Raw genomic sequence first — 250,644 nt, forward strand, 5'->3', positions numbered from 1 at the left:
TTAAGTTTATTACACATAATAATAGTATGATATTGATTATTGGGTTTAACAAATTTGCCGTTAGTTAATTGTTCCATCCATCCATCCATCCATCCATCTTCCTCCGCTTATCCGGGGTCGGGTCGCGGGGGCAGCAGCTTAAGAAGGGAGGCCCAGACTTCCCTCTCCCCAGCCACTTCTTCCAGCTCTTCAGGAGGAACCCCAAGGCGTTCCCAGGCCAGCCGAGAAACATAGTCTCTCCAGCGTGTCCTGGGTCTTCCCCGGGGCCTCCCCCCAGAGTTCATGACCATAGATGAGGGTAGGAACGTAGATCGACCGGTAAATCGAGAGCTTCGCTTTTTGACTCAGCTCTCTCTTCACCACGACGGACCGGTACAGCGCCCGCTTCACGGCAGACGCTGCACCAATCCGCCTGTCGATCTCCCGCTCCCTTCGTCCCTCATTCGTGAACAAGATCCCAAGATACTTAAACTCCTCCACTTGGGGCAGGACACCCCCCCTGACCCGGAGAAGGCACTCTACCCTTTTCCGGCTCAAGACCATGGCCTCGGATTTGGAGGCACTGATCCCCATCCCGGCCGCTCACACTCGGCTGCGAACCGATCCAGCGAGAGCTGCAGATCACGACCTGATGAAGCCAATAGGACCACATCCTCTGCAAAAAGCAGAGACACAATCCTAAGGCCACCAAAACTGATCCCCTCAACACCTTGGCTGCGCCTAGAAATTCTGTCCATGAAGGTAATGAACTGAATCGGTGACAAAGGGCAGCCCTGGCGGAGTCCAACTCTCACCGGAAACGAGCCCGACTTACTGCAGGCAATGCGGACCAGACTCTGACACCGGTCATACAGGGACCTGACAGCCCGTATCAAAGGGCCCGGCACCCCGTATTCCCGGAGAACCCCCCACAGGGCCCCCCGAGGGACACGGTCGAACGCCTTCTCCAAGTCCACAAAGCACATGTAGACTGGTTGGGCGAACTCCCATTCACCCTCTAGGATCCTGCTGAGGGTGTAGAGCTGGTCCAGCGTTCCACGACCAGGACGGAAACCACACTGCTCTTCCTGAATCCGAGGTTCGACTATCCGACGGACCCTCCTCTCCAGCACCCCCGAATAGACCTTGCCGGGGAGGCTTAAGAGTGTGACTCCCCTGTAATTGGAGCACACCCTCCGGTCCCCCTTTTTGAATAGGGGGACCACCACCCCAGTCTGCCAATCCAGGGGGACTGCCCCCGATGTCCATGCAATGTTGAAGAGTCGTGTCAGCCAACACAACCCTACAACATCCAGGACCTTGAGGAACTCCGGGCGGATCTCATCCACCCCCGGGGCCCTGCCACCGAGGAGCTTTTTAAGCACCTCGGCGACCTCGCCCACAGAGATTGGAGAGCCCAGTCCAGAGTCCCCAGGCCCAGCTTCCTCAATGGAAGACATGTTGGTGGGATTGAGGAGGTCTTCGAAGTATTCCGCCCACCGACCCACAACGTCCCGAGTCGAGATCAGCAGAACACCATCCCCACTATAAACAGTGTTGGTGCTGCACCGCTTCCTCCTCCTGAGACGCCGGATGGCGGACCAGAATCGCTTCAGAGCCGTGCGGAAGTCTTTCTCCATGGCCTCTCCAAACTCCTCCCACACCCGAGTTTTTGCCTCAGCAACCATCCGAGCCGCATGCCGCTTCGCCCGCCGGTACCCATCAGCTGATTCCGTAGTCCCACAGGCCAAAAAGGCCTGATAGGCCTCCTTCTTCAACCTGACAGCATCCCTCACCGGAGGTGTCCACCAACGGGTTCGAGGGTTGCCGCCACGACAGGCACCGACAACCTTGCGGCCGCAGCTCAGATAAGCCGCCTCGACAATGGAAGAACGGAACATGGTCCACTCGGACTCAATGTCCCCCACCTCCCCCGGGATGTGTTCGAAGTTCTGCCGGAGATGGGAGTTAAAGCTCCGCCTAACAGGGGACTCTGCCAGACGTTCCCAGCAGACCCTCACAACACGTTTGGGCCTGCCAGGTCTGACCGGCATCCTCCCCCACCACCGGAGCCAACTCACCACCAGGTAGTGGTCAGTGGAAAGCTCAGCACCTCTCTTCACCCGAGTGTCCAAGACATACGGCCGCAAGTCCGATGAAACGATGACAAAGTCGATCATCGAACTGCGGCCTAGGGTTTCCTGGTGCCATGTGCACATATGGACACCCTTATGCCTGAACAATAGTTAATTGTTGTTGTCTGTAATTATTTGACAACCCTGAAAAATTGTCTCTAAGAACTGAATCAATTTCCTGTTTATGAAAGAACTTGAATAGCGAGAGACAATATTTTTATTGTGGTTGATGAACAATATATTTTTAAATCCTTTTATTGTCCCACAACTATAATAACAGTTATTGTCACTTAATGGTGGTGTAAACACACTGTTTTATAAAAGCCAATCCATGAGGCTGCACAGGTAAACATCAGTTGTAATTATTTGACCAACAATCACACTATTGCTTACTCTTGATTTAAATTGCAATCTTGTTTAGTGAAGTTAAAAACTTGACTAAACAAGTGAAACACAATGAAGCTAATAAGCTACCATGTGCACATTGGAAAAAAATACAACTGAAAAGAGTTTAAAACTATAATCAATCAAATGATGCAACTTATTTGGAGCAACTAGAATGAATGGAAACCAAATCACAATGCCAACCCAAGAGGTATGTTAAGCATATTTTTGTTATTTGGGCAAAGACATGTTTATCAGTATCCAATCACTGTGGGACATCTCTGCATTTGGGTCCCCTAATAAACCCCACACAACCTAACATAAAAGCTATTCTCTGAGTTATATTGAGCCACTTTAATGACTTTAAAACTTTAGTGATATGTTCCACTTTCTAAGTTTTAGTGAGCATCAGTATTTTGTGGATTAACCGCAGCTTTCAGGTTAACGTTTTAAACAGACTTGTGAACACACAGTCGTGTAGAACCTAGTGCACTGGGTCAAATTATACTTTCCTTGCATGCTTCTTTATGTGATAATTTATGATTGGCTCAAAGCCAAATCCTCACCATTGGTGACCTGAAATGTGAAAAAAAGTATATTTGACCTTCATTTCTAACAGGAAAGAAATAAGACTAGAAACTCGATTCTACAATTTAATGTAACATCTAATCCTCTCTTATGCTCAACAAGAGGTGTCCAGTGAGAACATGTGGAAAAGACTGATCTCTCTGACCCACTTGGTGTGCACTATCTGTGTGTATGACTTAAGAAATCAGTGTGACCTTTGCTGCAGTGCTACACATGGAGATAATGATTCTCCGCAGAGAGACTGAAGTGTAAATGAGGGCTGCTTTTCAGTTTGTTATAGAGCATAATCAAGGCTCTGCTCTGGCACCTCAGGATGGAAATTAGCTGGAATGAGGCAGCGAACTGTGAAGGGCTGGGACAACATGAGGACAGAGCTCACTCATACACATCTACAAACTCACAGATACATTCCCCCTGTGCCTAGGCATGCTTTAAAGCTACAGTGTGTAATTTTCAGCGACATCTAACGTCCAGACTGCAGACCGCAGCAACATGAACATCTCCCCCCCACCGCTTCTCCCCCCCAACAGTACGGCGAGCGTTACGGGACAAAATGTCTTCCACGACGTCCGCATCACCTACCTTCTCAAGTGATGAGGTTTGTTTACATAGATAATTTTACAGATAGTATTTCATTAGTCTGTGTAGGGTATAGATTTCATGTAGACTTAAGATAATAAATATACCCGTTATTTTTTCTACATCGTTGTGACGTTTTGGTGAGCTGCTTTGCATGGTGATATAAACAGACGAAGTAATTGTAGTCATTAGTTTAACAGCGAGATTGTGTTCGCTGGAAGAATATATATTCCTCGTTTACAGAGTCCAAGTCTTGTTTGTGGCACGGGGGTTACAAGGCGAGGAAGAGGGCGAGGAAGAGGGCAGAGAGGCCGGGGTGGGCGTGCAGCCAGGGCCAGGCGAGGGAGAGGTGCCAGCGGGGTGAATAGAGCAGAGGAGGAAAGGCTTGAAGATCTCCAAAGGAGCCGGAGAGAAGTAACCGAGGTATATATCCAGAAAATTATTTTACAGAAAATTACTGAATCATTACCTGTGAAACATCAGGGACGTTGCTGAATAAGTATACTGGAGAGTAACAGCATCATCACGCAGCATGTTATTGTAATGGGCGATCTCGCAATCGCTAGTTTGTTGGCTCTGCGCTGCCGTAGCGCAAAGATGTCTGCCTCCATGGCTGCGAGACCCGCTCCTATGTAATTATAAATAACGAATTCTAAGGCAACGCAAATATTAAGGTTAAGAGGCTGAGCTCGTAGATGATGATAAATAACATAGTTATGTATAATATATTACATTTCTGACTGTATATCCCTGAAATTATTACACACTGTAGCTTTAAGTACTCACTCTACAATCCACCTATGTTCAGCCCATATATACTTCCCACCAGAGCAAAATTTGGTAAGAAGATAAAACCCAGAGAAGGCATCACTACCTTCAATTACAAAAATTTATATCAAAGCAGGGTTGATACGTAAAAAGACATTTCCATAAAGGCATGTGCAGGCGCCAAGTTGTTAATAAAATAAAACAACCAGGCAATTGAGGATTTACAGTGTTGTACAAATGGCTGTTTTCCTATTACCTTTGATCACAGCATTTTAAATCATCGAAATAATAACATTAATATTTCAGATTAGTGTCAGGGCTCAGAACAAAACGAGCCAGTTTTCAAAGCAGACAATTTGATATCTCAAAAAAGCATTTATTAAAAGTTACGGATCTGCAGTGAACAGCGAGGGCGTCTAGGGTAGGAACCTCTGCAGGAAGAGAACACAGGTTAGTGACCATGTAAATCTGGCAGAGGAAGATAATGAACATGTGAGTCACTAACCTGGTCTTAAACCTCAGTCCATGCCAATAAAAAGAGGTTGATTCCAGCCGATTGGCTGCCGACAAGGCACGGTGGATGCTGCAGACGTTGAAACACCCAAGGATGGAGAAAAGGCAGGAGATCAGTTTCGAGCAAACAAAGGAAAGCAGGATAATTCAGAGCTTGCAGCTAAAGTCGGTGTCCAGGGCGGTATCAGGAATCAGTTCCAGGTTAGGTAAGGAGGCAGAATCCAGCAGGAGTACAAAGACAGGTCGGGCTGTGTTTGGAAAAATCTTTCAGAATTAAACAGAAGATAATGTTGAGTAAGGATAAAGCGGGGAATGTTCTTAAAGGAATAGTACACCCAAAACATGATTAGCCTTCATTTTCTACTCACCCCCATGCTGAACAACACTCTGGAGTACTTTTTTGATATCTCAAATGCATCTGGAGATCTGGGAGGCTTCTTGCTGTCTGCTGACATTCAAATAATGGAGGTCTATGGTGCCCGAGGCAGAAAGGTCCATATAAGTCCACAAAAAACGTGTCAATATTCCTCCATACTGCTCGTCCAATGTATTCCAAGTGTCCTGAGTGGGTAGCGTCCATAATTTACTCGAAACGAAGTCATTTAGAATGTTTTTAGAGCATAAACAGTAGTGTAAAGGATTTCCTGAAAGCGCGCACATGCGCGATCACGACGCTACAGAAGCCGGCAGACCAAACCAGCGCATTCAGCTCGGCAAAGAACTCATGCTCTTCCTCAACAATGAGGTCCTCAGACATTTTTCTTTCGTTGTTTCTTTCTTTGCACAGGTAAACAGCACATTTCTTCTTCTACGCTTGCATTATCGGCAGAGCAGACGCTGAATGCGCACTTTCATCTGGTTTGGTCTGCCGGCTTCCGTAGCGTCCTGAACGCGCTGGCGCGCGCTTTCAGGAAATCCTTTACACTACTGTTTATGTTCTAAAAACATTCTAAATGACTTCGTTTCGAGTAAATTCTGGATGCTACCCACTCAGGACACTTGGAATACATTGGACGAGCAGTATGGAGGAATATTGACACGTTTTTTGTGGACTTTTATGGAACTTTCTGTCTCGGTCACCATAGTCCTCCATTATTTGAGTGTCAGCAGACAGCAAGAAGCCTCCCAGATCTCCAGATGCATTTGAGATATCAAAAAAGTACTCCAGGGTGTTGTTCAGCATGGGGGTATACTATTCCTTTAAGAAGTTTGAGAGTGGCTTTTAAAATAGCTGTTTTAATCTACCCCTAGAGGACTGTTTCGTATGCTACCTCCACGAAAGACACAGACCAGCTGATGCCTTGTCAAGACCCCAAGATACTTAAACTCCTCCACTAAGGGCAGTACTTCCTCCCCAACCCAGAGAAGGCACTCTACCCTCTACCAGCTCAAGACCAAGGTCTCCGATCTGGAGGCACTGATCCTCATCCTAGCCTCTTCACACTCGGCTGCAAGCCGTTCCCATTAGAGCTGAAATTCACCCCCTGATGAAGCCAATAGGACCAAGTCATCCGGGAATAGCAGAGATGCAATCCTAAGACCATGAAAATGGATCCTCTCAAAACCTTGGCTGCACCAAAAATTATGTCCATAAAAGTTACAAACAGAATCTGTCACAAAGGGCAAACTTGGCGGAGTCCAACTCCCACCAGAAAGGGGTCTGCCTTACTGCCCACAATGCGGACCAGGCTCCGACCCTGGTCATGCTGAGACCTAACAGCCCTCATTATCGGGCCCAGTACTCCATACCCCACTGGACCCCCCGAGGGATACGGTGGAAAGCCTGTAGATAGTATATTACAGTTATGTCAGTAAGTCCCTATGATTATTATACACTGTAACTTTAAGGAGTGCTATACTGCATTATACACTCTGTTTCCTCCAGCTGCATGGACACGGTTTTGCTGCATTGAAATTAAGCATCGTAACTTTTATTCTTATCCTATTGTGAGTGTATGGTCAAAGTATTCAGTCTGAATTAATATATCATTTGAAAATAATATTAATATCAGTTTTTTGGGGGTTGGTTTGATTTATTTGGCTTTTATAAGAGAATTGTAAAATGTATTTGAATTGGTAGTAAAACAAAAAATCTTAAAGTTAAAATGTAAGAAATATGTCAAAAAGATGACCAACAAGAGAGCTTTACCAGGTTTAAAATGAAAAGCTAAAAGGTCCTGACATTTCTGTAGTATCTCATGCTGCCATTGGGTTGTCAGCTTAAATACTTAGTTGGTACAAAAAGCTCTTTCTATGCATAAAGATAGTCTTGCAGGGTGGGTAGGTCACCTTCAAAATGCCAGATGAGGAATTTCCAGGAAGAATACTTTGCTGACACAGACTTCGTTGAATAGAGAAGAGGTTTAATTTCAAACCAACCTTGTGTCACAAAGTACAGATCAAATTGCTGAAGACCTATGCACACAGTCCCTTTTCAGACATTTCATATAATGCCTTCCTACCTCTGTTTCTGCTATCACTCAGGAAACGGTTCTGACATAAGAATGTGCACCATTTATTGTAGACCTGCAGTACTATTATCACCAAAAAGAAACATATCCTCCAGGTTTAGTCAGACGTTAACTCCTTACTGGGACATTAGCAAACAGAACAATGCCATGGTTTGACCTCAAGATTTAACTAGTTCGTGACAGCAGGTTATGTCTCCTAATAGTAATTTGAAATATCTCTGATTTTATTAAGTCACATCAGGTCTGAGATGTCCTGTCTACTATAGTTTGTGCTGAACACTTAATGAATGATAGAAAGGATGCATTTATGTCAATCCATTATTGACATAAACTGGAGACATCTTGAAGGGACAAAATATTCAATTATTTGAAATATTCTAGTATTGCTTGAATAAATACATACTCTAATAACATAACATTAAAAATTGAAGCGTTCTCATTGCTTAGGATTAGTAGTGTGTAAATACATTCGGCACTGTGCACCTAATGGGAGACACCAGTTTTGGTTGCTATTTCGATCAGAGTAGCTAAAAGGGGACAAACTTGTCTGCTTGGAACATCTGGCCTGTATCTTAAAACCTGTTGGTGGTGAGAGAGAAGTTTAAGACAAGCAAAAACAAATGTTGATCATCCCATTTTCCACTTTCTGTTACAACGAAGGTCTATCTGTACTCTTTGTCCAGTGACAGGCAAGAGAAACACAGCAAAAAAACAAAAAGGAAGAGATAACTGGAAGAACACGAGTCTACATAGTTGCAGCTCTCACCAGATGGAAAACATGTATGGGGGCCAGGGCTTCAAAAGGACATGGAGGTTTCCGGCTTTGACAAGAAATGCAATTCAAAATATCAATGGGTTTATTTCCGGGTTATATTGGAAACAGAACTGTGTTGTTTACCAACTAGTATGTCCGTCTGGCAGAGACAGCTAGTTTGTTTGTAAGCCTTCACTGGATTAACTCCGTTCCAGCAGTTATCAGCTGCTGTTATTCTTTACAAAGGTTATACAAGCAGGGGACCATCAGCTTCTTTTACTCTAAAGATGCTTTGCTAACGCTACTAAGCACAACCAGGAAGAAAACAGTACTGTCTGAAGGATTGTGTTTTCCTGAAAAGCAGCCAATCACAGGCCAGTTCATTCCACCCTTAAAGTAACAAAAAGTGTCATGAACGCACAAAAGCAGGTCCCCACGAGAGTAGGATAGAATCTACAGGCGCATATAAAGCAAGCCACAGGCACAGAGAGGGAGCATGCACTCATGCTTATCATATACTTCGGGGCTCATGCTGTTGAATCTGGATGCATACAACATTAAAATAAACATTGAGAGCAGTTTATGCACATGCTTTAAATAAAACAGCTCACATGAGTATTTATTTCGCATTACAGACTTTTGGCAAAATTTTGACTTCATATCAAAGGTAGCAAGTGTTTCATTGGCAAACTAGACTTGGAGAAGACATGAAGAAAACTTAGATAGGCAAAGACAACAGGCATGTACATTGTAGCTAATTCATTGTAGCTACTTTCCTGCCTTAGGTTGACTTTGATACATGTGAATGTGTTTATGTGTGCATCGGATGGATAGGGGAACTCTAGACGTTACAAACTCTGGCAGCTTTGGAGCTGAGCTTAGTCCTGAGCCAGATTAGCCGATGCGTCAGGTGTTGGTGACTCTTTCCTGCCATCTTTCCTCAGTTAAAAGCAGTTATGTCCTGACCTGACCTTTTCTGCCTCACCGCTTCCATCACTCTAGATGAACAAAGGCAGATTAGCCAGAGCTGAAGATTTACAAAAAGATATTAGACACAATAAAAATTGAGTTTAGTCAAGAGGATGGGTTTGAAACTAAGCTAGAAGTGAGACTTGAAAGGTTTGGACCTGCACAGAGAAAGGATGATGTATATACATTTCCTACAATAGTGTTTTCTTTCTGACTGTTTTCTTTCATTTGATTGACTGTTCACTGCAGGTGAAAGAGCAGGAGCCAGGAATAGGAGTTAGGGGCTACACTTTGCTGTATTTTGATTAAGCAAGGGTCTTTTCCTGTTCTACACCACTGCATGAAAAGTGAGATTTTCCTCCCCGTAAACCCCCGCAGATCTGCCTGATTTTCGTCAGTTTCCGACAATTTGCAACCCGTGCTTGTCCGCGTTTGTCGTGCCACAAGTTGTCGGAAACGTACCGTGACGTATGTGGAGAAACGACCAGCTGTACTAATGGCCCTAATTAGCATATGAATGCAGCAAACCCGCGCGGCTGGCCAGGTCTGGCTTGAATAACCTTCTCAGTATTGGCTGAAACCACTATTCTCAAACAAATGAAGTCGCTCGTGATTGGCAGCAAAACCACACGTGGCCACGCCAGGCTTTAATTTTCTTACTGAGTATTGGACGGAACCACTTCTTTTTAAACAAGTAAAGTCGCTCGTGATTGGTTGGCATATATATATATTTACATATATATATTTATTCATATATATATATATATATTTATTTATTCATTCATATATTTATTCATTCATATATTTATTCATTCATATGGTGTGTATTTATGTTATCCTACACTACTACACAATTATTATGCTACCATCAAGGACATGAATGAATTTATACAGGAAATGAACATTTGCCAGGAAGCTGTTTATGCAAAGAAAGAGCTTTATTAAAACACACACAACTATATACAACGCGTATCCAAACACATGCGTATCTAAAAATTACAACTCCGTGAACGGTCCGTTTGCTTCCTCGGGGTTGGAGGTAACAGGCAGCATTCCCTCCGAGGCAGGTCCGATGTGCAGACGCCTACTGTGCGTGGCCCTGTACTTCGGCATCGCTTCTAACCGGGACTGCAGCTTAACACAGAGTTCAGTGGGATCCGGCCTACGAAATGGCGGCGACCGTACAATCCATCCAGAGACACCGCCGACGACGGCGGACTTCCAGAGTTCCACTTCCTCATCTGCCAGCACACTCTGCCTCGCTTTCAGCAGCTGAAAAAAAAAAAACAATGAATCAGCGCACTGCGTATGGACACAACACATCTATCAATGCACCTGAAAAATAGTCCCCAAATAAAGTCTTACCCTCTTTCTTCTGGCCCGACTCCGAGCAGATAGCCTCCGCACGCAGCGTGTTGGCTGGCAGCGTATATCTGAAGCTCCTGCGTACCGTCTGAAAATACGTCTTACAGGCAGCTGGAAAACAATTAAATGAGAGTGGTATAAATAAAAAATCAAACGCAAGTCACAGTAACAAGGAAGGAGAAAACATGAAAACAAGTCACTTACACACAATGTCGTCTTTATCATCATCGTGCAAATCTGGACTTGCTGATTATGGCTCCGAGCAAAAAGGAGGTCTGTGAAAACAAAATGTAAAGCTATGATCGGTATCCATTACCTTTTACCGCAGAATGAAAGCATATTCTTTAAATCTTACCCTTGCTCCGGTTCATAGCGCCTGCAATTAGTCTCCGAGTTGTTAAGACGGCGTACTGCTTCCTGTAAATCACAAAAAATGCACTTTAATAAAGCTTGTTCTTGCAAGGCTAGGCTAGATAGGCTAATAGCTAGGCTGCTATTAGCCATAGCTCAGGCTAGGCCGCTTTTAGCTTAGCAGGCAGTAATCGAACATATATTTACCGCTAGCATCTCTTCTTTGAGTTCGTCTTGTTCGATGCAGAGTCGCCATCGCGTCCAAGAGGAGTTTTACCCCGAAATCCCACATACTCTGTCTGCGCTCCGCTCCGCTCCGCCCCGCTGCGCTCCAGACCGCCTGCACAAAGCAAAGCCTACAGCCGCCGCTGTGGTCCCCTCCCCTCCTCTCTGAGTTCCTTGGAGATCGTAGAGGGCATGCGCCAGATGAACCAGGGTTTCCGCGGATCATTAAAAATAATTACAATTCATAATTCTTTTTTTAATCAAGGCCTTAATTGGCACTAAAATTAATTAAATATGTTTATCGTTGCATTTATGATTCTTTAATAAAAATGCTTCTAAAAACAATTTCGTCAGATATTATATCGCTATTAATTTGCGTGGAACTGTTTATAAAGCCGTATGTTCGGAAAGGAAGCTCGAGGCGGAGAAAAAGCTAGAGAATATATATACGTATATATGTGTGTGTGTGTGTGTGTGTGTGTGTGTGTGTGTGTGTTTACATACATACAGGAGTCAAGGAACTCTGCTTACAGATCCTTCATATTTCATGTACACTAATAACTTGTGTACATGGTTCTTGTAATAACTCAAGTTATTAGTTTACATGAAATAAGGAGCTGTAAGCACAGTTCCATGACTCAAGTTTATATATATATATATATATATATATATATATATATATATATATATATATATATATAGATATGGATAGATAGAGAACAGGGTGAAATCATCTTTACTCTCGACAGGCTGCGGCCATGTCATGAATTCCTCTTTTCCAGCCACTTTTTGCAGTTTGCATCGTCCTATTCTCTAGCTCTTTCTCGAGCTTCTTTTCCAAACAACTGCTTTATGATCAATTGCAGGAGTTCTGCGCAAATTAATCGTGTTAAAAAATTGTCACTTTTTAAACACCACAATGTATTAAATAAATACAAATGCTGGGAACCAATTCTTTTTTACATTTCTTTAATATTTTGTTCTATTCAGCTACACAAGCATCCTCTTTTAGTAATTTATTGATATGCCGCACAATGTCCTCCTTTTTGGTGCTATAGAAATGGCCACCCTACCCCGAAATCCCCCATTCTCCGCTCCTGACCGCCTGCACAAAGCAAAGCATACATCCTCCACGTGGGCTGCACACCGCGCCGCTCTGGGTTTCTTGGAGATCGTACAGAGCATGCGCGAGATGAACCAGGGTGTCCGCGGATCAATAAAAATAATTAAAAAATAGCATTAAAATAGCATTAAATTAGAGTCACTCATTCCTGTATGAACCCTGTGAGCGCTTAATTTAATATGACATATTAAAAAAATCCCACCATCATCCAGCACATGTTCAGTTTCTGCCCAAATATATATTTATATTTTTGTAGATTTTTGTAACGGGGATAAGGATAATTCAAAACTGCTTTTTTTTAATGAACTTGTTCACTACTTCCAAACTCAGCATCTCTTTTCATTCCTGTAATAAGAAGTTTCTTTTGAATGGATTTGATTAAAGTTTAAGTCCCTCGGTATAAAATAAATATTTTGATGGAGATGAGAAATCTGCTTTCTGTTGGTGAATAACCAATAGTTTGGATCCAATCATTTAAATAAACGGTGTTATTTTTTTTATTTTTTTATATATATATAAGAATTGTGCTATAATTTCTAGTCACCGATCTGTTGCTGCTATATTTTAATTTGACGAACCGGAATTTGTCGATGTTCTTTTTCCTGTTTGGTGCGATTGCAATTGCGGATCTTGACCTGGCCAGACCGTATGACCACAGTGTACCAATCTTCTGATGGCTACTTCCAACAGGATAATGCGCCATGTTATAAAGTGAATCATCTCAGACTCATTTCTTGAAACTTTTCCACTTAAGTAATTGTGAATTGAGCATATTGACAGACAATATTTTATTTTTTATCTTAAATGCAAATTTTTAAAAAAATAATTACTGCTCTAAATGTATTGCTCTGTCAGCTAAAGATCTGTTTTGGTCTCTATACTTTAATTAAATAAATCAATTCAAGCTAAAATGTGAGAGGCTATACTAAGCCTGATCTCTTTGTATCAGAGACTTTCTTCCTCAGAAAGATGTCACTTGGGGTAAAACCCCCCCTGCAACCCTGGTTTGCATTTGTATAGCTCACAGCATGTTCATTTACATGTTAAAGCCTCCCCTAGAATTCCATGGGGGGGAGGCATGGGGGGAGCACTGCCTAAGAAATTCCACGTCAATTTCTGACAATTTACGGGAGTTTTCGGCAAAGCCTGCAAATTGCCGTAAACTGGCGCTAACCTGAAGTTCCACGACAATCTACAGTGCCGCATATTGACGAAAATCCCACTTTTCATGCAGTGCACTTGGCTGTGGAAAACCCTGCCTGCAAATATGACGGCAGGCTAAAACATTTCTTTTTATGCAGCATTTTTTTATGATATCCCTAATGTCTTTATTCTATTAGTATTTAATCCACTCACTACATTTATTGGTTGTTTTGTCTGCATTTTCATGTCATTAAAGTATTACAGAAACCAAAATCCAACCATCCATTTTCCAACACGCTTATCCCAGCTGAGGTTACACCCTGGACAGGTCAGGGGCCAAAATGTTCTATGTAAATCACTACCTAAGAGAGAGGAAACTAAAATACTTATTTCTTATCTTTAAATGAAAGCAGGTTTTGGATTCTAGTTGTTCTTGAGAAATAAAATGCCCATACTGGAAAAAGAGTAGATCTCCATAAACTATATATTTTTTAAAACAAGCCTCATAAGCTTTTTTGTTTTCTTCTCCTGCTCATGATCTTAACCATCATTTAACGTATCTGGTGTGTGTTTTCCCTAGCCTTCTGACTGGGTGTTACTGTTCCTGTCTCCATCAAAACTTTCTAAGCTGCTTGTGAAGGCCTCCACTGTGGCTTAAATGGCTAGCACAGATAGAAAAACAGTGCCTTCACATATAATTTAAACATGCCCAAGTCCAGCCCTAGAGAGATACTATTTGACAATTTTTAGGAGTGACAGTGACAGACTAAAGTGGTATCTGGCATGCCAGTTTTGAAAAAAAAAAAGTATCTGCCATTTGAGAAGTGGCATATGCCAGAAAAGTGGTATATGCCAGTTGGAAAACGGCATATGCCAATATATAGCATTATATTTTTCTAGTTACGAAAAAGTAATGTTTATTTATGTTGTTGTAACTGTGTCAATGTGTTGACAAAAACATTCAGCCACACAGTCATACCACCAAATCTTGTCTGTGTGGTTGCTTTTATTATGTGACTAAATGTTCAAAGTATGGCAACATATTGTCAGTTTTACAGTATGAAACAGATTGTGAGTAGTGATGTTATGAGATGAGCCGAGGCTTCGAGGCGTGTGTCGTGTAGTGGAGGGGGCGTTTTCGCCAAGCACGGATCGAGGCTTGCTTCATTTAGGGGAGGGGTTCTGCTCGCCCGCAAACTTTGACTGGCATCTAAACAGCCTCAGTATTCAGTCAAGATGTGGGAGTTTGTAGGAGAGCTGCGATCAGTTGGATACAGTTTGGATATATTCTAAGAATAGATAGGTTGGAATAACAACAATCTAATTGGTTAAAACTATTTTGGTTAGATTAGGCAATATAATGACAGAGACTAAGTGAGTAACATTGTAACATTAGAATTTATTAGTTTTGCTTTCTTTGACTTCCAATTCAAAGGTTGTTGGTTCAATACCTGCCTTAGACTTTGAAAGTTGCTATAAAACTTAACCAGTATTTCAGCCAGTGTGACCAATTTTTATTGGTGTTCCCTTTTACCAATATTATTGAGTAAAAACCCTAGAACAATTAGATTGGTTGGTTTAATTAAAAGATTGGTTGGATGCATAACTTCCAACTATATTAAAACCAAAAACTGTGGGAAAACTATCATTTTTGAATCACAAAAAAAAAAAATCATGAAAAAAAATCACAGATTATATTGCTAACTATAGGTATGCACTCTATCAGTAGGAGGTGACATGGAACGTGGGAATCATTGGAGCAATTTGGCCAAACGGCTCAATACCTCATGAGGCCTCATCTCACCATCACTAATCGTGAGTGATCTGCTAAGCACCTGCCTAGCCACCATCTGTACACTTCCTCTTCTTTGTCTGTTTTTCTTTTTTTTTCCCAGCTTTCATTGTCATTACACTAGTAGTAGACTAATGAAATCAACTATCTGCATTTATCCCATCGTCTTGGGGAGAGGTGGGTTGCCATTTTGCGGCGCCCAGGGAGCAGTGTGGGGTAAAGGGTTTTTGCTCAGGGACCCAGAGTGGCAGTCTGTGGGAATGGGGCTTGAACTCAGAACCTCTGGAATAAAAGCTCTACAGTATGCCCTAACCATGAGGCCACCACTCCCCCCAAACAATTAGGGATTATCGCCCCCTACTGTTCATGCTTGTACACTGGCGCATGTGCGTCAGATCTATAAAAATAGAATTTTCATACATTTGGATTTGAAATAATAATTGAAAAATTCAAATTAAAAAGCCATTGTTGCTAGAAAAACAACCACTTTATTAAGACATACTGTAGGTCAGTTTAGTGTAGGCTAAGTGATGTAATCCCTCAACAAGGTATTGCTTGTTTATGTTGTACAAACCAGACTACATGCAAGCACTTGATTCCTCCTCTTTATAAAAAAAAAAACTGACAAAAAAAACCTATACATTCAGAAAATAATGCATATTCCTTTTTTTTTTACTTTTTATATAATTTTTATTGACAGTACAACCAAAGTTGAACTCCTTGCTCCTGTGACAACTTTGCAGATTAAAGCCAGTTCTGATTCAATTCCTGTGTTCTTGCTTGAGGTTCAGTCTCCAGCCAGCCTGATGTTAAGTACACAGTTTCAGTTGAACATGTTCTATAGAGATGAATAATGAGTCTGGGGTGTGGGCACTTGGAGCAGCTCGCTTACTTTCAAAGAGCTTGTCAGGGTAGTCTGCATTTATCTTGTCACAGATACAACACCCACCCTGCTTTTAACACAAGTGAACAAAAACACCCCTGCATCAGTGAGCTGTAGCTGTAAATGTGGGCATCTGCTTTTAGACCTGTAACACTAATATTTATTGTTCAATGAGTTACTAAAATCAGTTCAAGATCGGGAAATTGGTCCTGTCAGTGCATAGCATACTAAAACTGACTCTATGTCAGCACCAAGGTAGAGATTGCTAAAAATTAACATAAAACAATGTGGTGTTTAAAATAAGAGTAAGAGATTACAACATGTCTCAATGTGGAAACTGCATCAGCAATTTTAAGGAGTTAGATAAAATGTTAATGTGGACAGCAAAATGAGTAGAAGTGAGATCATAATTAGTTTGAGTAAAATATGGTTTTAGTAATGTTATGCAATTAATTAACATTCAATGTCCATCCGGGGGATGGCAATTATAATATCCAATTAAATGCTGATATAGCTTTTTATTTAATCAACTAAGTTTCACAATAGGATACACATGTTGTTTCATTGAACACTCGCCCAACTGTCTGTGTCTTAAGACAACAAATGAAAATGTGTTTTAATCACATATCATGGAATAAATTCACAACTTCCATTCAAAATATGTTACGTTTATTATGGAAAATCATTCAGCTCAAAATCAAACATGTTTCAGGTAAAAACTCTTGACTGAAAATACAAATTAAAGTCTAATTGCCATGTAAACATTCGACAAATCACATTACTTTCAATTTAAGTGTTTACTCACAGACTGTTTTTGTTCATAGATGTGGCTGTTATTTTTTATCCACTTCTTAATGGGACATTTGGACATTTTGTTAGATTACTTTTGTTATTTTTGAACTGGCAATATATATAAATACTTAAATTGAATTTGTGTGGACATAATTTTTTATTATGTCCACAAAGACTGTAGAATATAAATGTACACAACCCCTTTGAGTTTGTATTTATACAAAATCATACAATTTTCTTGATGGTCTTTCAAATGAAATCCTAATAAAAAATATTGAAGATTGTGAAAGTGTGCAAGGAAATGTAATGACTATGAGTATTTTTTCAGTATTGTGTAGTTGTCATGATAGGTTTTTGTGGAGCTAAACCCAAACGCAGAACACACCACGGAGTCAGGGGTAAAAGTTCAACAGTTTAATAAAGATTTGCACACAACAGGTTAACATTAGAACTGGTACTGGTACTGGTCCGGGACTCGGTTTCACAGAGTAATCTGAAGAAGGGGATAGTTTGGTTAGCCAAGTTGCAAAGATGTCTTGACAGAGTGAGTTTTCAGAGTTTGTACCTAGATGAGGTTCTGACAGGTCCTTTGAGAGAGGGGGGGAACCGGTTGGGTCCAGAGACTGTAGATTTAGCAGGGAGCTCAGCGGCAGCAGCGTCTAGCTTCTGACTCGTGAGTTTCAGACCTTGACTTGGTTTCCTAGCTCTTCCTTGAGAACTGTTGGGGGAATCCAGACTGATGTCTTCGGATTTGGCTTCCTTGGGCAGGCAGGTTTCCAGACAAAAGCTCATCCAGAGCTTCAGACTTCGATCAGGTTTCCTATGAGGCAGAGAAGACAGCGGCAGGTTAGAATCTAGTTTCTCTCTAGAGTCTACTAGGATTCTATAAATTAACAGAGGCTCAGGTTTCGCTAACCAAACTTGGTCCACACTGCGGCGTTGAAGGAAGGTCTGGCTGCTGCTTATATAGGAAGGTCTCCTGATGGGCTGATGAGCTTCAGGTGTGCTGGAGGGCTCCAGCCTAGGAGACCCACAGCGCACTCTGCTGGAGAAAGGTGGTACATCTCCAGATTCCAACAGTAACCCCAGTCCCTAACAGAAAACAGAAGAGGATCCTCGGCGCCCTCTGGTGGGCAAGCCTCAGGATCCCAACAGTAGTCATCTCAAATATTCAGTACAGATATGTGCAATGGTTAGTCACCATAAGATTCATACATTGAAAGGCAATTTTTCACAATTGTTTTTCATATAATTACATACATCAAGATTAGGATGCTATGTCAGATGTCATCTATCTACAGATATATGTTACAGAATTATCTTTAGAAATTATAATAAGTGTTACTTGTATAGCTTCAAATATCTTTTATTTTTTAAGCGCATTAGTCAAGACTAGACAGTCACAGAGGGACTTTGTGGTGAAATATTCCCTAACCATGACCTCTGCTGTAACCTTAACATCCTCTATCCTCATTCTGTCCAAACTGATCTCACTTCACTTTAAAGGTTGAAAACTCAAGGTGCTTCTCAGAGGGCATTAAGCGGCTATGCACAGACACAAAAACATACACAGCCAGGGAGCCCTGTTTTGAAGACTTCGTATTTGTATTTCAAGGTTGCGTCTTGCTCGCTTTGCTGGAGGGCAATGTCTTTGGGATGACGACACAGTGGATTTTGTGATGGAAACAGCTGAGCCTCCTCCACAAAGTGGAGATTGGAATGAAAAGCAACTGTTAGGGATGTGTGCACTTACCTCAGGAATCTTTATCACATTTGCACATGAGTGCAGATCACCTGCTGTGTCAAGAGGGAAAGCAAGGTGCTCAGCTGAATGAAGAATTCTTAAAGTTAAAAAGGGGACTAAAAATTATTCCATGTATTACACATATAAAGTAAGTTACAAAAGTATTATTGGCCAAGGTTAAAACATACAGTTGAACAGATCGTACTTAATCAGCTGTTTTTTAAAATATATTAGTTGCTTTCTCTCTGCTGATGTTATATACACTTTCATATTTTCACCTAATAAAAAAAAGAAGAGGGTACTGTTGCGATTTAAAGTAATACCTCTGGGATACTGAAGGATTTGACAAGTTTTTCATGGATGCAAACCACATTCTCTCCTCTGCTGTTCAACGCATGATTCGGTTTCTTTACAAATGTTACCCTTCTGACGGAAAATAGGCAGATTTTCCATCAAATGTATTGGCTTGCGCATTGTAACAACATATGAATAATTGACCAAACACAGATTTTTGTTTACTCTCTGTAAGAATAATATTCAATCAGCATCAGATTATTGTTTCCACAGAATATTATAAAGTGGTTCACTAATTTCCTACATTCAGCCTCTTGTCCATCTTTGATGCACCCAATGATTGCAGAGTCACCCCTGTATATCTGCAGGTAACAGGACTCCAACTACCGGCTGCTTGTTTGCTTGCTGTGAGAAGTCTCTCTAGGACCATCATGATGTGTGATGTCAGGGCAACAGGTCTATAGTTATTGGGGACTGTTGAGTCTTCTTTTGAAATGGCATAACAGGCTCCAGCATCTATGGGACCTCACTTCTTGAGTCAGGCTAAGGGTGAAGAGGTACTTTAGAATCCTACAAAGCTACTCTTTACAATTCAGGCTCTCCAGTTGCCTCTTCACTTGACTTTTAGAGACAGAGAAATTAAAGATGAAAGGAGCAGCACCATCTTCTGACTTGGTTGACAATAAACCCATAGAAGCAGGAGACTCAATGGCAGAGGAGGGTAAGATCTCCATATCACTGTGGGCAAGAGAGACGGATGCTGAGCTTGTTCCTGAACCAAAACTATTGAAGAATGTAATTAATTTATTGGCTCTGTCCAGACTTCCAACACAATTTCACTTGCAACACCCCTCCCAACAAATATTTATTATTTCAGTCATACTGTGGATATGTCATGGCTCTCTTACACAGGTAGTTAATCTGGAACCCCTCTTTAAATCTGGAAAGTCAAAACTCTTCCATTTTAAAAGAAAATGTGTGCATAAGGTTTCAGTTTGGGAGACAGTCATAGTCACGTTCATAAGAAACTAAAGTTTTCTGATAATAAAGCTGTTGCTTAAAATATTTTAGAAGGTTTTGTTAAACCATTTTGTACATTTCTGCCTGTCTTTATTAATCATTTTTCAATTAATCTTGTTGTAAAGGAAGGTTTGATCCTTTCAGTGTTAAACCGAAGTGAGAATAATGCAGTTAGGACCATTTGTAATAGCCTTTTGTAACATTAATTTCATAATTATAGAAGCAATTAAATTACCATTGCACAAATTTGAGACACTGTCCCATCTGTATAAGATATTTGTTCATGATTGGTTTAGGAATGCGATCTTATGGTGATAGAGCTTTTAAAAGCATACTGAAAGAAAAATAAAAAAACACTCTCTATATTTATCACATGTCTTAGTGAGACAAGCAATCTGCCAACTGCAGATAGTGGGTTTTTTAATTACTTCCTCTGTGTTTAATTAGCACAGCTTATTGAAATTTTGTGCTTGGAAGAAGAAAACAAACCTTACCAATCAGTTACTGGTGGGTGTTGCTCTGAAGGCTTGAGAAATATGGGGAAAGCAAATCTTGTATAACAAATTTCCCAGAATCCTGTTCCTTTTACACCTACATGTATTTTTGTCAAACCAAATGGTATCTGACCTCCTGGAGGCCTTCAAAGTTGTTGAGGGTGTCCCCTGTTTTGATACGGTTCAAGCAGAGGTCACAGGAGCAGCGTTGTTGCCATGGGAACTCATTATGTATAACATCAAACAAAAATGGCCACTCTTGTCATCCATCAACTCTCCGTTGAGGCCCATCCATCATAGCAGAGCCATGCTGACACCCACTTTGCTCTGCCTCCTCTTGGCTGAGCTGTGATTGGATGGTGCAAACAAGCCGAGGTGCCAAAGTGGAGAGGCTCTTTCACGCTCAGAGAGCAGTGAAATGTCCAAACTGTTCAAGCCGACAGAAACACATTGATTTAGAGATCTGTAGAGAAGGGATTCATCAAACCGGTGGCTCAGCTTTGTGTTCACGGGAAAGGTTTTGTGTGCAACATGAGGTGAGGAGCATCAAGGAGGACAAAATGGGCCAGTGGCATGTGTTCTACTATGCTGGGTAACAAGATTTTGTGTTGATGAACTAAGAAATAAGAGTGAAAGAAAGGAATATTGGCAAAAATCTTTATTGCAGTTTTTAGAAAACCAATGTGATTCAAAGAAGCCAGATAACACTGATCAAAGTAAGAAATCAAAAACTACTTTGTTAGAGGTGAAAGAAGAAAATGAAACCACAATTACACTGAAGTGGTGGCAGAAACAGGATGCAAGGTGCAGTCAATAATATCCATTTAAACTTATTATATAGTGAAAATTGACAATGTATATCAGGTGTGATCAAGTCCAGTCCTCAAGAGTTACATTTCCTGTAACTTTCAGATGCATCTCTTCTCTTAACACACCTAAGTTCTAAAGCGGGGCCAAAACAATTAATTGGATTAATCATGATTAATCAATCCCTGAAATAATCTTTAACTAACTCAATAATCCATCAATCATTTACTGGAATGTAGACACTCTAAAACAGCCCTTTAGCTGACAGAGCAACCCACTTAGAGAAGTAATTATACCAAAATTGTAAAAAAAAAAAAAAATGTAAACATTTTGTACTTGAGATTAAAAAAATCGTATTTGTCTGTTAATATGCTCAATCCAGAACTCCTCAAGTGGAAAAGTTTTTAGTATTTGGTTTAACTGAAAAAAAGTCCTCTTTAATTTTGCTTTCTGATTATTAATTGATTAATATGGCTCACTTCCCTCATTTAGCACAGCAGAGGCATGGTAACAAGGCATTCATTTGATTAAGGTGAGTTTAAAATGGGTTGCATCAAAAAGTTACAGGATAGTATCTCTGGAGGACTGGACTTGAGCATCCCTTATGTATATCACGTGCACTCTGCAAGACTATCCGATTTGATCCATATCCCGAAATATAGAATAAATCTGTCACATATATTGAAATTGTTTAGAGAGAGTCATATATAACATCAATAGCATAAAGTTGAAACCAGAAATTCTATATTTAAATGGCTGCCTTTGTGGCACCATTATTTTTGCACTATTACCATGGTTGAACACTCTTCTGCACACTTTTTTTAAAGCTGTTTTTCTCCTTTCACTGTTACAATTGTATCAGTGCTGTATTTGATATTGTATTGTTAGTTCATTTCAAATGCAATCTCATCACATTTTCCTAAGCTGTATGCAATGAAATGTCATTTAGCTTTTTGTGAATACAAAATTACAATACAGTTTGTTTAAAATAAAACCTTAATAAAAAAAAAAAAAAAAAAAAAATATATATATATATATATATATATATATATATATATATATATATATATATATATATATATATATATATATATATATATATATATATATTTAGATTTTATTAAAATAATAATAATAATTTAAATTTAAAACCTTAATTCAGAGTAAACCCATTAACCCATACAGGAATTAAGTCAAAGTTTTGTATTAAATAAAATTTTAAACCACAACTTATTCAAACATTTTCCTTAGAAATGGGTTACAATAGTCCCAAACGTATAATCTTGAGTTAAATAATGCTTTTGAAGGAACATTAATGAATTTGATGGTGGTTGTACAATCTTCTCATGTTTTATGGTATACAATTTTTTTATATTTAACTTTAGCTATTTTCATCTTGTTTTACTTTTGTTTTTAGCATATATGAGTGGGCAGGCTTGTTGTAGTTGTTGTCACTAACAAGCTTAACCCTTCACTAACTTCACTACAGCTACAGCTCGTACAAACCTGGGTTGTTAGATCTCTGAACGTAAAGAGTCCCTGTGAGATCTATTTGGATGGATGAACAGTGCTCACTGACTCTATCTGACCACCTACATCCTAGGGCAACACCAATTTTCAACAAAAAGGCCAAACAACCTAGCAGCCTTCGGTCATTTGTTAAAGAGGCATTATGGAGATGTCTAATGATATGCGTCACCTATGGTCGAAACACAGAATTCTTCTACTTTCATACCTCCCGCATGTACTTGATAAGGTTTTTTCACCTTATGTGGAGTTGCCAATGGTGTCTGAGTTGAGCTGGATGCTGTTCTCTTCTGAGTTTCCACAAAATCTTGAATATAACCTTTCGATTATATACTACGTCTGACCCATGTAACATGGAAGCTTTTGACATCTCATCTGCAAACAGGACGGAAACTACCGACCTAAAGTAAGTTTAGGAAAATAGGCTACAGGCTTATAGATGCAACAGCTCTGAACTAATCAGCTGTCACCATGCTAATCAAATTAAGTTTAGTAATAAAGGGTCAAATAAAATGCTATTATAAAGATATTTTGCAATAAAAAGGTACATAATGTCCTTTTCACCCATCAACAGCGTGTAGTTAACAGTGGCTTTGTCATGATCGGTTAAAGGAATCTGACCCACATGCAGAGAAACCACTCAGAGAACACGGGGGGAAAGTTTAACAGGTTTATGTGAAGTGATGAAATCAGTGGTTGGATCTGGAACTCAGTGAACTGGTGAACCTGAACTGGAAAGTCTGAAGGGGAGATCACAGAGATAAGTTCAGGGACCGTGGGAAATGAGACCGCGGCTTGAATTATGCTGGAGAGGTACTCACGTTTGAGGGGGCTCTTGTCAAACCTTGAATCCAGTCAGAGAAGAGGGAACTCGTTGGAGAGCGGACACGTAGACTTACAATGGACCCTGAGGAGTAATGGAGTGGACTGTCACTTGGATTTTCGATCGGGACTTGAACGGATCATGTGGAGGTTTTCCCCTGCTCAGTGTAAACTCTGTAATTCCTTCCAGGGGGAGAAGGTCCGGGTATCCAGTTTTCACAGGAAGGCTTCCCAAAACTGGAAAACACTCTGGTGTCGAGGTAGTGACAGCCCACAGCTCAAATACTCCTCCAGTAATGAACCTACGAGCCGCAGGTGTGCAGGGCGGACCAAAGAGGACAGGGCACCACCTGGTGGTGGAGAGAGAAGAAACACACAAACAACCCACACAAACTGGATTCCTAACAGGCTTTTGTGCTATTATAAGAACACTTGCTATTTGGGTCATTTTAGTGGCCAAAAATCTCTAAAACGGCATTACTTTAAGTTTGACTCTAAACAAACTTTAAAGACCTTCTAATAATTGTATAAGCCATGCACAAAGTTTATGTCACAAACATCAAAGACCTTAATAAATACAGAATCCAATAATCCAATATTCACACTTTTACTATATTTTATGTTTTTCTTTCTTTACTATGTTTTGGCAGGGGATTAGTAACAGCAAGAATTAAGCAAATAAAAAACTCAAAGCATCTTAACATAACATCCTAAATCTAAATAAGTCGGACTACTAAAGAGAGGTTTTGGATCCTTTTAGGGAACAGACAAACCGGTTCTGCAAATCAGATGAAAAATTTGATGACTGCAGCTCTTAGTGAGCAGAAATTCCATCTGAAAACCTTTAAAGTATTTCTTCTCCATTTCCATTGCCATTATGTGGGAATTCGAACTCTTATATGGAAATATTGGGGTGGCAATTATGTAGATTTACATAACTGGGGAATGTGCCCTAATGTAGGATTATTTACTATAGTTAAGAATGTTTGATGAAACTTATGTATAGCATTCCTAACATTCAATGAAGTTGAAAGAGAATAATATAATGTTGTTGTACGAGGCCAAAACACTTACTGTTTTAATGCTGCTGTTGCTGCTACTTTCAGGTCTGTCTCCATCGATTTGACTGAAAACATAATTTGAAGGATTTTTATACTGAGTTCTATATTTACCATTCATGCTTATAAAACATTACAGCAAGTTGTTATGAATTGTCAACCTTGCCACACTTGTTGTGCTGCCTTGGATGGAGAGTGTCATAATCCTGGCACTTTCCTGCCATCAGCGCCAGATCATTCAAGCCTTCTCAGTGTGAGTAACTCTAGCGTTCAAAGTAAGTTGTCTGTGTTGTTAAATTCTGATCGGTTTTTGCCCATGTATCTTCGGTTTGTGCCTTTTTTGCTGTCTGTTCTGCTCAGTGTGATTTTTGGTCTGACTGCCTGGATTTTGCTGGTTACCAGACTTGAACTGTTTTGGACTGACCTCGGCTTGGATTCTCCCTGGATACTCTTTGGCTCTTTGAAAACCTGGTTTCTGAGATTGCTCTGGACTGGATTTCATCTTTGGATTATCCCTTACAGACACTGTTGCTAGCTCCCCACTCTGTGCCCTGAAGCGGTAACGACTGCAAGCGTCGGATAATCTCCCCCAGGTTTTCTCCAAGGTCAGTATCAGACTGAACTCTCAACCAGAAAATCCGAGAACCCACTCCGAGGAGTTTCCGTTGCCCTCTTTTTGTTTTTTCTATAAACTTGTTTGAAACATTCAGTTTTTCTGCTGAATACTGGGTCCAGGGTTCAGCATCTGTTACAAAGAAGCCTTGGCTGCTACCTCAGGTACAGCCTGAAAACTGTTCAGGCTCTCCTGACATCTGATTCAGGTTCAGGCAGTGCCATCATATAGAGGGGGGAAGTGACAACCATAGTTCTAAGGGTCCACAGCCTGCAAGGGCCCACAGATAGCCCCAAGTAGACTCAATGACAAAATAATGCAGTAAACAATAATATGTTCTTAAGAATGAATCCAAATAAAAAAGAATACATATAAACACAAAGCAAAAAGCAATAGAATATTTTATTTTAAATATTTTCAATAACTCCCTTACCCCTCCTTAAAAAGCTTACACTGGCCTTTGATGGGTTTAAAAAAGTTAAGCTGCCTAGAGCTATGGTACTCAGAGACCCATTTAGATTTTGTCCAGGTATAGGTTAGTTCTTTATCAATTCTCATAAAACATAATACTTACATTTTACATTACAGAAAATAAAACAAAAAATAAATTAAATTCAGTTTATTTTTATACTGCCAGTTCACAAAATATTTAATCTTAAGGCCCTTTAAAGACACCATTCAACCAGATCATACAGTCAGATTGGTTCAAAGTTTTCTATCTAAGGAAAACCTGCTGATTGCATTGACTCATCTCTTTAGCGATTCCTCACACCAAGCATGCTTGTTGCAACAGAGGAGGGGAAAACTCCCTTTTAATAGGAAGAAATCTCCAAAAGAACCAGGCTCAGTTTGAGCAGTCATCTGGCAAGACCGACTTGGGTTTAAGAAGATAGAAGCAGAGACACAAAAGGTTACCGTTAAGTAGCTCCACTGGTGGCCATTCCCAGGAAAGACAAAGGTAGGCAGACAAGCTCCGAGCCAGCTCCCAAGTCAGAGGATGAAAGAGAGCACATACAGTTAGTGAAATTGAGAGAAAGAGTAGTACACTTAAAAAAAAAAAATAGGCCAAGCTCCGAAAAAGGTGTTGATGGCAGCAGAACACCTGATATATCTCACCGACATGGTGTCACACAGCACAGAGAGAAAAATTTTAGAAGCAGAACTAAAAAATACTGCCGAGTGAGAGAATAGAGATAAAATGAAGCAAAATTATGAAAAGGGGTCCCCATGTCCTCTAGCAGGCTACGCCTGTAGCAGCTTAACAATGGAGATAGCTCAGGATAACCTGAAGTCTAAGCATAAGTTTTATCAAAAAGTAAAATTTTAAGCCTAGCCTCAAAAGTAGATAGAGTGTCTGCCTCATAGATTAAAACTCATAGTTGGTTCCACAAGAGAGAAGCCTAAAAAATCGAATATGCGTCCCATTTTACTTTTAGAAATTCCAAGTACTACTAGTTAATCTGGCAATTGAGAGCGAAGCACTTGGCTAAGGACAAAAGTTTCAATGAGATCTCTGATATAAGATGGAGTTTGGCTATTTAGGGCTTTATATATGAGAAGTAGGACTTTAAATTATATTCTGGATTCGATAGGAAGCCAATGGAGAGAAGCTAGGACAGGAGAAAAAGCATCTCTCTTTTCAATTTTGAGAAGCTGAAGGCTTTTAACTACAGTTTGTGAACTTCCAGATAGTAAAGAATTAACTTTTTGTGGGAGTAGCTTCACTGTATGGTATGCAAAAAGTGCCCATCCAACCAATCCAACATGTGGGAGCTGCTTCTGGAAGCGTGGGGTCCAATATCTCCAGATTACCTCAACAAATTAACAGCTAGAATGCCAAAGGTCTGCAATGCTGGAATTGTTGCAAATGGAGGATTCTTTGATGAAAGCAAAGTTTGATGTAAAAAAAAAAAAAATCTTATTTCAAATACAAATCATTATTTCTAACCTTGTCAATGTCTAGACTCTATTTTCTATTCATATCACAACATATAGTGGTGAATAAGTGTGACTTTTCAGAAAAACACAAAATTGTTTGGGTGACCCCAAACTTTTGAACGGTAGTGTATATGTAGTAAAGAAAGAACTGGCCCTAGCACTGATCCCTGTGGTACTTAACAGGTATCTCTGGAGCATGAGGACAATTTTGCAATAATGAAAACAAACTGGAAACTGTTAGATAAGATTGAATCCAGCCTAGTGCAGTTTTTTTAATTCCTACAAAATATTCAAGCCTTTCTAAAAGAATATTATGATCAACTGGATCAAATGCAGCACTGAGATCCAACAAGACGAGCACAGATACAAGTCCATTATCTGAGGCCATGAGAATATCATTAGTGACTTTCACCAGAGCTGTTTCAGTGCTATGATGAGCTCTAAAGCCAGACTGAAACTCTTTAAAAAGTTCATTATGGTGGAAGTGGTTGCACACTTGTTGAAACTATTTTCTCAAGACTTTTGGACAACTTCAATAATATAATCTTATCTTACCAAAAAACATTGAACAATATTGATTACTAATAGTTTTTTTATCAGTTTATTTAGGCTTACGGCTCTCATTGACTTGTAATTTGTTTCTTTCCTTTTTCTGAATACATAAGGTTTTGAACACTCTCAGAATGGAAGGACCATTTCACTCAATATAACAAAGAATGTTGTGAACAGTATTACCAATTATAGCTTTAATGTGTGATCACACCAATAAAAGAGCTTCACATAGATTACCAAGTGATAAAAAGAGGCCTTATCATCAACACATTTTTTCCATGTAATGGTGCGTCGCCACATGGAATACAGTCACATCAGTACAGGTAGAATTATCCAGGTGTCTTATTGTTCTCTCCATAAATCTGTCATTTTATAGTTAAAAAGATATGATTAGACAAGCCCATCTCTAGAAAGAAAATATTTTTTGCAAAAATAGCTCAGCCAGTATCCTCACCAGAAAGCATTACAGCTGTATTGTTCCTTTTGTTAATAGAAAAAAAGTTAATTCAATTACTACAGACAGTAAATAATTGCATGGTTGTGGGGGAGCGAGGCAAATTAAGATTAAGCAGGAGGTGGTTAGGTATGTCCTCCAGCAGCTTAAGCCTAGAGCAGCATAGATAAAAAGATAACTCAGTAAAACTTTAGCCATTCTATAAGTTTTGGAAAAATGAAAAGTTTTCAGGCTAGTCATATAAGTATAGAGTGTGTCTATTATTAATATGTGTTACTGGTATGTACATAACATGACTGGTAGTAGTTGCATACAATATAGGCGTCATTGCTATACTTTGAGTAATGATAAGAAAAAGCAAACAAGAAAAAGAAAACACAAACCTCTATGTAATTGAGATATAATTGAAAGTATATTAAAAAAATCCCTTGGAAAGAATTTCTTATAGGCTTGTCATCATGAGTCAGGGCTCGATGTTAACCATCGCCCGATCTCCCGGGGCAAGTAGTTTTTATTGTTGGTAGAAAACAAATTTCATTGCATTTTGCCCGCCGGGCAAGTGCAATGATCGCAAAAAAAAAATATATATATTTATCACTCAAAATTACTTTAAAATCACCAAAATTCGATGAAAACGACCCAAAAGCGTTGCCAGAGACATTTTTGTTGTTTTGTACACATTCTCATGTGATTTGAAAAAGCCGGGTGATTTTCCGCCAGATAGCGTGATTTATGTCCACCTAGCGGTAATTTTGATGTAGTTACCAAAACGACAAACTGTTGCATTTATTTTGTCAGGGAAAACTAATCCTGAGTCAGTTAAAAGTCATGGAATTCTGAAATGATGTCAGACTGTGGAAACCTTGTATAAAATAACTATGTATAATGATTCTCTAGAAAAGTCACATTATATTAATAATATTGTCTTGTATAAACATACCGTGACTCTAAAATAAAAGTTATTCATTTGTAACATTGACCTCTGTCTTGTGATTTATCTTAAGTTTTTAACCTGTCAATTTTTTTTTAGATTTTTAACATTACAATTTATATTTTTCCAAGCACACAACAATTTAAAAAAGTTTAGTTTGAAAAGAATGTGCAGGAAGGATTGAAAAGCATGTTAACACGGTAATGTAGGCTGGAGTTCATTATCTGATGCATGCAGATACACACCAGGAACCTGGAAACTTAAAAAATACTGAATTACAAAAAACATTTAAAAACACAAACATGTTTTATTGATATATATACAAAAATGAACATTAGGAATTATATTTATCAAACATTATACTGGGCAAGTAAAAATTGTTTCTGGGCAAATGAAATGTGAAAGCCACTTGCCCGAGGGGTAAAAATCCTTAACGTCAACCCCTGTGAGTACAAACCGTTTTAAAAACACTAAAAGTAATATAATTTTCCCTTGTTAAATAAAAGTAGAATAAGTCAATAAACACAAGGATTTCAGCATTCATAGATAGGTATTTGTTAGGAAAGTTTTTAAAGTTACACAGAATATGCATTGATGACCAGTTAAGTATTGTGAAAGTATTTTTTAAGCCAGCTGTCCTGGGTAGGCTACAGTTTGTAAGTTTTTTGAGTATTGGCACAGTGTTTAAAAATGGCAAAATAAATGACTTAAATAAAAATGACTTTAGTAACGATGAAAGTCGCTAAAAGCACTTAAAGAAATATCAGAAAATTGTTATTTAGGAAAGAAAGATTTGTACATACTTCCTTTAGTGTTGTTGTTTTTTTGGTGTTCCATTTACTTCATTTGACCAAAAGCAATGGAGGTGGAAATAATTGAAAACCCAATTTAGCCCTAAGAAAACCTGATACTCATCAGTACTGTCGATAAGAATTCAAAATAACACAAAAGCCATGTGACAGAATAACATGTATCGACACCTGTGCTCTCTTCCAGACAAAACTAAAAGTGCCTTCTGTAAGAAATGTGTCCATTCTGCCTTTTCCACTGGCCGTTAAACCTGTTTAGACCTGGAAACAATCGGCTTTAAGTAGCAGTGGGAACAGCTCAGTGACGATTGTTGACTCATTTCAAACAATGCAACAAACGTCCCAAATTAAAATTACCTTCAAACGGCTTGGCTCCAATTAGCATACAGTGACAACATCAGACCCGGGTCAACCTATTAATTTCCCACCACTAGTCCAATGTACAGATATCAACCCACCGTGCTAGTCGAGTTTGATCTAACAAGCCAAAACAAACTCTGCTTGCATTCAATAAACATGGTGCAGCACTGGTGAGAGCGATTCGGAGGGACAAACAATTGAATCAATAAAGAACACTTACTATGTGCTGGCTCCGTTCCATGTTGCTCTCCAGTGTTTACTTTCCTAATTTCTGTTAATTTGGTTAATCCTCATCCTCATCAGGATTAACCAAATGTGAAGGGTTCACCAAACATGCAGAAGTTGTGGCACAGAGGCCACGCAGCTTGCCAGTGGGAGGTCAGACCCAGCTTTATTTTTTTTTCCAATGGGAAGCGAGTCAAATGCCGATTGTTAGAGGGTCATGTTTGAAATACCTTTGTTAACTTGCTCATTTTTCTAGAAAAAAGGTTTTCGAGATAAGAAAAAATAAAATATTTAAGTGTAGCATGTCAAAATAACTTACAAGCTAAACAAAATTGATTAACCACATTTCACCACAATAACCATAAATGGTTGAGCGGCCACTGGGATTTATCAGCTGATTGTAAATATCTGAGATTGGCCTTTAGGCTTGAGGCGAGGAGTAGATAAAGGAAAATGACCTCACTAAGAATTGTCTGTAACTTGAATTAATAGGATGTACCCTGGGTGTATTGGTTACAATGACAGGACATCCTATACCTTCATTCAATAATTTCATTAAATATTTCCTATTGCATTATTCAACTGCATATAGAGTGAAATATTTCTAGTGTTTGCTTTTACTAATGACGATTACAGCTTACAGCAAAAACTTAAATAAATATTTTGTGGCCTAAATCATGATGAAAACTGTTTTTGTGACAATCTTCCAGTGAAAAGTAATTGACACCCTCAACAAAAAGGGTAACACATATAAGGTTATTTCTATGGAAAATAGCTTTTTAGAATGGTATATCCACAAATACTAGTGGAAAAATAAGTAGATAAGTGAAACAAAAGAGAAAAATGAATGCATAAGCATAATTGAAGCCATAAGAAGATTGTAAGAAAAGTTAATTTAAAGATTTTTGGGAAAAGCTGGAGGGATAGATCTTTTTCTCTTATTACAGAAATTTTATTTTCAAGACGTTTGCAAATAGTTGGATTGACATTTTTGATTTGCCGCTTTATTTTATGGTCAAAAAGGATAAACAGTATAGGAGATCTGAACTCTGTCATATCCACAGAGCTCTCTGCGTGTTGGTGTGTGTTTGTGTGTCTCTCTTGCCTCCTGACTGCTGTTGCTCATAAGCACTAATCAGGAGGAGCTTAAAAAGAGCAGGAAGCCATGGGAGAGATACCGGATTGTTAGCTCTTTTACCTTGGCAATCAGGTCTGCATTCTTAAGTATTCATTGCGCTTGTGTTCCTGAGTCTTTTTCCACCTGAACCATGATCCTTTCAAGTGCCCAGAGAGACCTCGGTGAGAATCCATTCATCCTATATACCTTGCATTTTAAATAAATCCACAAATGCCTTTCTGCCTTCTTTTTTTCCATGCTTCAGGTTCAATTATTTAGCAAACATGACAGAACAATCTGGACAAGCTGGATGTATGAAAACTAAGGACAGCCCTTTCCCAAAAATGTTAACGTTGTCTGGATACTTTTTTTCAGAAAAGAAAGAATATGGAAGCTGGTTAAATTTAATGATAGGGTGAATGGAGCTAAATACCGAGCAGTGGTGGCTGCTTGTCTCTCAAACAGGGGAGGCTCAATGGTGTTAATTAAAGCCATTCTTAATGTATTGCATTAACAAATCTTGAAACACTCGCATAGCTTGGAATTAGTAGTTTATAAATCTATAGGAGGTTGTGCACCCAATGGGATATGCTATTGCATTGGATGACTGACTGTATGATCTGGTTGAACTGTAAAGTGCCTTGAGATGACATGTGTTGGGAATTTGGCGCTATATAAATAAACTGAATTGAATTGAATTGAATTGGATCACCAACTTTAATTAGAGTAGCTGAAAGGGTAAAACTTGTCAGCCTTACACGCTTTACCTGTATCTGAAAACATGTTATCAGTGGAGGAGTTTAAAATAATCAAAACAAACCAAAGATCTTTTTATAATCTGTTGTATGATCATAGTACCTTTCATGATCTGTTGCAACGGAGGACCATCAGTACTCAGTGAGAGGTAAAAGAAACAAACCATAAGAAACACAAGTAATAAGAGGATGAAAACTGTATAGGTCAGCTTTCAATACATAAGGGCTGGGGCATCAAAACAGGCAAGTTTCAGGCTTTCTTTTGGACAGGTAAGGTATTCAGTTTATTTTGGCTTTATTTCAGAAACAGGGAAGTATAGTCCGGCAACTAGTTTGTCCTTAACTAGGCTACAGAGATGGTTAGTTTGTTTGTTATCCAACATCGGGTGCGCTGTGATGCAGCAATTATTAGCTGCTGCTGTTTTTCACAGAGATCACACTCGCTAATCAGTATAGACTTCTTTCCGCGGCAGACCAAACCAGATGAAAGTGCGCATTCAGCTCGGCAAAGAACTCATGCTCTTCCTCAACACTGAAGTCCTCAGACATTTTTCTTTCGTTGTTTCTTTCTTTGCACAGGTAAACAGCACATTTCTTCTTCTACGCTTGCATTATCGGCAGAGCAGACGCTGAATGCGCACTTTCATCTGGTTTGGTCTGCCGCGGTTTCCGTAGACTCGTGAACGCGCTTTCAGGAAATCCTATACACTACTGTTTATGCTCTAAAAACATTCTAAATGACTTTGTTTCGAGTAAATTCTAGATGCTACCTACTCAGGACACTTGGAATACATTGGACGAGCAGTATGGAGGAATATTGACACGTTTTTTGTGGACTTTTATGGACCTTTCTGCCTCGGGCGCCATAGACCTTTATTATTTGAATGTCAGCAGACAGCAAGAAGCCTCCCAGATCTCCAGATGCATTTGAGATATCAAAAAAGTACTCCAGAGTGTTGTTCAGCATGGGGGGGAGTAGAAAATGAAGGCTAATCATGTTTTGGGTGTACTATTCCTTTAAGAGGGACAATGATTTTTTACTTGTAGCCAGACCAGACTCGCACTGGGAACGATTTTCGGCCCTGGCATCATTGACGGTTTGTCTGTTTTCGCCCCCACCCTCTCTACAATGCGGTTTCATTGGCTTTGGTTATTAACACGGACGCCACAGTGACTGCTGCTGCATAATGTCCACACTTGCACGAAGCCAGCCAGACACCCACTCAACATACTTATGTTGTAAAAACACCAACATAAAACAATACAATATAGAGGCATGTACGAAATCTCGCCCAATTTGAACCAAAGTCTATTGATCTCTTAGGTCATAAATCTAAAGAAAAACATTTTTTACCCATAGACAGCCATCTTAAACTGCCAAATTGGGAAGCATCCCAACCTGGCAACAATGCACGTAAGATGGGAAACATTAGCCTTGAGATGCAAAACCCCATCATGCACCGCAACATATTTTTGCAAAATATTCTAACATAAATTTGTCAAACATAAGAACAATATTGTAGTTTGGTTTAAAGAAAGCATTTTAGTTTTATTATAATTTAGTTTGTTGCAAAGATTTTACAGTTTGAAGAAATAGGATTTTACAGTTTGACAAAATAGAAAACTACATCATATGCCAACTGTCACAAGGATGTGCATAACAAGGAAGGGCTGTATATACTGCATGCATCATTTAGGTAGTTAACATTGTATTACTTCCTGAGCTCCTTGAGTTATATACTGTCACAGGTAGGCGCTTCGGCCGGGGAGTAAGTGTTGGGGCCGGTATGATTTAAGGAGGGCCGCCCCTCACACGCTGAAATTAGGACCGGCCCACCGGGCAAATGCCCGGTATCACAGATTACCAGTTTGAACCTGAGCCAGACCCACAATTAATATTTAACTTATTTATATGTGACCCAAATGTCTTTTAAAGATCACCATTATTAAAAGTCAAAAGACAGTATTTACAACTGAGTCTGATCGCTTCATTATCCCCAAATCCCTGTTGTCTGCAAATAAAAACCCATTGTAAATTAAATGAAGCAATTAACATAATTGACATAAATCTATGTTGCCATTAAGCTGCCACTCTATAAGAGCAGACACATATATCTTTTCCTTTTAATTGATTACTTCTCTGCATCACAAACACAGAGAACCCATGGTTCAGAGATACTAGTCTCTATCATCACTTTAAACAGCACATCATTAGAGTTTCTGCCTCATGAAGACAGATGTGTTTTCACTGTTTATGTTGATGTGGTTTTTACCAGCTAAACATAAAAAAGGCAGCTTGAAAAGCTACCACTGGAAAAGACAGATGGCTCTGGCATTCAGATGTCACAAACTTTCAAAAACATTCATTTAAATTTGAGATCTCTCTGTTTCTTAAAGCTCTTTGCGATTGGCTCCCTCTGACATCTCTAGCTGGATTTTATCTGTCTCTCAATTGGTTTTGATCCAGTCATGCTGCTTTCATGTCTGAAGAAAATGATGATCAAAAAGTTGAAAAGAAAATCTGTTTTTGTTGTTGTTGTCAACTGAGGAAATCGTGCGTGATTCTCTGCTGTCATTGGATGTATTTTATTTGGACCATAAAGGAAGCTAAGAGTTTGGTTGACAATTACTATTAAGATGCGTTATATGTCACTGTACTTAATGCTCACGGATTCATGTCATAAGTGTTCCTGCAAGTTTTCTATTAATTTCATGAATACAATAAAACTTGAGAGCAGTTCCTTTTTTTTAACATTTTATTTTCCTACTAAATGAAATATGGAAAAAAAAACAGCGTATAAAATGTTTTGATGTTATGAAGTAAACTATAGGTAGCTTTATGAGTTTGGGCTTAGTATGAAGTGGTTAGTTGTTTGTAGTCGTTTTTATTCATGCAGTATAATCTGCTCTTAATTTGAGCTGATCTTCCAAAGGAAGAAGTATTCCTGCTCTTAAAAAAAGAGGTAATTAGATAATATGCTCTTTAGATAAGCTAAGAGAGACATGATAAATCATTTTATCCATCTGGAAATTTTCTAACCTACTTAAATTAAGGTGAAAATGGACTTCCATTTAGAAACAAATTAGAACTTATATTAAAAAAAAAGTTTTGTGTGTTTTTAGTAAAGGCGCCATGACCTGTTCTACAGGAGCACTGGCCCTATTTATAAAAATAATAAATAATTGAACTTTTGATCTATTGAACTATTGATCTCACACTGGAGAAACTTACCTCTGCATTTAAGAGGGCCTCCATTGTGTGGCGCCCAGGAGCAGTGTGGGGTTAAGGGGCTTGCTCAGGGACCCAGACTGCAGGCTCTGGGGATCAAACCATATTTGCAACCGTCTCAGGACACAAGTGCACTGCTCTAACCACTAGATCAACACTTTTGTTCCTGAAACTTGGCAGCTCTGTAGCTTTATGTCAATATTGTAAATCTAAATTCATGCCAATAAAGGTGATCAATAAAATGAAAATATAATGCTGGTGCATCCCTAAGGAGATAGATGTCTCTCGATGTTCTTGTACTCTTGTTTGAACAGTAAGTTGAGGAAGCTTAATTTTTATCCAATATTTTTTATTTTCCACAACAGCTCTGCACTCTGGTAAAACTTTTGTACCAGAGTGCAGAACAAGAGAAGATGACTAATCTAGTTCTAACTGGACCATTAAGGTACAGAAGTTTGGGGCAAGGTTAACTTTTAGCAAAAAGTGTGAGCAACCAGAAGTTACTACCTGCTTTTTTGCTAAATAGGAGAACCGACTGAGTAGGTGCAAGGTAAAAAAAAAACCTTGGTGTTATTTTTTTTTTATCTAAATTATATTAAACAACATTACAGAATTTCCTTCTTTCACCTACAAAATATTGCAAAAAGTAGAAATATTTTGTGAAGTGGTGATGCTGGGAAACTAGTCCATGCATTGTGTTACTTCCAGGCTGGACTATTGTAATTCTTTATTATCAGGAAGTCAAAGCACTATAGTTACATTCTTTCAGCTGATCCAAAATGCTGCAGGAGAAGTGTGTCCTGCAAGTCAATGAGTGGATGCAGTTTTCCCAACACCTTTATTGAATTGTCCCTGTAAAGTGCCTTGAGATGACATGTGTTGTAAATTGGTTCAATATAAATAAACTGAATTGAATTAATTGATGGAATTGAGTTCCACATCTGGCATTTTGTTTTCATTTCCAGTCTACTGATGGTTGTTCTTTGAATGAAGTCTTTGATTAAGCTGACAAAATTAAGCTGTGTTGAGTTTTACTGCTCCTGCTTTCTTTAAAACCAACTCTATCTGCTCTGGTGTTTGCTGTACCACAAAAAATAGGCAATATAATGCATACACTGGAAAAAGTGTAGCACAGAGTTGTTCATTCAAGCTAATAACTACCATTGAATTGACTTGGTTGTGAAAGTCTATTTTTTTGCATTCTGAGGTGTCAATTTTGATTCAGACTGAATGAATAACAATTCTGAAGGGAAGAAAGCAAATATTTTGGTTCCTCTCAAAACGTGATTGAGTCACGTGACTCAATCTGAGTCACGTGAGAAGAAGTTGGGGAGAAGCGCTTGGAGAGCTTCGTCCATTTTGGCCTGGGGAAGACGGAATGATTAACGTCCTAGCACGTCATCAAAGAATAAACCTGCGGTAAGTACTAAACTAAGCTGATGTAAACGTGTCTTAACAAGCCTACATTTGTATTAATGCGGTTAGCTCGGCTACACAGTGAACTTTACTAGCTTAACCCATGTAAAGCCATGTTAGCAATTAGTTAGTCTAGTGCAGGGGTCGGCAACCCGCGGCTCTGGAGCCGCATGCGGCTCTTTCATTCTTATACTGCGGCTCTGAGTGGCTTGGGAAAATAAATTACTAAAAAAAAACAAAGTATTTAATTTAAGTCAGTGTTTCCCGCAGCACTATCTTGGCGAGGCGGTAGCGTGAGTTTGGCGAGGCCAAACCCCCGAAGTTTCAATTCATTGCCAGGCCCGGACATTAAAACAGAACCGGTCTCCGTCAGTCACGTGACATTTGTTGCTAAGACGCCATTTTAGGTGGAAAAGGCGTAGTGCACCACGCCTGAGGTAAACAGATGAGTAATTTTCTTTGATCATCCGAGGAGACGTGTGGTGGGGGGGGGATGACGTCTTCGTCGTCATCATCATCGGTGAACTATATCTGAAAAGGTAAGTAGTTAATTAAAACTGATAATAGAAAATTAATATCTGCCTCGTGTGCTCTGACAAATTAAGATAGGATTTAGTTTTATGTATTTAATTCGACCACCCCGCCCCGCTCGACAGTTATCCGCGCAAAACTGGTTCCGGAAATGTTGCCATATTTTTATATGTTGATATATTGACGTGGTATCGATATATTTTACAACAAAATCTCACAAGAATTTGCAAAATATCACGAGAGTTTGTAACAGAACAATGAAATTTCATGAGATTTAGAAAGTAAAATAGATCGATACCGCGTTTTTAAAAATCAATTTGATATCAGCATATGAAAATATATTTGAGTATATTATTTTTCAAAGTTTCAGAAATGGATAACAAAACTGCTATTTTCAATGACTACTTATTTTTGTCCAGCTTTAACATCGGTATCGATATCGGTTATCGGCTACATGAGTTTTAAAATATCGGCATATCGGATATCGGCCAAAATCCCAATATCGTGCATAGGGCTGGGCGATAATTCAATAACGATATATATCGATCGATAGACGTGTGGCGCAATAGAAAAAAAGAGGGTCGATAAAAGTTCGATAAAAAATAAACGCAGTTTTCCTTCCTTCTCATTGTAGCCTAGCATGTAGATTTATGCTAGTCACTGCTTCCTCCCAATCAATCACAATCGCGGACCCAGGCATGCCGTCACCAATCGCCGCCCTCTCAAACCACAACACAGAGCACATGAATCTGTGCAGCAAGGGGAGGCGGAGGAAATTGTTTCAAAGAAAGGTTTTTGTAGTTCGGCAGTCTGGCAGTATTTCGTTCATGGCAAGTCGGACCAAAAACAAACCACAGTCATCTGGAAAATGTGTCGGGAACCAGTGAAAACCAGTCTGATAACGAAACCAAGTTTTTTTTATCATCTCAGCCGCTCACAGCCGCAGGAGTACGAGCTGTGTAGGCCCCGGTGCGGCTCTCCTCCGAGGAATCTTCAGAAAATATATATATATTTTCAGTTCTGGGCAGTTTCCCACGTAGTTCTAACAATTGAGATAAAAATGCTGAGGGGCCAGAAACTTCAAAGTAATAACTCAGGTTAAAGCAGGAAACGGGGGCGGCGGTGGGGGGGCATTTATTTATTTGTTATATTTTTTTTGGTCACTTTTCTGGTCACTTTAGTTTATTCTTTGTCAGTATTTAATAACATAACTCAGGTCTCTTAAGTTATTTTTCTTTAAAACAATTCTCTTATGGTTAAAAAAGTTGGTTAAATAAAGATTTAATTGGAAGTCTGTGTTTGTGTTTTTTATTCAAATTAAATCATTTAGCAATATTATAAAAAGTCCAGGCAGAGCTGCACATAAAATATGGTTTCAAATCTTTTCAATAATTATCGATATCGATCAATATGCATTTTTTTTTATCGATAAGCTTTTTTTCTATATCGCCCAGCCCTAATCGTGCATCCCTACCATTAAACATTATATAGTGATTAATGAGGTGTGCCAGACTGCAGTTGTTCAGTTGCATATTTCGTATATTTTGCCTCAGGTCTCCCAGAAAGATCAAGCCGAGCAGGAGCTGGAGAGGACCATCATGGCAGTCTTCGTCTTCAGAGAGAATTCAAGCCTTCTACAGCAGCCCAAAGACGTTGGGATTGTCATTGATGGTGTGGAAGTCCTCAATGAGCTGCCTTCTGTTGCAGCCGGAGTGGCAATGCTCTTTGGACTTAACATGAAGTATCCACAGGGTTTCAGGTTCACCTTTGAGGCCCTTCAGAAGATCCTGATGGAACTTGGTTCCAACAAGATGACTTCCAAGATTCGCAAACTCAGTGGTGAACTCAAAACTGCACAGTAGTGTATATTTGTGTGTGCTTAATGTGTGCATGTAGTTGCCACTGGCATCTATTTAAGAGGTAGACCACTTCACAGCACTTTGTTATACAGGCTCACGGGGTCACTTTCATGGAGTGCTTTTGTTGGAATTTTAGTTCTTTCATGATGTTTAGAGATGCAACATTCCTTCAAGTTCAGATGTGTTTGAACAGTTCAACAGTGGATGCTTTCTGTCCATTTAATTTAGCTTGATCAGCCATATTGTCTTTATTTCATTGCTCTGATGTAGAGCAACAATGACATGTTTATATTTGTTTGTCTGAACATGCAACTTTTTTTGGTCATTTTTTACTTGAGGAATAAATGGCTTAGAAAAAAACTGTTGCTGGAGTGTGTTAAGTGTGATGTGAGTGATGCAAATTGTTTATGAAACCAATATGAAAAAAAAAAGACTTTCATGGTGCCAATGAATTAACTGGTGTTAATGCCTGAATATTAGTTTGGTGCAAGGTATATATATTTGATGGGTTCAATTTCAATATATTAGTTTGGTTCCAAAACTAAAATGTAAATAATTTAACTTGGATAAAGGTGAAGAATTAATATTGGGTCAAGTAAAGTAATTTGGTTGGAGTCAATATTAAATAGTCATGTTGTACCAAACCACTTTATTTAGATTCTGTGAAGTCAAATATATTAGATGCAACAAATGGACATCAATTTTTTTAATTTAAGCTGGGCCACACTTTTTCCAGTGTACCCACTTTTTGCGACATCACTGTCACATCAACACTGCTTACAGGATGTGTAACAACCTTAAGAAGCTTTTCTACCCCACAACAGCTGTCAATATTTAGCTTGCTATAATCCCTCTGTTCTCTAATAATTGACTGAGGGATTAATATTCGTCCAATACTGACATTTGATTTGCTGCAGCATCCACAGATCTTGGTGACAGTAGATGTTGTGGAAGTGATTCATACAGCACAGCTTCATATGACAACAGTCCTTTGGCAGTGGGACAGCGGAGTGATTTTGATGTGCTTTTAATCTACAGCGTGTTCATTATGCTAGAGTTGTAAAACAACATGACTGCTGGCAGCTGTCCACATTTAAGCTATGTTTTATCCTGCAGTTCTCTCCTTCTATCAGGCCGCTCTGCTTCTACACACTGTTCTATAATAGACAGGCTATATCATCAAAATGCACCTTGTATAAGAATAATTATACTGCATTCTCTAAAAAAGAATGTGGTTAATCATCATAACATTTTTTTAACCTCTTTTTTTCTTGCTTTGGCATGTTGCTTTGTTTAAGGGTCTTACCAAGACAAAAACTCAAGCCAATTTTGTTCTGGTCAGTTCTTAAAATGCCTTTAAATTCACAACAGAAGATATAAATCTTACTAGGCCATTTTTTCTTGATAAGTGTTTTTAAAACACCGTCTCTTAGTTCAATTCCAAAAAAGTTAATAAACAATCCACTGGACTTTTTTTTCCAACTTTCAAGATGTTTTCCTTCCCATCCAGGAAGCCTTTTCAATTCAAAATGCCAGAAGACACCCTCAGAATAATGGGCGAGTATGAGAAATCTCTTAGTTCAAGTGCATAATACCTAATTATCTTATTATAAGGGTAAAAATGCTCATTCCATTGGCAGATAATATTATTTTCCTGTTAAAATTAAAGGGAAATACACTTATTTTAAGAAAGTTTTACTCCTTTTCATAAGGTTTTTGAAAGTGTGTAATTTCCAATAATTATCAGGAAACATTTAACACAAATGCTTTCAGGTGGTTCTGATAAAGCATCCCTTTCAACAACGACTTCATGCAAGCTTCTGCAGGTGGGGGGTGGGGGAGAAGGAGGAGCTGGAGTGGTTCTCTGCGATGATGGGAAAATCCAAAACTACGCGTAAGAAGGGATGAAGGGATGAACTACAGTATACCTGGAGTAGTTATATGTTGGCTCTTTCCCAATTTAGTTTTTATGATCTTATATAGGTGGTAGTGTTCTTACTGCTTCAGAAACTTAATTTTTATTATTCCTTTGGTTAAATTCTTTATTAGGCTTTTATTCATCATAAACCTTCTACACTCTTAAGTTGCATATATGAATCAAATTCGGATTCACCAGAAGATGCTAATTAACATAAAGTTACATGAAGTTGATAGAACCTAATTGGGTGTATTTTTAGAGATAATTATCCTCTTTTAGACAAATTTATGTTGTGAACATCGTTATCACCATTCAGTTTAAAATGCTTTCTGGCTAAATGTAAGGGCCCTAAAGGTAAGTCAAGGTACTGTAAGGCAAGGTAATATTTTATTTTTCAACTTGTCTTGCAAGAGAGGACAGCGCTGCAGCGCAGTTTAAATACTCTCCATCATCATCATCATCATTGCCATTTGATGATGTAGGCTCGGCAAAGGTCCATTGATCATGTTATTGGAGAGGGCATGTACTTGTGATATAGTTGAGCATACAGGGCCATCCTAATTTTACTTGAAAACAGTGAAAATATAAATACATTACATTTGTTACATTATATCTTTCATCTGGATTATTTTTGTTTTTACTGAAAGATAATTTGGCCATTTTAGTACTGATTATTATTATGTAGCTTTTTGTCACCATGGTGTCTAGAACATCTCAAGGATACAGAAGAGCAGGGGAGAGAAAGTCAGGGCATAGATTACTTTACTAGCTCTGATCATCGGTTTTCTGTGACGTAATGAGCACAGTTTTGAAAAATATAATTCAGTCACAGTTTCATTCATATCTCCCTTCTTTTCCTCTCCATCCACATATCAGGAAGCTGTTATGTATTGTTCAGGAGATTAAGTTTAACAACCAGACTATTTGACTTACCGGTACAAGCATGGGAGACTGCTGTAGATTTAGGGTATTAGACAAAGATTTATACACCAAAAGGACAGTTTACAAGGTCTGTCATATGAAAAAGGGTTTTCATTCATAGGCTTTATCATCTTTCCATCCAATATGTTATGATTCTCCCATTTTGGGACTTTTAGTTTTCACTGTCGAAGTAATTTTGTTTTGTTGATCTTTGGTTCATTTTCCATTTTGTGTTATACAGTGTTGTGCCTGAACGCGTTCATTGAACGTAAGTTCATGAACTCGTTCATATTTTGGGCGAACGTGAACTGAACGTACTGCATTACTGCCTGATGAACGTTATTGTGAGCTCGTTCATTCTGGTGTCTGTGAACGGCACGCTCTCTCAGTTCAGCTCCGTTCAATAGGTTGCCAAATATCTATAGAGCCCTCCAGGTGAAACCCCGGCTAAATCACACCGTAAACAGGCCTTAATATGTAGCGGGAAAAACACCCAATCTGGCAACACCAGCTACCAGCGTCGTAGCCTACAGCCGCGTGCGTCATCAAAACAAAATGCAGCGTGGAAGCCACAGCAGCATGGAGGCGACCGTGGAGGCGACAAAGCAGCAGTATGATCACTTAAAACAGGTTTATGACCAGGTGGTCGGTGAGGATGATGGCAACAATCTAACATTTCTCTGCAAACTTTGCCCGCCGGCTTTCAGTAAAAAAAATCCGCACTTCAGTAACCTTAAATTCCTACCTCAGCCTGGTCCCTCAGTTTGTGTTAGTAAAATGTTCTTAAGGGTTTTACTATTCGTATAACTTGTTTGTTAAACCTGCCTGGTATAATTTTCCAGGATTCCTTTTTAGTATGTACTGAAATGGAATTTCAAATTGAAAAAAAATATTAAAATTAAAAAACATTTGCACCTTAAAGACTACTTTCCTATTTTTCTTTTAATAATTCCTCATTAAAAAGACCATTCAAGCAGCACATTTTTCCTGATGTTTTTGAGAATATACTGTAGGGGTGAAAGCTGCAGCTGCTACTAGTGTGAAGTGAATGGACAGCAACAAAGCGTTAAAGCAACAATGGGGAAATGCTGTCCCCTCAATGCTAATGTAAACCCTGGTTGGATAAGGATTCAAAACTGGATATGAAGATGAAATCTGACGCACAGTTTCAGAGTTACAACTGATAAAATAATTGCAGTCTGTGGTTCTACAGTAGGCTATGGTGTAATTGAGCAATATATGAAAAAAAAAAGAACTATGAACTAGTTCATTTTTTGGAACTGTGAACTTAGTTCAAAATTTTGAATTATGAACTATGAACTGAACTAGTTCATTTTAAAATGTGTGAACTGAACTTTGAACTAGTTCACGTAGAAAGAGAACTTTCCCAACACTGGTGTTATATTTCAGCCAGGCTTCAGTTACTCTCTGTTGCCCCCTTGTGCCTGTCTCATTTTCCCTAGATCCCTTCTAGTCAGTTCCATCCTCACCTGCTTCATATCATCTGATCATCCCAGTCTTTGTTCTGTCTCCCATATATACTCTCTGTGCAGTTCTTCAGTGCTGGTTACTTGTCGTTAGTTGCTTCCTCTTCTCTGGCTCCCCAGCTGAGTTTCCCTGATGTTTCCTGTTTTTATTTGGTTCTCAGTATTTTTGTATTTTTTTATGTTTGCCTCAGTGTCCTCATTAAATCCACAAGAACTCATCTCTGCCTCACTCATCTCTGCATTTGGGTCCTCAAGCAACCTCACCCCCACATTGACAATACCTGGTGGGCCTGTCTGCGGTTAAAATGCCAGAGACATTTTTGGCCCAGTCCAGCGCTGTCTGCAACCCAAATATCTAAGATTTAGAATTAAAATGTTCAACAACAACAAAAAACAGATTAAACGCCCAATGATTAAATGCTCCTCTGTGAAAGTGTGGACTTCTTACATTTACTAATATAATTCTGTTTAACAAAATTATGCTCAATTAAAGTGGAGGATTTATATTTAGTATTATATCTGATAACTCATGTTTTGACTTAGATAAGTAAACTACACCAGATTCCTTTAACATCAGACAAATCAATCTATCAGTATTTTATGAGAGAACTATAAAGCAACAACTTAATAGGAAACCTATAGATGCAGTCGTGATGAAAACACATTTTTGGATACCTCTCCATCTCTGACAGGTCATCCAATACTCTCAGTTTTAAAATTGCTTATTTGAGTTTTATTGTGATTGACAGAATAAAGATTGATGTCCTCCACTCTTAAGCAGTGAACTCTAACTCTGCCACAGACAGTCCTCCACAAAGCGATGCAAATGAACGCCTACACTCCGTCCCATGAGAGGAAAAGTGTCATCGCCTCAGTATGTATTGATCTTCTGGAGAGACTAGATTTAATATGCTTTCGAACTGTCAACAGCCACAAGGCAAGAGGGCAAAAATCTCTGTGATGATTTGATGAAGCTGAGGCCTTTAAGGGAGAAAAGAACATCTAGAAGAAGACTTTTAAGGACTTCAGAATCAGAAAACTTACATAACTATTGCAGTAAGTAGAGATCATATGGTCTTTTTTGTTGGACCTCAGGGTTTGGCTGACACTAAGTATTGTTATGAAAATTTGAATTTAACACTGTCTTAAATCAAAATAGATCACATTTTATAAGTAAATTATTGCAGTTTACAGGAAATGAGCAAGACAGTTATTGTGCGTTCACACCAAATGTCTTTTGGGCTTCAAAAATGTCTAAAGGTTGAAATTTGAACACTGAGTCAAATGGTGATCAAGATGCTTTGATACATCAATGCTCTGCACTCTGCTTGTTTATTGTACCATTAAGAGCTAGAAAGCAGTTTGGCTTTATTAACTTTTGATGAGTTGGAAAATTTAACACATTTTTAAGAAAGAAAGTCCACATCAAAACACCATCATTGTATTCAGGTGATCAGGTTTATGATCCTACTAAATGTTCAGTTCTTGTTCAGAGTGGCAGACCCCTCTGCATACCGACGGTGGATGACCAGGGTCTGACATGAACAATCGCAAAATTCGACTACATTTTTCATTTGGCGAGTTAATGCCTGAGCGCCATTTGCCACAAGGTGAGCAAATGTTTGGACCACAGTTGCGCTTCAGACACGTCTTATTTATTCTCCCCTCTGTCCTTTTGTTCCTCTGCTGTCTGTTGCTCACACGATAGATAGAGGTGCATACAGAGAGCACATTCCCAACACCCAGTCATATAACAACGACTCCGCCACCAAGCAAACAGTAGCGGTGTATAATTAGAGCAACCAAGGCCTAAAAACCCGTTTAAACACGGGAACAGTGGGCTTTTAGAGTCAGTGGGAACAGAACACTGATGTGTGTCTACCCAGGTCAATCGACTCAGCAAGCAACCCGCTTTAAAATCGTTTCGGCTCTGATCGGCATGCAGTGGGAACAAGAGAGCCAGGTTGAAACGTTACATTACATGATTTTGACTGCAAAATATGTACATCACAACATCCCGCCAGTTGTATGTCAAATAACAAGCCCAAACAAATCCGCTTGTCTTCATTTGTGAGCTCCTTATGATCTGCGAAGAAGAGGAGATTAGTTTACATTTAGTATTCTGAGGAAAGACAACAGTGCCTAATAAAAAAGAATAAGGACCCACTCTGGCTCCCGTCCATGTTGCTCTCCATTTGCTGCACAGATTTCTGTCGAATGTCGACATCCCCAAAGCTCAGCCAGTGTGATGCCGTCATCAGACACGAAGTGGTCGGGGCCAGTGGCCACAGAGACTGCCAACAGGGGATTAGACCCGGCTTTTTGGTCCAATGGGAAAAGACCTAAAAGCTGATTGTTACTGGGTTAACACGATTTTGAAAAACCCGGTTTTTCAGTTTTAAAGCGGCTTAAAAGGCAACATGCTGATGAGAAGTAGGGGGAGGAGGGGTCTTTTCTGGCCAGTCAAAATATGTTAGGCTAGTAAACAATTTTGGCTTCTGGTCCACTTGATGATTTGTTCTTTGGTTGTTATTTTTCAAAATAAAATGGGGAAAAATATATGTACTGATAGTTACTGTATGGGGTATTGTTGTTTCAAAATTAAAATATATATTTAGAAATTCATGGAACAAAAATGACTGCCTTTTTCTTATTTTAATGGCTAAAGACTTCCCTAAAGACACTGTACCTGTTTTTTTGCACAGATTTGAACCTTCACCGAGGAGAACAGTTTAGTTTCAACTATGCCGCGCCCCTAACCTTCTTCCATTTGGAAAATTTCCTCCCACTTTGTGGGCAGGTGATAATGCACACATCTTATAAAAAACGATACCAGTCCAGCAGGAACACCGCCAGATTCAGTCCAAAGCAGTCCCATAAAGCTCTCCATGTTATGGTTCTCCCCTTATGGACTTCTGTTTGAGTTTCTTTTTAAGTTTTCAGTTCCTCTTTGATTTATGTTATTTTGGGTTTTTCTTGTTTTCTCATTTTGTGTTAAATTTAAGCAGTCTGGTATGTTTTGAGTTGCTTTCTGTGGCCCCATGGTACATTATGAGTCTCCTTTCCCGAAGCTCCTTCTAGTTACTTCTGTCTACACCTGCTCCCTACCAGATAATTAGCCCTCCCATTGTTTCTGTCTCCCATGGGCGTGCACACATAGACACTAGGTGGTGCTAAAGCACTAGGACGTTTGCCCTTTATTAATGAAAATGCCCTTTTGAAACTCGTTTTTTTAATTATTAGTATTATTAATATTATTAAGATTTTACTGATGTCGGTTTTGAAATGATCTTTTGAAAACCTGAGCCATTAAAAACAACTGAAACAATGCCCCGAAATGAGCCACCTCCTTGGGCACACCCAACCAGCCTATCTCTCTTCCTTTGTCACGTGAACTCGCGCGGTCACCCGCAGGGCATGCCAGATGCGCAGCATCATAGCGGTTCAGTAATTGTCTTCAGATAGCAGGAACGGTCGCTGACAGGCTGCTTCTCCCGTGCCCCATTAGCCAGGTAATATACAGATCAAGCAAAATCATTTTGTTGTGCATTAAAATGTCTCATTCAGCAGCACCAAACACGCATTTTGCCGACTGGTCCCTGATAAACTAGTTAGGCTAGATAAAGTTTTACACTGAAGCTCAAGTCAATGACAGATAACGTGAGGACGACCACATACTGTAGGCTACAAATAATTTCGGTAGAGTTTGCAATTGCAAATCTATGTGTTAAGACAAACGTTTTCTGTTGTATAGGTTTTGTTAGGCAACATAAATTAATACATTTTGGTCTCTTTATTGTCTTAATTGTATATTGATTTAGTAATTGCAGCACAATGCCAAGAAAGGAGGGTTAATTGTATTGAAAAATCTTAAAAGCTGTTCACATTTTATTTTTAAGTGGTTTGTGCAGCAGGTATTAAAATAGCTATTATTTTGTAGGCTACCATAAGTCATATCCACGTGACAAGACTTCCAGTCATGTTGCCCTAATAGCCCATTATTTAAACTAATGTGGCATATTTGTTAAAGCTATTATTATCATTATTATTGTCATGATGGTTATTATTATTATATTGTAGCCAGTCACAGCAGGGAAGCTCTATACCATCAACATCTACCAGGACAGGAGATGAGGAAGAGTTCATGGAAGACACAGAGACAGAAAAAGAGCAGGATGAGGGAGAACAGATGGGTGAGGGAAAACAGGGAGATGAGCCAGATGAAAGAAAAAGAAAGATGAGCAAGTAGTACACTTTAGTCTGTTCTGTTGGTGGTGTGACTTTTTTCCATTGCAAACTCACGTTTAGAGAATGCTACAAATAAAAGTCAAATTTCATTCAACATGCATGTGTATTTATTTTTTTATAATTAAGTGTTCCACATGCGCTAAAAAATGCCACCACCCCCACCCCCCCCCCCCCCCCTCCTGAGCACCTGCCCCCCAAAATGTCTGTCCACGCCTCTGCTGTCTCCCATATATACGCCTCCTGTTCAGTAACTTTTTGCTGGTTTCTTATTGTTGTTTGTCTCCCCGTGCGTGTTTTCCCCTGACATCTCCTGTTTTTTTTTTGTATTTTGTTCTTGGATTTTGTTTATTGCCTTTTTTTATGAAATCAGCAAAACTCATCTCCGCCTCCTCCTCTCTGCATTTGGGTCCTCAACCATCCTCCACCCTTCGTTAACATACATAATTTAGGTTGAGGTTCTAATTTCAGATGTGTATAACCTCCTGTTTGGCAAGGAAGATACAGGAACACAACATCAGGTGTCAAAGTTACTCCCTCAACAGTTCATCAATCAGCTTCTATTTGGTGCTCTTTCCATAAAATAACAAGCAAAACCTAAAGCTGTACAGTCCTGTGCGCTAAGTTAGAATATGTTTATAGTGATGAGAAATTAAAATAGGTTTAAGGCGATTGTCAAGACATGGGATATATACTGTAGGTCCCACAAACTGAAGCACTATCCTGCATTTGACTGGGTCAATTTTAAAATAAACATGTTTACAGGAACCTTTTCTAAATGCAAAGGAAGAGTTGTGGCCATTGTTCGCCATCATGACCAAGCTGCACACGAAGCGCTTCAAAGTAAACAGAGGAATTTAATACAAAAAAAATGTAATCTATGGTTAAAGAACAGACAATGCAGCATCAACAATGACTTTGGAAAGGTGGAACAAGCTTTTTGTGAAATTTGCCAAGGTTACGTGCAATGTAAACCAACAATATAAAAGGGAGTAACAAAAGAAACGCACAGCGGAAAAAGCAGTTTCTGTCCTTTGCTGTACCCGATAAACATCCAACTTGACCCACATTTGTTTTTGTTTTGTTTTTTTATTCTAGATCTGGTCTTACACATATCTACGTATTAAATTAAATTACTTACCCAACAGTTCTGCTGCTCAGAAATCCTTTGTAGTTTAAATGTAAATTTTCATAAATGCAGGTTTAACCATACCTCTGTAAATTTCTTGTGTATTTCCCCCCTTTTTAGGCATACATGGAGTGTTGTAGAAATAGTAGCGGGTTGCTTCTCCCTAAGTTGTGCTCAGTGCTCAACCCAGAGAGAATAATATTGACCTTTATAATGAAGATGCAAAGCAGGACTTATGTTATAAAAAAAATATCCAGATATGTGAACCTGTGATGGAGGAATACTTTGCAGCTTGTATGATTCCAGAAGCAAGTAGAACTGTGGAAGATTAAGTGGGTAGTTTCTTTCATTCAAACATTTTTGGGGTTCTTGATTGAACAAACTTGCTAATAATAAAAACTGTAATATATTCAAACCTAGTTTGTGTTTCAGTCTAGTTTTACCAGACATCTTATGGATCCTGTCCACACACCCCTCATTTACTTTATACACACAACATAAAAAAGGATTGTTTATGTGAAAAGGTCTGAAGACCTCACAATTTTCTTAGGCGCCAAATGGAGAAGGAAACAAAAGCATTTATAGCTTATTCATCGTTTGGACAGAAACATGACTCCAAATCAATGTTAATGTTCCTCATTGTCTGGCTGATTTAGTTAGGCTTTTGTGAGCATATTCATTAGCATAACATCTAGCCTCTATGTTGCTAAAGATGAATACAAAGAAAACTTCATCACTGTCATATTACAATGAACAATAAGACAAACTCCTCATCAATAGCAAGCAAGGGGTTTACAGAAGGGGTTTATTGTCTTTTAATGTCTTTGATTGTGTTGTGTAAAGCAATCACAGCTCCATCCATGCGTCATTCTATCTTCCATGAGTCAATGCTGCTTTACCGTTGGAGAAACATCGTCTAAAGAAATTGGGTTATTTCAGCAAATTAAGTTAAAATGCAGTGTAAAAGCATTAATTATCCTTAAGGATGTTAAATTTTTTTGTGCTTGAGTCAAAAGTGTTTTTGTTGTAGTTTGACCAACACAAAGTAGTGGCAAGCTGTGTGTTGGGAGAAAAGCTTGAGTACCACTACAGTGAAAAATCTCAGGTAGGCATTCCCTCAACTTAGGGATTGCGTAATTGCCCTTCTCTGTATGGTGTCACATTTATTTCAAAATGTCTGCAAGCAAAATAAGCATACTGGCATGTATGTTAACTACGTCTGCGCATGGTTTATCTATCACTGCAAAAAAAAAAGTCACACATGTGAGAGGAACTGCCGCTCTGAGAGGAGAAAATCACTCTCCACGCAAGGCAGCTCCTCCCACACGCTTGGGATCCTGCTTAGGATCTCACCTTGGCCATGATTTTCTATCCAGTGGCCAAGCTTGAGGAAGACTGCGCTCTCGCAAGCGCCTCTGCCCTCGGACGTTTTCTGTAAGCCTCCTACTGTTTGGGCCTTGCAGACACAAGGGAAATGGTGTTAGGAAGTCTTTGCGCAGATGTAGTTAAACATACATACAAGTATGTTTATTTTGCTCGCTGATAAATGTGATGCAATACCTCTACTTGCCAGCTGTGGTATATAAACAGAATGATAACCCCTACACCTGTTACCTGGTCTTTTAGATGACCTAATCTGGTTCTACTTTCGTAGTTTGTGTTAGTGAGGGACTAAAACAGCAACAGGAATTTTTCAGGTGCTTGTTGAAAGGATGTGTTTTAATGAAAAAGAATAAACTTACAGGACACAAAGGGAACCAGGGGGGATTTGGGTACGTGCAGTTAGCAGAAATACCAACAGGTGATATTGAACCTTTGAGGTCTATGATAGGTCTAACATGTCAGAAGGACCAATTAGGCCGGGTCTACACTGTAGGCAATTCTCGAGTCTTGCCCAAAAATTTAGCCACTCACGACCACCCTCCGATTAGGAGTCGTAAGGTTGGGAGAAAATCTAACATTTTTGAAATTTGAAAGGTGTTCGTGAGCAAATCCTGCTGTTGAAGCAGAGTTACAAGCGTCTATGAGCCGATTTAGCAGAACCTCATGCACTGCACATGTGCAAACAAGGGAGTTCTTCTTCCAGACTGATGAGTCCAACCTGCACCATCTTTCGGCAAGTAGGCCGACGTGGTTTTTATACGTGCAGTGCAGGCATGTAGGTCGGATTAGAGCGTCGGGTCATGCAGTGTAAGAAAATGCATCGTGTGCTGTGAACTTTTAAACGCTGCAATTTCATAGAATGGTTTGAGCTGTAGCTGACTGAAAATATCGTACAGAGTATGCCCAGCCTTAGAATTCCAGATACCTTACCTTAAATGGAAATGAATAGTTATACAATAATTTTCAGATGGTTTCTATTCATTTCCAAAATAGCTTCTCAAAATGTAATATATTTTTAACAAAAATGGAATATTGAAAAAAAAAAAAAAAAGACTTAAGTGGCACCCATAATGCAGTGGCGGCTGGTGAAAAATATTTTTGGTGGGGCTGATATAGCCTAGTGTATGTCTCCAACTAACCCGGAATAAGAATTCAAATAAACAATTGGACAATACATACAATTTAACAGTAATGATTTAATTGACTATATAATAACAGTAACAGTGATGATTTGGGTCACTGTGACGGGGTTCTTTGGCCTCCAAGAATCCAGTCTCAGTCGGGTTACCGGTGTTGGTGATTTATTGAGCTCAAAAACTCAAAACAGGGTGCAAAAGAAACTAAACATATACAAGATCCTCTGGGCCTCAGCCTCCCTCCAGTTACCAGCAATGTAACAAAGAAACAGAAAACAAAAATGGCCGCTCTTCTTCCCACAGCCCTCATTAAATAGTTTAAGCCCCTCCCCTCATCTTATTTCTGATTTCTTCTCATAAATCAGTTTTGTCCATATATTACCTCCACAAACAATTGATGTACAAAAACAAATAATTTTTACAACTCAATTGTCATGATGCGTGGTTGGTTTGCTAGCCCAAGGATGCAGAACTCCACAGACACAGAGGCAGGATTAAAGTCCAAAGTTTATTTGGATGAGCACAGGGTTCTGCCCTGGAAGGCAGGGGAGACAGAGTACAGGTTAAACTCAGGGATAGATTAACAAACTGAAACTCACTGGTTTGCTGGTTCAGGCAGGCAGAGTAGCACAGGTAACGGACATGGCAAGGCGTGGCAAAACGTGGTAAACATGGCAAGGCACAAAGACTAGGGAACCCATGGCTAGGCTTGGAAGCTTGGAAACGATGGCTAACACATGGCTGTGGGTAACACAGGCTACGATCCGGCTACGAGTGAAGCTGTCCCACAGCTTATATGGGGAGAGGTTAATGAGCAGAGCTGATGGGAAACAGCTGTGCGCTGAGAACCAGCTCCCAGGAGAGGATCCATGGCGCCCTCTGGTGGGCAAACCTCTGGCTCCCAACAGAAACAGAAGCCCAGAAGAAGGGATACAAACAGAAACAGAAGCTACAGAATGGGATCCACACCGCCCTCTGGAGGGCAACCCTTGGATCCCAACATTAATTCCTTTACACAGATTCATTGACTTATTCAATTACACCAAACTGGGTTTGAACCCAGCAAAGACGCAGCCAGACTGAAGATGACAAGTCCCCATAGCATAAACACTTACACACCCACACCCCCACACCCCCCCCACACACACACACACACACACACACACACACACACGGCTAACCCCACTGAAATATTAAGTGTGCACCCTCAATATGCCAGCAGGTAACCAGGACAGATTGTGTGTTTTAAGTTAATGGAGCTACTGGGCTCAGCGCGAGCGGATTGGTCCTCACAAACACAGTATAACAGGAATGTGTGTGTGGCACGCAAAGTTTTAAGCGACGAGGTGGATTCGTCACAGTCACAATAACCATGACAGGAAATGTTCATATCCTACAACAGGGATGTTCTTCTGGCAAACGGGTGGATAAATAAGGATCTCACCGAATTTGGTGGAAGCTGCATCTCGTTCGTTACGTTCGCCATCGTCCCTCTAATTGTCTGCACCTGCGCTTTGGGTGCAGAAGCCTGTTAAAGCGCAGTATTTTCAGCGCCCCAATAACATAAAGTTCTGAGACGCTCTTTGGCCGTTAAATTAACCTAGCAATAGTACATGATTGACAGATTCTCTGCAAATGTGGGTCAGTCTGATCACAGCCCCCAGAACAGAGACGGTAGGAGTCTGTCTGTGGAAATCCACAAATTAATGACAGTAGATAGGGAAATGTAGTTTATTTAATTTGTTTTGCTTATAGGTACACAGTCTAGAGAGTAAAACTGACATTTATGAGTTAATTTCTAAAAATATATTTTACGTTTCTCTCTTCTTATCAGGGAGGGCGGTGCCCCAGCGCCCCCTATGGGCCGGCCGCCACTGCCATAATGGTTCATATACTTCCACACGTGATAACTGTGATTTATGTATCATGATTTTCAGAGGGATTCAAATAAAGAATCCAGTTTCGCATAGATAAACACCAATTAAAAGGTGTTCACCTGATTGTCACATCAAAATTTGTACCTGTATTCTGAGAAGACACACACTATGATCACCAACCCCAAAATTGCAGTCTTTCAGCATAATGTACCTCATTTTATGTGACTGATTGTTGAAAAACATTTGACAATTTAACCAGCATGATCATTTTAGGATGATGGATTTTAAAGTCGCAAAAATTGCAAATCTTTGAGACACCAAAAAAAAATTTTTTTAAATTTAAAAGAACAACCAAGCATAAATACATAAATAAACAGTAGAAATTCACCAGTTTTGTAAATGTCAAGTTTTGAGGTTTTCCCTTGCTTTAGGTGAATGTGTGGCATTTTTAAAGTTGGTGTTGTGTTTTATTTATTTTTTTTCAATCTGGAAGTTGTTTGTTGGTGAGATGCACAGAGATAACAAATCTTTTAAGGCACTGCAGTATCTCTAGATTAAAAAAAAAAAAAGTTCAGATGTTGACATAAGGCCTCTGTCCAGAAGCGCTGCTGGTGGAGGTATTGGAACAAGGTATGAACTGTATTAGAATGAAAGCTTTTGTTAGCACCCACTTGGCTTTTATTGTGATTCTAAAGAACCTTTAAAGCCATTATTTTTCCTTTAAGTACTCTGCAAATGGCCAACATTTAAATGGTCATATGTTGTTCAGTTATTTTTCCATTGACATTAATGGCCTCCACTTTTAGAAGTTGACATGACCCCTGCAGACTTTCTTTTTTGGTTTTGCCATGGTCTTTCACAGTTGTCAACAGCAACTTATTGGAGAATTTTTATTTTCAATTTTTGAATGGTAATGACTGATGTATCCTACTATTCGAGGAACAATTCTTGTTTTCTGGCAGCGGTATTGCTACAGAGAGTGGAACAGGTGTCATGATAGGCTTAAGAGGCTGAACCCACATGCAGAACACCACAGGAAGCTGAGTAAAAGTTTAACAGAGTTTATTAAAAACACACAGAGTGATTATGAACTGGTTCTGGTACAGGTCCGGGACTGGAATCACTGACATCTGCAGAGATGGATAGTTTGATTAGCCAGGCAGCGAGATGGCTTGTCGAGTGTGTTAATTCAGAATGTACCTAGATGAGGTTCTGGCAGATCCTTTGAGAGAGGGGGGAACCGGTTGGGTCCAGAGACTGTAGGTTCAGCAGGGAGCTCAGCGGCAGCAGCGTCTAGCTTCTGACTCGTGAGTTTCAGACCTTGACTTGGTTTCCTAGCTCTTCCTTGAGAGCTGTTGGGGGAATCCAGACTGATGTCTTCGGGTTCCAGACAAAGCTCATCCAGAGCTTCAGACTTCGATCAGGTTTCCTATGAGGCAGAGAAGACAGAGGCAGGTTAGAATCTAGTTTCTCTCCAGAGTCTGCTAGGAATCTATAAATTAACAGGGGCTCAGGTTTCGCTAACCAAACTTGGTCAACACTGCGGCGTTGAAGGAAGGTCTGGCTGCTGATTATATAGGAAGGTCTCCTGATGGGCTGATGAGCTTTAGGTGTGCTGGAGGGCTCCAGCCCAGGAGACCCACAGTGCACTCTGCTGGAGAAAGGTGGTACATCTCCAGATCCCAACAGTAACCCCAGTCCCTAACAGAAAACATAAAACAGAAGAGGATCCTCGGCGCCCTCTGGTGAGCAAAGCCTCAGGATCCCAACAACAGGTATGATTTCAATAATACTATGGTGGCTGGCTAAGTCCAAAGAGATATATTCTTTCTGCATCTTGGTCAGGCCAAGGCCAGTTTGAAAAGGAGTGTGGAACAAGACTGACAAGCTAAAAAAAAAAAAAAAACACCTTTCCTAAATTCTTCTTCCCAAACCTGTGATCCACAAATATCGAAACAAAAGCTTATAACTCATGTCAAAAGATAAACTTTTTAAGATGTTTATAATGTTTAAATGTGCCTTTTCCTGTTTAAGACACCTAATCAATTCCAGTCTTTGTCTGTAATATTTCCTACAGTTATATATTACATGTTCTATTGTCTCATTTTTCCCCACATTAAATTCCTTTAGTTTTGAACAGGAAGAAACATCTTCCTGTTTCATGTTTTCCCATTATAAGTATTGTTGAGTTAAGTCCGGTAATCAATCTTAATCTAGTTATTATCCTTTCCTGAACTCTGTTACTTCCAATTTTTCTTCTGATTTAGGTTTTGTTTGTCCCTTTTTATTTCTGCTTAAGTAATTGTCTCCATCAGTCAGGTAATTAGTAGATGCAGCTGTGGTTCTTCATTTGGTCTATTGTCCACACCTGTTCTGTTCATCATTTAAGCTTTTCGTTTACCGTCTGTGTTCATTGGATCCTCTGTTTTTCTCGTCTCCCAATGTGTAATTATTAAAATCAACAAAACTCGCCATGCTGCTTTCTGACAGCTGTCTGCATTCTAATTCAGAATTTCAAAGTGTGAAAAGACACTGGTACAGCTAAATATCAAAAGATTGTTGTAGAGAAGTAGATTAATTTTCTTTGTATTTTTTTTTAAACCCAACCCTTATTCCTCCACTACACAATTTTGAAATTCTTTCATTTGGACGGCTTATTCACATTAGCATGTGTGGTTCTAATGTGACAAAATGTGGAAATGGTTAAATGTCCTTAATGCTTTTGCAATATGCAAGCTATACTTTTTCAGACTGAGAGGTTAATAAAAAAATCTGTCAAAGAAACCAATGGACATTCTTTCCTTTACAGAAAAACTGCCCATTAGAAAAGATTAACATTACCTGGATTGTCAGTGTATTATTTCACCATTATTAGCTGCAGACCCTGCAATAATCAGTGCATTAACTGCTTTTTTTCACAGGCGGTAGAATATTTAACCCAGGTATGTTTGATGATTTCAGTCTACACTGCTAATGACATTCGAAAATTCTCCATAGATTAAAGTCAGCGGCGTCTAAGTCCTTGCTGTGTCAATGTGCCGTCAGCTCAGCGTGATGAAAAATGTTTACAACAGTACATTAAGAGGAAATTACCTCTTTTTGCCAGAAGCCAGATCATTCATTCAAAGACGTAGTGTGCCTATCATCAGCCCTGCTGTAAATTAGCCCACACCTTTCAGCAGGAAGAAAGGTGGGAAAGATTGGGAGGATCAATCTTTCAGATGGGCAGTTCAAATCATTATTTGGCATCCAGCAGGACACAGGTTGTCCTAAAGAGTGACAAATCTTCCTACGCAGTTATAAACATCTCTATTCATAGAAACCCCAGAGTATGGTGGCTGTCTATCCAAACGACCAAAGTGTCAGAAGGGAAGAAGGAAATGCTGAGTTAGTGAGGTTATAAAGGCTGCAGGATCTCCAGTGTTATTCATAAGGCAAGACCATAACGAGCCCACAATGGCTTTCCAAGACAAAGATTTACAGTGTGCCACAAAAAAATCCTGCCATGTTCCTGAAGAACTCCCTAGCCTCTGTCAGCGGAGAGTTAAGATTAAAAAAAAAAAGAACAAGAAATCCTCACACATGGCAATCTGGGGAATTATCTATGATATGCATCAAATGCATCAAAAAAGGACTCACAAATTGACTTATTCTTCTTCAGAAATGTCCTTATGTATGTGACATACTCCAAGAAATATTGTTTATATTCCAACCGTAATTCACTGTAAGGCGGATAAGCTTCTACAAGGAAGATGCAAATGTTAGTTAAAATGCCGACTATTTCAAACCCCCATTGTACCCTGTTCAGCTGCATTATCCTGCTCCTAATCTAGTTAATCTTTCCATTGGCAGGGGTTTTGATGATCCTTTGATGTTTTGATGATTTTAGAGCAACAATAAGGTATTCTAGAACCTACAATGCCTCAGCTCATGTTTTGCCTGCAGAGGGCTTGGATATAGAAAAAAAAAGGCATCAGTAAGGAAACTGCAATTCCACTGAACGAGATGTAAACAAATATTCTTGGATGAATTATTTAGGTATCATTCTCTACAAGAGCGACACCTCAGGCAACTTTAATTCATTTCAGAAATGAGATTCACAGAACTTGTAGAGCCATTTTGATCAAAGTCACTTTTTAATCAGACTTTAATGTTTCAGTTGAAACAGGTTTTAATAAAAAAATAATAATCTGACTTAATAAGAAATGGGTTTAAACCGTTTTAGTCTTTAAAAAGTGTTATTACTCATTTTAGTTGAATCATGAATTCATTTTGATTAGCGTTTTTATTTATTTATTTTTTTTGCTCTGTTAATTGGCCTTATCTAGATACAGCTGGAATGCAACAGGAGGTGACAAAAGACCTAGGAACAACATTTAACATACTGCCTGCCTTGCTGCCTCAAAAGTCAGTGTTCACACCAAAAATACCATCTGGATAATCCCCAAACTTTTGAGAAAAATTTCCACTGATCACAGTTTAACTTTTGGAGTAAAATAAATACAGCATTTTGGAAAAACATTATACCAACAATTACACATGTTAGTGCGAGTATGATTTTGAGTGTCTGAGGAATCTGGAGATCTTTCTAGTGAAACTTGTGCCCTTTACCACGAAACTCTGAACAATATTGAGCAATCAGTTTGAGCTTTTTCATTTTTTAACAATGTGCAAAGTTTCTTTGATTTATTGCTCCTCAATCAGGTCACCCATAAAAAACATAGTGAAGTGCAGATTACAAGGTTTTCAGCTGTTCATCTATATAAGCCAGGTGGAAAGAGTTAATTCCTCCTTCAGAATAATTCTACCCATTTGTCGGTGGTGGTTTCTGATCAAAACGACTCCAAAACAAGAGACAACAAGATCTTACTGTTTTTGAGATTTTCTTATAGTCCTAGTTAGCACATTATTAAGGTTTAATGGTTTAGATTTTTTATTTGTATTTATTGTTGCAATTTCTTTTCCATACAATATTTTCCTAAGGTATTGTTTTCTTATGATTTCTCTGTGCTCTTCTTTGTTAGGTGTTTTTTCTTCAGAGTTTTTGTGTGTGTTTTAAATCTATCCAGAAATAAATATTTCATCTGATTTTCCTATCATGTCGCTCATTATTTCCTTAGTATTTAAGTTCTTGATTTCTCATTGTTCTTTATCCTCTGCAAGGATCATCGTCTATCTATTCCATTCCTGATGCCTTACCAGTGCCTTCTGTATCATCTCCTTGGACATAATCATTCTTTGAATTTTGCTTTACTTTTATAATGACTCAGGCTCTACTTTTATGGAGTTATTTTTGTGTTTTCTTTGAATGCAAGAAAAAAAAGCAATCGCTTTATTTTACTTTCAAATCTTTTTTCCACTTTCAGATTGCATTTTTCCTTGAATTTATTAAAAACACAAAAATAACACCATATAGTCTACAGAAAAAAATGTACTAATTACAAGAGGTAAAACAACATGTGAAACTCATGTACAACAGGTCAATTTCACATGTGGTACAAATGTGTCATAGTTATGCTTCTGTTGAGTTTGGTTTTGGACTTGTGGACTTTTTCTGTTCAGCGTGTCACCATTCAGCCACCAGCAGTTGTCACAAAAGCTCTGCTTCCATCCACCATCCCACTCTAGATTATCTCTGCTTGTTCCCCCTAATTGGTACTTAGCTCACCTGTTCACTAGCCTTATACCTGCCTAATTATACCTGCCTCTGTCTACTCATCTCTGTCAGAACATCTAACTCTCCCATGCTAAGGTAGTCTGTATCTATATGCTGCACATATGCCTGTTTCCTTCACCACTGGATTCTATGTGCCCTGCCAGCTGAACTCCTCTTGTTGAGGTTGCCTTTATCTCCATGCTCCAGTGCTACCTGTTCGTCGGTGAGTCGCAGCTGCTTATTTGCCTGTTCTGGTGGTTCTCCGGTCCACACGGCCTATTGGTTCTGTCAGAATCAACATCTCCTGGTTCTCTGCTTACCCCTGCAAAACCAGCACTTTCAACCATATTTCCTCTGCCAAGACAGTAACTATCTGCCTGCTTCATCTGCCATTATTCACCCCTTCAATAAACTCTTCAAACGCAACTCTGTGTCTGGCTGAATATCGGGTTCATCTACAGGAAATCGTGACAAAATGTGAATCACATGTAGGGGGAGTGGCGGCCTAGTGATTGGAGCATAGAACTTGGAATCCTGAGGTTCTGAGTTCGAGCCCCACTCCCAAAGACTGCTACTCTGGGTCTCTGAGTAAGACCCTCAACCCCTGATTGCTCCCTGGGCGCCCCACGATGGCAGCCCATTTACAGATGCAGAGTACAGATGTTAGAGCGTGGCCTGTTTCCAGTCTAGTCCTGTTTGTAATTTTTTTTTTATGTGACTAGCAGAGTTTGCTTGGATCCTGTCTGCCTGGCTGTGTTTTTCCTGGACAGGGCGACCTGTCGAGCTAGTTAATAAATTGGCCTCAGCAGATGGTCGCACACAATGAGTCTGGTTCTGCTAGAGGTGTCTTCCTCTTAAAAGGGACATCTCCTCTCCATTGTCACTACATACATGCTTGGTGTGAGAGACTGGAAGAGTCAACAACAAAATTCAAGTGAAAATCGTTGCAGTACGTCTTTCATGTCATTGACTGGAAGCAATCAGCTGGTTTATTTATCCAATGTTCCTACCAGAGCACTTCGCTCTCAGTCTGCAGGTTTTGTAGTAGTTCTTAGAATTTCTAAAAGCAGAGTGAGAGACAGATGTTTTAGTTATCAGGCTCCTCCCAGGTGGAACTAACTACCAGTTTTAGTCCTATAAGCTAACATCCTTCTTTCCTTCAGTATATCTTGAGTTATCTATATAGTTGTGCTGCTATAGGCTTAGACTGCTGGAGGATATAGGGATCCCTTTGCATCTTTCTGCTTCATTCTATCTCTATTCCCCCATTCTGCACTACTTGCTACTTTAGTTAAACCTCTAACTTTGTACTCTTTCTACTTTTTCTCATATTGGTAGCTTAATGTATCTATTCTTTTTTGGCTGTGACACCATCCCAGAGAGAAATATAGCTAATCTGCCTGCCTGAATCTCTCCTGGACGGGTCTCTCTGTGGAGCTGGTTGATGGTTACCTTTAATATCTTTTTTCTGTGTCTCTTATGTCCCCTTAAACCCCAGTCAGCCTCGGCAGATGGCTGCTCAGCCCATGCATCAGCTCTTTTTTCTTAGATAGAAAACTTTGAATCAATCTGATCATATGAATGAATTGGTGCTACAGGGTTTTGGGTTTGATTCCTGATTCGGGGTCTTTATGCATGCCGATTGCATGTTCTCACTGTGCATGCATGGGTGCTCTCCGGGTACTCCGGCTTCCTCCCAAAGTCCAAATACATGACTATTAGGTTAATAGGCTTTTTTAAATTCTCCTTAGGTGTGAGTGTGCCTAAATGGTTGTTTTCCCTGTTTGTCTCTGTGTTTCCCTGCGATAGACTTGCGCTCTGTCCAGGGTGTACGCCATCTCTCGCCCATTGACAGAGATAGACATCAGCACCCCTCGCCACCCCAGCAGGGATAAGTGTGATGGAAAATGTATGGATGGAAATTTAGTATGATTTAAAACCCATCAATTCTAGGACTAAAATAGCAGCTAAAATGAAGTTAAAGCACATTTGACCTTCCTATTATAGTTTATTATGCTTTTCGATGGGACTGGGACATAAAACGTTATTAGGATTTTTCACCTGGGAACCCCAAAGACCCCCACTGGCATTAGGTGCAGGGGTGATTGAAAGTTTAGCTTTGAAGGACCCCGACATATTATGCCATAAGGTGTTCTGATTCTCAGGTCAGACATGACTAACTCTGACTTACGTGGAAACAAAGTCCAGTGGATTGTTTTTTAAACATTTTCAGAATAATTTGCATGGTTTGAGAATAATTGGGCATTTCATGAAATTATTAAATAACTGAGTCACTCTTTAATGCTGAACTTTTATTTGTTAAACTCATAACTGTAAAGTTCCTTATTCCTTAGGTTTTAGATTGAGCTTTTTAAAGAAGGATAAATCCAAACATACATCGAGCAAAAAAAACTTGTATGAGAAATTGATTTTATCTGACAATGCCATTGAATTGGCTTTTAAATTATTGACAATTCATTGAGAAGTAAATGTATCCTAAAGCCAATCTGGAGTAAAAATGCAATTTATTTGAGTAAAATGTGAAAGATGTTAAAGCAGAGTATCAACTTGTATTCAAATCCATCACAATTAAGTTAAACGGACCAAGCCTTTCGCATCAGAAGCTTTGTCAAGATAGATTGGGGAAAAAAATATTTAAAGTGTTCACTGTGTGCTTTTTCCTTATCTACATCAAGTCTTGGACAGAATAAAAAGAGTAGGAAAAAGTTACAATGCGTTTCTCCTGATCGATCAAGTCAAAGAAATAAGTGCAAAAGACAAAAACAAAATAAAACCTTAGGAGAGGGTTTAATAAATGTAGCTTTGATTTTCTGCCAGGCATTCTTATTCATATGGCCATGTAATGGCAGAAGCAAAAGGGCATTCTGTGTTTCAACATGGTAGGGTTGTTATGATTACAGCCCCTGCAGCTGATCTGATTACTCACTTCATTCACCTGCTGTACCCTCCCCGCTCTCTAATTATCATTCATCTTATTCCGCTGCACCCTCTGCTAGCTCAGCTATCTGGGTCAGATCATTACTTATTTGTATTTGTGTTACGTTTTCATCTGGTTATTCATGTTTGAGTTTTAGTTTAGTTAAGTCCCTCATCCATGTCCTGACTCTTGGATTGAGAGGGTTTACTGTTTGTCTCCTGATCGTGTCCCTGCTCTTCTCCACTGAGCCCTCAGGGTTTTGGCTCGGCGTGTGGAGGGAGCTCGGGTTCCGGCCCCTTTCTGCTGAGACCTCTGGTTTTGGCTCGGAGTGCGGGGGAGATCAGTTTTAATTCCCATAATCCTGGCTCCGAGATGGACTACAATTTCAAGTTTGGCAGTTATCCTGGTACCACGTCTTGTCTATGTTGCTCTATACCACTGGGCCTGCCTGTCTCCATATGAGCGTGTCTGTCTGACTGGACTGATTGGAACACTGGTCAGGCTACGGACTCCTGGATCCCAGAACTGTCCTGATCTGTTTTCCCTGACCTGGATCGGTCTCCTGCCTGCTCTCTAATGTTGCTGCATCTGGGACACGTTTGACAGTCCATCGGCTGGATTCTGCCTTTCTCGGAAAGGATGGACTGAACTGTTAAACAGGTATGTGACTCACGTATAATCATTTCTCGTCAGATGATCATGGTCCCTTACCTGTGTTTCTTCCTCCAGAATTTCTGTTTTGTCATTAAACATTCTTACTCTCTGACTCTCCTCAAGCATTGGGTCCATTTGCATTTTATGACAACGGTGGATTATAGTGTTAACTTTGTTTTATTACTGTGTTTCGAACGAAGGACAGGTTTTGAAAATCAGAACTTGGAAAAAAATTTAAATAGAGTAAATTTGCTGTTTTCTAAGATGTTATTTTCAGAAATTTCATAATATTTTTTTTTTCTAAATTCTTTTTCAGATTGAGGTTTTTAGCTGCATATTTTAAAACTGGCATTTTATGGATCACATTGTTTTGCTTCAAGTGCTAAAACAAACGCTCACTCTTAATGCACACATAGACTAACACAATGTTGTTGCTAACATCCCTGTAGATCAATACAAATGCATCTTTGTTCCTCACACTTGATGAAAACCCGCACCAGAATTGAAGAGAATGTGATCTGTAAAATAAAGTTTCAAATGAAAAAAAGTAAAAATACATTTGGAAAAATTAAGTACTAAATACAAGAAAAAATTAATAATTACACAGGAAAGTTACTGCTTTGTTTGAGAAGATAAACAAAGGTTCTTTTTGTGATAACACATTTTATTTCTCATATTTACATTTACAAAATGTACAATAATGGAACAAAATTCCCTCACAGTAGGTTCACTCAGCAGAAGACAGTCTCCTCATAACTACTCAATACTCCCCAGCTTCCAAGATCTGCAGCAGTAAGACACTAATACTAAATTCCTTAAAAGTTCCAGAGGGTAATAAAGTGAAAATATAAAAAAAAAGCGAGTCCCAAAAGATTTCAGTTGCTCTTTACTGTATCACCTCAGCTTCAGTCAGCAAAGACCCAGATATTTTTGACCCAAATTAACACCTTGAGTGATATTGGCTACAGCCCATTAATCATGCCATCTGAGGGAGAAGTGTTTAAAGGAACAAAAAGTACCTTTAAAGTCTAAGTTTCCCTAATCCACAGTCTAGCCATTTTGACTTTGCAATGGAGCAAAAAACATTCGACATTAAAAAGGTCAAGAAACATTTTTCACAACTTCCAATGTATTGAGCATGACGAGGCAATCCCACTGGAGAAGCTGTTCTGTAAGGGACAGCTAAATAAGATTCATTATGAACTGGGGAGCTCTTCCCTTTAATTGAAACAGAGCAAACCTCTTTCAGACGAAGACCTCATGAGAATAATGATGCTTTCTGAACCAAAGTTTCTTTCTTCTTTCTTTCATTTAAATAAAAAAAGTTTGAAAATAAACGGTGAGGAAGGTTTACTAAAATGAATAGAATTTTTATAGGAATGAATTTCTTATTTACTGAATGGAGTAAAATAAAAGAGGTTAAGATCCACTCGAGTGGCAGTGTTGTTGTACCAAGAATATTCATTGCCTCTGAGACATGCTTCCACGAATTTCCTTCTTTTACAGCCTGAATACCCTTTAAAGGTACAGGAGTATGTGTTTTCCAGGCATGTAATTTTATTCTCCACCAAAATAAACTATATCACCTTTAATTGTTGAGATAACACCCTCTACATTTACCCTTGAAACTAACTAGCCTCCAGTGCCTTTAACAACCATTTGCCATTTCCTTCATTTCCATTTCAGCAGGTCATCACACCAATGCTACATGTCATTTACAACCTGAATTAGTATTTTCTGTATGTTGCTGTAGAACATATTTTTTCTATTACAATATTTGTTTTAAAAATGATAACTCAGGTAAGGTATCTTCCACTCATCCTGTTGGGAGCTGGAGAAGTTCCACCTTTCTCCAGCAGAGTCCGCCGTGGATCCTTCTGAGTGAGTCTCCTGCACAGCTGCAGCCCATCAGATCATCAGAGGATCCACCATATAAGCTGTCTTCAGACCTTGCCTCAACGCCGCAGTGTTGATCCAGTTGGTCAGCGCCTAAGCCTAGACTCTCAGTGAATCTTTGTGACTTTGAATCCAGCCTGGATTCTAACCGTTGTCTCTATCTTCCAGGAAACCAGTGTCTCCTCTGTGAAGCTCTGGAAGAGCTAACCTGCCGAGCCGACCCTCAGAGCCAAACCCGAAGAACCACAGTGAACTTCCATGCAGCTCAGAACTAAGAGCTGGAAAACCCAAAGCCAAGGTCTGTTCATTAATAGACGTGAGACGCTGAAGCAGCAAGTGGACTCTGCTGATCAACTCCTCTCCAGATCCAACAGTGAACCTCCCAAAGCTAACCACAAGAACCCTCAAGGTACAATCAGTAATAATCAAGAAAGCAAGCTCCAACGTGCAACGCTAACTGAACTGTCTCTCACGCAGACTCCGGTGAACCAGTATCCAGGCCCGAACCAGAACCAGTATTATCAGTGTGCTTGTGTTCAAATAAACTTGTTGAACTTTTATTCCTGTGTCCGTCAGTGGTGTTCTGCATAATTGGGTCACTCTTAGAGTACCCATCATGACACATCCTCTTATACACAAACGTCAAAATTATGCAAACACATCTAGTAAAAAAAAAAAAAAATTAAGAAACTTATCTGGGCCGACAAGAAGGGTGCCTGCATACTTCAGAGTATTGTATTTTATTCATAGTCTTGCTATTCTCTTTCAAGCTCCCTTTTGTATACAATGCTGTCATCCATAAGGTTGATCAAGCAAATTTAACACATAGGCTATATTTGTTGTAGGGTTACCTCAAAAATTGAAGTCCAACCCTTTTTTTAAGAACCAGGTCATCCTTGGGAAGCTTAGAAGTATGCTAGTCTCATTGGATTCTGAAAAAGCATATACTCAAAGGGATTTTTTTTTAATCAGAAACGGCCTGGACTAAGAAGTATTAGGTGTTACAAACCCAGCAGATGTGTGTCTCTGCAAAGTTTTTGCTAAATGTTAGAATTGATAGCCTGCAGAGCCATGGAGGAAGTGTGATCTGTGATGGGGAGGGTGGGCTTGGAGACCACTTCCCCAAAGGAGAATCTACATCTTAAGGTTGAGCTAGGTCCAATCGGCCACTACTCATTTGCTGCCGCAGGATATTTCACAATAATACATTAATGACTCAAAGTAAAACTCTGATACATTTTTGATGAGGGGATAACACTATATAAAGTATTTTTCTTTAAAAAGTGCATTTGATATGTTACTGGCCCTTTAACCTTTTGCGGTTCATTAATCTGATTCAAAAGCTTTCATGTGAAGAGAGCAGAATGTAGCCTTTGGAGCTTCCATACACATATTTAAATAAAGAGGACAGACAAACCAAGCTGGAATCCTAAAATAATCCACACGTGCCCTGTTGTTTGCTCCCACTAAGCCAAACAAAGTGGCGCGCTCGCAGTGTGACAGTTGCCCAGGGGAGCTGCCTTGTATTTTATGCATTCACACAAACCTGTTGCTGGTCCTCTACAGCAGCCTTTTACATAATACATGCAGAGCGTAGCAGGGGGAATAACACCAAGCCTCTCAACGGTACCACCATCAGTCATCAACAATAACAGTGTGAGCATCACTGTATGTATTAAATGCTTCACTTAGAGAGATCGAAATTCATGGATTTTTAAATATTTAAATATTAATTTGTGATTTCTGGGGGAACGGTCCATCTAATAAACAACTTCGGATTGCCATTATGTTGTTTGCTTAAATTTAGCTTTGCAATGTTTAATTATACATATGCTGTATGTTATCCACTAGCTGTAACATATAAAGTACATGTTTTTATGTTGTATCAATCTATGATGAGTTATAAAAACTTTGGTATTTCCAATAACTTTGTGGTAAAATCCAGTCCACCATTCTATGACCTTTAAGTCAAATTATCTTTCACAAACTCATAGTGTTAATTTGGTTCCATTATTTTTGCAAGCAAAAAGCACATTGTGCAGATAAAAAAAAATAAAAAAAGAATTAAACCTTAAAAACTTCTTAATAAAAAACATATTTTAACTTTGATGTTTTCCGAAATTATATTTATTTATTCTTTTTCTTTTCATTTGTGGACATTTTCTTTTTTTTTCACAATTGTTTTCATATTTTCCAAAAAAAACATTTTTGTTTGTTTTATAAATTGAATACTCTTTTAAGATGCTTTTTAAATAAGATGCTTTTAAAATACTCTTAATTTGTGCCGGTGAGCTTTCCTCTGTAGTGAGAAGCAAAGATGTATGTCTATTAGTCTGCTGGATGTTAGCAACATTTTTATTGGTCAAGAACAGGTCTTTGTATTGGTTTTAAAGGGAATAAAAGATGATCAATAAAACAGAATTTGAAAAGAATGCAATTCATTATACTCAATTTTAAAATAATGAAATATATGAAAAATTTGAAAAATAAAATCTGGTTATCGAAATTACTCTAAAAATAGTAACTCTTAATACTTTTTGACAAACAACATTTTAAATTTAATTTATGGATTGCATACTGTACATTTTTTAAAGTTTCCACAAAGAAAACATATTTGTTGCTTTCAACGATGGTGAAAGAAAATTTACTCCATACCAATATACCTTGTTCCTTATCTTTGTTCACTGCAATCCCCTGCAGCTCTCGCTCCCAAAGTCAAACTTTTGCCTGCCTGCCCTGACTACACTCAAAAGTCACTCCATGTCATCATTTAATGCAACATCCAATGTAGTGTAATGCCTACTCCTCATTTCTATCTCTTTTCTTCTTCCCAAGATTCATCCTTAAACCACATAAGGTAGTTATCTAAAAGAATGCATATACTTTGTCTATTTAGTTTACTTTATTTAGTGACTTTTCACACCCCTTTAGCAAGTTGAGTTTTTCTTTCAAAAAGTTACTAGCAACAAATCGATTGACTTTTTTCTGTGCTATTTGAAACTTTGGTTAAAGCACCAATTGCTCTGAGTTTAAATTTCTTCTTGAGTCAGCTTTAATCATATTAAACATAATATTCTAATAACAAAATGGTGGCTAGTGAAAATTCTGAGAGGCTAGTAACTTTGAAAAACCACTATCCACAATGGCCCTTGAGCAAAAAAAGTAATTTCAAGCTCTGATAGCAATATCAATACCTATTAAATTCCAAAGGAGCATGGCTGAAGCAATGGGAATTTAAAAACTTCACTTTATTACTGCATTAAGTAAGTATTGAGAGCATTTTTTAATTTTCAAAAGTGGCAAAAAAAATTACCCTTTCTGGTATCACCGGAGGCTCTTAGGACCTCACAGGCAAGAAGGTATCATTGATTCAAGATGCTGCTCCACCATAGGTCAGAAGCACTCACTAGCTATATTTACATTTGCAGAATTTCTTTGATCTGGTCTAAATCTTGATTGATCGAAAGTTCAAAATCTCTCTTTTAGAACATTTAGAGCCACCTCCTCCACCAAGGAGGATCAAGATCCTGTGAATGAAGGTTAGTAAAAAGAAAATGTTACACTGATGATACACACATGCACAGAGATTATTTTACTCCAAAGATCCTAATGGGTCTGTACATCGACAACAATCAGAATAGCGATCAGAAAAAAACACCTCTCTATTGAAATAACTTTCCTTTCTGAATGGACTGAATCAGATGAGAATCTTCAGTCTGACATGCTTACATTAGACATTTTTGATCTGATCAGGCCTTCCCTCTGATTAGTTGTGTCCATGTAAAAATAAGTAATAGTCCAGTCTTAACACAAAAGTCTCCTTTAGCCACAGTCTGAATATAATACCTTTAGTCTTCAGCATCCAGAGACTGCAAATTACATATTCATGCTGGAAGCCACTGCCACCTGGGCTTCTATCATCACCATCTACTAAGCATGTTATTGTCATGTTGAGTTTGAAGGTGACTAAAATGTCAAGAAAAGTAGAGGCAAAAAAGCCCAGAATCTTTTAACTTGTTCTTTTAAATGCAGAAAACTTCTACGGAAGGACAACCAATAAGTGCTTCCCTTGCAAAGGTATTGGTCACACAGACTCCTTATTAATATTTGCTTTAAATTGGAGCTTGATAGAAACAGTCCAACTATGCTAGATATGAAATGACTCCTAAAAAGTAGCTCTACTTTAATTTTGTGGTTTGAAGTGCAGAAAGCTGTGCTGATTGCTGTGTCTCTGTTCCATTTTAGTAATCTATCAATATCTAATGGACATCATTTTTAAATATCTCAACTTGTGGTCTAATTTAAAAACCATTTTTCTTTTCTTTTTAAAATGTTTGTCTACAGGCACTACAAAAAGCAATAAAAATGTAAGTAATAAAATAGTTTTGGTCCTATCCAATACCGTTTTTGTAAAACTCAACCCTTCTATTGGACTACATGTTGGATCCGTTTGTAGCACTGTTGCCTTGCAACAACAATGCTCTGGGTTTCAGATCCGCATCTTCTTACATATAATTTGGATGTTTTCGAGGTGTATGCATTGCATTACTCCAGTTAGTTGAAATTATCAATTGATGACATATAATCATTTTATAGGTTACTAATGTTCTGCCATTAGGCATGATATTCATTTATCATTTAGAGATTGGGGAACAATGTCTATGCTGGTTTTCTTTGCAAACCTTAAGCTTCAAACTCCTACTCAAGTACTCCTATAGCCATGCCCAGAACCAGATTTCTGTTAAACCAACTACGCCTGTCAAGATCGTGGCCCTTATAGCCGACCTAATTGTTCATTTCACTTACCTGCCTAACCCTCCTTTGTTACCAATCATCATTCATCTTATCCACCTGCTCCTGCTGCTATATATTCAGCTCAGCCCAGCTATTGTTGGGAGCTGGAGAAAATCCCATCTTTCTCCAGCAGAGTCCGCCGTGGATCCTCTGAGGGAGACTCCTGCACAGCTGCAGCTCATCTAGATCATCAGAGGATCCAGTATATAAGCTGTCTTCAGACCTTGCCTCAACGCCGCAGTGTTGTTCCAGTTGGTCAGCGCTAAAGCCTAGATCTTTGTGTTATCTCTATGACTTTGAATCCAGTCTGGATTCTAACCACTCTCTCTGTGTTTCCAGGAAACCCGTGTCTCCTCCATGAAAGCTCAGGAAGAGCTAACCTGCCGAGCCGACCCTCTGAGCCAAACCCTGAAGATTCTCTGAGAACCCCCAAGCAGCTCAGGACTAGAGCTGGGAAAACAAAGCCAAGGTCTGTTCAAACTAGACGTGAGACGCTGAAGCAGCAAACGGACTCTGCTGATGAACTCTTCTCCAGAACCAACAGTGACTCTCCCAAAGAGAACCTCAAGAACCCTCAAGGTACAATCAGAGCTCACTCGGAAATCAAATCCTGTCAGCAGTCCATAACCGCTCTGTCTGTCACGCAGACTCCGGTGAAACCAGAACCCAGGCCCGAACCAGTCATCAGTACTATCTCTGTGTTGTGCTTAATAAACTTGTCAACTTTTCATCCTTGTGTCCGTCAGTGGTGTTCTGCATAATTGGGTCTCCATTAGAGAACCCACCATGACAGAACACTGCGGCCAAACACAAGGCCCAGCAGATCACCTCACCCGTCGTTTGGAGGAGCAGGATGCTCAACTACATGGACAAACCCAAACGCTCCGTGAGTTATACCATCTAGTTGGAACTCATAACCAAAAGCTTCAGAGTTGTGCTAATTTCCTGAATAGCGCTAATGCTGCATCTGTACAGCAACCATTTCCGGGTCCAGTCCCTCCCCCGAGGTCACAACCTGTGACGTCATCAGAATTTCGTCCTAGTCTCCCTGAACGATTCTCCAGAAACATGAAAGATTGCAAAGGATTTTTATTTCAGTGCCGGTTGATCTTTCAGAATTCTCCAGGTTGTTTTTCCACAGATCACAAGAAAATAACGTTCATTCTTTCTCAGTTAACAGGAAGAGCCTTGGAATGGGCTCAGGCAAGATTTGCCACTGACGACAGTTTAAATTGCCGTTTTTCAGACTTCATTGCTGAATTTACCCAGGTTTTCAACCAGGAAACTGACCAAACTATTGATTCCAGAGCTCTTTTTAGTCTTAAACAAGGAAATTCTTCGGTGGCAGATTTTTCAATAAACTTCCGGGTCAAGGCGGCAGCTTCCGGATGGAACCAAAGCGCCTTGAAGGGAGCCTTCTTCATGGCATTAAATGAAGAGATTAAAGATGAACTTGCAACCCTCGACGAACCTGCCTCCCTCGAGGACTTAATTCGCCTCTCCATCAGATTAGATAATAGAATCCGAGCCAGAAACAGTTCTAAGAAGCAGAGTAATTTTTCATCTGCCTCACATAACGTGACTGTTTGTTCTCCCCCTACAGAGCAGATGCCCACTCAGAGGTCTAAGCCCCAGTCTCTACCATTGCCTGTTAAGGCCTCTCATTCGGACGAAAAGGAATTTTGAACCAATGCAGGTGGGACACACTAGGCTCACTCCTGAGGAGAGACAGAGGCGCTTCCTAAGTAAACTATGTATCTACTGTGGCGAGAGTGGACACTTCATCGCCTCCTGCCCGGCGAAATCAAAAGCCGGGGCCCGCCAGAGGATCTGAGGAGTCTGGCGGGCCAAATAAATACTATAAAATCTCCTCGTTTGTTGCTGCCTGCCACCCTCTTCTGTGATAACCAAAGTCTCTCTTTCTTCGCTTTCGTCGACTCAGGCTGTGAGCGTAACCTAATCGACTCTAACCTCGTCCAGCAACTCCAGATTAAAACCGTTCCTCTCTCTCAGCCTCTCAGTGTGTCCGCCATAGACGGAAAAAGACTCCACCGTGTTACCCACCAAACCCAGCCCCTCGAGCTACTTCTGTCAGGTAACCACAGAGAGACAATAACTTTCTTTGTTTTTCCCTCTGCATGTTCCCCGCTGGTCCTCGGGTTCGAGTGGTTGGAGAAGCATAACCCTCACATTAACTGGACTAAACGTCTCCTGGAATCATGGTCCACTACGTGCCACGAAACCTGCCTTCGTTCTGCTGCCCCTATGGTGGGGCCTCCTAGAGGTGGGGGGGAGATGGACTCTCCTGACCTTTCTTCAGTTCCCTCTGAGTACCATGACTTAGCCCCTGTCTTCAGTAAGGTCAGTGCGACGTCCCTACCTCCACACAGACCATACGATTGCGCCATTGAACTTTTACCTGGTGCTCCTCTTCCTAGCAGCAGATTGTATAACATTTCCAAGCCCGAAAGAGAAACTATGGAAAAATACATCAACGAATCATTAGCTGCTGGAATAATTCGCCCTTCATCCTCTCCATTGGGCGCTGGTTTCTTCTTCGTGGGCAAGAAGGATGGTTCCCTGAGACCTTGTATTGATTATCGAGGTTTGAACCAGATCACAATTAAAAATAAGTACCCACTGCCTCTTCTCGCCTCTGCCTTTGAACCTGTACAGGGTGCAACAGTGTTTTCCAAGCTGGACTTAAGAAACGCCTATCATCTCCTTAGGATACGAGAGGGCAATGAATGGAAAACTGCCTTTAAGACACCCTTGGGTCAATTCGAATACCTGGTGATGCCCTTCGGTTTAACAAACGCTCCTGCCTGCTTTCAGGCCTTGGTTAATGATGTTCTCAGAGATTTCCTCAACGTGTTTGTTTTTGTGTACATTGATGACATTCTCATTTATTCCAAGAACCTCCATGAACACAAGAGACATGTCCGTCTTGTCTTACAGAGACTACTGGAGAATAAGCTGTTCGTGAAAGCAGAGAAGTGCGAATTCCATCAACCTTCAGTCACCTTTTTGGGGTTTGTGCTCGAGGGCGGCCAGGTAAAACCTTCAGAGGACAAAATCAAAGCAGTTTTAGACTGGCCAGTCCCTGAGAACCGAAAACAGCTACAGAGGTTTCTAGGTTTCGCTAACTTCTATCGTCGATTCATAAGAAACTACAGTCAAACCGCCCTTCCATTAACCTCTCTGACTTCCATTAAACGAACTTTTCAGTGGACTCCCGAGGCTCAAGCTGCATTTGAGAAACTCAAATCTTTGTTTTCCAGGGCTCCGGTACTAATTCAACCTGATCCAACTAAACAGTTCATCCTAGAGGTGGATGCTTCAGATTCAGGGGTTGGAGCGGTTCTCTCCCAGAGGCTCGACTCTGATCAGAAAATACACCCATGTGCTTTCTTCTCCCGTAGGCTCTCTTCTGCTGAACAGAACTATGACGTGGGTGACCGAGAGCTCCTGGCTATTAAGTTGGCGTTGGAAGAATGGAGACATTGGCTGGAGGGAGCTGAGCATCCGGTTCTTGTGTGGACAGACCACAAGAACCTGGCTTACATCCAGTCAACAAAGCAGGCAAATCCTCGCCAATCAAGGTGGTCAATCTTCTTCTCACGATTCAACCTTATCATTTCCTACAGACCCGGATCCAAGAACGTGAAGCCAGATTCTCTCTCTCGTCTCTACTCCGTCGATCATCCAGAGACACCTGAACCTGTCCTTCCAGCTTCATGTACCATTGGAGTGGTCAACTGGGAGATAACGGACCTAATCAACTCTGCCCTAGCCACTGAACCAGATCCAGGTACCGGTCCGCCTAATCGTACATATGTCCCATCTTCTGTCAGGTCCCGTCTGATCCAGTGGATGCATGCCGCCAAATTCACCGCTCATCCAGGAGTGAGTAGGACAGTTGCTCTCATCTCCAGGCGCTTCTGGTGGCCCACACTCCACAAAGACGTTAAGGAGTATGTGTTGGCTTGCCCCACATGTGCCCGCAACAAAGCCTCACACCAACCTCCTTCAGGCCTGCTTCAACCACTACCTGTTCCCTCGCGTCCATGGTCCCATATAGCCATAGATTTCGTCACCGGTCTCCCTGTCTCCCGAGGTATGTCCACCATACTAACCATTGTTGACCGTTTCTCAAAATCCTGCCATCTAGTTGCCCTCAGAAAACTTCCCACGGCCTTCCAGACAGCCCAGCTGCTAATTAAACATGTTTTCCGGCTTCATGGCATTCCCCAGGAAATACTCTCGGACAGAGGTCCACAATTCATCTCACAGGTATGGAAAGCCTTCTGTTCTGCTCTCGGCTGCAAACCATCTCTCACTTCAGGTTACCACCCTCAATCTAACGGCCAGACTGAACGTATGAACCAGCAACTGGAATCCACCCTCCGCTGTCTCACATCCAACAACCCCGTGGATTGGAGTCAATACCTCCCGTGGATAGAGTATGCCCACAACTCTCTCCGTTCTGCATCCACTGGACAGTCCCCATTCCAGGTCAGTCTCGGATACCAACCACCTCTTTTCCCCGCAGATGAGAGAGAGATATCGGTGCTGTCCGTCAACCAACACATCCGTTGCTGCCAGAGGATTTGGAGGGAGACCATCGCCACACTCAACCAGTCATCCGTGTCAGTTAAACATTTCGCCGACGCCAAGAGACGTCCCGCCCCCGAGTATTCTCAAGGCCAGGAAGTGTGGCTCTCCACTCGAGACATCCCCTTGAGGGGGATGTCTCGAGATTCATTGGACCCTTCAAGATCTCACGAGTCATCAACCCCTCAGCTGTTCGTCTCAAATTACCTCAGTCCCTCCGAATCCACCCTACATTCCACGTCTCCCAGATCAAGCCTGTTTCTTCGAGCCCTCTGTGCCCACCGTCCGACTCCCCACCACCCGCCCTGGAGGTCGATGGCCATCCGGCCTTCACAGTGCGCCGCATTGTAGACTCCCGTCGACGAGGTCGCGGATGGCAGTACCTCGTCGACTGGGAGGGCTACGGACCGGAGGATCGTCAGTGGGTCCCAGGCTCATACATCCTCGACCCTGCACTCATCGAGGAGTACGAGCGTTCCTGCCCATCTACCTCTTCCGGACCGCCAAGGGGCGGTCGTTGAGGGGGGGGTACTGTTGGGAGCTGGAGAAAATCCCATCTTTCTCCAGCAGAGTCCGCCGTGGTCATCTGAGGGAGCCTCCTGCACAGCTGCAGCTCATCTAGATCATCAGAGGATCCACTATATAAGCTGTCTTCAGACCTTGCCTCAACGCCGCAGTGTTGTTCCAGTTGGTCAGCGCTAAAGCCTAGATCTTTGTGTTATCTCTATGACTTTGAATCCAGGTTGGATTCTAACCACTCTCTCTGTGTTTCCAGGAAACCCGTGTCTCCTCCGTGAAAGCTCAGGAAGAGCTAACCTGCCGAGCCGACCCTCTGAGCCAAACCCTGAAGATTCTCTGAGAACCCCCAAGCAGCTCAGGACTAGAGCTGTGAAAACAAAGCCAAGGTCTGTTCAAACTAGACGTGAGATGCTGAAGCAGCAAACGGACTCTGCTGATGAACTCTTCTCCAGAACCAACAGTGACTCTCCCAAAGAGAACCTCAAGAACCCTCAAGGTACAATCAGAGCTAACTCGGAAATCAAATCCTTTCAGCAGTCCATAACCGCTCTGTCTCTCACGCAGACTCCGGTGAAACCAGAACCCAGGCCCGAACCAGTCATCAGTACTATCTCTGTGTTGTGCTTAATAAACTTGTCAACTTTTCATCCTTGTGTCCGTCAGTGGTGTTCTGCATAATTGGGTCTCCATTAGAGAACCCACCATGACAGCTATCAGGGCCAGATCATTGAGGATGTTTGTTTGTTAAGTTTGTTTGTTTGTCTGAGTTCTAGTTTTAGTTGGAGATCATGGCTGATTTCCACAGTTCCTGTTGGCGTTCTCAGAGGTCAGTTGTTTGAGAGGATGTTTTGTCACTAAATGCATGCTTGGTGTGAGGGATTGCTGAAGAGTCAACAACAAAATGCAAGTGAAAATCGTTGCAGTAGGTCTTTCAAGGCATTAACTGGAAGCAATCAGCTGGTTTATTTAACCAATGTTCCTAGCAGAGCACTTCGCTCACTCTGCAGGTTTATTAGTATTTCTTAGAAAGATGTCTGGATCTCAGAGCCGTACTTGTTCTGGACTGTTTCCCTGATCTGGCTCAGAGGTTTCACGGAGGTCACTGCATCCGGGACACTCAGGGCGGCTCCAAGCCGCATCTCATTGGCAGTCCATGTGTAATGCGCACTGAAGCTTGGACCCAATATTCAGCAGACAAACAGAAAGCTTCAAAACAGGTTTATTTCAAAAATAACAGAAAGAGGTCGATGGAAACTCCTCAGAGCGGCTTCTCCGATTCTCTGCTGAGACAGGAAACTTAGGTCAGTGACAAGAATGAAGAGTGGAGAAGACAACAAAAAGTCACTCACCTGGTTGAGAGTTCAGTCCGAAACTCAGAGAGGAGAAACCCGGGGGGAGACAGTCCACCACTTGTGGTCGTTACCGCTTCAGAGAACAGTGCGTGGGAGCCGGCGCCAGCCGACGCAGAGCGAGCTACAGTGTACGTGAGGGATTATGCAAAGCTGAAATCCAGTCCAGTGCCGTGTCAGAAACCAGGTGATCCGAGAGCCGAAGAGGTATCCAGGGAGAATCCAAGCCGAGGTCAGAAAAACAGTCCAAGTTCGATAACAGGCAAAATCCAGGCAGTCAGGCCAAAAACCAAACTGAGCAGAACAGACAGGGGAAAAGGCAAAAACCAAAAACACATGGGCAAAAAACTGAGAAGAAATTCACAGAACAGAACACTTACTTTGACAGCTTGGGTAACTCACACTGACACAGGTTGAATAATCCGACGCTGATGGCAGGAAAGCAAACAGCATAAATAGCTGCAGGGACCAGGTAAATCAGATTGGCAATAATCAGCCACAGGTTGATTAGGCAGGTGAGCAGGAGCAGAGGAAAAAAAAAAAAAGCAACCGTCAGTGCCAGGATTATGACACCATGGGCTGGATCCTGCCTCACCCGCTAGGATGGACTGAACTGTTAGACCAGAAAAGTGACTCATTGATGATCATCTTCCGTCTGATTATTATGGTCATATTCTTGTGTTTCTCCGAAACCAGAGTGCCAGTGTGCCCCACCTCCCTTTACACTTGCGGCAGATTCATAGATCCACATCTCCACTGTTTCTGTTTGTTTTGAGTAAGCACTTTGAACTTCCCACCGTCTGTCCTGAATACTGGGTCCTACATTCTGAGATCTTGAAAGCCTCCAACTTCCTCTTGAAATTTCAGGAATAACTTGGAGCCAGAAGTCCCAGTCATGGTGAACCAGAGACCAATATTGGAAACCCCTATTCTGCCGCACGTGTCTACTGAGAAGATCATTATATTTGATTGCTAAGATCTAATCAATGAGTCCTTCAAAGCAAGTGTCCTAATGTCTGTTACCCATTTATCTCCATCTTCTTAAAAAACAAAGCTATGCTAAAGGGTCCTTAGCCTTAAATATTCCCTTAGGAAGAATCACAGAAGGCTGGGAAACAATCATCTAAAGGGCATGAATTTTGTTTTAGGCAAATGTTTTTATAAAATATTATTTGACCAAATTATGTTTTATTTACCTCTTGGATTTGCATTAGTTTAAACACATTCCAATTTTTTTAATGGTTTAAAAGCTTATTTGACCTAATTCTAAACTCATCAGTATCAACTTTGGTTTTCAAGCATAAAACCAATGCCAAAATGTGATGCACTTGCTTAATTTATTGATAATGGTTTTCCACCATTTTCATTGTGTACATAGAAGCTAATTCATTCAGTTGAATTTCACTAGTTTAGGTTTTAACTGATATATGGTTGTTTACGTATGTACGATGTGTTTTTGTAAATAAATGTGTTTATTTTAAATGGAAGTTGTAAATCTATTCTCTATGTCTTCAGAGTTAACTGACTGACCATTATTTAATATCTAATATCCATAGAACCCAGATTGACATAAGATAATCTTCCAGGTTAGTATGCAAAACTGAGCTGACATGCGATTTTTGGCTGTAATGTCACTAAGGCAGCTATTTTTGGCCAGGCTATTATGATTCATTAGTGGCTGTTTGAAGGGTCTGACGTGTCAGGATGTGTCATTTCAGCAATTGTCAGTCCGACTTATCTTAAAACCTTCTTAGTCTGTAAGCTCTCCCCCCCCAAACAGGCATTATTACTGCAAAATGTAATTTGTTGGTGATGTTTCAGAGAAGCAGAAATGGGCTTTGATCCCTCAGGGTTTTTATAAAACTGGACAAATGCAGTACATTTTTCAACAGTCATCTTGCATTTGAAGATCATTATCAATCAAATGATATTTTTGTATATTTGTCAGCAGAGAGGTCCTGTTCTTGTACGAGGATAGCTCATCTAAAAGAAACTAATTTAGCGGTCACATATTGTGATTTTCTGTGATTATATTTCACCTTCTATAATTGAAAAAAAATCATTAGAAACAAGGGTCATAGAGGGATAGAAAAATATAAAAATCTGCATGTGACAAAAAAAAAACAATTATAAAAAAAAAAACACTTATAATATAATAGACATAGACTTAACTTTATTCATCCCTTGGGATTACTCCTTCAGGGAAATTCTGGTTCCAGTAGTTTATATAAAGTACAAAGGGCAGAGTTAAAGTAAGATTCCATTAAAGATTTAGATATCTTTAGATATAAAAATATTTTCATAGTAGAGAGCTAAGGAAAGACTACAAATTAGTTGACTTGGATCATCGCACTTCTACTGGAGAGATGTAGTGACCTTATAAATAAGTAAAAAAGTACAGAGCCTACACAGTAGTTGACATGTGTTATTGCACAGTCAGAGAGAAGAATATTACACATGAGTTACAATAGGTAATGTTTTGCACAAGATCTCCAAGGAGGGGAGCTGCTGACCCTCACCTAAGCGAGGAGTTGCATGGCTTTTGATGCTTATGAAATAATTATAGCATCCTGAGGTACTTTCCGTGGAGATCGAAGTTCAGGTTTTTTTTAAAGATGGTTTTGGCAAGATGTTGTAGACACTTAATATAAGTTAGGTGGTCTCATTTTGTCAATTCAATTCAGTTCATTTATATAGTGCCAATTCACAATGAATGTCACCTCAAGGGACTCTACTGAGACAATACTGTCAGATCGGTTAGGAAACCAGTTGATTGCAGTCAGTCATTGACTTGCAAGACACTCTCCTTCTGCATGAGCTTGAAGAACTTTGATTGCATTTTGACTTTGACTAAAGCAATCCCTCATGCCGAGCATGCATTTGGGGACAGTGGAGAGAAAACCTCCCTTTTAAAAGTAAGGAACCTGCTGAACCAGGCTCAGTGAGGGCTGCCATCAGTTCAGACAGACTTGCATTCATGGATTGAGAAGCAGATATACAAAAAGTAACTGTTACCTAGCTTCACAGGTGTTCCCATTTAGAACAAAACAGCCAGGTAGGTGAGCTCCAAGCCAATTCTGCTTATTATAGCATAAGAAACAGGACTACAATGAAAAGCAAAGCTCCTATATCAGTAAACAGAGATATCGATGGCAGCAGCACACCTGATATTTCAATCCAGGATGGAGTCACAGCTGAACAGGAACAGACCAGATGAAGCTGATATTGTTTGAAACAGCAGAGAGAACACAGAATTTTGAGTGGAACTTGATGAAGACTGCAGAATGTAATAAAAGAGATGGAATGTGGAAAGGTGGTCCCTATGTAATCGAGCAGCCCAAACATATTGTCATGATCTTGGCACCTATGGCTGGAATTGGCTCTTTTCTAACATCTGCTTAGCCCCACTCAGTGCTCATTGTCTCTAATCAGATCCACCTGTTCCTGCTTCTAATTAAGCTACCTGTTCCCAGCCATTGGTGGCAGATTATTACAGCCTGTTGGGATCCAGAGGCTTGCCCTCCAGAGGGCGCCGAGGATCCCCTCCTGTTGTATGTTTTTCTGTTGGGACTTGGGTTACTGTTGGGATCTGGAGATCTGCCACCTTTATCCAGCAGAGAGCGCTGTGGGTCTCCCGGGCTGGGAGCCTCCAGCACACCTGAGGATCATCAGCCCATCAGGAGACCTCCTACATAAGCAGCAGCCAGACCTGTCTTCCTCGCCGGAGTGTTGACCAGTTTTGGTTAGCGGAACCTGATCCTCAGCCTGCATATAGAATTTCTGTCGGCTCTGGAGAGTAACCAGATTCTAACCAGCCTCTGTCTTCTCTGCTCACAGGAAAGCCAGACTGAAGTCTGTAGCTCTGGAGGAGCTTTTGCTTTGAAACCTGCCTGCCTGTCCAAGGAAGCCAAACCTGAAGACTATCAGTCTGAAATCCCCAGCTAGTTCTCAAGGGAGAACTAGGACATCAACTCAAGGTCTGAACCTCATTGCCTGAAGCTAGACGCTGCTGCTGCTGAGCTCTCTGCTGAATCCACAGACTCTGGACCCAACCGGTTCCCTCTCTCCATCGATCAGTCTGAACCTCATCAAGGTACTAACCAGAAACAAACCCCTGACAAGTCTTCACCGTTGCCTGGCTAACCAAACTATTCATTTCTGCAGATTACTCAGTGATTCCAGTCCCGGACCAGTACCATAACCTGCTTATTAATATTCTTATGTGCTTTTCAATAATAAACTGTTAAACTTTTACTCCGTTTCCTGTGGTGTTCTGCGTGTGGGTTTTAACACAGAGACCCATCATGACACAGCCGAGTGTGAGAGTATTCTAATGTAACTGTTTTGTTTTGACTGCTTGATCCAGAACTATTTCTGCCCCCTGATTTCTAAGTTTTGGTTGCCCCTGTTCTGCTCTGTGTGCCTGATCTATTTCTGGACTGCTACCTGGATTCTGCATGTTAATGACCTTGGACCTGCCTTCTGATCCCGGCTTGGATTATCTCTCTGACTTCGTCTGCTCCTCTGCATGCTACACTTCTCTCCTGGAAATCTGGAAGCAGCCCCATCACAAGCCACAGAAAAACCACTCCTCCGAACTTCACTCCTTCTCCTGGGCACAGTCTGAACTTTACTAGGTTGGTGACTTTCATAACCATTATCATTTCCAATCTGAGTTCTGAAGTCACTGACCTGAGTTTCCGTCTTTACAGAGTATCCAGTGAACCCGACCCCCAGCTGATGAGCAGCTGCACATTGAGCTTTAATAAAGGCTTGTTTTAAATCATCCTGATCTGTTTGCTTGAATTCTGCGTCCTACAGTGGCGCTGGTTGGAAATGGACACTTCACTCACGCTCCGCGTGTTTCACGTATTGTGTGAAAAACATGTGACTACTATAGCCACTAGGTGGCAGTCTGACTCCATTTCGGCATCCCATGAGTCAGAATTACATAGGTCGAGTAGCAGACTGGAAGGGCTGTCACGTGTTGCGAACTTATAGCGCAGTGGTTAAGCTGAGTGGTCTCCAGATCAATAGCTCGTGGGTTCAATCCCAACTGTGGGCGAATTGCCTTAAATGTTTTTTTTTTTTTTTTATAAAGCATCTTAATGCACCTTTTTCCTCCCTGTTTGCACCTCCAGTAACTTCTATGCCAATATGTGACGAGTGAATTTCTCCGCTGTGAGATCAATAAAGCTCATCTAATCACATCTACTCCAATCTAAATAAATAAATAAATATACACATGTTCAATAAATAAATAAGCATTCAATTAATTACCCCCAATAAATGGTGAAATGATATGTTCTCATAATAAATCATTTATTTAAAAAATGCTGTTATGTTCCTTTTTTTTAAATTCCTTTTAAAATGCTTAACTATTTTTATTCTTTTATTTTCTTTCAAAAAATCACTAGATAACCACAAAAAAAAAAATAAAAAATCTGTAAATGAATTGTCTTGACAAATAAAAACATTTTGAAGATATAAAAACTGTAAAATAATAGGAAATAAAATATGACTAGAAAGGATTCACAAAAAACTGAATTTTAAGTATTAAAAAATTAAATAAATAAATGTTAAAGTATTGCAATTGTTTCCAAATTAATTTTTCTTTGCACCAACCAAAGGGGAAAAAATAGAAAAAAAGCATCTGAATTTTCTTTTTTTTTTTTTTTTTTTTTTTGTGGTTATCTGCTGCGGACATACTGTAAGTGGACTGGTCATGTTATTGTCCGACTGATGTGTGGGTTATACAGGCCAAACATCTTCCCTTGCCAACCCAAATAATGAAATCCGTTTTTTTTTTTTTTTTTTTTATCTTGACGAAAACCAGAAATATGGTCTGCCTGCATTCATCAACAACTTATGTTTGTGAGACCCCCTACCCCTCAGGACCCCCGCCTAATCAATGCAAAAAATAACGACAAATGGCTTTAGCAGGTTATTCAGAGTTGACGCGGTACTTTGCAGACAACTTACTCTCTTGTTCTCTGACAATAGAATTCAACCACCACCATTTACAGAGACCCCCTCCCCCTCACAGCTCAACTTTGTGGTTTCAACACTGCAGCGAAAGTTTCCTGATATGGGGAAGAGTGACTTGAAGGACTGCATTGATAAGATCAACGAATTTCTCCGTACAACACGCAAATCATCCCAACGACTCTCAATGTAAACCTGTTCAGTATTCATCACAATAAACACATTTTCCCACATGCTCTTTTCCCACTTTGTGTTGTTTTAAAATCTAATCTGAAATATAGAAATAGAAATTATAGAAACAAAATGTTTCACAGCAGTTTTTTCAGGAACAGAATCAGGTTTATTGACATTGTCAGAGAAGGAGTTCACAAACTAGGGATTTTTTTTATGGTACAATCGTGCAAGATGACACATATAAGGGTAAATAGAATTATAAAAATATCTAAACACTGTGGCAATATATAAGCAATATCTATACCGTATATCCAGGTCTGGGATCTGGGTCTGTTAGTCTACACACCACTCAGCTTAACCACTGCGCTATAAGTTCGCAACACGTGACATCCCTCCCGCAGACTGGGAGGGGTGTCACGTATTGCACGGCAAGAAAGTAACACACAAAAACAAAGCTTTCAACGGCACTTATATTTTACAAAACTAAAGAAAATATATTTTCTTACATACCCTTTTGAATAACTTTGGCTTATCTTAATGAGGAATCAACTTTGGATATGATTTTAATTTCAACATCACCAGCCGCAGCACTGTCTCTCTCGCCTTTCTCTGGTTGCGCTACAGTCCGTATCCCCGGCTCCAACTTAATTAATTTTATTTTTCATTAAATAATAGCGACGCAGATAAATAGAAATAACAGTTCTCAGATAACTTAGACTTAGACTTAGACTTCTTTATTTGTCATTTTGTATGCACAGGGTGCATACAGAACGAAATTGCGTTACATACAGCTTATGAACGTTGCATTGATATTTCAAATGGCACGAGTTATAGAAAAATACAAAAAGTGCAGCAGTGGTCAAAGTGTGAACAGTGCAGAGGATAAGAGACAGTGTGCAAGTTGCAGTGGTTCAGTGCAAAATGGCATTTGTGCAAAAAATGCGTTATTGAAAAATACAATGAGATGAACAATTTAAAGGGCTAAAAGTTAAAAGTTCAGCAGCATTTGATGCCCGATAATGTGCAATAGGTGCAGAGTTCGGATTGTGGATCAAAGGTTCAACAGTCTGATGGCAGTGGGGAAGAAGCTGTTGCACAACCTGGTGGATCTGCAGCGGATGCTGCGGAACCTCTTTCCAGAGGGCAGCAGGGAGAACAGTCCATGGTGGGGGTGTGAGGGGTCTTTGATGATATTACGGGCTCGGGACACACAGCGCTGTGATGAAATGTCCTTAATGGAGGGAAGAGGAGCCCCAATGATTCCTTCCGCTGTCCTCACCACCCTCCTCACATTCTTCCAGTCAGAAGCTCTGCAGCCTCCACACCACAGAGAGAGACAGCTGGTCAGAATGCTCTCTATGGTGCTTCTGTAGAAGGTTGTGAGGATGGGCGGGGGCAGGCGGGCTCTCCTCATCCTCCGCAGAAAGTACAAGCGCTTCTGTGCCCTCTTCACTAGAGATGAAGTGTTTACAGTCCAGGTGAGGTTGTCCGTGATGTGCACCCCCAGGAACTTTGTGCTGCTGACCACCTCCACAGCTGAGCTGTTGATGAGCAGTGGAGCATGGTGGGGGCGGTTTTTCCTGAAGTCGACGATGATCTCCTTCGTCTTCTCCACGTTCAGGATCAGACTGTTTTCACTGCACCAGTCCACCAGCTGCTCCACCTCCTCTCTGTAGTCCCGGTCGTTGTCGTCCCTGATGAGGCCCACCACCGTGGTGTCGTCCGCAAACTTCACGATGTGATTGGTGGTGAACCTGGGGACGCAGTCATATGTCATCAGGGTGAACAGCAGGGGGCTCAGGACGCAGCCCTGAGGGGAGCCCGTGCTGAGGGTGATGACATCAGAGGTGTTCTGACCGACCCGGACTGACTGAGGTCTGTTGGTGAGGAAGTCCAGCAGCCAGTTTCGAAGGGGTGTGTTGAAGCCCAGATGTTCCAGCTTTCCCACCAGGTGCTGTGGGATGATGGTGTTAAACGCTGAACTGAAGTCCAGGAACAGCATCCGCACGTGGGTGTTCTTCTCCTCCAGGTGGGCCAGGCTCAGGTGAAGAGCAGAGGAGATGGCGTCCTCAGTGGAGCGGTTTCGCCGGTAGGCAAACTGGAACGGGTGGAGTGTTGGGGGGAGACTGGAGACGATGTGTTCCTTTACCAGCCTTTCAAAGCACTTCATCATGATGGGAGTCAGTGCGACGGGCCGGTAGTCGTTGTAGCAGGTGACTTGAGGTTTCTTTGGCACTGGGATGATGGAGGCAGACTTGAAGCATGCTGGCACTGTGGCTTGCTCCAGCGAGGTGTTAAAAATGTCCGTGAGGACACCAGCTAGCTGACCTGCACACTCCTTGAGCACCCGCCCAGGTATGTTGTCGGGACCTGGGGCCTTCCGCGGGTTGACCCTCCTCAGAGTCTTCCACACGTCGGCTGTGTCAAGGCAGAGAACCTCCTCTTCCTGATGTGGGACAGCCTTCACTGCTGGAGTGCGATTTAGTGCCTCAAACCTCCCAAAGAAGTTATTTAGTCCGTTTAGGAAGTCAGCATCAACTTCATCCACCGGGGCAGGGGGCGTGTTGTAGTCTGTGATCGCCCGTATGCCTTGCCACATGCTCCTGGTGTTGTTGGCGTCGTGGAACAGATGCTGGATTTTTTGGTTATGGTTCCGCTTTGCTAACCTGATGGCACGGTTCAGGGTGGCTCTAGCTGTCCTCAGTGCCTCCTTGTCACCAGACTTGAAGGCTGAGTTCCGTGCTTTTAGCGCGTGGCGGACCTCCTCAGTCATCCAGGGCCGTTGGTTGGCTCGGGTGGTGATGGTCTTTGTTGTGCTGACGTCCTCGATGCAGTGGTTGATGTAGGCTGAAACAGTCATGGCGTACTCATCAACATTGATCTTGTTGTCATATGTTGCTGCTGATTTGAACATGTCCCATTCAGAGCATTCAAAGCAGTCCTGGAGTGCATCCATGGCCCCCTCCGTCCAGACCCTCACCTGCTTCACTGTAGGTTTTGCTCTGATCAGCAGGGGTCTGTATGCAGGAATTAGCATCACAGAAAGGTGGTCTGAGGAGCCGATGTGGGGGCGGGGGGCTGCTCTGAATGCGTCTTTTATGTTTGTATAAACTAAGTCCAGAGTGTTCTCTCCACGAGTAGCAAAATCCACGTGTTGATAAAAATGAGGGAGAACAGTTTTCATATTCGCCTGATTAAAATCTCCAGCAATGATGAAAACGCCCTCTGTGTGTGTAGATTGCAGCTCAGAGACAGTCCGATAGAGAACACTCATGGCCTCCTTTGTATCAGCGCTGGGGGGGACATACACCGCTGTGATGGTAACAACAGTGAACTCTCTGGGCAGGTAAAAGGGTCTGCAGCTAACAGTCAGAAGCTCTATGTCCGGAGAGCAAAAACTTGTGACTATTCTAGCATTTTTACACCAGTTGTTATTGATGTAAACACAGAGTCCGCCTCCTCGGCTCTTACCGCTGAGTTCTTTGTTTCTGTCGGCGCGGAAAGTAGCTAGCCCCTCCAGGCTAATGGCGTTGTCCGGGGTTGATGATGTGAGCCACGTCTCTGTCAGAATGAGAGCGCAACAGTCCCTAAACTCCCTCTTTGCTGAGAGCTCGAGTTGAAGATGGTCAGTTTTGTTATCCAGTGAACGTACGTTGGAGAGCAGGATGGATGGAAGCGATGGTCTGTGGGGGTTAGCCTTTAGCTTGGCTGCTAAACCTCCGCGACAGCCGCGTTTCCTCGGCCGGCTGCACCGCTTTCGCTTGGCTCTCCTCCAGCGTGAGCCGCTCGACGGGTCCGCTGCATCGCAGGCCTCCGGGGCTTGATCCCGGAGCACTCCGGAGTCACGTAAACAGTCGAGCGTAGTGGTGGTTACAAGTCCAAATACACTGCATGATCGTAACTCCAGCAGGCGCTGGCGGTCCAGTGATGATCTGCTAGGTAGATAAGCAGTTTGCAGCGGGTTTGGCGGTATATTTTTATGAAAATCTCCGCAAGTTGGTCGGAGCTGTATGCCAGCCGCTGCCGCCAGGGGCGCCGCCATTTCGATAAGATCGGAGGTGTATCTATAACTACGCAACCATTTTCATAAAATAAGATTATGCAGTCACTTGACTGCATAATCTTATGTTAAATTAATTCATTAACTTTATTTTAATCAAAAACAAAATAAAATAGCACAGTATCACACCAAGATCCCCAATAAACCTGCTTTTCAGTTGACTGCAGGCCCACAAACGTCACCCTCAGCACGGCAGAGGTCCCAAGCGCCACCTGGTGGTTGTCCAGGTACATTGCAGTTCTTTTTGAAATAAAAAAACTGGCCTCAGGAAATACAACGTGATTCATGTGGGAATCACACAGGAATCACGCAGGAATCACGCAGGAATCACACAGGAATCACGCAGGAAACCGTCCATTTCCAACCAGTCCCCACTGTACGTTTGGAGCTTCTGACTCATATTGCAGCACAAGCACACAAAACAGCTCAGGATAACTAACTATTTTTGATGAGGAATAAGAAAGGTAGAGCCAAGGAAAAACTTTTGTCTGGGATAAATTTCAAATTCAATATTGGATTTAACAGGAAGCCAGTGAAGGGAAGCCAAGATAAAAGAATGTGTCTTTTTATTATTCATCAGAAGACTGGCTGCAGCATTTTGGATCAGCTGAAGGCTTTTAAGTACTGTTTTTAGAATTCCTGATAGCAAAGAATTACAATAACCCAAAGTAACAAATAAATGGACTAGTTTCTTAGTATAATCCCTGGATCAAGAAGGTTCTAATTTTTGCAATAATTCAAAGATGGAAAGATATTCTAGAAACTTCTTTGATATGGGATTTAGATTACAGGTCCTGACTAAAAATAACACCAGTAATTTTACTATATTATCTGAGATAAATTTAATCCCATTCAAATAAAGTAACTATTATTTTTTTTTTTATTACCTCTGAGTTTGTCATTGTTGTTTATTCTGAAGTCAGGATTCAACACAGGAATTCACATACAAGCAGTTTTATTGAAGACACATCAAGAAACTGCTCCCCAAGAAGATTTTAAACATCGTCTGCATGCAGATTCAATACAATCAACGTTGTGTTGATACGGATAGATGTCCAGGCCAGAAAATCAGAGATCCGAAGAGGTACCGTACCGAGGGGGAAATCCAAGCCTAGGTTAGGAAACAGATCCTAGGTCATTGGCAGGCTGAATCCAATATAAGTCCGAAAACAAGTCGGGCAAAACAGATCAGAATGGGACAGGCAAACTCAGAAGTCCAGGAGCAGAAACTAGTCAGGATCAGGTAATCAGAAAAACACTTGGTGTTCTAGAGAACTCTCACCTATGGCTTGAATGATCTGGTAATGATGGCTGGGAACAAGCAGTTTAAATATGAACTGGAACAGGATGATCTGATTAGAGGAAATGAAAACTGGGTGGAGCTAGGCAGGTGGAAGAAATTAATGAGAGAAATGTTTTAGCTCTCCAGGTTATTGAGATTGTTTGGATAGGGATAGATGATAGTGTCACGGTTCTGCCCATTATGGACTTCTTTTTGCGTTTTCAGTTACACTGTGATTTTGTGTTTTCTCTCTGTCATTGTTTCTTTCTTTCACTTTTGCTTGCCCCTTTTGTGCTCTGTGTGCCTGATCTGTTTTCGGACTGTTTAATGGATTCTGCCTGTAAACAACCTTGGATCATGGTCTCCTGACCCAGGTGTGGATTCTCCTTTGGTACCTTTTCGGCTCTTTGATCCTCTGGCCTGGAAACCTGCTCCTGCTTCTGCTCTGGCTTTGGATTCTCCCTACGGATACTTCTGTTCTTCCACTTCTGCCGACTTCTGTTCATCAGCCTGCTCTGCTTCTCTCCTGGAAATCTGGGCGTGGCTCCTGCCACATTCTGTGGAGTAACGATCCTTGAGGATTCCACTCCTTCCTCTGGGCTCAGACTGAGCTCTTAACCAGAGTTTCCAGCAATCCTGTCCCAGCTGTTGAGCCACTGTTTGCAGAGCAGTAAGAAACGCTTGCTTGTTAAAACACTGATCTGACTGCTTGTATTCTGGGTCATAAGTTCTGAGCCTTCTGACAGAATTATATGGCCAAACATGGACCCATCAGCAGACAGACAGTGACGTGAGGGCGTTGAGCGTAGCATAACGCAAATGGAATCAGATGTGAATGATATTGTCGCTCATTTGCATCATCTGACCTCGTCTGCATCTGATCCATTACTCACTTCCTGCCTATGCCTATGCCTCTGCCTGTTAGATCTGTCAGTCAAGAGCCGTGCCTGTCTTAGCCACAATAGTTGAGGGGAGATCCAGAACAATGTTGGGCTTTCTTGACTCAGTGTGAGATTAACTTTGAGCTACAGCCCTCTGCGTTTCCCTCTGATCAAGCCTACGTAATCTCGCTGTAAAATAGAAAGGCTAAGTTATGTGGAACGTCAGATTGGCAGAATAATCTCAGCCTGTGTAGCTCATCTCCAAGGTTTTCTCGGGAATTTGAGTTTGCCCCAGTTCTCCAAAGCAGAGAAGCTGTGTAAACACAGACCCCACCACCTCTAGTCTTACCACTTAGTTCTTGTTTCTATCGGTGTAGTATAGCATGAGGCCCTCCAGGCTAACAGCATTGTCCAGTATTCATCAATGAAGCCATGATTCAGTCAGGATGATGTTGCAGCAGTTGCCAGTCTCCTTTTGTGAAGAGAGTTTGAGTTTGAGTTTATCCAGTGAGTGATGTGGGATAACAGGATTGATGGGATTGGTGTTCTTTGGTTATGCCTTCTTAGCTTCACTAAAATATTTGTAACTCAATATATTGGAGTTGCTAAATGTTTTTTTTTACCGACAAATAATAATAATAACAAATACAATGCAAATAGGATGATTGATTACTAATTTTATTTTTGAGTCAAGTCATGCAGCCACATTCTTAAAATGAAAAAGCATTTCTGGAAATGCTTTTTCATTTTCAAATTTTACATTTCAAATTGAATTTTGGTATGTATTTGCTGGGGTACATTTTGAAAAAATAAATCTCAAATGTCTTTTTCTTTTTCATTTTAATTAAGTAAAAGGATGAGCAGGCTTGAAGAAGAAAATTAACATGCAAATAGGATGATTGATTACTAATCTATGAGTCAAATAATGCCGCCACATTCTTAAAATGAAAAAGCATTTCTGGAAATGCTTTTTCATTTGAAATATGGTAACGATTCGCTTCCATAGTTTACAAACCCTGAGTGTGCAATTGTAAAGTCTGTCACTGCATTTATCTTTACTGAGATACGTTTAGGTCCTCTTGGTCTTGGCTGAACAACAGTGGAACTGTTGGGGTGGGGTTATGGAGGGTTGGCTTAAGCCTTCTAGTGTCCACCACTCGAACCACAATCTAGGGGTTTCCTTGCTGAAATGATCCCAGAGGCTATGTTTTTGGGAACTTAAATGTGCTTCGTAGAGTCTCCAAAGGCAAACAGGCTCCTGGTGATTGGTCAGACAAAAAGTTGTTTAAAAAAGTTCTTCTGATTTTTGAAACACATTAGGACGCAATCAAGAAGTACAAGAGGTGGCTATGTGATTTGAATCTGACTTGGAATGTGTTCAGAAGGATAGATGTCTACTGTATGCTGCTTAAATACATCAGCACTCCAACAAGAGATTGATGGGAACCAACGGAACTGACAAAGACTCCTGGATAGGTGTCAACACGTCTTAGAAGAACTTAGCAAAAGTCCAGTTGCCTTTCAGTTAAGCCAATTTGTGATTTCAACACAATACACTTTATTGTCTCTCTTGGGAGATTTGTCTTTGAACTCCATGCTGCACAAATAAAAAACTGCCATGGGCTAATAACATAACTCATACATTGCACATATCTATGATACACAAACCACTAATTTTGCGCACACTCAATTTTGCATCCCACACAGATGATTAAAGAAAAATATTGACAACACAGTAAAAAAGAAAAACACTGAATCACAAAGACACCGTGATATTAATGCACATTTTCACTAAATACTCCAGGAATTATGTTAATTCTACTTATGGTGGGCACAAAAGAGTTAATGAAATGATTCAGTACACACCTAAGAACTCTGTATTACTTACCAGATAGTAGGAGTAATTACTTTAGGTAGAGTATGTGGGAAGGGTCCTATAATGCTGGCTATGCCTGTCTAAAAAGCAGACTGCTCATGCAGTGGATACAAGGAACAGGATGTTGCCCAGTACACTAGAGCCGAGACCTCAACCTAGAGACAGGACTTGGGAAGGGGTTAATTGGAGAGAACCTGGTGGTGGATTCCTCCTCATATGACTTACATAATACCATGCCTTATACACTTTGTGTCTTTCCCCCATTTGACCAGCTCAATAGGGGACATGTTCAGCAGAAATAGACAGCTGACAACATAACACTACACAAGGAAGTAGAAACAGCCTTTTAGAACTTTCTCAAAGCCTATTCCTGCTTTCTAAGAGAGACAGTAATGTATTTGCAAGAATTTTTCCAGAATCTGTTGATATTGGTGTTATTCATGAGCTAATTCACAGGATGTCTCTAGGTGTTTATATTGGCAAATCACACTAGTAGGAGCCATTGCTCAATCACCATGTTTTTCCTCAAGCATAAACCGAGCTTTAGCATCCCTGGAGTGGGTGCTGGACAATATTTGATATAAAAATAAAAACCATGGTACAAACATTTTTGTCTTCATGATTTTCTTAAAACTATGTATTTGGTAAAATTGTTGCCTTTCCACAAAATACATTTTCAGTTCAGTTCAGTTTATTTATATAGCGCCAATTCAGAACACATGTCATCTCAAGGAACTTTACAGAGACAACCAGATCATATAGTGGGTGGGTTCAACGTTTTCTATCTAAGGAAAAAAGTAACGGTCAACCAGCTCCACTGGCCCTATTCCGTGTTCCAGAAACACACAGGAAGACAAAGTCCAAGCCAGCACACATGTCAGAGGATGAAAGAGAGCACATACAGTTAGTCACAGTAAGAGAAACATAACTACACTGAAAAACAGGCCAAGCTCCATCATCCATAAACAAATGTGTTGATAGCAGCAGCATAGCTGATATTTTGCTCCAGGATGGAGTTACAGTTAAACAGGAACCGACCAGATGAAGCTATTATGGTGAGAAAAAACAGACAATTACTGCAGAATCGGAGAATAGTAATATAATGAATCAGAATGATGAACATATGGCCTATAGCAGACTAACTATAGATAGCTATGGATAACCTGAGCCACTCTAACTATAAACTCTATCAAAAAGTAAAATGTTTTAAGCCTCGGCTTGAAATTAGACAGGGTTACTGCCTTGCTGACTAAAACTGGTAGTCGGTTCCACAGGAGAGGAGCCTGAAAAAATCTGCCTCCCATTCTTCCTATGGAAATTCTAGGAACCACCATTAAACCTGCAGATTGAATTAAAAGCTCTGTTAGGAACATAAGGAACAATCAGATCTCTGATGTAAATGATGAAGCTAGGATAGGAGAGATATGATCTCTCTTTTTAATTTTCATCAGAACTCTGGCTTCAGCATTTTGGATCAGCTGAAGGCTTTTAACTACAGTTTGTGGACTTCCTGATAGTAAAGAATTACAATAGTCCAGCCTTGAAGTAACAAATGCATGGACCAGTTTCTCAGTATCACCCCAGGATAATATTTGACATATTTGACTTGTTCTAGACTTAGACTTCTTTATTTGTCATTTTGTATGCACAGAGTGCATACAGAACGAAATTGCGTTACATACAGCTTATGAGCATTGCATTGATTTTTCAAATGGCACGAGTTATACAAAAAGTTCAGCAGTGGTCAAAGTGTGAACAGTGCAGAGGATAAAGACAGTGTGCAAATTGCAATGGTTCAGTGCAGATAGGCATTTGTGCAAAAAATGCGTTATTTAGAATAGAAATGAGATGAACTTAAAGGGCTAAAAGTTAAACGTTCAGCAGCATTGATGCCCGATAATGTGCAATAGGTGCAGAGTTCGGTTTGTGGATCAAAGGTTCAACAGTCTGATGGCAGAGGGGAAGAAGCTGTTGCACAACCTGGTGGATCTGCAGCGGATGCTGCGGAACCTATTCCCAGAGGGTAGCAGGGACAACAGTCCATGGTGGGGGTGTGAGGGGTCTTTGATGATATTACGGGCTCGGGACACACAGCGCTGTGATGAAATGTCCTTAATGGAGGGAAGAGGAGCCCCAATGATTCCTTCCGCTGTCCTCACCACCCTCCTCACATTCTTCCAGTCGGAGGCTCTGCAGCCCCCACACCACAGAGAGAGACAGCTGGTCAGAACGCTCTCTATGGTGCTTCTGGAGAAGGTTGTGAGGATGGGCGGGGGCAGGCGGGCTCTCCTCATCCTCCGCAGGAAGTACAAGCGCTTCTGTGCCCTCTTCACTAGAGATGAAGTGTTTACAGTCCAGGTGAGGTTGTCCGTGATGTGCACCCCCAAGAACTTTTCTAGGGCCTGTTCCCATCTGAACGTTATGCCCTAACTGTCTGTGAATGCCTGGAACCCTGGACCAGCCTGTTGCTATTCTGATCGGTATACCTACCTGGTCGTTGGACTCCTGGACCTCTGAGCCTTCCTGTTCTGTTTCCCTGACCTGGCTCAGACTCCTGCAGGTTCTTCAGGGCTGCAGCATCTGGGACACTCTGAGCGGCACCCGCCTCATCCCGTTTGCAGCCCACCGGCTGGATCCTACAACTTTCTCTGGAGATTGACTGAACTGTTAAACCAGGTTAGTGACTCACATGGATACTCATCCTCTGATTATCATGATCACTAATCTGTGTTTTTCTACAACTACAGCTTCCAGTGATGGGTGGCGCCCCACCCTGGCCATTGATACCACAGATCCACAGCCCTCTCCTGTGTTAAGCAAATGCTTTGAATTCTCCCACTTTCTGTCTCACCTTGAATACTGGGCCCTTCTGTCCTGTTTCATGACAACGAGAAAAAACGGAAATCTGTTAGATAGATACGATTTAATTCAGCTTAGTGAAGTTCCCTTAATTCCTACAAAATATTCAAGTAAATTTTCTAATAGCATATTATTATTAACTGTATAAAATGCAGCACTGAACTCTAACAGGAAAAATACACATGCAAGTATATTATCTGAGGCCATGAAAATATCATTAGGGAATTTAGCCATAGCTGTTTCAGTGATATGAAGAGCTCTAAAACCAGATTACAATTTTTAAAAACCTTAATTGTGGCATGAGTGGTCAAATACTTGTTTAACAAATATTTCTCAAGAATTTTAGATAAAAAAGGAAGATTACATATAGGTTTATAATTGACCAAGTCATCTAGGTAAAGAGATGGTGTCTTAATTATAGGTTTAATTACAGCTACCTTAAAAGCCTGAGATACATATCTCTGTAACAGGTATAGGTTAATCACCTCTAAAATGGAGGAGGAAATTAGAGTGAATACTCCCTTCAATAAACTCGTTGGAACTGGGTCTAACATGAAAGTTTACGGCCTAGATGAAGATAGTAGTTTTGCACTTTTGAACTTTGAAAGTTTAACTGGATGAAAACAGTCTTAACCCAGTTCAGATTCTATAATGACCTTTCATAGATAAGCCAATCATATGTAGATGGATGTCAATTATTTTATCTTTATTGGAATTAATGTTATTATTAAAGAATACCATAAAATCATTGCTGCTAAAAACAAGGGGAATGAATGGCTCAACATAGCTATTGCCCTGGCTAAGTTTGGAAACTGTACTATAAAGAACTAGGATTATTTTTATTCTCCCCTATTAATGATGAGAAATATGCTGCTGTTGCTTTACGAAGGGTCATTTTATACACAAGAAAACAGTTTTTCCAGACTAGGTAGGATTCCTATAGTCATGTAGAGAGCAAATTTTCTTTTAAATTTCCTAACATTTTGCTTCAAAGTGTGTAGCCCTGCATTTAACCAGGAGCCAGCTTTCTGTTTTAAGTTCTTCTTCTCCAAATGGGCTACGTTGTCGAAGGCACCCTTCAGAAAACTAGCAACCCCATCAACAAAATCATCAACCTGTGAAGGCGAATAAACTAAATATTTGGCCTCTGCAGCACTGCTCAGTGACACAGAGGAGAGAGAAAGTAGAACAGATTATTTAAAATTTAGAGAATTGTTTTATTTTATTTATTTATGCATTAAAGAGGCAGGTTTACTACAGGAACCCCCTGGAGTCTTATCTAAATCAACTTCTACTTACAAGCTATAGATTTTTTATTTCCAATTTATATTTGAAATTTTAATTTTCAGTACTAAAAAAAATATTTTTAGTTGATATATAAATTTTATATATATATGTGCATGTGCATCTATCCCATTAAATCGCAAATATAGGTGTCACCATTCCATTAAATGGTTGTTATTAGTGATTATCAGTCCCATAGGAGGGCTTCAGATTGTGCCTCCTACCTACTAGTACGCTCAGTGGATTGTTATCTCCAAATGGATCCTAACCCTAAATCAATTTCTTTTTTGCCTGCAGAATTAATCTACTTATGTGTAATCATAGTTTTTGTACTTCTTCATGTATTGTTAAAAAATTATCTGCATGTAGCTTACACTAAACAAACCAAAATAAAAAAAAATCTTAGATCCTGTCAACCTCTTGGTTTTGAAACACAACATTAAATTTGGTATTGACTGAAACATTTTGTATGTCAGGACTCCAGTCTGTGTGTTTGTCTTTTGTGTTGTTCTCCCTTCCACCAGCAGGAGGCACCTGGTTCCGGTTCGCCTCTTCACACACCTGCTGCCGGTTACCTCATTAACGGAGTGCTCTTAAGCTGCTGATTGCCACTACCTCGACGCCAGAGTGTTTGCCAGTTTTTGGTACTCTAGCCAAGCCGAGTTTTCATTGAGTAAGACTGAGTTCTTGTCTCCCTGAGATTTAACTTTGTTTTTGTCTTTGCCTCTCGGCAGGAAGTCATCCTGCAAACTGGACCTTTTCGGACCTCCTCTCCCAGGAGGGATCAACTGAGTCTTAAACTGAGCGAGGGATTCATACAGGATGTTTGGATCCAGTCTCGTTTTGAGGAAGTTGAAATTACTCTCTGAGCAGGGGAATCATCTTCACCACGCCCCGTTCAAGTACAGTAGGAAATCTGAGAAGGAGAATCAGAAATACTCTGGAAAACCAACACACAGATTGGAGTCAAGGATCCTTCACTTCTCTGGAAACGTGAGTCAACAAACAGATCCTCTCCTTCAAGATCTATGAATCAAATTTACCACTGAGCCTGAACTAACAGTCTGTCTTCCCCTCGCCTTCCAGTTCCGGCTGAGCAGAGTACCGAGAGACTCTGCACCGAGCTAACCTCTTCAATAAAACCCGCTCAACTTTTTATCTGTGTCTCTCTGTTTGGTTTCACTGCATGTGGGTCCGAGCCTTAGATAAAATCATGACATTGTACTTCATCAAAAATAAAGTTTTATTTAAAGATGGTACATTTTATATTGAAATTAATTGAAATTTCTTTTTGTTTACAATTGTGTATACAAAATGAAAAAATAAAACCTGTCTAAATCTAAGTCTCTAAGTAAATGACGGAGATAAAAAGTAAAAGTCGGAAAAAGTTGGAAAAAAGGTAAAATGTTAAAAAGTACAGTTAAAAAAAATAATAAGCCTAGTTAACTATTATATTTAGGTTTATAAACCAAAAAATGAAGTACCAGTATTAGCAGTAATGTCTCTAAGGTTATGTTAATTTGTGTCTATATCGCTCTCAGAGTGTTTTTCATTAATTTCTTATAGAAGCAATTTTGTTATTTTTCTCAATATATTCGGGCAAGTTGGCATTTCTTGTTATTACATTAAAAATTAGGGATGCACGATATTGAGATTTTGGCCGATATCCGATATGCCGATATTTTAAAACTCATGTAGCCGATAACCGATATCGATACCGATGTTAAAGCTGGACAAAAATAAGTAGTCATTGAAAATAGCAATTTTGTTATCCATTTCTGATACTTTGAAAAATAATAAACTCAAATATATTTTCATATGCTGATATCAAATTGATTTTTAAAAACGCGGTATCGATCTATTTTACTTTCAAAATCTCGTGAAATTTCATCGTTCTGTTACAAACTCTCGTGATAATTTGCAAATTCTTGTGAGATTTTGTTAGTAAAATAGATCGATACCGCGTCATTATATCAACATATAAAAATATGGCAACATTTCGTGAATTTTCGGGGGATTTCGTAGCATAACGATGACATATAGCAATATTTCATTAGTAAAAGAGATTGATATGGTGTTTTTAAATGGCAATATATCAGCATATGAAGATATTGGGATATTTTAATGGATCAATATTTTTTCCCTCGTCTTTAGAAGTTTTTAAGTCTGTAAAAAAGAAGTTTTTGAGGAAGAAGAAGAAGTAGTATTTTTTAAATTTTTTTAGACTTTAGAAACTCAGAAGCTGATCAAATATCGGGTTAAATATCGGTGGGGTGGCCGATATTCAGTTTTAAGGCCGATACCGATAGGGGCCGATTATATCGTGCATCCCTAATTGACATTAATTTTTACCATCAAAATATCCATACTTTTTTTTTCATTTACAAATGTAATAAGGTCTTGTCCTGGATTCCAAAAACACTATTGGCTTGAAATTTAGATTTACAAAGTATTTCACTGAGTGCTCTATTAAATGGAGCCAAAGCAACAGTTATCAACAATAAGCTGGATATTATCGGGCATAACAAACCTAGACACAGTCCTAATCCATTATATGGGACTCATAACTAATAATAATGGACATTTAATAGTTGATGACATCTAAAAGGGCTGGAAAAACACATATTGTGAAAAAGACAGTAAGAGTAAGAAATAAAAAAGACAAGAGGAAAATTGCATTTATACTCTTTTAAAATGTCAGTTTTTCCATTATTATCAAGCTGTTGTTTTGTTTTTTGTCTCTGAGGGTCCCATGCCTGCATTCAGGCCCCACATTTCTTAAATCCGTCACTATTGCAAGTTTGGAGTCGCACTGTCTCTCAAAAAAATCATGAACGCCCCTGAATGTTGCAGCCATGAGGACATCTCTGCAAAATGTTCCTACTGAACTCAACGATGCGTTTGCATCCGGCGATGACAGGTGAATATTCGCGCGCTCGTGCCACGCATGCACCGCTGGAGCGCGCCGCCCTCCTGCCGCCGGGAGGAGCAGAGAAGAGGAGAGAGGAGAGGAGAGGAGAGGAGCAGACCAGAGTGATGCTGCATAGGGGAAGCGGTGGGTGATTTCTGCAGCTTCAATTATAATTCATTGTAATATAACCCGCAAAGTTTCCATTCTATAAGAGAGGAAAATCCCGCACTGGAAAACCAAGCGACTCAGAAATGTGGCGGTGTGAGCGCCGCTGACTGTAAGGAAAAGAAACGCTCCGGAGTCAATGTTCGTGACTGTCTAAACAGGGAGACGGACAAGGCAGAGGAGAGGAAAGCAGAAGACAAACAGGTCATCTTCTCCAGATGTGGAGGTAAGTGCAGATGTTCTGTTTGTAGGAGCGGGTATAACTAATAAACACGTGGTTGCTCAGCTCAGATAATACTACCTGCAACCTTATTCTGCCTCTCATCGTCTCTGCGTGTCCAGTTGGAGACGGAGTGCCAACTTTCTGCGGCTCAGGCTGCAGTCTGACTGTTTCCGTCTGCAGCGCGTTGGACGCAGCAGGCGTCGGACAGAAGCGCACCCAGTGTCTGTTTATTAACGACAAATAAACAGGAGACTAGCCAGGGATATGCTCATGGAGGTATCCCATATCTGACACAAACCTGATGACTCACTGGTAACAGAAGGTCCCACTTTGTATGCTGCGTGGAAATGACTTTAAAAGTAGACATTTATGTATAAATCCTTTAAATAAAGCAAGCTTGTCAGTCTTAATTGCTCATAAAGTGTATAAAATGAAAAAAACAAAACAAAAAACATCTTGCCCAACATTGACTTTCAGGGCACAGTTATTAGAAGTTGGATGTAATTTGGCTGAAGATAATAGCAACTGATCTGAGCAAAGGCTCCAAAGTGCAAAAGTTCTGTTATGCCTTGAATTTTTTTTTTTTTAACATTATTAACCCCAGATTTCGTTAACTTTAGATTAAGGTAGCATTATTTACACGATTTTGTTTCGTCAGAATAAAAAGCTGTTTTCAAGAATTTTCCCACAATTTCACATTTAAAATTTTGATTTAGACTCTGACTGGTTCATTCTATGGATACATAACAGGGCTGTATCTGCAGAAACAATACCAAGGTTTCTCCATCACAATGTTTAGCTACTTTTTCCCCACAGCATGTGGCTGTCCCTGTTACGGTTTGTGTTTCTTCTGTGTCTTGTAAACCTTATCTCTTTTTGCTTGATTTTGATAAAATCTTACATTTGCTGCTCTAAGTAAAGATCCTCTTGCCAATCCATAAATCCATCAAACTTTTTTTTTTTTTCCATGAATCAATAATTGCATGATTCTTCCCAGCATATTTCAGTGTAGCCAGTGGCTAAGCTGAATTTTGTCCTGAAATTCAGGACACTACATCGGCCCTTTGACTGACATTTGGGCTCCTTCTTCCAGGGCTCTTTCCAGCACATTTTAGCAGAAAGGTTGGTTACACTAAAAGTTGTCAAAATTACACTGAAATTAGGCCAATAAACTGACTTTTATTGAGCGTAATGACCGCTGAAACTCAATTAAATTAAAGTTAGTTTATTTAAATAGCTCCAATTCATGTCATCTTAAGGCACTTTCCAGTTCACCAGATCATCCAGTCAAATTGATTCAGAGTTTTCTATGTAAGAAAAACCTTCTGATTGCATCGACTCATTGACTCTTCAGCAATCCCTCACACTAAGAATGCTTGTAGTGACTGTGGAGAGGAAAAACTCCCTTTTAATCAGGAAGAAACTTCCAGAAGAACCAGGCTCAGTGTGAGCGGCCATCTGCTGAGGTCGACTGTGTTTTTAAACACAAGTGCCTCCTTATTTTCAAATATTTTTGAGAAGACTCAATGAAAACATGAACCCCGCCCCCTTCAGACCCTATCATGACTTACCCTGAGTGCTTGCAGGTAGGTAAACACATGCACCACTGCCTCAGCATAGTTCCTGCTTCGAAAACAGGGGTTAGGGGACCATGCTAAAGGCTCAGAAGGATGCCCAAACAGCTGTTCTGCAAAGCTGGACCAACCGATGGTCTGTTTTATTTGTTTTTTTTTTTCTTTAGCAGTGTGTAGTCCCTTTACCATGGGTGCATGTGGATCAGCATGTCTCTTGGTCAATAGTTTGTAAATAAGGGGAGATACTGACTTTGTCTCCAACATGGAGAAAAGATAAAAAAGAAATAGGAGTGGGCTTAAGGAAGATTTTTATACAGTATTTAAACCAAGAGAGGCTAGGAAAAGTTTTTCATCTTCACCCGTTAACTGGTCCCATCACATCTGAGGGGCAGACATTTGTGGTGCCCTTCAAGCTTTAAGCCTGATCTTGCCACAGTAAGGCTACTCTTTTCCATTACAATTATTTTAAATGACAGAGCAGATCAAGGGTTAAAGGACAGCATCTGATTTAATGTGTGCCTTTCTACAGTAAGTGTTTTGGTGTGCCCAGTTAACAGGTTAAATGCTAAATGTGTATAAACCCTTTACAATTTTGGCAAATTACTGCTTTGAGCGGGTATGTTTCTCAACAAACAATATGTCTTAGAATCTCCATAATCCAGTTAACAATTTATTCCAATAATCAATTAATATGATTATTTATACAGGTTATTTATAATTCTGAAAACAGTATATGTGTGTTGACGCGTGCTAGAATGAAACTGGAGGCATCTCTGAATGGAAGCATTGTCCATAGAATCGCCACAGAATTGCATCATCTGCCAGAGCTCCTCACGTCCTGTGGTGCAGATGTCAGCTCCATGGCCCGTCTGAAAGGCCTGTAGCAAAACAGCAGCTCATTACAAGTGCAGCAACCCTGGCTGCTTCTGGCAGGAGGCTGTTGGCTCATTAGGGGTCACTGCAGGGCGAGACTCACACTATGAGCCTCTGCTTGTTACCAGAGCGCGCAGCCAAACCTCCGCTTCTCCGGAATGAATTCAGTCTTGCCGACAGATGAGCATGATGGGTCATTAGACTCTGTCTGTGGACAGAGTTGAGTTTATTTCATTTTGATTTCCCGTAATATGTTAAAGGAAATTAATCTGTGGTTAAATCTTAGAGTCTGACATGTAGAAGGTAGGACGCTTCCTCAGTGTTGCACTGTTTAAATTACTTGGCAGCATTTCTTATATTTGCCTGGTGCGGTCCCCAAAGCTTAGCAGGAAATTTCTGAAATTACAGATAACACAGTTAATATTGTGATTGTCGCTCTCTGACTCAGAGGTGTGTTACAAGAAAAATCTGAAGTGAGACAGCAGAGAAGACAGCGCCGACCCGCAACCCACATCCATCTCAAAATAGCTCCCAGAATTGTGCTGCGCATGGTTCTATAACATTCCCATCTATCAGTTCAACATAGCTTAGATTCCTGAAGCCTGTTCTTTCTCCTGGACCTTTTTCATTTTGTCTTAAATTCCTAATGTAGGGATACCCTTTGCTTTTTTCTCTCTCTTTTTTAATGTGCAGTCTGACTGCTGTGTCATTATTTATGTTAAGTCAAATGTAATCCTTACTCGCATGAATCTAGAATGTTTTCATTAGTAGTAGTGATACACATTTACTAGTTGCTCATGCAACTGGAAATCGTAGGTTTAATTTAAACAGGACATGAAAAACAGCCAGAGTTACAACATTGATCAGTGCTGACCCACACATGAGAAACAAAAAAAACAAAGGAGCCTTAAAGGAAATTGTAAGGTTTTAGAATGTATTGTATATTTTATAGAATTTATCACTATTTTCAGTCTATTAAATGTAGAGCTGAATCAATTAATCATTATGATCGTGATTAATCGATTATTGAAATAATCGTCAACTAATTAAGTAATCGATTAATCGTAAATTAGAGTATATAGTAGGGGTGTAAATCACATCCATCATGGCAATTCGATTCAGTATCGATTTCCTGAGCCAACGATTCGATTATGTTCGATACTCAAGAATACACCACGATACGATTCGATTAATCGGTTCTTTTTTTTTTTTAAACACCCTACAGGCTAGACAATGTTTCAAATTTGAAATAAATCAATTTAAGCTGTAATATCGTTATGCATTTTTTTTTTAGAAACAACAGCAAATAACAGAAGTATAAAAGTTGCACTCCACCTATTCCTATTAAAACCTCATTCACTGAAAAATAATAATACCCCTGCGTTACAGATTCTGAAAGGCGTTGCATCAAAAAATACTGCACAAAATCATTGTAATGAGTGCAATTCAATACCTCGGCTGCAGAGTGTCGACGACTCGACGTCCCCGCCCCCTCCGCAGACACTCCGCTGCAACTCTCCCAAATTGTAGCTCACCACAGACAGTGCCGCAGACAGGAGGCCGGCTTGTTTTGTTTTTATGACCCAAATTGTGACCTGCTAGAAGAGCAAGGTGCACGAGAACGATGGAACCCAGAGGACTCCGCCAGGGTGGAACAGTGGAGGATCGCGAGACGAGACAAACACAAAAAACCTCTTTCCACTGGCTGCCAGGATCCAGGGCATGAACCAAGGCTAAAACTGAACAGACAGACTAACAGGAAACAAATAATGATCTGGCACTGAATGCTCAGGCTGAACTGAATATAAACCACAGGAAACAGGTGAGAACAATAAATAATAATTGAGGCAGGGAGGGAAAAATACAGGTGAAAGGAATGACTAATTAAGGGAGAGCAAACAGGCCAGATCATGACATTTCTACCTGGATCTCCGCTCTTTTTGGCCCTCATGTCCCTCTGTCGTCGGACTAACTCGCCCCCACTTCTCTACGCCTCGGCCGTATCTAGACCCACAGCGTATAGCACAGACCTTCAATATTGAGCATAATTTAAAAATGTCTGTGTCAAGCTTACTGCAACACACTGCTGTAAGAGTATAACCAGGAAGCGAGGTAGGAGGGCAAAATAGGTTTAGCGCCACCGCAGCACGGGAGGGAGAATTACGCCCAGGAGCAAATGGATAAAAATAGACCGGAGGGAAAAAAATACATGAATCGATTCTCTTGCGGACGTGTCGATCAGTGACGTGCGGTCAGGGGAGGCAGGTGAGGCAGTGCCTCACCAGCCATCATGGAAAGAAAGAAAATATATAATCATAAAGTAATTTAAATTGTTATATTCATCCGGTGGTTTGTACTAAAAAATATTCATTTTTCATGTAGCTTCACCAATTTCGATTTTTATTTGTTCAAAATCGCTGAATTTTCTTATTTTCCCATTCAAATGCTTGGAAGCGATGCCGGTGAGGCAGCAGCGAGCTCTGCCTCACCTTGGATTGCGCAACCCCTGGCTCTGCGCTGGCTGCAAAGCGGAGAGAGCATGTTGCTGTACGGCGTCAATAAAATGGTTTAAACAAATGTAATATGTGAACTTATTTCTAATAATTTGGCTTATGTATATAATGTACAGAGCTTTTTGTCACCAACTGTGTTTGTGTAACGTGTTTCGTGTAATGAGCGATTATAAACGGCAGAGAACAAGTTCGAGGTGAGGCAGGCAGTTCTCTTGCCTCATGGCAGGGGGTGCTCAAGAGACTGAAAACATAAGGCAGGAACAGGACGGATCAAGGAAGGCTTTCTTCCCTGGCAGTGATCTCCATTGAGACAGAGAGACTTTTAAAACTGAAGGAAGATAAGGAGGACTTCTATTCATTTATAAGTAAAGGTAAGACAGTAATAACATTTATTTTGTTTTGTTTTTTAAGGAAATGTGTGTTTTGTGAGCTACAGTTTGTATGTGTAAGGATGCAGAAGTGAAACATAACCTGTAAACTGCTGTCAATCTATGCATCTATTTGCAAATCTGATTCTGATGACGTCAGTGCCTCACCAGCTATGAACCTCACCGCACGTCACTGGTGTCGATGCATCGGATCGTCGGTTGTTGGATAGATGCATCGATACAAAATGATTATTATTTACACCCCTAGTATACAGAATTGAAAAAATTACTTTAGCTGACAGAGCAACGCACTTAGAGCGAAACTATACCAACATTGTAAAAAAATATATAGGGCTGCCACTAACTTTTGTTTTGCAATTCAGTCAATTGTGTTGATAATTTTTCCGATAAAACGATTTCAAATCAGATGGCCAAAGGTTCCTTAAAGAAGATTTTTTGCTAAATTAAACCAGGTAAATCTGTAATGTTTCCACTTGAGAAGGTCTGGATAGAGCATATTGACAATTTTTTTTTCTCTTAAAGGAAAAGTCCGGTCATTTTCAGAATTCAAACTACTTTAAAATGAAATTATTACATACTTTTCAATAAATGATTTAATGATTTATTGAAAGTGATTTAATTAATAGTAATTTTCATGTGAATGTGCTTTACTGGAGGCATCCATGTTTGTCAAAGAACACTACTGCCACCTACTGGTTTGTGACGTCACGGTGCGGTATCGGCTGTTGATCAAGTCCCAGTGCTGTATCTGGTGTTTGTCACAACGCGCTATTATCCAAGTCATCTCGAAAACATTCTTCTTCAAAATGTTGGCTTCATATGACATGTTTTTTCTCTGGCCAGAAGTTGAATGGCAAATCCTCTCTTTTCACATTGGTAAACCAATTGAAGATGTCAGGAGTGAGGTGTTACTATATTTGGGCAAATATGGACTCAGTGATCACAACGGAAATACTTATTTTAATTTTTTTACTGATTAACACTAAGTTCATTAAATCACAGTGAATGTATTAGTTTTAATTATAGATAATGATCCATTGATCATTCCTTGCTGACCGGACTTTTCCTTTAAATGCAAAATGTTTACATATTTTTATACAATTTTGACATAATTATTGCTCTAAGTGGGTCTCTCTGTCAGCTCAAGGAATGTTTTAGTCTCTACACTCCAGTTCACGATTAATCGATTACCAAAATAGTTGACAATTATTTCTATAATTGATTAATCATGATTCATCAAATTAATTGTTTCAGCCCTAAAAATATATATAAATATTTTGCATTTAAGATTAAAAACACTTTTTCACCTGTCAGTACGCTCTATCCAAGAAAAGTTTGTTTTTCATTTGGTTTACTTATGTAAAAAAATCTTCTTTAAGGAATCTTTTGCTATCCGATTAGTAAAAATAATTGACAGATTATTTGTTAGTTGCAGCTCTAATTAAATGATTCTTCTGTTTTATTGTTTAGTGAATCTCTTTATTTAATTAAATTACTGAAGAATAATATACAGTATGCTGTACGTTTTCTTTGTCCTTTTGTTTTCAGCAATAAATTAATCATACAGTTTTAAAGCCCACGATTTTAATCATCTTCTGCGCTCTAGAAAAGGACAAATTAAATGTACTTAACTATGTGATGTGAACTGTTTCCAATAAACTTATTTAAATAGAGGCAAAGGTTACATAGTTACTTTAACATAAGGAAAGCTACAGCGTTTAATAATAAAAGTGATTTACTGACAGAAATGTAATGTTATACATAATTATGTTATTATCATCTACGAACTGAAAGTCTCAAACTTTACTTTTATGTTACCTTGGAAATTGTCTTTTACAAATACAGAGGAATGGGTCATTTATAGAGGCAGATATCTTTGCGCGATTATAGCACAGAGCTGACAAACTAGTGACAAAGTTTATTCGCTATCTTAGGTCTACAGTGAGGAAAATAAATATTTGAACACCCTGCTGTTTTGCAAGTTCTCCCACTTAGAAATCATGGAGGGGTCTGAAACTGTCATCGTTGGTCCATATCCACTGTGAGAGACATAAACTATAAAAAAATCCAGAAATCACAATGTATGATTTTTTTTAACTTTATTTGTAGTATACACCTGCAAATGAGTATTTAAACACCTGAGAAAATCAAGGTTAATATTTGGTACAGAGGTCAAACGTTTTCTGTAGTTTTGTACCAGATTTTCACACACTGCAGGAGGGATTTTGGCCCACTCCTTTACACAGATCCTCTCTAGATTAGTCAGGTTTATGGGCTGTCACTGAGAAACAAAGAGTTTGATCTCCCTCCTAAGATGCTCTATTGGGTTTAGGTCTGGAGACTGGTTTGGCCACAGCAGAACGTTGATATGCTTCAGACAGAGCCAGTCCATGGTTATCCTGGCTGTGTGCTTTGGGTCTTTGTCATGTTGGACCAATCGTCAATCCTTTTACTAAGGGAAGGAGGTTGTTCCCCAAAATCTTGCAATCCATGGCCCCAGTAATCCTTTCCTTAATAAAGTGCAGGCGCCATTCCCATGTGCAGAAACCCCCCCCCAAAGCATAATGCTACCATCCCCATGCTTCACAGTAGAGATGGTGTTCTTGGAATGGTACTCATCATTCTTCTTCCTCCAAAGGCTTAATGGAATGATGACCAGAAAGTTTTTCAAAAAAGTTAAGAAACACTGAACTTTCTCAATTAAAAATGTTTGCAGAAAGTTCTACTTTGGTCTCATCTGACCATGACTTTCTCCTATGACTCCTCTGGATCATGCAAATGGTCATTGGCAAACTTAAAACGGGCCTTGACATGTGCTGGTTTAAGCAGGGGAACCTTCAGTGCCATGCCTGATTTTAAACCATGACATCTTAGTGTATTACCAACAGTAACCTTGGAAACAGTGGTCTCAGCTCTTCCCAGGTCATTGACAAGCTCCTCCTGTGTAGTTCTGGGTGTATTTCTCACCTTTCTTAGGATCTTTGAGATCCCACAAGGTGAGATCTTGCATGGAGCCCCAGGCTGAGGGAGATTGATAGCTTCCTCTATTTTCTAATGATTGTTCCAACGGTGAAACTTTTTTCACCCAGTTGCTTAGCCATATCCCTGCAGCCCTTTCCAGCCTTGTGGAGGTGTTCAATTTAGTCTCTAGTGTCTTTGGAAGGCTCTTTGGTCTTGGCCATGGTAGTAGCTGGATACTTACCGATTGTATGGGGTGGAAAGGCATCTTTATGCAGCCAACGGCCTCAAACAGATCCATCTAATTTACTATAATATATTGAGTGGAGTGGACATCTTGAAGGCAGACTAACAGGCCTCAGAGGATCAGAATGCTAGCTGACAGACAGGTTTTCAAATACTTATTTGCAGCTGTATCATACCAATAAATAGTTAAAAAAACATACATTGTTATTTCTCGATTTCTTTTTAGATTATGTCTCTCACAGTGGACATGAACCTACGACTATTTCAGACCCGTCCATGAATTCTAAGTGGGTGAAGTTGCAAAATAGCAGGGTGTTCAAATACTTATTTTACTCACAGTATATAAAATCTATACCCTGCACAGACTAATAAAATGCTATAAAATGATCTATGTAAACAAACCTTGTTATCATATCATATCAGAGGTGATGAGGAGGTTGTGGAAGCCATGATGGCCTCTGTGTTGTTGGAGGGGGAGAAGCGGTTCGGTAACGGTTCATGTCGCTGCAGTCTAACCATTACATGTCGCTGAATATCACACACTGTAGCTTTAAAATAAAGACAAATTAAGAATACTCAATTCAGCATTACAGACTCAATGTATACATTTTTGCTGTGAATAATAGCATGGACTTTCCAATAGAACCAATATGAGAATTAGTTATTAATCCAACTTATATATATTTACTAAATGAAAATATGACTAACAAACCAATCTTACCATATGTAAGGAATAAGCTCAAAGATAATACATTTGTACTAATAGGAATGAGAGGATCTGAAATAATGAAGGATCATCGATGGTGTTAAAACCAATGATTACTTGTGAGAATTTGTCAGGTGTTAGTTAAACTTTGAGCAAACTATTTTGATGGCTATTTATGATTTCTGGCATAGAGAGATTTTATATCCCATCCATTCCAGTGATTCTTATCCAGTTCCAACTAACAGAGTAGCTCTGAGTTAAAGTCAGCTCTGGCTTCCTGGTTCTAAGGCTCAGCCTGTGGGCAGCAGAGCAGACCAGCTCTTTACTTCTTTCTCTCTGAAAGAGTCTCAATGACCTGCCTGGGTTTCCAATAAGGAATAAAAGGGGTTACAACACGAGTCTTCTCAACAGACTTGGATGTTTGGAGCAAACGAGTTTGGATCCCAATCAGAACCCCCCTAAGTTTAATAAATGAAGAGTTACTGGCTCAATTCAGTGATGGGAAGTTGCCCGATTTAAAAGGTATCACAATTACAGACTCTTTAGAAATCAAAAAGAAAATTTCCTCGTCCATAAGAAATAAAAAAAGGATTCAGGAGAAACGGCAGAGAAAAAGTCTAAGTTCTCACTTTGAGCAGTCATGCTTGAACAGTTGATGTGACTGGAGCTTGATGGCATGGAGGGTGAAACTTACACATCTCTCTTCTCTTTGCGGATCTTATTCCGTTGCTGAAATGTCATGTCCAGATGTCCAGCTTTTTAAAGTTCACTGACTTCCTGGAACCTTCCACCATATCTCAGGTTGTGTCTGGTAATGAGTTAGAGATGTTTTTGTAGATATCCCCAACCTAATTAATTATATCAAAAATGGAAATCTTTTCCTTCAAGAAACATCCATGGTTATTGTACTCATAAAAACATTTAGAGAAAATCTATAAGACTGTCCCTTCAACAACAGACACATTCAGAATCGTTCAAAGATTTAGATCTTGGATCATTAAAAATTCACAGAACATTAGGACATTTTTAAAATTAGGTGAAATCTTTAGTCCAGCTTTGTCAAGGAAAAAACAGATAAAGAAAAAACAGTTTACACAATGATCTTATACCATCAGTGTAATCATCTAGGGGTACATATATAATATAATGTTAGTAGACAGTATACTTTTGTTATGAAATATTAGTTGATTTTTGGTGATTTTTGCATTATGTTATCCTTAAACTGCTACAGCATCAAAACTTCTATTGATTAGACTCCTCTTTAGAAAGGCTAAACAAACTCAAAGCTGTAAAAATGAGATAACTTAAAAAGATAATGTGTGCGGCTGTTTTTTCAGAGATATTAAAACTTTTGATTGTGCTAATTTGGATTTTAGGGTACAATCATTCTAATTAATAATCCTCCTGCCACAGTGGTTTAGTGGCCAAAAAGATAAGTTCAGGATCGATAAACAATTAAGTAAAATTCGAACTTACAATTATAGTAGTGATAACAGTGCTGATTGATAACATGGGATTTTTATAAGCATATTTATGATTTTGAAACTATAACAACTTGTGCTACGTTCAGACCACACGCTCTGGAAGCAGCAAAAAAGCTTCTGCTGCTTCATTTTCGATGCTCGTTCACATTGGGGTCAGATGCGCGTCAGGAGCAGCTTTGATGCTCCTGAAGTGCGTTCAGTAAAGTGTGTACAGATGCGTCTGATGCTTCTGCTGCTCCGGTTTTCAATGGCAGAGAGCAGCTTTGCTATTTTTGCTGTTATAAGTGGGTAAAAAGTAGTTTTCATTCTTCATCTGAAGTGCAAACATCTTCTTTGCAGTCAGTTCATCCAGATTAAGATCCTGCCTTCAAATATTGTTTCACTGCCGGAGCCGCTCAGACCCTCGTACACCGGCGGTGCTCTGTCCCTGGGAATCCCGTTCAACGGCAGCTTCTGGCCCGGTCGCCTCTTCAGGGTTTTCCGCTAATGTTTGCGGCGGCTAGAAGATGGTTTTCATGTAGGTAATCCAAACTTCAAGCACCAGAAAAATAATATTTAACAAATTTTACCGGCAGGTTTCGACATTTTAAGTTAATTTAGGTGTTAATAAACTGTTTCAGGGGAGTGATCATAGCGATCTGCATCAGCAGTGCTGTGTCTGTCTCCCTGCCAGCTCCAAGATCAAGTTCTCTGATTGGTTGATGTGCCGTGTCGAGCAACAATTTTTCCAACTCGAGCAGCTGTTGGTTTTGCAGTGCGTCCCGTGCGTCAGATGCTCAGAAGATCGTAAGGCACTGCTCCTGGTGTCTGCACACCAGGAGCAGTGCCTTTGCATGTATACTAGCTGCTTCTGCTGCCTTTAGCATGTGCGGTCTGAACATAGCATTATCTCTCATGCTTTATGTGCAATTACCATTCACTGTATAACTATGACTACTCACAGCATGAAGGCTTGATGGCTTGTAAAGGAAATTCTAAATTAGCCTAAACAAGTGTGTAAGGTCCTCTAAGCTTTCCAAAAATTACAGCAATCAGCTTCAGAAATTTGATTTGTCTTTAAAATGTTTTTTTCCTAAGTCTATCAGTCTTCCATACATTTTCTGATTTCCAGTCAGTAACACAACGAGGATGGTGCCTATATCCAGCATCCAATGAGTAAGAGGTGAGGTGAGCCATGCATAGGTCAGCTGTCCACCACCAGATAAACATGCACACTTCCAACTGAGGCTAATTTAGATTCCTCAATCAGTCCAATGAGTGTTAATGTGCTGTAGAAAGAAACCAGAATATTCTGAGATACAGGCACATGCACAGCCTTCAAAGTCTAAACTCAGAAACGCTGTAGAAGGGATTTGAACCCAAGAATGTCTGTCTGTGAGACAACAGTGCCTTCAGTCATGAGCTATTATACTGATGCTTGGTGAGAATAACAAAACAAGACGGGCATTCTGGGCTTGGTCACTGATCACTCCGTAGTACAAACAGCTGCTAACAGCGGCTCTTTGGAGCTTCGTCTCCACTTTGTCTCACAACCTCATTATATAAATCTTTTTAGGTTTGATGAAGCCGTATCACACATTCATCTCATTTAGCTCCAAAATAAAACACCTGCAATTTTTAAGATAAAACCTTTAAAATGATTAAGTTTTAAATTTAAGGATTAACGCTACAGGAAATTATTATAGTGGAACCAACAGATGTATTCACTTTCAATAGGTAGCTAAGGCAGCGGACACACATTGTAGAAAACAGAATCAATTACTGTATCCTAATGCTGGTTTTGACCTTGTGGGCTTAATGGTTACCCATCATAGAGCAACAGCTTCCAGCTCCAGCTGTGAGAATGAGACTGAAGCCTGACCAGATCTTATTCACTCTAAAATCTGTTTCTTCTTCTTCTTTTTTTTTTACCATAAAGGAGTATTGAAGTCATTCATTTCATTTAATATACATCCAAAACACTGCGTATTTCTTTTTTTTTTTTTTTTTTTTTTTTTACCAAAATTGTATTTATTTCCGTCTCATGCTGAGAAAACAGTGATCTTCATGTGTAAAACGTGAAATTCCTGTTTTATTTAAGCGCAAAAAGAAAGGAAGTAGCTTTCAAGTAAACCTGTTGAATTTTAAAAGAGTTGGCTTATAAATACTCCCTATTGGGCTAGATCAACACATTTATAAAAGCAGCGCCTACTGCTTTTGAATAACTATTCTGGAAGCATTTTGTACATTTATAGGAAAAATAATTTTTAAAGAAAGACATTTGGCGATATATTTTGTTTTTTGGTGTCCTGATATGATATCAATCCTTTAGCTTCTAATATAAGTTTTTATACAAAGACATTTTTCACAAAAACAATGGGGCGGGTATACATTACTTCTGTTACACTGCTCCAGTAGATGGCGCCTCGGAGCCCTTTGTCTGTGCGTGTAGTAGAGGCAGTTACAGTGACAGATGCTGACTGACTGAAACCCCAAACAACATGGCTACCAAAATAAAAAATAGGTGAACTAATATACTGCACTAGGTTTTTTTCATCGCTACATTTAATTTTGATATTAGCTGGGTTGTGTATAGCAATATATCTTGATATTACGATATTGTGATGATAGAATATCGTGACACATTGCGTATAGTATCGTAACACCCTTGCCAATACTCACCCCTAGAAAAGACATGAATTATATATAAACTTTGCCTAATCGTTAGACTCTAAAGATATTAAAATTTGGATCTGTGTTAAAGGTGAAATTTTGGTGAAATTTTTATATTCACCAAAAGAGAAACGACAGACGCCCGCGTTGTTGAGATCACAGGTTTTTTTACCTGCAGCAAGGAGTACAACTGAGAATGAGCAGATAAACCCTAATTTTTAAAATGGGACTGTGGAAAAAGAGTTAGAATCAATCAGAAAACTATAGCTGTGACACCAAAAAATAATTTTTTTTTAGAAAGAAAAGCTCTTAACAATATTAACAGCTCTTTGAGGACATAATATGGGGTTTTAATAAAACATTTCTCCTTTGCAACTGAAATCTTGCCTGTTGTGGTTACAGGAAAATGCTATTGAATTATTGGGCCCCCCCTCCCTCACTGTGCTGGTCCAGTCTGTTTAAGGCAGCAGAGTATTAAGCCTGACTGACATACTGCCTGTCTTATGCTACGTTCATAGACAGCAAGCAGCAAAGGCATCAGAAGCAGCTAGTTTACATGCAAAGTCAATGGTCGACATGCAGCAAAACGTCCCGCAGCGCATCTCAGCATCAGGAGCTTCTGAGCATCTGAGGCGCGGCACGCGCCAGCAGCTGCTAGATTTGGAAAAATTGACCTTTTGCATCACGACGAGCCACATCAACCAATCAGAGAAGCTGGTCTGGGAGCTGGCAGGGAGAGACTTTCTCACTTTAAAACATTAAAACTACTTTTTACCCACTGATCACACCAAATATAGCTGCCATTGTTACAGGCAAAAAAAGGATGAGTTGCTCCGCCCAATGCGCATCGTCTGAACGTAGTGTGAACAAAGCATAAGTCTGTCGTCCTCACTAGGCTTTATAAGATGACATTTTTTAAATCATATCTGGGGTTCGGACCCACCCTTTTGTCAAACGTAAAAACCAGGGACTGTTATGATTCCTATTTGTTGTTACTCTGAGTTTTCTGTTATCAGTTGTTTTGTTTTTATTTTCCATTATCTTCAAGCATTCTTTAGTTACTCTCTGTTGCCCCCTTGTGATTGTTTTCTTTTCCCTTGGATTCCCTCTTGCCAGTTCCACCCACACCTGCTCCCCATTCAGCTCGTTAGTCCTTCCTTTGTTTGGTTTTCCTTAAATACTCCACCTCTGCAGTCACTCAGTGCTGGTTCCTTCTTGTTGCTCTGTTGTCTACTCTGCTCGTCTCTCCCCGGCTCCTCAGACTCGTCTTTACCCTGATGTCTCCATGATTTTGGTATGTTTTATATTTTGAGTTGGACTTTTGGATTTCTGCCTCTGCTGCCTTTTGGTCTACAATTAAACCTTTCAGAACACATCCCTGCTTCAGTTGTCTCTGCATCTGGGTCCTCCAAGCAACCTCACCACCCATTGTTGACAGAAGGAACCAGCCAACATGGACCCAGCAGAGTCAAACTCGGCAGGAAGCATGACACACTTCCTGGAGAACTGTCGGTTCGCTCTGGACAGGATTGCCACTCTCAGCCCTCCCTGGAGACGGGTATGTGCTGCAGCCGACCTTAAAGGGATTTTAACCCCCCAAACAACTCTCCTGTCATCCCTAGGGTTTCTGGACATTTTAGAAGAGGTGGAGTGGAATCACAAGGCTGCTTTAGCTCAGCTTTTTAATAAACCTCCACCACCTCAACCTCAATCACCTGCAGCGGCTGTCTGCTCAACCTCTCCATTAGTTCCTTCCACTTCTCCCTCAGCTTCTACAGACTCTCCTCTGCCAACTGCTCCCTCCAGGCGTAAGCGTCGCCGGGGGAAGAAGTCCACTCCCTCTCCGGCGGGTCAGCCTGACGCCTCCACTCCCTCTCCGGCGGGTCAGCCTGACGCCTCCACTCCCTCTCCGGCGGGTCAGCCTGACGCCTCCACTCCCTCTCCGGCGGGTCAGCCTGACGCCTCCACTCCCTCTCCGGCGGGTCAGCCTGACGCCTCCACTCCCTTTGGTCAGCCAGCTGCTAGCCTTAGCTTCCCCCATAACCAGTCGGCGGCCCCCTCTGAGGCTGTTCCTGTGCCGCAGTCGGCGTTCCCCAAAGTTCCTGCAGCTGCGTCTGAGACGGCGTCCCCCAAGGTTCCTGCAGCTGCGTCTGAGACGGCGTCCCCCAAGGTTCCTGCAGCTGCGTCTGAGACGGCGTCCCCCAAGGTTCCTGCAGCTGCGTCTGAGACGGCGTCGCCGCCGGCGTCCTCCTGGGGCCCTCCTCCTTCGTCAGAGACGCCGCCGGCGTCCTCCCGGGGCCCTCCTCCTTCGTCAGAGATGCCGCCGGCCTCCTCCAGGGGCCCTCCTCCTTCGTCAGAGACGCCGCTGGCCTCCTCCAGAGAGCCTCCTTCGTCAGAGACTGCGAGGCCGTTGCCGTCCTCCTGAGCTTCTGCCTCGCCTCCGGCCCCTCGGCCGGCCTCCAGAGACTCTGTCACCTCGCCTCCGGCCCCACGGCCGGCCTCCAGAGACTCTTTCTCCTCCCCGGCCACACGGCTGAATTCTAGAGACTTTAGGTTGCCCTCGCCCACCTTTTGTGGGTTGTTTTGTGTTTCTTGCCCTCCTTCCTGGTTTCCCCCTCCGCCCACCCTGGGTGGGTTGTTTTGTGTTTGGGCTCCGAGAGCGTCTGGTATCCGCCCTTGAGGGGGGGGGTACTGTTATGATTCCTATTTGTTGTTACTCTGAGTTTTCTGTTATCAGTTGTTTTGTTTTTATTTTCCATTATCTTCAAGCATTCTTTAGTTACTCTCTGTTGCCCCCTTGTGATTGTTTTCTTTTCCCTTGGATTCCCTCTTGCCAGTTCCACCCACACCTGCTCCCCATTCAGCTCGTTAGTCCTTTGTTTGGTTTTCCTTAAATACTCCACCTCTGCAGTCACTCAGTGCTGGTTCCTTCTTGTTGCTCTGTTGTCTACTCTGCTCGTCTCTCCCCGGCTCCTCAGACTCGTCTTTACCCTGATGTCTCCATGATTTTGGTATGTTTTATATTTTGAGTTGGACTTTTGGATTTCTGCCTCTGCTGCCTTTTGGTCTACAATTAAACCTTTCAGAACACATCCCTGCTTCAGTTGTCTCTGCATCTGGGTCCTCCAAGCAACCTCACCACCCATTGTTGACAGGGACTCTTTTTTTTTTTTTTGTCCACCAATGTCACCTCTTAAGCTATGTATGATTTTCTTTTACATTTCAATGTGAAAATCCTATTTTCTATATATATTTCTAGACATATATTAGTATTACATGCATTTAAATATTCTAAAATTTAGTCACAGCACGCTATTGTTTTTCTTTATATTATCTATTGAATATTCTGTCCCCATATGTGAGATCCCAAAAATGTCTTCCTCTCTAAATCTAGCTGATATTGCCTCTATTATTGTTCTGGCTTACAGCTGGATAAATTATAATTTGTCCTCATTTAGATGAGCTGCTCCTCACTGTGTCGGTGATTCTAAGCATTTTCATTCCTGTGTTGTTGAATTTATAATCTTTAAATGTTTACATAATTCTGTTTTCTTGTTGTTATAGCCCAGAGACTAACAATCTGAGTCACTAAAAATCAAAAAAACTAATTGAAATTGCTAATAAATGTAGACTTAGTTTTTTTGTTTTGTTATTTTAAGCTTATCAAAAAGCACAAAAAAATGGGTCACCATTTTTAGTTGTGAGATATGTTGGCACTGGCAAAAGGGACACAGATGATTGCCACAGCATCTGCACAGGTAGTCTCGACACTCGCTCACTTCATTTATTTGTGAAAGGTTACACAAATGCCAGAAATAATTGTTGCCCTGCCTCTCGACTGCACTCTCTCCAGGCCTTGGAGTCTTACCACGGTGATTTTCTGTGGTGGCGCAGGTCATGAAGGCCTGGGCAGCTTGGGTTTTGCCAGGCGCATGTTGAAAAAACGGGGCTGCAAGGCTTGGGAGAATGAATCAATCTTCAGTGACATCAGGATGGAAGCCTTTGCTTGTGCTGAGTTGCTGTGGAATGAAGTCTTAATGTCAGTACTGCATCTGACTGACTTAGTTGCCAACTTACTTTCTGGCTGTAAGAGTCAAAGAATGGACGGTAATGTTACTTACAGCTTGCTTTACATCGAAGCCATGATTAGCATAGGAAGGAGACGGAACACTCCTGGCAGGAATCCAAACTGTACATTAATTCTCTCTGAGATGCATTGATGATGCTGTCAAGTGCTCAGCTGGTGAAGCCCTGCAAAGCAAAGCTAGAATTTAATATTTATTACGAGCAGAAGGATGACGGGTCTTAGGCTCTGACTGTGATATTAAGCCCACATGATTAACATAAGGTCCCCTCTTTTATGGGAACACAGAATCTGCTGTAGTCAGACATCTTTAATGTTGTAACGCATTCACCCTCAAAGCAGACAGCAGCTGTTGAAGTTGTTAAAGTTACTTTTAAAGCAAGAGCTTCTTCTTAACTAAATGGAGGAACACTTCAAGAATAATTTATTTCCAGGTTCGATCCGCAGGAAAGGAAATAAATTAGCCTCAATTTACAGCTTCTGCTGTAGGTGCATTTGCTTCATTTTTGCATCCATTTTCATTTGTAGATTCCATTTACAATTTCAGGTAAATCACTGGTTCTGTAGTCAGCCTCAAATAGCAGATAGAGTCGTAACAGCTCTCACAGACATGCTTATTATGTCCTAATAGACAGCCGGAATCTTGCAAACCTTTGATGGAAGTATATATATTTTGATCAGTCTGAGTGTTTCCAACTGAAACATTTCTTACAGTAGTTTTTTTTAGTTTTTGACTTATAAAAAAAAGAACATGTTTTTGCAATAGTTAAACAGATGACCTGATTTAGGGATGGGTTAAATGCAGAGTGAATTTTGTTGCTTTGTACTTGTGACAATGTAATGACAAAGTTTAATACTATTTTTCTTCTATTTTAAAATATGTTATTTTGTGTTTATTTCTGTGTTGCTAAACAACCAGAATATGTTTGAACTCCAAGGCTTACAATGCTACTTTCATTTGGTCACTGGTTTGCGTATTTTTGACCCAAAAGTAACACTTTGATACCAAGTAAAAAAGTAGCCATAAAAGGCCTAAAGTTTCATAGTGATGTTATTTGACATTTTATCAATTTATATATCAGTAACTCACTCTGGTTTCAAACGTTTTCATGAGAAATGACGACGTCCTTATAACCTTAGTTGTTGTTAAATTGTTAGTAAATTTGGCCTTTTGTGTATACTAAAAAAAACAACTTTGTGTGACCGGGATTACGTCATTGCACATGCGAACAATCGCTCAACTGGCCGAAGCAATGGAGGTGAGCGAGTTTGGAACTCCTGGCATAGTGCAAACAAATTTATTCAAAGAGGGATAAAACTGAGGTTGCTCTTGGAAAACAGTCCAATCGTTGGAGCTGGAGATAAAGCTCAGGAAGCGTTATTATGTCCTGTGAAGTTGACAGAGACTCTTAGTACGTCATTACTAGTAGTGCTGTTGGTGTTAGAAATATTTGTAACCCCTGTCCTTTGATCTTTTGATTTTCCTTGGGGCATTACAGCATGGTCAGGACTTACTGGGTAGCTGTGTCAAAGGCCATCTTCTGGTTCTCTGGTAGTTCAGCTGTTTTGCCGGTAGATGGCGCCACATCTGTTAATGTGAGCTCATTGCGCCCGGTCCTGGGGTTCTATTTAGGCTCAAACAGGGTGATCAAAAAACTATCAGGACGGACGTTTGTAATATGAACCCTCATTTTATGATCATCAATTGGATTTGCGTCTTTTTGGTACAGGTATATAACTTAAAGCTACAGTGTGTAATTTTCAGCGACACATAACGTCCAGACTGCAGACTGCAGCAACATGAACATCTCCCCCCCACCGCTTCTCCCCCCAACAGTACGGCGAGCGTTACGGGACAGAATGTCTTCCACGACGTCCGCATCACCTACCTTCTCAAGTGATGAGGTTTGTTTACATAGATAATTTTACAGATAGTATTTCATTAGTCTGTGTAGGGTATAGATTTCAGTACCGTCTCAGTTTGTCTCTCTCAACTTGCCGTAGTTACTTTCGAGCGTAATGGGCGATCTCGCAATCGCTAGTTTGTTGGCTCTGCGCTGCCGTAGCGCAAAGATGTCTGCCTCCATGGCTGCGAGACCCGCTCCTATGTAATTATAAATAACGAATTCTAAGGCAACGCAAATATTAAGGTTAAGAGGCTGAGCTCGTAGATGATGATAAATAACATAGTTATGTATAATATATTACATTTCTGACTGTATATCCCTGTAATTATTACACACTGTAGCTTTAACTTACCTTTTAGGTTGCAAGCTGAGGATAACTTAACAATAAGAAGAAAACCCCACTCACACTTCTGCTTTAAAGTTTTTGTTTTAAAAGTAAGGTTCGAATCCTGGTCCTGCTGACCTTTTCATCTTTTCATCTTTGCCCTCTCTTGTAACCCACTTTCCTGTCTGCATACTTTCAGAAATAACAAAATAAAGGCCACTAGAGCCTAAAAATAATAATAAAAAAATATATATATAATTAAGTAAAGGGACCAGAGTTTGTTTCTCCACTTAGTGCATTAGATCAATTTAGTTGTAGAGATAAAAGCAGTGAACTATGTTTCTTATCAAGTAACTGAACAGATTCCCTTCTTAAGGCGGTTTAGATTTTGACTTAGACAGACTTTATTGTCATTTTCTACACTAATAGTGTATACAAAAAGAAATTTCGTTCAGTTCAGCTCTCAAGACATTTACATTTTTAAACTGCAGAAGTGATAGCAGTTTACTTTGGGTAGAAAAGCAAACTGTCCCTGCTGTAACCAAAATAAAGAAGGCATATATCTTTTTGACTTAGCAAGCCACTATAGTAAATATAGTATCAAAAGTATTACTGTTCCAGGGTCTGTAGCTTAGCAACAATCCAACCAGGAAGTTTGGCTTGTAAGACACATTCGCTGACACCATTCTAGAATAGGAAATTGTGATGGAGCGCCACTAAGCGTCCATCCCAGACTCTACGTATCCGTGCTTCCTCTGGCTCAGGGGAGCACGGTGCCAGGAGCGCGAACGGGGAGAAAGCTCTCCCACGTGAGTGCGCTGCCCGCAAACGGCTGGGTGCAGTCCCGCGGTCCTGCACAGTCCCAACGCACATTTCCCCCCCGTCTGAACCGGTCATCGCGCACGCGTCTGAGGGTGCACACTCGGCGCCGAGCTTCCACAAACACTCACCTCTCATCTCTGCTTCAGTCCTGCTGTTCCTGGTCAAGGGGCCAAACCGGAGCACTTCCGCGTCACGCTGGAAATAGCGCAGAGTGGCGCGCTTTGCCAGTCACGTGACAAAGGACTTAACCATTTTGGGTGTTTTGTTTTGTATTTTTATATTGTTTATGTTCCTGACGTTTTGAACACTGTATGGAGTCATTTTGGTTATTTTTTTAGTTTCTATGCAGGAAACTGGGTTTTGAGTTTTGTTATTTGGTTATTTTGTTTTATCCTTAAAACCCCTTAATTTGTATTTTGGTTTACCCGGGGGAGGGGCTAAAGGGGTATTTAAAGGGGAGCTGAGCTCATTTGAGGGAGAGTGCTGGATCTGATGGTAGTGTTGGCTGTCCAAGTAAGTTGTCCTGTAAATAGTCCTGTAAATACTTGTTTTTGTTTTCTCGCTTCAATGTAAATATCGTCACTGTTTCACTATTTCCACCTGGGGAGCAATAAAAGAAAAAGCACAAACGATATTTTTTCAGCTGGGCCATCATTTTTGTATTTTTGAAACGAACCGGTGACAGAAATCATATGCAAAACAGAGGCGTTGTTAGTAGTTCTATTTCCGGGTCTGTGCTCTGCCCTATTGAAGTTATGGTCTTGGTTCTGTTAAGTTTTCTTTGAGTTTTCAGTTTCATATTAATTGATGTTTTTTCTTTGTTTTCTAATTTTATTGGTTTAATTCCTATTTTGTTGTGTTTTTGGATGTATTTGAGTTCTTACGCTTTTCTTTGTTGCCCTCTTGTGTTGGTTTCCTTCTCCTTAGCTCTTTTCTCAAAGCCTCTGTCCTCACCTGCTCCCAATCAGCTCGTTAGTCCTGCCTTTATTCAGTCAGCCATAAATACTCTCCCTGTGCAGTTCCTCAGTGCTGGTTCCTCGTCTTTCCCTGGCTCCTCCAGCATGGTTTCCCTTATGTCTCCATGGTTCTGGTTTGTTTGTATTTTATTATGTTGGATTTTTGGATTCCTGCCTCAGTTGCCTGTGAGTACTAAGTTTTTTCAATTAAATCTTCAAGAACTAACTCCTGCCTCTCTGCCTTTACCTCTGGGTCCTCAAACCTTAACCAAACACGGACAATTGAAGTCATATCTGACTCATGGGGACAAATATTGTCGCAAGCCTGGTTTTGCTGTGAGTTATAGTCCCCTGAAAGTTAAATTTGAAAACAAATTTTCAAGCTGGGCTTGAAAAAAGAAAATTCCACATTTGGTCCAGACCGTAGGACTCTTCCAGTGTGAATGCATCTTTAGGATCTTATCCCTTTATAGAGCAATCAGTGAAATACTTTCGAACTCAAAATTGTAAGCTAAGAGGAGTTATTGGAGGACATAACAAGACCTTATCACTTTTTACACTTAAAAATATGTATATTTTGATGGCAAAAATCAAGGTCTTGATAAAAAGAAAAGGTGACTTACCCTAATGTGTTAAAAATAACACATTTTTTTAAGAATTTCGTGATAATCACTCACATAGTGAAGTAAACATATTTCTTTTAGATCACTAATGTTGATACAGTGAAATACATTTCTTACTTTGTAACTTAGCTTACCAACTTTTTTTAAATAACCATAACTTTTCAATTAGCTATTTAACTTTCTTTTAAAATTGTTGTTAAGTGATTTAATTTAACCTAATTAAACATTTGCCTAAATTTTTCTCTAAATTAGGCTCTAACTTTCCTCGTATGTCTGCTGTAAACGAATTGAAAAACGAGGTTGTTCTGCTAGGTCCTGAAGAGCGACAGAATTCATACATTTCTCTGTTTTTAATTCCTTTTATTCCAAGTCGTCATACTTATGAAAGCATATTTAATTTACACAACTGGGGCCATATTCAGTAGACTGCCAGTGAATGTTTCTTTTTAAAGCAATGGATCAAAAAACGCAATGGTCAAAGAACCAATCAATCCCTGGCTTCAGCTTTCAGTGTTGTTGTGTCCTTGAGCAAGATACTTTACCAGGTAAAGTTTACCTGCATTGTTTACTGATGGTGGTCAGAGGTAGACACCTGTGCTCGGCAGCCTCACTCCTTCATTTATCTCCAGGGCAGCTGTGGCTACAATGTATCTTGCCGCCATCTTTCTTTGTGTGAATATCTTGTAAAGCCCTTTGGTCAAGTCTCCTGACTTAAAAAGGTTGCATACGGTATGAGTACAGGCATCTGCAGCGTTGTGCATGAACACATTTAATGAATGGTGTTCACTACATAATTTTATTTCATTTGTTATTTTTTTTATTTATTTATTTATTTTTTTTATTTCATGTTTTGTTGTTGGACCCCAGGAAGAATAGCTGTAGCTTGCTACAGCTAATGGGGATCCTAAATAAACTAAACTAAACTAAATATGTTCATATTTTAAGTGAATGGTGAACTGAAAGCTGATCAGTTTTGAAGTAATGAACGTGAATGAAAGTGACGTTCACTCTGAGAAAAATGAGGGACACAGACGGCTCATGTTCACATTCGATTGACACTTTTCATTGGGCAACGTCACTTATTACGGTTAACAGCATGACAGACCAGCATGTCTCATGCTAGTACTAGTCTGCACAATTCAAACTCATCTTCTGGTATTTCTGATGCCAGTTTTGTAGAGAGCTTGGCAGAGTTTTATGAACTACCAAAGGATGACTCGGATAGAAAAAAAAAAAAATATCAGGTTTTTGTGCAAACTGAGCCGACCGGGATTTTATAAACAAGTCCGTACGTCAACCACTTCAAATTTAAAAGACACATTGAGTTAAAGCGTCTATCTTGGGATATATCTGCTACTGAATGCGGATAAAATAAGAAACCATTTTTATCCAGATCTTTTAAGCAGAACATGAATATACCTGTATGTTTCTGAAGTTCTGTGTAGTTTGGATAAATAAAGGCTTCACTTCACATTTAGTATACCTTGATAGCATCAATTATTTTCCATTTCCTTCTGTACAGTACATTATGATCACACATTTAAAGGGTGAAATCTGAGGTCATATTGTGGAGGATTGTGACTTAATTTGCCAAATAAAATTAAACTAGTTCATTTATAGGTTTGTGAACTTAATTCATTTTTTTGAAAAAGTGAGGTATAAACATGAGCTAGTTCATTTTCATCTGTGTGAACTGAACTTTGAGCTTGTTCTTTTTAACTATGAACTGGCACAAAATTGACCGTGTGTATTAGCAGGTAAAAATAAAAGGGAGTTCTTTTACGTAACAGTAAAAAAGTAAAGCCGTTTGAGACCGATCTCGAGACCAGTGATCTTAATAATGTTTAGATCTTGACTCATTTTAATTGTTGGAATTACTTATTTCAGTCTTTTTAATAAAAAAACAAATATGAGAAGACCTTTCTGGTTACTGCTGGCTGCAGTAACCAGCTGCAACTGGCTGCAATTTCTGCCAAAGGATTTTTCATTCTCAGATCCAAATTGCAATTTCTGAGGTAAATGAAAACCAGAAGTCAAGTGCTGGTGGCTACTGGGCTTCCACTTTTACTTGCTTTTGTCAAGAACAAAAGAACTTGAAATAATTATTTGGTCAAATAAATGACATAAGATGCTAAGTATAACAGTTAACATAATGTGTTTTTTTTTTTTTTTACTGCAGTTAGAATATAGAATAAACATAGCTATATGACAGTAATGCTTATATTTTTCAAACAGTTGTTCTGAAACCATTTCATCAAATAGCAATTAGTTACATTACCACTATAAGATACTTATACAACATAACAGTTACTTTGATAAAATCTTACTTAAATAGAAGTAAAGTTATTTGTGTAAAATTATAATTAAATAAAAAGTAAAAAGTACTGCATTAAAAGTTGATTAAAATTGATTTAAATAAAACAATACGCGTTATCAACATTGAGGGTTAAGGGGACAACATGAAATGAATATTTCATTAAAGCTGAAGTCTGTAAGTTTTTAAAAATCACTTTTTTGTCATATTGGCTAAAACTGTCCCTATGCCCAGACAGCAGTACATGTGATATGTAACCTGTGAAAAAAACTGCTTCAATTGGTCCCGCCTACTGCCTCTATTTCAATTTGGAAAGAATAATTCGGGACGAGTCAAAACAACCAATCACAGCCAGAGGAGCGTCTGATGGAGTGTCAATCACAGCTCACACACGCTGAATCCCGCCCCCCCCTTCTGGTCGCATGCGGTAGCCGCGCAGATGCTGTGAGAGGGGTGGAGCTTGAGTGAAGCAGAGAGGGTGGGGGAGTGACGAGAAACCTGTTTTTCTTCAAATTTTCAGTCTAAGTCTGCTCTCTCCTCAATGTTACAGACTGCAGCTTTAAATAAACCGTGTATGTGCGTTATGAAACGAATAAATGTACCATGAAGTAATTAAATGAAAATCAAATAAATAAATTAACCATTAAATGTACCTTTAAATAATTAAATATAACGTTTATTATTAAATACATCACTAAATATTTAAATGTACCATTTAAACATGAAATATGAAATACATAATTAATTCTGCAATTGAATAATTAAACATACCTTTTAAATTATACATTTAAATAATTTAATGACATTTATAATGAATAATTTTATTTAAACATACATTTAATGATTTTCTTCGTATTTAGGGCTAAACAGGGATTACACTCATCTAGAAAATAAGTGTATATCAGAAAGTAAGCATCATGTGGACAACCAGCTGTCAGTGGATGCTGACATTATGTTTAGAGCTTCTGTACATCAGTGCCGCTTATGTAGTGTTTCCGTACATAATGAGCAAATCACAGAAAAATGTTGCCTTTGACTCAAGCGAGCCCTTTATTTTTTTGTTAATGCTTTCACTGAATCAGATCGTCTCTTCTGTCATGCAGAAGACCCGCCCACATTACAGCTCCTCAGCCAGTCAGCACACTCCTACAGTAAAACTCTCTCCCCGCTGCAGAGAGGGTGCCCTTTTAAATAGTTGCTTCGATTGTTAAAGTTGTAGGTTAGATTGCAATTATTATTATGGGAAAAGTAATTCATTGGATTAGTGAAAAAAATAACAGTTACTTACACTGTAGCAATATGATGTGCATATTAAGGTGCCATCTGATCATTAACACAAATACCATCTCCTATTTTTCTTTTTTCATTAAGTTTTTATTTTTTCCTCAATAAATTAATTAAATCAAAACTTATTCTGACAAAAATAAAATGAAAAACTTCAAGTTCAAACAAATAGTTAATTGGAATAATGTAGGTCGATGTAAGTAGTTACGGTCCTCTAGATTGATAAAGAGTTTGCTAATTATTTTGACATCAGTCTAACTAATCCTCAATATGTACTGTTGATAAAAAAATAAATAAAAATATTTACCCAAACGTTTGTGGCTTGGCTCGTCATTCATTTACAAGAACGTTTTTGCGCCGCCCCCTAAATCTGTAATGCTGCACTTACATTTTTAAGAGTTGAAATAATTAAGTTTAGCTGTTTAGTCTGCTGTGTAGAAGAACTAATTTTTTCAATTGAAATGATCTAATAAAAACAAAAACAATTCTTCTTGTCCTGGGCAAGTATATTGGCGAGAATATTTTTTACTCTGACTCCACCCTTTCAACAAATTCTCGTTATACGTTCGTATGAAATCGTACGAAAAGTTATGCACAGTATTTCGTGGGTTTTTGACGTTATTCCTCGAAAAAACATATCAATGCGCAGCCAGCCAGACGAAAAAAGCAGATCAGCGGACTGACGTACAAATGCGACGGACGATCTTTTGACAGTGCAATAATTACTTCATGATGTCTCTCACTACAGGTTGCTTGCTGTTTTCTATGTTAGGGTCAGCGTTAATTGTATGTTAAATTGTATGTTAATGAATGGTGCGTAAGATGCGCATGCGCACAGATATCTTGTCTTGAGGCAAGACGTAAAAATACGACGAAATACAACGAAAAAAACGTCAAAAACCTACAAAATACTGTGCATAACTTTTCGTACGATTTAATACGAACTGATAATGAGAATACACTGACCCTTTCACTGAATTACAGGGTCTGATCAGGAGTTGGCGCTTCTCTTTAGATCATAATGTCTACAAATCATGACTTGAAGAATTTTTTAGTACAAAGATTAATGTTTAAAAAGGAAGACCAACGGGGACCAACCAAGGACCAGCCAAGGGCCCATCAAGGAAAGTGGGAAAATGTTGAATGGCTACTACTGTAGCACCGTTTTATATCCCTAAATTAGACAAAAGAAACCAGCGTCCAGACTGAATGCTGAGTCTCCTCATAATTCATTCCTCATATAGCGATTCTCTTTTACTCTATTGTGTTTGACTTGACTCCCATCGCTGACTCCCTCTGAGAGAGATTCATAAACCTATTCCAATTATTCCTTAGCTGGAGTCTCTGCACCAGGAACTCAGAGAGGAAAGCTTGAACCTTCTCAGAGATTTATGTGAATCCTGCAGAGGATTGGTTTCCAGCTGTGAGAGAGCAGACTACCACACATTTCTATGATAATTCCTTCACACTCATTAGTTTATTACCACAGTGACTGGACAAAAGCCGAAAAAATCATAACATAACAAACAGGGAGGGGGCTGTTGCTTCAAGTGATGACATTTAAAAAGAGAAAAACTGAGATTTGTAGATTGGAAAAAAAACAAATAAAACGGTTCCACTGTAAATGGTTAGTTGGGTGAAAATCAAAGGACATGTTTAAAGTACAGTGAAAATAAGTATTTTTTTTTGCACACTGGGAATCTGTGCTTTATAGATGGATCTGACTTGACAGACTCACTAGCTTCTTCCTCTGTGGGAGTTTATTTATTTTTTTCTCCAAGTTTTAGGGATGGATTTTCTAAGATTCTGCAGCTAAACTTCAGTAAGAAGTCAATTTCATTGCAACAGTTTCATTGGGATAATATGAGCTGAGTAGTTCTGAGGCCTGGCTTACCCAATCCCACCTCCGAGGGCCTTAGGAGGACCTTGCTGCGTGTTCATGAGTAAACAGCATAGGCGTAACTTCCTTAAGGACTGGTGTGGACATGTCCCCACCAATCTTGACCGGTAGGGGGACAGTCCCCACCAATATTTTGTACACGTATTTTGCTTTCGGTGCTGTGTATATCTGATTAAAACCCCATTCATGCCGCTCCTTAGAAAGAAAATAAAAAAAGTTCTCCCCGCTGCTCACCGTCCACAAACCCCGACAAAAAAACTCAGAAAAAAGATTCTGTTGCCTCTCGCTTTTTCCCCATCACCCCCCTCCGCCCTCTCCCCATAACACCTGTCGCTTCCCTCCAAAAATGCTAACCCATTCAGAGACAGCAGTGGACTCAGACTTGCAGGTGAGAGGGACTTGTGGAAATATTAAGACCTAATTTTAGTCAGGAGAAACTTAAAGTAGTAAAAGAATAGAGAATAGTGTAAAAATAAGTTAATACCGTATTTAAAATATAACTGAACCGTTGAAAAAAAAACTCAAAACACTTTTTTCCGGCCCTGTTATGTCAGCTACACTAGAGTCCTGCAACGGGTCGGGTACCCACGAAAAATACATAAAAAAAATAATAAACGGGTCGGGCGGATATTTTTTTAGTGCGGGCGGGTAGTTGGTGATTTTTTTTATGCGTGTGTGTTGTTATGGACATCAGAAATGTTATATTAATCAGGCACTGGGTGCAGCGCAGCGTCCAATGGCCTATGATGGGTGACGGGTCGGGTTCGGGCGGGTGCGGGTTGGTAAAACTCGACCCATGCAGGTCTCTAAGCTACACTACATTCAGTATCGTTGCCATAGAAACAGACAACAGCGCCAATATATCAGAATTATACTAAAACACACGCAAATAATTTCCCACATAAAAAACCGGACTTTCAGTCCATTACAGTTTTCCGTTTTTAGAGGGTTGTTTATTTTGCGTTTATTAAGTGATGGCTGTGGTATTTTAGCTTTCACTGCTATAAGCTTTCGCAGCAGTGATTGATTAATTTAAACACCTGCTCTACTGATGGTCTATCGGAGTTGGTGTTTAGGTTGAACATAAAGAACACCTTTTATTTGAAGCTTCTTGTAGCTACTATTTTAATCCCGGCTTTACTTAAAACTTTTTCCTGACTTTGATAGTGTTGCCATTCAGTTGCAAGCACTGCGCCCCTTTTTCTTTTATATGTACACGTACATTTAAGATTTAGCGTGTTATGATGACAACTCATGAGCAAGCTGCTTTTTGCAATCTAGCAGGAAGGTAAGGATAGGATCTTGCAGGTGTGACGTCACTCTGCAGGGGGTCCAAAGATAAAAGATTTAAACAATTTTGGCATTGGAATTTCAGATTTAAGGGAGTTAGAAAGTTCACTTAATAAAAGTGCAAATAATAAATCTGATTAGCGATTACTTTTAAGCTGGTTGAACATACTGCGACAGACTGGTGACCTGTCCAGGGTGATCCCACCTCTCACCCAGAACGTGGCTGGAGATGCACCAGCACCTCCTGATCCCACTGAGGGATAAGGTTAAAGAAAATGGATGGTTGAACATAGTCCGCTCTCCCAGATTCTATCAAATCAGTATTGATACCCTCAGGGGCGGGTTTAGGAAATTTGGGGCCCTAGGCAAAGACAGTCAGATAGAGAAATGTTAATAGAATAGACATCCATTATTTGTTCTAGGTTTTGTCCCTCTCTTCTTGTCCCTTTTTCCTCTCTATTTATCAGCGTTCTGATGGCATTTTAGCCAAAGGATTTTTATCAAAAACATAATTAATGTGCACAAATAAGGATTAGTTGTATTACCGTATTTTCACGACCATAAGGCGCACCGTACTAAAAGGCGCAGTCTCAGTTATGTGTCCCATTTCTGTATTTAACACACACATAAGGCGCACCGGTCTATAGGGCGCGTTTTTTATATACAGGTTAATGTCCTCTACTACCTTTAAATAGCTCTACTGCGTATTTAAAAATACAGCGGGGGCAAAACTGAGTATGATTGTGCTTTATTCATGTATTTATTACAAAGTATTAATCAAACCTGGGAGCTGGCCGTGAGAGATGACAGGGCGCTGTGATCACTCCTAAATTAACTTAAAATCCTGAAACCTGCCGACTGAATATGTTCGCTTTTATTGCCGGTATCCTGGTGCCTGCAGTTTAAATTATTTAGATGAAAAACACCTGCCAGCCACCGCGTGAACCCGGAGGCTGCCCAGCCTAGAGGCTGCTGATGAAGGGATTTCTGCTGTCGGTGCACCGCTGGTATATGGGGGTCTGAGCGCCTCCGACAGAAATAGATAATCTGGATGAACTGACTGCAATTATTAAGTTTTCAGGTGGACTTTCTCACTTACAAACATATTAAAACTACTTTATTCCCACTGATCACAGCAAATATAGCTGCAAGATTTAGATTATTTAGATGAAAAAACACCTGCCAGCCGCCGCGGTGAAGAGGAGGAGACCCGCCCAGAGGCTGCTGTTGAATTAAGTTTTCAGGTAGAAAAATAGAGCAAAACTGAGTATGATTGTGCTTTATTCATGTATTTATTACAAAGTATTAATCAACCCCATCAAAGTCATCATCCTCTGTTTCTGAATTAAACAGCTGCGCTAAATCAGACATGCCAATTTCCCCTTCTTCGCTGTCAGAGTCACTTTCCGTGCAGCGCGGCTCCTCAGAAATAATGCCGGCTTTTGCGAAAGCTTGAACAACAGAGCCAGCAGACACGTTAGTCCATTTACAATCCATCCGCAAATGGTGGCGTAACTTGCCCGGCGCTGCCTTCCACTTATCCTGAAACTGTGGTCTCCGTCTGTCATCCATCGCTCCCACGCCGCTCGCAGCTGTTGGGAGCTGGAGAAGTTCCACCTTTCTCCAGCAGAGTCCGCCGTGGATCCTCCTGAGTGAGCCTCCTGCACAGCTGCAGCCCATCAGATCATCAGAGGATCCACTACATAAGCTGTCTTCAGACCTTGCCTCTACGCCGCAGTGTTGATCCAGTTGGTCAGCGCTTAAGCCTAGACTCTCAGTGAATCTTTGTGACTTTGAATCCAGCCTGGATTCTAACCCTAGTCTCTGTCTTCCAGGAAACCAGTTTCTCCTCTGTGGAGCTCAGGAAGAGCTAACCTGCCGAGCCGACCCTCAGAGCCAAACCTGAAGAACCTCAGTGAACTTCCATGCAGCTCAGGACTAAGAGCTGGAAAACCCAAGGCCAAGGTCTGCTCAGAACTAGATGTAAGACGCTGAAGCAGCAAGTGGACTCTGCTGATCAACTCCTCTCCAGATCCAACAGTGACCCTCTCAAAGTTTCCTACAAGAACCCTCAAGGTACAATCAGTAACAATCAAGAACGCAAGCTCCAAAGTGCAACGCTAACTGAACTGTCTCTCACGCAGACTCCGGTGAACCAGTTTCCAGGCCCGAACCAGAACCAGTCAAATCAGTGTGCTTGTGAACAAATAAACTTGTTAAACTTTTACTCCTGTGTCCGTCTAGTGGTGTTCTGCATATTTGGGTCACTCTTCGTGCACCCATCATGACAGCAGCCTTACTTTGAACGGTTTGAGCGGTTGAAGTTCCTTTGTCAGACCCCCCGGGATAACAGCGTTCATTTGATTCACCTTTTTTTTCACATCAGCTGTGAGATGGGCACGCAGTCACAGATTAACAGCGATGGTGATGCGTGGAAAAAACCACCTGGTCTCCTCACATACACCTGCCTCAGCCACGCTTTCATCATCTCCTCATCCATCCAGCCCTTTTCATTTGCCTTAATATCATATGTCATCAGAGCGCTGTGTCTGTCTCGCTGTCAGCTCCCAGATCAGCTTCTCTGATTGGTTGATGCGGCGCGTCCAGCAGCAAAACTTCAATTTTTCCATCTCGAGCAGCAGCAGCGCGTTGGCAGATGCTTAAACGCTCCCGACGCAGCGCCTGCTCCTCAAAACGCGCTGGGAGACCTTTTGCTGCACCTATACGCGCGTCAACCATTGACTTTGCATGTAAACTCGCTGCTTCTGCTGCACCTGCTGCGTCCGGTTCACACCGATGTTGAGCGGTTGAATAACAGCGAGCACAGCTTAATTTGTTTCACCATGTTTTTCACATCAGCTGTGAGATGGGCACGCATGGAGTCACAGATTAATGGTGATGAGTGGAAAAAAAAACACCTGGTCTCCTTACATTCAGCCACTCTTTCGTCATCTCCTCAATGAGGTGGTCTCAAAAGTCGCAGTTACAACACACATAAGGCGCACCGCACCAAAGGGCGCACCGCACATTTTGAGGGGAAAAAAAAGACGTTTAAGTGCGCCTTATAGTCGTGAAAATACGGTAACTATACATGTAAACAGAGTTTTATGGGGCCCCCAGGAACTTGGGGCCCTAGGCAACTGCCTAGTATTGCCTAATGGTAAATCCCCCCCTGGATACCCTGCTGGTGGATGTTCTTGACAGAAAGACGGAGTTGCTTAATCATATTCTGCTTAAGGCCCCATGAGATCTTGTCCGAGTCCTGGTTTAAAAGTAAATTAATTTTAAAAAGTGACCTAAAATTGACTGTCAATAAATGTTCTACAAAATTGATATATTTATTAAATTTCTTTGATCTGTTTAGATTTATGTGATATTTTTTGCACAAAATATATAAGTGAATATTGTAACAGTTATGTTTTCAACTGTAAGCATTAAATTGATGTTGTTCACATTTTTTTGGCTTTATCCTTTCCAACAAAACAAAAAAAGGCGTCGCGCAGGTAGCTCCCTTTCCTTATGAGCCGTCCCCACCAACTTTCAACACAAAGTTACACCCTTGGTAAACAGTCCTGAAAGATTTTTCCTGTGATAGCTATTGGCGTGTAACATTGCTGCTACCAGTGCATCAGGAACCAAGGCCAGAAGACATATCTTAGATATGTCAGGAGCTCTAAAAGAACAGCAACATCTTTCCAGCTGAAAAAGGGTTGAGCTGTTTTTCTACATTTTTGAGTTAAAGCTCTGCTGATAGAAGCATTCAGCTATGAGCAAAAGTGCAGATGATTTAGAAGCAGGATTGTTAGAAAGATGGTGAGATTTTTCTGCTTTATTTGGCTCTCAGTAAATAAACTTACTAACAACCATTATTAATGCCACTGGTTTTGATTTAGAAATTTCTTTCCCAAGATCAGTGCCGGATTTAGAAAATTTGGGTCCCAAGACGAAGGCAAACATGGGGCCGTCTGAAACGAGGCAAAGACAAAACAACAGGTCAATAATGCAGACATTTTAAAAGAACACATAAGACACATAACACATTTTTTTGTTGGTCCTTTTTTCTTCCTGTCTTTTCCTCAACTGTCTACTTTTTCGCTTTAAACCTTAAAATGTTTTTTTTTTAAGACTTGGCCCAGTGGCAAAGTCAGAAAATGTTCATAGTGGTGACCAGCAAAAATTCCTTTTTCACAAATAAATCCGTGATGAAATCTTAGTTTCATGAGGCCGCGCTAATAAATCTGCACAGATATCTATATGTTGTCTAAATGGGTTTCGGTTCTGCATAATATAGGTTTTACATGTGTTAAGCATTGGCTCTTAGTCTGTAATTTCATAGAAGACTCCTTAAAAACTGCAGATACTCAACTTTCCTTTTTTCCCATTGAAAGGAAAATCCTAGTTCTAAAAAGAGCATGAGTACTGTAATTTATCATATTAACGTCTGCACAATGATGTGAATAGTCAGTTAATTACTGTAATTTTGCTGTCAGTTTATGGTTAATATGCAAGCAACTGATAAATCCGGTTGATTGGGACATTCCACCAGAGAATATCACTAATATCACCCTCTGGTTTAGAAACAAAGGTTGTAAAGTCTGTTCCAATGGGAACAATATATCACCTGGTAAAGGGTGGTCAATGATTGGCAGCCAAGGCTACACTTAGCTCCACCCCTGTCTTAGCCTCAACAAATCTTACCTTGAGGAGATTGATATTCACTGACCTAAGAACTCCCAATGCCTGAAGGTTTCCTGGCAATTAAACATGAAAAATCAACAACAAAATGCCTAAATGATTAAATTCTCTTCCTCAATCAAAACCAAACAAAATTCAGAGCTTACTTTGAAATAACCCATACGCTTTATTATCTTCAATGGGAAAAAGAAATAAGCCTAATAATCAATTTGGGTGGAAAAAATTCCCTTTGACAGTTTTAATATTCACTAGTTGTTCATCTCCACATGATGTACTTTGCCCAACAGGTGTCGAAGTCATCATTGCCGCTGCAAATTTTCACAATAAAAGCACACGCATAAGGGTTGATATTTTAAGCAGCTACTCTTATTCACACAAAAAGGCCTATTCGAAAGACATATCTTAATGTATTTATTACGACTACATATAATAAAGGTTTAATCAAACATAAATGTTTTTTATCTCTTTCTACCAGCCTGATTTTGGCTTGAACGTAAAATTCGGCAATACCTATACAGTTTTCTTTTTTGCAAATAAACATTTGTTGCCAGGTGTTTAAAATGTTGAGTTACTTCTATTGCCTTCAAAGTTCTTCTGGTCCCCCAGTAAAGACATTTTTGATATAACCTTTCAAATGTAAAAGCCCCATAAAATTACTCATTATAATGTTATTTTGTCCAAATATTGCCTGTGAAAACATTGTATCTGAGTGTTTGCACATTTGTGCTTTACTTGCATCATTCATTCCTCCCTTTTATAAGAAATGTAAATGGGTAATTTATTGTTTTGAATATTTTAATTTTAGCAAATAAATCTGGATATTCTTTATACTGGGAAAGCTACAGGCTTTAAAAAGAACAAAACAAAAGTTGACTCTGACACCGGGGGCTTCACACCTGCGGGGGATATGTTTTTTTAACACCCACACTCTAGCTTGTAAGGTGGTTGAACACCCACACCTTTCCTTCAGCAGAGCTTCTTTCCTCTGTGTTGGATTTGCTCCACTCCCCCCTCCCTCCTGTTCCTCACCCCATCCCTCACCTGTTACTTCCTGAAACTGGCTGCTAATTGGTTTCCCGCATTAAATCCCACCTCCTGTCTAATGCTGCTCTTTTTCCAGCTTATGCTATGAAAACAGGGTTAGATGTCTAAAGAGACCACCTTAATTGATGCTAAAATCTTTCTTTCCTTGATGTGTGAGTATATTTTTGTCAGAAAACAGCCTCTCTGTCATTTTAGTCCGATTCAGAACTCTGTCAGTCTTTTAATTGTCTTTTTGTTTCTAAATATAGTAAAGATATAGAAAAGAAAAAGACTGTAAAATGGCGTTCACCGCAAAGGCATTCTGGGCGTCAAAGTGTATAAATTGTATTCTATTTTTTTATATTCTGGTACTTGCAGTTTTCACCACAAACATTAAAAACTATGGCATAATGATTGTTCCATTCGTTTAAGCACGCAGGCACCAATGCGAGCGCGCAGTGAGATCGGTATTTAGCGTTTAAACTTCACACCCATGCTCAAAAACTTTGACACGCACTCATCCCACTGTTCTTGCGCTCGATTCCATCTCTGCGCATGTTCAACACAGGCTGTGTGCTCAGATCTTTCTCTGCTTGCTCGACTCTGTCTCTATACTCACGACTTCATAAATGTATTTAAATGAACCACACCGTCAGACAAGCATATTCTGCTTTATTTCATTCAATCAAAGCATTTGTACCAAACGCAGTAGTAGCCATTCATAATTTACCAACCTACCTTGATGGGCCCTTTGGTGGTCCTTGGCTGGTCCCCTGCAATTCCTTTTTAAAAATCAATCTTTGTACTTAAATATTCTTTCTTTCATGACTTGTGGACACTAAAATCTAAAGACAAGCGTCATCTCCTGGTCAGACCCTGTAATTCAGTTAAAGGGTGGAGAAGGCCAGTGGCTGGAAGTTGGAGGGGATTTTGCTGGGAGTCGCAGGGTAGTAGGTTGCCATCGGGCTGGCATTTGACTGGGAAAAGCCTTTATAAATGAATGCTACTGCACTAAATCAGTTTTAATGAAAACCTGCCGGAGGAAGATTGGCGGTATCCCCGGGCGGAAGTTTAAAAATAAAAAGGCAAGATATAAACTCTTGCCAAGAACGTTAAAAAAAATCCACTTTAATTTGTTTCCAAGTTTGAAGAGTTTGCTTGCTATCCAGGAAGCGTTTTGATTTAAGATGTCATACACTTATACATCAGGTAAAAGTGAAAAAAATATTTGTTATTTCACCTTTCCAATTCATGATCCTCCACGAAGGGGTTGGTCGTTGGATTACCAACTTGAAGAAGGAGGATTTGCCATTGAACTACTGGCCAGAGAGAAAAAACACGTAATATGTAGCCAACATTTCGAAGAAGAATGTTTTCAATATGACTTCAATAATAGCGAACCAGATACAGCATTGGAAGTTGCGCAACTGCCGATACCGCACCGTGACGTCACAAACCGGTAGGTGGCAGCAGTGCTCTGTGACAAACATGGAGGGCCATTCAAATGAAAATTACTCTTAATTAAAAACACTTAGAATACAATTTATAATTTTTATTATTTCATAATTAAAGTACTTTCAGAAGTCTGAATTCTGAATGTGACCGGACTTGTTCTGTAAACAGAGGGTGCGGACTCAGGTTTCAGCTTTCAAAAACCTACAACGCAGCGATAGAATTGATTCCTTCCACCTATCAAATGATCCCTCAACTCCCATGCAGTGGACCAGAACATCTCGCCTGGGCAGCCAGGCCAACAATTGCCCCTAATGACCCTCCCTTTCAGAGGCATAGATCAGTATCGTATATTGCACGCTAACAAAGAACCCAAACGACTCCCCATTATACCCATTCGGCGACATGCCCAACTGTTGTGCACAAAATCAGTCAGGCGGTAAGAGACTCAAAAGGTTAATGTTTGATTAAACTTTTATGATATATAGTTGCAGTCAATAAAGTTACCTATGTATTATACAAATCTTTTATGTCAAATTTAAAGAACCTATATATATATATATATATATATATATATATGTATATGTGTGTATATATATATATATATATATATATATATATATATATATATATATATATATATATATATATTAATTTTTTTGGGTCATTTGATATCACTAGTTTTAATGTTTCTATTACCTATTTTGGGGAAAAAAATCATATGTTACAGAAACTAAGACTTGAAAACATTAGCTAGTACTTTTTTGTATTCGGATATTAATCAGTGAACTAAAAGAAAACCGAATAATGCTCTATGTCAGTGGTTCCCAACCTTTTTTGACTTGTGCACCCCCTTGGCCATTTTATCATACCACGAGTACGCCCTTCGTCAAATGTGTTGATTATTTTCCAAAAATAGACACAATTAAAGGAAAATTCCGGTTTTTAACACTTTTAGCCCATTTTCTGTAGTGTCCAGGATGAAATCGAATGATCGACACCAAAATTTTGACAATTGGTCCTGTCTCTGCTATTTGGCTCATGCAGAATCCCCCCCTGGCTGCTTCAGAATGGCTTCCATAGTGCATGTCCGATAATGTCCTTAAAACAACCTTAAACGTTCTTTTTTTTAAATATGCTACTCACCGGGTCGTCAGCGCTGTTCAATGACGTTCCAAAAAAAGTTTCGTAAAGAAAAAACGTTCCTGTAGTGTTTTATTTAGCATTTTGTAAATCCCATTGAGTTCTGTTGGAATAGTCAATATTCCTCCGCCACCGGAAACGGAAATGGGGCCTGTTTACGCTTAGTTGTAGTCTTTTCGCTTCACTCTGTGTACTCCGACGTCGAGGTGCTAACGTCTCTGTTAAACACTTTAAAAAACTCTGAAAATGGAATACGAAAGGTGGATTCTTGAGGAGGACATATTGGACTTTGAGTTTGACGGTAGAGGATACCGTCGCCAACTAGTGGTCTGGAGTGTGCAACGCTTCAGATTTGAACGGGAAGCGGAAGTTTATAAGCGGTTGTGATGTATCGGAAAAAATAGTTCTGGGATTTACAAAATGCTAAATAAAACAAGACAGGAACGGTTTTTCTTCACTAAACTTTTTTTGGAACGTCATTGAACAGCGCTGACGACCCGGTGAGTAGCATATTTAAAAAAAAGAACGTTTAAGGTTGTTTTAAGGACATTATCGGACATGCTCTATGGAAGCCATTCTAAAGCAGCCAGGGGGGGATTCTGCATGAGCCAAATAGCAGAGACAGGACCAATTGTCAACATTTTGGTGTTGATCATTCGATTTCATCCTGGACACTACAAAAAATGGGCTAAAAGTGTTAAAAACCGGAATTTTCCTTTAATACAACTGATTATAAAATAAAAAATATTACTTTAACTTCCACAACTTGAACATTTAATGCTAAGACATTTAATTATTTTCAATTAGAATAATAAATAACATAAATATGTTGCCTGGAAGGTGAATAAGCAGTGGAACAAATACAACATCTAATTAAGTTACCAGTCTACAAATTGGAGCTCTTCTGAATAAATCCCCTTTACACACATCTAAACTTGGCAAATCAGGAAAAAAAAAAATTAACAAAAGAATATTCCGATTCAATTTGTCATTTTTACTTAGTTTTCATCATTCAATGTGTTAATGAAACACCTGACCTCCAGAATCCTCAACAATGGAAAGTTTTAGCCATTTATCCTTGACTGCGGCTGCTTTGGTGCGTTCTTCTCTTATGACCTTTCTCTATGCCCCTGAGAGAAGTAGTGCAGTTGCAGAGTGATGTTGAGTTGTACCCACTCTAGTATTTCATGTTATTTTTATTACAAAATTCTTTTTATCTTTTTGGTTCATTAAATCTTGGTTTATTTTGCATTCAGGTCCTTACAGTGCAAAACCTTATTTTATTGTATTTCTTTATCTGGGAAGTAAAATATTAAATGTTTTCACATACCCCCTGCCATGCATTGGTGGACCACTAGGGGTACTAGTACCAGTGGTCGGGAATCACGGCTCTACAGGTGCTGGTCATAAAATTAGAATATCATGAAAAAGTAGATTGATTTCAGTAATTCCATTTAAAAAGCGAAACTTGTATATTATATTCATACATTACATACAAACTCATATATTTCAGATGTTTATTTTGTTTAATTTTGATGATTACAAATGACAACAAATGAAAATCTCAAATTCATCATATCAGAAAATTAGAATATTACTGAAGACCAATAAAAACAAAGGATTTATAGAAATGTTGGCCAACTGAAAAGTATGAACATGAAAAGTATGAGCATGTACAGCACTCAGTATTTAGTTGGGCCTCCTTTGGCCTGTATTACTGCAGCAATGCGGCGTGGCATGGAGTCGATCAGTCTGTGGCACTGCTCAGGTGTTATGATAGCCCAGGTTGCTCTAATAGTGGCTTTTAGCTCTTCTGAATTGTTGGGTCTGGTGTATTGCACCTTCTTCTTCACAATACCCCATAGATTTTCTATGGGGTTAAGGTCAGGAGAGTTTGCTGGCCAATTAAGAACAGGGATACCATGGTCCTTCAACCAGGTACTGGTAGCTTTGGCACTGTGTGCAGGTGCCAAGTCCTGTTGGAAAATGAAATCTGCATCTCCAAAAAGTTGGTCAGCTGCAGGAAGCATGAAGTGCTCTAAAACTTCCTGGTATGTGGCTGCGTTGACCCTGGACCTCAGAAAACACAATGGACCAACACCAGCAGATGACATGGCACCCCAAACCATCACTGACTGTGGAAACTTTACACTGGACTTCAAGCAACGTGGATGAAGTGCCTCTCTTCTTTTCCTCCAGACTCTGGGACCTTGATTTCCAAAGGAAATGCAAAATTTACTTTCATCAGAGAACATGACTTTGGACCACTCACCAGCAGTCCAGTCCTGTTTCTCTTTAGCCCAGGCAAGACGCTTCTGACGCTGTCTGTGGTTCAAGAGTGGCTTGACACAAGGAATGCGACAGCAGAAACCCATGTCTTTCATACGTCTGTGTGTGGTGGTTCTTGAAGCACTCACTCCAGCTGCAGTCCACTCTTTGTGAATCTCCCCCACATTTTTGAATGGGTTTTGTTTCACAATCCTCTCCAGGGTGCGGTTATCTCTCTTGCTTGTACACTTTTTTCGACCACATCTTTTCCTTCCCTTCGCCTCTCTATTAATGTGCTTGGACACTGAGCTCTGTGAACAGCCAGCCTCTTTAGCGATGACCTTTTGTGTCTTGCCCTCCTTGTGCAAGGTGTCGATGGTCGTCTTTTGGACAACTGTCAAGTCAGCAGTCTTCCCCATGATTGTGTAGCCTATAGAACTAGACTGAAAGACCATTTAAAGGCTTTTGCAGGTGGTTTGAGTTAATTAGCTGATTAGAGTGTGGCACCAGGGGCCATCAATTTTGAACCTTTTCACAATATTCTAATTTTCTGATATGATGAATTTGAGATTTTCATTTGTTGTCATTTGTAATCATCAAAATTAAACAAAATAAACATCTGAAATATATGAGTTTGTATGTAATGTATGAATATAATATACAAGTTTCACTTTTTAAATGGAATTACTGAAATCAATCTACTTTTTCATGATATTCTAATTTTATGACCAGCACCTGTATATGATTGTAGTTCAGTTGCTTTGTCACGGCTTGCAAAGCCCTTTTGTTTTGTTTTTTCACAAAAAGAATAACCGTTTAGTTATTCAGACACAGATTTAGCTTCTTTCTTTAGATAATACTGATCCGATCCAATTCTCCCACCTTAGATGTATTTTACATTGTGAGTGGATCAGATTTCTTAAAAGTAGAAGAACCCCTTTTGACGAACTGCGTTCGGGATGGAAATTTCTACATCATCTAAGACAGATGTGGAGGAGAATAAAAGACTGGAAGAAAATGTACATATCAATTATTTTTGTGACGTTTCTTTATTTTTTTTACATTTCCCCATAGGGGTAAAAAGATTTCTTTTTTCTTTCATGACGAAAAGCTATTTTATATATTAAATTCGACCCATGAGAATTCTTTTATCTTTAAGCGTTGCAGTAGAAGTTTGGTAGATTGCTTGGCAACTCCACCAAATGTCAAAAAGAATGAAAAGAAGAGGGTAAATTAGCATATGAAAATGCTTCACTGACAGAGAAATAAAGACCAGAGGGAAGATGTGTTTAGAAGTTAGTGGAAGGGGAGGTTATAATAGTCTGCATAACTATGCTGTCGTGCCATGGCTTTTTTTTTGTCTTCACACCAGCTGTTGATGATGACAGAGCGCAGCTTTGATCAGGGAGAGGAGGTGGAACGAGACTGACGGTACAGATGTGGACCTGAAGGCGAAGCCGTATTCTTTCATTATTTATGTTTCCTAAAAAAAAAAAACAATATCAGGTCTGAAAACTCAAACTGTTTTGAAGCTTTGCATTTAAAGGCTTCCTCACGTCAGACTGAAAGGTTAAATGAAAACTGTCAATACATTTTTTTTGGTGTGTTGATTTATCTTTTTGGCACCATCACAAATCCTTTCCCAGTGCATGCAAGAACTAAGACTTTCTGCTTCACTTAAAATGTCCAAATAATTCCTTTTTGCTGTCTGTAGAAGACATAAGGACCCCTTAGTGCGCCAACATTTCCACTGCAGTCACATTTAACATTTCTTAGCTAGCCATTAAAGTTGAACAACTTTTATAGACAGAAATAACAAACTTCAAATGTCAGCATTTGTTCAAAGTGCCCAGGGAAGAAAATTCAAATGGCACAGTTGAAGCACCTGCTACTGAAGCTGTTTATTATTTCACTAAATCATCAGTAGCAACCTTGACAACACAGGTGCTCAGACACTGACTACAGGTGTGGAGATTACTGCTGGAGCTGTTGATTCATAGGAGGCTTGGAGCGCCGTCATAAAAAATGCTAAAAGTGTCATTGCATACTAAATAAAAGACTGAGCTCTAGAATTGTTGGCAACAAAAATTGAACCTTTCTTTGAAATTGGAGTTTAAAAAATAATTAGACACAAAAAAAGCATAATTAATGAAGGTACACGTCTGACAAACTAAACTTTCTTTGTTTCGGTTTTGTGACATTTAGCGGTTTAGAAATCAAATTTGCAGGTGGTTACTGGGGTTTGGCTTCTTTTGCTTATTAATTTCTGTAATGTCACTTCTCTCTAATTAGTGAAGTTTTTTATTAATTAATTTGTGGCTAGGTTCTTCATTTATTTCTTGTTTTCTTCTGCATTTTATTTCCGAAAGTGACTTGTAACTGACTTTCTATGGAGTTAATTTTTTCAATTACTGTGGTAAGTAAAGAACGCCCTTTGTAAATGGAATTTTCAAAAAAGAGCAATCCAGAAATAAAACTTTGAAGAAATAACCAATAAAAAGGGTTTTGAGAGTTTTTCAGTTGTTTTCTGTTTTCCTTTTTTTTATTTTAGAGATTTAAATTTCAGATACTTTGTATTTATTTATTTTTTTCAGATTGAGTTTGACAAATTGCATTCTTTTAGAGTTGCATTTTACAGATTGTGTTTTCTTTACTTCTAGGGAAAAGCTTTCCTCTTCAGTGAGGAGAGAAGACGCATTTCTATTGGTCTGCTTGAACAGCAAAAACATTTTATTGGTCTAGAGCGAGAGGTTGTATCAGGGTTGAAGGGAAGAAAGTCTGATCTGGTAAACACAATTTGAAATTAATCCAATTTATACCGCTAAGTGGAAAAAGAAAATATCTGAAAAACAGAAATGTAGAAAAAAAATAACATTTAAAATATTTCAAATCTGTAAAGAAATTGGATACAATCAGGCTTTTTATTTCCATTTATAGATAATTTTAATTGTTTGCAACACTAATAGAACAAAATTAACTCCATAGACCTTCTCTTTAGTTAAATCTTTCATAGCAGCTTAGCTCAACTACCGCTGTGACAACTACAGTAGCCTTCTTCTCTCAGTCTCCATGCTTCTCTCTTTCTCTAGCTGCTCCAAATTATTCTCTGATAAACAAAACTACATTCAGTGCCATTTCTTGCTATTTGTGTGTTTTATTTCACCAATGATTGTTTTTCTTGGCTGAATCCTCCTGTTCCTTTCTCTATCCATTAGGCCGTGTGTCACTCCTTTTCTCCTGTTTGTCAGTTTATACTAAAACATTAAATCCTCATTATGCACATCACAGGTTCCTGCCTCCACTTAGATCCTACTCCAAACACTCACACAACAAAACGGATGCATATCTTAAGCTAAAAGGGAGACACGATTTTAGCAAAATGTTCCTGTTTTATGGTCGTCAGTGTAAAACATACATTTCCAGATTCAACCAGTCCATAAATTACATGTTCTACAATAGGAAAACTGCATATATGTCATTTAGTGAACTTTCTAGTGATCCCATCGACTTAGGTATATTGGCAGGTGATAACAATTTCTTTGGTAGAATTTGTACTTGGTTATTGCTGCCATTTATCTTTTCCTCTTCCTCAGAATTGTTTTTTAGTAAACTCATCTGCATCAGCATTTGCATAAATATAAGATTTTTTTTTATCATTCCAAGTTGAAACATGGTTCAGCAGAGCTGCTCTTCAGACACAGCGCCTGATCTTCAGAGAATCAAAATAAGGAGCACTAAAATGATTGTACAAAACAAAAAAAGTAAAGGGCAATTATGGGATGTGTTCATGGTTATCTACAAAGATTATACAAGCAATGAATAAAAGCTGCAGAAACTGTTTGGCTCTCCCTAATTAATGGCTGAGATTACATAAACTGGCAGTTCAGTGGAGAAGGTTGGCATGAACGACAAAGCTCTAAGCCATGATTGGTGGTAATAAAGAAAAAATCTATTAAAAAATAAATTATTACAAAAAAATAATAATGAATATTATTCACAATGCACTTTACATATAGGCATTTTAAATTGCTGCAAAAATTAAATTAGGCAAAGTTGGTAAGATGAAGAATAAAAACGAAAAAAATTAGATATCAATCATAACTCCTGGAATAGCTAAAGAACCTTTAATCAAACCTCTGCATTGGACTAGGAGGCTGATTGGCAATACAAACCCAAAACACCAGAAAAATTATAAATGAAAATGGCTGCTGTTTTTCAACCCTTCGGAAGGTTACAGCCTGCCATATAGATGAACTGTAATGGTGGACAGTAGATTAGTTGTGTGAGTACGGGGCTTCACAGGTGGAAGCACCACATATGTACCATGCATGATAGTTATTGGGAATTTTAAAAGGTAACTAAATCTCAGCTTTCTGCATTGGCAAATTTGTAAACCTAGCGTAGGGCTGAAGCTCAGATCACTTCACATGCAAGTAACACATTGCCCTTAGGGAGGCACTACAGTAGAGGAATATTAGGACAAAGGGCCGGATTTATCAAGATCCAATTTTGCGTGCAGTAATTTGCGCTCGCAAACTGGAATTTTGCGCGAGGGGCTGAACCATGGTTTGCGGCTGATTTAACAAGAGTGATTGCGTAACTGGTGGCAGGTGCAAAACTGTTGGAGACGCCCTATTTAAATGATGGTTTTGCGCGTTTTGTGGTTTGCGGCAAAGTAGTTTGTAGTTTGTACAAACTAGTGCATTAAGAAATTAAAATCTTACAGTGACCCCCAACAAAAAAAAATAAATATATATATATATATATATATATATATATATATATATATAAACTTTAGCAACCTTTATTACCTAAGGTGGTATGTGGCTGAATTTCTACTTCACTGCAGTAAAAAAAACAAAAAACAGGTGTTTTGTATTGGCCTGTAGAAAAATGCACATACCAAATGTCTCACAAGAAGTGACTGTGGATGGGATTACTGCGCGTACGCATCCCCGCAGCATTGGCATGTTGCTCCACAGGCGCAGGGGGAGAACCCCGAAAAACGAGATTGGGAGATCCCAGCTCTCGCTGCAACCGTACGCTGGAATGACCCAGATGCAAAAAAGTGCAATGTTGCAAGGAGTTTAGTGATATCTGGTATTGCGTGGGTCCTCCTTGTGGCTGGCTCCAAATCCATTCGGAGTTCCCCCAACAGCCCCAAAATGGCAATGCTGGATAAATGATATGTTTTGATGATCGTTTCCTCGTTCATTCCAAAAATATTCACACAGAGTGAAAAAATGCGTTCTCTGCGTCTGCTTGCTTCATTTCGATGTCTCCTTTTTGCGACAATAACCGCTGCCATGTGTGCGCAATTACGCATACAGACCATTTGCACCTTCTTTTGAAACGTGTTAAATATAGAGTCAGATACCGTTAGCAAAATAGCTTTCAGGTTTGATAAATCACTTTGCGAGTGCTAAATTAATATATTTACATGTTCTCCTCCCACAAGACGCACTTTTGCGTGTAAACGCCCCATATTGCATATTCATAGCAGAAAACGTACTAAATGGATAAGAGGCGCTATTTAGCACGTTTTAAAGACCAAATCCTTTTAGCACGCTGTTGATAGATCAGTTTGTACATCTTTTAGCGTGCACAGTGAAATAGCTCACGTTTTTATACACGCAAACCTTTGATAGATCCGGCCCAAAAAGAAACACGTTAAAGAACAGCTTTTTTTGAAAGGTGTAACTAAGATGAAATGTACAATTTTGCCAAAAATGTACATTATTTCAGACAAATAGTGGTAGTGATAATATTTCAATTTTCTTTTGCGCGGACCACAAAATTGTAAATGTTTTATTTTAGTTTTTTTTTTTATGAACTTGAAAGTTTGCTTGTCCGTAGTCCATTGTTGCAGGATTGTACTCATTTTGTAAAAACATTTTACTTCAGAAGTTTACTTCAACTCGTATGCATGTATCTGCGTTCCAGCTGGAACTCTCTTTACCTTTCTAAAGGGCAGCAAACCCACTTTAAGTGTATTACTTAAAGGGCTGCAGTAAGAAATTTTGTGTCTTTTCGTTTATTTTATTTATTTACTAATTTTTTTAACAGTGTCCTGTCTGGCACTGTGGCAATAAGAATAATTGTCTCTTATAATGCAGTATGATTATAATTGAACGACTGTGATTTGCCAATGCATTTTTTTTTATTGCAATAATTTTATTGCAAATGCAATTATTTGCCTAGCCCTTGCTATAGCCATTTTGAAGTCTGACATGAATTGATCTTCACCGTGAGAATTTCAAACCATGTTCAACATTCCAATCACTGATTAAAATATACATTTATATGCAATGAATTGTATATTCTATATCTGTATATAAACCATATTTATTAATCTAAACTTTGCACTTTACACCTGTGCCCATGTGTTTACATCGTACATTGTATGTATTTAATGTATAAAATATAAATGTTACTATTTATCTATCTTTTCACTGAGGTTGGTAGCTTTTAATCTCATTGTACTACGCATAATAACAGTAAAAGCATTTTGGTTCCTGATCTATCCTGCTAGCTTCATATGACTCTGAATGAGATATGTCTGGATTTGTATTCGGTTGGTTTGATGCCTCCATCTGGTATCAAAATTATATTAAAACTGAATGATGATGGGGCAAAAGTGACTAGCATCTGTATTACCACTCTGTTTGGTTCAACTGTAAAATAGTTGGCTGTTGCTAATTCTTAGAGAGCAATTTTAAAGGATATGGTAAACATGCTACACATTTCATGGCCTATTAGACAGTTATAAGATAAAAGCCTTTGAAAAAATCTTAATGAAATCTCGTTCCAAAGTGTTGCAATTTGTCTTTCCTCCAAATGTTTAATTTTGTGTGCTTGGAATGTATTTGTTGGACTTTACCTTAACTAAGAAACAAGACAACTGCTAAACTTTTGACCTTTTGCATTTTGATGTGAGAGTATGGAGACTCTTTGTGTGGAAAAAAAAGAAGATAAAGTAACTCTCAGTCTGTGTGGGTTTTCAGACATTACCACACAATGCTAAAGAGAAGTGAAAGAAGTTTGTAGCTCATTAGCGGATTCAGTCATTCGTGAATCAACCGTGAATGATTGCATCATGATTCAGTCCTTTCCAGGCTGATTGTTTCTTGGAGAAATTGCTGTTGTCACACCTTTTACTGAGATACTTGTTTTGCACGACAGAGACCTGAAAGTAGAAGTGATCGGGAAAACAAGCAGAATTGTCTTACATCTTCATTGCTTTCTGTTTATTTTCAAACACTGGAAGTTTTTTATGTTTATCTTGGTGGGTGTGAATGAGCATGTGTGTAGCTGAATAACCATTGCTTGATTTCTACTGCAAAAGCTGAACTATAAATATGTCAATGGGCCTCATGCAAGAATCTTTCTCACACACAACTTTTTTGTTTAATGACTGGTAACAGTGATTTAGGAGAAAATGTTGTGTTCACCATTTCTTGCCTGTTCCTAATCCTTTCTCATCTATGAACACATATGAGGGCTCTGGACTTAAGCTGGGAGACGTGCACAATCAGTCAGCTGTTTTCCAAACCTATTTTTTCACTAAATGACCACAGTTTTTGTTATGTCGAAGCAATTGTCCATTTTATAAGGCTACATCATTATATGTCATGCAACTCTGCAACAACAGCTTCCATTTTCATTAGCTGATGACAGAACTATTGGTCACTACACCTGCTGCTGGCATCTAGGTATCCAGAGGGAAATGGTTCAATTATTTTTCATGGCATCCAAAGAAGGAACACTCAGATGATCAAGCTACTATTAAAATAAAACCTCACAACATCTGCAACTCCTCTAACAGTCAGACTTGCAATCATTTCAATCCATGGCAGCTCTTTGGCTTTGTTTTTAGTGTAAATGCAGATGTTTGGGTCTGTCTGACTTCGTCAAATTAGAGTTTTGTCATCAACATTTTCTATACGTTTATGTGTTGTAAGAGAGCGATAAAAAGATGGCATTCACTGTCTATGGAGATGTACAGTACATGTGTGTCTATGTATTAAAGGGAGATTTTGCAGAAGGCTGTTTTGTTGGTTGATGGTGAACTTTACAGACAAAATAAGAAAAAAAAATACAACTCTCATATTATTTGAAGTACATACCAAAAAATTATCTTATCTTAACGACAAAAAGGCTTCGATTTGCAAATCGTATTTACCTACTTAGATTTTGGATAGATACAATTTTTTTAATAAGTGACTGTTTCCTGTTCTGCGGTCCAGTCATTATAGTGAATTATTTTTTCAGAAAGGAATGACAAAAAAGCCAATACAAATATTGGAATGCACTATTATCTTGTCTGCAGATTTGCAATGCAGAAAACCAGCGCTTTAATATAATTTATATCATTAATGGCTGCTAAAATGCTAGTCAGTAGTTGGCAGCAACAGAATATTGTGAAGTTCTCTAGGGTTACATTCTAATAGAATTCTAAATGTCTATCATCTTTGTTCACGTATTGTGATTAATCATATCATGATTTTTATGGTATTCCAAAATTCTTGCAATATGGGCGCAACGAAAAATGCTAAAACTAAATACTTTGTTCTATTGATGTGAAACGTTGCCAACAACAGGAGCAAATGTTGTAACTAAAACATGAATACTATGATGTACGTATGCCACCATGCTAGCATTTATGGGTAAATGGTAAATGGCATGTACTTATATAGCGCCTTTATTCAAGTTGGAGACTTGACCAAAGCGCTTTACACTACATTCATTCACCCATTCCACACACACACTCACACACTGATGGTGGTGAGCTACATTGTAGCCACAGCTACCCTGGGGCTCACTGACAGAAGCGGGGCTGCCGTACACTGACGCCACCAGGCCCTCTGACCACCATCAGTAGACAATGCAGGTGAAGTGTCTTGCCCAAGGACACAACGACACTGAAAGTCAGAGTCGGGGCTTGAACCGCCAATCATTCGATTTCAGGGCAAACTCCTACATCCAACGCCACTGTCGCGTTGGATGTAGGAGTAACTAGAAAGGTGCAGTTTACTTAAGAACAAGAAAAAAACACTGCATTTTCAAACATGTTTAAACTTCTACGGTTGAAGTTGTGTAACAGTCACAGACCTGAGATGTTCATGACCAAAATGCATCCACTTGCAAGCATGGGGAGTGTATTTTTAATAGGCGATGCCATTTGGGTATGTCCAGCTCTTGTGAGGCGGGTGGTAAGAGATTAAACTGAGCTCCTGTATTACTGAAGTCTTTCCCACTGTTTTGACCCTGAATGTAATTAGTTTACTCCAACACTTTCCTTTATGGATCACTTTATGGAGGCCAAAGTGAAAAGTGTTGGAGAGGGTGTGAAAAGATTAGTCCTCTAGGGTGGAAAAGCTGAAAAAACAAGGAGAGAAGGTAGGGGGGAAAAAAACCTTTGGGAAACAGCCTTTGCAGAGGCTGTTAGTGTTACCTTGGAGAGAGGCGTTCTGCTTTTGGGAATAGAGAGACTGGAGGGGTAGAACTTGATGGTGGGGACGGAGGGCTCTTGGGAGACTTGGTGAACAAATGAGATGAGATGAGGAAGAACATCCATGCGCAGCACTGATAGAAAAAAAAAAAGATAACTTATTGCCTGGCTACTCTTTGCCATCACAATGAGCGTCGGTCGCACTTCTCTGAGAGCCAATTATCTCCTCCTGCATGAGTTACTGAGATCATTTAGGCTTCGGGGCGAGTTCATCAGAGGAGCTCCGTTATATGCAAACGCTAAGCAGGACCATGGGCTGGGATGTTTACATACTTTAGGCAAGCTAGTGTGGGGATTTGATTTCATGATAATGCCTCCATGAGAGGCGACATGGTTCAATCCGTGCTCTCTCCATGGTGCTGCACACACATTTATTTCCAGGCTGATTGTTTCACTGAGGAATTTCTGACTTCTTTCGCAAGCTTCCTTTTCCTCCCTATCCAATTCACACCCACACTTCATTTCCCATATGTTTTCCACCTCTTCTGGCTCTCTGTCAGGTTCTTTTATTTTTTCATTTATGTTGTTTTTCCCTCTTTATTCTTGACTACACTGGCTGTTTAATCGTTTTCACTATATCCTAAAACTATAATCAATAGTTTTATACAGCAGTACTAATCACAGAAGTTTGAAAAAATATAATTGCTTTTATTTAAAACAACACAAACAATAATTAATTATTTTGCCAAAACAATATGACCTGTTATTGTAACTTGTTAAGGAATCGGGCTATATGCAGTGAGGGAGGCGGGTGAAGTTAAGTTAAACACTATTGCTGCCTGTTATGGGTGGGCAATATAGACAAAAAATATTTACAACATTAAGTTGTAAAAGGTGATACTTAAAAATATTGTCACATTGTTTTAGTTTTGTTACCAATCCAATTAATTATCTTAAATAAAACTTGTTTGACAAGGTAAGTTTGTTTATATAGAGCATTTCAATAGCAATACAATTCAAGTTTTCCCAAGTGGAAATAAGAATAAAATGTTCATATCATTGGCAAAAGGATAATTAAACAATTAAAATTATTTATAATAGAAGTTGGACTAAATAGCAATTAGATAATTGCTAATAATTGATAAGTCAAAGGCCAACCTAGACAAAAACCATTTGAATCTCATTTTAAAGCAACTGAGGGTTTACAGTTTTCTGGGAGTTTGTTCCAGATTAGTTGAGCGTAAGAACTAAAACATTTGGTTCTGAATATGCAGACCAGATGTGATTCAGAAAACCTGAGAGGCCTGGCTGTTGATCCACTGATAATTAGCCTATAATGCATTTCGAAGCTAAGCCATTCATTGATTTATACCATAAGTGTTTTAAAGTCTATTCTCTGAGATATGGGGAGCCAGTGGAAGGATTTTAGAACTAGGCTGATGTTCTCCACTTTCTTTGTGCTGGTGAGGACTCTGGCAGGAGCATTCTGGATCAGGTGCAGCCGTCTGATCCACTTCACAGACCCATGAAGGCACCGCTGGAGCGATTACTTCTACTAAAGATCAACTCATGCATATTGTTTTTCAAAGTCCTGCTGAGACATTAGTGGTTTAATCCTGTAGATTTTCTTTAGACGATAGAAGTTCCTGTCTGATAGGAAGAGGGACAAGAGTCAGCACCCCCCCTCCTAGGACATCTTATGCAAAACATTACCTATTGTCACTCATGCAATAATCTTCTCTCTTACTGTTTAATGATGCATGCCAACTACTGTGCAGCCTGTGTAACTTTTTTTAACTTATTTAGAAGGTCATAACATCTCTCTAGTACAAGTGCAATAATAGAAGTCAACTACTGTGTAGTGTGTTTAATTTTCACTTATTTATACGGTCAGTACATTTCTGCAGTGCAAGTGCAACAACCGAAATCAACTACTGTGTAAACTTTCCTTAGCTTTTAAAGCATTTGAAATGTTTTTTTGGTACTATATACACTCCTTTTATATTGTGTGTAATATTTTTATCTTTAATGGCAACTTATTTTAACTCTTTGTACTCTAAATAAGCTACTGGAACCAGAATTTCCCTGAAGGAGTAATCCAAAGGGTTAAATTAAGTTGAGTCTAAGTCTTTTTGAGCCTTTTGAAAGTTCAGATCTGAGTCCACCAATACACCTAGAGTTAGAGCCTAAATTATATTTCCTAAATTCTCTTCTTTTGGTCCAAAAATTATTACCTCAGTTTGGTTTTTGATCAGGGGAAGAACATTTTGTCCTAGCAAACACTTGAATGGATTTGTGGTCACTTGGTGAAATGGTAATGTACAGCTGGGTGTCGTCTATTGATGGTAACTTAAGTAATTGTTTATTTAGATCTTAATTTGTGGGAACATGTAGATATTGAATAAAGGTGGACCTAAGTTTGCCCCCTGGGGAACCCTGCATATTATTTTTAAAGTCTTTGACCTAAAAACTTCCCTGTCCTTCAGGTAGGAATTAAACCAGTCCAGTGTTGTACCAGAAAGGCTGACCCATTTATCCAAGTGCTCTAATAAACTCTAGTGATTAACAGTGTAGAATGCTACACTGAAGTCCAATAATACCAGCACCTTGGTTCTTCAACAGTCTGCATTTATAGGGATGACAATAAACACCTTAATTATCCTATTGAATGGGTTAGTGCTGTATTCCGGTTCTATTAAGTAGCACCATTCTATGGCCAAATATCAAGTTTAAAAAAACAACAAAAAAGCCAGACCTTGGTTAAAGATTTTCGGAATATGACAAACAAGACATCGCTAAGAAGGCCTAGTTGTGTACTATGACTATGAAAAAAATAAATAAAAATATGTATATTCCTCTTCAAATAAAACAACTTATTCCTAGCTTTCTTCCTAATAGTGTTTTCTTAGTCATCTCAAGTCTATAAAGTTTTGCACCAGGGGAGAGCTGCAGGCATAAACTGCTTCATGTGTTGGCAGTACTGCAGAACTCTAAATAAGCTCTGCGTAAAATATTAAGTATGTTTTTTATTTCAACACCACTTAAAGGTAAAGTGGAGGATGTTCTTTTTCTGGGTGGATCATCAAAATAAGTGGTCCTCCTAATTGTCAATGTGCTCATCCCCATTTCCACTTACCAGTGGACCAGCAGTGGTGAGTCTGACATAGTGGAAAATTGCAAATCTTCTTTTGGAAATTAGGCTTTTATGAGCGATGCAAACAGCAACTTTTAAACAGAGTGTGTTGGAGCAGAAATGGGGTCGTGCATGCTCTCAGACACATTTAATCGGTGTTCCCTCTCAATTCAATTCAGTTTATTTATATAGCGCCAATTCACAACACGTCATCTCAAAGCACTTTCCAGTTCACCAGATCATCCAGTCAGATTGATTCAAAGTTTTCTATCTAAGGAAAACCAGCTGATTGCATCGACTCATTGACTCTTCAGCAATCCCTCACACTAAGCATGCTTGTAGTGACAGTGGAGAGGAAAAACTCCCTTTGAACAGGATCAAACCTCCAGCAGAACCAGGCTCAGTGTGAGCGGCCATCTGCTGAGGCCCACTGGGGTTCAAGGAGACAGAAGCAGAGATACAAAAAGCAGCTGTAAAAGGCGGCCCCCTCCCGTCATCCTCTCAGGAGAGGGTGCACAGATGTGAATGTGCTTTCTTTTTTTAAGTGGAGAGGGTCATCAAAATCCTCCACTCCACCCTTAAGTCAAGAGCCTAAGAATAACACTGGTATCTTATAGTAAGGATCCATACTGAAACAGCATAACCTCAACCCTTCTACTCCCACTTCAGTGAAGTCCTACGCTCATATTTTATTCTGAGGTCTACTCATGTCCAACTCTTCTTGGGCTGAGATCTTTTTTTTTTATAACTTAGCCTTTTCCCTTCCCTACATTTTGCACCTCCACTGGGTGTTGCTGACTTGCTCTGCTTCATTGCTTCTTTACTCATTGCACGCAAAGTCCTTGCTGCGGTCACAGGGCTTTAGTGAGTACATTTAAACAAAAGCATTTTGTTTGCTAACAAGTAGAGGACGAAAAAGTGTAACACAGAAATATAATGTAAAAAGCCAACAGGGGGCCATAATGTAATTGGAAAGCCTTAGTATGTAACCAGCAGCTACTATGCAGCTAATAATAAATAATCTGATATCAACTTTAATAATCCATCAGTATCAGAATGAACTGAGGGAATGAAAGGGACGTTCTGCAGCACGAGCTGCTGAAGAGCTTCTAATGAGCCGACAGAAAAGAGAAAGTCCGTTTTTAAGCAGCTGAATGCACTCCATGAAGTCTGACAGTTTCTAGCCAATGATTGTTTGGGTGAATCTTTAGGCCGATGTTTCATTAATCGTCTGGTCTGGTTAATGGCTTTATGCAACCGACTGGATCCATGTTAATTTATTCAATTTAAATCACATTTAATTGTGTGGATTATTTTGTTGTCTACATGAGACAAGTTTATGGTGGTAAAGGGCTTGTTTGTTATTAAGAAACCCGAAAAATGTAATAAAATATTTATTTCTGGAAATAATCGCATCTGTGCACAGGTGTAAATGATCGTGAACATAATGAAGTTAAAGCCTTAAAGCACAGCTGCAGGCTTCTATGGAGTAAATTTTGTTCCATTATTGTTGCTAACAAAGAACGTGTTTGTAAAATGGAAATAAGAAAAAAACTGTTTTCCTGAAATTGGACTTAGAAAATTATTTAAATACAAAAAAGGGTTTTTGAGGTTTTCATTTATTTTCTCCCAATTTCTACACACTTCTACACTACAAAACTTAATCAAATGTAAAAAAAAAAAACTGACATTTAAAAAAAATTTATATAAGAAACCTGTAAAAAATTCTCAAAGTTAATATTTTGATATAAAATATAAAAAAATAAACAGATAAAATTAAAAAAAAATTAAGAAAACATTTTTGAAAACAGCAACGTTAATCACAAAACCTTTATTCGATTAAAACCTTTATCAGTTTCATGCCTAGACTGCCTTTTTTTTAATTATTATTATTTCAAATTCCAAAATCTGTTATTTGATGGCAAAAACAAACAGAATTCACTTTATAGGCTGATGAGTCAAATCAAATTATGAAAAAGATCTTAATTGCACAGCCCTGTTTATTGATTCCAAAAATAAAAAAAAAGAATAAATTTTGATTTCCAGCTCAGTTTGATCCTTTTTGATCACTTAGTATTCATGTATTTCATGTCTTAGTTCATCGCTAAAAGCACTTTAGTTTATTTGTTTGTCACACTGGTGGTGATTTCTTTAAACACTAATAAACTCAAAGCCATAAACATAAATGTTGGCAAAATAGCTTATAAGGACCAGCAACATGTCATCACTTTACAACAACTGGTGCTCAATCTGAACAAACAGCAACAGATGGGGGAGGGACAGTCATATCTTGCTATTTTCTCTATGGTTTGGTTGTTTATCTGGAATTTTATGGAAAAAAGCACAAGAAGCTCACCGTAGCAAAACCCGATCCGTTCCAGTTTTTGACACGCTCTGCTGCAGCTAATAGTTAACCTGCTGAGTTGCGCCGCACTTTGCTTTGTTGACTTGTTTGATGTTTCAGCTTCTTAGAATCTCATCACTCTAACGAATTTGCCTCCTAATTAGTCCGACCTTTAGCCTTTTAGACTCTGCTGGAGGCATAAACACACAGCGGTGTCACTTTGTCATGTTTATGTTTTCTTTTCCGCCGAGGCATCTTCACATCTTCCAGCTCTGCCTCTCTCTCGCCCCCCTCTTCCCTGCCTCCTGGTTTACTGCAAACAGTGAGAACTTCATTTCACGTTGAAATGAAGAGCTGCCTGCGCTGGGAGCAGAGGTTACCGTACAGGTAAGCTTCGGCTGTCCCATTTGAGGGCCTTCAGTGATAGCGGCTGGCTCGGCTCTATTTCATGCCTTTGTCTGCTTGCTGTGATTAACTGCCAGCTCTCGTGGCTCGCTGATATTCTGCTTTTTGTCTGGAGAGCTTGGCTGCAGACGGCATCATGGGAGGAGAGAGGGGTTGGTTGACTGGAGGGTCAGCTGATCGGCTCTGAGGTGTGGGAGATTTATGACCCCCCCAGAACAAAGCTGTGTCTGCAGAGAGAGCGTGAACCATAAATCAGGAAGAACTGGGTCAGGTTGGGTCAGTGCTCATCTGCTCAGTGCTGATCTCTTTTCCTAAAGGTTCGTGTATTTTTTTTTTTTTTTTTTTACACCTGACACTTTAAGTGACTTTTTTCAGTCTGTCCTGCTGGAATTGCCAGTGTGATATCTCTGACACTCCATTCTTTGTTGCTTTTTAAGAACAGAAAATGGTCAATTTAACTATGCACTTTTCTTTTTTTTTTTGTTTATTATTTGATTCTTGCTACAAATTTTAATTAAGCCCTCTGGAATCAATACCATCTACAACCAACTGTTCTGCTCTTCCAGAAGCAGTCTTTTAGTCACCTTTCTTCTTAGAGATAGACTGATACATGTTTTTCTAAGGCCGATGAGGATTATTTTGATGTCAGTCTAACTGATATCCAATCCATATTTGAGATGAGTCTTGGACATAATGCTGCTTTTTCTTCACCATTTAAATATAAGAATGACACAATGATTAGAAATGTTCCATTAATCTGAGTTTAAAGAAAGAACCAGTTATTTTCACCCAAAAATTTTGGCCAGCCATCAGCCTATCAGTATCTCTCTACTTTCTTCTCTGTAAAAAAGCTCACAATCAGACTGGAACAAGCTTGTATGAAAAATACGTTTGGTCCTGCTACAGATGTGAATTAGAGTTGATTTGGTATTGGACAAATTCTCCTCCTGATCTGCCCTGATACAGTAGTAATAATTCAAAATTTCCCCACTTTCCATGATGGGTCCTTGGCAGGTCCCCAACAATTCCTTTTTAAACATCAATCTTTGTGATGTACTAAAATATTCTTTCTGTCATGATTTGTGGACACTAAGATCTAAAGAGAGGCACCTTCTCCTGGTCAGACCCTGTAATTCAGTTAAAGGTGGATTCAGATTTTTTTTTTTAAATTGCACTCCCAGGAGAAGGAAGGGGTCACTCCAGTGGCTGGAAGTTGGAGCGGATTTTGCTGGGAGTTGCAGGGAAGTGGGCTGTCATTTTGCTGGCGTTTGACTGGGAAGGGCCATTTTGAATGGCTGCTACTGTAGCTGAACTCAAACATTCACTTCATTCACCCGCCTAACTCTTGGTTCTTCATCTTATTCACTTGCATCTGTTGCATTAATTAAACTCAGACTTCCCTCTGCCAGACACCTTCCCCAGGTCCAGTTGGGAATCCCCTATATGGCTTGTGGCAAACTATGCACATGACTTTTAAAGACTTTCAGTTTTATCTGATGAACTCAGTATCGGTCAATATTAGCTTTAAAACTATAACGTTAGCCATTCCACCATTATAACTGATACACATAGGTAATGTTTTGTGACAAAAGTGAGAGGACTGTTCCTTCACTGACAGCCGATCAGATGCACCCAACAGATGATTGATTTGGCCACAAGAGAGACTCAGGTAAAAACCTCAGTGTAGTGTTTCAGAAACAGATCTGTTATTTGCAATGACTGTGAATTATTTGTAATGAACAAGAGGGAGAAAACTACATAACCTCTTTCAGGAGGTCTAGGCAAAAATTTGGTAACGGTTAACAGCCAGGTGAGTTAATAATATATCCACATATCAGACAAAATTCTAATACCTACAATCCCTTGACGAAATATTCTTCCATCTGAGCTGCTCCAACTGGTGGATCATTAAGTTTAGATGGAAGGCCATGTGTTGGTAGAATGAAAATCAGACAATTTTGTCGGGTACTGTAAAAACTAGACATTATACAGGATTTACATGCTTCATTTAACCAGGTAAAAGGCAGATTAAAACCTCTTTCCAAGGGTAACCTGGCCAAGAGGGCAGCTTAAATAGAGGGTTACAGGAAGTAAAAAAATAAAAATACAAACATACATAGCAGTCAGCAGTCACAACAACCAATCATGCTTTTCACTCTGTCTTTATAAAAGATTTTAATTCCCCCCAGAGATCAAAGAGTTCTCAATTTTAATTCCTTTTGTGTCATTCAGGTCGATGGGATGGACAAAAAGCATTTTTAGCCAGTTCTGTTTTGACACTCTGAACAGGATGATGTCCTGAGAATGCAGACTGTATCGGTTAATGTTTATACACATATAGTCATAAATATGAAGGTAGAAAACCAAATATAGATTTGTAGATAAAAGTCAGCCAGTGGGAGAACTTACGATCAGACAGGGATGGATAATATACAAGTGCATATAAGGAACAGTGATGTGCACTGTAGCTGCAACCAGTGACAAAAAGCAATGCACAGCGATAATCTGACTTAGAGTATGCATAGAAAGCAGATCTCCATAGCCCAACAAAGATAAAGAAAAAGAAGAGGTGATCAATGTCTTCTAGAAAAAAAGGATTTGTTTTAAAAAATGAATAAATAAAAAGAAAATAACTATTCCAGTTTAAACTTAAATAGGTCTTTGACTGTGGAACTTAAAAGAAAGATCCTCATTAGTTAAAATATCAAGATATTTATGTGCACAGTTGACAACGTGCTAAACTGAAAGGGAAGCTGTTTACTATAAGGAAAAAAAGCAGAAAGCAAATTACACAGCATTAGATACATTTCACAAAGATACTATAATAGTAGCCCTGGTATGGATCCTTGAGGCACACCCGTAAAAGTAGAGAGGAAGAAAGAATATGACTCAGCTCCTTGGACACACTGTATTCTGTCTGATAGTTAGAGAATCAGTTTGATTACATAGACCCTCTATGTGAAGCTATCTGGCAGATGGTACGGTCGACTGTGTCAAACACTTTTGACAAGTCTGTAAAAAGGGCTGGACAGTATTTACGTCCATGCAATGCCCCTATGATGTCATGAACCACTTTAACAGCAGTGCTTCTGTATTGTGCTGTTTACAAAACTAGGAATTTGCTTTGGTGAAAAGGCAAAAAAACAAAAAAGGCACTAAAAGTCTGTAAGTGAAAGAAGATAATTTATTTAAGTAGACTATTAACATAGATCTGTACATAGGAGGAGTTGGACAGACAGATCAGTGGACGGACTGCGAAATCCTGGATTTTAATCTTTTGCCAGAAGGGAACGGACTGAATCGGTCTGTGTCCAGGATGGGTGGGGTCAGCTGCAACCCTGGCTGCAGGTCTCTGGAGGAGATGGACAGTTAGTTAGCCCTTTATAGGGCACTCATTGAATATTTTGAAATTCAAAATGTCAGCGTTAATGGAGGAAAAAATAAGACCTTATTACTTTTGTAACATTTAAAAAATAGATATTTTCAGGGCAACAATTCAAAGACAGTGGAATTAACAAAAACAATGAGTTATAAGTTATATGTAAAAAAAACAACTGCTTCTATAAAAAATGGTGAAAAATACTTACATACAATACTTTTTTGTCACAGCATAATCCTCAGGAAATTAATACTGATATGGTAACTTAAATATGTCAGTTTTAACTATATTATAACAATTTATGAATAACTGATTTATTTATTTCTGTATTTCATTTAGATTTTTAAAACTTTTGTATTCTCTTGTATTGTATTCTTTTCTCTTCAAATTACATTTGAGAGTTTCTCTTCACTGCTACTGGTCTGAATGGATGTTAGCAAATCGTTTTGTTGGTCAATGTGCGCGTCTAGATTAAGTGTTTGTATTGGGTTGGAAGTGAAGAGAATGTAATCTGTGAAACACAATTTCTGGAAAACCAATTGGAGTAAGAAAATATAACATCTTTAAAAATAAAAAATCTGTAAATGATTATTATAAATCTGTTAACGTTTTTTTGGAGACAAAAATGTAAAAAAAAAAAAAATGAAAACAAATCTGTTTATTTGAAAATTATTTGAAAAATATAATTTCAAAGAATTAAGTGTGAAATAATAGAGTAAGAAAAAAAAATGCAAATAAATTTGAAATAAAATTTAAGAAAGCAGCAAAGTTACACTTAAAAGCTCTTTTTCAATTCAGATGCTTTTTACATTTTCATATCTGGATTGCATTTATTTGAAATTTCCATTTACAAAATGTGTTCTTTGCTTGCATCAATAATGAAACAAAATTTACTCCATACAACTGGCAATTTTGTTTAATTAGAAGACTTAAGCAGCTCATTAATTGCACCAGATTGACAGTTAACCTATCAGATAAAAAGGGGCTAAGTACAGAATGTACGCCACACTTCCGATAGGCAAAAATGGCGCCTTTTCTTTTTTACAGCAGAGTTTAGAACAGCTCAGTATCAATCAGCAAATCAAACCCCAGTAAAACACACATCTTTGTGGTTATTATGCAATGAATTAAATTTAAAAGAGGTCAGGGGTTATTCATTATTTTTCTAGTCTCTATAAATTTCAGATTTTCTACCGTCAATCACATCAGCTAGTGAATTAATGTTTTGTATTTAAAAAGCCCCATTAGCTGCTCCAAGTGAGTCACCAGTAATCCCTCCATTATCTTCAGCTATGTTCACACTGTTGGCCTTTAGTCTCTGCTCGTCTTAATCACCCTAATTATATCATATTTGTCTTTTCGAGAAGCTGATGAAAACGAAACGGCATGTTCCCCATTCTGGCAGCGACTTTTAACTGATTATACACAACGCATTACGCTCTCTGATTCCAGTCTTTTTGATTCCGGTCGCTGGTTTGACTAGTTGTGTGATTAGTCTTCCTAAGGGCAGCTCTAGCCAAAGTGAAAAATTGATTTTTCAGCTGAAGGATTAGCATTGGAGTTATGGCTATGGGCATGCATTACATTACTGTGATTCACACGGCATCTATGCATCAAAAACGGGCTGAGGAAATTCTTTAGCAGATGCAGACTGCTGATATTACGGGGAAAAAACATGCACAAAGTTTACTGTAGTCTTTAGTGTCAAAGCAGCGGGCACCGAATATGGAAATAGCGCTGAATAACTTGACGCTGCCTTGTCAAAGTTCAGACATCCTGAGTAAAGAAATACATAAACTTTCCCAGGAAAGGATGGATCTTAATTTATTTGTCTGTATTGTTGCGCAAAGCGCCAATGCAGGCTGTGGCTGGTAATCAAACACATGCAAATACTGGTTGTGGAATGGAAATGACTGTGAAACATCACAAAGCTCTCTGTGCGGCTGCCAAAGCAGCAGGGGAGTTGTTCCTGTGTTTACGACAACACTGATCGCATTTTCTCCCATTTCCCTTTAAGCAGGTGTGTGATGCACTCGCCGTTACTGTCTACCACCTTCATTGTGCCAAAAACTTGAAAGCTTTTACAGTGCGTGTGCACGGCAGAAATCAAACGTTTCACTGAGCTCTAAACAGCATCTCTGCTCTTAACTCCAAAGTGCTAAACTGCCAGAAAAAGGCAGCGGTGACCTTTACGTGCTAAATGTGTCATTTACATACTTTGTGAGAAAGCTTTGGACGGCAGCTGACTGGACTCTCAAGTGTTTTGGTCCACTATTTGTGGCTCTTATACACATGAGTCATTATTACCAAAGTTTTGGAGTTATGATAGCTTTTTTACTGTCAGGGTTGCTTTAATGAGTAACATAAATGGCAGAAGGAGATCCCAAGGGGCAGCTATTAGCATGCGACTGGTTTATTACTGCAGTCCAGTTTTACTATTGACATTAGTTTGGTTTCAGGACTTAACTGCAAACTGTGATGATGCACATTAAAATGCCTCCCACAGCACTTTAGTAGCATTGTAATTATATGGTACAGTGCAGTGCTGCAGTTTTTATGTTCATTTTATCCATAAAGGAGGAATAATTAAAATGAGACTAAAGCACAACATAGAAAACACTTGGAAATGTCTTAATTGTCTGTTCTTTTGAAAGGGTAACGCTGTGTGGCACCTGCTGAATACTTTTCCTCTAATTTGAAGCTTTTGTTTTAGAGTTGCAGTTTAAAGAATTCCGGTCATATTCAGAATTCAAAATTCTGAAAGTACTTTAAATATGAAATTACTCCTTTAATTCCAGACAGTTAAAATTGATTGACTTTGGACTCCTGCAGGCCAGGAGATTAATATCTCTATACTGGAAAAAAATGGATGTACCATCAAATCACATGTGGGTGAAGGAGATGACATCGTGTATGGCTCTGGAGCGACTCGTTTATATTGTCAGAAGAAAAGGAGCAAAATTTGAAAAGACATGGTCACCGTTGACCGAGTTTCTGAAACGTTACAAAGGACATTAAGAGAACTGTGCTGAGATGGCTGGGTTTAGTTTTTTTTCTCTCTCATTGTTCATTATTGTTTATTTGTGTTTGTTTTGGGGACCAAGGTACATCGTCCTGTCAACCTCAACCACATTGAGCTGTTGGTTCATTGCAAGGCATTGAAAGATGGTTGGGCTCTATTTACTATTTGGCATCTGGCTTTATGACAGTTATGTAGCACTGCCTACTTTTATTTATTGGCACATAATGTGACTATGGACCTTTAAGCTCATTACTTGGCCTTCACCAATAAAAATGTTGCTGCTAACATCAACACAGACCACTCAAGAATCCACTCCTAAAGCTGAAAGCTGTAAAAGGTGTAAATAGTTCTGTAAAAAGATCTTTAATAGATAAAAAATGAAAGTATAAAATCTCTAAAAAGAAGTCAAATTTAAATAGGAATTTTTTTTCAATAATTAATAAACATTTTGTTTCAGAAAACAAAGTTCAGTTTAATTTCTGCATTACATGTTTTATAAATTTCCATTTACAAGGCGTCTTTGTTTACAGCAATAATGGAACAAATCGACTCCATATACGACTGATAAGTTTACATCATGAGGCTGGGAAAATGTTAATTCCTTTTAGAGTAAAACTGACAGACAGATTAAGCTGCTTCCATCTGAAGATTTCACCGTCATCTGTCATCGTCATGAGGACAGCTTGAGAAATATTCACAGAAAATCCCTGTTTAATTGTGTTTCATTTTCTTCTGATACCGGAAACTCCCTGAACTCGACTCTGTACTAATAGCAGTTTTTCTCCGTAGAGCCTGCTATGCTTTAGAGAGAGAAGTTTCATTGCGCTTTGAATTCCACATCCGTCGTACATCTGCTCTGTGGGTTTAATTCACAGACACCATCAGGCATTATAATATCTCCCCAGACAGCCTTGAGTGAGCAGTAATGTCGTGTGCTGTGAATTCATCCCCTTGTGTCGGTTGGGGAGATAAATCAAGTTGCCATAAAGAGGAGGATTTTAACAGTGTGGCGTTAGACAGAAGTGACAAAACTTTTCTGTTTTAATGGACTGTGGGCACTTTTTGGCTGAACACAGTGAGGGACTGGAGTTACTTTAATCATAATTTATCCTTAGCTCAAGGTGGCACATCAGAAAGCTGAAAATTACGCACTGCGCTGAGCGTTAACAACTCATTTAGGATCAAGAATAAAAGAAAAATGCCCATTAAATCCTCATTTCAGAGGACCATTGAACAATCATGCCTATCAGACATTATTATCTCTGACTTTCACTGATAAAGTGAGAACGAGGAAAGATGCTGGATCATAATACATCACTCCGATCACACTGAGATGGTAAACAGCCGGCAGACATTAACCACATCATTATATTGAAGTCACACAAATGGAATAAAAAAAATACAGTCGATGCAAAGCAGAGACTTATTTTCAGCAAAAAAAGTCATTTAGGAAGTTCAGTGGTTCATCTTTGGTTTTTGGTCACAACTGTCTTTGATTTCATCTGCTCATTTAACTTTTATGATACTGTGATATGGGACAAAAAAACTCAAAAAATGTGTAAATGTTAGTTAATAAATATGAAGATGTTTAATATTTGTATTTTTTCCCTGTTATCAATTCATATATTAATGTAATATCAGCGTGACAGCTTTTAACAGATAGAAGAACAATTCACAAATTTACAAATGTGAATTACAAATTTACACTTATGAAGCAAAACTGTATCAGTATGAATCACAAATGTAAGATTATATATCATAAATTAGGCTCGGACGCCGATATTGGCAAAAAAATGCGTATCGGCAAAGCATGTAAAAATGCCGATCCAGACTGCCGATCCAGTTTAAAAAAAAAAATCCGGTCCGTATTTTCCAGTTTCGCTGATTGAAACAATCCATTCCACTATTTTGCGCCAGTGTTCCCCGAATCCGGTTCGCAATTTCCAGAACACCTTCAACACACCCACAGGTCTTTTTGGGTCTGTCTCCCGGCCTAACCATTAAAACAGGTGAATTGGAAGATAGCGGGGAAAATGTCAGCCGTGTGGGATTATTTTATCCTGCACGATGTGTAGATGGAGACTAGGTGTGGAGGAGATTGGGGAGTATAAGGCATTTTTGTGTAATAGTTCACTATTATTTGCACTGATTTTTTTTTAACAGTGTCTTTTTTCAAGAGTAGAGTCCTGATTCTAAGTTAATAGAATATTTTCCACTCTTGTCTGCTTTGCATTTTTATTAAAACTTACAGTAATACTTGCACCTTTAACTGTTTACGGTTTTATTGTTCACTGTGCAATTTCAGATTGCTATTCATAATGTTGTCCAGTTTGTGTTTATCTCTTAATAAACAGGTAAGTTTGTTGTTACCAATCATTGTGTTTTATTCAATCTCACCTAATTCAGCTGGCTAGATGTTATCAAAAGTACTAAAACCCTTTTTAACATGAGTCTTACAACTAAGGCTAAATACTTTAACTTAAATACATGCTCGGATAGGTTGGTATCGGCCAGTATCGGTATCGGATCGGAAGTCCAAAAACAATATCGGTATCGGATTGGAAGTGCAAAAACCTGGATCGGGACATCTCTATCATAAATGTACCAGTTTGGAACACAAATTACTATTATTAATCGCAAATTTATCAAGTACGAGTAACAGATTTAAGATTAAAAATCAAAAATGTGTGAGTACTTATCACAAAGTGCAAAGAACACATTTACAAGTATGATTGAAAAATTTAAGATTACAATTTACAAATTTATGATGAACAACCACAAAGTCAGGAGAGTGAATCTAAAATTAAGAATAAAAATCAAAGATTTACAGGTGCCTATTAAAAGTTTACAAATATGAATCAGAAATGTACAAGTGCAAATCTTCAACCCATAAATTTGTAATTCAACGTGGAGAGACTTACACAGAGGAAAGTTGCAATACAAGCTATTACAGTTATTTATACGGGTAACAGACTTATTCTCTTCAAAATCGTTCTATCTAAGGAAAACCAACTGATTGCAACGACTCGTTGACTCTCTGGAATCCCTTGCACTGAGCATGCATGTAGTGACAGTGGAGAGGAAAAACTCCTTTTTAACAGGAAGAAACCTCCAGCAGAACCAGGCTCAGTGTGAGCGGCTATCTGCCGAGGCCAACCGGGGTTCAAGGTAACAGAAGTAGATAAAGACATGAACAATATAAGTTCCTTGGCACTTGGTCCCCGGAAGAAGACTGTGATGCTGTATTTTAAGATACGCTTGGATGAATAACCTAGAAAAGGATTAGAGTAGTCTTCCCCCAGGGCCCGGACACTGGTGGTGGAATTAGCCAGAGGAGCAGTGAGACTGGAAATGAGGGAGGAGATGGGGTCTAGATGGTCGAAAATTTGCTTGTGTTCAGGATGGAGAAGCTATGCCAGGAGTTAAATAAAGGGGATATTGCAAGATGATTGGCCTCAGAGAAAGTTTGGTTCCTGAGTTGATTGGCTGGAGCTGAATGAAGGACATTGAAGGTGGTTCAAGTGAAGCTGATAAGGGTCTCTCTGATTGAATTTATGCTTAAGCTTAATTTCCTACTTAGATTTTTTCAAAGCTTTTACTTTTTTTTTACTATTCAGAACTTGTATTCTAACAGATGAACATCGGATGTTACATTTCTATATGAGTTGACAGGAAGAAACTAATACAAATCTTACATTTCCTAATTTTTAATGCTCTAATTTACATATTCAGAGACCTAGGCACACAGGTTTTAACTGCTATCTTTCCACATATTCTGATTTACTAGAATACTGATGAACAGCGGGTAAAGTATAACAGAGACGACAAATGTCTTTCTTAACAATGTGTCATCTCCAATTGACTCAGACTCCTCTCCTTGAGCTGAGGAAGGCTCCACACCCTGGGCTCAACTTCCTGCAGAGGTTAATGGAACACATCCTGATAAATTAGCAAAGTGCGACTGTTAGATCAGTCATCTAAATACCATCGTTCTCTCCCAGCGCCAGCCTGGCGTCATTCCAAGCACACAAATGCGCTTTATTCTTTCGGGTTGCCAAATTGGATTTACTCCATTGCACTGCAAACTCTTCCTGCTTAATCACTGCGGGGAAATAATCAGTGGCCAAAAAAAAGATTAACGCTGTGAAAACTTGTGGTAACAAACGAAAAGAGACAAAAGCCACACAAATGATGAGAACGTCCTCCTCTTTATGACTGTTGTAATCTCGTTTTAGTTCTGTTTTCATTTAAAGGTGGGTATGGGGGGGGGGGGGTGCTTCTTAAACAGTGTTGGTTTTGTGTGAAAAAAAAAATCTGTTATTTGTGAAATCAAAGTTCAAAAGTTTGGATTTAGAGCATCGTATTGTTATTCTCTAAAAAGACCTTGCATAAAATGCAATAAATGATAAAATGAGGATATCTCTTTATAAAAAAGAAAAAAAAAGATTTTAGCAGCACATGATTTTGGTGAAGGATTTCAAAAATAAAATCAAAAAAGAAAATGAAATCAGCTGCTCCATTTTATAGACTCTGTCGTTTTTAGTTCCTCCAAGGCTGTAAACTCCTCCTCAAGCATTTCATGGTTGAATTGAAGGGAAACTGTCCTAAAATCAGCGTGAGTTACTGGTAGATTGCTGCAAGAGTATAATACATCTGAAGAAGATAGCCATTAACTTGGACTAACTTACCCTCATTTTTCAAAATGCATGTTTGCTTTTTGGTTTCCAAGTTTCTTTCAGATATAGGATGTATTTATACATCAAAACCTGAAAAATTGTTTATAAAGAATTCCATCGGGTTTTAGAAAAATGTTAGCTTACTCAGCTGTCTTCCTTTTTATTTGTGGACATCATGTCAAATGAATGAGGAAGTTTAAAACCAAGGGATAATTATTTATGTGTTTGAGTGTCCGTCAGATGAAACAACTGCGTTTTGTGGACCAATAAAGACATGTTATTGGTTTTTACTTTTCATTATTAGTGGGGAAATTCCTTTTTGCTTACCCAGAAATATCTCTGGATATTTTTATAGCATAATTATAAACAAACCAATTGGTAATCAGACTTTTTTCTTTGTCTGAATCTGAGCACTAATTGTTGCCTTCCTGCCAACATTGCCTCATTCAGTGATGATTCTTTAAAATGCTAGGAAGGGTTTATGGCTCAAAATGGTTTGCCGAACAGTTTTCATTTAGCCCCAGTGAAAGACCTTTTCTATCGTCTTTAGAGTTTTTTTCATTAACTGGAAATTGTAACTTTGACAAGGAAAAGAACAGAAAAGTTGAAGTCGTAGATCCATGTCATCCAGATCTTGGAGAACCAAAGCAACCCTAAAAGAACATGTTTGGTTTTACATCTAATAGATTTGGATTTTTTTATATGCTGTTTTAGTTTTTATGCCAGATTATCTGGATGCGTACCCTCTAAAATGTTTCTTTTTTTGTTCCATGAGTCCGAAGAATTATGTTATTGTAGTCTGGATGACAGATGGACCTTTTTATTTATCTGTTGTTTTTTTTTATTGGTTAACTGCAGTTTTTTGTCCAAATCCCTCCCATGGATGCCATTTTTGCCCCTTTTTTTTAATATAAGGTTGAATAATGCGCCGTTTAACTGAGGCATGCAAAGCTTGAGATCTCTCCATTTCTAGATAGTACCCAATAATGGGCAGTGCTACAGTTACTCCATTATACTATTTTAAGGGCAACATATCTAATAATCTTATTATAAGAGATAAAGGGTAGTTCACTTTGGAGATAATCTCATTTACCTCGTCGAATTAAAGGCAAATACAAAGATTTTAAGAAATTGATACCTATTTAGATCAGTTTTTGCAGTGTAACACTAAATCAATTTCTTATGGTGATGTTTGCTCCTATGGAACCGTTTCTGTGGAACATTTCAAGCTTTGTCACTATGAGGGTGGAGCCAACCTGAGAAAGTAAACTGCCTGTGATTAGATATTTTTCAGGAAATCCTGCCTTTTACGAGTACTTTTTTTTTTACCAGTAGTAGACTTTTGACTTGATATAAGTTAGAGTAAAAAGCCTGAAGTAGCATGTTGTGAATGTGGAACGCTTTGGGAGATAATGTAATATAACAATAGAACAATCTGCCACATCCGAGGTTTAGAAATCTGGTGCCCTCAGTGCCTTTGACAAAGTCAAAGCTTGGAACAGTTTTGTTTTCCATATTTTGCAGCAGGGGTTCATTAAAACCATCTGGTTTCAATATTTCCTTATAATTAATGAAAAAATGGTTAAAAGAAGAATTTTAATTTTTTGTTTTTAACAGAATTAATATTTAGTATTGAGAAAATAAGATTTATTCAGGGTTTTTACTGCATCATCCTAATTAATCATATCATGTTTTTGCTCAGGATGCTTTTAGTGTCCATTAATTGGGAGCTAAAAACAGGCAACATTTTGTTCACTGCAAAAAACAACAACAAATGACTCTGGACCTGCCAGATTCACATCTGGTGGCAGAAATATATACTTTGTTTTTCCTTCCTGTGTGATCCTGGCTTTTCTCACCTTTAAGAGAACATCATGGTTATTAAAAGGCATGAATAAATGCATCTTCCTAGCACGGTTGTTGTCTGTGTGTGAATCAGGTTATATCTCCTTTGAGTTTGAGGTAAAGAGAACAGCGTATTTGCTCTGATCTCACACCACATGAAAAGACACAATCTGTTTCCCCTAATGCCTGACATCATATTCCGATTAAACCTTTCCTTCGTGACTTCTGGTAGCTTTCAGAACCAATATGTTCCCCCTTTTCAAAGGAAAAAAAAACTTTTGCGACAATGAAAAATTTTAGTTTGATTTACTAGGAGTGTACTAATAATGAAGAACCTGTTGTTTTTACTGCATATGGTTCTGATTTCCAAAACTGCAATTAGAACTTAAACAATAAAGAATTAACCTCTTACACCCTAAGGGGATATAAATAAATTTCTGCCTGACAAAAACACACAAAAGTAAATAACTTATAGCCTCAAAGCTATTAGATTTAAGAAGAAACTTTTGGTACGTCTGTAAAGGTAAGATGTCATAGAATGGTTTTCTGGTGTCAGCACCATTGTAGCTTTGACCCTGCCTGAAATATTAGGGACAAAATACAAAATATTTTGCAATTTTTGAACCTCGCCAAAATTTTCTTTGAAATAAACATTGCAAAACACTACCAAAATATTATTTATAGCACAAAAAAGTAGTACAGACTTTCAAATCTAAATGTTGTGTAAAAATATACAAAATGTGGACTCAATCAGATGAATCATATTTATTTTAGAATGGTATTAGTGAGAAATTTCTTAGGCGGAGAGGCCATTTTGGCATATTTATCCATAAATGTCACCAAACTGTGCCAAATATGTTTTTTACATCAAAACTGGGGGTTTGGTAAAACTACAAGGTCATGTAGCAGCTGGACCCGCCGGTGGGTCCGTAGGGTTCAAGGGGTTAAATAATCATAATAAAATCTAAATATTTGCGTTCATATTGTCATTGATTATCTCAAGGAAAGAGATAATAATGGTTGCAGCTATCTCTCAAATTAAGTGCTTGTGACCCAATCTAAATCTCCCAATTTGATTTCTTCAAACTAATTGGCTCTACTTAATTTTTGTTTACGACCTTGTTCCTACATATGTAATAATACATTTCTAAAATATCTCAGAGTATAATCTGGTGAAGATTCTCAGTCATCCATGTCATAGTCATTCTAAAGTTGCCCCTAACCACTACCCCCTTTCAGAGGCATAGACCAGTATAGGGTATTGCAGGCTAACAAAGACCTCAATGACTCCCCATTCCTAATGAGCGGACTTGTTCTTTTGGTTTAATTTGCATGTTTTTTAATCCAAAACAAGGCTTTGCTGGGCCACTCTATATAAGCTTGGAACTCAATGCTAATTCAGACATTTTGAGTTGGAAAAGCTTCCTTAATGTGAAGCAAAAGTCCAGTGGATAGTTTTTTTTACTTTTTCGGAAATCTTAGTGTATAGTTTCAGGTTGCAGCATGACAAAACGGAAGCAGAATTACTTCTATTTATTTATTGTAAACAGATAACAAAAAGGACTCTGCTGTGTTCTCAGACTAAATGTTTTCAAAATATATATATTTTTTCATATTATCTGTTCTGTATTCCTTCGTAGTTTATCTTTACCTCATTTCAACATATTCTTATTATCAGTTCGTATGAACAGTATTTCGTGGGTTTTTGACATTTTTCCTCGAAAAAACATATCAGTGCGCCTGCGTAGCCAGCCAGACGAAAAAAGCAGATCAGCGGACGGACGTAAAACTGGGACGGACGAGCTTTCGACAGTGCAATAATTGATGTCTCTCACTAGGTTGCTTGCTGTTTTGGATGTTAGGGTTAATTGTATGTTAAATTGTATGTTATTGAATGGTGCGTAAGATGCGCATGCGCACTGATATCTTGTCTCGAGGCAAGACGTAAAAATACGACGAAATACGACGAAAAAAACGCCAAAAACCTACGAAATACTGTGCATAACTTTTTGTACGATTTCTATTTTCAAATGTAATCAAATGAAATTTCTTTCAAATGTCACTTTTTCAGATTGAGTTTTAAAACTTGCATTATTTTCAAATTGTGTCTTCGAGTCCAATACAAATGTTCGCTTTCGACGTATAAAAATATTGTTGCTAAACTTCATGCAGACCCATAGAAATGCTTCTTTGATCCGTACTCCGGAGGAAAGCTCATCCCCAGGAGTTTAGAGAATGTGATGATCTGTACGCAATTTGAAAATATCTCTCAATCTGAAAAGACAAATGTAAGAAAAAAAACTTCCGAAAAGATTAGCTAAAATATATATATTTGTTTGCAACTGCATTCAAAGAAAGTTCATTTTATACATTTCAGCTTGTGATTCCTAAAAATATACAGTTACTTTACATAACATTAACAATACGTATAAATATTTATCAAAATAAAGTAAAATGATTCGATACATTTTTCTATAAATGTATTAGTATGATATACAATTTTTATATATTTTAAATTATATTAATAGTATTTTATGATACATTTAAATATTTCCTTGTACATTTTATAATTTAGTTGTATATTTCATATAATACATAATTAATGAATGTTACTTCTACTTATTAAATGGTAAATTAATTTATTTCGTCATGTATTTTGGCCCTCCATACCTCAGAGGTCACATCATAATGATTGTGAGAACCATCTTGTGACCCCCAACTTAGGCTACGTTCACACTGCAGCCTGAAGTGACCCAATTCCGATTTTTTTGCCCATAAGTGACCTGTATCTGATCTTTTTATGACAGTCTGAACGACACAGATCGGATTTTTTCAAATGCGACCCAGGCCACTTGGATATGTGGTCCTGAATCCGATACGTATCTGATCTTTTCAAATGCGACCTGTGTCTGTACGGCCAGGTCGCATTCATCCGACCTACACGTCATTGATACTTGACAAATGTTACAAATGTTACTAATCTGCGTCCTACTAAGCGGAGGCGGGAAAAACTAACAACCATTGCGGAAGATAAAACAGAGAGCAGTCAATGGAGAGAAAGTGAGGTTGCTGACTTAATTCATATTTGGAAAGATAGCTCGATTCAGATCAAACTTGAAGGGTCTTACCGGAACCGGGGGAGGGTCTTTCTTTTTGATCTTCTTAAAAAGATTTCGTTCGTAATTTGCCTGCTCCTGTTGGAGAAGAACTTAAAGAACGCAATATATGCTGCGGTATTACGAATCATGTTTACTTCCGCAAACACTGAGGACGCTTGCTACATGTGACGTCATCGCGTCCTCGAGTGCGCATGCCGGACACTTCGGTTGAACGCTTTCAGTTCACACAGTAGATCACATACAAGTCGCATATACTTGGAAGTGTGAACGGACACGCAAAAAAATCCGATTTCACAAAAAAATCGGAATTGAGCATTAAGGCCTGCAGTGTGAACGTAGCCTTAGTGTCTCAAGACCCCTACTTTGGGAACCCCTGCCTCAGAGCAAGGGTGACTTTATTCAGTGTAGAAAGCAAAGTTTGAGCTCTAAATTAAAAGACAAATGATCAAGTTTTAGTTGTATTGATAGTTTTGCAAGGAGCTTCGTATAACCATATTTCTTTTTAACCTCTGTTTTGTTATTGAAAATAACATTTCAGCGTGAATGAAGTGGTAGGAACAGGAAAATCTCTAAGTTAACCAGACCAATGTTTTTCCTAAATACTACAGAACAGAGGCCATCACACTTTCTGGTCTAATACTGACTTGTTTTCAGATTTTTATTTCTGTGAATGAAAGCTCAAACTGTGCCGCAGGATTCCGATTGTGTGCCAGCAGTTTTCCCTGGAACCGTATCAAGTCGGCTGGTTAGCCAGGCAGTGAGACTCGGTCGGCTATAGAAGGGATGCATTTCCTACTCCTGGGCGTCCAGTCGCCTTTGTATCCCCGCACAGCACAGCGTGAGCAGGAAGATCAGCAGCAGAATGAATGGGCGGCAGAGGCAGCGGCGGCGAGGTGAACCAGAGAGATTAACTGGGAAATTGACACTGACAAATCTCATACATTAAGGCTTCCTGGGAGGCAGCTATCGGTGGAATAGGCAGCAGGTACCATATCCCATAAATGAGGCCGGGCTTCTGTAATAGTCTGCATGCTGGAGAGCCAAACCTTCCTGTGGAGGAAACCACAAATGATAAGGAAGCCAGGTGTGCCCGGAGACTTTTCATTTGACTAATGTGTTTTCAGCCAAAATAATGAATAGAGTGAAGGAGATGAGAGTAATTAATTTGAGCTTTACCAGCTAAATAACAAAGCAAATACGGGCAAAACTGTTTCATTTCCCTTCGGACTTGACGCCTTTTTCCTCCTCTCTTGCCTGCTTTAATGAGATAAAGCCAGCCTCCTTTGAAAAGGAGACCTAGATACTGTTGTTAGTAGCCCTTTGATCTGTTCTCAGGGTGTTTGCTTATATTTCTCAGGGTAATGAAGGACACAAACACCATTTACATACATCTTCTCAGTGTCCACAGATATTAGTAATACATCTTTTTTCTTGCAACACATTAAAACTAGCACACAAACTCAGACTTTTTGTCTTCTTAACTTGGAGCTATTTTGGCTTTAATTATCTCCTTCCCACCCCATTCTGCATGTTTCCTTCAGTGCTGCGAGTGGGGAACCTAATTACCAAACACAAACACCTCTTTGGCCCTGGCAGCCTCACCACTTCTTGTTGACTCTGTCTTATTCTCAGTGACTTAACCCTGCTCAAGAGGTTCATGGTGTGTTCTCTCTATCTTTATTTATTTCAGACGGTGAAGTTGTTTTCCTGGAAAGGTACTACTGCCCTTGCCGTTGCCTAGCAACAAAGTAGGTCCATGGGACTTCACATCTTGGAGATTCTCCACACCTACTGAGACGCAGTCCTCCTCAGACATTTGGGGAAAGTTTGAGATTACGTCGCATTTAATGAAAGTAAGCAGCTTTCATGAACACTTTTTCATGTATTTATACTCCTTTGTCAAGTTTGTCAAATCATCAAATCAAAGTTTATTTATATAGCACTTAACAAAAACACCGGGAAGACCAAAGTGCTTCACAGAAAGATTAAAAAAAAATTAAATGTGCAAAATGGGGAGCTAAAATCATAAGTATAAAACAATATGTCCTAAGAATTAAAATCCAGGTTGAAAAATGAGCCTTTGAATAATCAGTCAATTGAAGAAAGTGAAAAATACAATTATTTTCAACTTAAACTATTCAGTCATCTGCGTTTAGACATTCCCTTTGTTAAAACATTAATTTAACCTCAATACATACATAGCTGATTTTTAAAGGCCCCAGAACAACCAGCATCATGACCACCAAAGAACACCAAGGAAGAAATGTTGGAATGTTGTTAAAGTCTTTAAGATTTCTGTTTAATTCTTTATCTATGCGGAACAAAGAGAAATCGACCCAGACCCGTGTGTCCAACTGAACTGACCCACAAAGCAAAGAAATCATTAATCAAAGAAGCAGCCAAAAGTCCCACAGTACCGCTGGAGGAGCTGCAATCGAAGCATCCTTAGTTCTGACTCACATAAAAAACCCTGCCGTGAAAAAAAGCACTTCATGTCTTTTTGAACCCACCAATGCCTGCAGAGAAACGTGTGAAGTCAGGATACTGCCAAAAGTTCACAGACATAATAAATGCTTTTCTCCACGTACATCCATCCGTTCATGATTTCTCTGTGCTCGTGGCTTTTTATGCTCCTCCAGATTTCCTCCTCCAACTTTTTTCACTTTGATAGAAGAATCAACCTGAGAAATTAAACTGCTTGATGTTGGTTACTCCTCTTCAGACATCTTAATGCTAATGGCTGTTCTCTCCTACAGATAAATTCTGACTTTAGGGATGCACCATTTAATCGGCCCCCTATCTGTATCGGCCTTAAAACTGAATATCGGACATCGGCCACCCCACCGATATTTAACCCGATATTTGATCAGCTTCTGAGTTTCTAAAGTCTAAAAAAAAAAAAATACTACTTCTTCTTCGTCTGTAAAAACCTCTTTTTTACAGACTTAAAAAGTTCTAAAGACGAGGGAAAAAATATTGATACATTAAAATATCCCAATATCTTCATATGCTGATATATTGCCATTTAAAAACACCATATCAATCTCTTTTACTAATGAAATATTGCTATATGTCATCGTTATGCTACGAAATCCCCCGCAAATTCACGAAATGTTGCCATATTTTTATATGTTGATATATTGACGCGGTATCGATCTATTTTACTAACAAAATCTCACAAGAATTTGCAAAATATCACGAGAGTTTGTAACAGAACCATGAAATTTCACGAGATTTTGAAAGTAAAATAGATCGATACCGCGTTTTTAAAAATCTATTTGATATCAGCATATGAAAATATATTTGAGTAATTATTTTTCAAAGTGTCAGAAATGGATAATAAAACTGCTATTTTCAATGACTACTTATTTTTGTCCAGCTTTAACATCGGTATCGATATCGGTTATCGGCTACACGAGTTTTAAAATATCGGCATATCGGATATCGGCCAAAATCCCAATATCCTGCATCCCTATCTGACTTCATATAAAACAGCATCTCTGTCTTCAACTGACAATTTCATAAACACATTACTGGACATAAGAGAAAAAAACTTTACAGGTGCTGCAAACTAAATGTTGTGATCAAGTATAAAACAATTCATTCAAGCTTCACTTTCCTGAATCAAAAGTAAAGCTAACGTTATTTTAGCTCCTACAAAAATCCCAATTTAACATTAATTTCCGACATAGTGCTGCTGTTGTCAGAATGCATTCTTTACTGTGTTAACTAATTTAATAATAAATTCATTTAACTGACTTTTTTTTTTTTTTACAATTTAAGAGAACTAAAACTAGGAAGAAAACAGTATTACCTCAAGAGTTGGAATTTCCTGAAGGAGAGGCTAAGGACAGGTTAAACCCCACTTTTAAACTCTTAATGTTATGATATGCATTTATTGGCATTTTGGTTTTGTTTAGTTTTCACTTTGGGTTTTCAGTTAGGCTTGGATAGATGTTATTCTGTTTTTACTGTTATGAGTTATGTTTTTTTTGAATTCCTTCTTAGTCTTACTGTTCGGTGGGGTTTTAGTTATCTCCTGTTAAGCATTCCTTTTTCCCTAGTTTTATTTTGTCATTCATTGTTTACATTTATCTATAGGTTATATTTCCTGATCACTCTCCAATGCCCCCTATATACACCTTCCTTCCCATTGGTTTTCATCACCTTTCAATCTGAGAAAGGTAATGACAAAAGGAAGCCATTTCTCAGCTGCATCACAGAGCTACCCATGACCTTCGTCTCACATAACTTCAACCTATTATTCCCATTGTTGCAGTTTCCTTTTGTGTCAATATTGTCGCCATAACTAGAGGTTACTATTTATGTATATTTGCGCCTCTCAAAATGTATGGTATAATTATTTATACACCATATAATATTTTCATCTTAGTAAAAGTATTACTTTACTTCTGCACCATACTAGACATTCTGTAGATCATTTTTTTAATGAAAAAGTTATGTATATGACCTTTGAGGTAATAACCAGAGGGTTATTTTTGTCTCGTAAAAAGATAAATCTTTCTATAGCGTGAATGTATTTTTCTTTTATTTACCAGTGGCCGTGTACTACTGCTTAAAATGAATCCAAACTGCAGGATTTTGGCTGCAGCAGCTTTTCAAAGACCATTTTTCACTCCGAAGGGAGAATTGATCACACTTCGCTGTGTTAAATATTCATGGAGGCGTTGTGTTGTTAAAATAAGGCTCATTAGCACTTCCAGCCTCTTTTCAAGTTCCGCCTATCTCTTGTCACTCTCAAAAGAGCAACAGAAACATGTTATTCATCTCTCACATCCTGTGCACTCAAAGTGGGTCAGAAATGAACATTAGCGATTCCTTTATGTCGAAGTCAGACCTACTTTAATGCTATTACATTTTAACACCAATTGAAATATCATGTGTGGGTTAACATATTATAGCAGAGGCTGAATTGCCTTCACATATTTTTTTCTTATTATATCATTTTTTTAAAACCCTTATCTTTACTTTGTTATACAGATATTTTTTTATTCAGAAATTTCCTTCCCGTTAACATCTGATGAAAACCTTTTTGCTTGCTTAATAAGATACAGTTATTCAGATTAAGGAAGGACTGTTTTCATCAGGCATTAAAATTCATATGAGTGATAACCAGCAATACAAGCTTAAAATGCAAACATTCAGTCACATTACTTTGAGGGATCAAGGTAGCATTTTTTTTTATATCTGATAAGGAAGTAAGAATTTACTTGATAAAAATGGAAGATTTGAAATATTTAACAAAGTATAATTAAGTGTTGTAAAAAACTACCATGGGATTCATATCACCTCTGTGAAAACTAAAATCTGTGAATTTGAATGTCAATAAAAGGAAAATATGGTGCATTTGATAAGCAACTTACAGAGCTTAGCCCCTTAAGCCCCCATAAAATGCTGAATTCATGGGGTAACTTGTATATTCATGAGAAAAAAGCACCTGGTCACTCACTCTAATACTTTGTTGGACCGCCTTTAGCTTTGATTACGGCACGCATTCGCTGTGGCATTGTTTTGATAAGCTTCTGCAATGTCAAAAGATTTATTTCCATCCAGTGTTGCATAAATTTTTCACCAAGATCCTGCATTGATGATGGTAGAGTCTGACCGCTGTGCAAAGCCTTCTCTAGCACATCCCAAAGATTCTCAATGGGGTTGAGGTCTGGACATGGCGGCCAGTCCATGTGTGAAAATGATGAGTCATGCTCCCTGAACCAGTCTTTCACCATTGAGCCCGATGAATCATTGTCATCTTGGAATATGCCAGTGCCATCAGGGAAAGTCCATTGATGGAATAACCTGGTCATTCAGTATATTCAGGGAGTCAGTTGACCTCATTCTTTGAGCACATCCTGTTGCTGAACCTAGACCTGAGCAACTGGAGCAACCCCAGATCATAACCCCGCCCCCACAGGCTTGTACAGTAGACACTAGGCAAGGTGGCTGCATCACTTCACCTGCCTCTCTTCTTACCCTGATTGGCCCATCACTCTAGAACAGGGTCAATCTGGACTCATCAGACCACATTACCTTCTTCCATTGCTCTACAGTCCAATCTTTATGCTCCCTAGCAAATTGAAGCCTCTTTTTCCGGTTAGCCTCACTGATTCTTATTCCTTATTTCAATCGTTGTGTATATTAGCTGCGACATATGAATCAAGTTGCAATGACCGAAAACATTTGATTGACATATGACAGTTGATATATGATTGGCTGAATTTAGGTGTACAAGCTGACATATAACTAACTAGCCTGCATAAGATAATGGGAAAATAGAAATTTTCTAGCTATTGGGACAATATGGTCTGATAAAGAATACATTTATATATCTGTTTAAGCCATTGGCAGTAGAGTAACAACCCTATGGTTGTCAGGACTTACTCCTTATACACCATTGATATATTAGCCAGTTCCCTATTAAAAACAACAAAGAAAACAACTATTATTTATTATTTGATTTGACGCACTTCTTTAGACTTGGCTTGTTAACAGTTTTTTAAATGCTGAAACATAATATTGCAAAAGTTGAAAGAATCCATTTGAATGACAGTCTGCTGGAAACAGTGAATCAACTGTTATTTATAAAGATCTTTACACGTGTAAAGTAATAAAAAGAGAAAAAACAGCAAAAACCAAAAGACAGAAACACCAACAGTAAAAAAAAAAGTAAATCACCAAAAACAAAAGCCAAAACAGAAAAACCAGTGAGTTAAAAAAACTACATTTTAATAGCTATTACAGTCTGAAATTATGTTCAACTTGAGTTGAAGCCATCCGTCCATTTTTTTTTTTTTTAAGATACCTAAACTAAGGTTATTGGCCGTTCACACAGTCAGAGGAAGATTGTTCCATCTTTGGGACCCACAACAGAAGACACTCTTTCTCCTTGAGTCATAAGATGAGTCCTAAAAACATCTAAAGATAAAACATTTGATCTCGTATTACAGCTAGGGAACATGGCTGTAAAAAAGCTGCTAGATAAGGTGTAGCCATTTAAATGTAAAAGCCTTGTAGGTCTTAACTTCAAACTGTGTGCATTTTCAGGAGCCATATTTTAAGGCTAATAACTCTGCTGACAGTTGGAAAATGAAAAGTTTCCTGTTTGATCATCACGAATAAATAATTTTAAATTGAGTTACTTAGTTTTGTACAAATGTTTTGAGCATCTATTTCTGGATTGATCTGTTCATGTGTTGGAGTGCTTTGGGTAGATTATGTTTTTTTTATTATGTTAAAAATTTCAGCTCATCAAACATAATTAAAGGTATCCTGACTAAATAAAATGAAGTAAAATTAATATTCCAGTTAGTAAACAGCTATCCAGCCAAACCTCACACTATGTAAAAATGATGTTACAAGTGTAAGAGGTTTACAACGTCCTCCACAAGCCACACCCAGGTCTGATAATGGCAGATCCTGGCAAAATCAAGAAATTCCTTAAAAAAGAACCCCTCTGACAGCGTGATGTAGGTAAAAATCTCTTAAAAAACAAAACAGTGTACCTGTTTGAAGAAATCTGAAGAAGTATAAAATCACATCACAAAGAAAGTTACTGACAGTTTTCAGTTTGGTAAGAGCTGCAAAGTCATCCATTAACAGTTAAATGTATAAAACAATGTGGAATGTAATGAACTTTCCTGGGAGTTCCTGACCCACCAGTATTACAACAAGAGTGCATTAACTACCAAGCAGGAAGGTCACAAGAGAACCCTGAACTCTTGAACTCATAGCTCTGTCGTGAGCACGAGTCTCTGTCTAGAGACGTCTAATGGTGTGTTCACACCAAAGAGGTTTTAAGCATCAAGGCATCTGATCTCCATGTAAAGTCTATGCGAGATGGCGTTGAGGATTGTGGAGAGATCTTGCTGGATTTCCAGTGTCAAAAGCTGCACGTATCGAGCAGTTAAGCAGCAGATCGTGTGATCTGAAATAAACTATAATACCTAAATGTGTCACTATCATTTAGATGTAAAAAAAAAAAAAATCAATCAATTTTTATACTTTGCCTGAATTCTCACTGCTTACGTCTACTTCACCAAAAATATAGTAATCAGAGGCACATAAAAGGTAAATAAGTTCAAGTTGTGTGGTAACCAGGGAATCATTTTCGGAGAAAGAAAATGAGAGGATATTAAAAAACTATATTTAGTGTATTTCTATCCCCCTTTGTTATCCTAGTGGAAACATCATCATGCTTTATTCAATAGCTCTGACTGCATTTCAGGATGAGGCAGCTGTCTGTGGCTGTGATACAAGGATGCAGAACAATTGCTGCTTTCACGTGAAGTAGCTAAACCTAGAGAATGAGAAAAGTCAAAAGATTTGTCCCTTATTGTTTAAAAACAGTCTCTACAGAGGTCCCATGGATATAGTAACAAAAGTGCTATGTTGTCGACACTGGACTGTTGTCTCTAGCTTTCCTTTACAAACTTCAGTCACAAGTTAGCTCCAAACGTTAGGCAGTTTCCAGGAAGGGGTCAGCATTTTCTTTGTTTTTTTTTTTTTATTAGTCAACTTTAAAATTTGATCATGTCTAAATTGTTTCACATTCTGAATATGGTTAGAAAAAATATTCTGTATTATATATTGTATGTCTTACATTGTTTAAACATGTTTTTATTTATGTTGCGTTATAGTGTGAGGGGCTGCTTTGTTGCTTCAGGACCTCAAAGTTTTGCCAAAGCTGATGGTCACATAATTTCATTTCTCTGCAAGGAAATCCTAAAGCTAATTTTCTGATCATCGGGTTGTGACTAAACGAAATAAAACAAGCAACCAAAAGAATACCAGCAACTCAATCTCTGATTGGCTCATAAACAGCCAAAACGCCATAGTGTAATAAATTTCACCAGAGAGTTAGGCAAACATTCTCTGTAGGGATATAAAGCACTTTTCCAGTTATTGGTTGATTTGGATGGATTTCTTTCCTATCTTAGAAGAAAGCTTCCCTTTGTATGTACACTGCTTACCTTTATCTTAACCTCAAATTTGTTTAATGATCTGTAACATATATCAAGTTTTACAAACATTCAGAAATAGAAATCTGTCTTGTGTGAGGAAGTTCTTTTCACTGTAAAGTGAACGGCACATTTTTACTGGCAGATTTAATATTTCACACACCTTCACAGACCTTTCTATTAATCTCAGTAGGAAGGAACTTCACCTTACACTTAGACTTGGTTCCCCCATAGGCAACCAATGAACATCCATTTAATCAATGCTTTCATAGTTCATGAACAGGTCTATCAAACTTTAATGCCGCTCTGCTGCTGAGCGCTTGTGTTTTTCATGCAAAGTCATGTCTGAATTGATATTTCCACTGATACAGTTCTGGCTGGAATCTCTGACTGAAAAGTCATAAATGTATTCCCACTTCATGTGACCGTCACATGTGAATGTTTAAAAAACAAAAAAAAGGAAGAAATTATGAGTTATTGGTTAGAAATGAGGAACACCCTTGGTAGAGCAAAATTATTTCATAAAGCCAAAAAAGCCACAGATGTCCCAGTTGCTTGGGTTGCTTCCTCTCTCCCTAAGGACTTGGCATTCAGGTTGCCATGCCACACTGAAGTCTGTCTTGGGTAACATGCTGGCCCCAGATTGCTGGAATCACGCTAGGCCTATGAGATGTCCAGACTTGATATGCAGTAACCAGAGCCAGGCGGCAGAAAATATAGACAGGAAGCTCAGAGAAGAGTGGGAAGGACAAGAATAGGAAGAGCACACAAGGTCTATGCATGTACGTATGTTAATGTGCAAAAAAAGAGGGCGTTGGGCAGGTTGGATGTGCTAAAACACAGCGCATTTGCCTTTGAATTATTGGAAACCAAATGCTTTTCATGTGACCTACAGCAGTATAGTTTCTCACTAACCATCTTGCCAACCTCTGGAGAGAGCTGCAGTGTGAATTAAAATGAATGCAAAAAGGGGTGAGTGAATGTGACATTCACTTGAAAAAAAAAAGTGGCAGTGGTGATGCATAAAGCATTTTCAGCTTTGTTGAATATACCATTGATCATTTAATTCCAGCTCCAGGTCAATGTTCCACATTTTGAATGGTTCTTTTAAAATGAATAAAGCTTGCACATTTCACATTGGCAGCAACTTAACGAGCCTCAGCTGTCAGGTTAGGCTGACTGGATTCTTTTGATTAGGAAAAAATTAACCTGCAAAAACAGAGATTATTTCAGACATGTTTGTTTTATTATTATTGAAGTTTTAATATACAAATTCACTTATTGAGTATCTGAGTAAATTTATTTTGTATTCTTTTTATATATTAGAGACAAGATAACAAACCAACAAGGGGAAAGAGTGCTCTTTTTATGTCACGATGTTTCCAGTGGGTATTAATGGTGGTCTCAACTGAAGTTTTGATAAAATCAATGAAATCTTTACTCATTTTTTCAGGTTGTCCCTTCCTTTTTTTCAAATGACATCTGAGAAAAACAAAATTTAAAACCATTTTAAGCCTAAAATTACTTTTTTTCCTCCTAAAGTAGGATGTTGGACTTCAGGCTTACTTGTTCAAATAGATCATTCCTAAGGATGCTGTTACTTCTCTTATGATCTATGTGACTGTGACGGTTTTCGAAAAAGAAAGTCTTTTAATTGGTTCTGGGCAGAAAGCAGTGAAAACCAATTTTGGACCTCAAAAACTATTTGGCACATTTCTGTGTCTGTCATACATGTGTCGCTTATGATAAGGTGTGTGAATTGAAAAGAATTTGGAGATACAGTATGAAACATGAAATCATACAGAAGCTTTGGAAACATTTGCAAGATTATGGCTGCATTTAATTTCAGCGGCTGCGTCCTTTCGAGGACCCAGTCTTAGTAGGCTGGATTCTTTAGAGGCTGTGAAAATAAGGAGGCCGGAAGAGTTCAGCTATAGATTCAAACAGGTCAAGCCTTCCCCCGCTGTCACTGCCCCTTACCTCAGTGTAAGCTCAGTCACCGAGCAACTGTGAGGGTTGACCTACAAAGCAGGCAAATAATGGAAGCCGAGCCTCTAACTACTGTTCTGCGTGCTAATTTCATTTGTAAGGAGCTTAAACAGCAGTGCCGTCATTGCAGATATCAGATTTTTAGTCCACACAACGGAAGACATATTGGAATCTGTGCTTAAATGTCAGCCAAACCATTTGCACAAGGGCTGATAAAACCCTTTAAAACACCAAACATTAACCGCAACATATCTGACTCAATAACCATTTAAAACAACTATTTTCATTAATTTCAGACAAACTTATTCATACACTAGTAATATATTAAACTACACTTATAATATTTGCAATTTCCCTTTTTTTCTCTGAGCACGTTGCTGCCGGCTTGCTTAGGTATCACGGGATACCCAAGGCTACATAGGATACAGCGGACCTGTCCTCCAAAACAGGCAAAAAAAAAGGATGCATTTGTCGACCGCATATAAAGGAGTCTTTGAACCAGAACAGGCCGTACTATGATGTAATGCTGCCGATTCTGGCCTACAGAGGAGGCAGTCACCGGATTCGAACTCGGCATATGTTGCTTTGCTGTAGGTGGTGCAGAGCAGCTGTTTAATAGGCTCTTTGGTAGGGTGCTGCCAAGTAGTGGCAAAATAAGACTATGAATGAAATAAAATCATTGTAAAAATAATTAATGCAAAAACAATTCACTCCATGTTTTACGCCATGCAGCTTTTCCCCCTTTATTTAATATTCTGGCTGAATTTAGGTGGGTATATACAGAACAATCCATAGGCTTACAATCCCTGACAATTTGCAATTAGAAAACACAACATTCCAACATTATGGAAGCTTCTTTCTTCTGTGAGTGATGGGGATTTATTCCCAAGAGTTACTCGCAATCTGTTCATGGTATTGTCATTCATGGGTTAAATCATAAGTCTCTTTATGTTTTGAAATTTTTGCCAAAAGGAGCTGTCACTTGTCCATCATATTTTTTTCCTTGGAGCTTTTATTGTAGTCACTAGGGTTCCAGGTGCAGAAAATCAGGCTCCACCACTGCGCGTAGTGGGGTGGGTACTAACATTATGGAATTTGGCCCCACAGACCTGTCAAGCATAAAACAGCCATTACTCTCTCGCTCAAACAGGAGTCAGTCTTAAGGTGTAAGAAAGAACTGAGAGTCCAAGGTAGACGAGCTGAAACTACCTCCATTTCCAAATGTCTTCATGCTATTTCATATAAATCGTTCAGCTCAATCATGTGCAGTTGACCTGTTAGGCCATTTGTGTGCAACAGGCACACGTTGATTAACTCTTTTAGTCCCAGAAGGGAGACTACAAATTCTGAAGTAATTATATAGCAAATAGGTTTTGTGTAACATAGGGTTCAGTTTTGATCACGCTAGCTAATGCTTTTGGGTTTTGCCAAATTCCCCATCAGTTTTTTTCTTTTTTTTAAATAAGGGATATCATGCATGACCCACTTAACACCTCAATTTTCACTTAATTTCTTCCCATATTTCTCAGTGTCACTCGGCAGCTTGTGGTATGTTGGTGTTATCACCACCATCTCTCTGTAGGCTGTAACCATTAATATCATTTATGGGCTGTATATACAATCAGGCAGACAGGGGACATGCACACAAAGAGTTACAACAGGGAGCCGAGGAGAGACGCAGTTGAATGATCTGGCCTCCGGAAAGATGGCATTCAATCACAGCAGACAGTCAGGCCCAGGGGAATATACCCACACACACAAACATAACACACCCATGATAGAAATAAGGTGACATTCATAAGAATTCACAAAGTAATTTTATTAGCACTCCCACGAACACTCCCCCAGCAACTGTCACCCATTAATTATAAATGTGGACTCATAACACAGTTAATTACTGCCTCAAATTGTCTTTGCAGCCTGTGGATCCACAGGATTTATTTATTTATTTTTTTACAGGGAAATTATGAACTCAGTGAAAAGTGTAAAAATCATGATGATTGATGGTGTTTGTTTTTCCTGCAGTCCATTCATTTACGCTGGGCATGGGCGGAGTCGATGGGGGGAGGCCATCAATTCGTTGGCAGAAATGAAAAGCTCTTATTTTCTTAAGTACTCAAAAAAGAAAACAGTATGATGAGAGTCCCGATAGAGTTGTATTATTTGTGCTGTTAGACAAGTTAAACAATCTGCAAGAAACAGAAATATGTCTTTTATTTTATCCTTGTGTCACTGGCAACATAAGGGCTCTCTTCAGCTTTCCTTTTTTTAAGCTCCTGAATTCTTATAAAATTCTCCTAACTGACCCAGATTGATGCTCTTATTTGGTGACTTTTGCTCATGCATGTCTTTCCGTTCCACTGACCACCCTCTGCGTGCCTCCTCCTCACGCCTCATTGCCCTCCGGTGGTCCGTGGTGTGGCGACTGGAGCGTTAGCTCTCATCCCCCATATCCACCTGTGTGGGTGATTGAAACAAGAGCGAGTTGTTGTCAGGGCCTTGGCCACCATGTAATTGAATTCTGCCTCGTTTCATGGAGTGCAACAAAGTATGGCAATGGACAGTGTAAATTCACTGCAGATTTAAAGGAATAGTACACCCAAAACATGATTAGCCTTCATTTTCTACTCACCCCCATGCTGAACAACACTCTGGAGTACTTTTTTGATATCTCAAATGCATCTGGAGATCTGGGAGGCTTCTTGCTGTCTGCTGACATTCAAATAATGGAGGTCTATTGTGCCCGAGACAGAAAGGTCCATAAAAGTCCACAAAAACGTGTCAATATTCCTCCATACTGCTCGTCCAATGTATTCCAAATGTCCTGAGTGGGTAGCGTCCAGAATTTACTCGAAACGAAGTCATTTAGAATGTTTTTAGAGCATAAACAGTAGTGTATAGGATTTCCTGAAAGCGCGCACATGCGCGCTCACGACGCTACGGAAGCCGGCAGACCAAACCAGATGAAAGTGCGCATTCAGCTCGGCAAAGAACTCATACTCTTCCTCAACACTGAAGTCCTCAGACATTTTTCTTTCGTTGTTTCTTTCTTTGCACAGGTAAACAGCACATTTCTTCTTCTACGCTTGCATTATCGGCAGAGCAGACGCTGAATGCGCACTTTCATCTGGTTTGGTCTGCCGGCTTCCGTAGCGTCCTGAACGCGCTGGTGCACGCTTTCAGGAAATACTATACACTACTGTTTATGCTTTAAAAACATTCTAAATGACTTTGTTTCGAGTAAATTCTGGATGCTACCCACTCAGGACACTTGGAATACATTGGACGAGCAGTATGGAGGAATATTGACACGTTTTTTGTGGACTTTTATGGACCTTTCTGCCTCGGGCGCCATAGACCTCCATTATTTGAATGTCAGCAGACAGCAAGAAGCCTCCCAGATCTCCAGATGCATTTGAGATATCAAAAAAGTACTCCAGAGTGTTGTTCAGCATGGGGGTGAGTAGAAAATGAAGGCTAATCATGTTTTGGGTGTACTATTCCTTTAAAGACAACCCTAAACTACAGTAGAAGCTGCTTAGCTAAAAACATTAATAAATGATACCAACTATTGTAATTTAAACACACAGAGCTCCTGCTGCTGTAAAACCTTGCTGTTTTGCAAGCCCCTTTCTTGGCAAATCCTTGAACAGTTTAAGCATGCCGTAGGGTTAGTGTTAATTCAGAAGGATGTAGCTGTTGATTTTTAGCTTGACCTTGATCCACCAGTCAGAAGCGTATAATTGTTACTGATTAAATATGACTTAAAATTAACTATTTTCACTATCATTGTGGTTCTTTTACCTGTTAACATTCACCTAATTTTGGGTAATCCTCGCCTGTTTTGCATACCCAAATGGAAAAGCAAATAACTTAGCAACTGTAAGCCCAAATCACACGTGCAATACATTATTTAAAAGCTAACACCCTCTAGTTTCCTAATATATAAATGAAAATTGGGTGACGAGAACACAGACCAACCTGCATCAGTTAAAACATGTTTTAACTGTTTTTAACTCAACTTTTTTTTTTATTATTATTCTCAGAAATTATAGGTCTTTTTTGAACAGCAGTAATATAAACATTCTTGACAAAATGCATGTTTTTTTTTGTGTTATATTTGTTCTACATCATGTCAACCACAAATGCAGAAAATTTCAGACCTCTAGCTATAACAGTTCCAGAACTGTGGGGTTTGAACTTTTGGTGTCGGCTTGGAGCTGCGTGCAGTGGCTCCACCTGCAGATAAAAATTTTACCGGTGGAATTTTATTCGGTATTTATTCTGAATTATCACCCCCACTTAAGGTCCACTGGGTCGCTGGCTGGTTTTAAGAGGTTAAGGAAGCCAGAGAACACAGAAGTAAAATTCTAAATTAAGGGAAAGATTATTTAAAAGACATGTTGAGACATGTTTATTTAATCAGCCTGTCAGAAACAGGGAAAGAGCAAGGCTTTGAGCTGGTAACAGGAAGGCTTAAAGAGATCCATGATACACTTAATTGGAAAATGCATTGTACAGTTAGGATCGGGATGAAAACATTTTCTCAGATATCTTTTAATGATAAGTTATGACTGAAAGATGCTTTACTGTCACTTTTAACAATTGTTGGTCATCTTCCGATTTAATAATATATTTTTTTATTTAAATTTTTTATAATGGTGTTAGCTCTACCTACTATAATAAACAGATATCAAAGATACAGTAGAGGCTCATGAAAACCTTGAGGCAATGGAGCAGTGTGACATTGTCTAAATATGCACCATTATAACCAACCATTAGAATTAGAATTACAATTTGATAAAAAAAAACAAAAAACATCTCTGTTAATATTAGCTGTATTTTCTTAATATAGTTTTCATTCAAAGGCAGTGTTGCCAATTACTCACCAAGAAAAGACACTATTGGCTGTCCTAAAAGGCGCTAGGACGAGTTAGATGATGTCATCACATAATTTGCATAATGCCACAGTGCAGAGATGCGGACAGAACAACACTTACAACACTTACTGTTACTAACTGTATCATCAAACCAGCATGCATTGCGGAGGTGACAAAACTTATTTGGGCCAATATTTTCAACTGATGATTGCACCTTTAACAGCGTAAAGCAAAGTTGAGTTTGCCATGAAACATAATAGAACTAATAATAATAATAATAATAATAATGGCAGCATTTTGGAAATCTAGGAGTTCGGATAGAGATCTACGTTGTCTTAGGAGAACAATTGTAGAAATCTGTGATGATGATGCTAACTGTCCTTGTCTTTTAAATTAGATGCCAAGAACAGCTAAAAATTATATCTCCACAATCATTGTTTTTGATGTTATATAGTAGATCCATTTTTTACAGCAGCTGGTCTCTCAGACACACAAACACTCATACTATGTGGTGCCATATTTGCTTGAAATATTAATACTTTTTGGCAGCTAATGGGTGGAAGGTCTGAAAAACTTACCAAACTTAGTTCTGTTATCTTCTAGGTCAGGGATCAGCAACCTGTGGCTCCAGAGCTGCAACGGGGACATTAAAGAGCTGCAGATTTTTCAAAAATTTATGAAAATGGCAAAAGATGGATTTTTGTTTTTTTTTTGTTTTAGGGTGGTGTGCAGGAGGTCACATAAAACAGTAGTTATGTTTCAAAAGCTTTCTAATTAGAAGTTGTCAAATACTAAAAAGAGTAATTTGGAAAGGCATTTACCAGAGAAGGCACCAAGTTGGTAGTGAGAAAAAGTGTGATTGCAGAATTTCTGTATATATTAGAGGAGCGCAAAGACAGATTTAAGAAGTGAATTGTATCTCCAAACTCCACTATTGCTGCTAGTTTTGTTGCAAGCATGGAAAACCGTTCACAGATCGAACAGGTAGAGCTCTGATGCAGGAATGTGAACTTTCTTCCATTCTTTTTCCCCAAATCCTTAAAAATAAAAATAACACAAAAAATCTGATTTCTTTGTTCTGTCTCCATAATTTCATCAATGCAACAACACCTAATACATTAACATTGTAATTTAAACTTAAAGCACCAAATATTGTACAGCAGAGTAGTAATGTGATGTGACATTTGCTCCTGGATAAACATTGATCATGAATGCTTGTAATACATTTAAGCCCAAATAGTTTTTTTTTATAGCGGGCTAATACACTTAGAGCCTGTGTTGCCATATGAGGCTTATATAAGACTTTTACATTTTGTGGCTCCAGACAGATTTGTTTCTTGTTTTTTTGGTCTAATATGGCTCTTTGAGCAGTTTGGATTGCCGACTCCTGTTCTAGGTCAGATTAAAACTACATTGCCTTTTATATTAATGATATACCAAGTTTCTATTGTATCGGGATACAGCACTTGAGTATCGATATATTCCAAAGTACAGATATTTTTGAGAACCCCAGTGGGGATGAACATCAACATGTTGCTGTCAATTCCTGACACATTCCTTTCATAAAGCTTTGATCTGCCAAAAAAAAGTGTTGATTCGGATTTTCTACAAATGACCTAGAGCAGGGGTGCTCAAGTCCAGTCCTCAAGAGCTACTTTCCTGCAACTTTTTGATGCACACCTTTTTTAACACATCAGAATCAAATGAGTGGTTCGTTGCCTCTGCTGGGCTAAATTAGGGGATTGAGCCTTTCAATTCAGATGTGGTAGAGACGAGATGCATCTAAAAGTTATAGGACGGTAGCCCTTGAGGACTGGACTTGAGCACCCCTGTTCTAGGTCATTTGTAGAAAATCTGAATCAACACTTTTTTTTTGGCATATCAAAGCTTTATGAATTATGGTGTCAGGAATTGACAGCAACATGTTGATGTTCATCCCCACTGGAGTTCTGAAAAATATCTGTACTTTGGAAAATATTGATACTCAAGTGCTGTATCCCGATACGATAGAAACTTGGTATGTCATTAATACAAAAGGCAATGTAGTTTTAATCTTTTTGCTATTCTTTATTCTAGTTTACTCGAGTATTTGCAGATTAGAAGAATGTATGTCAAAATGTAATATATTTGGGTTACTTTTTTGCATTTACAGTATTTCCACATTTATTTTACTAGTTGGTACAATTCTATTATGAAAGCATATTTCCTGCTGAGACATAAAAGGCAAGTTTTTATGTTAGTACAAATGTGTTTTTTTTATGCCATTATAAGATGTTATTCTATCCTCCATGGAATCGAAAATGTTTTGAAGTATTACATATTTACTTTGCTATTGAAATCGTAAGAACCCTAATTTCTACAAATCTTTCTAATTATGAAGGAATCATGTTGAAGCACTGAAAGGTCAAAGATCAAAGTTCCCAGTTAGGGTTAGTAAATATTAAACATTATCAAGATACAAGAAAAAAAAATTGGATCAATAAGTAAAGATAGTAAAATGCATATTGATATGAAAAATGCAAAAGATAACCTTGAGTAAGTTGCCTGTCTAACCCCAACAACATAGAGACAGAAAGGACAGTGAAGCACGCACTATTTGGAGAAAATGTCGGTTTTAAAATACGGTTGAACATCTCAGCCTTCTTTCTGAGTGACAATGAAAAGACATTGGAACTTTAAACACCACTTACTGTACAGCTGTTATGGACCTAAGTGCCACTCTACTAAAGGGTTGTGGGACCTTGTGCAAGAAGGGAGATGGAGCTTTCATCCCCTTAGTTCTTTGCCAAGTCAAAGTACAAAAACTAAAAAGGATATCAATTGTTGGATTTAAACCAGCAGCAAGTTGCATTACCAAAAAATCAAAAATGTGGTGATTTCTGACCATTTTACCATCTGCGTATTTCATCTGTAGGCTCAAAAAGGGGACAAAACCTGGGTAAAACATACCCTGCAAGGTGGAGGCGTAGTCCAGTCTGTGGGTTAGGTGTACGAGCTGCCATACTGAAACACACTGAAAAGGAGGAAGTCTGCTTTGTCTGCAGTCAGATGAAAACAGGGCACCATGTAACAGGACTGCATTAGTCTTTAGATATTTTTGAGTGTGCTTTACCATGTAGCTGCCACAATGCAACGAGGAACATAATGGTTCATTTTAGTTGATCACTGGGCATGAGCTTGAGCATTTCTGGCTTAAATCTTGAAATGACCAAACCTTATGTGTCGGAATACAATTGAGATGGCTGTTATGTATTCAAGGTTTTGTTTGGATGTAAAATGCTGTGAAAGAATGTAGGAGATGACTTGGACATTATGTGAAAGAACATAAACACTGATTCTATGAGTGCAAAACTAACTTTATAGTTTAAATGTAAAATTCACAGTGGCACCAGCTACCCTGAATAGATTATCACCATAATGAAACAAAGTGGTGGCTGTCACGACCCAGAACAGAAGGACCCAGTATTCAGCATGAGAGATAGTGGAACTAGTGGGACAGATAGTGAAAAAGCATTTTAGAACTAGTTTACCATATTTTCACGACTATAAGGTGCATATAAACGTCTTTTTTTTCCCCTCAAAATGTGCGGTGTGCCCTATAGTGCGGTGCGCGCTATGTGTGTTGTTACTGCGGACGTTGTTGAGGCCACCATGAGAACGTTAAAGGGGGAAGTGTGGGCGTGGATTGTGTATAAAAGAACAGGTATGTGCTTTATGCAGAACTCCTCATCTCCTCATTGAGAGATGATGAAAGAGTGGCTGAATGTAAGGAGACCAGGTGTTTTTTTTCCACTCATCACTATTGCTGTTAATCTGTGACTCCATGCGTGCCCATCTCACAGCTGATGTGAAAAACAAGGTGAAACAAATGAACGCTGTGCTCGCTGTTATTCCGGGAGGTCTGACAAAGGAACTTCATCCTCTCGACATCGGTGTGAAGCGGCCGTTCAAAGTAATGCTACGTTCACTCCTGTGACAGCCCTGCTGTGCGGTCGGGTGAGCATATGTGAAAAATGACTAAACTAACAATTAAGGTCCTCTAAGTGGGAGGCGCTTCTATTATGAGGCCACCTGGTTGGTATTTAAGGAGCGCCGTTCCATTTAGGAGTGTTGGGGTTCCCTGCTTGAGAGGCGCTTCTCCTGGTTGAAGCACGTACACCGCAGACAGCCATCCAGTCCAGTCCAGACCAGGTTGGGGTCCAGACTTCCTGGTGTGGAGGGACCAGGCGTGATCGCCCCATCCAAGCTGCCGTCTGATGCCGACACCTAGTTCATTCTTTGATTCTGCTAAATAAATGTCTTTTACAGGTTTAAAGCACTGCCTGTTTCTGTGTCCCCCCAGTTTTTGTTGCGACCAGTCGAGCCAGGTCGTAACACTCCGGACACAGCAGGAGCAGCAAAATCGCGTCTGCTGCTTCATTTTTGCTGATTGTACCAGTTAGTTCTGACGCGCGGCTGAAGCAGCGTTGGGCGGAGCTACTCTATCCTTTCTTTGCCTTGCAGCTATATTTGCTGCGATCAGTGGGAATAAAGTAGTTTTAATATGTTTTTAACTGAGAAAGTCCACCTGAAAACTTAATAATTGCAGTCAGTTCATCCAGATTTCAATCCCACCTTCCAATATTATTTCATTTGGAGCCGCTCAGACCCCCACATACCAGTGGTGCGCTGTCAGTAGGAATCCCATTCAACAGCAGCCTCTGGCCGGGTCGCCTCCTCACGGTTCACCGCGGCGGCTGGTAGGTGTTTTTCATCTAAATAATCTAAACTGCAGGCATCAGGATAATAAAAGTGAACATATTCTGGTGACAGATTTCTGCATTTTAAGTTGATTTATGCGTCAATAAACTGTTTCAGAGGAGCGATCACAGCCCTCTGTGTCATCTGCGATGTGTCTGTCTCACGGCCAGCTCCCAGGTTTGATTAATACTTTGTAATAAATACATGAATAAAGCAGTCATACTCAGTTTTGCTCCCGCTCTATTTTCAAATACGCAGTAGAGGTATTTAAACGTAGCAGAGGACATGTACCTGTATATAAAACCTGCGCCCCATAGTCCGGTGCGCCTTATGTGTGTTTTAAATACAGTAATGGCACACATAACTGAGACTGCGCCTTTTAGTACGGTGCGCCTTATGGTCGGGAAAATATGGTAACAGTTCAGTCCATGCCAAGAGAATGAGGTAGGATCCAGCAGGTGGGCTGCCAACAAGATGTGGCTGGTGCCGCTCAGAATATCCACGATGCTGCAGTCCCGGACAACAAGCAGAAGTCCGACGCCAGGTCAGGCAAAAAGATCAGAGAAAGAACAGGCAGGCTCAGTGGTCCAGGAGTAAGACGACGGGTCAGGGGAACCGTTAAGATGGGAACAGGCGGGCTCAGTGGTTGAAAGAACAGGTCAGGATCAGGTAATCAGAAACACCAAGGTATTCTAAAAACACACACAAATTCTGGTTACCCTAAAAGTTGACAAAATTACACAGAAATTACAGAATGACAAAACAACCCTCCCCCAACCTGCTACACTTATAGAAAGTCATAGTTAGAACCATGACATGTGCAAGTCTAAGTGCAGAAACTTGTTCATGTGTAGAGAAGCAGAAATGACACCAATCAATTGGCTGAAGGAAGGGAGCTGATTGTCACCTAACCCACAATTTACATAAAAAAATGAATGGATAGGAAACAACCCCAGCTTCTGTGTATCAAGCCATCTGGAGTATGCAATAGACTTCCAATATGGGCAAAGAATCACCTTTCAAGCAGGACATAATCCTAAATATACAGTAAGGGCTACCTGAATGGGTTCAGTTCAAAGCATCTTTATGTCTGAATGATTGGTTCAGAGTCAAGACCTCGGTATGACTCAGAATCAGTTGCATGACTCAATAATTGCTTTTTGCAGATGCCTTCTATTCTGACTGAGCCTCAGCTATTTTGTTATGGAGATTCTACTGAAATGTCTTTCTTATGCTAATATATAAAGCTAGGATTGACATCATTAGCTTTTACTGTAAGTATTTATTTCACAGTTTTATTTACTTTTTTTTTGCTATAAGAAATGTGAATCCATGTATCGATTCCCTGTCTCTTTACAGTTTGGCACAATTGCATAAATTTTCTATCAAAGTTTGTGATTACAAGATAAAAACCTGACACCTGTATAGTATTCATAGTTGGAGTTCTTTTTTCCCTTACTTAGGTAAAAAAAAGAATACATATTTAGAAAAGGAGCCTGGGAGAGATGCCCCCCTTGTCTTTCGAGGGTAAGTGTGACTGCTCATGCTGCTATAAGACATTGCAGGTATCTATCCACTGAGGCAGACTCCGGTCACTGGCCCGGTCGTTTTTGGCTGCTGTAAAGAGATGGATTCTCTGTGCAGGGCTCTCTCCATCTACTGTGCTTAATGGCTTTTCCTCCCCAGGACATTGTTACACTCTAAAGGTCATCATAGTTTAAGCTCTTGCAGAGCACCTCTCAGCCCCGGCTGATTTGCTCCTCAGCTGCTCAGACGTGTTATAGTTGAAACAACATTTTGCTGTAAACTCTAATTGCTAAAGGTGTGGTATGATTATTCCTTTTCCGAGGTTTACCTTGTAGAAATTTCTAGATTTATGAATATTTTTGGTCCTGGTTACTTTACTTTGTGTTAGTAACAGTATTTTATTTGCAGAGAAATATGCACACATTCCATAAAGTGTTATTGTTCTTAAATCCAAGTTAAAATACCAAAATGTGGTGTTTTTCTTTCTAGATAGCTTTAAAGCTGCTTATTCGTGTAAGGGAAACTAAAAGGTATTTTAAGAGAGCAGTTATAATTAGCGCTGGGCACATTAACATCTTATTGTTGCATTAATGCAGCTGTTAATTAATGCCCATAAAAAATGTTTTCTCACATTAACTAATTTTATTTATTTATTTTTTATGTTTGCTGCTCTGGCTCCTTATATTAACACACTGAAACACAAACAGACCCCAAGTTTTGCTGTTAATATTAAATGGGCATCATTGTGTGTCTCAACCAATAATAACTACTGCTTAGCACTCATCTCTAGCAGAAATAGGGGGGGGGGGGGGGGTGTAGATAAGTATCAGACCTTCAGGAATATATAAAGAATACTGTTACTGAATACTGTTTTAATAATGGCGGCAGCAGAAACAAGATTATTTTTAATCAAAAAGGAAGAGATAAAATATTGTTGGTAGGGGGAGGTTCTCTTAAGAGGTCTGAGATGGCCTTTTAGAAGGAGTTTTAATTTAGCCAATGAAGAACTGTTTCTTCAGCTTACCTATAGAGCAATCCTCGCCATCCTCCCTTGGTCCTCTGCAGGTAGCCTCTATAGCTAGCCCAGGCCAGCCGTAGCCTCTACAACCTTAAACGCTCTGTTTGCCCAGCGGGCTTCTCCAATCTACCACTGTGCTCCTCCACTCTTCTTCTGAGCTAGCACTGACTAGCTGCTGCCTCTACCGCTGTGGTCCCTTAGCTCCTGCGAGGCATTGCCGGCTGCCTCGTCCTGGTTCTGGTTCACTCTCCACTGATTTCCTGAGAGAAAGAGTCATTCCATAAATTCATGTCCACCGTGTTGAGGTGAAACCAACAACCAGTAGACTCATTGACATAGTGGAGCGTTTTGCCTGCCATTCTTTTACTGGGAAGCAAAGTAGACAAACTAGGCAAAATTTTCACAGGTTTCACATTCGCTGTGGACCAGTTAACATAATTTGTAATTCTCATTTTGCCTGTGGAAAAAGGAATTAAATCTTAAAATTAGAAAATGGATTATGACGTGGGTCTGAGACTTGGGAATGCAAGCCCTGGCAGAAGTTTTGATCTGATCGGCCTACTTTGATCTAGTTTTAGGACTCTGACCCATACCGATAAGGGCCGATTGCAATCGGTTGCCGGTGAATCCTTGCATATCTAACAACATATTTCGCCATTGAAAAAACCATAACACTGCATCAAAATGTCAAAAAATAATAAAATCCAATGAAATCAGGCCAGTAATTTTAATAAGAGTAACGGCTACAGAAGGACCCAGTGTAAAGGCAAGACAGACAATAGCATTACTCAAAAAGCGTTTATTCCGATAAACGGGCTGTAAATCTGCAGTAGCAGCGTCTGAGGCACGAAACTCTGAAGAGAGAAAACACAAGTTAGCGGCCACGCTAATCTAATGGAGGAGGATTATGAATGTGAGTGAGTTTACAAGTTAAGTTAATAGCCAGAGAACAAGGTCAGGCAAACAGATCAGAACAAGAACAAACAGGCTCAGAGGTCCTGGAGTCTGAAGTCAGGTCAGGCAAACAGTTCAGACAGGAACAGGTAAGCTCAGTGGTTGAGATGCAGAACAAGTCAGGATCAGGAAGACTGGGTGTAGTATATAAAATAGACAAAAATGAACAAAAAGGAGAAATCATAAGCCACATATTTAACAGCAGATATTGAAAAAAATCTAAGTTTAGAATTTTCTCAATTTTGGATGATTAGACATATGCGGTGTATTAGGAAAAAATACAATTAATAAAACTCAAAGTGGAAAAACAGAAATTTAAAATTTAAAGAATAAAATTGGGAAATACAAAATTGGAAGTGTTTTGGGAAAAGTACATTTAAAAAATAAATCTGAACTTTGGGGTAAAAAGTAAAATTTGTAGAACATTTTTTTTGAAAAAATAAAACATAAGTACCTTATAAGAAGATCATAGAAAACAGCAAAGTTAATATCTAAACCCGTCTTGATAAAAATGTTTTTCAAAGTTTATTATCTGGATTGCAATCATTTTTTTAAATTTCTATTTACAAAACATTTTCTATTCTTCCAGCAATAACGGAATGAAATCTATTGAATTAACGACTGAAAATATGAAAGAATGGAAAACAAAAAAAGCATAAATGATCTACATCCTCTATCAGAGATTCACAAATGTTCAAGCGGGATTCTGTTACTTATATATATATTTGCACTAAAGGGCATTTTATTTGCTTTATTGGCCATTTTAAGCGCTATTTAAAGTGCTTTGTATAAGGGAAATGTCATACTTTTCCCTAGCCCCATTTGTATGTATCAAGTACACAGAAACTAACTTCATGAACAATACTAAACGTAATGTACAGCTGTTATTTACCCTTCATAGCAAGAAGCCACAGATAAACAAACCTGGAGGCAGGAGAGGCAAATGGAAGTCAGTAAAAGTCGGGCTTAAAGGACTGGAAGAAGAAAATCATAATCTGTTTTTTCACCAGATTTTGACATGTTCTATCAAATTACGTGTTGATGAAACAAAAATCAAAATGGAAATGACAACTAAATAATTAGGACATTAACAAGACCAACCTAAGGCTACATCCCTCTGTCTGGTTTGGCAAAGATGACATAAACAGACACAAGTTGAATGGACAGCTGGCAGTGTTGCCTTAAATCCCTCAGTCGTTGTCTCTGTACTTCCAATAATTACACATTTATTCCTTGTTTTTAACCACCAAGTACTATTCATTGATCAACTACAGTGATTGAGACTATATTTTTTTTTTCCTCAGGTCTGTGCTTTTTTTGTTGTTTTGTTCATATTGTTAAACTTTTAAGACATTTAGTTCTTTTAACATTTTTCTTATCAGTTTCCAGAATAAATAACTGTCATGATAAAGTCACATCTCATTCAGCCATGGGTTCCTCAAGATGTCAATATCCCCATTGTTCAAACAGTGAACCCCGATGCCTCTCTCTTCTCCCAGCAGTCCTCCGCTGCGGGGGAACTCTGCTCCTGCTGCTTGGTGACAGTATTCAGATGTCGTCTGTCAACTTGTGGTTTTATGTCCCCCTTAGGGTGGCAGGAGGCTCCTCGGGCCTTAGACACAGCACATCCAGAGTCTACTTGCATGTTCTCTAATTTATCTAAAGGATTTCTTGCGGTCTGTAAATTTCGTTCTTTGAGCAGCCAAGCATTAAATTGCTTTCCATTGGGAGAAGCTCATATGCTGAGGGTCACTAGAGCTGTGGCTGGTTTCCAATGAGATGGTTTGGCAGCAAAGCCAACTCTGTAATTAGGGTCACCCAGCTCTGGAGCTGCTGCAGGGCCGAGGGGTCATCACAGCTGCAGAGTGCCTTTGAAAGAGTGCCACTTAGCTGGAACATGGTAGGTCGCAATAGCAGCACAAGTCTTATAAATTATACAAAGGTGCTGTAAACAAAACCATGTTTGGTTCATTGTACACTTTAAACAAGTTGGTGTGCGCCCAAAGTTTGTGTTGCAATGCAGTTTTATGTTGGAAATACTGGAAATCCTTTCGATACCTCTCTAGGAGTCTTTGTCCATTCTGTGGTCTGGAGCCGGAGCAATCTGCAGTTAAAGCACTGATATTTGGAGCTGCATGGAGATCCATCTACCTACTGTAAGCTCATTCAGAGTCAAATACAATTCAAAGACCCACTCTTCATCCTACTGAGTTGTTTCGTAACAGCGAGATGATGGTAATTTGCAGCGGGAGGAATGATTTGACCTACAGTACGGTGTCAAGAATGATATAGGTCAAGAGTGAGTCAAAGATGGATCTAACAGAGACAATCCAGTCTTTTTTTTTTTAATAAAACACTGGAAAATAAATCAGTCAGAAATAATTGGAAGTTATTTAAACTTTTTGTGCTCCCTGGTACAAAATGACACTTGGAACAGTCCCGGCCTGTGCAGGGCGTTGGAGATCATCTATGCCATCCGGCGCCAGGAACTTGATTGAATTTGTTTCAAACAACAGTGCTCCTGTTACTGACTTTTTTTTTTTGTACACAAGCCTAGTTTATATCTGCCGTTATATCTGGAGGTCAATCTAAGATACAGTAGCTTTCCCAAGCTTTAGTTAATAAAGAAAACTAGTTTGAAAGAGTGTTTCCTCGGCTTGGAATTATTTTACACCCCCCGAGGATGTTATAATTTCATTGCTATTGCTGTGTCTGTTTTTTGTTTTTTAGTTTCTTTTCGAAATAAATAAAAAAGGAATGGACGGGTTTGAATTAAAGTTATATCAGAGGGTGCGCCACATGAGAAGGAACAATTCATTCAAATTTCAGAATGATCCTGATCATGTGCAGGTTTTAGCTGTAGCTGTTCAGGTCTCTCAGAGTGCTTTCTAGTTTGTATATTTTATTTCTTTGTTTTTTTTATTTTAGAATAGTCTTAAAAATGTCAGAATTTACACATTCCTTTACGTTTTATTCTGTTTCATCAGGAAATTAAATAATGTAAGTTACTCAGTACTTAAAGTACTCAGTAGGATTTTTACTAAATATTAATCACTCTTACTAGTAGAAATATGGTGAAGTAGTGCTGCGATTACTTCAATAACGACAGAAATGAATAATGTATTTCTGTATGTTGAATGTTTGTTTTCACTAAGGGTTGAAAGTGTTTAAACTACCTGACTGCTTTGTTTTAACTGGACATGAGCTGGAAGAAGCACAGTTGTCTGTGAGCTTTCAGTAAGGCATTCTGACTGCAGAGTGTGCTGCATGTAGCTGTGGTGTTTTTCTGAGGGGTGTCCATCTCCAGTGTCACCTTTCTTGACGGTGAAAAAAACCCAAGAGGGAATTGCTTTCTATTATGCTGCAGATTATGAAAAGAAAAAATTCATTCTGAAAGAATTTCTACAGTATTTTTTTAGTTCAGCTAGTAATTAGGATCATTGCCATGATTTATTTCTTTTTTTTACCATCCACATAATTATGATTAATGGATTTATTGTCATTCTTACTCATTTAATGCTACATTTAGCTTCAGATTGGCAGCATGAGAGCCTTTTCACTGGAAACCTTCAAGATTTGGGGCTCTATGTTTTTGAGTGAAATAAGGGAGAAGTGAAGTCTTTTGCTGTTCATTTTACAATGTCTGTGTCAGTAGATGCTTTTAAAAATAGGATGAAGTAGGATGGAAAATTGATATTTGCATTAGTTTGCTTCAATTGATTTCACTCATTTAAATGCAAACAATTTTTATGATTATAAATAGCATGAGGCTCCCCCTCAGTATGAATACCTGCAATCAGGTAATTACATAAAAGCCTTGAAAAACATGGGGATGATAGTGTATGTGAATTTAGAGTTTCCACAATTTCCTCTGTAAATGTTTAAAGGTGTTTGAAAAAGTACAGCATTTAATCTAATTTATCTTTCCTGCTGATTATGTATGGATCTGAAATTTTGGTGGGATGTCCAGTGAGTAGGATAGTTCAGTCTTAAATTCCTTTTGGAATATATTGGAAAACTCTTTTGTATAAAAATGGAGTAAAGATGGAATAAAATGATTTTTTTCGGCAATGAACACCTAACATTGCAGAGAGTTTAGAGATTATGAGGCTAAATATCAGACCAAAGCGAAAGATTATTTAGAACAACAACAGCTTGAAGGGAGGAAAGCAGAACTTGTAACAAATTTTTAGCTGCAGTTCAATTCAACATTTTTTTTCTAATGCACCAGTTCACAACGCATGTCATCTGAAGGAATTTTTAGAGACAGTTTAATCGTATCATACAGTCAGTTTTTTTTAAGGATAATCAGCTGATTGCATCCAGTTATTGATGTTGCACGATTCACTCCGCCTGGATGAGCATGTAGAGACAGTAGATCTTTGCTTTTATTGTGTTGTTGACTATCAATCACTCACATAGAGCATGCATGTAGCAACATTGGAGAGGAAAAAACTCCCTTGTTACAGGAAGAAAACCTCCAGCAGAACTGGGCTCCATGTGAGTGGCCATCTGCAGAGACTGACTGAATGTTCAAGGAGACAGAATCAGAAAGGTAGACAAAAAGGAAAGTCAAAGTCCTGATCCATAATTACTTTCTATGTTAGGGAAGAAACTAGCCATAAGTGGTTTTGTCTAGAAATTAAACAATTAAGCAGACAAGCTCTGAGCCAGTCTTCATGTTGAAAAGGATGAAAGGAAGCAGATTCAGTTAGTCACAGTAAAAGCTAACAGTCAGGTCTGACACCATCATCTATAATTGAAATTGTCAATGTTGGCAGCTCAGCTTATGTTCCTTCCCTCGTGTCAAAACTAAACAGAGGCCCAAGCCAGATGAAGCTACTGTTATGAGTAATAGAAGAGTGAACATAAAGTTACGGTTAGTCCTCCGTTACTGCAGAATTGGAGAACAGACATAGAATGAAGCAGAGTAAGGAAAAGTGGTTCCTATGTCCTCCTGCAGCCTAAGCCCATAGTAGCATAACTGTAGCGAAAGTTTAGGATAACTTGACCAGTATAGCTATACATTTTAAGCCCGGCGTACACTGCGATTTTTTTCAATCACTGCACGCATCTGCGGTTTAGTCGTACAGTGTGATCTCTCGGTACGACGCTGTTCGGCCCGACGCTCTGGCGCGATCTGCCTGCTCACACTGTGCGACTAAAAAGCACGTTGGACTCAGCTCTGCAGTGAGATGGAGCTGCTCTGTAGCTCTCTATCCTGAAGCCAAGCAAATAGAATGGGAATATTAAGCTCAATATAGTGAACCTCGCTGCCTTGGCAATTTGTGCAATTTTGTGCTGAGGGTCCTAGAAAGAAAGGGCGATGACGTATTTGGAAAAAGGACGTGGCTGAGCAAACGTAGCTACTATGGTCCGTCAATTTTGCAGACGGAGCTGCATTTCACTCATTGCATCCCCTCAACGCTGCTGTGTTTACATCTGAGAGGAAGAATAAAAAGAAGAATCCTTCTTTACACATGTGCACGACAGTCGGGAGAAAATCAAACATGTTTGATATTCTCCTGACCTCACAATTCCTGATCAGGAGGTGGTCATGAGAGGCTGATTGCCGCTTGTAACCCCCTCTAAACTACATGACTCACGACGCACGGCTGAAAGTCGGCGCGATCGGAAAATTCTCGCACGACTGGAAAATCGCCCCGAAAATCACACAGTGCACACCGGGCTTTAGGAAAAGCAAGTTTTAAGATAAGTCTTAAAAGTAGAAATGGTGTCTGAATCATGGACTAAAATTGGTAGTTGGTTCCATAGAACAGGAGCCTGACAACTAAAAGATTTGCCTCTACTTTTAATAATTATAGGAACCATCAGTAAACCTTGAGAATACTGTGAGGTGACGGCGCTGCTGCAACCGTGAAGTATGCAAAGCAATACTGAAGATTTGTGTACTGTATATTCACATCTCTAAAGACGAATCAGGGACTAGACAGCGGATACAAGCTTTTTTTGTCAAAATGGACGAAAGGGAAAATGGTCTGAAGATGTTTTCAGGTACCTCTTAAAGTAGTCCTAGAGGAACTGTTTGCCATCCTCTCTTAACTTCAGAGCAGAGACCCGCCAGCCGCTGCTGCCTTTTCCCCTGTCAGGTACTCTTAACTGGTGGGCTTCCCTGCCTCTGAGTATAACCAGCCCTATAGCCCTAGCACACTGACCCACCCTTCCTTAAGCACCATGGAAAGCGTCAAGGATCCAGCCATAGCTCCTGCACTCCTCGAACTGGGAATAACTCTGGAGGATCTGCTGGACCCACGGACGCTAGCGTCTTCATTCGGCTTTTGAAAGTAAATGAAGCACTGTGCCTCTGAAAATCCTTGTCCGCATTGTGCAGAGATGTACAAATAGTTGTCTCTCATCAAGCAGATTTCTGGCAAAAAGCAAAAGCAGATGAACCCTCTTATTTTTCCGCACCTTTTGTGTTCCTCGTGAAAGCACTATTAGAGTTTTAAAAAATTGGTTCTTTTAGCAGCTAAATTGCATGGTGACAGAAACCCACCTCCTTTTACCGAATGTCATAGTTTTGAAAATGTGTTTTTTGTTTGCGAGAGGTCTGAGATTTTACTCAGCTTTCCTAAAGCATAGCCTAATGACCAAAAGCGGCTTCATACTTTGCTGGAGCAGCTGTAGGGTGACATTATGAAATGTGAAATGGGAGGCACCAACATGGGAGTGGAAAGTCTCTATCTTATGGGTTTGCAAATTGACTCCAGAACACAACTAATATTCTATATCAAATCAATACTTTGTGGTATCAAAGACAATTCCATCATATATGTATTTATATACTTATGGTGGCATAGAAAGCATGATATGAAACCTTCAAATGAAATTTTATGAGCTTCATTGCAATACCATGATTGATGGGATACATCTCACAGTTCAGCAGAGGGGAATCGTTGAAAGTGTGACAGAAAGTAAATCACATTTTCTGTAGCGGTACAGGATTCTCAACTTGATTTCTGCCATTCTGTCTTTCTGTGACATATCTCTACCTTATAATATCTGTGATTTGAGTTGCTCAGAATCAGAAACAGCAACATTTAAGCTATATTTTGGCATGTTGACTATGGCAGCATAAACACAAATGATAGGAGATAAGAGCCAACCAACTGATTCCGAGGTCATCTTTCCCTCTGCATTACTGCATATTTGTCATAGATGATGAAGCGTTGCAGCATCATTTCTCACATGATACTCTGAAGGAGTTCATTGGATCTGAGTAAACTGATGTGACAGCTTGGGGATTTATTCTGTTCCCCTTAGCTTTTATGTGACTGGAACAATGTCAGCTGTCAGGGTTATGTTGTAACCTTTGTTCTTTGGGCAACAAAGAAAGCTACGTTGCATCACTTGTAGGTGTTATATGAGATTTAGTGCGGTTCTAAATAAAAATGATTTATTAGACACATTTAGGAAAATTGTTTCTTTCTGAAATGTTGCAATATGCAGCAGCCTCCCTTTAAATCAGATAGGAGATGTTGCTCTCAGTTTTTTTTTTAGTTTTTTTTATAGAGGTTGAATGTCAAACACAGATTTGGCTCATCTGAAAGACCACAAAGCTTTTGTTGGAAATTGCTAATCGACTGCCATTAAAATGTTGACCAGGATATGTGACCATTTCCTTTTAGCATTTAATAGTCTTAAGCTTAAAGATGTTTATTATCATGCTATAAAGGAAGGAAGACATTTGCCTTAACCCTGAAAGAGTGATAGCACTTAAGAGACTAGGGACATAAAACAAGGGCACCAAATTAACCCCCCCAAAAAAACAACAACATTTTGAATGTCACTACTTCTTAAAATCAACTCACCTAATACTTTATTCTTCTAAAAAACAAACTTGTTTCAGCAAACCAAAAAACACATGCTTTGAAGGTGGTGCAAGAATGTATAGCTTTTATATGGAGGCCTTAGTCCTCGATTCAGCGGTCCCTGGTTAGAATCCCAGTCTAGATACCTTTGCTGAATTTCTTCTCTCCTCTCTCCATCCATTTTACTACCTTCTGAAGAAAGAGGCCACCAGTGCCGCAAAACCTTGAACAAAAGATAGCATTAAACAACCAACTTTATCCGTTGGGCTGTTGTTATCTAATAAATTCAGCAGAGCATCCAAACAGAATTTATTGATACCCAGCTTAGAGTACTCATTTTATCGGCTAATACTTTCATAGACCACTGCATTTCTAGTAAAGCAGTCGCTTTATAAGACATTTCTTTTAGGTCCATGGCACACTCAGGCTTCCAGGGTGTTCTCCTCATTCAAAAAAACAGAAAAAGGTTGGATTATCTTCTTTATTTAATATTTTTGTTAAACTTTTTAAGGCAATTTAAACGGTAAATTATGTATAATGTGTCTAGACTGAAAATGGTAATTATATCATTGCTAACATTAAATGTAACAATCAGTCATGGTGGCCGTAAACTGAAACCCTCAATAATCTTTTTGAATTGTACATTTTACCACAGTACAATTAGAAAAAATATGTCAAATAGTACTTGTACTCCTACCTGTCATCTGCAGCTTATCAGAGTTATGGGGTTTGTGGGGTGCTGCAGTCTCAGTTGAGACTCCCTGACTTGTCTACCCACACCTCCTTCAGCTCTGTTGCGGGATATCTGACGTGTTTCACGGCCAGCCAAGAGACATAGTCCCTTCACAAACCTGGCCAGCGACCAGATTGTGAAGCAGCAGACTCTGGTGATGTTGTGAGAGCTAAAGTCACGGTAGACTAACACTAAGCTAAGCATGAGGTAAAGCAGAAATCCTGCAAATAATACTGGGTCAGAATTCCTGAAGATAAAAGACTGATAATGTGATACAAAGTTTCCTATCTAAGTTCTACAAGCTGTTAAATTATGGTACAATAAAGAGCAGCTCAGTTTTATGATGTCCCGATTATTAACTCTGAATTTAAGATGGTTGTACTTTCTGCTTTGTTTCTTATTGTATATATTTAAAAATGGTGATGGATGGTAAACAGATGCTTACATAAACCACCTCAGCCCCAACTGGTTGTCCTAAATTAAGCAGCATGAAGGGAGTAGCTATTTATTTTGCCTTCACATTCACACAGTTACACACCCACACACATATGTCCTTGTAATTCACAGTGGTGGTAATTTCCTTGTCTTGGGAGGCTGGTAAATAGAAGAGTTTACTTTAAAGTATTGACAAGTTTATAAGGTTGACAATAGTATTACCTCAGATCCTACAAACAGCAAGCCCTTTCTAAGAAACTATATGACCTATTTTGTGGTTAATCCTTGTACAAAGGGGGCACTAATTGGCTCTACTTCTCTGTTGCCAGAGAAGGAGCATCTATAATATGGTTACTGACGTTCTTTTAAAAATATACTTGGTCTGGTCTTATTTTTTTATTTTAATCTTGGGGAATACATTCTTAGTTTTTGAGGAAACACAGGCTTTTGTCTTGACGAGACCTTTTACAAGCCTCCTCAATCTCTCACCTTTGATGTCATAATGTTAACATTTCAAAGCAAATCAGGATAGTTAGAAGGCATATAATCAGGAGCGTGATTGAAAATGGTTCAATCCCAGCTGAGTATTAATGTGACAGCCTTTGAAGGATGACTTCATATAATAATGAAGCAATACAGTGCCGGTAAGCAGTTTACACCCACTAATCATGGGCATCATTTGGGGCTTTAAACCCTTCTTTTTATGGAGTGGTACCATTGCACAACATACAGCTTAAATATTGTGTATTTGATTTTTTTATTTTTTGGTCTAATACAGCTGGTGTCTAATAACCTGACAGATTGCATCAAGCCACTGACTGCAGAAAACACTCTCTGGATGAGCATGTAGCGACAGTAGACAATAGCTTGCAATGGGTACTTGACTCAATTCCTAATACTGACCACATATAACACTGCTGGATATCTACCTGTAGTTTTGTATAGGACAATTGATGCTATTAGAATAAAATGACTATTTGCATTTAACTAATAACACATTTGACACTATAGTCTGCAAAATCATTTATGACAGGTCAAAAAAGACACATAAGTGACATCATAGGAACACGTCATACACAGCAGGAAAAAATGTATTCTGAACTGATTTATATATTTTTTTGATAGACATGAGCACACTCTGTCTTATTTGGGAATGGATTTGCTTATCCATGAGAGCTAAAAAATTTAGAATCGATCTTCCAGCTCCTGATAAGATTGAGCAGCAACCCTTTTTTGGTTGTTTCTGAATATTAAAAGGCACTTTTCTTCACAGTTGGGGAAAAACAAGTTTGCTCCTGAAAAATCATCAAAAACATTTATAAGGGATTGTATAACCTCTCTAAATTTCCCCTTATCACTCGTACATTCCATGGTTACAAGAGAAACCTTACTTAAGCCTCTTTCCCAATAAAAATAATGGGTTTATGGGGGGTTTTCAAACATGGGTTGATCCGCTAACACTCTGCATTTATCTCCATGCCCATTGGCAAAAAAAAACAGCGTTCCCTTGCTGGCAAACTGTGTGGCGTCTTTCCCCCGCCACTGTGTGTCTGTTGACACTGCCCACATGGTTAATGTTGAGGATGTCACCAGTGTGACAGAAATCAGGAAAGTTAATATTTGACAGTAACCAGTAGCCAGGGCGTGTTGCCAGTGCTGCCCCATGTTTATCGAATGTAAACAGATATGTTTCAGCTTGTTAAATCAGACCGACTGACGTTGTGTGTTGACGTCAATGGTACACGTCACGCTCAATGGTATCACATCATTTACCGGCTCTGGTGTTCCCACAGCATGCCGAGGTGATTGACCCAGTTCAACAAGTGTCCGTGAGCTATTCCAGGTTTTTGGGCCAGTGGGAAAGGGGTACTAGTAAGCATTCAAAACAGAGCCTCAGTCTTCTTCAAATTGGTCAACCTATTCTCATTATGAGTGCGTATGAAATCGTACGAAAAGTTATGCACTGTAATTTCGTACGTTTTGGACGTTTTTTTCGTCGTATGCACATACGCATTTGACGCACCATTCACGAATATAGAATATAAATTACAATTTGGCCTAACCCTGACCCTAACCCTAACCCTTAGATATAAAACAGCAAGCAACGTAGTTAGAGACATGAATAAGTGCTGATTGCGCTGTTTTTCCCAATTTTACGTCCGTCCGCGGATCTGCTTTTTTTTTCTGTCTGCCAGCGCATGCGCACTGATGTGGTTTTTAGAGGAAAAACGTTCAAAATGTACGAAATAGTGTGCATAACTTTTCATACGATTTCATATGCACTGATAATGAGAATATGTTGAATTGGTTTCGTCAAAGGTAGACAAAGCCATTGAACCTCCAGAATCAGAATTATTACTGAACCTAAGTGGACTAGGGAAAAGTTATTTTGTTAAAAATGTCATGTTGAAAACAACAAAAACATTTATGAGAGAAAACAAATGGGATGGTTTTCAAAGATAGCTCTATAATTAATAGTTCTTTACACTTGGGCATGATACTTTTTCCTAATTATAAATTTTACAATTACGTCCTTACTTCTCCTGATTGTACAATGCCTTGCTGCCTGCAACTTTACTCCTACAAAAATCTTTGGGAAAGTTGTTGGGTCCATACCTTTCTCTTGGCACTTGAACCACAGAAAAGTGAAGCTTAGTGTATGTGAACTTACGGTGCTAAATTTATTTTTTAAATGAACCCTGGACTTTAAAATCTCTGGGTCGTGACAACGCATTTCAGAGGGCAAACACCAAGGATCAAGCTAATGGATCTAGCAGAGTTGACATGAGGCACAAATCTACGAAATTATAAACATTTCTACTGCTTGTAAGGTCTAATGAGCACATTGGCCTCCATAATTTCTAAATGGCAAAAGGTAATAATCACTGATGCTCTTTATAGAGCAGGCAGGTTGTCTAAACTGAGTGATTAGGGAAGACAAGCCATAGTCAAGGACGTGACAAAGAACCCCTTGGTCATTCTGTCAGACCAGCATTCCTCTTTGAACAGTGAATAACGTTCCAGAAGGGCAACCATCTCCTCAGCAATCCACCTGTATGGCTGATTGGCAAGCCAAAAGCCTTCTTGATATAAGGCACTGGGCAGCTTGTCTTGAGTTTGTCAAAAGGCACCTGAATGGGCTCTCAGACAGTGGAAAAAACAAAAAATAGTCTGATGAAACAAATGGTGAGCTCTTCAGTGTGTAAGCCAGGTGTCATATTTGGACATTGATATATCATCACTAGTGAAAATTACTACAATGAAGCATGGTGGTGGCAGTATAATGCAAATGGAATATTTTAGGCTGCAGGAGCTGGCAGACAAGCTGAATAAGGTCAAGGATAGATAAAGCAATGTACTGTTTCTGCTCCAGACTTCTCTTGACCTCAGACTTGGGTAGAAAAAAAACCAAAGGACATGGGTGAGTTCTTAAAGTAGCTACAAAGCTATGGAGTGAATTTTGATTTGTTTTTGCTGCAAGAACAAAATACATTTTTACATGTAAATAAAAAAAAGCTATCCAGAAATGAAACTTTGAAAAGGTTTTTAATATGAAAAAGATTTTGAGAGTAACTTTGCTGTTTTCTGACTTTCTTTTATTTTCTCAAATGTTTTATTTCAAAAGGAATTTTCTATGTTATATTTTTCCCTTTTCCATTTTTGATATGTTTTTTGGTGCCATTTATCAATGTGTGTACTTTTGCGTTCTCATGTGCCTGTGTACTCGCAAAACGTCATCAGCCCCAGCCCTAGTACTGTTCCAGTTCACAAGAACAAGAAGACAGAGAACGGACAGAGTCCCATGATGTTGTTCTCGCCCCTCCCTCTTTACCGAGTATGCATCAAAGCAGACTTGTCTGTTCTGGGGATTGACAGCTGTCCCAGCATGCACTGCAACAGCAGCAGGTTACAGGGAAGCGCTCATAGAGCTCAGAGTATTAAAGGGGTCATAGAATGATTCTATAGGGTATTTGGTTCTGGACCTTAAAGTCTCTGAAAGGGTGTGTAACGATGGTTTGGCTGAAAATGGCATATTGGCTGTTCTATGAGCCCTAATGCAAGCCTGGTTAAAAGCCCTAGAATGAAACAATGAGGTTTTCTTCCTTTTATGGTTTGATCATGAATATTTAGATGAGCTGTGTGCTGATTGGGTGGTTTACAACGAGCAAAGCTGCTGAGCAAAGACGCATCATAGCAACAAGCACTCACTCATTAAAACACTGAATTGTTGATATGGTAGGGTGACCAGACGTCCTCTTTTTCCCGGACATGTCCTACCTTTTCATACCCCAAAAAATGTCAGGGGGGAATTTTAAAATTGTCCGGGATTTCGGTCGACTGCAGTGCAGCATGTAGTCGAAACACACCGGTCATTCGAACCGAGCCATCAGCTCCGGGGCTGGTCAGGGAACCCCGGTGGACGGGGGCGGGGAGCCGGCGGGGTACGGAGCAACCAAACCCGATCCAGTGACAGTAGCCTCGACATATGCGTCCCCGTGCTTCCCCCCGCCTGCCTTACCGGCCCCCAGCCCCCGTCCTCTGGCTGAGGACTGGCGACTCATGGCTCTCTGCTGAGGTCCGGTCCATTCAGCGACACGTTATACTCCCCCCTCCCTCGGGCCAGTGAACCATTGGGCTGTTCTGCATGTCAATTAACAAAAGTATAGGCTGCGTTTCTCTTGATGTCCATTGAAATTCACAGCAATATTTTTATTGGTCAAGTTTGAATGTTCTTATTGGGCTTGAGGGAAGAACATGTGATCTGTGAAACACAATTTCAAAATATTCCAGTTCATAAAATACTAAATCTGAAAAGAAAAAAATAATAATAATTTGTAATTATAAAATCTGTGAATAAAAATGTTTATAAAAATAAAAAAAAATAACACATTTGTAAAAAAAACAAAAAAAACAATAGAAAAAATTATTTGGAAAAGCAGCAAGGTTACTCTTAGGACCTTTTATCAAATTAAGAAGTTTTCTGGAGTGAATAATCTTTTTTACTTTTATTACCATGTACTAAACGTGTTCTTTGCTTCCAACAATAATGGAACAACATTCACTCCATACAAACACACTGAACAGGTTTGGGGGGGTGGTAAGTATAGTCAATAGTATTCTTGCTTATTTATTGTCATTTCTCATTTCCTGTAACCTGAAATGCATATTTTAAAACCCAAAAGTATAAAAATTCAGGCTAATGGTAACTGTATACATATATTTTTTTTTTATCTCTAGGAAGCAGTGAGATTTTAAAAAAATGATCTGTTTGCACTATATTGCAGCAGCTATATTATACCACTGGCACTGGCCATATTAATGTTTAGTCCTGCAGACGTGAGATATGTTATTTATCGTCCCGTTTTAATGAGGAGTCACCCTGGGAAGCAGATGGTACATTAGCTGTAATAAACCGCAGCTGACTTCAGTGGTTTCCAAAGGGAATGTCGAACTGAACCGCTATGGCCTCACTATTTCACACCCAGAGTTGTTGTGGGGTCAAAAGGTGTTGGATGTGCACAGGGGAGAGCGTTCGTTTGACTTCATATAAACAGATCTCTTTTATAACTCTGGACAGGTTCTCATTGCCCCGAGTGAAGCGTCATATATTGATGTGGAGAGAACAGAAATTACTGTAAGCTGTGACCCCTTTGTTCGCGGAGCCAGCATTAAAGTTGCTGAGCGAGGACTTCACATTCAGCTCAGCTTTATTGTTACGCTCAGCAGAAGCAGTCTGAGCGCACACAGACACGCTTACGTGGAACTCACTGAGCACACCATAACATCCAGGCATCCTCTGAGATTTCAGCTGTGGAAATCAAAAAATGTACAGTTGGATGCTTTGGAAAAAGACTAAAACAACAAAAAAAAGCAAGTATATCACTAATCTTTGGCTCAGATGGAAAACCCAGCTGCATTTTACAAGTCAAGATGGAAAAATTATCACATGCAATTCCTTGAAAGTGCTTCTGGCAGCAACCATTTATCCCCCCAAGGTTCTTTCTGAAGTCTGTAATTTTTGACTGCTTACTTCCCAGCGTGAGGTTTGCTGTCGCGTGTGATGTTCAAGTGTGTTTCATGTCCTCTGCTCTGTTTTGGAGTAAGACCTTGGACGAGAGGCAGCTGTATGAGAGCGCCTGGGCTCCCATGGTCTCCGATTGATAATTCAGTTGTAGTAAATAGTTTTTATTAAATCTCTCCTGGGTGGTAGATGCTGCTTTCAACCCTGCTGTGCCACAGGGCACCTTGGAGGTAAACACAAGCAGATTTGGGGGGAAGTTGGGAGGCAATGGGTGGGATGAAAACAGCTACCGTCCTGATTGGACGCTTTTACAGAACAAACCTTTGGATGTGTTTGCAGAAATTATGCATGCATTGTGTTACTTCATCTTGCTATTCAGTCCAGTTAAAGGTAAGCCTAAGGGTAGCAGAATAAAAGTCTGTATGTACAGCTTATTTTTAGCCAAATACTGTTGTTACAAAGGCAGAGACGGAATCATTATGGAAGTCTCTCTGGAGAAAAGCGGAGAGGAGTAAAAGGGTTGGAAAAACAGTGGATCTCTGCAGTAGGCTCACTTAGAAAAATGAATGAATAAATTGGAAGTGATGGAATTCATGGTGATCTTCAACGCAGTATGACGTTATTGATTTCTAAGGAGAAAACGCATTCTTAATGTGAGCAGCGATCCGGGTTTCTTTGTCTTTTACCTTGCAGTTGCTTCATTTCTTTTTCAAAGCTTTTTTTTACTAGAAATGACTTTAGACTGATGCTTACACGCATGTAATCATGGCCATGTAGAATTAGAGATGGTGAGCTCTCATCTCATAGATGGCAAGAGCACAGCTAGAAAAGAACTGTCACATTTCTTTGTTCTATGTTTCCTGTTTGCCAATATACACTTAAAATGTATGTCCCAGTGCTGAATCAAAGCCTAGCTGATTTGCTTTCACAAGTGGACGAGCATGACTGTTGCCAAAAGGCTCCACTTGTTAATGGTGCATGGCTTTGGGAAAAAGAAACATACTAAATGGACTGGGAGAAGGAAAGGAAAGTGAGAGGGGATAGAAATTAAAAGGGCAAGAGAGAGAGACAGAGAGACAAAAGGGACTGATGGAGAAGAAGAGAGACTAAAAAAAGAAAAATAGAGAACAGAAAATACAGAATAACTCCTATAAGTCCGCTTCCACAACTGCCAGAAATAAGAGAGAAGAGAGGAAAAAAAGAAAGAAAATAGAAAGAATATTCTGTTAAAGATAGGCCCTACTGTATGTTTGCACCTTGAAGGTCAATCTCTCCGGTTCTTTTTCCTGAGAAGAGATCACTCAGGACAAACTCTTTAAATAACACTTCATAGCTTATATGTATTAGATAACAAGGAGACATGACAACAGATTCTGACTGAAATTGTAATCATATTTAGATCAGAGAAGTTGTTTAGAGTTTACAGAAGGCAGCCGCTCACTTCTGGGCTCACCTCTTAGAAAGTGGCCCCCATTAACAGTTAAAACGGCATTTTATACATCTCCAGTCTGCCACATCATCACGTCATTACATCACACATGTTTGCAGATGAGTAGACATCCATGGCTCCAGCCTTCTCAAAATATTACAATTTGTTCTTAGCTGAAGGACAGCGCTCTCATTCCATTTCCAAATCTTTTCCTTACACAAAATGAAGATTATAACTGTATATCCAGACAGAGAAACTGTCTTAATTAGGTAAAGTATTGTGGAAAACATTAATTCTGACACGCAACAGGCAGCTAACATTAAGATGTAACAAACTCACACATCATCAATGATATTTATCCTAACAATTGGGTTTATAAGGTTTAAAAGATTTCTTCAATTGGAAGATATGCTCAGTATCAGACGTGAAGGGCCCCAGACCCTTCCCAAAGAGCTCAGAGGTGATACACAGGGGACCATAACCCAGGGTATCCAAAGTCACTCCAGAGTAAAGGGACACGAGTAGGGCAGACAGAGGGACAGCAAAACCGACCTTAGATGAGCAGACGATCCCCGGGGCCAGACCCCAGATCTACAGTGATAAGTCCATGTGCTCCACCGGCAGCTGGTTTCACTCAAGGTAGACCCAGTTGTGGGCCAATAAACCTGAGGACAAAATGGCACAACCCACACAGGGGCAGGGACCTGCAGCGTGCATAAGGTAGGGAGAAAATAGGTGTTTAATTTTTCTGTAGTTCATAAATGTGGTATAACAATGATGCTAATCAACAACAATTATTTTAGATTTCCAGTGGACTTCAGCATTGAAATTCACCAGAGCTATAGTTAAACTGACAATACCAAAGTGCATGGCAGTTAGATGTTGTAATACATCGGGTAAAAGTGAAAAAAAAAATGTTATTTCACGTTTCTGATCCATGATACTCCAAGAACAGGATCGCCAACTTGAAGAGGGAGGATTTGCCATCGAACTTCTGGCCAGAGAAAAAACCCGTAATATGTAGCCAACATTTGGAAGAAGAATGTTTTCAAGATGACTTGGATAATAGCGCATTGTGACAAACACCAGATACAGCACTGGGACTTGCTCAACAGCCGATACCGCACCGTGACGTCACTAACCAGTAGGTGGCAGTAGTGTTCTTTGACAAACATGGATGCCTCCGTTAAAGCACATTAAAATAAAATTACTTCTAAAAACACTTATCATTTATTGAAAAGTATGTAATAATTTCATACTTGAAGTACTTTCAGAAGTTTGTATTCTGAATGTGACCAGACTTTTCCTTTAATAAGTTGGTTTTAATCCATAGCAGCTTTTTTAAACTGAAAAGTCTTGATATGTTACAGAGTAATATGTAACACCTAAATCCCTATTTTTTGTCTCTTTGATAATTAAGCCGACTCCTTTTTTGTGTGATCTTTTCTCTGTTGGTGGCAATATTCCTATCCAATACAGTCTCCCTCCTAACTTGTCACATATTGAGCTGTCAGAAACCCCACGAGTCAGATAGTGACAAGCGGGGTTCATGACATGCTGTAGCAGGAACTTTCAAAAAATTTTCAATGAGCTGTTGATTAAAAACGTACCATTAACCCATCCCTTACCCTTTAACCTAAGGAAACAGTAGTATACATGTTACCATACACTCCTACAGCTAGCAAAGTAACTCTGATGGCTACATTTTATTTCATTACATTTTTTTTTCTTTGCAGGTCACGTGTGTTTCACATGATACAATGTGCACAACCTGTCATTTATTCTGCGCAGAACCTGGTCACTTCACTCCTACTTTGAAAGCAGGCTCTCTGTCTGCAAGTCGATGACAGAGTCTAAGGAGCAGAGTTCATGTTTTCTCACATGTGCAAATAAGGAGGTAAATGTGTTTTAAAATAAAGTTTCATGCAATTTTCCATATAAAAGACTTCGTACAGCTCTTCTTCTTCTTATTCATTACACCTATCTGATCCTGAGAACTGCTAAAATTGACAGTGACAACCTTCCCCATGTCAGAATGCTGTGGTTAGCATGACTTGAGAGCAATTATCTGGTTACCAGACAACTTCTCTGCGTTCTTCTCATTTGTAGTCGTATTTCCATATCAGTGCTATCTACGATATTTCAGAGGCAATCTTGAATGTTTGTGTTTTTCCATTTAATACCTAGCAGAAATGAAAATGTGTGATTTTGACACCTAATTTTCTGTTGCGGCGTGTTCCTTCTTGTCTTTCTGCAAGTATATTCTTAATGTTGCTTCTCTGCTGCTGAAGTTGCCGTTTTAAGATACCCCACCTGACACTGAGGAATTGGTGATGCAAAGTTATCGGCTCGTCTCATTTTTGGCCCTGACACTCGATTCCGATTTGAGGTGGGGAGCCAAGGATTAAAGATGATATCAAAGCCAGGGAATGAGTACAGTGAGTCAGGAATGATGGCAGAGATAGCAGGTGAAGGTAGAGTTTGTTAAGACGTGCAGTGCAGTTCTGTGGCTCATATATAGTGTTTGGGTACAGGGCAAAAAAGATTTATGATTGGACATTTGGTGGTTTGCTTTAGTTTTACTGAACAAACTTTATAATATCTGTCTATTTTAAATACATTTCTTTCTAGGTAGTTTTTTCTGACTGTAAACATGCACATTAGCAGTTCTTGCACATCCGTAGTTCATGCAAAATTCAGCCTTATTAATACAATTATCAATGATATTTCAATGGTCTGTTAAGTACCTCTTGTTTCATGTGCTTTTTTGAGCTTGACCATTTTTCAGTGTTGCTAGAATCCTCCACATTATCCAAAATCACTCAATGTTTTTTTTTCTTCTTCATTGAACTTTAATGTCTCTTTTACTGTATAGTTTAGCCTCTCACATTATTATTACTGTCTACCTCAATACCTCCGTTCTGGTTTTTCCACTTTTCACACCCTATTATATCCACTTATTTCATTCTATACTATTCCCACATCAATGCCATATTTGCATTGGATGTTAGTTTAAAAAAGCTTGTAACTTACCAAACATATCCATTATCTATTGATAATGGCTCATGATGTTCCACAGTCTCCAGGGTATATAACTTCGCAAACAGCACCAGCAGTGATCTGGGCCAAATTATAAACATCAGCTAGTTGTTGCTGACTGAGATTCAAACCGGCTGTCAGTGACGATGCTCACCATTATGTCATCGATCAGTAGTTTGCACCACCAACAACTTTACTAACCAACTTTATGCTCATTAAATACTAGGGAGGCTAAAGCGCTGCTGTAAATTTTGCAAGATTATTCATAATATATTAATTTACAAACTTCATAAATTAAGTAATTAAATGCATTAAATATGCGCTAAAATGTTCCTGATTTCATGAGTATATTTCAAATCAATTAGCTGTTTATTCCACTCTCGGTGGTGATCTTCCCGCCGCTCTGCAGCAACACACTGCCTGTCAGTCTCTATTAGAAATCCCTGTTGTGGTTTGGTCCTCGTCTATTGAGGTAAGCAGTGAGAAAGTAGAGCCCTGTTTGGATAACACCCCAAATTAAGTCACTTCCTGTGAAGCTAAACCTCTTAGAGGGCCTATGGAGCCGTTGAGAGTCATGAAGCTGGCTCCTCGATGTTAATTGGCAAACATACTTAAGTCTAGTTTAAAGGAATAGTACACCCAAAACATGATTAGCCTTCATTTTCTACTCCCCCCCCATGCTGAACAACACTCTGGAGTACTTTTTTGATATCTCAAATGCATCTGGAGATCTGGGAGGCTTCTTGCTGTCTGCTGACATTCAAATAATGGAGGTCTATGGCGCCTGAGGCAGAAAGGTCCACAAAAGTCCACAAAAAACGTGTCAATATTCCTCCATACTGCTCGTCCAATGTATTCCAAGTGTCCTGAGTGGGTAGCGTCCAGAATTTACTCGAAACGAAGTCATTTAGAATGTTTTTAGAGCATAAACAGTAGTTTATAGGATTCTCCGCCCTGCTCCGGTGCACCCTCTGCTGGAGGTTTGGAGGAGGAGGGTTAAAGTTAGCCAGGTGCCCGGCAGGTGATGTATGGTTGGGTCTGGCTCTGAAGGGAAACTGGGAAGATCGGACAATGCAGAGAGTGCAGAGTGAAGGGAACAAATTATGAATGATTTATCAATCCTTTATAGGCTAAATAAGATTTTTTTTTCTTTATCCCCCCCAAAAACCTGTAAAAAGTATTCCTTATTGCAACCTATCTCATCATTAACATTTTTGTCCTCCATTTTTATTTAAAGTAGCTCAGTTTCCAATGCAGTCTTTTACTTATTTATCTGTTAGCTGCATTTTTGTTTATTATGTTGACCAGTGCTGTTTTTATATATTCTTATAAAAAACACAAAACGGTGCCAAATGGCGTCTCGTATACAAAATAGTGCCCCGTTCATTTTGAGAGTGCAAAGATGCCATTTCCAAATACAGGTCTGCCATGTGATCAGTCTCCGCCCCTCCCTGCAGGCTGCAGCGAGGTCCTACTCAATGAATGTCCACCTTACAGTGAGCTAAGGTGATCCTTAGGGGTGAAGGACGCCTAAGCTTTGTAGTGTCACCACATTTATGATACATGTTTTATTTTCAGGTACCAATAGCATTGCTACCTCAATATTATGTATGGTGAATGTTGGGTAAAACTTAACTACTTTTGTCATGTTTAGGAAGGTAAGAAAGTCTGTTGCTCCGTTTATATCCAAGAATCGCTAAGCAAAGAGAAGATAAAGTGCACACATTAATCCAGGAGCCAGAGCAATCTTGTAATCCACTCAGTATGCTAATTGCCTGTTCTTTCTCCAGCAAAGGGGTTTACAGGCCATTAAATGGCACTGAGCAGTTGACAAAGGATAGCCAGCATGCTCCCCACCTACTCTAACCCTGGCTCTGTTTCTTTCTTGGGCAGGTTGTTACTCTCCCACACAACATCTCTCTGCAGAATTGAATATATTATTGGTTTATTTTTTTCTATGCTTCCTAATTACATTAATTACATAGTTGGCATTTATGATGCCAGGAAGCGGAATAAATGTTTTAGACCGGTTTTCTCCGACAGAAGTCTTTTAAATGATATTTTTCCTGATATGTATTTGATTCCTCTTTTGTTTCATATCCAACTCAGGTTGGAGAAGCTTTGAAAAATGTTCTCTTACAGATTACTTGTGTTTCTGCTTTTTATTATACTTTTCTCTTCTTTTATTTTCTCCAAATTTCTAATTATTTCGTGAAAATAGTGAAAATAATGTTTAAGGTAGGTAATTTTGTAATAAATTAATTGACTCTTTCTTGTCATAAACTGACCGATTAACAACATTCTCTATGTTTAGTAATGCTAACTATACTCAGAAACATATACAACATTACTAATATTATTGTTATCAGTTTAAATTCTTTACAATGGCAGCATTATATTTAAATAATGATAACTTCTATTTTCAAACAGATTTTATTTATAAATTAATACCTTCTCCTCTCACTTTACTTGCCTATTTATTTGATCAACTACAACATACATGTAACCATTTCTTGGAGGCTTATTATTATTATGCTTACTCTAAATTATAGTTATTTTAAATTTTTTCTTCTGTTTTCTTTTTTTATTGCATCCATTACATGCCCAACATTGTATAATGACATACATGCTTCCCCCCCATCTTAATGTAACTTGATATCACCTTCTGTAATTTGTTTTACAAATGCACATCTTATTACAACCAATCATTTAAATGGAACCTGCCTGACAACATGACGTGGACCAAAGCTTAATACTGGAATTAGAACTTCATGGACATTTTTTAAATCAATTATTGACGTGGAAAGAGAAACATTGTTATCTAAAGAGTTTTGGACGTTATTGAACCACAGTGAGCTGTTCTCTGCAAGGGAACCTTCAACAGATAGGCATATCAACATTTCTCCAAAGGATTAAAGAATACTTATCAAGCAGGTCACAAAGAGACCCATGATTCAACTATCAGAAATAGCATGGGTAAAACTGGGGCCAATGGAAGAGTTCCAAGGTGAAAACCCCTTCTGACCAAATAGAAGACAAACACATGTATCACATTTGCTAGAAAATATTTTGATAAGCCATAAAACTTTTTGGAAAGCATTATTTGACCAGACAAAAAAAAGAAAAAAAGAAACTGTTATGGAAGGTATGTGTCCTGATACACATGGCGTGATATTAGCTAAATATTTCAGAAATGTGAGACCATACTGATAGTCAAACATGGTAGTAATGTTATAATGTGTGCCTGGACAGCTTGCCAGAGAAACATACATTCTACTTTCTGCCAAAACTTTCAAAAGGAAAATGTCCAGCATGTCAGCTGATGACCTTCAGCTCAAGTGCTCATTGGTTACGCTGTAGGACAATCTTTATCAACACATGGAGGACAAATTTTTTCACATCAAACAGACTGTTTGGTTGTTTTTGCTTTCTTTTTCTTTAAACTAACTGAAGCCTACTTCTAGAATCTGCTTTCATCTCAGCTTATATAATTTTCTTTCTTTATATAAAACATTAAGTGTGACACAAAGTGTCACAAGAAAACAAAAGAAGATCTCAGTAAGAGGGCAAATACTTTCTCATGGCACTGTAAATAATAAAAGATAGTTGAGTGCTATTGTCTAAATGCAGCCCCACTCATGCGCAACTCTCCTCTCTGCCGTTTTGCCCTACACAGGGGGATCTTGCCAAGGTAAAGTGCAATTCTTAGCGCACTACTGCCTATGCAGTCTCCCAAGTGGCCTTCGCATCCTCAGCATGATGGATGTTGTTTCAGATTCAGTCTCTCACTGCACTGATAAAACAGCCTTGTCAAAACACCCATACCCCACCAGTGTAAGCAGATAAAGGTAGTTGAAGATGATTAAAAAGATTTGTGCTTTGCGTCATTTATGATGCCAACTGCCAAGGAACGGGGCTATGACAGATGAGTCAGACAAGAGAGTTCGGCATGATCCTGACTGCAAATGTTGCTGGTAATGGCCAGAGTGTGTTTTTTTAGATGCGGCTAATGAGCATGGCCATCAGGCATAAATGACATTTTAAAAACCTGGGGAGGGCAGAATGAAGAAGCACCCTGGATAGACTCCCCGTCGGCAGCAAATATGCGGAAAGCATCTGGTGGATGCAGCACCCAGCTCACTCAGATGACCTCCACCCGGAGTGTCGTGGCTTGTCAGTCTTCTCACCTCAGGGGAACTTATGAAACTTAGGCTCCGTATAAAAAAAATGTCACATTAGTATCATTAGTATCTCAGAGACTTGTACAGTTGATGCTACAAATTGATTTGAAAAAAAAAACAAAACAGTTTTTTTCTGCATCGTAGACTTTTCAAGTGATGCTTCAGCAACAACAGAGCTTTTATTTCACGAGTTGTAGTTTTGGGAAAGATATCAATTTATTCTTAAATAAGAGGTCCGTGCTGCATACATTGCAAAGTCTACAGATTATTAAGAAAACTGCAAACTGGCAAACTTAACAAGTTAGTACAGCAAATACTGTCACTACCCGATCTGTACTAGAAGCACAATCCATACCATCAACCCATTTGCACATGTGCAAGCAGATAATCATTCAGGTCGCCATAAATTATGTAATTAAGGTACTAAAAGTATTTATTTCTATCCATAAATCACTAAAGAATGCTAATACACATCTTTGCAAAAATATATATATGCTTTTTAATTTTTTTCCACTTGTCTGACATCATTATCGGACATAATAAGAGTAGTCTGGCAAAATATGATTAAACCATGTCTATCCCCATTTTAGTCGTTTCTTTCTTTAGATTAGGCACAGTATACCATAGTGTTAATATGAAAGGACAAAGGATGAAATGCGTTTACTTTCTCAGGAAATACATTCAAAATTACTCTTTCTATTATTTGATCACTTCTCATTACAAAGCAAACATGCAGGCAATCCTTCCTCATTGTTAATAAAAGCAAATTATTTGGTCCATTCTTCTTTGAATCCTCTGTTCTCATCAGCTATCTTCCTTTTTTCCCTTTGGGATCCATGGCCCAGGACACAGCCGCCGGTTTATTTACAACAGCCACCTGCCTGGCACCATAATGCGCTAAAATGTTTGTTGCAGACTATGATGCAAATCTTCATTGACAGAATTCTTTACATTTTTTGCTTAAATGTATTCATTGTACAAATTTTTACAGCAATGGAAAACATAATGGATTGTTTAACCTCCTGCACTCCATATTAGAAAAAAAAACAGCAAAAAAATACATATTTTTCCATGTTCATACATTTTTGAAAAAGCGGGCATTAAGAAGCTGTATGCAGGCTCTGGGGCCGCAGGATGCCAACCCCTGGAATAGAAAGAATAAAATCAGCATGGATTTTCTGTTTAAGAATCAAGGTTTATCTTCAAGAGTTTGAAATGAGGTCAGAATAGTTTTTAAATTGATTTAGAACATTTAGAATGTGTTAAAACCAAGTCACAATGCAAATACAGGAGGTAAATAAAATGTTATTGAATTATAAACCTAAACAGTAACCACTTGAATAACAGATTATTTAGCCTGTGTTGCTAAATTTTCGTTCATTAAGATAATGGAGCTAAAAACTAGGAGATACGAGGGGACTTGTTTTAATGGACTCTTTGGTCATATTTTAGAAATCAAATATAATGAAATCTAAATATGTTAGCATCTGGTTAGCCAGCTTTAAATGACCTGTGTAGCCAGGTCTGCTTTTCTTTGAACAGAGCTGATGAGTGTAATCCCTTGGCCATGTGTTCTGGTTGCGAGCCTCTAAATCGGATGGTTCTCCTACCATAACAGCCTCCTTGGAAAAGTTTCCATGGGAAATGGCTCAGCAGGGGGGTTTCAGATGTCCTTTGTGAGACTCAAGCTCCTACCTTGGCAGTGTCTTGGAGAGGGGTGTTCCTATTTTGGAGAGCAGAGCAAAGCCAGCTATCACCCTATTCCACCTATGTTAAATATTATGGCTTGTGGTATTACGACACACATAAAACAAATCACACACAAATGCTCTACAACAGATCAGATTGAGTCTAGGTATATTCCCTGCTACCTACTGTACAGAGACGTGTTCATTCGTTTTAGTGTAAAGTATAAAATGCTATAGTCTGTTTAAATGTAATGTCAAAGTCTCAATTCTCCTGAAAGAAACAATAAAAAAAAGAGCAGGATAGAATCATAAAAAGCAGGAATAAGATTTGCAAAAGTTGGACATCAGATATTGGTCACAAAAGATTTTTGTATGTCCAAAGATGTGCTACTGAGTTGTGTCAACAGCAGTCATTGTCTTTACGTTGGTGAAATATACGGTTATTAGCTAATGACTGTTTAGACTGAGATCAAACAGAAGGATGTTCTTATCACACCTAAATGCTGAGGTGTCAAGTAATGAAGTACAAATACTTTGTTACTATATTAAAGTACACTTTTTAGGTATCTATACTTTACTCCATTACTTATTTTTGTTCCTACTTCTGACTTCTACTCATTACATTTTCACCCAAGTATCTGTACTTTCTATTCCTTACATTTTTAAAACAAACGTTACTCGTTACTCTTGGCTTTGGTTTAATGTTTCTAAATCTTTATTTCCCGTCATGTGCTCCATCCAATGCAGATCATTGGCTCCATCCACATCTAGTGAAAACTAGTGTGATTGGATGAGTCATAGAACGCAAACACTCATTGGTTAGCTAAAGGAAATCATCAGAAGCAAGCAGGTGTTCTTCAAACTGCTAACGTGAATTGTCTATGCCATGCTACAATGTGGGATTCAGAAAAAGATGTTGAAATGTCTGAAAGGTCGGACACAGGCGAGAGCGTATCGGGAGACGGAGACCAATAACCATCTTGGCCTTTTCTAAAAGAATTTTTTAAAATAGTCGAAAAATTGAGCTTTCAATTCATATAGTGGCATCTGGCTGTTTTTTTTAAAGTTTACTTTATACTATTTTAAGTAGTTTTGGAGCAAATACTTTTTTACTTTTACTTGAGTAAAGAGGTCAAGTTGATACTTCAACTTTTACTTGGGTGTTTTTAAACTGCAGTATTTATTCTTTTACGTACTTAAGTAACAAATGTGTGAACTTTTGACACCACTGCCTAAATAACAACCTTTAAAAGGACAGAAGACTGTTGATATTCACAGTGAAGAACATTGTAGATGTGGGAACATGGAGAACTCATATATTCAATTCAATTCAGTTTATTTATATAGCGCCAAATTCACAACACATGTCATCTCAAGGCACTTTACAGTTCAACCAGATCATACAGTCAAATTGATACAAAGTTTTCTATCTAAGGAAAACCAGTTGATTGCATTGACTCAAATACAACCCCCCACACTAAGCATGCTTGTAGCGACAGTGGAGAGGAAAAACTCCCTTTTAACAGGAAGAAACCTCCAGCAGAACCAGGCTCAGTGTGAGCGGCCATCTGCTGAGGCCGACTGGGGTTCAAGGAGACAGAAGCAGAGATACAAAAAGCAGCTGTAAAAGGCGGCCCCGTCCAGGAAACACACAGCCAGGCAGACGAGCTCCAAGGCAGCTCCCATGCCAGAGGACGAAGAGAGCACATCCACTCAGTCACGGTCAGAGAAACAGGACCACACTGGAAAACAGGCCGATCTCCAACATCTATTAACAAGGGTGTTGATAGAAGCAGCACAGCTGATGTTTTTTTCCAGGATGACGTCACAGCCAAACAGGAACAGACGAGGCAAAGCTACTCTGAGGAAAAGCAGAGAGAGCAGAAGGTTAGAGATTGAACTAACAGATTCTGCAGTTAGGAGAACAGAGAGAGAATGAAGCAGAATGATGAAATGGGGGTCCCTATGTCCTCCAAAAGTCTAAGCCTATAGCAGCATAACTATAGAGATAGCTCAGGATAACCTGAGCCACCCTAACTATAAGCGTTATCAAAAAGGAAAGTTTTAAGCCTAGCCTTAAAGTAGACAGGGTGTCTGCCTCACGGACTAAAACTGGTAGTTGGTTCCACAGGAGAGGAGCCTGATAACTAAAAGATCTGCCTCCCATTCTACTTTTAGAAATTCTAGGAACCACTAGTAAACCTGCAGATTGAGAGCGAAGTGCTCTGTTAGGAACATAAGGAACAATCAGATCTCTGATATAAGATGGAGCTTGGCCATTTAAGGCTTTATATGTGAGAAGGAGGATTTTAAATTCTATTCTTGATTTAACAGGAAGCCAATGAAGAGAAGCCAGGATAGGAGAGATATGATCTCTCTTTTTAATTTTCATCAGAACTCTGGCTGCAGCATTTTGGATCAGCTGAAGGCTTTTAACTACAGTTTGTGGACTTCCTGATAGTAAAGAATTACAATAGTCCAGCCTTGAAGTAACAAATGCATGGACTAGTTTCTCAGCATCACCCCTGGACAGGATATTTCTAATTTTTGCAATGTTCCTCAGATGAAAGAAGGAAATTCTAGAAACCTCTTTGATATGGGATTTAAATGACAGGTCCTGATCAAAAATAACACCAAGATTTTTTACTTTATTATCTGAAATCAGTTTAATCCCATCCAAATGAAGTGACTGACTAATCAGCTTCTTTTTCAGAGACTCTGGTCCAAAGACTATAACTTCTGTTTTGTCTGCATTCAGAAGCAGAAAGTTAAGAGTCATCCAGGTTTTTATGTCTTCAGACATGCCTGTAATCTATGTAATGGGTTAGCTTCATCTGGATTTATAGACAGATATAGCTGGGTATCATCAGCATAACAGTGGAAATTAATCCCATGCTGTCTAATAATTCTACCAATTGGGAGCATGTATAAAGTAAAGAGAATTGGTCCTAGCACTGATCCCTGTGGTACTCCACAGGTAACCTTTGAGCGTGTTGAAGATCTATCATTAACATGAACAAACTGAATTCGATCAGATAGATAAGATTTAAACCAGTCTAGTGCTGTTCCTTTAATTCCATCCAATATATGTGAAACATATCTGGGCTACCTGAAGGAAAACCAGGCTGGGGGCAGCTAACTCCTATGCCTGACCAATATTTTTACCATGCTGTGTTTCGTTGGTGCGTCGTCTTTTAAGGAATCATCCACCACTAAGGGCTGGTAATGGTAAACTTGGCTCTGGTAAGGCATCATTTGACAGATATTAATTTATGAGATGCGACACACTCTTCACTGGATGTGTTCCTCTTATGGCTGTATAAAGCTCAACAAAGCAGAGTTTCCTTGAACGGCTGGTGTTTTTTTTTTTGTCTGCTCCAATAAATCACCGTTATGATATCTTTTTATGCTAGAGAATGAAAGTGGTTGTGCAAGGTTCCAGCCCACGGACGGCCATGGTCTTCAAAGTAAAGCACTTCTATGTAAATAAACATCTAATGCAAATGTGACAAAGGTGTACAGATGTGATTGGTTGCAATGTTGAATAGTTTCTTTAGCTGGAATCGCTTTACAACGGCAGAAGTCCTTTTGCGTTTGGCCTTTCTTGGAGTACCAGTTGACCTGTAAAGCTTAACGAAGAAAGTCACCTGCTACACATGAGATACTAATTGCTAAAAATCTCTTATTAGAATCCTAACCAGACAAAGAAAAATCTGATCCCACATTTATGATCAAAATTCTGAGGTTTTAAAAAATAAATAAATAAAAGAGTTTCTACATGCAGTTCAATTCTGCTGATTCTGCTAAAGTTGCTTTTCTCTATGGGAAAAGGACTGCAAAGTTTTTCTTTTTGCCCTGCGCCTGCTCAGTGGGAAGTTCAGCAACATCAACATAGAGTCAGCGAAGCAGACACACTGAGACTATATAAATAAACTGCTGCTGTTTTATACCTTAGCATTTCTGCTCTTTTTTATGTTAGTGCATTATTTGTCTACACAACACTTGTCTTACAAATACTTGGTGCTTGAAATAACATTTAAACTGATTTCACTGAAAGAAAGAAAGAAAGAAAGAAAGAAAGAAAGAAAGAGAGTGTATTCTTTGTTTATTCTACACATTAATCATCATATTCTTCTCATAGATGCATCACATATATTTTTTTAAATAGTTGGATGGTGATAGAAATTCAAACCCACATATTTAATTAGAATTAACAATCAGAATGCTGCTATTTAAGCACAGGGATTAGTTTAGCCTTTTTTGTGAACATGCGGAGGTGTTGCTTTGCTCTCAGAACTTTGGTTAAAGGATGTTTTCCAGGCGATGGTGACCTTGGAGTATTCTCCGTAGGAATTGTCAGGTGATACCTCTCTGCTGCTCTGAATATGTGTGTGTGTGGACGGGGGGTTGGTTAGAGATAAGGTTGTTATGGTAGTATGTGGGTGGTTCTTCTCGGGTCTAATTTTTTCCTGGAAGCGATGGATGTAACTGGGAAATAGGCTGCAGTGGATGCTGTGCTTACTAACACACTGCTGGCATCTGGCCCTACCCACAAACCACAAGCAAATCAAACACAGTCCCAATTTGCAAATAAATTCTCCCAATAGATTTACAAAATCAAATGTCAGTTGCTAACTTTTTTCCGAGAATACAGTGTGAAAATGCGTCTCAAGAGGTTTGGAGGTAGGAAAATAACAAGTTCCTGGGTGTTTCAAGGTCTCTTGAAAGGGGCAGGCAGAACCTATTATTTTTGCACATTGATGGCTTTTAACTGGCTATAAAATAGATATGAAGCTGAACAATAATGCTCTTTAAGCAAATTAAAGAAACAGAATAGACTTTGCTATAGAATTAAACAGGGGTTACACTATTTCAGAACAAAAAAAAAAAACAGCAGGGCTGCATAATCCAAATATTTCTATATGAAGAGAAACAGAATCCATGCAAAGCAGAGGCAACATATTGGCCTACAGCTGTCAGTCAATGTTGCATTGCAATCTAAGCAAGTCAAGTTTTTCTTGGTCTGCATTTTCCTCGATTTGAGAAGCATAGTAAGACTATTTGCCTATTGAATAAGATTATTTATGACGCAGTATTAGGGACAGACTACAGATATTTTTATTTCTATTTCGAGAATAAAGTCGTAACATTATGAGAATAAAGTCATAACATTATGAAAATAAAGTCGTAAAATTACGAGAATAAAGTCATAATATTACAAGAATAAGATTTTTTTTCTATTTCGAGAATAAAGTCTTAACATTATGAGAATAAAATCATAAAATTATGAGAATAAAATCGTAAAATAACAGAAAATAAGTCATAACATTATGAGAATAAAGTAATTATATTATGAAAATAAAGCTGTAAAATTCTAAGAATAAAGTCACAAAATTATGAGAGTAAAGTCATAACACTACAAGAATAAAGTCATAATATTACAAGAATAAAGTCATAAAATCAGGAGAATTAAGTGGTAAAATTTTGTGAATAAAGTCATAATATTACAAGAACAAAGTCAAAACGAGAATAGTCATAAAATTACGAGAATACAGTCGGAATATTAAGAGAATAAAGTCCAAAAAAATACAGGAAACAAGTTGTATTTTATGACAACTCTTACAACAAGCATTGTCTTCCCTAAAATGAGGAATGTTGAGCATTATGTAAAGTTACACTTTGGTTCTAATTTCATAAATAAGGAAATCTTTTAGCACACCAGCATCAAATTGGGCAGGAGGTCAAAGGTTGCAATAGGTTGCAATTAATGTAATGGCATTACCAAAATGTGATAAGTAATAAGTTAGATTGCTTTATCAGTGACAAGCTAACGCAATTAATAATGCCGATACTCCCAACATTTTCTGCTACACACTGTTTTCTCCATATTCTTAGTATTTATTTCCTATGTCAGTTCAATTTTTACCAGGATTTTTATTTATGCACAAAATTGCTTTGATTTGTTTGTATTAGTGTATCTCTTGGATTGTTCAACAACATCTAAAATATAATTAGAATATCATATCAGTGGTGCCACTCAGAATGTTTAAACTATGAACATATTGAAGTGTTCAACCCCTTTTCAATTACTATTATTTCATCATTATTTTGATTTTAAAATTATTCATAGTTAAAATTAATGATTAAAGAAAACTGCTTCTGGTTTATGGATTATCAGAAGGCTTATTGGTTAATTTATCTGGTATATGTTGTCATAGACAGCATAGTTCTTTAATAGCAGTGTTGGGCAAGCTACTTGTCCAGTGTAGTGAGCTAAGCTATCAGTTACTCAACAATAAATTAAGCTTCACTACACAAAAGCTACCACCTAAAGAATTATAGCAAGCTAAGTTACACTAATGTGTTAAAAGTAGCTTAACTACATCAGAAGCTACTTAATGTTGTACCAACCTAATATCTTTTCAAAATGGGTCTGATGCACTGGTTAAAATATTTATTAAAGATCAGCCAATGACATAACACAGTGTTAACATTGCTTTATGATCAGCATATTAAAATAAAAACTAAAGTATTTACTAGTAGACAAACTAGTAAACAATCTGCTGTTATTAGAACCAAATGAAAGGTACTGTGTAGTGTTCTACACATGGAGACATGGCTATGAGTTTGCATTCAATGGACATCTCTAGGGAAAACAAAACCCTACAAAAGGCATCTTATTTCTTTAGGGTCTCCCTTAGAGAAAACTTCTTCAGACCTCAATTAAACAGTTGATTCAAGTAACAAACAAAACTGTTTACAAAAGAAGGTGAAAAAATAAAGAAGCTAATTAAGAGATACATATATAAATATATGTCTCACCATATAATTTAATTTCTACCTACATATTTATTCATTGTATTTTTGGAGGCAATTAATTGAATGCTTATTTATTTATTTATTGAGCATTTATTTATTTATGTATTTATTTTATATACGGTAGAGCTGTTCCTCCATAAAAAATCTTATCTGTGCAAAGCCTAAAAACAGATTTATGTAATTATCCTGTCAGGTAAACTAGGCCATGAAAATACAATATCGAAGTTTCACTACAGCTCTCCAATTAGAGTATCTTAGTGGCACATATGGGAGAATTATCCTGCCATAATGCAAGAGCACATCATTTCAATTAGAGAAAATAATTTCATCTTCTTGCTCTCAAAACTTATAATGCTCACACTCAAAACATGCGCTCTCTCTCAAATATTTTCTCTTCTCTCTCAAATCTTTGTTTCTTCTCTCAGATTTAAACAGATATTTTCTATATTATCACAGATATTTTCTCCTCTCGCTTGCCTCCTTCTCTTCGCGCACAACCGCGCTGTTACGCTCGCAAACCCGTAGGCTCTGCTTGCGGATTTGTTTTGCTCTCTCTCAGACTCCTGTTGGATCGTTGCCTAGCAACCTTTCCAGCCAATAGAACGACAGACTCGGAAAGGGTGCGCTTGTTTAACCCTACGGAGTGTGCCTGTGCTACTACGCCACTTATAAGAGCGTCAGCTGAAACTGCTTTTTACAGTAGTTTTGTGGATGATTGTTGTTTAGAAATAGAAAACCTGGTTTCATTTCTTAGTTATGCCCTGGATTTTGTAGCGTTTGTGGACGCTACGTCGCTACTTGATCAAAACAATAACGTCGCTACAGGAAAGTTACTTGATAAATAAAGCAGCGACGCTACGGTCAAGCTACTGCAAAATGTAGTTAAACTAATAGCTTCGCTACATGTAGCGGCGCTACTGCCCATCACTGTTTAATAGACATGTAGCGTCAAAAAGTGTTTCTCTAACATGAGTTGTGAGCGGGACTCTTAGTTTTAGCCCTATGACCACATTTATTTTTACATACAGAGAAAATATTCTTGTAAGCGAAGAAAAAGTATAATAACCTTTCAAAAATAGCTGAACTGTAAGTGCCAGATTTCTTTAGAGGAAAGTGAAATCCAATTGTATTGTTTGTGGACATACATTCTGTGGCCAAAGATGGAAGTAGATAAAAGATTATTTGTTGAGAAGAAATGTAAAATATATTAAATCACTCCAGGCTATTTTTTTTTTTTTTTTTTGCGAAATGAAGGATCAAAGGATATGATTGGAATGTCTCTTTGCCGAAGATCTTTACTCCTGTAAAATATGGATGCAGATCCAGCTTGTACCATTCATAAGACAAAAGAAATAAAGTTTAACCCTGAAAGCTCTCCCTTTAAAGCCTCTATAATAAACAATGCAACAAAAACCAGCAGGGTGAGGAGCACCTTGCTAAATGAGGTCATCTCCACACATCCTTTGATCCCTCGTTTCTTCATCTTGTCAAGGAGTGGCATATGAGAGGATCTATCTTTGTGAACAGTTTTGAGCCCCCAAAATTACAAACAAACGAAAGGCGAGGGATCGATAGTGTGTGTCTCACAGAATGATGAACTGGCACTTCAGAGGGGGGGGAAATCGATGTTGCGTCCCCTCTCCTCTGGTCTCTGCTCTCTGTGGGTCCTAAACTCTCTTTGCAGTCCTCATGCAGCTGTGTTTAAGTGTGTGCTCAGAGCTGGGTTTGTTCCTGGGCTTTAATGGCCCTTTGTTTCTTCTTCCTTTTTAGCCTGGAAGACCCCTGCCACTTTGATGTGTGAACGCACCCACAGATAATGGCCCAGCGGACACACAGTTGACGTAAGTGTAAGTGCTTCTTGTCTGATTTACAGCTCTGGTGGTCCTCCACCCCTGCTGCCCTTTGGGCCCCTGCCTATTGATCAGAATACATTGCATTCCTTAAATCGCAATATTCCAAGCTGGCTAAATGAAAACATATATTCGCTCTAAAGCATGTCTGGGACAATTTAATTCCTAGTATTTGTTGCTAGATTTGTCTTGTTCCACTGGAAGCGTTGTTAAATTAAGTTTTTTTTGCCATTTTAGAAAACTGGAAGAAAGTTCATTGTTTCCCTAAATGTAGAATTAATAAACTTCTCCGAGGGGAAAATTGGATTCCAAGAGCTTTGAGTGAAGCTCGAAATTAACTGTGGCACTTTTGGTAATCCCTTAGGATCACATTCGCCAAGAGGGAAGTGCTTCATGACTAAAGTTCTGCTCTGTTAAAAAGAAATACAAAATCACTCTAATAAACGTGAGAGGTAAATAAGCTTAGAGTTAGTACAGTACTTGCTTATATTATGAGATGTGGGTTAAGAAGCTTTTACTTTAAACACATAGATTAATTTGGTTGTCTTTGTTGAAAAGGAAATATATGTTTATAAAAAACACTAGGGCCTGAAATTCATGAAGTGAATTTTTATTTTTTAATTGTTCTAATTTATTGTTGTGTCTTTGCTCGTTAGTCGAGAGCAAAGCCCATTGGTAGATTGTTATGAACGCCCATTTGAAAGTGAAAAAAAAAATGGCCCATGATATGTCCTAATCGAAGATTTAAAAGTCATATTAATGAGATACAGAGTATCTCATAAAAGTGACTTTAAATTCTATAATCATGGCTTGTTATCTAACAAATATGGCTGAATCTCATATCTTATATCTTTAAATATTATAATTATAACTTTGAAAGTTGAAATTGTGATTTTTTTTAAATCACAAAGATTAATCTATGTCATAAACATGACTTTGAAATTAGAAATTATCAATATATTGTCATGTTCGGATTAATGTGTCTAACCCACATGCAGAACACTCGGAGGCAGAAGAAAAGTTCAAAGATTTATTTACAATAAATGTACAAAGTTTGATCAGATCCAGGAGGGGGCTTGACTGGTCACGAGTGGGTTCACTGCTGAGGAGGACAGAAAGATTAGTGGAGGTCCGGGTGTTTTGCAGGTTGTGATTGTTCAGGTCAGAACCTGTTCAGGAGTGGAGCAGAGCAGCAGAGGGGTCGAACCTAGAGGGTCCAGAGGTTGTCGGCAGGCTGAGGGCAGAGGTGGAGGCAGAGCTTACAGAGTGCAGGCAGATCTCAGATTGAGTTTCCTTCCAGTAATCTTCTGAGAGCGGGCAGGCAGGTACTTGACAGAGACAGCTCTCCAGAGTTCAACTGAGAACGAGCAGACAGATCACCGGCAGAGATACTCTCCAGAGTTTCAGGTATTCAGGCAGGATCAACCTGGGAAGCAGAGAGGAGAAAAACGGGATCAGGTTTGGTTAACAAAGTCAGAGATCTCAGACAGGCAGGTTGGCTCAGGCTTGCTAACCGTTACTGGCAAACACTCTGGCACTGGAGTGAAGCCTCCGCCTCCTTAAGTACGGATCTCCTGGTGAGCAGATGGGAGACAGGTGGTGTGGTCGGCTCATGCTCCAGGAGATCTTGTACGCCCTCTGATGGAGAAAGTGGACAAACCTCCAGATCCCAACATATATCTCATAGTTTTGACCTTATATTTTATAAGTATGATATATTTCATAATTATGATTTCATATCTCATAATTATGATTTTGAAAGTCAAAATGACCGGTTCTGCTTTGGGTGAGACCAGCTGCCGTTGGCGCCCATAGGTTTGTCACTGCAGCTTCTGGGGCATTAGCTCCAAAGCCTCTGGGGTTCAGCCTTGGGCTCTCGTCTGTTCATCTTGTGTGGGTGTGACCATCCCTCTGTCTGCCCTCCCTGTGTGCTTTTACTCTGGGGTGCCTTTGAATATCTATGGATTTAGTCTCCTCTGTGTCAGCCCTGGGGTCTTCGGGGTGGAGCTGAGGCCCTTCACACATGCTATTGAGCATATTTCCTAAGCTTTATAAACTTTATATACACAAGCACATTTATGAGTGCACACCCCAGGCATTCTGATCCAGTTGTTCACTAATACACAGTCTCAATTCTAAGCTTCAGCTTTGACTAAATATAGCTCTGACTAACATTGTGTAATCTTAGTAAGTTTTGCTTTAATTGTTTTTATACATGTATTTCTGCATAACCATGGGATATTGCCTTTTTTGTCGTGGTTGGTGTGCTTTGCTTTTTTGACCTTCTTTCTTGTTTCTTGCTGGTGTGGAAGCAGACTTGTAGGCTTGGTTCTGTATTTCCCATTTTTTCCATCGTTCCTTTTCTTTTCCATCATTTTGTCCCCTTTCTCTCGCTCTGTCTCATTTTCTCTCTCTGTCTCTCTTCTGCCTTTAATTCTTTTAATTATCCCTTTCTTAACTCCATTTCTGTCTCTGTGTTTATTCCATGTTTTTTTCTCTAAGCAACTTCTAATAAAGTCTCATACACAACTACCAAGTGGAACCTTATAGCAACAGCCACGATGGTCCACTTTTCAAAGAAAATCTTTTTGACTATTACGCTTTGCCCAGAAATCCATTCTCATTGCTAAAATGATACAGGGACAGGACATGTATAAATAAATAGATAAATGAAATATTTATTATTTGTCCTCAGTACAGAGACCAGGACCAGTTCTACAGGGACACTGACCCCTTTTGGCCCCTGTCTTCAAACACCTATGATTATAACAGGTTCCTGGGTGACATATTTAATTGTTACAACCTGACTGTCCATGTATTCTAGTGAGCAGAACCATGTCCAAAACTGTTCTTTTTCTATCTTTGTCCTAAATCAGAGAAAAATGTAACAATCTAGGGTGCACCAATGACCACTAATACTGGGAGGGGCCAAGCTCTATTACTCCAGTCCTGACGCAGTCGGAGTACAGTCTGCTCACTGCAGCGCCTTTTCTGGCTTCTTAGAAAAAGGGTTTTAATTATAGAAATAAAATAACTGGAAATTTTAAAGGCTTCCAAACAAATACTTGCATCAGCATAGATTCGTTTCCACAAAATATTTTCTCATGACAAATGATTCCTTCCAGTAGCAAACTGCATCAGATTCTACTTGTTTCATGTTGTTTTTCCATTTAATCAGCATTAGTGGGTGTTGTCTCCTGTATATGAAAGCAGCGCCTGTGCTAATCTAACCTGTCCTGGGTGTCACCTGCTTGTGTAATGTAGCTGAGCTTTCAGACAGCCTCAGTTGGAGCTTGAAGCCAGCGCTGTCAGCTGTGGAGAACTCTCCCTGTCAGGCCTGCCTCGTAAAATTTACTGCTGCAAGATGAAGACCGAGACAGCTATCCATGTGGGGTATACGATAGGAGAAAAAAAGAGGGTCATCCATACGGCCATCTATCTGCTGCATCTATCTACAGAATCTATTTGTCTCAGTTTCTTTGTCTTTGTTTGTCTCCAGGGGTGCTGCTCTGTGGCGAAATATTCATGGTACGTGCGGGGAGTTTGACAAGCTGCTTTGACACCTCCACTCTCTCCACCTTCATTTTCATTTCCTCTCTTGCGTCGGCACTTTACCTCACAGCTCCTCTGGTCTGCTGTTCAGTTATGAATTGTACGCTGAGTACAGTCAAGATAAAAAGAAACTATCAGCACATTGCTTTTACATTACTTACCTGAGAAAATAGGTTGTTAAAAATAGAAAGGCAGCATATCTTGGGGAACAATGTCTGAAAAGATTTCATTTGAGCTCTTATCACTTCTCTGTGAAGGCTTTCATGCTAAAATTGGCAATTTATTGTATTCTGTTTAAGATTTTTTTCTCATCTCTTCATAATGGAAATATTTCCAATCTTGGTTTGAAATCTTTGCAAACTTCTGTATTTGGTGTACCTGAGCTGTATAGTTGTGTGTCTTTCAGGTACTGCTAGATAAAACTTCACAGAGAGGTGTTCTAACCACCAGAGTTTGGAATGGAAATCTGTATTTGTTAAAAAATATAAAACCTCAGATCATCAAATATGAGCCTTTGTTTATTACAGTCAAATCAATTAATCTGCAGAATATTCCCTCACTTCTCAGATTTGGGCTTTAATTAAACTTGTATTCATACCACAAAGTGTCTTGTGTATGATAATAACGTTACCTTTAGAGAAAAACCTTATAGGACTGGAAGTTCATTTTCAAAATACCAGTGTAAACGTGCATGTAGCTGGTCAGCAGTTATATAAAGAGTTTGTTTCCTGTTTTGATAACAAAGTTTTGCCCAATAGGTATCAGCTGTGTCGGACACAGCTCGCTGCTATGCTAGTGGTATTTTAAAGTTAGCAGATATGCAATCTGCACGACAAAATATTTGTTCCACTGTTGAAAGGTGGAACAATTTTTTTAATGAGAACATTTTAAGACAACGATAGGCCCATGAGCAACATCATTTGGGTGGGCCCCATATGAAGTACAACACCCCCAACCCCACGCTGCCCCGCACCACCCAGTGCAACACATTGTACGTAACGGTTATGGTTTTAACCTATGCTCTGGATTACCCATAATTCCAAGTTTTATTGTAAAAAATGAAATACTCCAATTCATCGTTCTTTTAAGATCTTTATTGCGGTTTAAAACATATTATATTAGTGCATTTTTTACCAACCGCCTAATGTTATATACACATATTATTATTACTATGTTATTAACATAGTAATTAAAAGTACCACTGTCTGCTTTGCTATTGGTGCCATGTTGAAACGGCTCACCATCATGTTGAAATCAATGTGTTGGGGTATAAATAAGGTCCAGTCAGTCAACCTCGTATTAGATGGGTTTAAGAGGCGTTTTTCGCACCATTACATTTACGGAGAGACGTCCTAGTCCACAATTGCTTAGGGGGCTTACCAGGTGTCAGTGACAGGGCCCCTAAGAGGGCGGGGGCCCCTAAGCAACTGCAGTCTCTGCTTACCGATAGTTACGCCAATAGAAGTTTCTACTTCCACTCTTTGCTTTTTTGTCCCAAACTCATATAATCATAGTTCATTTCTAATAAACAGTGTAATGGGAGGTAAACAGTAGTTATTATCTTCTCATCTTTTCTAAAGAGAAAAGCTGCTATCTTGACAGGAGGTTTGTTTAAATCCATATCAGAGAGACAGTATTGATCAGCTCCTTGCTCTCTGCATATTTTCTCAACATCTTTGCGTTGAGTAATGATTAGCCCCGGGGGGAGAGGTAAACAGCAGCACAGAGAAGTTGCAAATCCTTTCTTCTTGGTAAGTTTTCACAGACACCCTCATTAAGTCATCATAACAAAACCGAGGCCTTTATTTTCCAACTGCAGAAATATCAATATGGATTTAGAAGTCTCCCTAAAGCCAGGTCTTCAGCTAATTAAATCTGTAATCACTTTGTACTGTAAAAACACAAGCGGAGGAGAGGAGGGGGGTTAAATGAGAGCCACTGGAACTTTATTTAACAAAGCTAATTGGGTCAGAGCTCCTTATTCTCATAAAGAACTGAGGTTACTTGGCATCCAGTTGGAAGGCTTACAGCTCTTTGCCCTCAAATAGTCAGACTCCCCGTGAGAATGCGAACCAGAGTGTAGTCGCCAAGCTAACTATTGTTAACACTGCAGCAAGAAGAAATGTTTAATTATTGCTTCATTGTTTTAAGTTGATTTTGTATATTGTGTAAGAGCATGGTGTTTGAGAGGCGCTCTGTGCTGAGACTGAATACCAATAGTGGAAGGTGTCAAACAGACGGACAAATCCATGAATCATCTCTCTATTGTGCTCTTCATTAGCAGAAAGTGTGAATGTTATTCAGTCACTTGTGTCCAAATGATGTAATTATCTCCACATAGGCTCAATAGTTTCTAATTGTTTCTCAGAGGATCACTTGGAACCAGAATAATATAGAATAATTATATCAACACAGTTTGACTCGCATTGTGAAAAAAAGTTCTCCCTATTGAATAATGTTTGTCTGATTTTATTTCTACTTTTAGGTTAACGAATGTAGCCTTTTCCCAGAACAAAAGAAAAAAGAACAATTCAAAGTGTTCTCACTGAAGTTGTTAAGAGTTTATTATCATCCGCACTCAAAAAAAAGTATTGTACCAAGACACACAGAAAAGCCAATTAGATACAAAAAACATTTTAATTGTGGTAAATTGCCTGTACTTATATAGCGCTTTGGTCAAGTCCTCAGACTTGACCAAAGTGCATCACACTACATTCAGTTATTCACCCATTCACACACACTCTCACACTCTGATGGTGGCCAACACATTGTAGCCACAGCTGCCCTGGGGCTCACTGACAGAAGCGATGCTGCCGTACACTGGCGCCACCGGGCCCTCTGACCACCACCTGTAGACAATGTGGGTGACGTGTCTTGCCCAAGGACACAATAACACTAAAAGCCGTAGCCGGGACTTTGCAGGACAAACACCTTCATCTGACACCACTGTATCATATAAAATCAGCTAAAGTTTTATCATCCTTAAGCTGACTTTATATTGGATTTTCTTTATATCACATTGGAATTGATAATCTACCATTATTTAAAGTTATAGGGGAGGATTTATGCAAATTTTTGAAAAGACCCACCCTCTCTACTTTAAAAAAATGCACATGCACAACTCTGTACCCACTCCAGAGAGGGAATGTCTATTGAACGTGTGCAACAGTATGCACGTGCCAATTTCTAGCAGTGATGTGACATGGATTTCTCCAAATACAATGCCAAACTTTACCTGTCCAGTAGAAACTCCGAAACTGAGGCATCAGTTTTCATACACTTCGTAGACACTTTTCCTCTAATGACCCTTCAAAGAACCGTGGTGAGAAAGGTGAGCTTCAATGACTGTCTGAAACCACAGCTCACCACACCTATATGCCTGAAAGTGCACATGCAGAGAAAAAGACAGCTAATGGGACGAGCACGTAGGACGGCCTTACATATCACCAGAATGATTGATAAGTAGGAGGACCAATTATTTAGATGATCCATCTGCCAGAAGAACATCTTCCACTACACCTTTAATATAATTCAAGGTTTTTATTCAACAGACTAGGAAATTAGAATCTTTTTAGACTCAGAGTGTTTAATAAATGACGATTTACCAAGTGAATCATGTTTAGCAAATAAACCAAAATAATAATTAAAAACTTTGTTGTATGAGGCGTAACTGAGGAAATTCTCTCCCTAAACAGCAGGAGCAGCTACTGAGAGCAATAACACTGCCCCCACAGCAGGGATAGCAGCAGAACAGGGGAACCCTGCAGGACTTCATAAACAAAATGATTTTTTAGCTTTCATCTTAACAGAACATAATGTCTAATTAAATTCATTTAAAGGTTGTTTCATTTAGATCTAATCAGAAAATTGAGTCTCTTCTCTGTTGGTGCGCCTTGAATAGTAAAAAGCCCATATGAATACAACCCCCCCCCCAATGAAATGTTAATGTCTGTCTGTCTGTCTGTCTGTCTGTCTGTCTGTCTGTCTGTCTGTCTGTCTGTCTGTCTGTCTGTCTGTCTGTCTGTCTGTCTGTCTGTCTGTCTGTCTGTCTATCTATCTATCTATCTATCTATCTATCTATCTATCTATCTATCTATCATCTATCTATCTATCTATCTAGTAGTGTGTCAGCCTGTCACATGGTAACAGGTCAATGTATTCAGAATCAGCATGGGGAACATAGTGGCAACATTGTCGTTGTCAGTTGTCTGAACTGTCCGAAACGTTTTATTTACTACGTTTCTTCACTGCTGGACAGCACAGTAACAGCACAGTGGGGAACTCAGTTGTATCATCAGTAAGGTAAAGGGCAAATAGAGTTTAAAGATACACGCAATGGTTCAAAAAATTAAAATAAGGTCCTGTATTAGGCATATTTTTACAACACAAGAAAAAAAAACATTGTATTTTTCTATTATTGTTACAAGCGAAGGACACATCTTCTCAATGGAACATTTTAAGATCTTTGTAAAACCTCTCAATCAAAACAAGAGAAAGATTTCATAGTGACTCGGTTCTTTTCTTAGATTTTATTTTTTCAAAATGATTTTTCCAAATAACTGGTTTTTTTCAGATTGTATACTTTTATTATAAAATTGTTATTGCTATTATTATATTTTGATGAACCAATGGTGGAGACCCAAAAGTGAAGAAAATGTAATCAGTGAAATACAATTGGAAAAGACTGTAAGCTAACTTAAAAAAAATAAAATCTGATAAAAAAGGAAAGTTATGCTAAAATAAATTGTTTTGATTATAAAGTATCTTGTTTAAATCCTACTCTAGATTGCATATAAAAAAGTGTTATTTCCCTGTAACAATGATGAAAAAACAGTTATAACATTGTTGAATAAATAGTATACTCAAATTTAAAAATTGTGCAAATAAAAAACAGCTACTGGAGATGATGGCTTCAAAGGATTTTCTGCCTAGTACATTAATTTATCAAAATCATTCTGATGGAAACTGGGCAAAACATCCAAACACTATTTCTGTATATCTTGACACAACAGTGATACACAGAATCCATTATATTTTATTGATAGCACATTAAAGTTCCCATTAAAAAACAATATTTACCAAATGGCAGCACTTTGTGATATAGATAGAAAAGCCCAGCTATCCATTGGTGTGCCAGAAGAAACAAACACCTTATTAAATCCCACAGAAATGACAGATGAGCTAAAGAGTAGACACCTCGACAGGGTAATTCTCATTATTCAATGCCATCTGCCTCAATATGTTAGGCCAGAGAAGTCTCTGTCTGTGAATCTGTGTAACAAGGTTTTGACTCCTCCAGCTCTCCTTGTTACTCACATTTGCTTCTGTCCCTGGGGCTCTTTGTCTAAAGAGCCCGGACTAAACAAGCAGTCAAGGCCGAGCGCGGTCTGGCGACGTTAGCTCTGCCCTGGAGAGATATTCACTACAACCTGATTTTCTTCCGGTCGCTTCCCTCACTCCCCAGACTGCACGCTCATTTTCACCCAGTGCTTGATCAAAGCCATTTCATGGCGACAAACTACAGTTTGATGGCGGAGAGAAAGATTTCAAAGTTCAGTTATTGCAGAGGCAATAAGGTGTTCTCGAAAAATTCAGTTTCATTGTTAAGTCTGGCAGATAATAGCCTCCATTATTAGAAACGATGCGTGACGTTGAAGTGATTTGATTGCAACCTCTGTCAGGAAACTCCACATTTTTGGTGTGACTGTAAAAGCAGAGCATTATAGGCAGCTTCTCATCCCGGCTTGTCACATTCAGCTCACAGAGATCTGAATTAATATCAGCGATTGGTCCTCCAGTCACGTTCAGCCCCATCTTTTCACTCCAGCATCTGGTTTTAATTGGTGCGATGCTGTAAAGCTACAGCTGCTCTGCCTGTTAGGACAATAAATTACTCCAATTAGGAGTTAAACAAAAGAGGCTGTCTGACACCGCAGCCCACTGCCATGCCTTAAAATTGGAACGCAGTGGAATGAGGCCGTACCGTAACACCTGCCCCATCATTTCTCAGATCAAAACACAGCTCCGGTTCTGTTGGTTATGGAGAGAGATTGCTTTGCATGCCTTCTGTTTCCCTCTGTGGTCGGAGCTGCTAGCATATAAATTAAATACAGAAAGTGTCAGTGTTTGAAATCAATACAAGGAACATTGTGTAATTGCTAGACGGATGATTAATTGGTGTTTGCATCATGAGTTGTGGATACATCTAGGTTTTCTGGCAGCCGTCTGCCATATCGATGGCACCGGTAATGAAGGCAATAATGAGGGACGGTTCTGGAGGATGTGCAAAGGGAGAAACAATAGGAGCATCTGTGCCTCTCCATAGTTAGACTGTAATTGAGACAATATTTCATGTTGGGCTGCGAAAGCTTGCCCCACGCTGTACTCGCTGTCTACATTCCAGAAGGATGAGGCTTTTATTTTGCCGACGTAAAAAAAGACCTTCAGCAGCTTCGGCAACACAGGTGGTCTGCCGCTGGGAGGAGTTTGGGGCGGTGGCGGTCGTCGCGATAGGCCTGCTCTCCACGTCTCGGCCGTGCCATCCCTTTGCTTCAACACTTGCTGTGAGCATGCCATTAAGCCAGGAGAAGTTTGACAAGAAAAATGAAGTGTGCCATTTCCTGTGGCCTCGAGTGTCTCTCTGAATAATGAGCATGTTGCTCTGTCTCTCGCTCTCTCGCTTCTTGCCGTCAGATATACTTTGCTCCTTGAAATTTCTGTTTACTGATGATGGGGCCGGGTCTCCAGGTTGCCAATTGTGTCTGAAGAATAAAAAAAATGAAGTCCTAGAAACACTTCCAAAATTTGACTTCATTTTGGGAAATCCTAATTGGGAAGCCCTGGATAATTGTGGAGAAGCTGTGCTGGGAAAGACAAACACTTTATTCCGGAGCAGCATTTGGAGAGTTTGCACAAACCTTCTACAGTCTCAATTTCTGTAGAAGGTTTCTCTCTCTCTTTCAATGCAGTCTTTAAGCATTATTATGATTTAAAGCCAGATTCTTCTGATATACTATCTTGGCTTCTAGGGCTGGTTCTGAAAACGACCACCATATAGGACACATTTACAATATAGCACTTTACAAGGTTAATATCATGATGATGGGGTTGAGTCTGGTGGCTGGATCCATCTGCCTTATCAGTTCATTGAAGAGCTGATTGTGGGTTTGTATAGAGTGAATTCTGTTGCTTTATTGTTGCAAAAAACACATTTTGTAGACTGAAATTTGGAAGAAAAAGAATGCAGTTCAGACATGAACGTTCATAAAATGGTGAAGAGGGAGCCTGCTGTGTTCCCAGATAATTTTTTTCTTTTTTCTATTTTTCAATTCACATTTATTTTTCAAACTGTTTTTTTTTTTTATGATTGAATCAATATATTTACTTTTGTTAAAAAACAATCTGATTGGATTTTACAAATTGCACTTTTACAAAATTGCTTTTCAAATCACAGTCTTTACTTCAAGCCCAAACAAAAGCTTGCTGTTGATATGACCAATAAAAATGTTGTTGCTAATGTCCAGCAGACTAACAGAAATGTGTCTTCTCTTGTCAATCCAGAGGAAATCCTCCCCCAGTATAAAATATGTCATCTGTAAAATCAATTTGAAAAGAACGCAGTTCATAAAACTCAATGTGAAAAACAGAATTTGAAAAAAAAAAATAAACATATAACCTGAATTTATTTTTCAATGCAATATGAAAATATGTAAACTTTTAAAATAGATTGTGTAACGAAATATAAAAAATAGATATGTAAACTAAATTTGAAATTATATATTTTTTGAAAACAAAATCAGAAAACAGCAAAATTATTAAAATATTTTTTTAAAGGTGCAGCATTCATTGACAAAAAAAAAAGTTTGTTATTATCAGGTTACAGAATGTTGACACAAATATTTTGAGTGTTTGTTTGCTAAAATCACTTTACCTTGCGCTGCAAGCTGGATTGTCGCAAGATTTGAGTTTTCAGTGTCACAACATATCCATCTTAAAGGATTCCTGCTAATATGTCTGTCTCGTAACAACCAGTGAGTCGGACCAATGACATGCCAGCAGTGTTTTTTAGGGCGGACACGTAGGAATGACGGCCGTCAGAACAACCTTGCTGAAGCATTACACACATGGCAAAGCTGGAGGACTCACCTGCCGATACAGTTAACTCGGTTTTAGCTAAAATAGCGTCATTTTCTCGTCACAAAGAAATCTCATTATGATCATTGTGTTTCCATTGGTCGCTATCGTGGACGGCCAAGTTGCCGAAGCTATTAAGTCTGAAACGTCACAATTCTATTATGGAAAGCAGATACTAGCTGTCATGTCATTCTCGCAGTATTGTACTAAACGTCCCTCCTTTTCACGGACAGACTGAATGTATGTCATCCCAGATTGTTAACGTAGAACTCAGATCAGTTCTACACATATAAATCTAGCTACTCCCAGGTTAACAATCACTTGCTGTATGAGAGAATAGGTCGTTAGCCTTCTGGTCTTTTGGAGCTCATCCACCTTCAACAATGTCACAGTGAAATGACAAAATATTGAAACTGTTCTGTTTATTGTTGATTTCCTCGATTTTTATTTACTTTGTCAAATGTCATCATTTTCTACAAAGTCCTGCTAAGGATTTAATCTTTTAACCCAGTTGTGTTTAAGCATTGACACAAAAAAATACAGGGTGATTAGCAGCGCTTAGAGTTTATCCCACCAATGTAGTCCCCGAATGTATCCGAGTTTCCCAAATAACCAGCAACATTTCCAAATCCAGTATGCAGACAGAAATAAAATATAAAAAAACAGCAACCCTGCTGGAATACGTCCATGTCATCTACTGAAGTGCTGATAACTACTTGAGTGGCAAACAAAATGAACAAAAGAAATGAAAATTCACCTCTACTGAAAACATGGTTTTATTCAAACAGCTTTTTACAGAACTTACCTTGTTTTTAATTCACTTTTAAACCAGTTTCTGATAAAGAAAATGTCAGATTTTGAGAAAAATAATCCTCACAGAGTACTGCTGCCTAACCTACAGTATTTGGCTAAAAACAAAATAAGGGGGGAAAAAATACAATAAAACCTTGATCATTTTCTCAAAGATGGATTTCAAAATTGTTGAGTGGTTTTCAAAACTTAAGATGCCCAACACATGGCAATAAAAAAAATATGGATAGAACAGTTTTGGTTGTACAGCATTCTCTCCAGCCTTTTACAGATGAGTCGACTATGGCAGAGGCAATTGAGGAAGTGGCTTTGCTTTTTTTGATGTGGTGACGGGGAAATAAAATGATTGACGGGAGGGAGTACACCTCAAAACATCCTCCATGCAGTTAGGTCACCAGGATTATCATCCTACCTTATAATATTCTCTAGCTGGTTTTAGAATATCGGTCCAAGACTATCCAACTTGTTGGAATTCCCTGATCTGTGATCGGAGGGTCACAACATACTTAACACTATAAAGACACTACATGGCAGGATTATCGCTCCAACTATCTACCCCGAAAGGTTCCTAATATCAGGGTCTCACAGAAGGGCAAGATGGTGCAGAAATCCATAATATTAAATTGCCGTTTGAATCAGCCTCTGTTGGCAAACCATACCTCACGGTCGATCAAGCGGAAAATTGTCTAATTAGTCCATCTTGAAACAAAATAAAAAACTGTATGCTGAGCATGGCGGCATAATTAAAAGTTAAAAACCTTTCCCAAGTGTGCACCCCTCCAGCCATATTCTAACAGGTCTTTTAGCTGTTTTTAGGGTGACTTTATTAATCGTTCTGACAGAAAAAAAAAGAAACGGCACACCTTATACTTCCTCACTCAGTCCTGTTTTCTCTGAACCACTAGAGACTCACATGACTGACCTCCACTAAGACAGCTGTGGTCCTGACTGTCGGAATCTCCCTGCTTATTATGACCGCTGTGCAATGGTAATGGGATGGAAAGTCTGCAAGGCGGTGATAGCACCATAGGAACGGATAGCCTATTACCCACCAACTTGCTCTGGTAGTAATGGTAAGACAGAGGGCACCCTATCTGTTATGGCGATGAGGCATTTTAAACTGGAGCTACCGTAATATATCAGTGGACTATTATGGCAGAAAAGAGCATCCGGGGGAGCTGGGCATGGTCATAATGCTGAGAAAATGGTGAGAAATATATACAGAGTGTGCCAAAGTGGGTTTATCATGATAAATTGAGGGGAGTGGTAGGTTTGCTCTCCCTGCTACAGTTGCGAAGGGCCAGCCAATGTGTTCAAAGAGCGTGAATTGCCCAGGGAGAGCAAGACAATGAAGAGCGTGTGTGTACATGTGCACACGACAAACAAGAGCCACTCTGCAGAAGGAGAGCCTTAGTTAGCTGTCTGCTTGGCGCTCCGCAGCCCCTCTGATGTATGTTTATGGCCCATCATCTCTAGCCAATTACCCTGCCCCGGAATAGGAGCACAGCGCGTCCTCATCAGAGCCGTCAGTGTCTGAGCGGGAAGACAGACAGCGACAGTTAACGTTCCTGGACATCCTGGGCAGAGCAGTCTTCTCCTCAGGGGGCTCTGGAGATTCAGCTGAAACAGTAAGGCTTCAGAAGATGCAGTCTGCCAAGCCTACAGCTGCTCTGGGTTTTTAAGGCTATTCTTTCATTGTGTGCACAGTTTGGTGCCCCCGTGGGTGTGAACGAGTACGGTGTGGGTTTTGTGAGTTGGAACAATATCTGTGCAAACTTTTTGAATCTAGTGTTTCCCATGTGCTCTTTGTGTTGTCCCCCTTTTTTAACTTCCAGGTTTAATTACTGCTGTTTGCACAATGCTAAATGATATGTGATCACAGCATGTTTGTGTTTGCCAGGTACTGAAGCAGCAGACGTGTTGATGAGTCCCGTCCATGCCACCCCTCAAAGTCTCTCCTACAAGCACATCTGAACTTCTTAAGGTAATCCCTCCTCTACTTCAATTGTTTTCCGCATGTGCTGCAAATGAGTTTTTTTCTGCGACAGCTGCCTTCGTTTGCTTTCCCAAAAGAACTGTTCACACACAGAGGGGGGAACTTTAAGAAAGGTAAACAGCGTCAAGCTCACAGCTCAGCTGCAATAAAAACTAATTTGCTTTGAGCAGACACTGGTTTATTATACTCTCAGCAAAGAGGTTGAGAATTACTTGATTAAAAGTGGGAAAGTTTTAAAATTCAAATGTTTGACCTGTGTTGAGCAACACATAGGTCAATAAACATCAGGTGCATTCACCAAAGGCTTTTGATCATCAGGACATTTGGTTTAAATGCAAAGTCTATTGGAGACAGCATCAAGCAGCTTCAAGAGGTCCAACCACACAATTTAAGTGACAGGAGTGGCGATTCTTGTGTCAAAAGTAGCACTTTTTTGTGCAGTCAAAAGTTTAGATTTTCTGAGATGGGAAATCTGAACCTTTGCAGTCAGTCACTCAGTGTAGTGAAGACAGACACTACATGCAAGCATTATAAATATATAACTTTGGCAAAGAACTTTATAAATACCTACTTTTACTAAGAAAATTGCTAACCTGCCAACAAATCATAATCAACTTTACATTCCGGTACTTACAGATTTTTTTTTCATCACAAAATTAAAAATGGCTTTATATTCACTTTCAACTAGTGCATACAGCATTGACAAATCCTAGAGCTGTCACCTAATGGTATACAGGGGGTCTGCCTCTCTGGACAAGAACAGAATATTTTGGTAGGATGATAATCCTGATGAACTGACTGCACAGATGAATTACTAAGGTAGAATTTTACACCTAAAAACTTAAAAATACACATTTCTAAAATCATAGCTTATAAGGCCAAACACACTCTCTCTATTGCTAGGAAAGGAAAACAGGAGCTCAAGGCTTTCAGAGCATCTAACTTTAAAACACACAATCTTCCAAGTTCAGACATTGGACACATTTTTGACACTCAAAATGGGTTTGGTGTGAACGCACCATAAGAGCAAGGTTGTGAATTTGAAACTACCAAGTCGGAAGCTTTGGCAGGACAATGCTGCTACTTAGGAGAAGAAGTCACCACCCAGTATTTGTACTTTAAAGCTGCAGTCTGTAACATTGAAAAGAGAGCAGACTTCGACTGAAAATTTAAAGAAAAACAGGTTTCACGCCACTCCCCCACCCTCTCTGCTTCACTCATGCCCCACCTCCAAGTTCCACCCCTCTCACAGCACCTGCGCGGCTACCGCATGCGACCAGAAGCGTCCAAGCAGCGTACGTGGCAGCTCTTCCATTGACATCTTCTTTTTTGAAGTCTTTGCCGTGTAAGCAGTTGTCAGCAGGGGCAGTAAGGGCAGTTTCTCTTTCGCTGGTGGCTGTCGCTCCGCCATGACTTCCACGCGCGTCCTCCTGACTGCGGCAGCCGGGCGGCAGTGGCAGGTTCAGCGGTGAGAGGGAGGGGGCGGGATTCAGCGTGTGTGAGCTGTGATTGACACTCCATCAGACGCTCCTCTGGCTGTGATTGGTTGTTTTGACTCGTCCCGAATTATTCTTTCCAGATTGAAATACAGGCAGTAGGCGGGACCAATTGAAGCAGTTTTTTTCACAGGTTACATATCACATGTACTGCTGTCTGGGCATAGGGACAGTTTTAGCCAATATGACAAAAAAGTGATTTTTAAAAACTTACAGACTTCAGCTTTAATGCATTATTTTTCTTTTTTTTTTTTTTTCCTTTTTTTTTTGGGCACACCATGTGCTGCACAATTGCGGGCATATTTACATGCATACTATCCTTCTGTGCGAGACTGGACCGCAAGGTTGTCATGTTTACCTTTTACGTTAATTTAGTCAGAAACGTCCTGTGAAGTGTGAATGTCCTGTTCTGTTACTACAGTAAATATCCAACTAAGGAGCCCATGCGTGTGCGGCTTCACTGAGCCTCCAGAATAACGGCTGAATATGAGTTTAAGCTTTTGCACAAGCTTTTTTTTCTGATCTTCCCACTGCGTATCATTCTGCAACCATTCTGTTTGATTATTGGTGTGCTGAAGAAGTGAGTTTCATCATGGCAGAGTAAGAGGTCAGCTCTGAGCTATCAGCTTCCATCACAGGGACCTCTGCTGTCGTAATAATAAGCATCACATTTCAGTGTTTACATGTGTTGAAAAGCAATAAACAAAAGCAGCTTCATGGACTGTAGAGGCTTTAATTTGGTGTTATTAAGTTACGTTTTGATGAGGCAAGTAATATGAAATTAGAGATGTAACAAGAGTTTCAATGAAAGTATATCTTATGAAACAAAAGATAATGCATCTCTTCTAAAGCAGGGAAAAATTAAATGTTGGGATGTAAAACTAGTTTAATGAGGCTGAATTATTATTTCCAAAACAAAATCATACATTTTTATGGATTTTAGAAAGATGGAACTAGAAGCAAAGTTTTCCCCCCAAAAAAGTTTCCCAAATGACAAAGTCAGCAGTGCCTGCAACATTGATTTGAAAAATTAATTAGTTATAGTGACACGTTACTACTAGGTAACACAAAACATTTTTAGAAACTGGTTCCATCAAAACATCTAAGTGATGTCTAAAACTCACTAACCCAGCAAAGTTTCTGGAACTTAAAATACTATTGTGAGCTAAAAAAATGTAAAATTACAAGTTGAATGGCTAATAGAATGGACTAAATATCTGAAAACATTTCACCATAATCTCCAACATTTTAGCGTGTGCAGGAAAAGTGAGTCAAGAAACAGTTGTATGAGCTGTGCTGCTTATGATGAGTAACAGCAGGGCTGGGCTGGCAGCCATGAGTATAGTGCAATGGGGAGAACCTGCGAGGAGAGTTGCTTACTTTATCCATGTATAAATCACATTTACTCCTAACTTATATGATTCATTGTAGTTTATTTATAATGATCAGCTTACATCACCTTAAAACACTGTACAGGTACAATTCAATGATATTGCAGCCGGACTGGTTAAAATATTTCCAACTAAGGAAAACATCTGATTGCTTCCAGTAATTCACTTTGCAGGACTCTACAGCAATTCCTTTAAACCAAGCATGTATACATGCAGATACAATGAAGAGTATCCGTTTGAACCACAGCCAGCTTTCTGCTGAGGCTGGCTGTGGTTCAAGTGGATAGCAGCACATAGAGTTGTCAAAGTAAAAGAGAAACAGGACTAATCACTTAAAAACAAGCCCAACTCTGCCATCTGTAATGGGATTTCGTTGAGGGAAGCAGTAAAGCTGATGCCTCCCGCCAGGGTGGAGTCGCAGCTGAACAGGAACGGCCCAGATGAAGCTACTGTGTTGAGAAAAGGAGAGATAACATAAAGTCTGGAGTTGACCCAACAAATACTCCAAGAATGGAGACTAGAGATGATGCAGAGTAAGGACAAGTAGTCCCTGTGTCATCCAGCATTTTAAGACTATTGCAACATAAAGCTTATGCTTGATGCGTCTGCCAGGTCCATGCAGCATTTTGGGCTTCCACGCCCGCCGCTTTGAGCACCTAGGAAAATTTGTGACTATTTTTATATAAATTGTTTTTATTTATTTATGTATTTTATACAGTTTTTTAAAATTATTAATCTTAGTGGATTTTATGGTGTTTGTATTTCTGCTTTCTTGCAGCACTTTGGTCCTAATGTTTCTTTTTAAAGTGCTATATGAATAAAGTTGGATTGGATTGGAAGCTGTAAAACACACAAATTGATTAACTCTGCTTCTGCACTGTCCCTATTTAACTGTAACCATCAGTTATGCTCTCACTTCAGTTGTTTTCCTCGTACTCATCTGCAACATTTTAAAGTGTTGCTCTCCACTGAATAAGGTATTTGACATTCTGAGAGGGCCTGGACCTAAAGCTGCTTAAATCATACTCATCTATTGAAATGTCATGCCAGTGTGGGTGCACATTAAAGATTCATACAAACAGCTGTTTCTCCTACATGACAGATTTGCCAAGAAATGTGCAGGAGATTTATATTCTAAATAAGGGGAAGCCTTGGAGGAGCCGGGCTTAGAAAAGTAGGGTTTGCTTTCAAGGATGCATGTGTTGTGTTTGTAGAGGTGACTGCATGGTTGCCTGAAATGAATAGTCCTTAAAATGGGATGAGATTTAAAGTGCTCCAGGAACAAACTCCTGGGAATCATACAGTCTCCTATAAAATTGTTAAAAATAGGACATGAACTAAGCAATATTTTGCTAATCCCTAAATCTTTTATTTATTTCTTTATGGTAAAGCCACTAATGATCGGATAGTAAAAGCCGCCTTATATGTTAATAATAATAATGATAATAATTGAACTTTATGGATCTCACATCGGAAAGATTTACCTCTGAATTTAACCCATCCCGTGGGGAGCAGTGGGCTGCCATTGTGCGGCGCTCGAGGAGCAATCGGGGGTTAAGAGTCTTGCTCAGGAACCCACAGTGGTAGTCTGTTAGAGTTGGGCTGAAACACAGAACCTTTGTATTCCAAGCTCTATTCCCAAACCACTAGGCCACCACTCCTTCTTTAAAATAAACAGATTTGTTTTATAGATTTTGAAGCAGTTAAAACTAAAGCAATGCCCGATTTAGCTTGGAATACAAACATAGAAGGACATACACCCTTTTCCCCTTCTTATATAACATTTTTTGCTGATGTGGAAAACAAAACTAAAACTGGTAAAGTTTACCTATTTCTAAAGAAAAGCTGTCTTTTATCAGTTCACTTAAAACCTTTCCCAGAACATAACAGGCAGTTTAAATTTGAGGAAAGGATTTAGAAAGGTCAGAAGGTCAAAACAACACTAACAGCATGTCCTGATCCGGCACTCCTGAATCAGTTGATTGCATTAACGTCTCAACAGCAATAAATGGCAGCAGGAGCTTGCTAATCACTCATTTATCCAAGTCAGATGATTATTGATTACTAATTTCATTTATGAGTCAAACAATGCAGCCACATTCTTAAAATGAAAAAGCATTTCTGAAAATGCTTTTTCATTTGAAATATGGTAACGATTTGCTTCCATACTAAGAAGGCCAAACCAACTCAATAAACCAATGTTTTAATTTTTCCACAATGTTAAGGAACATTTTTGAATGTTATAAAACAGGTTCTGGATTAAACAAAAAAAACAAACTTTAATGCTTCAAGACTCTGCCAAGATACTCTACTACTGAAATCCTTGTTTGATATTATCTTATTTTACCTAAGGAGTCAGAGCAGTTATTAAAACCCAGTTATTATCTTATTACTATTCAAATTTGCATCATCAAACATAAATATCCATTATCTGGTATAAATTTTTTTGGGACAAAATATATAAGAGGAGCAACACTGTAATAAATTAAACAAACTTAGCAAATTAATTAAGTAGAAGAAATGTATTAATTAACATTATATTTAGCATACTTTATGATTTTTTTTTTTCTTGTACGAGAGGAGAGGCTTACAGGGATGTTAAACCCTAAAACTGAACCAGAACTCAGAGTCAGCTCTAAGCTGGATGGTGGGGAAAGATGATGAAGAGAGGCCCTGAGTTTAATTTGAGTCCAATGGTTTCATCACATAAAGGATGAATCTGTAGCAACATCTTGAGTCTTCAGGCTTTCCAATAAACCAGCATGATGATCTATTTACAATTATCTGTTGAAATATAGATTATTTAGAATAGCAAATGTCTCAAATGGGTAAATAAGTTTGGTTTAACCAAGTGTTTTAAAACTTCCATTCTGAAAATTGTACTTCTCTGAAGTAGTCCACTTTACTGTCACACTCTATAAGCTGTGCTTTATTGTAATAATGAGTCTGCTTACTTTGAGGAGGTCCAGCATTTAAGACTTTGGTGCCAAAAAATTTTGGGACCTGAACATCTGGAGGACAATATAAATATTTATGGACTTCTCAAAGTCTCTCAGAGCAACACTCAAACTTTCTTCTCAATACGCAGTGAAGAGGATTAGAGAGTAAAGGACTACCAGTTCCTGAGTGTCCCCATCTCTGCTGACCTCGCATCCCACACTAGGCGGGAAAACCTCTACAAAGATTTTACTTTCTTATTTTCTCCTTTTCTACTCCTATTCAAAAACAGTTTTTAAAAAACAAATCCAGCGGTTTTCATTCTAGAGGGTTAAAATCAGGGTTTGAATTCTCCTCAGGTTGGTGTTTTACTTATTTATTTATTTATTTATTTTTTTTACATGAATTTTCCATGTTTTTTTCTGGCCGGATGAAACGGTTTCTTCCATTTTCTTACGGAAGACACTTCGAAGTTCAGATTTACTGAAAGTTTTTTTTCTTTTGGTGAATATTTGCCTTAAGCAGGCCCAAATCCATTAATAATCTTGAGGTGGGGTTCAATACCTACGTATAAACCAGGGTGCTTTGGGGACATAAATAGCACAAGAAATTAAAGACAAATGAAGCCATCTGGTGTAATCTGAGTGTACAGATAGGACCAATAGTTATTCATTCTTCTATACTTGTATAACATACACTTAACAAATTATACAAATTCTTAATTTGTATCACTCTGTGTTTTCTTATAAAGATTTCTCCTTTTATAGGCTGGTGGATATAGTGAGTTGACTTTTCAATGAAACTATAGTTGTCCATAATATGATCTATTATCGGGACTTTCTTCCATTTTCTTCTGGAAGAAAGTCAACCCTGTGTCAAATCAATCACCCCATCACTTAAAGTCACTTACAGACAGAATATTGTAAATATTCTGACTTTTTATGTGTTATTTAGTATATTTGACTGTACTTAAAAGGAGCTGCTAAAATGTTTTTCATGTTAAACAATTACATTTAATACATTACTTTTATATTTTTTGTTCTGCCATACTCTATTTTGCTTTTATAATCAAACTAATAGGTCGCAATGAAAGACCTATTAAAGGCACAATGTATTTTATATACAGAAGTCTAATACAGGACCAGAGTGAACCATGTTAGCAGAGAAAAGAATGAGCTGATATAGGTCAAATTAGTCATTTCCATACAACACTTTGCTTGACATTTGGCCGCCTGTTGAATTGTGAAGCAGCACCCTCGTACAGGGCTCCAGAAAAAAAGGCGTGCAAGCATTTCAGCTGACATTTTTAGGCTGTTCCACAACAGATGCAGTGATAATGTATGATATTTGCAGACGGCCACGCAGCATCTGAATGCCGTCGCTGAGATATGAGTGCTCTGCATTATGCACACGCTGTATTCGCCACAAACGCGTTGCTAACGTCACCGTCCTCCTGAGCCCCCTCACGCGCCTCTACTCCCGTGTTTGCGCTCACATTTGTTCTGTCTCATTTGCTCTGTCGCTCCCATGTATCCTCATGCTCTCGTTCCTCCTTTGCCCCGGTGTTGAGAGAGACTGAGGCAAAAGAAAGCTCCATCATACCTATTATTGCAGTGCTGAGATGTAAACACGGAGCCATTGTGCATCTGTGAGCAATTCTCTCCTAGAGGCAAGAAAATACATCAAATGACCTATGAAAGGGTAACATATTAGTGTTCTTCTCTCCTCTGAGACAGGCCATGACCTTCTGACCGGGGCATCATAGCGACTATTTGAATGGTAATTTGACAACTTGATTAGTAATTTACTGCCAGCATAGAGGCTTTACTTCTGTGAATCAGATCTGCTGTAGCAAACAGAGGCAATATGGTCTTTACCCCCAACCCTCCCCTTCCTAAACAAGGTAAATAGCTATTCCTGGTGCATCGGGAAGTGAACAGCAGGTTATATATTGCAGAACTAACAGCTGGTTGTGTTTTGTTTCTGATGGTGAAACTCCATTGATGCCCATCACCCGCTAGTCATCAGCAGCTGGTTGTGCAGTATGTCTTAGCTGGCTGAACATTAGATATGTAAACATTAGGATTACTGTAAAAGTTTATTTTAACAGATTTGCTGTAAAAACTAAATATGTTTTAGAGTAATATACACATTTCATTTGTACAAATTGCAGTATTAATAGCAAACCTGGTAATCCTATTACAGCTAAAACCACATATTATTATAGAACCCAAGGAAAAATTTAAATGTTTTCTCTCACAGTTTGACATTATATAATCTATATTATATTTATACGCCTTACATTCTATCATAAGGCAACCTAACACAGGAAAACATACAATGTTTTCAGTGTTTGGCGCCCATGACAGGGGGCTCAGAGAGGCCCCTAAAACAATTTTAATATTGAGGACACTGTGGCCATTTCTCAGTTCACAAGAACGTGAGTATGGACTGGAGTCCTCACCAATTATGTTCTTAAGAAGAACACAGGAAAGTATGGACTTTGGGAGAATGGGAGCATGCAGCATAAATATGGTTCAATTCAACATAATGTCACCACATGCTCGGCTTGTGTGGAGCGGCATTTCACCTCCTGTTATTAATAGTCTCTAGATAATATTAAATTTACAGCTATGTCGAGAGAGGGCTGCTGGTTGCCACGATCCTCTCAGCATCTGAACTTTTTTTCTAATTACGCACTAAATCAGTAAATGGGCCATATAGTGAATGTTTGAAAAGTATAATGTTCTCGCTTCAAATGATCTAAAAACTTACTTTTGTAGAACAACGGCAACAGAAAAGAGAACTTTTAACTCTTTTTAGCTCTGTGAGCGCTTCACCAGAAGCAGCTGCCGCAGTGCATGCTGGGAAAGCTGTCAATCTCAAGAACAGACAAGTCTGTTCTGATGCTTTCTGGGTAAAGAGGGAGGGGCAAGAACAACATCCAGGGACTTTGTCCGTTCTTTTCTTTGTTTTGTTCTTGTGAATTTGAACAGTACTGAGGCTGAATACATTTTTCGAGTACACAAGCACGTGAGAACGCACAGGTACACATATTTCAGAAATGGCCTGTGTTACTCTCAGCGCCAGAATTACCCATAATGGTGCAACACTTTTCTGCTTGCATAACAGCATGATGGCAACAACAGCGTAGCAATATTGCAATGAAAATGAAGAATATTCTACAGCAGAGGTCCCCGATTAGTGAACCGCAGTCTGGTTCGGACCCACCTGCTGGCTAATCCGGACCCAACCTGATTTAAAACATTTATAAATTACTGCATGTTGTCCGGCGACAGTATCTAATTTCACTTGCACCGCTTCTCCTGTAAATATGGTAAAGCCCTCCAGAGCGTCCAACACCAGGCTACATGTAATACAAATGATCCAATGAGCTGTGTTCTTCAGGGCTGTTGCCGTTAGCTACTTTTAGACACAGCAGGCAAACCTGTGGCAAGTTGGCCGATGAGAAGGAGAAGATTAAGAGAAAAAGAAAGCAGAGAAAATGTGGACTGCTGGAAGAACCGCAGTGAAAGATGACCCTGTACATTTTGAGTATGTTTGGCTCAACCTTTTGCTGTGAAGCAAGATTTTACACCACGAACAGAATCAAAAATAAATATGGATCCAGGCTCAAAATGAGCTCCTTGATATGTGCTTTAGAATGGCTTTGTCGCCATTCAAACCCAGGTTTAAAACCTTGCAGGGCAGCCTAAAGCCCACTGCTCTCACTAAGCCAGAAAAAAGAAAGAAACAATAAAACAAACGGTCAGTTCAG

At 39.2% G+C, this 250,644-nt stretch overlaps 1 long non-coding RNA gene across 2 annotated transcripts; it reads left to right on the plus strand.

Moving 5' to 3' along the window:
• Window positions 1-97,252: 97,252 nt before the first annotated feature.
• Window positions 97,253-241,245, plus strand: LOC119773668. Of its 2 annotated transcripts, none has more exons than XR_005279443.1 (4): window positions 97,253-97,588; window positions 170,131-170,293; window positions 226,472-226,548; window positions 240,947-241,245. It is a non-coding gene; the product is annotated as an uncharacterized LOC119773668 (long non-coding RNA). The 2 variants fall into 2 exon arrangements; XR_005279442.1 differs by having other exon boundaries at window positions 97,255-97,588; window positions 226,472-226,542; window positions 240,947-241,242.
• Window positions 241,246-250,644: the final 9,399 nt, after the last annotated feature.

Source organism: Cyprinodon tularosa, unplaced genomic scaffold (assembly GCF_016077235.1).
Source record: "Cyprinodon tularosa strain WSP-4 unplaced genomic scaffold, ASM1607723v1 ctg776, whole genome shotgun sequence".
Classification (NCBI taxonomy): domain Eukaryota; kingdom Metazoa; phylum Chordata; class Actinopteri; order Cyprinodontiformes; family Cyprinodontidae; genus Cyprinodon; species Cyprinodon tularosa.